Source organism: Brachypodium distachyon, chromosome 4 (genome assembly GCF_000005505.3).
Source record: "Brachypodium distachyon strain Bd21 chromosome 4, Brachypodium_distachyon_v3.0, whole genome shotgun sequence".
Lineage (NCBI taxonomy): Eukaryota > Viridiplantae > Streptophyta > Magnoliopsida > Poales > Poaceae > Brachypodium > Brachypodium distachyon.
This window is the reverse complement of record NC_016134.3, coordinates 585,386-833,509: the sequence shown is the minus strand read 5'-3', so window position 1 is coordinate 833,509 and position 248,124 is coordinate 585,386. Positions and strand designations below refer to the sequence as shown.

General features: G+C 44.3%; 25 protein-coding genes, 3 long non-coding RNA genes and 2 other non-coding genes across 50 annotated transcripts; 18 read left to right on the top strand and 12 right to left on the bottom strand.

The window, feature by feature from the left end:
* The first annotated feature begins 7,163 nt into the window (after positions 1-7,163).
* On the top strand, positions 7,164-12,537 carry LOC100826382 (protein YABBY 6). Of its 2 annotated transcripts, none has more exons than XM_003577198.3 (6): positions 7,164-7,642; positions 10,508-10,645; positions 11,306-11,468; positions 11,724-11,772; positions 11,907-11,982; positions 12,148-12,537. In XM_003577198.3, exons 1-6 carry the CDS (start codon positions 7,565-7,567, stop codon positions 12,220-12,222), a joined length of 579 nt encoding a protein of 192 aa, XP_003577246.1. In that variant the 5' UTR covers positions 7,164-7,564; the 3' UTR covers positions 12,223-12,537. The 2 variants fall into 2 exon arrangements, with proteins under 2 accessions (XP_003577246.1, XP_003577247.1); XM_003577199.4 differs by having other exon boundaries at positions 7,327-7,642; positions 11,327-11,468.
* A 4,189-nt stretch (positions 12,538-16,726) lies between these two features.
* On the bottom strand, positions 16,727-17,722 carry LOC104584349. The gene has a single exon (XM_010238694.3). The coding sequence runs from the start codon at positions 17,616-17,618 to the stop codon at positions 16,968-16,970; it is 651 nt and encodes a 216-aa protein (XP_010236996.2). The 5' UTR covers positions 17,619-17,722; the 3' UTR covers positions 16,727-16,967.
* Positions 17,723-18,114: 392 nt separating this feature from the next.
* LOC100834560 (probable serine/threonine protein kinase IRE) lies at positions 18,115-24,359 on the top strand. 7 transcript variants are annotated; one of them, XR_002965926.1, is made up of 17 exons: positions 18,115-18,290; positions 18,382-19,854; positions 19,941-20,063; positions 20,166-20,338; positions 20,499-20,739; positions 21,042-21,134; positions 21,203-21,343; positions 21,492-21,584; positions 21,763-21,967; positions 22,178-22,263; positions 22,665-22,753; positions 22,945-22,996; positions 23,076-23,132; positions 23,231-23,404; positions 23,515-23,595; positions 23,680-23,810; positions 23,914-24,359. XR_002965926.1 is itself a non-coding variant. In XM_014902014.2 (17 exons), the coding sequence occupies exons 1-16, from the start codon at positions 18,285-18,287 to the stop codon at positions 23,758-23,760; spliced, it is 3,168 nt and encodes a 1,055-aa protein (XP_014757500.1). In that variant the 5' UTR covers positions 18,115-18,284; the 3' UTR covers positions 23,761-23,801; positions 23,914-24,359. The 7 variants fall into 7 exon arrangements, 3 of the variants coding, with proteins under 3 accessions (XP_014757500.1, XP_014757499.1, XP_014757501.1); XR_001407478.2 differs by having other exon boundaries at positions 23,909-24,359; XM_014902014.2 differs by having other exon boundaries at positions 23,680-23,801.
* Positions 24,360-26,089: 1,730 nt separating this feature from the next.
* LOC100822370 (protein downstream neighbor of Son) lies at positions 26,090-32,228 on the top strand. The gene is made up of 15 exons (XM_003577186.4): positions 26,090-26,242; positions 26,611-26,774; positions 27,259-27,320; positions 27,400-27,511; positions 27,632-27,714; positions 27,812-27,977; positions 28,052-28,245; positions 29,135-29,334; positions 29,433-29,528; positions 29,974-30,089; positions 30,599-30,700; positions 30,793-30,902; positions 30,990-31,077; positions 31,344-31,546; positions 31,638-32,228. The coding sequence occupies exons 2-15, from the start codon at positions 26,673-26,675 to the stop codon at positions 31,855-31,857; spliced, it is 1,854 nt and encodes a 617-aa protein (XP_003577234.1). The 5' UTR covers positions 26,090-26,242; positions 26,611-26,672; the 3' UTR covers positions 31,858-32,228.
* Positions 32,229-37,538: 5,310 nt separating this feature from the next.
* LOC100833948 lies at positions 37,539-41,223 on the top strand. Of its 2 annotated transcripts, none has more exons than XM_010238692.3 (6): positions 37,539-38,776; positions 38,955-39,038; positions 39,404-39,466; positions 39,714-39,776; positions 39,897-39,980; positions 40,218-41,220. In XM_010238692.3, exons 2-6 carry the CDS (start codon positions 38,958-38,960, stop codon positions 40,908-40,910), a joined length of 984 nt encoding a protein of 327 aa, XP_010236994.1. In that variant the 5' UTR covers positions 37,539-38,776; positions 38,955-38,957; the 3' UTR covers positions 40,911-41,220. The 2 variants fall into 2 exon arrangements, with proteins under 2 accessions (XP_010236994.1, XP_010236993.1); XM_010238691.3 differs by having other exon boundaries at positions 37,760-38,776; positions 40,236-41,223.
* A 362-nt stretch (positions 41,224-41,585) lies between these two features.
* LOC100833636 lies at positions 41,586-43,717 on the top strand. The gene is made up of 7 exons (XM_024463087.1): positions 41,586-41,685; positions 41,777-41,980; positions 42,082-42,205; positions 42,793-42,869; positions 42,953-43,038; positions 43,301-43,403; positions 43,523-43,717. Exons 1-7 carry the CDS (start codon positions 41,586-41,588, stop codon positions 43,627-43,629), a joined length of 801 nt encoding a protein of 266 aa, XP_024318855.1. The 3' UTR covers positions 43,630-43,717.
* A 283-nt stretch (positions 43,718-44,000) lies between these two features.
* Positions 44,001-48,877, bottom strand: LOC100844923 (cationic amino acid transporter 2, vacuolar). Its single transcript, XM_003577176.4, has 14 exons — positions 48,481-48,877; positions 47,514-47,715; positions 47,333-47,417; positions 47,103-47,243; positions 46,894-47,012; positions 46,721-46,817; positions 46,443-46,615; positions 46,283-46,349; positions 45,843-46,001; positions 45,461-45,713; positions 45,265-45,373; positions 45,031-45,143; positions 44,862-44,937; positions 44,001-44,740 (listed from the first exon to the last, which is right to left on the bottom strand). The coding sequence occupies exons 1-14, from the start codon at positions 48,629-48,631 to the stop codon at positions 44,578-44,580; spliced, it is 1,908 nt and encodes a 635-aa protein (XP_003577224.1). The 5' UTR covers positions 48,632-48,877; the 3' UTR covers positions 44,001-44,577.
* A 4,205-nt stretch (positions 48,878-53,082) lies between these two features.
* LOC104584348 lies at positions 53,083-54,233 on the bottom strand. Its single transcript, XR_732019.3, has 2 exons — positions 53,891-54,233; positions 53,083-53,697 (listed from the first exon to the last, which is right to left on the bottom strand). It is a non-coding gene; the product is annotated as an uncharacterized LOC104584348 (long non-coding RNA).
* Positions 54,234-54,508: 275 nt separating this feature from the next.
* LOC100833331 (plant cysteine oxidase 2) lies at positions 54,509-57,730 on the bottom strand. Of its 2 annotated transcripts, none has more exons than XM_024455179.1 (5): positions 57,583-57,730; positions 56,443-56,567; positions 56,132-56,303; positions 55,837-56,040; positions 54,509-54,992 (listed from the first exon to the last, which is right to left on the bottom strand). In XM_024455179.1, the coding sequence occupies exons 1-5, from the start codon at positions 57,614-57,616 to the stop codon at positions 54,868-54,870; spliced, it is 660 nt and encodes a 219-aa protein (XP_024310947.1). In that variant the 5' UTR covers positions 57,617-57,730; the 3' UTR covers positions 54,509-54,867. The 2 variants fall into 2 exon arrangements, with proteins under 2 accessions (XP_024310947.1, XP_010236991.1); XM_010238689.3 differs by having other exon boundaries at positions 56,948-57,690.
* Positions 57,731-58,898: 1,168 nt separating this feature from the next.
* On the bottom strand, positions 58,899-65,092 carry LOC100844013 (dihydrofolate synthetase). The gene is made up of 10 exons (XM_003577173.4): positions 64,678-65,092; positions 64,367-64,464; positions 64,029-64,179; positions 63,284-63,346; positions 62,545-62,706; positions 60,755-60,946; positions 60,485-60,584; positions 60,090-60,224; positions 59,873-60,004; positions 58,899-59,786 (listed from the first exon to the last, which is right to left on the bottom strand). The coding sequence occupies exons 1-10, from the start codon at positions 64,945-64,947 to the stop codon at positions 59,398-59,400; spliced, it is 1,692 nt and encodes a 563-aa protein (XP_003577221.1). The 5' UTR covers positions 64,948-65,092; the 3' UTR covers positions 58,899-59,397.
* A 7,051-nt stretch (positions 65,093-72,143) lies between these two features.
* On the top strand, positions 72,144-77,959 carry LOC100837608 (5-methyltetrahydropteroyltriglutamate--homocysteine methyltransferase 1). Its single transcript, XM_010238688.3, has 14 exons — positions 72,144-72,302; positions 73,604-73,957; positions 74,114-74,201; positions 74,918-75,045; positions 75,123-75,314; positions 75,417-75,616; positions 75,695-75,858; positions 75,954-76,034; positions 76,119-76,285; positions 76,369-76,474; positions 76,564-76,814; positions 76,912-76,984; positions 77,078-77,206; positions 77,310-77,959. Exons 2-14 carry the CDS (start codon positions 73,608-73,610, stop codon positions 77,676-77,678), a joined length of 2,298 nt encoding a protein of 765 aa, XP_010236990.1. The 5' UTR covers positions 72,144-72,302; positions 73,604-73,607; the 3' UTR covers positions 77,679-77,959.
* Positions 77,960-78,494: 535 nt separating this feature from the next.
* Positions 78,495-80,656, bottom strand: LOC104584828 (vegetative cell wall protein gp1). The gene has a single exon (XM_014902796.2). It carries the CDS (start codon positions 80,534-80,536, stop codon positions 78,629-78,631), a length of 1,908 nt encoding a protein of 635 aa, XP_014758282.1. The 5' UTR covers positions 80,537-80,656; the 3' UTR covers positions 78,495-78,628.
* A 275-nt stretch (positions 80,657-80,931) lies between these two features.
* On the top strand, positions 80,932-81,002 carry TRNAG-GCC. Its single transcript has one exon. It is a non-coding gene; the product is annotated as a tRNA-Gly (tRNA).
* A 1,817-nt stretch (positions 81,003-82,819) lies between these two features.
* LOC100841468 lies at positions 82,820-84,839 on the top strand. Its single transcript, XR_732015.3, has 6 exons — positions 82,820-83,048; positions 83,137-83,203; positions 83,401-83,813; positions 83,924-84,103; positions 84,274-84,373; positions 84,487-84,839. It is a non-coding gene; the product is annotated as an uncharacterized LOC100841468 (long non-coding RNA).
* An 894-nt stretch (positions 84,840-85,733) lies between these two features.
* LOC100839747 (protein SINE1) lies at positions 85,734-89,132 on the bottom strand. Its single transcript, XM_003577159.4, has 3 exons — positions 88,873-89,132; positions 86,789-88,119; positions 85,734-86,390 (listed from the first exon to the last, which is right to left on the bottom strand). Exons 2-3 carry the CDS (start codon positions 88,109-88,111, stop codon positions 85,920-85,922), a joined length of 1,794 nt encoding a protein of 597 aa, XP_003577207.1. The 5' UTR covers positions 88,112-88,119; positions 88,873-89,132; the 3' UTR covers positions 85,734-85,919.
* Positions 86,006-86,557, top strand: LOC112268889. The gene is made up of 2 exons (XR_002960382.1): positions 86,006-86,148; positions 86,314-86,557. It is a non-coding gene; the product is annotated as an uncharacterized LOC112268889 (long non-coding RNA).
* Positions 89,133-93,106: 3,974 nt separating the features above from the next.
* Positions 93,107-97,107, bottom strand: LOC112268848. The gene is made up of 4 exons (XM_024455025.1): positions 96,908-97,107; positions 94,669-95,528; positions 94,396-94,575; positions 93,107-94,262 (listed from the first exon to the last, which is right to left on the bottom strand). The coding sequence occupies exons 1-4, from the start codon at positions 97,020-97,022 to the stop codon at positions 93,315-93,317; spliced, it is 2,103 nt and encodes a 700-aa protein (XP_024310793.1). The 5' UTR covers positions 97,023-97,107; the 3' UTR covers positions 93,107-93,314.
* Positions 97,108-98,047: 940 nt separating this feature from the next.
* On the top strand, positions 98,048-102,792 carry LOC100837002 (TATA-binding protein 2). Of its 5 annotated transcripts, none has more exons than XM_014903386.2 (9): positions 98,048-98,344; positions 99,103-99,190; positions 99,937-100,008; positions 100,493-100,543; positions 100,624-100,668; positions 101,688-101,780; positions 101,892-101,993; positions 102,063-102,139; positions 102,362-102,792. In XM_014903386.2, the coding sequence occupies exons 1-8, from the start codon at positions 98,262-98,264 to the stop codon at positions 102,135-102,137; spliced, it is 609 nt and encodes a 202-aa protein (XP_014758872.1). In that variant the 5' UTR covers positions 98,048-98,261; the 3' UTR covers positions 102,138-102,139; positions 102,362-102,792. The 5 variants fall into 5 exon arrangements, 3 of the variants coding, with proteins under 3 accessions (XP_014758872.1, XP_014758871.1, XP_024318544.1); XM_014903385.2 differs by having other exon boundaries at positions 102,357-102,792; XR_001408104.2 differs by lacking the exons at positions 102,063-102,139; positions 102,362-102,792 and adding an exon at positions 100,812-101,594 and having other exon boundaries at positions 101,892-101,941.
* A 919-nt stretch (positions 102,793-103,711) lies between these two features.
* Positions 103,712-106,724, top strand: LOC100832709 (GATA transcription factor 2). Its single transcript, XM_003579065.4, has 2 exons — positions 103,712-103,966; positions 105,489-106,724. The coding sequence occupies exons 1-2, from the start codon at positions 103,874-103,876 to the stop codon at positions 106,359-106,361; spliced, it is 966 nt and encodes a 321-aa protein (XP_003579113.1). The 5' UTR covers positions 103,712-103,873; the 3' UTR covers positions 106,362-106,724.
* Positions 106,725-107,945: 1,221 nt separating this feature from the next.
* LOC100834135 (cysteine synthase) lies at positions 107,946-112,037 on the bottom strand. 2 transcript variants are annotated; one of them, XM_010238683.3, is made up of 11 exons: positions 111,892-112,037; positions 111,693-111,755; positions 111,471-111,580; positions 111,165-111,222; positions 110,094-110,357; positions 109,853-109,990; positions 109,694-109,745; positions 109,092-109,171; positions 108,831-108,890; positions 108,616-108,696; positions 107,946-108,310 (listed from the first exon to the last, which is right to left on the bottom strand). In XM_010238683.3, the coding sequence occupies exons 2-11, from the start codon at positions 111,735-111,737 to the stop codon at positions 108,221-108,223; spliced, it is 978 nt and encodes a 325-aa protein (XP_010236985.1). In that variant the 5' UTR covers positions 111,738-111,755; positions 111,892-112,037; the 3' UTR covers positions 107,946-108,220. The 2 variants fall into 2 exon arrangements, with proteins under 2 accessions (XP_010236985.1, XP_014758634.1); XM_014903148.2 differs by having other exon boundaries at positions 111,693-111,760; positions 111,892-111,979.
* Positions 112,038-118,330: 6,293 nt separating this feature from the next.
* On the bottom strand, positions 118,331-124,625 carry LOC100832391 (disease resistance protein RPP13). 6 transcript variants are annotated; one of them, XM_024463592.1, is made up of 7 exons: positions 123,486-124,625; positions 120,758-123,031; positions 120,135-120,639; positions 119,809-119,940; positions 119,011-119,166; positions 118,812-118,914; positions 118,331-118,643 (listed from the first exon to the last, which is right to left on the bottom strand). In XM_024463592.1, the coding sequence occupies exons 1-2, from the start codon at positions 124,484-124,486 to the stop codon at positions 120,799-120,801; spliced, it is 3,234 nt and encodes a 1,077-aa protein (XP_024319360.1). In that variant the 5' UTR covers positions 124,487-124,625; the 3' UTR covers positions 118,331-118,643; positions 118,812-118,914; positions 119,011-119,166; positions 119,809-119,940; positions 120,135-120,639; positions 120,758-120,798. The 6 variants fall into 6 exon arrangements, with proteins under 6 accessions (XP_024319360.1, XP_024319361.1, XP_024319358.1 ...); XM_024463593.1 differs by having other exon boundaries at positions 119,809-119,916; XM_024463590.1 differs by having other exon boundaries at positions 119,011-119,940.
* A 2,643-nt stretch (positions 124,626-127,268) lies between these two features.
* LOC104584347 (putative disease resistance protein At1g59780) lies at positions 127,269-133,334 on the top strand. The gene is made up of 2 exons (XM_014902806.1): positions 127,269-128,138; positions 130,321-133,334. Exons 1-2 carry the CDS (start codon positions 127,387-127,389, stop codon positions 133,139-133,141), a joined length of 3,573 nt encoding a protein of 1,190 aa, XP_014758292.1. The 5' UTR covers positions 127,269-127,386; the 3' UTR covers positions 133,142-133,334.
* A 5,143-nt stretch (positions 133,335-138,477) lies between these two features.
* LOC100825544 lies at positions 138,478-141,340 on the top strand. Its single transcript, XM_010238681.3, has 2 exons — positions 138,478-139,692; positions 140,810-141,340. Exons 1-2 carry the CDS (start codon positions 138,531-138,533, stop codon positions 140,884-140,886), a joined length of 1,239 nt encoding a protein of 412 aa, XP_010236983.1. The 5' UTR covers positions 138,478-138,530; the 3' UTR covers positions 140,887-141,340.
* Positions 141,341-141,668: 328 nt separating this feature from the next.
* LOC112269017 lies at positions 141,669-141,830 on the bottom strand. Its single transcript, XR_002960608.1, has one exon. It is a non-coding gene; the product is annotated as a U1 spliceosomal RNA (small nuclear RNA).
* Positions 141,831-146,253: 4,423 nt separating this feature from the next.
* Positions 146,254-149,361, top strand: LOC100831790 (phytoene synthase 2, chloroplastic). The gene is made up of 6 exons (XM_003579062.4): positions 146,254-146,738; positions 147,617-147,667; positions 147,777-147,949; positions 148,049-148,284; positions 148,451-148,643; positions 148,767-149,361. Exons 1-6 carry the CDS (start codon positions 146,357-146,359, stop codon positions 148,914-148,916), a joined length of 1,185 nt encoding a protein of 394 aa, XP_003579110.1. The 5' UTR covers positions 146,254-146,356; the 3' UTR covers positions 148,917-149,361.
* A 1,149-nt stretch (positions 149,362-150,510) lies between these two features.
* On the top strand, positions 150,511-158,258 carry LOC100831489 (anaphase-promoting complex subunit 5). Its single transcript, XM_014902807.2, has 20 exons — positions 150,511-150,769; positions 151,333-151,492; positions 151,594-151,709; positions 151,816-152,059; positions 152,882-152,975; positions 153,069-153,147; positions 153,336-153,421; positions 153,907-154,039; positions 154,153-154,185; positions 154,368-154,622; positions 154,927-155,004; positions 155,112-155,386; positions 155,944-156,003; positions 156,152-156,219; positions 156,331-156,436; positions 156,528-156,669; positions 156,918-157,016; positions 157,103-157,367; positions 157,446-157,513; positions 157,626-158,258. The coding sequence occupies exons 1-20, from the start codon at positions 150,548-150,550 to the stop codon at positions 157,779-157,781; spliced, it is 2,739 nt and encodes a 912-aa protein (XP_014758293.1). The 5' UTR covers positions 150,511-150,547; the 3' UTR covers positions 157,782-158,258.
* A 9,019-nt stretch (positions 158,259-167,277) lies between these two features.
* Positions 167,278-174,410, bottom strand: LOC100846236 (nucleolar complex protein 2 homolog). Its single transcript, XM_003576890.4, has 13 exons — positions 174,230-174,410; positions 174,083-174,146; positions 173,408-173,513; positions 172,787-172,838; positions 172,619-172,713; positions 172,074-172,139; positions 171,423-171,935; positions 170,567-170,866; positions 169,051-169,377; positions 168,180-168,386; positions 167,930-168,019; positions 167,777-167,849; positions 167,278-167,693 (listed from the first exon to the last, which is right to left on the bottom strand). Exons 1-13 carry the CDS (start codon positions 174,339-174,341, stop codon positions 167,677-167,679), a joined length of 2,022 nt encoding a protein of 673 aa, XP_003576938.1. The 5' UTR covers positions 174,342-174,410; the 3' UTR covers positions 167,278-167,676.
* A 2,052-nt stretch (positions 174,411-176,462) lies between these two features.
* On the top strand, positions 176,463-177,928 carry LOC100831189 (ena/VASP-like protein). The gene has a single exon (XM_010238677.3). It carries the CDS (start codon positions 176,752-176,754, stop codon positions 177,721-177,723), a length of 972 nt encoding a protein of 323 aa, XP_010236979.1. The 5' UTR covers positions 176,463-176,751; the 3' UTR covers positions 177,724-177,928.
* Positions 177,929-180,292: 2,364 nt separating this feature from the next.
* Positions 180,293-184,205, top strand: LOC100828932 (dihydroceramide fatty acyl 2-hydroxylase FAH1). 2 transcript variants are annotated; one of them, XM_003576762.4, is made up of 8 exons: positions 180,293-180,450; positions 181,872-181,940; positions 182,418-182,510; positions 182,584-182,780; positions 182,863-182,968; positions 183,245-183,391; positions 183,504-183,663; positions 183,785-184,205. In XM_003576762.4, the coding sequence occupies exons 2-7, from the start codon at positions 181,890-181,892 to the stop codon at positions 183,621-183,623; spliced, it is 714 nt and encodes a 237-aa protein (XP_003576810.1). In that variant the 5' UTR covers positions 180,293-180,450; positions 181,872-181,889; the 3' UTR covers positions 183,624-183,663; positions 183,785-184,205. The 2 variants fall into 2 exon arrangements, with proteins under 2 accessions (XP_003576810.1, XP_014757441.1); XM_014901955.2 differs by having other exon boundaries at positions 180,334-180,450; positions 181,837-181,940.
* A 57,515-nt stretch (positions 184,206-241,720) lies between these two features.
* On the top strand, positions 241,721-242,551 carry LOC106866770. Its single transcript, XM_014902567.2, has one exon. The coding sequence runs from the start codon at positions 241,789-241,791 to the stop codon at positions 242,272-242,274; it is 486 nt and encodes a 161-aa protein (XP_014758053.1). The 5' UTR covers positions 241,721-241,788; the 3' UTR covers positions 242,275-242,551.
* The last annotated feature ends 5,573 nt before the right edge of the window (positions 242,552-248,124 follow it).

The following is a 248,124-nucleotide window of genomic DNA, read 5'->3' as shown; positions in this document are numbered from 1 at the left end:
AGCTCCCCCTCCTATCATAGTACCTTTCCTTCTAAACGATGTAACTATTATTTCTATGGAATAAAGAGGTATCTTGCTGCTAAAAAAAACATTACAAGATACTCCGTCTCGTAGTAAGTGATTTTCTATTACATGTATAAATGTTTTTTATGCATAAATACATTCGCATTAATTTGAGTCGCTGCACGGAGGGGTACTTCTTACTCACTTAAGACCCATTCATTAAATTAATTAACTTGCTCGATCTCATGGACCATCGATGCATGTGAGTCTTAGAGCTTGATAGTCATGTCGTTGCAGAGAAAGAAACAAAGGAGGGAGGGACCGGAGAAGAAGAAGAAGAAGAAGATGGCCAGAGAAATTAATAACGGAGGGTTCGAAACTGTCCCCTCCATTTGATGCAACATGGCCGGTCTGTAGTTAGCTCGATCTCTCTCCCTTTCTCTTTCTCTTTCTCTTTCTGCTGCTGCTGCTCAGCTGCTCCATGTGCAGCTAGCTTGGTTAGCTCAAAAAGAAAAAAGAAAGAAAAACGTATGGCTCCACCCCGAAAAAATAAAAAAAAATCATCGACCACATCAATGTTCCACTGGAGAAATGCTAGTAGTGTGCATAGTGCAGTGCACTGTTTAATTGGGTGACTTGACGGGAGAAATTAATCAGTTTACCCTTTGTCCTTTCTTTCTTTTCGATGCTTGATACTATTGTTTATGCGTACACGTTGGAAAAGCCATGGATATCCGTTGAAAAACATCATGACAAAGTATCTCTCACGCTAACTATATATAAAAAAATCATCAAGGTAGCATATGCATGGATAACGTGCAGAAAAGATGAGTACAGTATAATTTTTGACAAGATTCTCCCACATGTGCAATTGTACATGCATGCATGGCCTGCCTATATCTCCCATCCATGCATAGGCTTGAGTGTGTCATGCTGACGTGATTAAATTTCTACTCCTCCGATTCTAAATTATTGTCGAAATATTACATGTATCTAAACGTTTTTTAAGAATAGATACATCCATATTTGGGTAAATTTGAATTAAGAATTTAGAACGAGGGAGTGTAGCACGTAGTATAATTGCTGCTTCCATGCTAAAATTTCGAGCATAGACTTGATTTCGTACAAATTAATTAAGTGCAGTCATGAGTCATGACAGATTACTTTCTTTTGTTTTCGCATAGAATTCAAGACAAATACAACACTTGCTGAGACAACACACCATCACCTCACATACGGATCGATGCAAAAGTATCAGCAAATCCCGTTTACATCACATTTAATTTACGTTTCTTTTTGTAGAAATTGACTTAAAAACTGCATCCCGCTCAGATCCCTGCTCTCACCATGCATATCATCCATTATAAAACGATGAGTAAAGAACCACATGCATGCATGCTGCATGCCCTGCATACTTTAATATGTTCACAGATTAACATGATTAATTAAAGACGATTGATGTCGCTGCCGTACATTTACATCTAGCAGCTATGCGTACTGTCCCACTGATTCAATTGTTGTTTAGTTAGCAGTTACACCACTGATGGGACTGACTGATTAGCTAGCTAGCTAGAGGCTACACCCTAGCTAGGCCTAGGCCCGCCTGATGAATCAATGAGAGTTTGGAGTATATATATCGTTGATGATGTAGAAATACACGGCCACTGCAAACTGGAAGTACTAAAACTGGACGGTCAATCTACCCGGCCTGGCTAGCGGTTCATGGATCAAATTAAATCGTCTGAATTAAAACTATACATTTCTTATTAACCACAAATTAATCACGATCGATTATTTCAATTCTCCGTTTCAATCGGCTCACGTCTCGCGGTGGTGAAAGCAAGTACTTTTAATTAACGAGAGCTTTTTTATTAATTATTTTCCCTAGCAGTATTACCTTCGTAGGGTCGCCATCACACTGTTCACATACTCGGGGAAGAACTACCCGCAAAAGAAAAAAGAATTGGGGAAAAACTAATTGCCAGCACGATTGATAAACTTGCATTCACATATGTACATGTCGTCATCATCAATCTGAAACTAACCTCATGATCGATTGTACGGCGAGAGAGAGAGCAACGACACTGGTTTTGATTTGCACGATTTAAATTGAGAGCGACTTAATGGTCATTTGTGAAAGGGAAGCAAAAATTTATTCTCTTCATTAATTAACCGGTTTCGATACTCCTTTCTTAATACATGGTTTATTATGTTTTGTTGAGACTACAAGAATTTGACAAAAGAATACTTTATTAATATATGATTTATATGATACCAAACTACAAGTATATATGAGTAAGTATTTTTAAAAATGAATCTAGTAATAGAGATTTAATGTCATATATAGAACCAATATTTGCAAAGTAATTTTTGGTCAAAGCTTTATTTTAACCAAATATAATACGGCATGTATTATTAAAAAGAGAGAGCAACTCAGTTGAACTAATCCGATCCGCGAGAACAATTATTGGCTAGGATCCCATGCTAGCTAGCTAGTTTGTGGAGACATCGTCTTAGGCTAGTCATAGTGAGAGTAACTTAGATAGTAACATAAGATGACAACTAAGCATTTTGGTGACATGGCATGGTATTAAATGAAGAAAAAAAATGAGGTGGTAACTAGATATGTTACCATAACATCACACAAACCAAGGTAAGATGAGTATACAACCTAATAAATGACACTATGCATGACACCACATATATGTTAGTACCCCCACTATGACCATCCTTACAACGAAACAAATGCGCCAGCTGAACGTTTTCACATGAACTAAATTAACAACCACACATGAAACCCCCCAAATTAAAGAATTACGCAACCACAAGAAATTCACAGAATCGGATCAAGAAAGTGCTGCCTGTTTTGTCAACATTACAAGAAAAAAGGGGATTGGACGGGCGCCGTGGTTGATAGGTCACTGCAGGCTGTGACAAGAGATTGATCGAATCGTCTTGTGATGATCAGTTCACTTCACCTCAAAATTATGACCAGTTCACTTGCCGTTTTGGGGGGGTAGGAGTCTTTGTTGGGTTGTTCCTTCTCCCAGCAACCTTTCCAGTTTCGGACAGAGAGAATATTTGGTTAATTGGCAGTGCTGGGCTGCATCTATGCAAGAAGATCTGATCATCGATCGATCTCTCTCGATCTGAGTGGTCTTGATCATCAAACGTTATCTCCCTATCGTACCTCTGCATCAATCAATCACTTGGTCACAGCCACAGGTTTCTCGACACGACTACATGCCACATATCATATCAGTATCAGCATATACGTGAGAATTAATTCCTCATGTTAATTTGCAACTGTTCGCGCTTACATCACCACCTCCAACTTTTTAAGTGATCTATTACCGAAGAAATGATCCACCTCAACATGATGTCAAACCTGACGTTTGATCTCCGGTTTGCACTTGGCGTCACATAAGTAATATACTCCCTCCGTCTCATATTAAGTGACTCAAATTTACAAAAATATGAATGTTTCTATGTCTAAAAAACGTATAGATACATATAATATTTCGACAGCTACTATAGATCGGAGGTAGGATTAGCATTTCGATCAACTAATAACTCACTGGTACTGATTGAGCTGAACCGAATCCCTGCAGTATTATGCGTGCATCAAATTAAATTGCATCAAAGTTGCAGCTGGTACTATACGTACAGGACGAAGTTATGGCATTGATCTATCGATCGGCCGGCCAAGTGCATGGACCCACATGTAGAAAGGGACTTCAATCTACACCGCATGGGCATCCCGTCGATGGGATCATCTGGATGGATATCTATCCATCAATCTATCTATTCTTCTTTCTAGCAAACCATGCTGCCATGCATGAGTTTGGGACACACATGGTAGCTAGCTACACAAAAGTTAACTGATCAGGAAGAACCCCCAATTTTTTTTGTTGCCAGTGTACAAACATGTGTAGTGGTGGGAAAATGTGAACACACATGAGTTTCATTTGTCCAGCGAGTACTCTTATTCCATTATGGAATATATTTTTACAATGTATTTATTTGGTATAATAGATGTTTATATTGTTATCAATAAATATGGTCAAACTTAAACTTAGGACAAAGATCATATGCATGTCTTATCTTTACACTTATAAAGATTCGATTGAGTTTGTGGTCGTCCGTTCAGCTTGCCAAGACTACTCCTTTGGTTTGTTAGATTATTGCCACTCATTCAGTGTGGTACATGTACACACTACTACAGAAAGGATTATCAGTAACGGTCGGGGCCGCCGTTACTAACTTCGTGTTACTAATGATACCCATCATCAGTAACGGTCGCAGCGACCGTTTCTGATGTATATATCATCAGTAACGGTCGCGTTTCCACATCAATGTCGGTCGAGCGACCGACACTGATACATTTTCGGTATTTTAAAAAAAAAATTAAAACCACAGAAAATACACAGAATAATATATACAGCACAGAAAAATGTATCTCATCACAGAAAAATACATATAAAGCCGCATCACATCACAGCACATCATTTAAAGCATACAAATGTATATAAGCCGCATCATTTAAAGCATATAAAGAATACAAATATATCTCACTTCACGACATTGATTACAAAGTGTCGAAATTTCATAGAAGCATAATTACAAAGTGTCAAAATTTCATAGAAGCATATAAAGAATACAAATGTATCTTATTTCAAGTTTGAATATATTGTCGTGGGTGAACCCTATACACGACTTGTTCCACGCGTTCGAAGAAGTCCCCACTAGGCTTGATGACCTCATTGTTTATGAGATGGACGAACTCTCTTTGAATGTTGTAGACGACCCATTTAGGTCGGTGTCCCATTGTCATTCGGGGCCGCCAGTACTCTTCCATCGCGACCCCTTCCACTCAGGCTTGAACATGCTGGCATTCTCCATAAGGATGTGACACCAGTAGTAGCCACAGAACACACTGTCGGGTGGCTGTTGCTGGCAAGGGAACCTGTGGTTGTGGTGAGGCTCGTCTTTATAGCCTTTACCAGCTAGTTTTCCCTTGGTCGCCACTTTCCAGGCAGTGTTAATGAGTGATTTGATGTGTTTCCAGAACCGACCTCGAACACCCTTCTTCGGAAGTAGTGAATCGAAGTAGTACACCGCGGACCAAGGCAAACAAATGAGTAGTGTGACCCAATAGTCACTGTTTTCAAAAGAAACAAACTTTAGTATCTAAGGGTGTATAAGAAAGATTGAATTAGAAAAAACAAACGGTTCCATATATAAAATTGAACTTACTCCAAATTAAGGAAGAAGAGGATGGAGTCGTCGTCCGCGTATTTCTTGAGACATGCCACCAAGTATTTAGATGCCATGGTTCTTGAGGCATCCTTTTCTGGCTCAAGACTGATGTCACCGTAGTTGAACATCACGGGGTCTAGAATGGCTACTTTTTTGACCTCCATTCGCCGCAGTTCTCTTATTTGGTAGGCAGACCACAACCTTAAGAGGTTGATATCAAGCTTTTGGCGGTTGAAGAGGTGGAACAGTTTGTTAAACTCCACACCAAAGGTGATAGGACGTTCCTGAATCTTTCCGGTTTCTTGGTCAAAGAAGCCATAGTCTTTTGGGATTCTAACATTGATCTGTTGGGCATGCTGTTGAGAACCAGCTGATGCTTGCATGTAGAACTAATGAAGCTCTTGCATCTCTCTGGACACGGCACGCAGGGAATCTTCGGTGAGGTCTTCTAGGATAGTAAATAAGCACTCGGTCGAACTCCCTAGCCACGAAATAGGATCCGTCTTGGAATCTCTGGCCTTGATATGGGTTCTTGATGAGAATGTCAGGCATATTGTCCTCCCAGACTCCAGTTATGTCAGTCACATAGTGCATCTCATCTTGAGTGACATTGGAGGACTCCTTGGTAGTGCCGAGCTAAATAGTTAGCCTAATCATTGAGAAAGGGATTAAGGTGTTAATTAATCGGAGCTAACTAAAAATTTGAAATCAGAGACATTCGGAGAGAAATTGGAAGCCGGCGAGAAAGATTGGGAGGGAGAGAGAGCTCGCAAGCGAGAGGGAAGCTCCGAGCGACGAGGAGGAGGCGGCATTTTGGCCGGCGGCCGCGGAGCTCAAAAATTTGAAATTGGGGAACTTCGGAGAGAAATTGGAGGCCGGCGAGAGAGATTGGGAGGGAGAGGGAAGCTTCGGGGTCGAGAATCGGAGCTCGCCGGCCGTCGGAGCTCCAAAAATGGAGCTCGGCGGCCATGGAGACGGCGGCCGCCGGCACGGGGGGGGGGGGGGGGGGAGAGGAGGAAGGGGGAGGGAGGAGGGGCTACCTAGGGGGCTCGCCGGCGGCCATGGCGCCGTCGGGCAGCGCTTCGCCGTCGCCGGAGAAGAAGGGGCCGCGGCTGGTCCGATACAACGCGCAGCGCGACCAGCTGCGACTCTGCCCAGCGTATTTAAACCGCGACGATCATCAGTGGCAGTCGGGAATTGGGCGACCGTTATTGATAATCGTGGGTACATCAGTAACGATCGCGTTGGGGCGACCGTTACTGATGTGTGGTTCATCAGTGGCGGGGCGACCGCCACTGATGTAACTCGCGAGCTATGATGGTTCATCAGTGGCGGGCCTTGCGCGACCGCCACTGATGTATGGCTGGGCGGAGAAGGGCAGAGCCCGCTGGGTTCATCAGTAACGGTCGCACCGGACCCGATACTGATGTGCCGTTGCATATAGACCGTTTTGTAGTAGTGGTATATTGCAATATTGCGATATAGCTGGTCGATTTGATGTATATTTTTGATTTAATTATTTTCAAAGAAATTTTTATTTAGCATAGAATTGGAAAAATATGAGCACACGAAAATTTAAAACAACTCATGCGTAATATATATTTCTAATTCATCCGTAGCAGCACACATGCACTTGGCTACTTAAATTAGTATGGAAAGGAGTACTTACATTATCCTTTACCTCCTTGATCTAACTGAGCTTGATTTCGGAGCAATATTGTTCTTCTTTTTATTAATGAAACATGTAGTTCCTCCAACATGTCTCTTGGGTCAAAAACATTGAGATGAACAAGAAATTAAAACCAATAATAATGTGCTTGCGCGCTGGTGACTGAGCAATTTGGTAAGCGCACACTGCCGATCAATCGATCCCATATGTTGGTAGATAGGCATGATGGAGGGAGGGAAGGGTATCTGCCACCCACTCATTGTTGCAATCATACCACACACTACACCCATTTCTCATATATCCTCCTACTACTCCTCTCTCTCTCCCCTCATCTTCTCTCTCTAGAGCGCTTGCTAGCTAGCATCAATAAAACCACAGGAAGAGCTGGAAAAGCTGGGATAGCTCAATTCCTCCTTCCTCCTCCGATACATCTCTCTCCCCCTCTTCAATTAATCTCTACACTCCACACAGAGACTGCAGAGAGAGATCGAGAGATATATAAGTAGTTGGGACTATATGTAAACCTAGCCAGCTCGCCTGATCTCCACACACTTCACATCTCTTCTTCTTCTTGGTAGCTAGGCCGTTGTTAATTTGAAGGGTGATCGAGGGGGCAGTGATCGATTGGAAGGAATGTCGTCGGCAGCCCAGATCGCGCCGGCAGAACAAGTGTGCTACGTGCACTGCAATTTCTGCAACACAGTTCTCGCGGTAAGCTATATGTTTGTGTGTGTGTTAATTTGCCTGCATATTTGCATGAATACATGATCTATAATTCTATCTCTGGCCTGCATATGAATTAATATGATATATAACGACAACCCCCCCCCCCTCTCTCTCTCTCTCTCTCTTTCTCTCTCTCTCTCGTTCTCTCTCCGCTGTAGATCTGCATCCAAGAGAGAAATTCATCTGGTGATCAATCGATTGGCAAAAATTTTTGGAGCTAATTCTGCATAGTCGATTTCTTCGTTTTGTTGTTAATTATCAGTTGGTTGGAGAATCAATTTTCCCCTTGGTTAATAACATATATGACCTCTAATGTTTATATGAAATTTCAGTTGAATTTTAAAAGCAAGTCCCGTTTTCCAGTGCGGCACGCCGGTGCGACTTTGCAAAATTCATATGTTTTATTTCTTCAGTTTTTTTGCTCTTAATTATTAAATTATTTCTTCTGCGTATATAAAATATTAGTGAGAAGCAAAAAGAATCTTGGAATTCTCCTTGTGTTGTGAATCACTGAGTTTTAATAAACTTAACTAATAGAGATTTTGTGTTTCACAACATACAAAAATCAAATCAAATACAGCCATATATAGTACTGTTCATAAATGCATGTGCCAAAACAATATACTTGATTAACATATGCTCTTTCCGCCAAATATTATTAATTATACACAAATACGTCCTGTAAGTTTTACAGTATCTAAGTTTCTTGACTGGTTCTTTTCTTCTTCCACAACTTTTTCTGAAAGGACTTCCTAACTAAATTTTGTCTGGCTTCTCTTTGGAACTTACAACCATTTATGATTTGCTCACATGATCCAAGGCTAGATCTCGAGCAGGAATATGCAATTAAGTGATGTTTCTATACTCCATTTTTTCTGAAGGTTTTACACATAAATCACTAATTTGAGTTGATAACTTGATATTTACAACATAGAATAATAGCTATCCTGGTGTTTTGAATCCTCTCATGATCGAAGTTAATTATAACTCATCTTCCTAGTACATTCTCCCTTGTGCTTTTTTGCTTTCTTATTAATTCCTGTGCACGCAAAAGAGATCTTAGAAATTTAGGTGACTTCCAGAAACATACACTAGATGGATATTCATTAGTTAAAAACAAGGGTCTGATATCGATCATCGTCAGGAAGAAATTGACATTAATTTAATTTAATTAATTTGAGTGCATGTTAACTGATATTAATTTAGAGACAACATCTCTCTGAATGCGAACAGTCCAAATTGGCTCCTAGCTAGAATCTAAACCATGCCAGCTTAATATATTCATCCACATTTCTGTCTTTTGTTGCAAAGTACAGAAGTTTGGTGGACTTTTTCCTGACAATATATATCTAACCATCAATGTTTAGCTTTTAGCAAAATGATTAACACACGTACGTACTTGTATGTTTTGCTTTTACCTTGATCATGTATCAAAGCACACCTAGATATTTAGTCGATGTCAAGCTTGTCGTGCACCTGTTTTTGGGTTGTTGAATTAATTCATTCACTTCAGCTTGCACATGAACAAATTAGATGGCTAGACACGTCAATGGTACTCTTAATCATTTCATGAACGATCGTGCACTAATTAATAGATAAAGTAGCAAGTACATATATAATAAAGCCAAGTATCGTACGTAGCAAAATAATCATGATGCTAATTCGTACGTCAAGCAACACAAGCCAAGGTTCAGAAACAAATAAGGATTTCTTTGCACAGACCATTAGCATATGGAAACCAACATAGATCACTGCTTGAGCTTGAATTTAAAACTTGACCCCTTATAGTCAGCAAGATAAGTTTAATTAAGCAAAGGGTGAACTCAACAAGCAGTCACTTATAAGTTATAAGTATTATTTACAGTTATTTAAGCTTATGAGTTACTCACATGTCGTGATAAATTTGCAAGGTGGCTAGGTAAGTGTATCAGAAGAAACTAAAATCCAAGTAATTCCCAGTAATTAATCAAGCTTACTCACTGAACTTAATCCATGTTAATTAAACTACATGTAATAAAGATAAATCCAAGGTCAAGCTGTGCAGCTAGCCCTACCACTGTAGCTTATCTGTGAGAGCCTGCAGAGTATATGTGCTGGATCTTGTGCATGTGAGTGTGTGTGAAGTGGGCTCTGCATGAAGTGTCACCATCTGCTGCATCTTTTCCTTAGTGTAGGGGGACACACACATCTCTACTGCCTTTTGTACTAGTCTACCCCGTAAAAAATGGCTGGGAAAAGGCTGAGAGAAGGCAGAGGCAGACATAGCTGGGAATGCACTGCTTGCCATATCGTTTCACAAGCATACAAACACATGAATGAGACAATTAATCTGGCACATGACAATTAATCTCTTGGGCGACATCTTTGTGTTTGTGTGGGTGCATGGGCTAAAAATACCTAGCTACATGTACACAATAATTGCCTGGGTTCATGCAAGCACCTGGCTTGTTTTTATATTATTTTTCTTATGGGAATGTGTGCCCAAGAAAGAAATGAAAAAGAATCATCCACATGCTTCTCACCTCAGATACTCCATTGATGTGCTCCCAAAAGTGATGAGATAAACCAGGATGTATGTATGCAGTTGAAAGAAAAAGGGGATAAAGATATGCTTAAGGCCAGCAGCTCCTGATAAAAGTCATAAATTGGAGCATGCATGCAGCTGGTTAAAGTAGAAACATGCAAATAAAGTGAGAGGCATGCAGCTAGCTCATGCACTGAATCCTCATACCTTTCCAATATCTATGCCTTGATCTTTGATTTCCTCCGCGCAGTGAAGGTTCATTAATTAATTGCTTGGAATGAATGAGATTTTACCATTAATTGGCTAATTGTTGGGTATATGTGCAGGTGAGTGTCCCTGGGAACAGCATGCTCAGCATTGTCACAGTTCGGTGTGGGCACTGCACAAATCTACTGTCAGTGAACCTCAGAGGGCTCATGCACTCATCAGCCGTCGTCCCTGCAGCACAAGATCACCATCTCCAGGTTCATTATTCACAATAACTGGCTGCTCATGCATAAATTTATGTATAGATATACATAGGTTTAATACCGTACATAAAATTATGTAGATAATTAACCATGCAGATAAATATATCATGCATGCATGAATAGAGAAAATGCTGCAATAGGAAATGGAGATAATTATCCATCCTGGTACATCATCAACCGTGTAATTAATCAACACACAGGAAAAATATATATTGCGACATATCAATACGGCATCCCATTAACTTTTAGAAGGACAGACATATAAATATATTTATTGCGACATGTCAATATATGCACGCCAAGCTCCTAGCTGGATTGGTGTACCATGCATGTAGCACACTAAAAGGCTACACAGCAGCACAGTGTGCATATGCACAAGTCACATCCAAACATTCTTGAAATGGTCCAGCACACCTACAAATCTAGCATGCACTCCATGCCTAATTGTTTCCATACATTTCAATCAAAAACTGATGCAACATGTACGTTTGGGCTGTGAATTACTCTGGTGCAAATCTAAAAAATAAATCAGATTTGATTGATCAACTTTGGAGTAGAGTATGTACATATATGCATGGATTAAGTACTGTGATACATATGTTACCAATTAGCACCAGTTTGTTAGTTGATTAATATAGATTCATGCCATGCCAGGCTAATGTGAGCAAGCAGCAGGTTCATGGTGTCGACGGATTTCGTGACCATCCGGAGTTTGGTTCTTCTTCTTCGTCATCATCGTCGTCAAAGTTCCGGCTGCCTATGGTGATGTTCTCGCCGCAAAATGACTTGCTACAAGAACACACGCTACACTCACGCCGTAAGTTTTGATTAGCATCAATTAATTAGTTAATCAATTTTCATTAATTTCTCTATGTTAAAACGAGCAGATCATATATCGTAGAACATGCATACGGATGCAGCTGCTACTGATTAAATAATTAATCAAAATGTAATGAGCTAGTACATAGGAAATAAATGTGATGGGCAATTAAAATTAATCAGTTAACCGAATGGGTTATGACATGGCAATTTTTCTCCATTAATCCTTGTTTTACTCTGGAACTTACAACAGCTCCGGAGAAGAGGCAGCGTGTCCCATCAGCATATAACAGATTTATCAAGTGAGTTCTGCTAGCTAGCTGCTAGTTTTTTTAAAGTTTATTTCGCCTCTTTTGGCCAGATTAAAAATTAAATTATTAGTACAATTTTGTTTATAACAATTCGATAGAAATTTTGAAATTAATTACTGATGCAGGGAAGAGATCAGAAGGATAAAAGCAAACAACCCCGACATTAGCCACAGGGAAGCCTTCAGCACAGCGGCAAAGAACGTAAGCATATCCATGCAAGCTAGCTCTTCTGCTCTGACATAGTATATATATATATGCATATACATATTTTTTTTCCATTTTTCCTGTGCGAGAAGTTAAATAATTTTACCGACAAAAACAACATAATTAGTGCAAATCACATATTTAATTATTTTTTTCTGGCAGTGGGCACATTACCCAAACATCCATTGTGGGCTGAGCTCCGGCCGCGATGGTGGGAAGAAGCTCGCCGTCGAATAGGCCACCGCACCGGCTCCCAAGAAGATCCAAGGTTTCTGCTCATAGATACGACAGACATATCAATGGATGAAGCAAGAATGATTAACTATATCTTTATGCATTGCCATAAAAAATAAATTATATCTTTAGTTATATGCATCGTATATATGTATACTGCATTGTGAGTAATTAAGGAAAAGCAAAGCGAACAATTAAGACGAGAAATTGCATGCTATGTACCTTAACCGTACGTACATAGTAGCAATCGAGTGAGTCGTCATGGAAGGAAACATGTATTACAATTAAACGTGTGAATAAATTGTGAATTTGACCATATCTGTTGTGCATGATCGATCCATGCACTCCTTCATGTGTTTGGAAGGTTAGCTAATTAATTACAGCGGCCGGGTTCCAGTTATCGAAATAACAGAGAAGAGTCTGTCAGATCGAGATATAGATTTGCAAACTAATACTCCCTCCGTCCTGAATTAACTGACGTGGATTTGTATATAATATATTCTATTAGCATTACTGTCAGTCATCACTTGATCTATGGATGTTATGCATCATGCGAGCATATATGCATATATAGTTCAGAGATGGAATTTATGATCTTCATGTTCCAAAACGAAATGCCCTGACGTTCAAAAAAAGAAGAAGCTGTGGCGCCATGCTCATGCATGCAACGGCAAAGTCAACAGAGCTCTAGATGATACAGTAAACTAAGATCAAATTCAGTAATTCACCGTAGAGTAGAGGAGTTCATCACTTGGAGAAAATTAAGCACTATACTTAACTTGATGGCTGAATCATGTTAATAACAAACAGAAAGAAGATGCGCCCTTTAATTAAATTAACAAACAAAAGAACGAATGAATGAGTGGATTAGCAAGTGGATGGGTTACCTGCAGTGAATCTTATCTGTCAGTAGAAGTCTGGAGCAGTTTCTGCCGTTGGTCGAAATAATTGGCATGGCCATGGTCAAGGTCAGGTTCTGTATCTTCCAGTCTCCAGTCCAGGACTAAGGCACATGGCATTAAGCCTGCATGCAGCGGGGTGTCCCCAACCTAGAGAAATTAACTGAAAGAGGTCCCGGTGAGATAGATCGAGCGGAATCTTCTTCTCCGGTTCCGGGATGATCATCGATCGACACCACCCACCACCGTGCCTGCTCTGCAGCAGCAGCAAGCGAATTGATTAGAAATCAGTTTTGCCTATATATATGCATGCACTGCTCACTTAATTTATCGCCATAATACAGGAATACTGCATGCATGGTATCTATTCATCATGAACTGATGATCGACTGCCGCATGTGTACGTGTGCACGCGTGCATCGGTCCATCTTCATTCAAATTAAGGGCATGTGCAAGGAGCAGGAGATTGAATGATAATCAGAATCTGTATGCATTCATACATGGTTCAACACAGGGAAGGCCTGCCTGTATGTGCTGCGGTGCAGAGATGTACTCCCTCCGTCCCAAATTAAGCGACTCAAATTTGTCCAAATATGGATGTATCTATGCATAAAAAGCGTTTAGATACATGTAATAGAAAGTCACTTAATATGGGACAGAGGGAGTATAATAGAGAGCAAGCATGCATATGCATGATCGACCCTTAGACCTGAGTGCGTAGATGCCGATGCATTTTTAAAGATCTATACATATTTAGTAGATGCTGCATGATCCAATATTCGAACCAGTAGGACAGGCATATGGATTCTTGAAGAAAATTTCGTAAGATTTCTCCTTACTTTGCTGTTCCAGAACTTCTCTAGCACTCGTACCCTGCTATATGTATGCTCCAGGATCATCCATCTAGGTTTAGCATTTGTTTGGAGAAAAGCAACCTGCATTGGCACGTTGCGATCATCCCCAGTTTCAGATAATCCTGCAAAATCGACCGGAGTGAATAGGCCGAGCCAACTAATTAAACAGAGAACTTACATCAACCAAGACAACAGCAGAAGTGTATAGATCGAGTTGCAGAGGATGAAATAGAAACTGACACCACACATAGTATGACTTTACCTTGCTGTGTAGTTATTTCAGAAGCTTCAGGCTACTCATCAACTCGAGCGGCAGATTTTGTCAGATGTAGCAGCAGCAGCCTAATGATCTTTGCTTCAGTTATAATAGGGCAGAATCTAGTACAGCATAATATTTTACTCACTGTACATCAGTGCTTCAGTTATAATAGAGCAGTAAAAACAAAAAGATGGAGCCTCAGTTTAAGAGCAGTAAACCATTCACCTCTGAATCACAGGTGCCAACATCAACATTGCTACATTGTCAGTCTGTTACTCATTTCATCAGGCAAGATGGAGCCTCTGATTTGTTCAAAAAACAAAAAGATGGAGCCTCTGCATCCAGTTTTATGCCTCCACTGTATCATGCATCATCTTCTGATGTGTACCCAACTTCTTGAACAAAAAGATGTACCCATCATGCATCATTAAGCTGATACCAAATTCTGAATGCTGTTTTCTCGAAGAAAAATCTGAATAATACCCAAATTGCATACAGGGGGACCAACCTCGGTTAGTTAATTGCCTTGTGAAACTCCTGGAGCTTCAGTAATTCTGCATAGGTCCATAGCAGTATGCACGCTGCTCGTATAGACTTGTTAGCCTATTGTCTCTATCCTTAGCAAAACAATCAGGATTTTTAGTGCGTGTATAGATTCTGCACTCAGACCAACACATGCTCTGAAACTCAATCACAGATGAAACAAATTGAGATGTCAGATATGGTAGATGGTACCACGCTATGGCAATAACCAGTATATATAATGTATTTTGCAGCTTAAGAGTTCATCTCAATTAAGTATCTGTAAAAGGAATATCGAAAAATCTAGTCGAAGGATATAACGGGTATATCAGCTGTTGAAAGTTCAAACAAGTATACCAACCAACAGAGCTTTGGCAAAACAATAATGAACAGGCCCCAAGCAATTTCCACAAGCATGGAGTGGAGGCTAACTATAAGTTACTGACAGCTAGAAATAGTACCAAGAGATAACTGAAGATGGGTACATACAAGGAAATAGTTCCAAGAGATGAACCTTTTTTTCCAACAGATTGACGGTGCTATTACCGCAGTGCCATTTCTTTCCAATCCAAGTAACTGCAAATTAACAAATAAAACTACTGCAGCAGACAAATGGAGTAGAATACATACTTACTGAATCAATTGATCTTAGGAATTCAGACGAAAACAAAAAAAGGAAGAGGATGATCCGATTGCTGCTTCTTTACACCATGCCGGGGTATGATTGTTTAGAATTATTAAGAGGACTTGACTCATCAGATCAGAAATTTACTTCACTTCATATTGCAGACCTGTTTATGAGGTGAACTGTCTCCACAATGGAACGAATTGTTTGGTTCAATTGACAATGATTTAGCTTGATTGTCAACCGTCATGGTCAAATTAGTGGTAGATTCAAAATCCATCTGCAAACTGAACAGATGATATTGATCGATAGCCCATATTTTCAGAAATGAGTATTCCCCCACCATACTTAATGCCAACAGTCCCTCTAGCAAAAATTTCCATAGGCCTGATAATGTGGCTATACCATCAGAGGCGAAAGCATGCCGTACAAAGCTAATTATTACTAATTACCACGTTGTGGATGCTTTGTTGTCAACCTTTCTTAATAATATATAAAAGCCAATGAAGCGTCTTTAGAAAAAAGATAATGTGGTTACATTCTCTAAAAAATTGCATATATTGTACTAGATACCCTAAGCACACCAATTATTGAATCAAGAGCCATGCATGAAAGAATTTCAAGCAAATAAGGAAGGAACAGATGCCGCGCTATATTTGTTCCGATCAATCAGGGATCATGAAAAACATTACCAGTAAGTGCTTAATTAAGCATTCTGGTCACTGATAAGTAAGAAGATCACAGGTCGTATGCAGCAAAGAAAGCCATCAATTCGTATTGCAAATTAATCCAGATAAGCATAATTTTTCCGATTCATAATTTGTCATAATCTTTGATCTTTGGTTTGCAGTACTTTACTAAAATCTCTAGCTACACATGAATTATGAATATGCAGACTGAACAGATGATGTATAGGCCAGAATTTCAGCAATTAATGTTATGCAAGTAAAATGGAATGCGTAAGTCCGAATTCGATAGAAATCCCAATAGTCATTAACAACGATCACATATAGCACAACATAATTAGAATGCTAGAGTATTGCAGTAGATAGACTCCGCCATCCAAACAGCTAGCTCCAGGGGCGATTCAGCATTATAACATTGATGCATGCACATAAATGAATATGATCGATACTACTCCACACATTGCAAAAAATCAAGGTACTTATATAGCAACTCCCATTGATTAAAAGCATCAGAAGAACATAAGTTTTCCTTCATTCTGTTTACCTGCTTGTTTGGTTTTATTTATTTATTCATTATTCCTCTCAATTGTATCCTGCTTGTTTTTATCATGTTTAAATATATCTACAGATTAAAACCAAACAGGAATCATGAATGGATGAAGTGAAGAAACGAACGCAAATTTGGCAATGAGACTGCAGAGACACCGTGTAATGTGAATTTGCCTATGCGCAGCTTCTTTTTATTTCCTCCCAAATAACAAAATTTCGGGGAAAACGAGAAACACGAGAGTTAACAAAGGGGTTAATGTTTCTGTTTGCCCCAAAGAAGGAAGGAGGAAAAGGCAAAGAAACCGAGAGATCGATCGACGACGACGAGAGGCGGCCGGAGCCGGAGACGACGGGTCACCACGTTTCCTCCGGGCTCCTCCAGAAGCCGTTGCCGCAGAAACGGGCCCACACCTCCTCCTCCGCCTCGGCGAGCTCCTCAGCCGCCGCCGCCACCGCCGCGGGCTTGAGGAGCGACCAGCACGGCCACGCCTCGTCGTCGTTGGCGGCCTCCAGCGCCGAGTTCTTCGCCAGGGCCACGGACGTGGGCGAGGCGTCCCCGGCGGAGGCTGGGGCGGAGGCGATGGCGAGGTCGTCCTCCGTCTCCTTCCGCCTGGCGGCGCGGCGGCGCTTGCTGATGCTGCGCTGGCAGAGCGCGGCGGGGGCGCGGACGGCGGCGAGGACGACGAGCTCGACGACGGCGAGCGGGAGGCAGCAGGAGACGGCGGCGCACCCCGCCGCCGTCCCGCCCGCCACCTCCCCGCACCCCGGCGCCCGCCCCCTCCGCCGCAGCCGCTGCTCCACGGGCAGCGGCGACCGCCTCAGCCGCCTGTCCTCCGTCCTCGAAACAACGGCCGCCGGCGCCGACGCCGCGCGGTGGTGGTGGCTGTGCGCCCTGACCGCCCCCGCCGCCATGGTGGCCGTGTCCGACGAATGCCGCCCCTCGCCCCTCGCGGACACGCGGTGGTGGACCTGGGGGTGGTGCACCCTGGCCACCGCCGCCGCCATGGATGGGATGAGAGAGCTAGGTCGTCCCGACTGCGGCGAGACAGACCGCCCTCGCTCGGCTCAACAACTCAACACGGAGAAGCGCGCCGGCCGGAGGCTGATCCGTCGTCGTCAGAGCCGCCTCCACGAACGCCACCTCGTCCCGCCGGTAGAGGAATCGATTCTCGGCCGTGGCGGCGTCGGGAACCTTCCTTCCTCTTCCCGGGCGGGGAGATGGAGAATCGATGGAGGCGGGCCGCAGACGAGACGACGAGGAGAAGATGAAGAAGAAGGCGGCGGTTCTCGGCATTCGCAGAGCTAGGCAATAAATAACCCGGTCCCCCTGGTTAAACCGGCCCGGGCCCCGTCCGGTTCTCGCGCCGCAAGACCCGGTGAACCGCTCCCTGAAACGGGGACGAAGCCCACGTGGCATTCCGCGGGACCCACCCGGGCTCGAGAGCCACGTGTCACGTCAAGGGAGCTCGTATAGATTTTCCCCAAGGAATTCCTTCCGTGGCCTGGTTTCCCCAAAACACGAAACGAGAACGGAGGACGACGACGAGTTCGTTGGCCATTGCCTTGCGCTCCTAGTTTAATGCGGCCCATTGCGGGCGGCGACGACCGCGACGCCCCGATCGTGCGCGCGACGAGTGGAGGCCGTGTGGTGTTTGACCCGCGCCCCAGATCATGGAGGTAAATCAATTGATGATTCGATTGGGGTGTTTTGAGGTGCGGGCGAGGTGTTTGATGTAATGCGTGGCTTTGACGGGGCTGGTGCGTGCAGAAGGACAGCGGCGGCGGTGGAGGTAGGGGCGCGGGCGGGAGGGAGATGGACTCGCCGCGGTTCCGGGCGATCCTGCGGGTGACGAGCGGCGGGCGGAGGAAGCGCGCGCCGGAAGTCAAGAGCTTCTCGCACGAGCTCAACCCGTGCGGCGGCGGCGGGTCGGCGTACTTCCACCCGATGCGGCACATGACGCGCGGCGGGGTCGGCGGCGGTGGTCTCGGCGGTGGCGGCGGGTGCGGGCCCGGACCCGCGCCTGGGCCCCAGGAGTTCATCGGCGCCGTCAGGACCAAGTTCATCAAGCTCAAGGAGGAGGTGGACTGCGAGCTGGGCGTCTTCGCCGGCGACCTCGTCGGCCTCCTCGAGAGAACCGCCGCCGCTGCCGAGGACGCGGAGGCGGAGGCGGAGGAGGAGGATCGGGACAGCCAGGACTGGCGCGTCACGCTCGAGGACCTCCTGGTCGTCGCGCAGAAGTGCGCCGAGATGAGCCCCGAGGAGCTCTGGGTCAAGTGCGAGGGCATCGTGCAGGCGCTCGACGACCGCCGGCAGGAGCTCACCACGGGGTTGCTCAAGCAGGCGCACACCCGCGTCCTCTTCATCCTCACCCGCTGCACGCGCCTCCTCCAGTTCCGCAAGGAGTGCGCCGGCGGCGGCGGCGACGACAGGCAGCACGTGCTCGGGCTGCACCAGCTCAGCGACCTGGGGCTGTACCCGTTCCAGGCCGGCGACGGCGGGTCCACGGACCTGGGGCGCAGGAGCACGTCCAGCCTGACCGAGCTCAAGGAGCGGCTCATAAGGCGGAGGATGCTGGAGCACAAGCACCTTACCATCGACTTCCCCGGCAGGCACGGGCACTTCTCAGGATCAGAGCCCAGCGATTCTCCTAGCAGCGGCAAGATTTCGTCCTGGAAGAAGCTGCCATCGCCTGCTGAGAAGAACCGGTGTAAGAACCCGGAGGCGAATAAGGAGGACAAGGTCACCCCGACGAAGAAGAAGGCGATAACCAGGAACAAGATCGACGTGGATGAGATTGTTGAGAGGATTGACGCGGCTAGCATTCACCCGGACGGCCTGGCTTGTCTCGGGGACTCGGCCGTCAAGATCGAGATTTCGCCCGAGTATCCAGGAGCCCAGCAAATAATCGTCGATGGGAAGCCGAGGATGATATGCAGGATCTGCGATTTTGAGATCCCAATGTCATGCGCGGAAGGCCATTTCATAGCATGCACGCTAGCTGATCGCTGCGATTCCAAGGGCTTGAGTACCGACAAGCGGCTGCAGAGGGTTGCTGAGGTGCTTGAGAGGATCCTTGCTTGCTTTGAAGCAAAGAGCCCACATGATGGGGAATTTAATCATCCTGAGAACGCAAGAGTTAGCACGTCGAGTTTAACCGGAGAAGAATATGATGGATCCACGGATCATGATAATGATTTGTCTCACCTATTGACAATGCCGTCGGCAGAGTTGTTTTCAGAAGTAGTTACCTCTCCTGTTTCAAACTATTAGAATTCTTCTGATTTGGTCATAGTGGATTGTTGACATCGCATCGATGAAACTGGCAGGGAGCACTGACACCAGGATCAGGAAGCTTGTCACAGTCACCATTACTGACACCAAGAACAAGCCACGCAGAGTCACAACTGACTAAACACAAGGCGTTCGTGGAACTAGAGAATTTTCAGCAGGTTTAATTTTTTGGTCAAATCAATTTTGTTAGGTTCATCTGTTCTTTCAATAGACTATGCTTCTTTGATGTCCTAAAATTCTAGTGTACTACATTTTTGCAGGTTGAAAGTTTACTGACTATCTCTAGAGGCATTGAGAGCATAAAAAGTTCAGAATACAACTCACTGGAGGACTTGAGCTCTTACCTTGAAGACCTGAACGCTGTTATTGACACGAGAAAAGTGGATGCCCTTGTAGTGGAGACATTTGGAAGAAGGATAGCCAAGTTACTACAGTAAGTGGATTGCATGTTTTTCATATATCTTTGTGGCACTTAACAATGCTAGTCCATTTTTCATTAGCAGGAATATACTAACTGCTGCAGTTCTTTGGCTCTCATTGCACATACCTGAAAATATTGCCCTGACTGTCTTGTTAACATTGTGAGCTCGCAGGGAGAAATTTATGCAACTGTGTGGACAAATAGATGATATGAGCAACGATTCATTAGGTCCAATAGATGAAGATGGTCCTATGGAGAATAGTGTAAGCTCGAGAACAAGCCAGATGAATGGAAAATTTAAAGATCGTACCTCAATTGAGGACTTTGAAATTATAAAGCCAATCAGCCGTGGTGCCTTTGGACGCGTATTTCTTGCAAGGAAAAGGGTAACAGGAGACCTTTTTGCCATCAAGGTAACGAGCAAAGTACACCAGCCTCCATAACTTCATTCCTCAACAACGTCTTAGCTGCTTTATACTGCACACAAGAGATGTATAAAATGAAAGAATTTACATGGGCTTCTAGTTGTCCTTGATTTCAGAAATCAAAATCCAAGCTCCTTGTAGAGTCTGATTTATTTCTGTAGTTAGTTTGAACCAATGATGAGATTAAATGGATGACTTCCTCAAGACAATTAGAGAACACTTCCACGCAGTTAGAGAACTCTTGAAAAAACAAATTTAAAAACCACATGATGGTATCATCATTAATGCAGGTGCTCAAGAAAGCTGATATGATCCGCAAGAATGCAGTTGAAAGCATCTTGGCAGAGCGTGACATCTTAATATCTGTCCGTAACCCATTTGTGGTACGTAAGTCGAATCTTTAGCATAGTGTCATACTGAGCTTCACTTAACTTCCATCTGTAATGGACAGGTTCGATTTTTCTACTCCTTCACATGTAGGGAAAACCTTTATCTTGTTATGGAGTACTTGAATGGAGGAGACCTCTATTCCCTCTTGAGAGGCTTAGGTTGTTTAGATGAAGATATGGCACGGACATATATAGCAGAACTGGTAAGTTACATATACATTTTCTTTGTCCTGGATTGGCTGACAGTATTGAACAAACAAGTAAGCTAGAAAAAAAAAACATCTGTGATCCATCCTTAGCTTTTATTTTTATTTAAAATATTGAAGTATAGCCATTTCGTTTCACCTGTAGGTTCTTGCATTGGAGTATCTGCATTCTTTGAATGTGATTCACCGTGATTTGAAGCCCGACAACTTGTTAATTTCTCGTGATGGCCATATAAAGGTTAAATTTTGCTATTCGTTTTTGTTATAATATCTGTTGCCTTATATGTTTTGATTTTTTAATCAAAACTATTATTATATTATCTGAGTAAAAAAAAACTACAGATCTACTTTCTAGTCTTAAGTTATGTTGTTTTGCACTTGAATGATTTTGGACTTTCCCCCCCCTTTTCACGCAGTTGACTGATTTTGGGCTATCAAAGGTTGGTCTTATAAATAGCACAGATGATTTATCTGGTCCAGATGTCAGCAGTGTTCTAGTTGGTGACCATCAACCAACAGATGCAGAACAACGTGCACACAAGCGAGAGCAGAGGCAAAAGCAGACAGCTGTGGGCACTCCTGACTATTTGGCCCCTGAGATACTACTAGGGATGGCCCATGGTCTGTACTCTTCTTACGTGTTATGTTGAATTAAAAGTGTTGAGTCGATCGCTTCTACTCCCTCCAATCCATAATAAGTGTCTCAGATTTTGTACTAACTTAGTACAAAATTGTACTCCTACTAAGTTTGAGACACTCATTATGGATCGGAGGGAGTATTAACCTTTGAGGGAAACTGCAAGTCTCTTGATATTCTCTTTCTTTATGCAGGTCCAACAGCGGATTGGTGGTCAGTTGGTGTCATTCTCTTTGAGATTCTTGTAGGAATTCCCCCATTCAATGCTGAGCATCCACAGGTAGTATTACATAGGGTTTTATCATGTCTAGTTTAGTGATCATAATAACATATCTTTTGCCTGTTGGCACCACACAGATTGTATAATCAAAAAAATATATGCAATACTTTGTTCAGAACAGTTATGGAACTACATAATGATGATTAGTTAATTAATTTAGTGAAAAGACGAAGACTATTCGAAGTGACTTGCTATTTATTCACTCCTGTGCCCCAAGGCAAATGTAAAAATACAATGGTCAGATCATCAACAATATTTGTTGCTTACAGATAATATTTCTGATGGACCTCCATGTTTCTGAATGTTTTTTCAGCATCTATACTAACAATATTTTTTTTATGGACCTCCATGTTTCTGAATGTTTTTTCAGCAGCTATACTAACAATATTGATTGCTTGCAGATAATATTTGACAATATAATGAATCGGGAAATACCTTGGCCACAAGTACCAGATGAATTGAGTTTCGAAGCATACGACTTGATTGACAAGTAAGTCATAAAAATATTTCAGTTCAAAAATTCATAAATATATTGTTTCGGGGACTCTTTTACTGTCTATTGATTGTAGTTGTGTGCTTTTCGTTCAACAATACTTCCTGTCTGATCTAAGTTTTATGTGCCCAGTAGAATAGATCCCCATGCTACAAATATTATTTCAACTCACTTTGTTTTCATTCTAGGTTGCTAATTGAGAACCCGGTACAAAGATTAGGTGCGACTGGTGCTGGAGAGGTACCCTTTTCCTTATTTCTCTTTTGGGAATTTCACCTTTTGCATACACGACACTAACTGAAATATGCTATTAGAGCAGGTAAAGGCCCATCCGTTCTTTAAAGGCATCAACTGGAATATGATTGCTAGACAACAGGTTAGCAGTTAAGTTAGTGCAGAGTCCTGAAAGTCAAGTAACTAAAGCAGCTAAAAGGGTGTCTCCAAAAAGTCTCGTAACCATTTTATTTTTTGTAGGCTGCGTTTATTCCTTGCACAGACGATGAATGTGATACGAGTTATTTTGCCTGCCGTCATGCATGGGGCGCTGCTGATGATCAAGTCAATGCAGCCCACAACGAGTACGATGACAGAAGTGAGACTAGTAGCATGAGTTGTGGCAGCAGTCAGCATAGTTGTGATTACGAAGATGTATACCAGATAAAATCCCTCTTAATTGCCCCTTTTAAATTAAACTAGTCCAAGCCATTTTATAGAATAAGTCAGCTCATGTGTTCATTTTTCTACTCAAATTGTTAAAGGGCGACGAATGTGGTAGCATGGAAGAGTTTGGAGCTCCGCCATTGTCAGTGAAGTACTCTTTCAGCAACTTCTCATTCAAGGTAACCAACGAGTCCTATCCAAATTTCTCAGTGTCTTTGAATCTTGTCCTCAGTAAGCTAATGTTTCTCTTTTTATGCAACCAGAACATTTCTCAGCTAGCGTCAATGAACTACGATCTGATAACGAAGCACAACGAGGATCCTTTACAGTCTTCGAAATCTTGAGACCGCCACGCCAGATCAATTCCCTCGACAGGATAGCTCAGGTCTCAGCGGTAGGCCGACATCATATTATTTTCATTGATCTGGTGTGCACAAGTTCGAGTGCGCATCGAAGCAAAACTGATAACACTCTCTCTGGTTCTGTTCGCTGTGCAGGAAAGCGGGACCTGCTCGGCTACGCTTGGACCGTTGGTAGTAACAAGCGGTGTGATGCCAAGTGCAGCATAGGAAGTGAACCTGTGTGTTTCCTCTGGAACTAGATGATCGAACAGCAGCTGAGCAAATAGAAGCTCGCTTTTGTACAGGGATCGAAGCACTTGACCTGCAGTTTCCTTACAGAAGGGATGAGAAGCTAGCAGGGTTGCAGTGTCATTTAGGCTAAGCGAAACGTCGTCTCTCTCGCTGTCGCTGGTTGTATTTAGGAGCAATTCGCCAAAGAGTTGTGCATCTTATAGTTGTTGGTTTAGACAATATACCTTCTGAAATAGGCAGAGCTGTAAATTCGCCTCAGAAACAGAATCGCTGCGAAACCATGGCAGACTAGATTGTTTCTGTACTATACAGAATTCAAACCAATTTGCAAGCATTTTTGTTTTGTTTTTTGCTGCAGTGAAGTGGACGCTCTTCTTCGGTTCACGCTTCCTGGACACGGGTAAATCGACCGAACTGGTGTCGCAGCTCGTGGCATATGTGCGAAAATTCTGTGTAGATTTGGTCAGGCTTGTAGATTGCAGCACTGGCCAGATCCTGTTATTGGTTGCTTCAGGGCATGCAAAGTATCCTTATCAGAGGAATATTAGTCTAAGCAGGATGTGGATGGAGTCCCCGAGCATCCACCCTCCAGTCTCCCAGATAGAATTCCCACGGCATCTCATTCTCGGCTTAATTACTTGCAGTCATATATCTCCACAGTCCAGATGCGTGCGGGCTCTGAACTCGACAGGGAGTAGACAGCTGATTAACGTCAGTTGAGCAAAACACAAGCAAAGCAGGCAGGCACCTGATGATCGATGCTTGCTCCCAAAATTAATTAAAATCACGCAGCTTAATGTACCTCACTTTGAGATGGTGAATTCAGCTGGAGAGGTAGTAATGCAGGCAAAATGCTGCTTGATCAACAAAGCTATTTAATGCAGTAACTACAGAACCTATAGCTACCTACTGATCCAGCATGGATGCAAGATCGGTGGAGCCGGGCGGAGGCCATCTCCTCCGGCGGCCGCGCTGCGGTCCTCGCCGCGGCCGCTGGACGTCGATGAGGGACCCGCCGCCACGTCATCCGCGAACCGCACCTTCTTCTTCTTCTTCTTCCCCGACGTCGTCAGGGCCCGCTTGTGCCGCCGCCGCCGCCGCTCCTCTGTTCGAACAAGGCACGCAGATTTAACCATCATCCAGTCAATTTCATATATAAGCATCGTCAGTAACGTTAAAAGCTGCGTGCGTGTCTCACTCACCGATGATGTTGCGCTTGAGGTCGGCGAGAAGGCGGCGGTGGAGGTGGTACGAGGCGAGGATGACGCCGGTAGACAGCACGGCCGCCGCCGCCATCGCCACCAGCCCCAGGCAACAACCGCCGCCGCTGCCATTGCTCTGTTCCACCATCATGAATGGACGGTCAGTTATGTTGAAAGCTATAGCTGGGGCGTGGAAGGAGATGGATGCAGAGATGGGGTGGGGAGGTTGCTTTGCCGTGGCCCGAAGGAGGTCCAGGGAAGAAGAAGACGAAGAAGAAGGGGCTAGAGTAGACCAAGAGAGGCACCACAGCGCGGGAAATACGTAGCGTGAATTCGCTAGTTTTTCAGTTGTTGTATACTCCTATAACCGGTTCGTGTGTACATAGCGTGGTGGATTGGCTAGCTGGTTACTCCGACAGGAGCCTTTGCCGTTCTTTTACACTCTCTACTAGATTTTCTCTTTTCTTTTTTTTTTAGAATGGAACCATGATTCCAAGTGTTTGGTTCTTGAAGCAAAACTAGAGCCGTTCCGCTACATTCCACGCTCCTCTGTGGTAATACATCTCTTAAGCAATATGAAGCATATTCTTTTAGGGGAACAATATCAAGCTTTTTTTTTTTGAGAAACAATATCAAGCATCTAGACATACAGATCTGGCCCAGTTCGAAATAAAACAGCTGGATCCCTTACCGGACCGAAGGCCCATGCTCGTTCCCTTTTTTGGATCTGACGCCTGAACGAACGAACACGACGAGCCCAGGTTTCCGTTGCCCATCTTCACCAAACTAAGGATGCGTTTGCTTCGCTGGATAGGGGTGGATGGGACAGGAATATCCATATTTTGCCTGGATGGCTCTCATTTGGTTGGGTGGATAAGATGGAGCATGCTGGCTGGCCATATCCGAAAATTTTGACCTCCTGAAACGTTTTTCCCTCCTCTTTTCCTTCTATCTCACCTCCGTCTCTCCCGATTCATCTCCACTCTCCCTGGCGGCGGCTGCAGCGGATCTCGTCGGCGCTCAAAACCCAGGTATTCTCCCTCTCCCTCTTGCTCTCTCCCTTCCCGCCGCCTTCTGCCCACCGAGGGCGGGGCGGGGCGGGGCTGGGGAGGGGGGTGGGGAGGTGGGGCGTTGGGGAGAGATGCCACGCTGGGATTATGCGGCGAGGATGCTGCCGTCGCCCATCCACTCCCCTCCTCATCTTTCCCCCACGCGATTTGATCCGACCGCTGAGTTGTTCTTTTTTTTTTGTGAGTGGGGGTTGTACCTCCGCGGGTTCACCCGTCAGATCCACCCCCAAAAAAATGCAGCCTTTTGTGATGTAGATTTTTGTTCTAGTGCGTTGTTGGAAGCAAGCAATCATGAACCCTTACTTTTCTGTCCCTCTTCGGGTTTGCAGGCTGAGGGAGAGAAAGGGGCAAGGGGGTTGAGGATGCGGAGGTAGAGGGTTTGTTTGGTACAATGGCGCAAGTTGCTGTCGAATCTGCGGTGAGCGGTGGCGCGTTGATTGGGAGGCCGGCGGAGGTCCGGATGATGAAGCGGAAGACCCCCTCCGAACTGCGGGTAATGCCTCTATCTGTTCCCCTGGATCTGTAGCTCCAATCAATGCTTGCTTATACTATGTTTGTTGCAAATGCTAGATTCATGGAAATGCTATGTGAAATGTGTGTGCTACCATGTGTTTTGACCTGGAAGGTTGTATAGATGATGCTAGCGAACAAGCTTTATTACACAGCACTTGACTAGTCCAAAGAAACCCTTGATGCACGACCACGTTGTAACCCACTTAGTGACATTTGTTTCGTTTGGTTTTGGTTATGTATAGTTAAGCGTGCAGAAAATCAACCACATTTTCTGTATGCCACTTCACATGCGTTCTGGAGAACCATGCTACATTATGGTTATAGGCATGTCCTTATGTAATCATGTTTCCCTTCCATGTTTTATCTCCACACTACGTAGGCACATCCTGTTGTAACTTGCAAGGATCATATGTTATATGCTTGCGGATGAACACTAAAAGCGTTCTGATGATTAATTCTTGCAGGGAGAGCAGTTGAAACGACGCACTTCTGAAAAGATAGCCAATGATCAATTCCATTCTGATAGGTAAGTCTGATGTAATTCAATTTGGTGGTGTTCCTCTTGTGCTTTGATGACAAATTTGATATCTATCCTGCTGGTGTAGGTCAACCAATGGGCTTCGGAATACGGAACAGCAAAAAATATCCAAATACACTCGTGTTACAGAGGTATTCCAAGTCAAGAAATCCAGAAACGTTGGAAAGGAAAATTGCAAGGTTAGACATTTGAGACGCTAGTCATTTTGATGCACTGAATGATGGTCATTGCCCTGCAAGTCTTTTACAGCATCGTGCTGGAGTTATAATTTTGTTATAAATGTAACATCTTGGAAGCAGGATGTTTTACTGAATAACGAGAAGGCTCCCAGATCAGCTGATGCTGAAGCGACTTCACCTTTTGTACCATCTTCAGTCCGAAGGTAATCATTTGACTAGAGGAGGTGCATCATGTTTTATATCTCATTTATTTTAAAAAACGGTTCATGCTCTTATGTGGATTGTTTTGTCATAATTCAGTGATCACGGTAACTCTGCTAAGTTGGACTCTTCTGTTCCATCACTCTCCGAGGCAGAAAAACCAGGTTTTAGGAAAGCTGAGAAATGCAGTGAAAATGCTCTTCGGAGTGTATCTGAGCTTCATGTTGGTGATGAGAAGCAGGCTGGCTCAAACAAATTTGATATGGTAAGGAGCATATATCATAGTGCACTACAGTATACTTTATGGCATCCACTAATCTTTATAGTGCCTTGTGATAGGAAAAAGTGATGAAAGGTTTTGGAGCCCGTGATGCTTCAGGAGCTTCGTATGTCCCTAATGTACAAGGCAGTGATGTTCCTTTGAAGTCTTCAGAGGCATGCCCTTCCAAGATCACAATTCCAGGGAAAAGGGCTCCTCTGGATCTCACTTTGAAGACTACTCTGCAGTTTGTTTCATCATCTTCTGTGAAGTGGTGGGTGTGCATTAGTTTCTCCTGCATTTCTTTCTCGTGTTCTAAAATTATTTAGTTAGAAAGTGCATTCTTTCCTGATGAACCTCATGTTCCTCTTTGTTGAACCACTGCATATCTTAAATTAGCACTCTGAAAATTATATATGCAAAAGTTATATTGGCAACTGTCTTAGGATGATTTATTGTACCTGCAAATGCTTACATATGTGGTATTTTTTATTTTTCTGCATGTCAAACACAAACACATAAATAAGTACATAGCACGCTTAAAGCTTAGGTCAGGAGCATGTGTAGTAACAACTTCTCCAGCCTCCCTCATCGAAATACCCTTACAACTCACACAAATTACAACCATTTTGGCTCCGCTTATATATTCCCATCCCAGGAAGCCCTGTCTTCTCCCACCCCTATCGGCATTCTCCCCTAACCAGACCCCTGCACGAGAACAAGAGAGCGGCTAGGGTTTGCGAGGTGCACCATGGCCCCCGTCTGCTCCTCTGCCTTCTCCTGGTTCCTGGCACCTGCTCCTGTGACCCTGGCGCTGCGCCTAGTCTTGTGACCCCCTGCTGCCAACGACGGGTGCTGACATGACGAGCCTCTGCAGTAGAGAGAACATCCCCTACCTCAACCTCAGTCTCATCCCGCGACCTCACAGGATGCTTAACTGTAAGTGCAAATGTTTACGCACATTTCAATATTTTTTGGTGTCCAGTGCTTCAAGTGATATTAGTATAGTACTACATTCCCCAACATACCAACATATATGGTCACTAGGGAAAGGAAAATCAAAAGTAGCTACAAACTGAATTGTATTGTCTTTGTTATGTTTTTTTGCCTGTTAAAGGCCCAAATTATTAAATACCCCTGCTAATAACTTCTGCATGTAACAGGTGTCACAATTTATGTATGGGCAGTATTGCTGGACACATTGCTCAGAATTATCATGATGTGTCTCGACATTCACGGTCTACAATGCCAAAAAGGAACAAGGAATTCTTGTTCTCGAGGGCACTGCAATCATGGGTATATCCACAATCCCTGTTACCTGCTTCCTTCGTATCTGCTATGCTCTCATCAACTGCACGAGGAGGTAATCACTGACCTGAATTATTCTTGTATCATAAAATAAATTATCGTTGTAATTTATGTGGATGAAACTCATTACTTTCCCCCCATTCTGGCATGTAGAGAACGAGTTCCTTAACAAAAGGTATCAGGACTGGGAAGATTCATTTAAGAATCTTTACTTCATGCTCCGGAAGAATCTCTTGAATATCTTTTATGGTATGTTCTTGCTCCTCTGACCTCAATGATTCATAAAACTTGATAAGCCATATATATATATATATATATATATATATATGGGATATATAACTTTCTTATTTTCCATAATGTCCTCATTTGTACATGCACACACAATGGTGTTTGTTCGTTTTGTTTTAAAAGTGCAATAGCTCATGAAAGTTGATGTGAAATATCATTTATCTATGTAAACAGTAAACAGTTCCATGTCGAGGGGAGAATGCATTTCCAGCAGTATAGAATATGAATACATGTCTATGCTTTGACAATGAGAGTTTTGAATATCTGCTCCCTTTTGCTCAGACCACCTTCATTTTTAGTTTCATTTCGTATGCCTTGGCAATGGCAGTGTTGAGTTTTAAGATTCTATTGGACTGTTACTCTATGGCTATATTCTCCTCTGTACTGACCATCACTTTTGTTCTAGTTTATACGGCACAATTTGTTGCCCTATTCATTCGTGGAAACTGTTTGGAGAAGCAGTCCTGTAGTGCCTACTTATCACAATCTACACGTGGCATTCGGTCACTGCTACGAAAAAATGTGAGTTTTATATTCTGTTTCTTTCCTATTTGGTATCATTTCTACATTTTAGAAAGTACCTATCTGCCTACAAATTACTATGACATACTCCCTCCGTTCCATAATTCTTGTCGAAATATTACATGTATCTAGACGCTTTTTAGGAATAGATACATCCATATTTGGGAAAATTTGAGACAAGAATTATGGAACGGAGGGAGTATTTCTCTTTCTGACCAACCATTATGTTATTGTGTTCATGCTTGCAATTTGCAAATGATACTCTTATGAAGTAGATCAACTTATTCGGTACCATCGCTTTCCAGTTTCTTCTTCGTCCTTTTTTTTATTCTGAAAATTTATGATGTTGTAATAGATCTCATGTGAATCCTGCTATGTTGGTTCCTCCCTCACTAAGACATCAGAATGCATGAGATAATCCAAGCTGAGTTATTTGTGAGATTGGTATTGGCTTAGCATTCTGTTTATCGGGACCATGATTGTGTGACCATATGACTGCATTGTTGCAGGGTGTTCGCTTTTCTATGCCTCTCTGCAATGCTGAAATGGAGCAGACTACTGACGATGACCTGATTGAACTTTCGGAAATCCAAAAACTCAATCTAAGCCAGGTTATTACACTTGCTTCATCAACCTATCCCTTCTCTTCTTTATTCAGGCTCCAGGTACTGACTGGCTGGGAATTTCTATGCTGAATTTGCAGACACTTCATATAGATGCTTTGTCTGAGGTCGACAACACCACACAGTCGCTCCTTTCATTTACTGGCAATAAGAGTGTTCATGGCTTATATGATGTGTTGTTGAACTACAAGTAGGGTGCTTAACCTAAAGTAATTGCTTTGTTCCTTATAATCCCCCAGAACTTCCTCTTACATAGTCTAATTTTGTGATTTTGCAGGTCCTTGTTGAATTCGTTATCTGCCACAGATGTCCCAGCGTTATATTCACCAGTGCCATTTCAAAATGGCTGCCTCCATATTCCAGAGGTCATTTCATTTCTGTAGACTCTCTTTTTCACTATGCTATCTTAGGTGACCAGATGGTTTGCGTACTCATATTGACATCCAATTATCATTAACCGTGTGTTGTCACTATTTGACAACTTTTAGTCTAAGTTGTAAAACATCTACTCAAATCTGAACCTGCTACATCATGTCATTTTGTTTGAGCAATTGTGAAGTTACATGGGCTACTTCCGAATATCCAACTGCCTGGTTCGAAAAACTGACCTCCTGAATACATGCTTTTGCAGGTCATATGCAGGGAGATGCGGAAAGCAGATGCTGGCCTGGCCTTCTCCAGTGTGTCTGGTGCAGAAGAACCTGGATCAGCGTTTGCTCCTGCAGCGGCCAACATCTGCTACAGCTTGGAAATTAAGGACGCGGCCCTTCCACCGTGGGTCGTATCTGGAGTCTGCGCCGCAATGAGTACAGATGCGGATCGCTTTGACCTGACGTAAGGACAAACTGTTCACTTCCCGTGAACACGCCTGTTCAAATCCTTCCTGCATGCCGCTAAACGCAAGAGATCTCCTTATTTCTTGCAGAATCGCGACGGAGCCCTCGTCCATGGGCCTAAACACCGCCCTTGCCTCCATAGGCGGAAACACTGAATCGAAGACGCCTTTGGAGTCGTCCCCTACCGAAGAAAGTGGCTGCGAGTCTCTGGGCATCCCTGACACCGTCCTGGTCCCCTCGCTGCGCTCCGCATCTCTGCGGCGCCTCGGGTACAGCGATGGCGCTTACGTGGCTCATACCACCGTCTGAGCTCCTTGGCGATGTCAAGCCAGACACACTGGAGGAGCGACATCAAGCCGGTCTTTTGTCGTTTTGGGAGTAGGAGAGAATGCTTCATGGGATGGCAGCAGCTTGTTCCCAAATTCCCCAATGATGCATACAAGCCATATAAAAGAAGAGCATCAAATCAGGTTTGTTGGTATCCCACGCCTCCACATCCGTTTTAGGTGGAATCTGTCTGTTTACATGTGGAGCATTTTGTAACTTTTACCATCTGGGTGGATTGTAAGTCGGAAGGATTTGTCGTTGCAAGCAAACTCTTGACTGTTAATTTGAATTCAGCTGTTCTGGTTCCGGAGAAAAGGGCGATTTGATTAGCAGGAGATGGCTGTTAAAGAATTTATCTGTCTCCCCTTACTTGGGCTTTATCTATGTGCATGTGATATGTACCGTTGTGAGATCACTCGAGGGCAGAGTTCATGGTGTCGTTTTGTTGGTTTCTTTTCTTCCATTTTTTGGCGGTTGTGCTGGTGCTTTGCTTTGACCGCGGCCAGAAGAGAGCCCTGATTAGAGAAAGGCATCTTCTTTTCTCGTAAGTTCCGGTCTTCGCTTGGCCATGATCATTGATCAGCCAAGAGCAGAGCGAAAAGCAGATTGGGAGGAACTGATAAATACAATTAACAGCTCCTCTGGTGTCGTTTAGCCGCATCAGTTTTGGAGGGAAAGAAACATTCTTTTTTCCCCTTCCTCTGTCTCTGCTTCTCTCTGCTCTGCTTTTGGTTGATCCAAGAGTGATTTCTCTGTTTGTGGCATGTTCCTTCTCCTCACACGACGAACCACGCAACAGAGGAGGAGGGGAACCAGGCGGTCTTCTTTGCAGCCTGCTGCTGCTGCCTGCGGCAACAGCAAAGCAAAGCTGCCTTTTTCCCTAGATTAGCCAGAGGTTCTTTTCTTCTTTTTTGGCGAGAATACTGATTATTACTCTACTCAAGACTCAAGAGCAGAACAAAAATGAATTAGGGGAATGGATTATGGATGAATACGATTACTGCTCTCGTCTGTTGTCGTATAGCCGGCATTGGGTTTGGCGGGAAAGAAACGAATTTTTTTTTTCTTCCCCTTCCTCCCGTCTCTGCCTATCTCTCTGCTGTGCTTTTGCCTGATCCAAGATTGATCCCCTCTAAAGTGGCAATGTTGTCAGTATCACGACGAATCATGCAAGAAGCAGTCTCTGTTCCATGACCAGCAACAAGGATTCCAAATCCCCACTCCCGAAGGCGACCCCGACGCCGGCCCCGCGGCCGCGTCCCCCGGTGACATGGCCGCAACTGACGCGCTCCAACTACACCATCTGGACCATGAAGATGCGTGTGGCGATGCAGTCCGCGCATATATGGGAGGCGACGCAGCGGCTCGATGTTGACTACGACATGGACAGAGAAGCTCTGCTCGCCATCTACTCCGTTGTGCCCGACTCCTTCATGACGTCCCTCGCTGGCCTCGACACTGCAAAGGCTGCCTGGGATTCCATCAAGATATCGTTCGTTGGGCACGACCGGGTCCGAGAAGCAAGCCTCCAGTCCCTGCGGAAGGACTTCGAGAAGCTCCAGATGGGAGATGCAGAATCGGTGGATGATTTTGCAGGCCGCATCACAGCCATGGTTGCAGGTATACGCTCGCTCGGTGACACTTTCTGAGCTAAGAATAGTGCAAAAATTCTTGCAAGCTGCACCAGCACGTTATATGCAGATAGTTACATCAATTGAGCACTGTGTGCCTCTTGCAACTTTAACTGTGGAAGATCTAGTTGGGCACTATAAGGCGTATGATGACAGGGTTAAGATGAGGTTTGGTGATCCTAATCAAGGGGATCACTTGATGCTTTCCCGCTCACAATGGGAGAGCTACACCGGAAAGAAGAGAACCAGCGACGGCTCGCATAGTGAGGGAAAAGGATACACGAATCACACTAAACCAGAATCCTCTGGTGGGAGTAGTAGCTAGGGAGGTGAGCAAAAGAAAGGAGAATGGAAATTTGACAAGAAAGGTCAGATGTCATAACTGTGGAAGAAAAGGCCACTTCAAAAAGGAATGTCGTAAACCAAAGAAAGAAAAGGCTTTTGTAGCTGAAAAGGGTTGCGACGATGGGGATGAAGGGCATGCAGTGTTGACGATGCAGACCTGTGAATTGTCATGTACTAGTGTGGAAGTGCAAGGAGAAGTTTTTCTAAGAGAAGAAGAGGTGCTGCTTCAGGTTTGCAATGGAGAAAATAGGGATAGAGGGAGGCGGTACCTTGATACCGGAGCTAGCAATCACATGACAGGATGCAAAGACAAGTTCAGGACTTGGATACTCGGTGACAGGAAAAGTGAAATTTGGTGATGGCTCAACCGTAGAAATAAAAGGGAGAGGTACTGTAATATTTCAGTGCCGAAATGGTGACCATAGGGCCATGACAAATGTATATCATATTCCTGCACTGAAGACAAATATTATCAGTGTTGGTCAACTTTCAGAAAATGGCTGCAAGGTGGTAATTGAAGATGACTATCTTCGCATCTATGATGTCGAGAGAAAATTACTAGCAAATGTAAAGAGTAAAAACAGACTCTATATCCTGGAACTGGGGCTATCTCGACCTATATGTCTGATGACAGTTCAAACTCATGATGCTTGGTTGTGGCACACAAGATATGGCCACCTTAATTTCGGAGTGAAGATCACTCCGCGCACTTGCACAGAAGGGAATGGTACATGGGCTACCACAAATTGATCATGTGGAGCAAATTTGTGAAGGGTGTCTTGTTGGCAAACAAAGGAGAAATTCATTTCCTGGCAAAGCAAACTTCAGGGCTGAGAAGCAACTAGCACTAGTCCATGCTGATTTGTGTGGACCGGTTTCGCCACCTACACCAGCTGGCAACCGATACTTTCTATTAGTGGTTGACGATCACAGTAGATAGATGTGGGTTGTGTTAATGAAGTCAAAAGACCAACCCTTGTCTGGAATACATAAAATTAGAAAGAGAGCTGAGAAAGAGATGAGCCTAGAACTGAAATCAATCAAAACTGACAGAGGTGGGGAATTTACCTCAAATGAGTTCAATGAGTATTGTGAAGCTTATGGCATAAGGCATTATCTTACAGCTCCCTACTCACCACAGCAAAATGGAGTGGTCGAGCGTAGAAATCAGACCGTGGTCTCTATGGCAAGAAGCCTTCTGAAGAGCAAATACATGCCGTCTTGGTTGTGCGGTGAAGACGTGTGCACTGCAGTGTACTTGTTAAATCGTTCACCCACAAAGAGTCTTGCAAACAAGACCCCATATGAAGCTTGGCGTGAGAAGAAACCGAAGGTACATCATTTGAGAACTTTTGGTAGCATTGCCTATGCGAAAATCACTAAACCAAATCAAACCAAGCTGGCTGACAGAAGTGTGAAGTGTGTGTTAATTGGTTATGAAGCAAATTCAAAAGCTTACAGACTCTACTGTCCTGCTGACAAGAAGGTAATAATCTCACGAGATGTTGTGTTCGATGAGAAGAAAAGGTGGGAATGGAGTACAGTGGAAGCACTTGAAGAAAATGATGGCAGTGATGAGTTTACGGTCTTCTATCCAACGCAACAGAGCATTGGGATTCAAGAGGCTCCGATGGACACCGGACCTGATGTTAAGTCCGTGGCCTCGTCACCAGAAGCAACAGCGTAGGGAGATATTTCACCAACATCGCCTGCCACACCCATGTCCACAACCCCTGCTACACCACCAGCAGCAGGAGGCGACGACATGGATAATGAAGATGAACAAGCAGATTCAAGTGTGGGACCACAAGGCTACCGAAATTTGACCAAAATACTAGATAACACACCACCTTGTGCACTTGATCTTGATGATGAGCGTATGCTTGGAGCAGAGGAGCCCTCATCTTTATAAGAGGCCCAAAAGGAGGTTTGCTGGAGGAGAGCAATGGACGAAGAGATGTCGTCAATCACTGAAAATCAAACCTGGAGCATGGTTGATACCCCAGCAGGTCAAAAAGCCATTGGTTTGAAGTGGGTGTTTAAAGTGAAGAAAAATCCAAATGGAGAAATTGTGAAGTATAAAGCCCGGCTAGTTGCAAAAGGGTATGTGCAGAGAAAGGGAGTAGACTTTGATGAAGTTTTTGCTCCCGTGGCCCGTATGGAGACAATACGGTTGTTAGTTGCTTTAGCGGCACAGGAGGACTGGTGTGTGCACCATATGGATGTTAAATCAGCGTTCCTAAATGGAGATCTGAAAGAAGATGTATATGTGCGCCAGCCTCCTGGATATGAGGAAGAAGGGAAAGAGTACAAGATCCTGAAATTGAGAAAAACACTCTACGGATTGCGCCAGGCCCCAAGAGCCTGGAACTCAAAGCTTGAGGCAAGCTTACTATCCCTTGGCTTTGTGAAATGTCCGCTTGAGCATGGTGTTTATGCCAGAAATTCTAGTGAGACAAGACTACTCATTGGAGTATATGTTGATGACTTGATCATAACTGGCTCAAGTGTAGATGAGATTACAAAGTTCAAAAACCAAATGATGGAATTGTTCAAGATGAGCGACCTTGGTCTGTTGTCCTACTACCTCGATATAGAAGTTGCACAAACTTCAGATGGCATCACAATGTGTCAAACAAGCTATGCTATGAAGATACTTGAGAAAGCAGGCTTGTCTAATTGCAACCCTGTGCAGGTGCCAATGGAGCCAAGACTGAAATTGCACAAGAATAAAGATGATGAAAAGGTTGATTCCACACTACACAGAAGCTATGTTGGGAGCTTGAGATACTTGGTCAACACCAGACCTGATATTGCATATTCAGTTGATATTGTGAGTCGTTTTATGGAAGATCCATCAATGCACCACATGGTTGCTGTGAAACAAATTTTGAGATACATACGTGGGACTGTCTCTCTCGGTTGTTGTTTTGGGAGAAAGAGAGAAGAAGAACCTGGTCTTGAGGGTTTCAGTGACAGTGATCACGCCGGTGATATAAATGATAGGAAGAGCACTAGTGGCATGGTGTTCTTCCTCGGCTCCAACCTGATTACTTGGGCATCACAAAAACAAAAGGTAGTTTCCTTGTCATCTTGCGAAGCTGAGTATATAGCTGCAACCACTGCAGCTTGTCAAGGCGTATGGATGAGCAGGTTACTTGGAGAGCTACTGGGCAAGGAGGTTAACTGTGTCAAACTGAAAATTGATAATACGTCAGCTATCTCCTTGAGTAAAAATCCTGCATACCATGATCGGAGAAGCACATCCAAACTCATTACCACTACATAAGAGAATGTGTTGATGAGGGCAATGTAGCTGTTGAACATGTTGGTACAAGTGATCAACTCGCAGATTTGCTGACGAAGCCATTGCCCAAAGTGAAGTTCTTGGAACTGACGGAGAGAATTGGACTTCCACGTGTGAAGAGACAAGTGCAGGATGAAGGGAGAGATTGTTAGCAAAATTAATCCCGCTGTGTTAGTTTCTTCCTTTAAACAAACTTGTAAGTGTTGAGTTGTAAAGCAGGGCTAATAGTCAAACCGTGCAGACTAGAACCATTGTAGTTGACGCACCTAAAACTGCTCCACATCATGTACAGTGGACAGGGATATGGGCGACGTCGTGTAAGAGAACAGAGGAGCAGCATATAGCTCATTCTGAGGGGCACCGGAAGAGCATGCTTTGTGTAAAATCTCCCCAGCGTTTTGGCTGAAAGAGTAGCTAGTTTGAATAGCAAGAAGGAAGGTCACTCCATCGATAGGGCTCTGTGTGCTCTGTTCTTATTTCGAGCTGTGCCTGTGAGGTGTTTGTTGTTTTGTCTCGCTGTTCGTGTCCACTGAAATCGAGTATTCTTGTTGTGTCCACAGATTGTGAGATCGAGGGAGACTCTGGGACCTGACAGAAGCCCGGCCGTGGGCGTGGCTTCAGCCTGCGCCCCAAGAAGAGGGTCCGGCGGGCTGCTGCCAAGCCTGGGGTCCTCGAGGCTGCGGCGGCGCCGGCCGCCGTGGCCAAGGAAGAAGAGAGCGAGAAGCAGCAGCAGGAGGAAGAAGAGGAGCGCAAGGTGGTTGTGGCTGTCAAGGCGGACGCGGAGCAGAGGAGGAAGGTCAAGGCTCGCCGTGGCTGTCGCCTCATTCAAGCGTCTCGAGGAGATCCTGCCGGAGTGGAGGAAGACGATAAGCCCGCCGGAGGAAGCAGAGGAGGAGGAGAGCAGCCAGGGCGACTCCAAGGTGGCGCTCATGTCGGCGGTGAACAAAAGGACCCGGCCGGAGCCCGAGCCCGAGCCGGAGGAGAGCGGCCAAGACGAAGACGAAGACGAGCGCAAGGTCGTCGCCACCAAGACGGAGAAGAAGAAGACGGCCGCCGATCGCCGTTGCCGTGCCACCACTCACCGCCGCAAGAAGAGCCGGCGGGCGAAGGAGGAGGAGGAGGAGGAGCCGGCGGCCGAGAGGAAGACGAAGAAGCCCGTCGCGGCGCCCAAGCCCAAGGGGGCCGCCATGGCGGACCACCGGTGGACGGAGCAGCGTTACGCGTCGGCGTCGGCGTAGCTCCTCGCCGTCGCGCGCGCCATGGGCGCCAGCGCGCGCAAGCCCGTGCAGCGCGGCGAGCTCCGGGCGGAGCTGCGCAAGCGCATCGGCGACACGGGCCTCCTCTACCACCTCCTCAAGCACGCCACCGGCACCGTGCTCCCCGGCAGCAATGGCGGCGGCGACCGGCTCCGCCGCCGCCACAACGCCGACGGCGCCATGGAGTATTGGCTCGAGCCGGCCGAGCTCCTGGTCCTGCGGCGGGAGGCTGGCGTCGCCGACCCCTACTGGGTGCCCCCGCCCGGCTGGAAGCCTGGGGACCCCGTGTCGCCGGACGCCTGCGCGCTGGCGGCCAAGAGGCAGGTGGAGGCGCTCGCCGCCGAGCTCGCCGGAGTAAAAAGGTCTCCTTTTTTAAACTTCTTCTCCTTCTTGCATTTTGCTTGGTCTACTAGCACTCCGTTGCTGATCTACCTAGCCATTAAGCAGCAATGCTTCATCTAAAATGTCATTAGGAGTACTTGTGATATATTGCTGATGCTAAATTGTGTTGCTCTGAATTTTTGTATGAACATGGAGCAGCTGATGAAGGCAAATCAAGGCACACTGAGCACTGAAGTGAAATCTGAGGCAGCCAAAGCCTACATTTCTCATAAGCCTTATCAGGTGACCACTGAACTGATATATGCATCTCTTAGTCCTTGCATCAAGCCTGCATACTTGCAGTAAACATTATGGACGACATTGGGCCATGCATGCATACATGGAACTGTGCACATTTCTATTCCCTTCTTTTGTGGAAACCATGTTCAAGTTTCAGTTTCAAAAATAAAATAAAATGGAAGAACACCTGATATACCATCTCTGCATGCATATCTGTTTCCAATAGTACTGCAATAAACTGGAAGATTGCAGAATTTACTCCTTTTGTATGTTTTTATGATGCTGCTTCTGTTGTTGTTCGAAGGTGTATTTATTTTAGTGCAGGTTGATAACTGATCATGAACTCATCCTGATGATCCTGTTTGCAGGAGAACTACGAATGTATGATGAAGGCCAATGCCAATCTGGAAAGGCAGATTCTGTCCTTGGAGGTACATCTATCCTATCCTACACTCCACTAATTTGGGCAGCTCCTTCTCAGCTTAAATTCAGTACAGCAGCTCCTTACTTGTCTAGCTAGCCATGTCTGTCTAGCTTATCTAGTTCATCATCATACTTATCAAACAATCTGCAATGCTTCTCAAGATTAAAACAGTTCAATCAAAATTCTTCCTTCCTGATTGAACTGTTTTCTCCCCTTGTTCATGCTCAAGCCATTCCCTGTACACTTTCTTCCAGGAGAAGTATGCGAGCGCGGCACGGTCGAATGGCAAGCTGGAGCAGGAGGTGTTTTCCCTGAAGGTACATCTGAAATTTGAACCAAACCTGTTAACATTTCACATCACTAGGCAGCTGCATTTTCACGATGATCTAAGTATGTCCTTTTGATCTGTGTGAGTTGATCCTGAATCTGCTGTGCAGGAGAAGTATGAGGCTGTGCTTGAGAAGAACACCAGGCTGGAGTCACAGATGGCTGCTCTATCCGCTTCTTTCCTGTCCCTCAAGGTCACAATTAATTGCCCCAACTCAAATGCATCATCATCAGTCTGTCATTCAGTTGCATTTGAATGTCTCTGTGATATGTTATCTTTATTTTTTTCTGTTCCTTTGCTTCTAATTAAACTTTTGCTTTTATCATCAGTTTACTGTTGAGTAATGATTACTAATTTACTGTCTGATGTAAAAATTTGGTGCTCCTTAATTAGTCGATCTGAATTCTGAAATTGTACGTATGATGAACAGGAAAACCTGCTCTTGCAGAATGATCATGAACAGGAACACCTGCTCTTGCAGAATGGTGATGAACAGGAAGGCCTGCTCTTGCTGAATGACAATGGAGATCAGCCGCAGCAGCTGCTACTGATGGGACCAGAACAAGCACCAGGAGATCATCTGGAGTCTCGCGAAGCTGACAAGGAAGAGAGCAATGGCGGCAGTGAGGCGCCAGAAGCTGCTGCCCTGGGCGCCGGCGATGGCGCGGCCACCAACAGCGGCGGCGGCGGCGGCGGCGGGAAGAGGACGTCGAGGAAGTGCAGCGTGCGGATCTGCCGGCCGCAGGGGGCGTTCCAGTGGCCGGACGCGCAGCCCTCGTCGCCGCTGACCCCCACGGCGGCGGCGGCCATGGCCATGGACGGCGGCGGCGGTCTCGCGCTCCCGCCCACGCCGCCGTCGGCGTCCTCCACCAACGCCGCCTCCGCCAAGCTCCTGCTCCTGCCGGCCCCTGCCTCGCCGCCAACGCCATCGGCCGCCGGCACCGGAGACGTCGACCTCCAGGCAGCAGCAGCAGTGCAGCCTGACTCCAGCCATGACCTGCAGCTCCGGCAGCCGTCGTCGTGGCCCTGCGGTGCCACCGCCGGGCTGCCGGAGTCGAAGAAGACGGCGCTGGAGGCCGGCGGCGTGGGCACCGAGCTGGCCCTGGCCCACCCCTCACACTGACTCCCGTCCCAAGTTTTTGCCTCTTCCCGTACCATCCATCACCATTAACGACAGCGATCGTAACAAGACAACACAGGATAGAAGAAGAAGAAGAAGAATAAGGAAAATGATAGATTACGGCTAATCCACCAGTCAGTTAATTAGGCGTTTGCTTTCTCCATTTACTACCGACTCTTTCAGACTTTTGAGGCCGGAGTTTCGTAGCCTGTTGCTCGTTAATTGTTAATCTCTCTGCAGAAATCGCAGAAACTGGAGACCTAATTTTGATGTTTTAGTCCATTAAATCTTGTGATTCTCCATTGATCTTTGTCAATTGCATGTGTCTTCTCTTTGTGATTCCTCGATTGTGCCATGAAATTTTTCCTTAAGCCGCTAAATTTCTATCTGGGTTAGAAACAAACAGAAGTTTGATCAATATTAGTGGATTTTACTTCCACGTATTTTTCTAAATTCCTAACAAAATGTTTTGCTTGCGCTAAATGGGACGCGTATTCGGCCCAGGTTAACATTGGAAGCCCCGAGTCGCTCCAGAGCTCGGCCCAATGACATCCTGGGCCCATCTGCCAGAAAGCCGCCAATTTCTCTCCCCGTCCATCTCCACCCAAATTCGAACGAGAGAGAGAGAGAACTCCATTCCCCGACTCCGGCGACTCGCCGCCGCTGTCGCAGCCGAACATGGAGGTGTCGATCTCATCGTTGTGCGGCGCTCTCTCGGACGTGCTCTCCCACGCCAACACCTCCTCCCGCGCGCTCTCCCGCCGCCCAATCCCCCTCGGTACCCTCTTCGTCCCCTACGTGCGCTAGGGTTTAGTTGATCCGCTTTCTGCTTAACCCACGGCCGTTTGGTGTGTGTGTGGTCGGTGCAGAGTCGGCGACGAGCGCGTTCCTGCAAAGGATGGACCGGCGGGTGGAGGCGGCGGGCGCCGACCTGGCGCGCCTCGAGTCCATGGCCTTCGACACCGTCTCCGTCGAGGAGCTCCTCGGCCACTTCCGCGAGGCACTCGGGATCGTCTCCCGCCACGCCGACGCCGTCGGGTCCCGCCTCGCCTCCTTCGGCTACGTCGCCCCCGGTAACGTTAACACCGTTCAATTCCTGCATTACCTAGCTCAGAACCCCCCATCACTTCGTCTAGTTTGGTTGAGGATCAAGGGGTTTCTCTTGTTGGTGTAGAGGTGGAGGATGAGGCGGAAGATGGAAACGAGGGGGAGCTCGAGGTCCCCGAGAATCGGTGCTTTGGAGGGTCTAGTTCGGTGCTGAGGTCCGGTCGGGAGCGCTTTGATGACGATGATGCGTTGTATCCTTACATCAGTATGATACTTTTGGACAGATATATTTTATGATTGTGCTGGGTGTCATGTTTGACCGAAGTGATGGAATTGGTCAATAGATATATACTGCGGTTTGAGATGCATAGGCTTGAAATATCCCATATAAATCTGTGCCTAGTTGGCTGGTTGTAAGCGTTTGCATTGCAGCTTTGTCAATGTTGATGCACACGTTTGTTCGTTCAGTTTTAAACTTGTAACTCAGAATTTGGAGAGTTATGCATTGAGGAGTTCAAATCATATTTATTCTAGCAACATACTTTGCCCAACTCCATTATTAGCTGTTAACCTTTACTACTGCTATACCATTATTTGGGACCAGCAGGCGTTAGAGGTTAAGATTGGTTGGGTACATAGTTGGGACTCGTTATATCGGATGATCTTAACAAAATTCGAATGCGCCAAGTGTGGACTTTGATCTTTGACGGGCCTCTGTTTATTCTGTAAATTACATGTAACAAGGGCAATTTCTTCCTTGCAGTTCCTTTGTTTGTTTGCCATGGTTCTTTAATTATTTATATTTCTTGAAAATGACCCATGTGTTTGTACTGTTCAGTGTTGATGACGCCCAAGAAATCACAAAGGAGGCTGAAGAACTCATACCTCCCGAAAAAGAAACAGATGGGCAAGATGGTCATCAACAACAAAAAAATGCGTTTAAAAGATTTTGAAGATTGATTAAATTTATGACTTGCTTCTCTGTTGAATCCTTGAAGGTGATTCTTCCCGAGGAAAGATAAGGGCATCAAAGGAGCAGTATGAACAACTTCCTCCTTATATGAAGACTCTCGCTTCATGGGAGGTCTGAGTTCTCTCTTAAACTACCTGGGAAAGCTTCTCATAGTACTTCTGCATGTTGTCTATTTCACAGTATGTTCACTTGAAAGGGGAAATTGTGCATTATATTTCTTGCCTCTTGCTACAGACTTTTTCTGTCTTATCTCTGCATTCTATCATGAATTGGTATGCTTTTGTCATGATGATGACAGTGTTTCTTAGTTATGCAACCTGAAAGCAATCTACTGTAATTCTAACTTATATTCAGTGACTTCTCTTTGGATCAGGAATTGCACGATGCGGTTTCAAAACTAAATTCATACTTTGGCGGTGCCAAATCTGAGGAAAGCATTGCATTGAATCAGGATGATGTTGGATCAATTGGTCTGGGTATGTTATAATCTTATGTATCCTTACCGTTCCGTGGTTACGGGGCATAATTGTCAAATGCCACACAAAACAAATTTCTTTGGTGCTTCATTTCATGCCCTTGTTCTTGTTACTTGTAGGGCGCAAAGGAAGATCCTACTTGTTGATCTTTCTGCGGTTGAATCAACTGACTATGCAGACAATTGAAGGCTCGATCTTCTACACTCTACGCAAGAGCGACTCCTAAGCAAATTTTCCAGAAAACCGGGCAAAAACGAAGGGAATAGCTGATACTACTATACTGTATTGTAATAGCTATATTTATATTTATATAATATTGTGTACAATGTATTTAATCACTGCCTGTTTTTAGAATAGCGTGTAATGTAGTTAATCTGGTGAAGAGTTAGGGTTTGATGATTGCTGTAGACTCAAACATGGAGTGTTTGAAGCTCCACGGCTGTGTTTTAGCCTATGTGGGCTGTATTAACTGAAGCAAAGTGAATATTTTTTATAATGAGAAATCGTTGGATAGCTCTGTGCTTATTTCACTTATGCAGATGCTTAGAAAGTATAGAATCACAACATCGAATCATCAACATGGGAAACTGAAGAATATAGCTATTACAATACAGCATACTTGGAGCTGCAACATGCTGACCCTTACCCTTTGACCCTCTTTAGTTCAAACAAATGAACTAGTTTTTCAAAAAGTTGTGTCATTTTAAATTTTTAGTTGATTTGGTTGAACTAAGGAGGGTCAAATGGTACCTTGAGGGTCACCATGTTGCACCTCTAAGTATAGCAGTATCAGCTAAGATTCTTTAATTGCTTCATGCTTTGATATCACAACAATATCTCATGTTTTATCCACTCAGGTACACGGTGTACCTACATGAATTTACCCCTTGCATATATTGCAAACCTTACACTTCCATTTAATACCTAATTACTATTTACGTTCCTCCAACGAGGAACATGCATATACATATGATAACATATCCACACATTTACATAGCTTAAGCATTTGTTGAATTCTTCAAACCCCATGCCTGTCATGCCATGCAGGACTTGGCAGCATCAGCAGCAGCAGGGTAAGCCCTCCAGATCCGGTCATGGTGCTAAAGGTTTCTCTGAATGGAATCAAGAGCATGTAACCTCTCATGGCTGATCTCCAATATTGTCTCCTTCCTAGCTAGGCTACAAACCCCAACGAAGATTGAGACCCGTATATCTCGTTTGCCTGGGCCACTGGAACGTACACAACGTCTGTCAACGAGCTGTGGGTTCGACCGTAGAAAATGTACACGAAAACCCCCATCACCAGCCATACCCCAACTCGCATCCATGTGCCAGCCCTGAAGAACACAAGTTAAGTTGGCAATGTTCATCATACATGTTTATAGGCATAAATCCATTCCGATCAATTTATCTACATGTCAAAGCATCATAGGAGAGATCATTTTATCAAGCACTCACCCTAGATTTATCAGCAAGTATGTGTTTATAAGAATGCACATCACTGGCAGCAGTGGAACGAACGGGCAGATGAATCCTGGAGCAGGAGCAGCAGAAAGAAGTTGTGATATCAAGTTACCAGTGTAATTCTAGTATAGAGAGATGCAGAAAAATTCTGTGATGCAAGTACCTCCAGAATGACCAAATGAGTGCCTTCCGTCGTCTTGGTCGATCCAACAGAGCACACCGAGACCGGCTAGGAGGAGCAGGCCTCCAAAGACACATACGAAACAACTCACCAGGCTGACGTAACATAGGAAAGAAGCATATGTCAGACTGGTTATTTTTTGCTTGCACAGGGAAGTTCATCGTGGGAGCAAGCATGTACTAGCTGCATAATAAGCTATGCACATTCTGTACTTACAATGGCAGGAATGTCACAGAAGCTGAAGCTGTCAAGACCAGAACCCCTACACACACAGATGCTATGCTGAGAGCAGCTCTTTTGCGTCGCTTTATCTCATCCAATTTATCTGATGATAATTTATAGAGAAAATTCGTTAGGTAGCTATAGAATTGTAGAACAGACCAAATTGAAATGCAATTCCCTGTAGACGTACTTGCGTAGATCTGCTTTTCAATAAGGGGGTCATTTACTGATTCTACTACAACCACATCCTTTATCTCAGATGTCCCCTGTTCATGGTCTTCATCTCCAAGAGGACCCACGACCTTCTCCTCATCACATTCTTGGCTGAAACGGAATGACGCTTGCAGAGACGATGGCAGGGGTACCTCATCTGGAGGAACATATCTGAGGATCAAGATGGAGACAGCGACTATGGTGAATGCAAGGAGCGTGCCAACACTGACCTGCAACCAAATTGGACACTTTAGCTCCAAGGTGCAATCTTTAGTACCATCCACCACGTGCATAAAATTCCTAATCTGCCTAACATGTTCTCTAAAATGACTAGAATCCAATAACTTCTAGATCCTTACCATTCCTGCCAGTTGTGAAACATCCATGAAGAATGACAGAGAGGCCGCACAGATTCCAGTTACAATTGTGCTCTTGACAGGAACTTGTGTCTTCTCGCTGACATCAGAGAAGAAGGCTGGCAGCAGCCCATCACGTGCCATGGCCATCAATATTCTTGGCTGTGAGAAAGTAGCAAACTACAATTTCAAACATTCCACGTAACATAAAAGTCGCATGTGTTAGCTGAGAGAGTAAACCGATCAGAATTTCAAATCCTCTATGCAGATCATAAGATTAGGTTTTTAGGAGGACATGCATATCCAGTGCTTTTGAAACGGCAAGGTGTCTCTATGCAATGTCAATCAAGTGAACAGTGCTATATCAACCATGCTTTCAAATTTCAGAGCATTGTAGCCACAGAAGTTTTGAGTTACATAATGATTAAGATATTTAACTGTACCTGTGGCAGAATTGATCCCATCAAGGTTGAGCAGAGAGCAAGAACAGCACCAGATGTTACAAGGTACCTAACCAAAGATATACATACAGTAAAGGCCTCAGCAGGAAGCACGATAGGTGATGCATCGCAAAATGGAAACGGTGTCGAAATGAGTCCTTACATAGCCCACTGCATTCCATGTCTTGCAAAGGCGGAAGAAATAGGGGTATCTGGATCCATAGCAAAGTATGGCACCAGACCAACAATAACAACCGAAACCAGCATGTACAAGGTACAACAAATCGACAGTGCTGTTCCTATTCCCAATGGCAAATCTCGTTGTGGATTCTTCACCTGTTGGAAGTTAAGGCGAAAGAATTCTCATTTGTCAATAATAACTCTGATCCAGCAGGTGTGATTAGGAATCGAGTCAATTTGGAAAATAGGTCATTTCCTTACCTCTTCAGCGGTGCTAGCAACTGAATCAAATCCTATGTAGGCAAAGAAAACAGTTGCTGAGCCAGCAAGCATTCCATTCACTCCGTACGGCAAAAACCTGCAGGGGAAAAATGAGTAAGTGCACTACTTACCAAATTGAGAAATCCAAATAAGAGAGCACTTTTGTGCATTACCCGCCAGACACCTTGTAGCCGACCCATCCTGTTTGGAAGCCAATGTAACTACCGACTATGATAACAAATAGCATCACACAGCAATTCAGGACTGTCACAATTCCTTGTACAAATGTACTCTGTTACAAAAATCAAAGAGTAAAGATCACACACCAAACTTTCCGAAAATGGAACAAGAAAGGCGTTTCTGAACTGTAGAAGCAAGAGACCTCTTTTATGCCGACGCATAACAGGGCAGTGACAAGGAAAACCAAGGCAGCAGCACAAGGATCAACAACAACATCTAACCATGGGAGCTCATGGCGTGCTAGAATCCATGGAAGACTACCCTGTCCTCCAAAAAATAACGCCTGAAGACATAAATGGAGTACATTAGGAAAGATGGAAAAATCAACTTGTAATCAACACGCAGGCCAGCTACAAGGGAAGTCCCACTTACTAAATTAGGAGATATGCCGCGGGCAACAGCTGATCCACCAATTGTATATTCCAGTATCAAAGCCCAGCCGATCAACCATGCAACTCTAGATAAGCAAAATGCTGAACTTTGTGAGAAACACCCCATCAATGGGACAAGACACATCATGAACAATGTTCACTCCAATATGTCAGTAAATTACCCTTCACCAACGCAGATGTATGAATAATGGTACGCGCTTCCTGCAGAGGGGCAACGGCTAGCAAGCTCCGCATAGCAGAAAGCCGAAAGCGCAGCGGCTATTCCGGCTATCAGAAACGAAAGTGTCAATGCCGGTCCAGAGTGCTCCCGAGCAACCGTTCCCACAAGAACGTAGACTCCAGCACCAACTGTCGAACCAACGCCTGATGGATAACACAAATGTTCCATGAGCACAACTTGCATAATAGGAAATAAATGCTATAATCAGTACACACACGAGCTCTCTACAGAGTATTGAAAGAAACATGTAACAATCCCCACATCAAATTATACGCAGTATGGTAATTCGCCCAGTAGGTCCACTGACTTGCTTGCTGATTTAGCATAAAAGTATGCAAAAATGAGTCCATGTACATCATTAAGGCAGCAAGATTCAGAAACTGGAATCCTAGGGGAGGGGGCAACCAACCACCCTAGCACCCTACCAAACACTGACACAGCAGCAACCAAACAAGAACAAGAGCACTAGACACAGCAGAAGCCTTCCCTTGAAATCCACGAATGGATGGAATTCGCATCTGATATTTTCTATAAGAAAAGTATGTCTGAATTCATGGCTGGCTCAGAATTTCACTACTTAAATCTCAAACTCCTCATTAACTCTACCTCAGATTCTGTAGTACGTCTGGTTTCCTTAATGAAAGCATCTTCACTTTCTAGCAAGAATTCTACGTGTTACAGTTCTAGCTTGTGTTCAGTGTATCTAACATGTTTTGGATTTTAGCAGCTCAAATCCAAAACAATAAATTTGGCCACGGAATCACGCCGCAGTTATTAGTTCAAAGATCCAAAATTTTCCACCGCAAAAGCATTCGCCTTCAGCCACGAACAAAGACCAGGAGAAGTCCAAGAAAAAAAGTACTCATGAATCAACAAACAAGAAGACGAAGACTGAGAGAGGTCAGCACCGATTGTGATCAGCTGCATGATGGAGAGCTCCTTGGCGAGCTGCTGGCCGCCGCCGGCGCGGGTCCGGTCTGAGTCCACCTGCTTCCGCCGCAAGAGCGCCCGGATCCCTCCGCCTCCTCCCGCCGCCGACGCCGCTTCATCGAGCCCCATCGCCGCCGCCAAGAAGGCCGCCGCCGCAGAAGCTGCTCGATTCACGGATTAACCGCACGCCAGAGACGATTCGATCAGGCAGGAGCTGGGTGCAGCCGGCCGGGAAGAGGGTGCCGGCGAGCTCCCGCCGCTGAGCTGATGCCTCCCGCCTCTGGCTGATACTTTGCTTGAGCTGCGGGGATTCTTCTCTTCTTGGAAGGAAGGAAGAAGAAGAGGAGGAGTGTGTCGATGGGATTATGGGAAGACTAAACATTTTCCTTTCGGTTTTATCGGGAGGGCTGTCCGAATCATCCAAAAGAGAGAAAAAAATCTAGTAAAACGTACGTATAGTCGTATACTCGTGTAAAGTCTAATATATTCTGGGTGGAAGAATCTTTTCGGCATTAATTAGTGTTCTCTTCATAATTCTTTTCGAATCGGGCAAAACCATTTTCCCTTTCATAGAAACGGAAACAACGGTTGTTTCTTACAACAGCCAAAAGACGAAGAGAAACAGGAAGCGGATCAACACGAAACTCACCGTAATGCGCCGGTTTAATTGTTGACGGGTGTGTATGTGTGCTTATAACTTAACTGCGCGCTAGAAGATAAATCCAACTCTTAGGGCGTCTTTGATGGAAAGCTGGTACTAATTTTCATCTCAGGCCTTCTTTTTCTTTTTTTTTCTTTTATTCCTTTCTTTCTTTCAATGGGTTTACACGTCATTCTTTATTCATTATTGGTATCCGTGCACAAGCTGTTACTTCTGTAAGTAACTAGTACTATCTTTTTTCAGCTCTCTCTCCTCTACATATGACTAGTACCTACTTAGTACCTCCTATTGGAGATGCCCTTCATGAGGGTTTGTCCATGTTTCTTGTGATCTTTCAAATTGGACTGTATTCGGATGGAGTGGATACGAAAATGCGTACGTTGCTACTCCGTACTATATATGTCGATAATGTTACATTCAAATATACTTCCTCCTTCCATATTAAGTGACAAAATATTATATGTATGTAAACGTTTTTTGGTATAGATATATTCATATTTAGGCAAATTTGAGTCACTCAGTATGAGACGGAGGGAGTAGATTTTTTAAAATTATAAGGCCACTTTTGACTTCTCGCTCTTAAATCAGCTTAATTACAAATATCTTCGGCTCCAAATCTGCATTCAATGCGACAAATGCACCCCTTGATTTTTAAAATGCGACAAATATCTTCGCGTCCACCATTCCAAACCTACGTTACTTGCTAGCCCCTTGGTTTTTAAAGGGGGGCTGTTTTTAAAATCTATTTGCCCAAACAAAAATGCCCACCACAAAGATATTCATAAAAATTGGTAGGCATGGAATCAACCGGTATGGAGAGTGGTTGGTTGCGAGCTTTGCAATGCCGTGTTGGTATCTTCATTTAGGAGATCCATCGAGCTCCAATCATTGCAAGACGTATACAGTTGACCAACGAATCAGCTCGTCCATGCAAAAGATAAAAGTACAAAAATCAAACGTGTACAACACGTACTTCGTATTTACTAACGTGCGTGCCATTGACTTAATTCGATTATGAACTACTCCCCGTTTCATAATTCTTATCGAAATATTACATGTATCTAGACTCATTTGAGAAATAGATGCATTCATTTTTGAACAAATTTGAGACAAGAGTTGAAGAAAGGTAGTAGTAACCATATATGTTATAATAAAGAGGTAGTTAAACATATTAGTACACATTAATTACTCACTATAGTTAAAAAAGTCTCGTTACAGATTCAGGGTTTAATTTTCACTAGGGTGGGGTAACTGGTAATTACTATACAAACTAGATTACGCTCAAGATGTGGTTAGTAGTATGACCACCACTAAATGTGTTATGCCTTTTTGCTGGAGATGAGCATAATGCTCTATAACGTACCAGCATACAATTATAGGATTTTATCAATAGTATATAAGGTCTAATATATATATTGAAGTATACATTTTCCGACCTATATACTGAAAATCATACAAACAAAGTCGTTTTTGTAACAGTGACCACCTTTTTGTAATGGTGATTAAGCATGCATGTACGTGAGTTGTGTGTGACAAGAGCTTAAATTAACTGCAAATTATGTCTTTAATTTCCTTGACAGTAACAGCTGCATGGACGGATGCATGATGATCTATACCATACAGAGAAAATTAACTATATATTAGCTGAAGGAAACGTGTACATCAGAAAGATCCAAAGACACGTCGACATCCTAGCACTAGCAAAGAAAAGTAAAATTATTAGAGGGAAAAAGAGAGAGACACGTCGACATCTGACGTGTTCAAACAGTTCAGTCTTATCCAGTAGCCTAATTGCTCCAAATTATGCACTGTATTGGTTTAATTGTTGATCTTGAACCAGTTTGCACTTTGTATTTATGGATAACTAAGTAGGGGTAATATGATAATGCAAATCAAGGGCGGAGCAACCGCCCACCCCAGGAAAATGACTAGGCTTACCTAATTAAACTCTCTTTAGTTAAAGTAAATGTGGTGATTAAATTAGAAACAAATTTTGGGCAAATTTTAGTTTTGAGGGAAAGACATGTACCCGTACATGTATTTTGTCCAGACTATATATACTAATCGGCTGACTCCGCTATTGTTGCGAATGCATAATGAGAGGCAGGTAGACCCGTACAATCTTTCTCATGCACGTGATTCACGTGTGCCAGCTCCTCTTGTATGATTGCACAGAGTCTGCAAAATCTTATACGAATACTCCTTCCGTCATATATTAAGTGACTCAAATTTATACAAATATGAATGTATATATGACTAAAAAGCGTTTAAACACATGTAATAAAAAGTCACTTAATATAAGACGGAGAAAGTATATTTTATATGATCTTGCAATTGGATGACGTTAATTAAATATGTTGTGTATATCTAAAGATGCATACACATTATAGAAGAAGATTAGCACATTTCTTGATGAGAAGACCATGTCAGAATTGGCCTCTCATTGTTCTCTTTTCGCAAGCAATACGAAATACAGTTACGCAAGTAAAGTTTAGCATATCATATGATGCGAATGGCTAGGTCAAAAAGGCAACAATTGTTTATTCTCCAGAAAGGTGATATCAATTATTGAATCGAAAACTAAGGGAAATACAGAAAAAATAATATATACTTTTTTGATCGGGAAGGGAAATACAGCAATATGATATTCTTCTAGGGTGCAGACATGACTTTCTTAGGGTTGCAAATATATATGACTGATTAAGCTGTAGACATGCTGTTGGTTGGGCCCCATTCTTGCAAATGTGTAATTCGGCACCAACGGACTCGGGCTTCCAGTATGGAAGTTTGGCCCACTTGAAGTTGGGCCACCTTGTTTTGTTTCAAAAAAAAGTTGAAAATAATTTTATGCGAAATGAAATGCGATGAATTTTTCTTCTTCTTATATATTGGAGCTTAAGGAGTGTACATGACAGGATGTAAATTCATAAAGGAACTTCTGTTTCATCCCCGATTTGGAGGATCCCAAACATGAACGACTCAAGCTTCATCTTAAAGCTTTTTTTTAAGAAGTCCAATCAAGATCACACTCCTCTGTTTCTAATTAAGAAGCATTTTCCTACAAAGTTCTTGTAGATCACCATAATAGTAGCTACATTGTACAGTTTACGCATTCTTGGTTCATGTAGGAAAACCACAAGACGTGGCATATGTTAACTCTGTTACTGTAAACGGAACGAAAGAAAACTGAAAACTTGTTTGGTGCTCCCTTTAATTAAGGATTTTGGTGAGATCGGCCTCGTATACCGGAACGGAGGAGTACCATTGAACGTTAATCAATTTCAGCTTGTTTTCTGCTCTTTAACCTGTTGGATGCATGCAGCTAGGAAAAACGCACAGCTAAACACCAATCGACAATCCTAAAACAAATGGAACTCAAACCAGTAAACGATCGGTATATATTCTGATATTCTGATATTCTGCATAATTCACATCCAGCAGCAATTTTACAAATAAATTGGTGATGATGCATAAATGATACTCCCTCCATCTCATATTAACTGACTCAAAATTGTCAAAATATGGATGTATCTACTTCTAAAAAGCGTCTAGATACATGTAATAGAAAGTCACTTAATATGGGACGGAGGGAGTATTAACTTGATAAGCAGAGTTACTATCCATATATTTTAAGTCTTTCAGATTTCATAAAAAAGAAGTTGATCCATGCATGTATCCGAGATCGATGGAACAACACATGTTTGCAAAATTATTCAAAATCGAGCCATGTAACGTTGGACTAAAATTAAACTATTAATGATACACAGAGCTGCTAAGACTGTCGAATTTCACTCGCTGACAAGTTTATGTGAAAACAAATATGACCAAGTAAGCTGCAAATAGGAGGATGCATAAAGCATTGCCCTACCGATGGGTCAGTAAAATCTCTAGCAGACAGATCACAGCTTCGCAAGAACCAATCTTAACACAATAAAAGCTTCCATTTTCGAAAAACATAATTTCACATAAACCAGTATGGCTTTATCAAGAATACAACATGTCCAACATTGTTTGTCCGGTCTGAGCATCTCGGTATGTACTTCTATATCCCCACTCTCCCTCCGGGTAACATCACCACGTCTTTGGGTACCGGAAACCTTCCATCTGTACGCTCCGCTGGTCTTTGTTTTTCATTGAGCGGCACATCACTGGCCCTGCGTGCTACATCCGCAGGTATGTTGCGTTCCTTGCTTGGTCTGTTGTTCTATTCATGAAGGTGACAAAGGAGTTGCTTTCCTATACACTATGCAAGAAAGGAACTAACCTCCTTTTGCTATAAACAACATCGGTATGCAGCAGACTCATGGTTAGGAACATGCGAAGGAATATTCACATTTGGTTAACTTTGCTTAACTAAATCATGTATCCCACAGCATGCTGAGCTAGTTTGAATCCCACATTTGGTTCATGAATCGGATTCTGCAATCATATAGCACAAGGCACGGAAAAAAATTGTCTTCCAATGACCGTGCATCCAAAGCAATTTCTTCTTACCCCAACCCAACCCAAGGGCACATGGTTCATGAATCAGATTCTGCAATCACATGGTAAGGAATTCAGGAACTCGTAGTATGTCTCTACCACTACTCCCTTGTCTACGATTTCACGCCAAAAGGATTGCCCTAGAAACAAGCAAGCCCCATTCCAGGCAGTCGCATCGCACCATCTCTGAGAAATCCTAGAAGCAAGAAGCGAGAACCCAAGAGGAAGGAGCAACAAGCACACACCTTCGGCAGAGCTGCGAGCGGACGGAGGATGCTGCACCTGCACGGCTCAACTCTCGCTCCTGCACCGCCTCGCCGGGGGAGAGATTCCGCCCGGACTGAGCCCCAGATCCGGGGCCATGGCCGAGGCAGTTCCTTGGCGGCGGCGACTGCCGTCGGCGAGCGGGGGGCCAAGTGTTTGGCCCAAATGCATCGTTCTCGCGGGCTCCGGTCGTAGTTCGGCCTCTTTCTTAATTTGGTCGAAATGCCTTTTCCTTTTCTCTGGAGCCCATGAATGTTTTTTTTCGTGAGCAGTGAGCCCGTGATAATTTGGTGCTTCATTTGCTTTGTTGTCAATGAGTATCTATCTATTTTTCCTACATATTCTTGCCAAATGTTTGGTGTAGGGCTCAAGGATTCTCGCCCTCGCTAAAAAGAAAAAATGAAAATCCCTCCTACCGATATTACCTGTCTCAAATTTGCCCAAATACGAACGTATCTAAGTGTTTCTACCGATATTAATTGTCTCAAATTTGCCCAAATACGGATGTATTTAAGTGTAAAAAATGTCTAGATACATGTAATATTTCGACAATTAATTTCAGTCAGAGGGAGGAAGTATGTCAATTCTTATACCTAGAATGTTCCAAGAGAAAATGTTGTAGGAAATATAGAGAAATCTCGATGAGAAGACCGTGTCAGAATTGGCCTCTCATTGTTCTAATCTTGCAAGGAAAAACAGAATACAGTTATGCAAGCAAGCCTAATTAAGTGAAATCTATGGATGAGTATGTATTAACCGAAGATCAAGAAAGGAACTGGACAAGGCCCACACTGACGGTGCATGCACAAACAAAGCAAGCAAAACATTCGCACATTACATCATGACATGCTATCACTGACATCATGTACAAACTGAAATCCAGGCTAAGAGCTCCATTGTGTTGCTGATATATCCACAAAGGTTGGCAGTTCTGACATCAGCTGGCTGACTTGGGGGTTCACCTGTCGGAGATCGGCGGGCCGCCGTAAGCTACGCTGCACATCTTCAGCTCCTTCGGCATGTCGATCTCTTTCAGCCATGCGAGACGCCGGCGTTCTTGTTCGTTATCGACAAGGTCACTGCCTGTCAATGTCAGCAGAAAGACAAATTAGTTTACCTTTCATTGGAGTTAACATCCTATGAGCAACAGCTGTGAACAAATTTAATTACAAGAACCGTCCTCATGCAGTAAACAACCAATATTCAAGCCTTAAAATGAGCTTAATATCTTGGGGTGAAGTTATACAGTAATTTAATCGCTGCTCTAAAAGGCGTCCTCCTAGCTAGGAACCATCACCACACTCTGTCTGCTTATTAGCAAGCGCTTTTTAGAACATTATTTATCTATGAGTGGTTTTGACACCCCATGCTTCTAAAACCGTGTGCTTAGACTGCGTATCATGTGCACAGGTTGAAAATGGAGTATATCATAAACAAAGCCACCTGCAGCTGGTTGTTTTTTAACTAACAGACCTCTTACCCCATTCTGTGGGCTGGTTTCTAAGGCAAACTACTGTTTTGGTGAAGCATAGATCATAGCCACCTGCAAGTTGTTATTTAACTAACACGCCACATCCGCCATTCAGTGGGCTGCTCCGGAGACAAACTACTGTTTTCATGAAGTATAGATTATACATATGTGCAACTTGCAATTGATGCCCAAACCATCTTTCTCCTTAGTAAAGAAAACATGTACCCGATTAATTAATTCTCTTGTGTGTTGTCGGAGAAAAAGATGCACTGATATAAACTATACTCAGATCAAGCCCCAACGGAGCAGATCTAGAGCTACATGAGCTCATGTATTTCCATGACTAGTTTATAGCTGTGTGATACAGCTAGTGTCAAAAACTCAAAATTGAGATCTAGTAGTAGTAGCAGCACATACAGGAGCTTCAGATTTCTGATATCACAATTTGCTACTTACTCGGTTGGTGGGAGTATGGAATCTCTGTGTAGTACGTGCAATCCCGGTCTTCTTCTATGGAGTAAGGAGGGCCAAGAATGTCAAGGACTGCGCATGACGCAATGGCCTTGAACCGGTGCATGTTGCCTCCAGCTGTTGGGTACAGGACCGATGTGTCGCACGGCGCCGTGAAAACATCGTCCACAACCAGCTCTGCCAGTCTCACTGCAAAGCAAAGCAAACCCCAATGTTATAGCGCATTTTCACCAAAGCAGAAGCAGACTAGTGAAAATGTAGAATAGGTCGAAAAGCTCACATCGATCGTCAGGCAACGAATTAGCGCCGCTCGTGGCAGGATCAGGACCAGGACCAGCCCAATCATAGGACTTTATATGCATCGATCCAAGGAGCAGCTTGCTGAACACCGTCATCCCGGGATGGTTGTGGAGGGGGATGACTGCATTCGGTGGCAAGAACAAGATAACCATCTGCACCCAAGCGAAGAAGATCAGTGAAAATTCTGAAATTCAGGTTCAACAACGTATCTAAACTCTGAACCACTTTTTTCAACACATTTTTATTTTTTTAGGAAAACATGACGTGTGTATACGCAGCCCTCTTGCTTACCGAGAAATTCTCAGATTTGTATATGGTGGTATGTGTAATCGTGGGGGTCTTCCCCTCGGCGGCTTCTCTGGCTTTGAAGAATCTGAGATCCGCGCTTAGGCCGACGTCCTCCGGTCTCATTCTGTCTGCAGATATCACCACCAGGAAACTTAAATTCAGCACACAGCATTTCTTCAGCGTTTTTGTGTAAACATTTTCAGCATGCAGAGAGCAACGATACAAATTATCACAGTAGAACAAACCAAGCTTTTGTATAGAAATACAGAGTGAATCTGCGTAACAAACTTTTCTGTCATATAACGGGTCATTTGCATGGGAGAAAGGAAGACAATTTTGCATGGGGGTAGTATGCAGATAGCTAAGCTTAATTGGATGAGGCAAATCAATGCAGCTATCGAGTAGCGATATAAGCAAGTGTGAGGTTAATTAAGAAGCAGAGGATTGGCATGGCATGGCAAGGGAAGGGAAGGCAGAAGGAAGCAGGAAGGGAGGTAAGGAGGCGAACCGAGCATGGCGCGGAGCAGGGCGACCTCGGCGGGCGCCGGCACGGTGCCGGGGCCCCTGAAGACGGCGCGGCTCGCCTGGAAGAGCCGCTGCACGGCCCTGGTCGGCGGCGCCGGCGCACGCCTCGTGGCGCGCCGCCTCGCTCCTCCCGCCGCCGCTACCATCCGGCGCCTCCTCTTCGCCGGCGGCGCGGCGACTCCAGCCACCGCCACCTCAAACTCCGCACCCATCGCCGACGGGCGAGGTACGTCCGCAGCAGCAAGAAGAAGAAGAAGAAGAAGAAGAAGAAGAAGAAGTCCCCCCGTCAGGGCAAGGGCAAGAACCAGATATCCAGATTCGCGGCCGCAGCTAGGTATAGACTAGTTGTGGTGGTGGCGAGGTGGGGGGGATGGAGGAAGGAGGAGCGGGCGAGTTATACGCGGGCGGGAGGAGACCTCGAGAGCGAAACCATGGGCTGCTCGATGCTGGTGGCAGGGGAGGGGCAAGATGGGCAGAATTGATTGGGGAAAGAAATCCATGGACTTGGGGCTGATTCGGTCGCATTAAACCTCGGCATGATGCTGACTGCTTTCGGTGGTCGCGTCGGCGGCAGGATCTAGAGAGAAGAGAGAGAGGAGAGGAGAGGAAGAAATCCACCTGGGAAAGGGGAGACGGACGGCCGGCCCGCCATTTTGGGGAAGCGGAAAGCAAAACCGCCTGCCCACAGGTTTTGCTCTTCTTCTTTCCTGACTCTTCACGTGCAACAACGCAGCTGCTGCATGCTCTGCTGTCCAAACCCTCGCCTTTCAAGGATACGCCGAGTCAATTTTAAAATACAGTTACTTGTTTTAGAATAAGAGAAATGGAGTAGGATGCCACAGCGTATCGAATCTCACAGGAAAAAAAATACTTCCTCCGATCCATATTAGTTCTTAAAATATTTCATGTATCTAGACGCTTTTTAGGCATAGATATATCCAAATATTAATGTGGATCGGAGGGAGTACAAGAATTTCGAATAGAGATCAGCGTATGTCATAATTGCCGTAGACACACAAAAGGAATTTTCCGAAGAGGCATAACTTCTTGCTAGAATTCTGATAGAACGGGTCGCTCTCGGCAGGATTTTAAGTCAGGGTGGTACAATTGAACAAAACAATATAGAGTGGCGGAACGGTCGGCGTCCTTGCCGTGCTATTGCTTATATATTGGTCACGTGCATGTCGCGTCGCGTCGCTAAGCGAGACCAATCCCTAGTGTTTGAATAATCGAGTCGCAAAGTAGAGAGAGCGAGCCGACGTACTGCTTGTTGGCTTTGGTGTAACCTCTTGCCTCTTTGATTTGGGTGATACCGCTGATGTAACTCTTTTCTGATGCAATGTAAACCTCCTTATCCACCACAAAGGATGTGATAGGACTATTCTTCCGATCCTGAATTGTTGCCGTTGTTCTAGTTCAAATGAAAACCAAAACGTCAGTATATAAGGAGAAGGCCAAGGACACTTGTGACACCGATATGGATACGAGACATCTAGACCTGGCTGTATAATTGATTTATTGATTATTGGGCTGAATTATATGGACGTACATGGGCATAGGCTAGTGGCAAGACCACCCTGGCCACCCTATGCATGGTTACGCTTACGCCTCTGATTAGGACGTAGGGAAGCATCCGTACGAAAATATCAGAGGATCCATTCCTTTTAACCAAAGTGACTCTGGGTGGGTTTGAAACAAGGATTTTCTAAAAGCTTACTAGAAAGAAGAAAAAAGATGCCACAAAATCATTGCATAGCATGCTTACAAAAGGCATAAAGGATGGATGGATGCTTTGGAAAGTTTGGATCAAGATACCAGGTCCAAACTTACTCAAGAATCAAGAAGAAAAATTCTAGTCACAACGTCACACCAGAACCGAGAAGAGCTTGAATCCAAGTGTCAGACAAAGATGTTTTGATGCGCCACAGAAGTAATACGCGAGCAAAAAAATAAAGGATTGTACTTATGTAACTCTGTAACCCTTTTTGCTTGATTAATACAAATCACAGTAGGAGACTCTCCTGCTGTTTTCACCGGTCAATAAAAAAACAGATTGGTACAGATAAAGGAAAGAAAAGCGTTGGGGACACGCATGGGAATGTGCGCATGCTGGGATCGTGAGATCATCTCAACACTATCTTTGAACAAGTTTGTTCCAGACGAAAAGGACAGGCAATTGACCAGTGAGAGCCACGTCGGACTGCCATGTGGCGCACCAGCTTCTAGAGCCATGTCGGACTGCCACGTGATACACTGGCTTCTAGAGTAGAGCGAGCCCAACGAGTCAACGACAGTCTACGCTCTGCTCAAGCTCCATCTGATATTTGGAAGCTGGATCCAGTTCCAGTGTGATTGGTTGCCTCAAGCAACTGATCTCCGACCATGTAGAATGATGCACTGTGTATAACTGTTTTAAGCTTGCAGCAGCTACAGCTACTGTTCGAGTTGCTGCAGCACTGATGAGACCATGTGCAGGGAGCCGGTCACGCAGATCAGGCCGGCAGGAGCGCCTACGTCGCCGTTGTCGGACCGGGCCTGGAGCAGCCGGGAGGCGGCCTTCAACAGGTCGCGGGAGAACGGCGCGTTTCCGCACCCGATCATCATCGGCGCAGGCTTGTTGGGGCTCGACGTGGCCGCGGCAGCCAGACGGTCGATAAGGTCCGGGGATTCGTCACTGGTGACCACTCCAATATCTGTGCAGTCGATGCCCTGGTCGTGCGCGACGCCTGTCCAGATGTCTTTCAGGGATGAAGCCAGCATGGAGCGGGCGGTCCCTCCAGCGATCCTCGCCTCGGTCAGCAGCACGATGTCCGGCCTTCTGCCTGCAAGGGATCAGGAGCGTTAAAAACTGTGTCGTTCTTCGGTTTGAACACTATGAAACTAAGCCAAGCAAGCCACAGATCTTTGCCTGAGAGAAGCTGCGCAGCAAATGCGAGATGTTCTTTGTCATTAGCCATTCCGATGATGAGAGCCAGAGGTCCTTCTGGTTCGACGGTTCTTATCACATCAGATAAGGCCTTTGCAGACGCCTCGGTATGGGCTGGAATATGAAACTGACATCAGAAGATGAACATAAGGCAACGATAAGGAAAATAAAACATTAGGGACAGGTTATCGCACAGAACCTCCGTCAATTAGAATGGTGGATGACCTGTCAAGCCCGAGGACCGAAGCTTCATCGTGTGTAAGAAATTGGCTTCTCCCCAGCAATTGAGTCTTCTCTAAACCAGCTCGGATAGATGCATCGGATATATTCCATCCTTAACTTCCCAAATCCATGGGATAAGAGGAAAAATATATCAGACTTGTGCAAATGATGCAATGTGTATGATAAGGTGGACAAATTTATAAGGGCCTAAAGAAAAACAATCACTCAGTCTCCCAAAACTGTAGTCCTGTTCAAAAGCAACCATGCAGTGAAGAATCGAAAGAAGGGCCCTATCAGTTCTGGAGTAAATGTAATGAAACTGGATGAAATGGAAAAATCCAAATAATTCTAATTGGAGTGATTTGGTACTACCTAGTTCACGGAGACATAGAGCGGTGCAAGAAGCCGTGACAGCATTCTGACGCTGATGGTCTCCTAGCAGCTGGAGTTTTATATCATGCAATTCCATAGACTGCGATATATATTTGCATTGGTCATTTGGAGGACATGAAAAGAAGATGGAAAAGCTTTATTCTCTATTAATTGGACAAGGTAAGGAAATCGATAATTTCAGATGAACAAGATAAGGTTGGCAATGGATAATTTCAGATGACCAAGATAAGGTTGGAAATGGAATTCTACCAATGGCATATCATTTGAAATCTGCACAGCAATGTCACAACTTTGATAAGGTTTTCCATAATCCCAACCAACGCATCTTGTGATGCTCCGGACACCAGGATCACAAGCAGATATGACGGTAGATTGTGTCAAGAATGCTCTGTCCCGAATAATTTGCTCGATGTCTGTTGAAAATGGACCGCCAATGATAACCTGAAAAAAGTTTGTCAGAAACCCAATCACAAAAATTATTGACACAAATAAAACATTGAGAATCACTCGCGATGAGAAAAGACAATAAAGCATGTGTGGATATTTTAGACTTTGTCGTGCTGGTCATGTACACAAGGGTTTATTTAAGGCCTTCATGTGTACAAATACACCTATACAAGGATAACATCATACAACTTGAAGGGCAAAAGAGTAAAATGCAACCGCAGTCACCATACTTGATTCGTATTCTCAATTTAATCACTGTATTTTGGAAATCGAAAGTTACGGTCACTGAACTTGACGAAATATCTCACATATGGTCACCGGTACGGTATTCCTACATATTTGTACGTCTCACGTGACAGCTAGGCGCGGCGATTTTGCAATCCGGCCCTTCCGACGCGCGGGCCCCACTAATCCCCCTGCCTTTACAAAAATTCCCCACCCATGTTCCTTAACGGAGCTAAGCTGCTGCATGCTTGCTAATGCCATTCCTCTCCCTATTCTGCTCTCCCCCACCCCTCCCCATTCGCTAGCTCCTCCAAGTACAAGCCGTTGAGCTGCTGCTTGCTTGTTAATGCCGGGCAGAGCTGCTGCTGCTGCTGCTCTCTTTGCTGTCAAGCAGGTAAGGAGATTCAGGTGCAGGGCCAGCTCGACGCAGCTGTTGCTCCCTGCTGCCGCCGCTTCTGCTCCCATACGCTCTGACTCGGTACGATGGCGATGGAGAAGGTGACACCCGTGGGCAGCGCGACCGCGTCGTGGACGAAACCAAATGTGTGGATCGCGGCCAGGCGCTGGCGTGAGCGAACAAAGACGAACAAGGCTCCTCACATGGTTAGCCGCCACGGCGTTGTTGGCTACTCGCCGATCGTCCCTGCCGTCGGAGAACAAGATGACGCGGGAGACGGCGTTCTTGTGATGGCGGCCCCCGAGCACGTCTGCGGCCGCGCGGAGGCCCTCGCCGATCGTCGTGTTGCTGCCAGTGATCAGGGACTCGATGGAGGCCTTGGCGCGGCCTTGCCTGCGTCCGACATGCGCGCGAGGCTGGTCAGCGGCTCGCGCCGTCGTGCGGGACCAGAAGGTCACCACAGAGAGGCGGTCAGTTGGGCCGAGTTGGTCGATGAAGAACCAGATGGCCTGCTTCAGCAGCGCCAGAGGGCCGAATTGCAAAATAGCCGCACCTAGCTGTCATGTGAGGCATACGAATACGTAGAAATACTGTACTGGTGACCATGTATGAGATATTTCGTCAAGTTCGGTGACCGTACCTTTTGATTTCTGAAATACAGTGACTAAATTGAGAATACGAATCAAGTACGGTGATTGTGGGTGCATTTTGCTCAGGGCAAAATATCAGCAGATAATATTTAAGAAAAAATGAAGTCTCCAACTTACTGAAGAAGATGGTGCCTAGTAAAATTGTTTCATGACGTACCATGGAGATGGAACAGCAAGCAGAAATACCGATCATTTCTCTGAAGAGAAAAGAACACTATATAGCTACTTGACATTGTTCGGCTGTAATCTGGAACCATCATAAGCAAGAAAATATAGACTGACCAACATGGGAAGGAACAAAGATGAGAGAATGGCTTAACTGGTTGCCCTTCCTTGATGATTCCGGACTTTGCCACTGCTATGCTTTGGAGGGAACCACCCAAAGCAGCCAAATGTTCTTTCCCAACTGTTGTTATGACTGATGCAGCTAGTTCAGTATTTCTTATGACATTTGTGGCATCTCTAGCTCCCCCAAGACCTGCCTAGGCAATCAATAGAAAAACAAGGCACTATTTGGTCAGCATAAGTGTTACGGAGTACAACTTAGAAACCAAAGATACATTTGAACAATAGAGCCCCAGAAACTTGTGATCAGTGCTACTTCAAATAATAGATAGTGAGGAATTAATCAATAGGAGTATATCAGTAGTAGAACTCCCAAAACACATAAATGTAGGGTTTACATTCCATCATCCCTAAATTTCATTTCTCAGCAATGCCTTGCATTAAGTACCAAATCGTTGGTCCCTGATAATAACATTTTCTTAAGGATACAGGACTTAGTGGACTGGTCAAAGCAGGAGACCAGAGGTACACAGAAGACAACTGATCCATGACACAGTTATGAGACAAGTTTGATTATGGCATTTTTGCAGCAACTCGGCACAACAGGTGCATTCTTATGATTGAACTTTCAAGTCAGTAACTGAGACAATTTCTATGATATCAAATACATGAGTTTACTCCAACCTTGACATTTACAGCAACATATAAAAGCAAATCGTGAATGAGTATTGAACAATAGTAACAGTGTCATTCAACAAGTGTTACAGAACTTACTTCAACGATGGCGAAATCAACATTTTCTCGTGAGAATAGGAGAAATGAGAGAGTGGTAAAAACCTGCAAATCGCACAGGTAGTGTTTAAGTTCATGATCTCCAGAAGTGAAATAACAGCAGATTGTTATTGATGCCTGCAGTGTTTTAGTGTGGACATATTTGCAAATGAATTCTGTTTGATTCTATTGATTCCTGTAACAAGTTTGCAACTGTGTAAACACCATGCATTATCAATTAAAGATGAATCTCTTACATATGTTAATAAACAGAAGAGTTGTGCTTGGCACTATCTGGGTGGCTGAAAAGTTCAGAAAGTGGGATCAGAATCAGACTAATAGCATCATGTGGTGTCCATATGTTCCTGATTATTACATGAACCATCAAATTTGCCCATGGCTAGCATCATACAATGTCAATGTACTCCTGCTTGTTACAATAAGTGCTGGTCTAGACTACACATTTATTCTAGGTTGTTACCTTTTTGCTAATATGAACAAGAAAAATAATCAGATGGCCTAATTTACAACTGGAAAATGGCATCACAGCCTGCGAGGTTTAATGCAGAAAGGCAAGATGCAAACTAATGAAGGACAAGCCATGACATAAGTACCTACAAGAAGTTTTGCATGTTCATATATACTGAAACTGTAGGCCCTCATTTGGGGAGACACAAATATGTCAAGAGTTTACATCAGTTTGTCAAAGGAAAAACAAACTAAATCTGCAGCTAAAAAACAAAACTACCTCAAAATGTGTCAAGGCTCCACTTTCTGATTCTATCGATTGATCAATAGCTTCCTTAGCCTGATCAAAAAGATCACTCAACAGTGCAGCTGGAACAGGGCCTCCATGTTCTCCGACAGAAATACGTTCTCGAATTGTTAGAAGATGTGGGCTGCATGGAGAGAAGCATTATAGAATCTATGCAATATCGAAATGGTCTCTCCGAAAAATTCAACAGAGCTCACATAGTAAGATTGTAATCCCCTGACGTCTCCCAGTGTGCCAAGTGACAAGACACATTCGTCTAATAGCTCTAAAAAAAGAATATACATGAAGCTTTCGTCACTATGGTAGGATACCTGGAATAGCAGCCCACATTGTAGCCTTGCTCCCTCAAGATATTGGACAGGAACGCAGCAGTCGAGCCTTTCCCCTTGGTGCCGGCAATATGAACAGCCTACAAACACGGATCGCTCGGCTTCATCTTGCCATTCGTAACATAGCATCATCCATGCAAGTAAAAACTAATTTTCCATATGGATGATGACTGTCTAAGTTAAGTGGCACTGAACAGCGAACACACCCCCAATGCCCCCTCACAATTCCCCTGCTAGCAGTCTATAGAAGGATTGGGAGCTAGATTCGGGGCGAGGCGAGGGCGGCGGCTCACCGGGTAATGGGTATGGGGATCCCCGAGGCGGCGGAGGAGGCGGCGCATGCGGCCTAGGTCGAAGCCGTCGTCGGAGTCGGTCCCGGCGCCGCGTGGCACGCCGGAGCGCTCGTAGTTGCGGAGCCGGTCCATGTACTCCAGGAACTCCCCGAGCTTCCCCTCTTCTCCGCCTCTGGCCATGGCGGATACCCCGCGGCGGCTGCTGCTGCTCACTGTCCCGCGCAGTAGACCGCGGGACCAGCGGATGGGTGAAGGGAAGCGGGATACCATGCGGCACGGCCGTACTCCCCTCGCCGCTGCGGTGGCCGTGGTCGCCGGCGGGGGAGCGGGCGCCGCCGCCGTTTCGCCGGAGATGGAGGGGGTGAGGAGGATGGGAGAGAGCTGGAAGCGCGTCGTAGTTGTCCAATTTGGAAGTTTTCAAGGGGTGTTTATGAAAAGAAGATGCGTAGAGTCGCTCTTAACCGTCCGATGAAGAGTTACGTGGATTCCTTCGTAAATCCTAAAAAAAAATAGGATTTTGCTATTGAGAAGCGGCATGTTTCTAAGTTCTAACTAAGATCAGTCGGACGTGTTTGGTCGTCGAATCTTAATCTAAAAATAGCGCAAGAACGATGAGAGAATGAGTCAGATGTTAGATCTTAATCTAAGAATAAAGTTTTTCTTACAAAAGAAGCGACTAAGAAATAGTAAAAAAAAAAATCCTTTGTCAACATCCCATCGTTAAATCGAGGTTCGTTTTTGAATTCGTGGTATCAATATTTGTGTTATTTCTTTTTCTTTTGCGGGAAATAGTTTCTCGTATTTCTGGAGTGAATGGACGACAAACAACTTGAGTCAGTCTATATGTACGAGAGCAGGCCTCGAGAAAAAAAATGTACGAGAGCAAAGATGCTCACGCAAGAGATTCCGTTAAGTCCACAGCTAGTTCTGTCAGTGCACGCATGTTCTTGCAGCTTATGACTTTGGAACTTGGAAGTTGAAAAAAAAAGCGAGTGACGAGCGATGTCCCCGTAGGATAATTCTTTGGACCAGCTTAAATTGAACTGAACCTCCGTACTCTACACAACACTAGTCAAAAGCCCGTGCGTTGCTACGGAATCAAAAATATTTGTAAAAAAAAATACTAAGAATAAAGTTCATGCAAATGATATCTCATCTCGGTGTTGATACAGTAACATCTCAATATCTGAATCTTGCACTAAATCAAGTCTCCAAACATTCGCTGATAAACACAGTTGTGCTAATAAAAAAAAGCACTTAGAACATCTCATTGCAATTAATAATTTCCAAATACTTGAATAGAGCATAGTTGTCTTTAACAAATATTAAAACAAGCCATAGCTATCTATTTTGATTAACTCTGTCGTGTCGCCTAACAAGATGACATACCAAGCCGTGCGTTCTACGTCCTCTAAATCATCATTTTGAACTTGAAACAGAGCTAAAATTATCAAAATCATCAGTAGCCCGGGTTATTTTGAACATACATGGAATGACTTCCGACCACCGTACCTTGTTCAGTACAATCTGTTCAGAAAGCAAGACCTAGAAGAAATTTGAAGCATGATTATTTTATCTAGCGGTTTAAACTGTCTACATATGAATGACTTAGCAACAATGAACTACTTGTATGCCTTTGTTACCTTGATCTTTACATGGACAATATACGACTTCAAGAAGCACTTTACCATTCTGACCTGAAATAGCAGCTTCTCAACAACAGCAGAGAAACAGAAAAAAGGGATGTCGAACATTGATCAAAAAACAAAAAACAAAAACTGGATGTTGAACATTGCTCCAAAAACAGAAAAACTGGATGTTGAGATATTATATTGTTCCCCATAATTTGATAAACACATGTGCACTGATTTTTTTTTTTGTAATATTCTAGCCCAGTGCACAATCCATGGATAAAACCCACATCAATGAGTTAACTTCAATAAATCATTCATAATTGGTTCCTTGAGATCCATATTTCACCCCGAATTCTGAAACCAATTGGATGAGACATTATGCAAATACCTACAACCTAATCAATGCCCATCAGCAATTGCTTACCGACGAACATGTAGTGTGCAATATAAAAAGCGAAACACCCACTAAAATCGAGTACAATAACAAGTCTCTAGTAGAAATTTTTCAAAATTTTGAATCAAGTGGAACCTTAGAAATCTCATTAACCAACAATATATATTACTGAACTTAGCACACACAAAAAAACAGACATATGCCAAATTAAATGTGTATTGTATAACCCTCTTTTTGTTTCATATACTGAAACTGAACTCAGATCGTACTATCTCACGTCACACCGACCCAATCGAATTGTTAGTATATTGTTTCTTGATTGCAGATTGCAGTTTTTTTATGCAGCGATGAATAAGAAGTTAGTTTCATATGAAATCTACAAGTTCTGAACCCTTTTTTTTGGTTTCGTATTCTCAAACTGAACTCAGATTGCAGTTATTCTGGACCCTTTTTTTGTTCCGTATACTGAAACTGAACTCTGATTGCTATGCGTTTGGTGCAGCAATGGTTAAATTTTTTGTGGAATTAATATACGAATTTATGTAGATCATATGATTGGCACTTTATTAATTGGCATCAAAATTAGATGACAAAAGAAACTTGTCTCTTCATTTTCTTCTCCATAGCACTGGAACTTGTATGGGAACTCGCGGGGAAGAACACACGGATGGAGGTGAAAAAAGAGGAAGGGGGTGGCGCTCACCATGGTTGAGAGGTCGGTCTAGGTCGCCGTCCTGCTTCTCTGCTCCGCGCGCCGCCTGGTCTTCTTCATCTGCATCGTCCATGGTGAAGGCAGCGGCGGCGGTGTGCGCGTCGAGGGAGGGTGGCGCGGTTGTCCACGATGGCTTCGGCCGCACGAGCGCTTGCTCCGGTCGGGCCGCGTGCCGCCACCGCCATAGGTCCCCTAGGGCAACGCTCGGTCGGGCTGTGGTCCTCGCAGCAAGATCTGGTGTCGCGTGGGCAGAAGCAGAGGAGGAGAGTGAGATCGGGAATCGGGGTGTGGTGGGCAGGGGCAGCGAGCGGAGGCTGGCGGCGCTCTCCTCAGGCATCCTTCCTCGGCGGCGGGGATTGGCGCAGGAGGCGCTGCGTCCCATGGCGGCGTCCGTGGGACCGGCAGCGCCGCACCCCATGGCGGCGGCGACGTGCAGGGCGGGGAGGAGCAGGTGGCACGCGGGCATCGGGCTGGGTGAGACGCGAGAAAAGAAAAGAGGAAAAAAACGAAGGGAATCGGCAGCAGGGGCGGTGGCACGAACCTGTAATTTCTCTGAAGTTGACGTATGATGAACTAACGTAACCGTGAATCAAAGAGTAGAAAAGATTCTTGGACCGACTTCTGCGACCACACTGAACTCCCCTTAGCTTCCCAAGTCAATCAGATTGGTCGATGTTCTCTGCTTAACTGAAACCTCGAAAACAAAGCATGCAAACCTGAAAGTCCTTTTATTTTAATTTCCCTTTCTCTCGTGAACAATACAAAATGCATAATGCTGACATCCACCAACGAACATTTGTTAGGAGCACCTACTACCGATGCATTATCATTTCTCTCTTCTCACAGTCACATGATGGGCATTTATAAAAAGAGAGAGTTAGCTAGAACAGAACCGTCGTGCGTGGTTGTTGAAGAGACCAGCTAGACTCCACAAAGAAACAAAACAAAACAAAAAAAGAAAAGGAAAGGAAAGAAGAGACTAGCTAGACTTTTAGAATGCCAAGATGTGGAGAATTAGAGACCTCGACTACTAAGTTCCTACTTCCTAGTAACTGTACTATGTTGCTAAGACAGGACCCCTTGCATTTGCTAGCTGCTGGTGCCGCATCGATCGCAGAATTAACCTATGAATCAATGGAAACTTTCCAATTGCTCGTGTGTGCGAATCAGGAGCGTATGCATGTGCCAGGTTCATTGAACCTCGACGCGGACACACATCAAGACACTTTTTATGAATCGGCCCGCGTCCCATATTAAGTGCTGAAATATTAAATATATGAAATAGATATTTTTTAGGTATAGATGTATTCATATTTGAGGAAATTGCATAGTAGGTCCATAAACTTGACAGACATGTTCAGTTTCATCCATTAAGTCGCAAATCTGAAAAGAGGATACATAAACTTGGCTGACGGGTTCATTTTAGTCCAAACTGACGAATTTGGGCCTAATTATGTCATGGGGCAGCTGATGAAGACTTCAGGGGTGTTTTTTACAATTTTGCGGGCGATTGAAATTTTCACTTACCCCTTGGCAAACCTAGGCCATCATCCAGCGGGTCAGCCTGCCACAACGCTTCAAATCCCCTCATTCCTAATCCTAGCGGCAAAATTCCCCACTTTTTTTTTCTCAATCCCTGCTCCAAAAGGGCCAACAGTGTCGTGGAGGCCTCTGTTCCAGTGCATGCTGCCGTTCTCGCAGCTGCCGCCGATGCCTTGCCGAAGTGGTTAACCGGCGAGGGCGACAACTCTATCATGTGAAAAAACAACACTCGCGGCTCGAACCGCGGGTTTGAGCCCTTATTGTTCCAGGGAGCTAAACGGAAGATTCTAGAATGAAAATGTTTGCAAAATTAGCGTCGAATTCGTCAATTTGGACTAAAATGAACCTGTTTGCCAAGTTTATGGATCCGCTTTTCAAATTTGCGAGTTAATGGATGAAAATGAACATCATCTTTTTATGTCTTGCTAGTTCAATGGTTTGGCAAAAGCGCGCGGTGTAATTCCATTGATTTTTGGATTTCGATCGTATCTAAGATTCTTTTTTATCTGGGTTGCTAACTCAATGGTAGAGTACTCGGCTTTTAAGTGCGACTATGATCTTTTACACATTTGGATGAAGCAACAAATTCGTCCAGACTCTTGGTAGAGTCTAGAAGACCACGACTGATCCTCAAGGGTAATGAATGGAAAAAAAAGCATGTCGTAATAAAATTCATTTCTTTTTTTTTTATTTTTGGAATGGAATAGAATTTTTTTGTTAAGTTTATGGACCCGCCATGCAATTTTCTCTCCATATTTGGACAAATTTGAGTCACTTAACATGTGACCGAGGGATTAGTACATATGTAGTGTAAAATCTAATAAATCTAATCATAGCAGTATTGATTTCTTTTCTAATTGACCAGTCACACCAACCTTTTTTACCCGTTCGGTCAGCAATGATATTGAAGAAGATAAACAGAACGCAGGATTTCAGAAACAACGTGTACTACTCCCTCTGATCCATATTAATTGATTCAAATTTGCCCAAACATGGATATATCTATGTTTAAAAAACGTTTAGATATATGTAATATTTCAACAAGTAATATGAATCGGAGGGAGGGAGTAGGATTTTCAAACATGGATAACCAAGCTTCTCTTTCTGGCATGTCTGGATCTTAAAGACAGAGGAAAGAACCGATCGCTGAACACGAGCTGCGCTTTCACCTTTCTAAGCTACAGCTTCCTTTCCCCTGTCCAAGCGACCTTCACTTTCCCCCATTCCAAGCGATTCTACTGCTCTAATTTTTCTACTGTCAACTTGTGTGCTCTCGAGATACGTGCCATTCTGACGTTGGCCACGTGGCGCGCTGTCATTGGTTGGTTAAATTACCGACAGTACGTGCTAGATTTAGATTAGCCCATGGAAATATCTGACACGCACGGTGGGCCATCCATGCTGATGCTGACAGCATGGACGGCGACAACGTCACACGTGGACGCACAGTCAGCTGCCACCCACCCATCAGACCTTGTCGTCTTCTCACTCTCATTTGCGCCACCAACTCCAGTCGGTCCCCAGCGTCCACAAATTTCACTTCTCTCCCCGGTATATATCGTGGGATATATATTTGCACTGCCATTTTCAAACAGTTTACTCATTTTCTAGAAAAAAAACATAATTCTCTTAACTAGTTTTATCAAGATGTTTTAACTTTGCCTTAGTCGAAAAATATATTACATCTAATAAGTATATTACGAAGACATATATATCAAATAAAACTAATTTGAAGTTCTATATGTTGGTAATTTTATCTATATAAACATGATCAAATTTTAAAAATGTTTGATTTAGAACAAAGTTAGAAAATCTTATATTTAGACACAGATGTATGGAGTATGTGCTAGGATGAAATTAAAACAGTAATTTTAGCCGGAGCACGTAGTTGTTAGATATTTTTTGACGCCAGGAAATTAAATACTCACTCCATCCAACAAAAGATGTCTCAAGTTTTTCAAAATTTGGATATATCTAGATATGACTTAGTGTATAGATACTTTCAAATTTAGTCAAATTTGAGACATCCTTTATTGGACGGAGGGAGTGGTATTACTTAGTAGTAACATGCTACTCCATATGCTAGCTAACATAACAAAATTAACTCAGCCACGTGTTTCAGCAAAATCGAGAAGTTTTATTAGCGTGTACTCGGTCCACTAAAAAGGTGTACTCCTGCTTCCACTTAAGTATTTTGTTGCCATGCTTTCATCATTCATGCACATGAAAGAGAGACAAGCTTTCTGAAAAGTTTCCCCTTTTGTGGTGGAAACACAATTGGCTTGGCCTGGGTGCATTACCAAACCCCACAAATAAAAATTTCTTTTTTTTTTCCTATATCAAATGGTGAGATATGCAAATCTTAGATGACATTGGACATGATGATGTTTACAGCTTGTGCTGGAAATATATTAATAATTGTTCACTATGGAAATTCTCCCATGACGGTATAGGGTTAAGCAAAAGGCAAGATTATTGCACAACCAGATTGAACTGTTTTTTTTTCTAGAAAATAACGGAAAGTTTTTTTTTACTAATTTTGTTAGAGATTATACAACCTTTAAGGATGGCCACACGAGCATTGTTGAAAGTGGTCGAAAAACGTGTATGCATGGTGATGCGATAATGAAACATGCCTAACTTAGGGCGATCTACCACTTAAACATTGACATCGATTCTCACACAGTTATTCAAGATTAAAATAGACGTAGGTATCAAAGGGTTTGGCGCACCACATTCCCATGAAACCAGTAAGTGCGTACGATTGAGTTAGATGATGTAAAATCCATATAAATTTCATCCATAACTACGTGATTTGAACGATTATGCATACATATGTTAGTTATCCACCCACGCGATAGGTTTCTTCGGAATCTATGATATTTTAACGGTCACATTCAAAACCTTCAACGATAAAGTTGGACGATATAAATGCCAGCGCAAATTTCTTCCATGCGTATCAGGTTTGAATCTTACCTCGTGAAATTGCCTGGCAAGTCATCATGCGTTTTACGTAAGCATCTCGTAAGATTGGCCACACACGGATATCTTCGATCGATATTTCAAAAGGATGAATGCCAAACGAGAGCTGTTAAGATGAAAAAAATGATAAACGAAAACAATAACGAGAAATGGATTTATAATTTTTATGAAATTTTTTGGGCCACAGCAGTGAGCAGTGGAGAGTCCGAGATCCCGAACTCTCAGATCTCACCAACCGCAGACGAACCGATTATAAATAAGCCCCCGCAAAACCCCCTTTCTCCCTCGCCTCGCCCCCCTGAGCTCTCTCGTCCTTCCTCCAGCCTCCGCCCCCTCGCCGCCGCGCTCCTCCCAGCCCAGGGTAAGCGATTCACCTGCGTCAACCCCTCCTGTAAACCCGTCTCCCTTCCCTCCCTTCCTCCTCGCCGATCGTCGTTCCTTCTAGTGCAAGGGACGACGGAGCGATTTGATCTGACTGTTTTTCGCCGGATCGATCGGTAGCCCTGCTCGCCTCTGACTCGATTCAGAGACTCTGCTCGTCGGGCTGGGCTGGCGCAAAGGGGCCGGGAAATGGGTTGCTCCGCGGATATCTGAACTGAACCAACCGCCGGTTGGACTGATTAGATCCGATCTCGTCTCGGGGAAATGGCGTGGAGTGTTTTGGGTTAATTCTCGAGGAATGTTTCGGTGGATCGGGATTGAGATCTGGCGATTATAGTCCCGAATTCCCCATTTTATTTTTAAAAATCCGGAAACGTTGGTATATGAATGGGTTTATCCGTTTATGTGTGGTTTGTTTGGTGTCCGGTTTTGCGGATCTGACCCTGGGGTTTTTCCCCGATAGTATTTTCTGCCTTTTTAGTATTGACTTAGTTGTGTGATATTTTTATTTGAGTTTTGATGCATGCTGTAGTGTAGTACAGTAGTACCCTTCAGAGATCTTAGCCTGTCTTAAATTAAATTATAGTACCAGTCCTACCTGCATGTTAGTGTCATTTGACTGCTGTTGTCTGACTGCAAATCTGGAATATACTTTATGCTCATATATGTTGGTTGTTATACTTGAGCATATGTCCAAGATCCACCTGCTCGCTGCTGGTGTGAGAGGGACACTGCCCCCAACCTCCCACCAGTTGCAGTTAGGCCTTGTGTACCTACCACTGGGGCAAACATGTTTGGTTGCTGTTGGTGTACCTAACCTGCCGACTTGTATAGATTAGTATTGTTTTGTATTACCTTTTGTTCTGTCTAGATGCCAGCAAATCTGACATTGTTTTTTTGACCGAAACAAATCTGATGTTGTCAGTTTACTATGATGACATGATCCTGCTTTTAATTTACTCGATTGGAAATTGGTAGTGGGGAAACTGGCTAGAATGTTTGCTGCTGGTTTGTTCACTACGATTTGAAATTGTTACTGTGGGGAATTGGCTATAATGTTTGCTGCTGGTTAGTTTCCTCGAATCAAAATTGTTACTAGGGAAAAATGGATGTAAGTTTGTTGCTGGTTGGTTTACTCGATTGTAAATTGTTACTGAGGGAAAATGGCTGCAATGTCGTGTCTTTTACCAATGGGTTCTCTTATTCGACCTTGTGATAAACATAGAGATCCGCTCGGTATTATTGTGAATCGGTCTGATTTTATTTCTGTTATTGGTATAGAAAGATGGCGTCCCACATTGTTGGATACCCTCGCATGGGCCCCAAGAGGGAGCTCAAGTTTGCCCTGGAGTCTTTCTGGGATGGCAAGAGCAGCGCCGAGGATCTGGAGAAGGTCGCCACCGATCTCAGGGCCAGCATCTGGAAGCAGATGGCTACTACTGGGATCAAGTACATCCCCAGCAACACCTTCTCGTACTATGACCAGGTTCTCGACACAACCGCCATGCTCGGGGCTGTCCCAGACCGCTACTCATGGACCGGGGGTGAGATTAATTTGAGCACCTACTTCTCGATGGCTAGGGGAAATGCCACTGTCCCTGCTATGGAGATGACCAAGTGGTTTGACACCAACTAGTAAGTCCATGGTTTCTGTTTAAGATTGCTCTCTTATAGTTTACCCTGTATACAAATTTTTTACTAATAGAAGTCCATTGTTTCTGTTTAAGCTTGCTCTCATACAGTTAACCCTGTATGCAATATTTTTACTAACTGGTGTTTTCGATTTTACAGCCACTTTATCGTCCCTGAATTGGGTCCCAACACCAAGTTCTCCTACTCTTCTCACAAGGCTATCAACGAATACAAGGAGGCTAAGGCGGTATGATACTAGAATCATATGTTAGCTGGCTTCGACTATTTTTTGAAATTACCCCATTTCTGTGTTAGTTGGTTTTTCTTGATTATATGTTAAGAGTTGGTAATATGATGATCTAGATCTATTAAGTCACATCTGTTTAGCATGTTTCCATTTCTAATCAATTATCAAGTTTTAGTACTGTTAAAGTATTTCTTGTTCCTACATTTTTCTTGATAATGGAGCTGCTATGCATGTTGAGGAGCAATTTAACCTTGATATTTTGGAAGATTGTCACTCTTGTCTGGTCAAATTGGTTGTAAATGATAAATAAACTAGGCAACTTTGAAATTCATTGTTTATTGTACACTATTTAGTTGCCACTCCATGACTAGACATAATTTCGTCTCTTGGTTTGGACTATGAAGGCTATATTAAGGACCAGGAGAGTTCCGTAAGAGATTGAAAGGCCAATCTTACACTCTGAAGGCACCATTGTGCTGTATTTTTAATAGGTTTTTAATGTACTCTATTTGATGTTTGATTGGAGGGTTGAGATGGAAAGGGTTGCAATTAATAGTTATTCACTTTATATTCCGTTGCGTGTTGGAACAGTATGCTGCTAGAATTTTGGAGTTTAGCAGTGATTTCTGAATTTTGCGATGTTCACTCGAAAGTTGATCTGTTTGCTATCTTTTGAAGGTTATGTCTTATGTTGTGTGTACTTGCTTCTCATGCAGCTTGGCATTGACACCGTACCAGTGCTTGTCGGACCAGTCTCATACTTGTTGCTCTCAAAGCCTGCCAAGGGTGTTGAGAAATCATTCTCTCTTCTGTCCCTTCTTAGCAGCATCCTTCCTGTCTACAAGTAAGCAGGGAAACTAGTTAATGACTACTGTTGCCACTAAATATGCAGTGGGTAATTTGATTTGTGATGGTTTGTAGGGAGGTTATTGCTGAGTTGAAGGCAGCTGGGGCTTCTTGGATTCAGTTTGATGAGCCCACCCTTGTCAAGGACCTTGATTCTCACCAATTGGCTGCATTCTCTTCTGCTTACACGGAACTTGAGTCAGCACTTTCTGGATTGAATGTGCTTGTTGAGACATACTTTGCTGATGTTCCTGCAGAATCATACAAGTAAGCTTGTTTTAACATTCAAGTGTATCATTTTTACACCTACCGTTCCTCTTGAATACATTTTGTTGGGATAAAACACTTACCAATTTTTTCCAACTTCAGGACCCTTACATCATTGAGCAGTGTGACTGCTTATGGTTTTGACCTTGAACGTGGAACCAAGACTCTTGATCTTGTCAGGAGTGGTTTCCCTGCTGGAAAGTACCTCTTTGCTGGTGTTGTAGATGGACGCAACATTTGGGCTGACGATCTTGCTGCATCTCTCATCACTCTACAGTCTCTTGAGGCTGTTGTTGGGAAGGGTAAGCATGCTGTGCAATTATCCCTTATGATAGGTTTATAACTACAACCTGCAGTATCAAGTAATGGCATTTGTGCAGACAAGCTTGTGGTATCGACTTCCTGCTCACTCATGCACACTGCTGTGGATCTTGTTAATGAGACTAAGCTTGACGAAGAGATCAAGTCATGGCTTGCGTTTGCCGCCCAAAAGGTGGTTGAGGTGAACGCCCTTGCCAAGGCATTGGCCGGCCAAAAGGACGAGGTGAAATTATCTTCTGATCCCTTCATTCATAATCATCTTGACTAGAGCCTGGTATGCCTTTTGCATCTTTCAGACAATGACTCTTTCATATACAGGCTTACTTTGCAGCAAATGCTGCTGCTCAGTCCTCAAGAAGGTCATCACCACGTGTGACAAATGCGGAAGTCCAAAAGGCTGTAAGTAACTTAGTTACAAGTCTTCATATGCTAGTTTTATACTGACATAACAAGTACTGATTCATAATCATATATTTCTTACAGGCTACTGCCCTGAAGGGCTCTGACCACCGCCGTGCTACCAACGTCAGTGCTAGGTTGGATGCACAACAGAAGAAGCTAAACCTCCCAATCCTTCCCACGACAACTATTGGTTCATTCCCACAGACTGTGGAACTCAGGAGAGTCCGTCGTGAGTACAAGGCAAAGAAGTGAGCAACAGTTCAGAGTTCAGACACTTTATTTGTTAAGTTATGTTTTGTCTATATCACTCATGAAAAGAATTGCGTTTCAGGATCTCTGAGGAGGAGTACACCAATGCCATCAAGGAGGAAATTAGCAAGGTTGTTAAGATTCAAGAAGAGCTTGACATTGATGTGCTTGTGCACGGAGAGCCTGAGGTCAGCATCCTTGTGTATTATTGATGCTTAGTGTTCAGGATGTTTTATTCTGAATTCGAGTGAGTTATTAACCAGTATATATTTCACAGAGAAACGATATGGTCGAGTACTTTGGTGAGCAGCTCTCTGGTTTTGCATTCACTGCCAATGGTTGGGTGCAATCTTATGGATCACGGTGTGTCAAGCCACCAATTATCTATGGTGATGTGAGCCGCCCCAACCCCATGACTGTGTTCTGGTCCAAGACGGCACAGAGCATGACCGCTCGCCCAATGAAGGGAATGCTCACTGGTCCCGTCACAATCCTTAACTGGTCTTTTGTCAGAAATGACCAACCTAGGTTAGTAACTTTTGCAAAAGATGCCATTTAGGATGTTCAGTATATGCCACTTAGCACTTCTGTCCAGATGCTCACATGCTGCTTCATATTATATCAGGTTTGAGACTTGCTACCAGATTGCTCTAGCAATCAAGAAGGAGGTTGAGGATCTTGAGGCTGGTGGTATTCAGGTTGGCACTGTTGTATTTGTTTCTCATATAATCAACAGGATCGATGTACAGCATGGGCATGCTTGTTTTCTTTTCTAAAATCTATTCTTGCAGGTCATCCAAATTGATGAGGCTGCTTTGAGAGAGGGTCTGCCACTCCGCAAGGCAGAGCATGCATTCTACTTGGACTGGGCTGTGCACTCCTTCAGGATCACCAACTGCGGTGTCCAGGACACCACCCAGGTAAATCTGCTCGGCCTGTGTGGTCATGCCTTGTGGACAAGCTATCAAATCTACTTTTGTTTTGGATTATTGAGTCCAGCTGATGACATTTTTCCCCCGACAGATCCACACCCACATGTGCTACTCCAACTTCAACGACATCATCCAGTCCATCATTAACATGGATGCCGATGTGATCACCATTGAGAACTCACGCTCTGACGAGAAGCTTCTCTCTGTCTTCCGTGAGGGTGTTGTGTACGGCGCTGGCATTGGCCCTGGTGTCTACGACATCCACTCTCCCAGGATCCCGTCCATGGAGGAGATTGCCGACCGTGTCAACAAGATGCTCGCGGTGCTCGACACCAACATCCTCTGGGTGAACCCTGACTGCGGTCTCAAGACCCGCAAGTACACCGAGGTCAAGCCTGCCCTTGCCAACATGGTTGAGGCCGCCAAGCTCATCCGCAAGCAGCTCGCCAGCACCAAGTGAGCAAGCGGTGTTCATATAGCAGCTCTCCCCTTTTAATCACATGGAGGATGCCACCAGTGTCATAGCCGTTTGTTTTGGAATAATCTGGATCTCTCGTTGATCCACTTGTCTTTGGTTAGGTTAGTCGTTTCTCGGCTGGTTTTACTTCGCATGAATTTGGTGGTTTTGAGGCGGTTATCAGTGTAACTGTATTGTAAACTGAGTGGGGATTTGCAGTGTTTCATCTGCATATCGAATGTGTTACCGTTCAACTTACGATTTTTTTAAAATGTTTCTCCGTATGTGTTGGCTGTCTCATTATCTTGTTTTGGCAAGCGGGATGTGTCAGGTATCTTGAGGTGGATTGTCACCAGTGTTTGCTTGCAAATGGTGTGCATTGCTGTGGTGGCTTGTCAGAAGCCAGTATAGCTTCATCTGTTGCATATATGCAGCTGCTGAGAAAGAAATCTACAACTTTGCTTTGCTGTTGGGGCTGCAACATGTTGGCTTTCCTGTTAGCATGGGTTATGCTGCTGAATGCATGTGTCCTTTGTCAGCTTGGCTTGACAAGATGTTAAATGTTGTGTTGGTATAAGATTCTGGGATGTTTGGTATAAATTGTTGGGGTTGTTTTGGTACAAGATGCTGAGAACGGTACAAGGTGTCAGGTTACAGTAACCTCTACTACTTCCTAAACTTGTTTCACAAGTCCAAATGTCGAAATTTGCCTCTAAGATGGTTTGGCTTGTGGCCAGTGTAAATGCAGATCAAATGATGTCTTATATGAACAAATCTTGAGGAAGAAAAAAAAAATTCTTGTATAAACAATTCCATGCGTTATTTGAACTGTAGATATGGACGCAAATTTGTTATTCGCAGTTTTAATTTCAAATTTCGCAATACATAATTACAAGCACATTTCCGCAAGTCGAGCACTCGTTCGCTCTTTGCTACTGCTGCTTGCTTTTAGCTTAGCTGCTGCTCATGGCGTGCCACACCGACAAGGCGATCCCGACGAGCACCGCCACCGCCGCCGCCATGTTCACCACCAGCTCCGTCGCCGAATGCTCGGCAGTTGCCGCCGCCGGCATCGGCATCTTCGTCTTGCTCGTCGTCGTCGGCACTCCCCTCTTCTCATCCTCCGCTCTCGGCGCCGCAGCCGAAGCCTCTTTCAGTCTCTTCTCCTCTTTCCTCTTCATCTCCTCCAGCAACGGCAGCCTCGCCTTGCCGCCGGCTTCCTCCTGCATCTGCGGCTTCGTCTTCTCCTTCGCGTCAGGCAGGCGACGCGGTGGCGGAAGGGTCGGCGGCAACGACGACGGCGAATCAATCCTTCTCTCTGACGGCGGAGGTGTCTTGGCCGGCGGCTCCTCAGGGAATGTGGCGGATGTGATCTGCTCCCCAGGCGGCAATGGCGGCTCGGCGTTCTTTGGGCCAGGAACGGTTGCCGGCGATGGCTTCGGCTCGTCGACGGTGGCTTGATTTGTGGAGCGGGGAGCAGTAGTCGTTGGAGCTTGATCTGAGTGCGGCGGCAGCGTCCAGCGCTTTGGGTCGAAGAACTTGGACGGAGGAGGTGGCAGTGGTGGTGCCGGTTTCCATGGCGGCGACGGCGACGGCAGAGGATTTCGCTCGAGAGCAGTGGGCTTCGGCGCCGGAGGTGGCAGTGACGAAGGCTCGGCTTTCTGTGGGCCGAGAACGGTCGCCGGAGCCGGTGGTGGCTTCGGCTCGTCGGGTGGAGCTTGATCTGAGTGTGGAGGCAGCCGCCATCGCTTTGGGTCGAAGAACGTGGACGGAGGTGGTGGCAGTGGCGGCGGCGGTTTCCATGGCGGGGACGGCGGCGGCAGGGGAGTTCGCACTGAAGCAGTGCGCTTCGGCGGCGGCGGAGGAGGAGGAGGAGGCGGCGGTTGTTTCCATGGCAGGGGATTTCGCTCGGAAGCTGTGCGCTTCGGTGGTGCTGGCGGTGGTGCTGGCGGTGGCAGAGGATTTCGCTCGAAAGCAGACGGCTTCGGCGCCGGAGGCGGCAGTGACGGTGGTGGTTTCCATGGCGGTGATGGCGGTGGCAGAGTATTTCGCTCGAAAGCCTTTGGCGCCGGAGGTGGCGGCGGTTTCCATTGCGGCGGCAGGGGATTTCGGTCGGAAGCAGTGCGCTTGGGCGCCAGAGGTGGCAGTGACGAAGGTGGTTCCCATGGCGGCGACGGCGGTGGCAGGTGGTTTCTCACCGAAGCTGTGCGCTTTGGCGCCGGAGGTAGCGGCGGCGGCGGCGGCGGTGGGGCAAATGACGGTACCGGAGGTGCTGCAGGTTTCCATGGCGGCCGGAGATTTTGCTCCAAGGCAGCGGGCATTTGCGCCGGAGGCGCAGGAGCGGGCGGCGGCGGCAATGGCGGCGCGGGTGCCGGTTTCCATGGCGTCCAGAGATTCTGCTCGGAAGCAGCGCGCTTCGGCGGCGGCAATGGCGGCGCTGCTGGAGGAGCCAGCGGCGGCTCGAAGAAGCTCTGCTTCGTCGTCACAGGCGGCCGCGTGGGCGGCGCCATGGACGGCGGCGGCGGCTCAGCAGAGGTGTTGGCGGATTCGCCGGAGCCGGGGACGATGGCGACGATGGGGAGGCGGATGATGAGCTTCCCGTCCTGGAACCTGGCCGTGACGCCATCGGCGTCGCAGTTGGCGGGGAGGCGGAGGTCCTTGGTGAACCGCACCCACTTCTTCTTACCGCCTCCGCCGGCCGGCCTCGCGCCGGTGATGCGGAGGACGCCGTAGTTGTCGACCTGGACGCGGACGTGGTCCTTCCTGAACCCCGGCAGCGCCACCTCCACCACGTCCTCCTCCTCCCCCGCCTGCCTCCACTCCACCGCCGGGTCCAGCTCCTCCTCCTCCACATCCGCCATTGCCGCCGCCCGCACAAGCTCGCCACAAGCTAGCTAGCCAGCTCCCGGTCCCTCCCTCCGGTCCCGGGGTGAATATATCTGCGACAGCAACGTTACGACTTACGTTTATATATACGATGCATTACGTATGTCGTTGTAAAGCTCGATGTGTATTCTCGAGGAGGATCAAAGATTGCTTCATGGAATTGAATGAGTTTTTTCTCTTGGATCTGGGCAAGCAAAGGACATGGTTCCTTGCTTGATCGATAGCTTCCTCGCTTTGCTTCGCTGCTGAATACAACAGGCAGGTTCAGGGAGGCCGCAGAGTGACAGGCATATACAGCTAACGGGAGGCGTACAGGAATGGTTAATGGTGCACTGATGGAGGATGTTAAGCTCAACTACCTTCTATGTAAGCACCAGTGGTCTAGTGGTAGAATAGTACCCTGCCACGGTACAGACCCGGGTTCGATTCCCGGCTGGTGCATGTTGTTTTGTCTATCCATTCACACTTGGTTTTAGCTGTGTCTGAACCCCAATTTATTTTTTATTTTGCTCTGTCTGAACCCCAATTCGGGTCAAAGTTTGGTTTGGATCATCAGATCGCCACGGACATGGCATACTTTTAGAGCTTTGTTTTATACATTGGGTTGTTCCGACTCTATTGCTGCAAGTCTTTACGGTAGAAAATAGCAAGAGAGTAAAATACAACATTAGTCCACGGTATACCTGGGCAAATCTCGGGCCGGGCTTCATAAAAGCCCGACGGTCAAACCTGAAGCCCGAGCCCGGTCCGGCCTGAAACCCCAAAAATAGGCCATTTAAGAATTAAAATAATTATTTTTGGAATAAATAAATAACTTTTTATACCTATTTTTCTTAAAAATACCCGTTTTTGGTCATTTCAGGCTGGGCTTGGAACTGGAAACTGAGGCCCGAGCCCGGTCCGGGATGTCAGGCTTCGGGCCGGGCCACCCATGCCCAGGTATAGTCCATGGCGTGTGTAAGCCTCGCCGAACAGTTTTTGAACTAAAGTGACACAGTAGTCCCAGTTTAAGAGTTTAAGTGTGCGTTTTCTGAATTCGTGAACTAAAATGTTCATTTTTGTCGAGTTCATGGACTAGTGGTGTATTTTAAACGACCCAACAAGAAGCCATCTCAGAGCAAGAGTTCTTGCTCACCAGGATCAGCACCAAGAATTCAGATTTTTGACACCTCAACTGGGCACCAGACGCCTACTACTGGCACGATATCATAACTTTGCACAATAAATATCGATATGGATTCTGGAACCAAATCTAAGAAAGTAAATTAAGATGATACAAGTACTCGGTTGCCTCACTCAGCATCTCTGCTGTAAGCACCATCTCCTATGAACTCCTCGGTTTGGCCCCAATTCTCTTTAGTGCCCATGGCTCGGGTAATCGGCAAGAAAGCATGCCGATTGGAAGGTGGATTGGATGGCGCCTCCATGGCTGGAGGAGGCGCAAGCGGCGATGGCCACCGGCAAGAGGAAAGGAGGAATGGAGGGGAGAGGCGGTGCATTGGAAGCGGCCGGCCGGCGTCGTTAGCTAGGGCGTCGGAAGATGGAATTTGCATCTGCGGCCGGGGCGGCACCCAAGTCAATGGGCGGCGGTCTTCGTCAGCCCAAAAGCCCCTGTCACCGACAAGTAGGCCTCATCTATCATCGAGGAATGGCACCTGCAACTGCAAGTTATGAGTACGAGTGGAGACTTCTTACACTATTTATCTGCTCCCTCGGAGCTTACTTTTTTTCCATACCCGTCACCTGTCAAGGTAGACAGGTATACACGAGTTAAAATGTTATGGGTAAACCAGTTACACGGGTATGGTTATGTCTTTCCATGCTGGTACCTGGATCTATCTGATGGATATGATTTTTTTTCCACTTTACCTACCTATGGGTAAAATTTTAGCCCAAACTCGTTCCAGTTCCATTTCAAAACTTGAAGCGGCATACTTGAAGCGGCATCCAAACGGAAACGGGAACTGAATGTTCCATGGATGGATTAAACTAAAAATGTCGATGGTTGTTCGAGGCAGCGATGTAAGTTATATCCTCTGTGCTACTCACTACATTGCTCATTGGCACGACGCTTTCCGTCATGCTATTTTTCTCGATCCCGTTCCACGGAGCTTACTTTTGTAGGATTAGATTGCACTGAAAAGACGAGACTAGTTTAGTCAGAAGAAGAAAAAATGTCTGTCTTCTTGATCGGGTGTCTTTGACGTCATGATGACCCAGCCTCGGTGATTTTGCCGCGCAAAACGGTTTGCTTAGCAGAGGCAAAACACACTCCGGGACTTGCTTATCCCCTTCCTTCGCTCACGGAGGAGAGGGTGGGCGGCCAGCTAGGGGCTAGGGTTTTCTCCGCCGCCGCCACTTGCTAGGGGTTTCTCCCCGCCGCCGCCGCCCTGCCGGCAAATTGATCCGCCGGCCACTCCGCCGCCGCCGACGACCGCCGTGCCTCTGTCCCTCCGTCCCTCCCCCCGACCGGCCGGGGCGCGTCCGGTAATTTCACCCTCTCGTTTCGATCCCTGTTCCCCTTTCGCTTGCTTGAAACCATCATCTCCTAACCCGTGCTTCGCTCGATCTCCAGGCTCTATCACCAGCGACACCCCGCAGTCACCCGCCTTCTTTCTTTCCAGATGGATCAGCTCAGTCAGGTCAGTCCAGTCCACTCCAGTCCATCAATTTTCATCTCATCTATAAATCATACTACTTCCTCCGTTGTACTAAATCCGTGCCAATTGATATGGAACAGAGGGAGCATCTATTTATTTATGATATGGATCCATCTTTTCCTTTTGTCGCATCTATTTCCATCCGATTTATTCACGGTGTATCCTTTTTGCTCGTTCAGTCGTTCGAGTTTGCTCGCAAATCGGTCGTCTGGATCTCGTTCAAGTGGGGTGGTCCGAAGCAGAGGCCGCAGAAACAGACTGTCGTCCTCCCGGGCATCATCGTCTCCATCAAGGACGACGGATCCACCTGCCTTGCCGTCGCGGACGCCACCTTCTTCAGCCAAAAACACTGCCCTTTCGTCGTGAATCTGCCGATTGCAGGGCAGAAATACGATACCGTGCCAGTGGCTTCTCCATCGATACAGTTCCTGGGGCCACGCTTGTGCACGTTGGTTCTTCAGCTGCGAGGAAACGATTACGTGCGTCCGGTCACGATCGAGAGCGCCTGTCCGGATGTGCGATGATTTCAGTGCTTTTACATTCCCACAGGAGGATTTTCTCACGCCGGCGGTTATTGGCCAGGAGATGTCGTGTGAGGCTTTCGATGTGCCTCGTCATTTTTCTAGCGTCTTTCATTTCAGTCATATATTTAGATATGGTGTCTCTCGCTCAATGTAATAATGGTTATATTGCTATGACCAGCTATGGAAAGCAAGGGGACACATTCAAAATTGGCAGTGTTCCTTTCGATTCATATGCTCATTTCGGAGCGCCTCTGTTCAACACAAGTGGCTATCTCATTGGGATCTCTTATGCTCCCTCGGATGCATGGTCCGTGAGTGTCCTACGAGGAGCTGTGTTTAAGCAAGACAAAATCAAGAGGTACTATGTGATCCACCACTATAGATACAAATGAATATACAACAGCGATGCTTCTCACAAAGCAATAACTATAATCTTTGTGTTACAATTTCAAGGACAAAATGAGCACTATGCCTATTTTTATAGTCATATATATCGCTAACATTTTGTCTTGCTTTTCTCATCTATAGTGTATTGGGCAGTGTTTCCTATGTCCTGAACGGAAACCCGATCCCGCCTGAAGGCCCAGCTCAACCCGTAAGCCCAACCCCACCCACCTAGGAGCAGTCTGTAAGTACTACCTTGAAGAATTTTGGAATGTTCAGTTTAATAGGGAAAAACATTACTTGTTGCTACACTTTGGCTACCAATTTTCTAATGCCAAGAGTTGGACTACTGTATAGGGCAGGAGATAGCATCCCTACTCAGCAGCCAATGGAAAAAATACCAGCATCCTCAGGCAGCTGCAACTTGGAGTTGACTGTTGCTAATTGCAGCCTGGCTAGTACTCTAGTTGTTAATTTAGCTTGTATTGTTGAACAATATCACCTGACTTATTATCGCAGCCTAGTGTGCTTCGTTGCATCTAGTTTCTGTTGTTGCACTATCAAGTGACTGTTAACTGTTGCAGCCTAGTGTAACTGTCGGTTTCGTCTCTATTGTTGAACCATCTGGTGTCTTGTTGCTGCAGCCTAGCGTACTTGTGGATTTAGTTTCTATTGTTGAGCTATCATCATGTGATATTGGGTGGAATTTTTGTCCTTGTTTTGGATGCAGCTGATTTTCCTTCTGCTTTTTTTTTTTGGGAATAAGATTGGATTTGGAATTAAAAAAAATCATGCATGCATGATCAAGCACTAAGCTGCTAGATAGCTGATGACGAGCCCAGCAACTGTAAGATGAACTTTAAGGATAAGGATTCAGGAGTAGCTAGCTTGGTCAGATCGACTTCATTAGGTTGCTGACTAGCCTTGGCAAATATTGAACATACTTTTCAGATGATAATATATGACAGTTGGTGCATAACAAAGTACCATTATAAGGTACGAGATGCCCCATGGTAAAGTAGCATCACCATACAAGGAAAATAACCAAAGAAAGAAGAAAGACCATCTAGGACAAAAGAATTTGATACATCGAAAGAAATGTGTTATTTGGTGGGAAAATATCGAAGTGACCACGCAAAACAAATACTCCCTCCGATCCTAAATTATTGTCGAAATATTACATGTATCTACACGTTTTTTAAGAATAGATACATCCATATTTGAGCAATTTTGAGTCAAGAATTTAGGATTAGATGGAGTATGAATTATTGATTTTATGCACATTTGAACAAGTGTATAAATAATTGGCGTGACAAAAAAGGCACATGGAAATGCCAAAAAAGTAAGCTTGTGATTTTATTTGAAATAATACTGGAGCAACAAAAAAAAAATTAGCTTGGGGAAACGAGCAACAAAAAAAACATTAGCTTGGGGAAACATTTGTACGCTCTTGTTAATCTGTCTTGTGCGATGGATATGTATCTCCAGATGAATAATGATATTGGGTAAACTATATACCACTCATATATCTGCTACAATAGCTGCATATACTCAAGAGAAATGCTATAAGTAATTCACAGGTCTTTGAAACAAATTCAGCAAGATATGCTAGGCTGCAATTTTCACAGTGAACACAGAATATATAATCCAGCATAAATTCACTACTTAAGACTGATCAGCACAACTTCTCAACATTTCCCTCACTTTGTCTCAGAAATTTACACTGTCAACGGTTCCTGAAAGTCAGATGCATTTTGCAGAACAACCTGCATATGGACAGAAAGATGCTACTATGTAGGTACAACATACAGCTCCTTGCGATCCTCCTTGCACCGAGCTAACAAGAGCACTACAATTACAAGAGCACAGAGAAAGAGAAAAAGTGGAGTGGAAGAACAGTTTTTATTTCCTTTCTTGCCTCTGGTCATCTCCTTTTCAGGCTGGCGTTCTTCAAATGGAGATTTTCCTGCATTATCAGAATGCTCACCATTGTTCGGGAGCTTCATATCTTCTATCGAGGTATTGGTGTTCTGTACATGGCATTGGCTGTCATGCTGAATAGAATCCCAGCAGCCATTCCTTTCCTCAAGTTCACCTTCTGCACGTTGTCCTGAACAGCGTCTTATCTGCCTCAGAGCTGGGCTGTCAGGTAACCGGTAACCTTCCCTTTTTGAATCACTGCAGGAGTTGTAAAATTGGAGCTGCTTCCTTGGAGCTGACTGCATTCTCACATCGCCCGATAAAGCTCCACGCCTAGATATCTGAAACAAGCTCACAGAAGAGAGAAAGATTTGTAAATTTATTTGTATGTACAAAAGGTCAAGTTTCTGGAACTTCATTCTATGGCCCAAAAATCATGTATAAACTGGAACCATTAAAAGACGAGTCTTCAATGCATCAATGGAAATACCAAATGGAAATCTACAAATATGGAAGATATCTGTTTTGTAAATGAAAAAAAAATCAAGTGCCATATGTACCAAAAAGACAAAATGTTTGCTGACATTTGGGATATAACATAAATACAGATATTTCCATCACAATGTACAGACACACGCTCATGTACCACATCTTGATACGTTAAGCCCCAAAGTTACTATAATTGCTCATGCACATGAGAAGACTACTGGGGCATCAATAAATTAAGATTGATGTATACCTGAGAGCATCGATTAGTAGCTCGGGGTGTTAAACATGTAGGGCATGGATCAGCAATTCTTGTTGGCAAATCTGAGTACCTCCTTACTGACTTAACAAGACCAGCTGAATTAGATTGGGCCAACACACCCACGCCATCATAAGAATCACGTATAGCAGTGTCAGGGAAGTCATCGTTGGACAATCCATGTGATTTTTCAGATCCATTACTCCAAAGTCGCCTCCTTGCACGAGCACTTCCAGGTATACCTGAGTACGAAGGATGAGAATCATAGTCTCTAAACCGATGAACCGATTGCACATCGTCAGAAAGAGATTCATTTGAACCGCCGTCTCTTATATCCACATCATCCATGACAGAATGTGAATATGATCCCCTTCTGACATGCCTTCCACCATAGTTTGCCAATGGACCAGCTCTTTTGCCATATCCACCTTCTTCCTGCCTGCAAAATTTCTTAGCAATCTCGGCTGCCTGAAAAGCTGGAGTGCTGATCTCTGGCATAGAATGACCCCGCAATTGCTCCATAGCATGGATAATGTTGCTGATCTCAGAAGATATGATGCTCACATCCAAACTTATCATGATAGAGTGTATCATTTGAATGGAGGATATAATCATCTGAGAATTGCTTGCTTTAGTACTCTCATCCAATATCCGTAAGCCTGATCTTATCAAAGATCGCCCATAAGGCTCAAGTGTCAACTGATTCAATTTTGACAGAGCAACCACCAAGCCTAAGTGTGAAATAGTCTGGCAGTGTACCTCCTCTAAGGCCCCTGAGACTTTTAAGCAGATGTCATTAACCAAATCACCAGATGCAAATTGCCAATTGTTGGACTGGATAAGTGCAGTAACACAGAGAGCAGAACCAGAAGAGGCACTCTCGTTAGTGCTCATCAAGCAATCAGAAAGGGTACAGCAGAGAGAGCTAATTGTCACACTTTTCTCTTCTTCCGTTCCCATGGGATCAATGACATAGCGGGATAATGCGGATATCACCTTGGAGCAACCAACACTATGCAGGGACCCTGTAACTGAAGACATGATTATAATGACGGTTGAAACAATCTGGCTGATATGTGGTACAATGTTGTAGCCATGGACTTCTGCAGCAGTCTCAAAAACACACAAGACCTCCTCCTCAGAGTATGAGCATGGCTTGTCAGGGTCACAAAGGCGAGCAAGAAATGGCGGTAGAGTGTTTGAGTCGAGATCTTTTACATACAGCTTCAATCCTCTGAAGGGTGGATTTTTGTTAAAAGGATCTGCCACAGAGTCTTCCAGTTCTGCATGGTGTCCCGCTCTAAAACTCCTCCCCATTGCATACACTGTATACATTCAAGAAATAAAATAAAATCCATGAGTACAAGTGAAATCACTAGCCAGTTTTGGTAATGGGCAAACAACATCTGCAGGTGTACATAGGATGGTCTATTCAATCCGAAAGTACCAAATACAACATCATATATTTATAATTTTTCACATGATTTGCTACCACTCACAATCTACCAATACATATAGTACAATACGAAAGAGAGCAAAAATTCTACAAGTCATGAAAGGAAATGCACGACTAAATCTCCACCTTACTATTATTAGAAGCCCTTCAGTTCAAAGAACATTTGTGCTGATAGCCACTATAAAATCCTACCAAACAAATTGCAGAGCTCTGCATATAGTCATGATATAGTTCATTTACAAATTCCCCAATCTCTTACTATCCCGATTAAAGAAAATCCCCAACTTTCAACATGCCACCCAGCAAAACCGAATCATCCTATGCAAATCGAAGGGTTTTGGGCCAAGAAGACCCTGATCTCTCATCATACGCTCTTTACTACCGTCCACCAGATCCCAAACTCTCCAGCAACGAGGCGCCAAGAACAGGGGAAAATTACGCAAAATGCCCAAATTCCCCCCGTGAACATACCGCAACTGGCAGCAGCGTCAGTTCGCTATCCCTATCAACAGAAACTACCATCAATCTCGAGGAAGAAACGCGTGGTAATAATATTCGGGTTCGATTGTCCGCAGCAAAGCGAAGACGGGGGGGCAATCCAAGAAAGCTAGGGCTTGCTCACCAGCGAGAGGGGAAGGAATCCCCGGTCCAGTAGAGGGAGGAGGAGGGGCGCGCCTGCTGGGGGAGAGAGAGGGGCCCTTCCTTCCGCTGGAAGTGGCAGGAGTTCTTCGGTCGGTGGGAGGAGGAGGAAGAGGAAGAGGAGACCCTGAAGCGGAGGCGGCGGCGGCGCCGGCGATGGCGCAGAGGATTCGATTCGCCCTTTTTTCTTGTTTCTTTCCTTTTTGACTTTGGGGAGAAACGGACCGACCAAGAGAGAGGAGCGGGAAGCAAATATTTATTGGGTCCGATGGGTTGTGGACTTTTGGGCCTCGTTTGGGCCCAACCCACGGCAAAACTTTGTTTCTTTTCCTCTCTTGTGGGTCCGATGAATTCTTCTATTTTGGCTAAGCAAAGTGGTGTTTCCTCTCAAAAAAGAAAAAGAAAACTGATACTCCTTCTATCTAATAAAGGATGCCTCAACTTTGACCAAATTTGAATGCATCTATACACTAAGTCATGTCTAGATGCATCTAAAATTTGACAAATTTGAGTCATCTTTTGTTGGACGGAGAAAATATAAAAAAAAGTAACTACACCGCTCTTTTACGATGTTAGCAAGGAGGCATTTCCTTTGAAGTACACTGGTTAATGAATTAAAACCAAGAAAAACGAGGGATTGATATGAAATGTTCCTTTTCTCAAAAAAAAAATCTCTCTGCAGAGACAATGGCATGCACTGCTCGGCAAACTATTTTAGCGGTTATACTCCTCAGCCCCGTATCAAGTGACTCAAATTTGCGACACTTAATATGAAACGGAGGGAATATTTGATAATAAAGTGGCAATTCCCATCTACTAGTTTTGGCTCGTTTGAATTTTTACAAATTTCCGTTTTCTAGATAAAATGTTTTCTGAAAAACTGGCTAGTGGAGCCCGCTGTCAGGGCTGAGCCCGACCCCGACCAGGTTGGTCTGGCGCGTCCTCCCGATTCGACTCGGATTAACCAATCGATTTCGGATTCCGTTTGCAGCTCGAATTCGGCACTGCTGCTGCTGCTACTGCTAACTCTGCATAATAAGTACCGACCGGCCGGCTCCTGATGATAGGCGGTAGTAGATTCGATCCCAAGAACACCTTCAGAAATTCAGCAAGGGGAATTTGTTTCTCGAGAGGAAGCGCAGATCGAAATCGAATCCGAGCTCCGTCCAACTCAGAGATTCGATGGCTAAGCGGCGGCGCTGCGACGACTGCGGCGGCAAGAGGGCAGGCTCAGAGCCGGCGGCGAAGCTGCAGCAGCAGCGTCGCAAGCACCTGTACCTCGTCCTGGATGACTGGGACAAGGGGTTCAGCCTCCACAAGCTCGACGTCCTCGGCTTCTTCTTCTCCTCAGACTCCGACGAGGAGGAGGAGGAGGAGGAGGTGGAGCAGCAGCAGCTCCGGCGTCTCCCGGACCCGCCGGCGCTGAGGCTAACGGAGACGCGGCACTCGCCGATGCTCTTCGCCGCCCTGGGCAGCAGCGTCTTCATCGGGAGCAAGGAGCCGTGCTCCGCGCAGGCCACCGGCGCCCTGGTCTACGACACGGGCACCGCCGCCATGGCCATCGGCCCTCGCCTCCCGGAGGACCCCTGCGGCTTGTTCGTCGCCGGTGCCGGCGGCGGCGGCGAGAAGAAGAAGAAGAAGAAGCTGTACGCGCTGGCGTATGTGGAACACGAAGGCACGCAGCGGGTGTCCGTCCAGGCTCTGTCCTGGGCGCGCTCCGCCGCCGCCGCCTTGGAGGCGGAGCCATGGCTGCCGAGCCACGGGTGGTCCTGGGAGACCCTCCCGGCGACGGCGCCGTTCGACGCCGACGAGGAGTCCGTGGCCTCCTACGCGGCGCACCCGGACGGGCGCACCATCTTCTTCTCCACGCGGCGCCGTCGGTGCGACCGCAGCCGCCGCGTCGGCACCTACTCCTTGGACACCGAGAGCGGCGAGTGGCGGTCGCACGGGGAAGGCTCGGTGCTGCCGTTCCAGGGCCAGGGCTACTTCGAGAGGGAGCTGGACGCGTGGGTCGGGCTCCACAAGGACGGATACATCTGCGCCTGCCAGGCCGTCAGCGGCACGGCGGCGCCGGCGCCGGAGTGGAGGAAGACGGAGCACAAGCTGTTCCGCCGCCACGAGGACGACGGTGACCCGGAGCGGCGGCGGCACCTGAGCGCCACGCTCACCTACATGGGCAACAACAGGTTCTGCCTCGTCGAGAGCGCGGTGCGCGACGGCGTGGATCTCAGGCACACCTACGGCGGCGGCCATGGCTGCGCGCTTCATGTCACCCTGTTCGGCCTCAAGTACAGCCGTGAGGGAGAGCTGCAGGCCACGGTTCGCCGCACCACCACCTCGTACAAGGTGTCCAAGTATATCCCAGGCTTTTACCATCAAGCATTCTGGATGTAGAAGTTCAAGCTAGCTACTAGCTATTTTGAGTGTATATATGGAATACAAGTGGATAATAGAGGTGGTGCATGGTGTCTCGCCCTTCTCACTCTTGGCGCATCGACACATTGCAGGCTTAAATTGTTTTTTGTGCAGCAGTGTAAAGAGAAATGAAATGAATTGTTTCATTCTTCCTGGAATATGGTATGTTATTGTGCGCCAATAGTCGTCGATGCTAGGGTTGTATTTCTTCTTTACGCCATGGGTAATCATGGCGAATTCGTTCTGAAAAATACACTTGAGTTGTGAAAAGTTAAATTGTGGTGTGCTTGGAGGAGCAGGGGATGTGCTCCAGGTGCTGCCCCAGTGCGCTTCCACCGGCAGCGCATTTGCCAGTGGCTGTGCCGGTTCAATGTTATTCTTCTTCTCCCAAACCAGGTCTGATCAAATTCTCGAGCCGAAAAGGTCAATCTCACATCCTTTGTGCTTTCAAACAGATGTCAGGTTTAGAATGAATTTCCACAAAAGTGAGCTCTTCTTGTTTGGCAGAGCAAGGGATGAGAGGAATAGTTACACAGCTGTCTTTGCATGCTAGGAAGGAGCTTTTCATTTCAGGTACATAACAGATTTAACCAAGAAAAACAAGCGATTGTTGTGCAAATTGCTTTCTTGCAATGGGTAATGCCAAACTTCATCAGGCAATGGATTCACACTTCACAGCTGGGTTGATGACAGTTGAAACCAAAATTTTCCATTGTTGTGACTGGTGAGACTAATTTTCAGATGCTAAGCAAACTCAGTTCTCTGAAGACACTTTGAAAGGATATAGACACTTTGATAAGCTTAGTAAACTAGATGATACAACATCTTTATGAGACTACAGAAATAATATATCTGTTGTATCTGTGAGTACTAGTAATCTGAATAATTTATTCTCAACAAGTCTTCTTGATGAGATCGGTTGTCTGAGCACATGTAAGGTAATGCAGGGACATTTCTCTTGCTACTCATGCAGTCATTGTCAGACGGAGATTAAATAAGGATGGCAAAACAAATTCTATACATTATTTGTACCGGTTTAGTGAATATTGGGGTATCTTTCCCTGAAAAGTTGAATGGATAACTATGGGAATATAAGCAAGCCCTTCTGACCAAGGACAATCTCATAAAGAGAAATTTGAGGAAGTAATTGGCATCCTTTGTGCTGCTTATGAAACTATAGACTATTCTTATCTTATTTTTCCCTACATGTAAATATATGTTTGGGCAGAGTTGGAACGGTTATGGCTTAGCAAAAGAACGTAAGAACAACTCATTATGGTTGTGGCTTGCTGCATTTATCCTTTCAGCTCTGTTTTTTGTTGGTAAGACTATTAATGCCTCGATGCTGATTAATATAGGTAGATCAATTGGAAGATGCAGTGGCAGTGTCATTGGCTATCCTCCTGGATAACACACCATTGAGCATTGCCACAGTTGGCATTGCTGCACACAACATGGTTGGGTGTCTTCCAGCACAACATGGCACTCCAGCTGATGCTAATTCTTCTGTGATCTATTCACTGCAACATGGTGCTGATTACTTTTTTCAGTAGTTTTGTTTGACACCTAATTAGCTTTTTCAGAAGGTACTTCATTATATTACTTATTAGATCACTTAATCCTCATAGACAAATCTGAATTACGTGTTGATATTGTTTGGCTTGCAAATAGATATAATAAAGAGCCAAACTAAACTTAACAAAAGAAACACAAAATAGTTTCCAACAAATATAAGAGGATTTGGAGACTATGGATATATGCCGAACAGATATAACAATATATTTCCAAACATACCACAAGAAAACATCTTCTTCAACTCAAAGTATGTATTCACAACAGCCATCATGTACAGAAGACTCGTGTTTCTAAGCTGTAGGTAATGTCACAAGTATTCATCGGCACCTAGAGCACAAGCTCCAGGTGGTTTAACTATTTTATCAACACGTGCTAGTTAAGCAACTATACATCTACGCATGCATAACTAGCTACAGGTGGTTTAACAACTTGCATTCAGCACATGGAGAATCTCAAGTGTAGATTTTTAAGGTACCCTTCCTTGTGCATTGCAAGCTGCACGTCGGCCAAAAGATCCGGAAAATGCTCTGCAATGATGCGAGCAAATAGACATTCTTTGAACTTTGCCGAGTGTTGCCGAGAATTTCTCAACAAACCTAGAAGACCCCTAGGATTATTGCTGTACGGAGTCTTCTTTTTGTCCACTTGGTATCTGAAAGTATCAAGTAGATAACGATTGCCATCTGTGTAGTTTACATGCTGTTGCCAGTTGCTGTGGTTTTCATTCTTACTCAGCTCATCAATGACGTTTTGGTAGGCTCCGATGTCTTTCTTTTCCATTTCCCGCAACGTATCGAACATAGACATGAACGTCGAAACGTTTTGGTGTTCGTCCATCAAACTTATATGGTGCTGCATTAGTTCATCACAACTCCTGTCACATCCATCGACGAGAAACAACCAACTCAATAGATCAGTAGGTGTTGTCCTCATATAAAAAATTTCACGTTTGATCATGTGAACAAAGGAGTGGTGATCCTCATTCTCCTCAACATCTTTGTCTTCAATCTTTTTTATTATCTCCTTAGTTGTTTTGTCCAACTTTACGGTATTGTAGCTGTTAATTGCAAATGACCTTGAGCTCAGTTGACCACCAAAGGTAAGTCCAGCCTTGTGAACCCTTTTCAGGAGCTGAAATGCTCTTCTTATAATGAGTTTAAGCTCATTAGACGTTGTTTCTGAGGTTTTATTGACTTTGCTCCGAGGGATACTTATTTTCACTGTTAAGTTATCCCTGTTTTCCTTTGCATACTCAGAAAATCTGGTCCAGGCTGACCCATCTAAGGTGCAAACAAATAGATCATGATGCTTCTTACTTAAGTCCTCACTATATGTAAGTCTTCTCCGGATTGGATTTGGTCCATCAGACATGGAATTGTACAGCTGCTTCAGAACAAAGAAAATATTTCAGAACAAAATACAAACACCAACTAAGATCCAAAGTTACTATAACAGCTCATACAATTCAAAATAGAAACAGACCAGTGCATCACTTAAATGAAAACTTGCCAAATACCTGAGAGCACTTATTAGTCCCCTCGGGATTTGAACATGGTGAGAGTGGCTCAGCAATTATTGTTATCACATCTGAGTATTTCCTCGCTGACTTAACCCGACCAACAGAATTAGCTTGTGGCAGTTTGCCATCTTCTGGGGTGGAGATTTGCTGCTTCTCTAAATTTGACCAGCTCAATATCTGAAATTTGCTCACAAGACAGAAAATACTTATTCATGCAGACATAAAAGAAGGCAACAAAAGCATCAATTTAAGCAAGATTTGTGTGTTTACCTGATTGCATAAGTTAGTTGTTGTAGAAGCTACCTGACACACTGAGGTGATGATCTCTGTCATAGAATGATCCTGCAATAGCTCCATACCATGGATAATCTTATTGATCTCACAAGATATGATTCTCACACCTAAGTTCTTCATAATGGAGTGTATCATTTCAATGGATGATATAATCATCTGAGAATTGCCTGCTTTAGTACTCTCATCCAATATCCGTAAGCCTGATCTTATCAAAGATCGCCCATAAGGCTCAAGTGTCAACTGATTCAATTTTGAAAGAGCAACCACCAAGCCTAAGTGTGAAATAGTCTGGCAGTGTACCTCCTCTAAGGCCCTTGAGACTTTTAAGCAGATGTCATTAACCAACTCATCGGATGCAAATTGCCAATTGTTAGACTGGATAAGTGCAGTAACACAGACAGCAGAACCAGAAGAGGCACTCTCGTTAGTGCTCATCAAGCAATCAGAAAGGGGACGGCAGAGAGAGCTAATTGTCACTCTTTTCTCTTCTTCCGTTCCCATGGGATCAATGACACAGCGGGATAATGCGGATATCACCTTGGAGCAACCATCACTATGCAAGGACCCTGTAACTGAACACATGATTCTAATGATGGTTGAAACGATCTGGCTGCTATGTGGTACCACGTTGCAGCCATGGACTTCTGCAGCAGTCTTAAAAATGCATAAGGCGTCCTCGTTGGAGAAAGAGCACAACATGTTTGCGTCACAGAGTTGGGTAACAAAAGCTGGTAGTGTTCTTTCATCCAGATCTCTGACGAACTGATTCAGATTTTTGAATGTGTAAATGATTTTCTCATATTGCCCCACCATAAAATTCCTATCCATTGTGGATACTGCATATATTCAAAAAATAAAAGAAAATCCATGAGTACAAAAGTAAAACCAGTAGGCAGTTCTGTAAGTAGGTAAATAATATCAGTAGATCTACATAGGATGGTCTATTCAAATTAGGAAGTGCCAGATTCGGCGTCATTTATTCAGAACTCTTTCACATGATTTGTCACCACTCACATTTTACCAAAGGCATAAACCCAATCAAAAGTAGCATATACAAAACGAAATAGCTAGAGCACAATTTCCACAGGTATTAACAAACTACAGAGCTTAAGACAGAGTCCCATATGTCTGTTTTTAAAATTTTCTGACATGACGCGTACCTGTTTGTGATAAGATGATTTTTTTTAAAACAAACTTCATGCCTTCATTGGTTAGGTTCAACAAACGAGAAGCATCGGATGCATGAACAAAACTCTCTACCTTATCATTAAAAGTCCTTCAGTTCAAAGAATACTTGTACATATGCTCTATAAAATTCTGTCAAAAAAGCAGAACACTATATATACAGTGATAGTACTTCCATCACAAAATCCTTAATGTTCTTCTTATGAAGCAAGCCATTGCTGCTTGTTCATTGAAGAAGAATAAAATAACAAGGAGTGCGACACTGGTTTTATGACAAAGCAGGCAATAAAAAAAAACTAAAAAGACCAGCCAAAACGGCTCATTATCTCTAACCAAGATAGACCTACAACACTGTGCCACCCGCCTGTAGATGTAGTTGACAAGCGGCAAAAGATCCGCCTGAAGCGTGTGCATTTTCAACACACAGTTAATCAAACCATCCTATGACAATAGGTTTTGGGTCAAGAAGACCCTGATCTCTCATCATGGGTTCCCCACTAGTCTCCACCAGATGCCAAAATTTCCCAGTGACAAAGAGCTATTCACTTGATTTGTTAACATTCTACCATAGCACAAATCCCCCTAGTTGCAAAAGGAAACGCAAACAAATTCCACTGCTAAACTGAAGGCAGGGTTCGATATGGACATTCTAGATGTAGAGCAGCAATCCAGTAAGAGGCTATCAGTTTCCAAGATGAAGTTCCATGGTAACGTTCAAACAAAGATCATAATAACGGCCTTTGTGAAGAACTACACCAAAGAATCGCAACACTTTCCTTTGTGAAATCTTCAGAAAAGAAATTCCTCCCCAATTTCCAACATGCTGCCCAGGAAACTGAATCAGCACGTGCAAATCGAAGGTTTTGGGCCAAGAATCCCCTGGAGTTCTTACTACTCTCCACAAGATCCCCAAAGTAACAAGAACTCGAGATCAAGAACAAGAACAGGGGGGGAAATGAACACGGAATGCCCAAATTCCCCCCAAATTGGGCCACGCGAGAGAGAGGGAGAAAGAAGAGGGAGGTAGTACATTGGGAGGATCCGGTCTCGACGTCAGGTGAGTCGACGTGGGAGGCGCTAGAGGCGGAGGCGGAGGCGGCGCCGGCGAAGGGTTTGCGGACAGCTCCTGGGTGTTGGGCGTCCATCCGTCCGAGGCGGAAGACCCCAGAAAAGCTTAGGGAGGTTCCCGCCCGTGCGCCGCCGCCAGCTCCGTCTCTGTCGACGGCGACGGCGAGCTTCCTCCTCTCGGAAGAACCGGCGGTGGGATTCCTCGGTTTTCTTTTCCCGGCGGAGCGGGAACTGAAATTTCGGAGGTAGGCGGGATGTCAATACCGGCCGTAACAGATTAACGGCAGGGGTAAGTGGTAGCTTGTCGATTAGTTGTAAAAAAAATAGTAGTACTGTAATAAATCTACCTCTTTATTTGTTACCAATTTTTTTTTTATGGCACCACCCTTACTCTGGTTCACTGGTTTCAAATTTATTTTTCTCCTTCTCAACAGCAGATTCCCCCATTTTAAACTTTGTGTGGATATTTCATCTAAAAAAATAATCAGATTTTCATTTGGTTACTGAAATTTGATTGCATAATCGAATTTTGTGGCTCGGCAATATTTTTTCTACATTTTTTTTGAAGCTGCAATTTTTTCTTACGTGACAAGCGATAAAGAAGAAGAGAGATAGATGCCACCTAAAACAAACCACTATGGTTTGGAGAGAGGAAGCGTGAAGTGAGTAGTTTCGCGAGTTGGGTGTCGTCGAATCGGTCTTGGGGTTCAAAAACTAAACAAGCGTTAATTTTGTTGGGTTCAACGGCAACTCCCGGACCCGTATCTTCTATGGTGTTCGCATTTGTAATGCCGAACACCATGCTAATACCACCTCGCAATACCCTTCACGGACAACCATAAACCAAAATCACTTACGGGCTCATCACAGTGGAGGGAACAAACACCACTGACAGGTCCGGTGTCAGCTGCATTCCAAGCCAAGATTATAAAATAGTTGGTTACATTTTACAACTTCATAAACTAGAAACAAGACACTTTACATTCGAGACAACCCACTTTCAAAAAACAAAAAGATTTCGTGGATGGCAGTTTAAAATCATCTTGGAGGAACTCCAAGTCCAAATACGCGTCGTCGTCTATAAATAGCCTCTCCCCCGGAGCAACCGCCTACTTCCCGCGCCCGTGTCTCGCTGGCGACCAAACCCTAGACAAGCCTCCGATTCCTCCTCTCCCGATCTCTATAAAAGACCACCGATTTCGAATTCCCTTCCCGCGGAATCCGCCCTCCTCCGGGCGCGCCCGAACCCGGGCTCCCGCGCGCGGGGCTGGGGCTTGGGGGCGGAGGTCTGGTGGATCGGCGAGGGGGTGGAATATATGGCGGAGGCGGCGGCGGCGTTGGAGGGGAGCCAGCCGGTGGACCTGTCCCAGCACCCCTCCGGCATCGTCCCCATGCTCCAGTAAGTGCGCCGCTCTCCGGTGCTCTGCTTCCCCCCCACCCCCACCCAAATCATCCCGTCTACGCCGACTTCTTCCGGGCTTCCCTCGGGTCCTGCGTCGACAACTCCGTTTCTCTTATGAGGGCCGATTGATCGACCTGTTGCTGGGTTTGATCGGGTGCGGGTTTGGATTTCACCAGCGATGAACATGGACACGCCTAGGAGTTTACAGATAGATCAAATTACTATCGAATACAATAATGAACTCATGGTTCTTTGATTACGCCGATTAGAACAAAACGCTAACAAAACAATATTAACTTTGGGTCCAACGGAAAGCAAATTAAGTTCTGCCAGGTCATGATTCGTGTTGCAAATTTACTGGGTTTGGATGATTTGATGCCACAACGCTACAGAGAATCCCTGGAACGCATGGACTGCATTTTTCCTGGAGAGGTCGAGTGGGGTGAATTTGCAGTAAGAAGTTCTACTAACAGTTTTTTGGGGAAAAAAAAGGAACAGGTGCATAGTTGAATGTGAAAGGCATGTGGCCTTTTGTTTCCAGCTTCTAAATTGATCCTGATTTTAATGTGCTCTGTGGTTAAGTTAGCATGCATAAGTTGGTGCAGAGTGTTCTAATGGCCTAGGCATTTTACTGTGTAGCGTTTTTGGGTTTTGGGGGTAATAGTGTTTTTTGATGTGGGATTTTTTTCCTGATGAAGTACAAAACGTGTTAACGCTCCTCTGTCTATTTTTCTGGCATTTTGATCTGATGACAGGAATATCGTGTCCACGGTCAACTTGGACTGTAAACTGGACCTGAAAGCAATAGCTCTTCAAGCGCGCAATGCAGAATATAACCCCAAGGTGGGATTACTATCCTGTTGCATTCGGCAAGATGTATTGTTTTTACATGTTTTGCGAGTGCTGAGTGCTGTCTGGTGCTATATTTCCAAAGAATTGTGATTAATTAATGGCTGGTTCTCTGTTCAAAGGCTTTTCCGGTGGAGGATTGTTGTATTTAAATGCAAGCTGGAACAAAACCATTTTTTAGTGTTTGGCCTTTAATTAAGTATGATCAGTTTGCTAGCATCCGCAAGTCTACTGCATCTCACATGCCTTTGTGTCTCCCGCTTTGGAGATGGGGAATAACCTGGCATAAGAATAACTGGCTTTCCATGTGCGTTCCTTTGTGGAACGCTCAAACTAATTAACCTTCTAAATTCATGCGACTTGTTCGCCAAATAATTATTGGCTCAATATTGCCATCCAATAGTGTGTTATGTTAAAGGTCCGCAAAGAGATTATCTACCTGACTACCTGCTGTATGTGGCAAGCATGATACATTGATGGTACATGGCTGCTCTGCTTGATTCTATGTTTTACTAAATCAAGCTGTACACTGTGTAGAATTCTGCACTCGTATGTAGCCAATCTGTAGCAAGTGTCAAATTTATGTGGGGAAATATGTAGCATTTGACCAGTAGCTCATATGAACTGGCCAGTTCTGTGATGCATCAAATTATTTCCTCCGTCTTCTGCTGTTCTGATGCATGAAACTCTGTTCAGCAACATACTTTGTGTTCTCTTTGTTAACTGACTATTTTGAACAGCGTTTCGCTGCAGTTATCATGAGGATAAGAGAACCAAAAACCACCGCATTGATATTTGCATCAGGAAAAATGGTAAGATTAAATTCTTGTACATCTGATGCAGTGTATGCTCTTTTGTAGCTAGATTACCTAATGGCTTTCAAACTGTTATAGTATGTGAATATGGGTAGCCATTATGCTTTAGCTACCCTGCAGTTGAAATTCGATGCCAATTCCCCACGGATATCAAGTGGTTATTTTGTGCTACATTTTTTCCCAGTAGTTATCTGTCAGAATTGATCAATAATCAGTAAAGACCCTCCAAATATCAACTTCAGCCATTGCAAAAGAGTAAGGATTAGTTAAGAATGGTTGAGATTCGATCGATACTTCAGTTCAAAACATTCTTGGCTATCTGTGGACCTCATTCAAAACTCCGATGTATACCTGCAAAAATGTCTTGATCAAGGGATCTTTGTCAACATTTGGTGAAAGGAGTTTGGTAGTTTTATCAGTGAGCTACTGTCTTAGTGCAATGATCATCTGATACAAAGAACTTCCCTGGTTGCATTATCAGGTTTGCACTGGAGCAAAAAGTGAACAGCAGTCTAAACTTGCAGCTAGAAAGGTATATTCGAGCTTTTCTTTTCCATACATATCAGAGGAATTTACTGATAGGTTTGCGGGCTGTGAATGTTTTGTTTCCAGTATGCTCGCATCATCCAGAAGCTTGGCTTTCCTGCAAAATTCAAGGTACATATTCTTTTTTTCTGAACAAGGGAAGGGTCCCGAAGGACCCGGAAACTGCATTACTTAAGAGCGGTGGGATTACATTTTACAAAGAGGACCTCAGGATAAACAAAAAACATAACATAGTCCTCGCTTTTTATGAAAAGGACCCAAAGAGGAAGATAAAGATTACAATCAAGTCCTTCGCCACCGTCCTTGCGCTGAGAAATCCGAGCATGGCCACCCGCATCGTCACCGGGGACGACACCACTTGGGACGAGGCAGGCGTGAGAGGCCATACCGGGGCCAAAGATCCTCCCTTTTGGCATGTCAGCCGGGAGGAAGAGAAAGCCGAGGCGCGAAACAGTAGTCAGCACCAGCTTGTGGAGCAGCCGCTCGAACGGCCAATGGATACAGCGGCTAGATGGCAACAGCCATGTTGGCACCGCTGGGGATGAGCTCCGAGGAAGAAACGCAGACGCAGCTTCACCATCTTCCCATGGAGCTTCGGATCCAGGCAAATCAGCCCTTCTACCGCCACCATGACGGCCAGGACGAGCCAAAGAACTGCAAAACGAAGCACCATCGAGCTTATTGACGAAGCCATCGCCAGATCCGAAGCTTTTCTTCGTCCTCCACCATGAAGAACGGATGGAAAAGATGGCTGGCCTCCTCGTGCCACTGCTCGCGAGCAGCAGAGAAAAGCTTCTTGATAACTGCACTAAGCCAAACGCCCCTAAGGCAGCCCTAGACCTAGCCCTACACCAAATCCTACAACTACGACGGACGCCAGCGGCCCGGCCTCCTCTCCCATCCCCACTCCAGCCGGCGAGGCCGACGGAGGGAAAGAGGAGAGGAGCCGGGGCGGAGAGGAGCCGAGCGGTTCTCAAGGGGGAAGAGAAGGGGAGAGAAAGAAAGGGAGAGTCCTCTTATGGTTACAGTGGAGTTAGGTACATATTCTATACTTGTTTAAATCGTACATGGTGTTCATACTTAATAAATTGTTGTTCACCGAAGTTTGTTAATTAATTCTGTAATGTCAGGACTTCAAGATCCAGAATATTGTTGGGTCTTGTGATGTCAAATTCCCTATAAGGCTTGAGGGCCTTGCATATTCTCACGGTGCTTTCTCGAGTGTATGTGTTATCCTACGATTATTTTAGCTCTATTCAATCACCTAGGGTATCTGTTCTTTCTTGAAACTTCCATTTTTCCTTGTCTTGGAACTGATATTTTATAATCTACAGTATGAGCCAGAGCTATTCCCAGGCCTGATTTATCGGATGAGGCAACCAAAGATTGTCCTCCTAATTTTTGTTTCAGGCAAGATTGTTCTTACTGGAGCAAAGGTTGGCAGCCACTTCCTGTAGGTTTCTATACCACTAAACTGTGCCATATCTAAGCTCTTGTCTTTGCAGGTGAGAGAAGAGACATATACTGCCTTCGAAAACATATATCCTGTCCTCACAGAGTTCCGAAAAGTCCAACAATGATGGTACGATTTATATGAGATCATGCTTAGTGGGCAGAGTTATGTTCGGCGTAGAATAGGAAATGTTTTGTTCCACTGATAAGTGGGACAGATAAAGGTGGATTTGTCCATTTTGCTGCTCAGTGCTTGTGGTTCGTTTGCTGTTTTCGTTTGCGGTCATTTTTGGTCTGTGATGAGAGGTCACTTTCAGAAATTAATGGTACAGATGCCATTTCCTCAGTGCAGATGACCTGTGGAAGTAAGCAGAATTGGAGATATTGTTGCTTGCTGCCTGCTCCAACTTCCAACTGTACATATAGACTGCCTTCCAGTGGAGCCTATTTTGCTATCCGTCAGAATTGGAGTGCCCCGTTGTCGTAATCTACTCGAGTCCGTGATGAATCACGCTTGATCATCACCTATTCATTCTGAGTGTCCTTCATGGACAGTTGTTATCACTTGAAATGCTCCGTGGAAGTCTAGTAAGGACCCAAGCAAATGTTGCTCATGGATTCTAGAGCCTTTCCTGAATGCTAATGATGATGAAAAGGCTGCCTAGTGTATGTACTTATCGATGTGCTAAGCCTTGTGAACAGAGGGATTTCTTTTACTGTCAAGACTAACCAATGTGCTACATACGAACAATGAAATGTGTTTCCCCTCTCTTATTTTCTCAATCCGTCAGTTATTTCCTTGCAACCATTATTTTACATTCTTGTGCCCATCAAACTTCTTTAAAGAAGTTCTGCATGGACATCTGCTGAAAAATTCTATAGTGCGTCATCAGCACCATGGTGTGCAACAACCTCTTTCCTTTCCACCAGAAGCAGTGGAAACAAACAAGGGTAAGATTTTGGCACCATGTATTGCCAGAAAGCAAGGAAAAATGCATGACAGCATGAACAGCACCGGCTTCACTTCTTTACCTTTTCTTTTCTTGAGTAAACCGAACCATGAAAAAAGAGTGCAAGTTTACAATTACAAGTTACATCAAGGTTTTTTAGTTTTCGAGGAAGAAAAGTTTACAGCAAGTTGTGATGTCCTTTGAGGAAAGGAAGAGAGTAGTACTAGTAGGTCACGCATGTTTGGCCTCTCTCTGTGGCTTCTTTTTTTTGCTTGCGTGTGATGAAAGGGAGGGAAACCGGTACGAAAATTGAATCATCAATACATACATACGGCCGACAAAGAAATTTCATGAAATGCAGAGAACAAGAGAACAAATCAAAGATATGCTCAGATTTCCACATTAATCAGAAACATTCATACCAAGATATAAAATAAAATCCCACATTGGATACATATATGTCCTGACGCAACTTCGCTCCTAAGAAAAGAATTATCTTATCAATAATAATATCAATAAATCTTATCTAATAATATCAATTATTTATGATTATATTATATTTATTAAACTAATAAACAAAATTAAAAACCTCCCATTTTGAACCATGCAACCGCCAAATAAAGCATGGAGCCCTAAACCTCAGGCCTAAGCAAAAGGAAAAAAAAAGAACACGGTTTTTTTCCAAGGCATTTTTCTTTGAAGGGAGAAAAATCGGGCCTTTTTTTGGGCACAAGTAAAACGCAAACGCGCTCTTCCACAGCTGTTTCTCTTTTCCTTGCTCTCTTCCCCATAAAAACCTCCGCTCCGGAACAAAAAAAGCTTTGCGGAATCCCTACCCTGCTCCTCCTCTCTCTCTATCTCTTCCTCCTCCTGGGTTTTCGTTCTTGGAGGTGTTTTGGAGGCGGCCGCCGGGCATGGACGTGCGCCGCCAACCGAATGTCGCGGCGGCGGCGGCGGCGGCTGCTGCTGCTACCCTGGGTGATTTGTTCCCCCACCAGCCTGCCATGGTCAGTTTCCAGTTTCCTAGCCCGTTCCCCTTCCACCCTTGAGTTCTTTTTAGGATTATTTTTTATTCTAGGTTTTGCTTGGCCAAGAACATGGGTTTTTGGCAGTTCTTGCTTGTGAGCGAAGGAAGGAAGCGTCGGGAGGGGTTCTGTTTCTTTTTCTTGGTTCTTGGATGCTTTTTAGGGAGGCTTGGGCCTGCGGTTGTGTAGAAATAGTGGGGTTTAGGCGGCTGCCTGTTGAAGAATTTTGGGGTTTAGGCTTTTTCTGGTGTAATTCCTCGAGATAATTGTCCTTGAACCCTAGGTTTTGTTGGTTCCTTATCTGTGTGTTCTTCTCCCTTTGGGATGAATTTTCTGTGTTTCTTTACTGTTGTTTTGCTCTGTGGCAGAGGATTTTTTTTCCTGTTTACTTCTGTATCTATTAGAAAATTGTTTGGTTGGAGGGAAGCAATTTATAATTTGTTGAGCAATTCGGTGGTTGCTATCAGGTTCTTTTTCCCTACAACGGCAATTGTGGCTTTCTTTTCTCCCCGTTACAGGGTTTATGTTAAGTTCATCCCGTTCTTGCAACTAACCAATGGGAAAATGTAGTGGGTTCGTCGGCTGTTCCCTTTGTTATGATGTCAGGCGGAATAAAAAACAACGCGTGCTCTTGTGGCCTGCTATGTTGATGTGCATAGATGTTCCTTCTTTCCTGTCATTTTACTTTTGCGGGTCCTTCTTTCCTGTCATTTTCATTGCGTAAATGCATCCACTGCTAATATCCTTTAGTCGCTGTGAGATGATGTGTATGCAAGATTGTGACATATATATTTTGTAGCTTTGTGTCAATTGGAGTGGAAACTTTAGCACTAGAAACATTTACATGAGACACTCTCTCATTGTTTTAGGATTGTTCAGTTTTGATCTGTAATTCTGTGGTGCTACTTGAAGAATTCAAGAAAACATATCTAGTGTGTATCCCTTATGAAATGCATCAGTTCTGTACCTCATGTTTAGCATTGACTGAAAATTCATCATGTTCTATGCCTTGCTGGGAGAAACTGTCATGGTGGTTTCTATTTGATTGCGTTCAATTGCACTGTAAATGCATGGACTTTTATTATGGTCAAAAGGTCGTTCCTACATTGTATTCATGAACTCGATAAGTTTATAACTTGCTAATTCTCCAGAGCAAAAACCTTAAGAATGATATCAAGCCAAGGAAATGGTTCCAAAGGAAAAATATATTGGCTATGTGGGTTTGTTCTTTCATTGTTTTCTTTAGAAGTGTATTGGATAAATTGATTTCCATGCTTATGTTTCCCTTTGTTTGGAATTCATATTGCTAACAGCAATCCTTAGTCGAGTATGGCTTCCCTAGAATTCCTATACGCTTTTACTGATCCTCGCATGCTTGTTTCTTGCAAAATTGTAGAGCAAGGCCTTCATAATGAGTTCTCTTTACAGTTGTAATTCCGTTCTTAGGTTATCACTGGCCATTTTATCTAATAGACCCCATGCCATGCTACTCTTTTATTTACAGGATAGTGGAGACAACAACACAGAATGGCTCTCCATCTATTTAGAGGACTGCTTGTCCACTCACCCTGTTTCCGCAGAACAGGCAAGTCAAGGTGCTGTAAAACAGAAATTACCACCGCCTTCATCTTCCAATGCCAGAAGGAAGAAAAGGAGCCTGGCCTCTGTTATAAGAGACGAAGAAGAGCACTGTTTCACTGTGTTTGTGGAACCACCACTACTCCTACCTGATCAGAAGCATTGGCTAGCAGAGAGTGAGCTCATCCTCCCGAAGAAAGACAAAGACCAAGAACTTGTTCAACAACAAGAACAAGAACATGAGGAAGAAAAGAAGCGCAATGCAAGTGCAGAAATGCTGTTCCAGCAAGAGCAGATGCTGGTGTGTAGCTATTGTTTATCCAACCAAACACCACAGTGGTGGGATGGTCCATCAGGGGTATTGTGCAATGCATGTGGCCTGAGGTTACAGGCAGGGAATGAGTTCAGTTCCATGGAGCGCTGCGGCCAAGAAATCAGCAAAGAACAAGAACAAGGAAAGCGGCAGGAGAAGAGGAGGATCAAGAGGCCAGCATATATTGATGAGGAGCTCCCGCAAAAGAAGAGGACCAAGAAGACTACATACGTGAATGAGGAGCTTCCACCGGAGGAGCCAGTGCAGAGGTGCACCCATTGCATGTCGCACAAGACACCACAGTGGAGAACGGGTCCTTTGGGGCCTAAGACCCTATGCAACGCGTGTGGCGTGAGGTACAAGTCTGGCAGGCTGCTGCCTGAGTATAGGCCTGCCAATAGTCCAACTTTCTCGAGTTACATGCACTCCAATTCTCACAAGAAGGTCATGCAGATGAGGAAGAGTGTTGAACACTCAGGGCAGTAAACTGCCGGAGGGGATCATCTCCTGGATCTGTCGCTGTCAGGTTTAGAGGCTCCGGTTGAACACTCAGGGCAGTGAACTGCTGGAGGGGATCATCACCTGTCAGGTTTTAGAAGCTTTGGTTGTAGGTCTTGTAGGAGATGAGAGAAATGAATGCAAAATCTGTTTAGGCCCCAGTTCAAACTCTTTGTTAGCTCTAGCAGTCTTCTGCTCCAGAGATCATTTCTCTAGTTATTTTAGATCATCGATTCATTACCAATGGTTGGTTGCTACAATATTATGCTGCCGTTATCTTACAATGTTATTCTATGTTCCTCTAGGTGTTTTGAGTTCATTTGCAAGATTTAAGTTGGGCATCCTCTTGAATTGTTCATCTTGCATCATGTGATCTTGTCACCTAGTAACATTTATCCGGATCTCTCTCATATTTTCTCCAGGCTGAAGCAGAATTTTGTGTTCTTCGTGTCCAGAGTTCTCTTTTACACGGATTTATCAATCTTTCAAGGAGTGCGATTTCTGAGGGCTTGTGATTATGGGACTATGTTTTTTGCTCTTTGCAAATGAAAGTCCCAGGATACTGTATTTATTTTCCTTCTTTCTGGGAAGACCCAGATCTATCTGGGCCTTTTCTGTTCATGTGCTAACAATGCTCATGCAGAATCTGAACTTGTGATTTGTTATCTCCTTCCGAGCTACAAACCATTCTGTCAGCAAATCTTGACACTGCAGCAGTGCCAAAACCAAGTAAATCCCTGTGGAGCCCAATAAGGCCAGATGTATGTATGACCTGAACCAAATCCCCTGCTAGTTTCAGGTTCAGACAAACAGGGGTTCTCTCATAATAATTCAGAGACAAGTTTGTGTTGTATCACTGGTGATGATAGACCATGATGCAGTGGTGTGCATGCAGGTCCTTTTTACCTCCTCTTCACTTGAAGACAAGGAAATTAAAGGAAACATCTTGACTACCTTTCTGCTGGTCCTCTTTACATCATCATATGGAGCTTTTTCTGTTGCTCAAGGAGCCAGCTTTCAAAATTTTGACTACCGACGTGTTTTAAAATATTTAGAGTGGATACTTCAAAGAACGTATGTGTAGATTTGTAACAAAATTCCTTTATAACATCATAAGTTTCTTGTGTTTTATATATCACTGAACATGTCAATCATGTCAGTTACTTGCTATAATGCATCGCAGATTCAGATGACCATCTCAATGTTTTAGTTAGGCACACTGCATCTAATCTTGGGTCTCCAAGCATTAGAAGCTGGTCCAATCTGGGTGGCTACACTGGACAAGGCCTTTAACTCATGCTGGTTTCAGCTGCCCAAAATCAATGCCCTCCATTGTGGCACTGGCAACAGTGCTGTCAGTACAGTGGCTGGGACATCAGCATAGCCTTTGACTCATGCTGGTTTCTTTTGTCCTCTCAAACCTAGCTGATGCTGCTGCTGCCTTTCTGCTGGCCTATCAGCAAGGACTAGCAGCATCAATGATTCAGCACTACTGTTTAGACTGGTTTGGTCCTAATTGCCATTCTGAAGCAAACTATTGTCTTATGTAAAAATTACTAGAAACAAAGATTCTCACATGTATGGCACCATAATGCTTTATTTCACACTGGCTGAGAAAGATCATAGATGAGTTAAGTATACAGGGAGAGAAAATGCAGATTGCTGCTAAACACCACAAGGCCAACACAAAGTATGCTCCATTGCTACAAAAGTGGAATTAAACCTGACACGATGTATGACAAGCCAACATTAGCAGAGACACCAAAGCTTTATTTCTGAGAACTCCCTAGGAATGGAGAGACTTTTCAGAAAATAGTTGTCGGATTTTTGTGCTTTAGGACCTGGAATCACTCGACCACCATGCTCTCAGCTTCCTTCTTGATGGACTGGAAGAGCACCGACGAAAGATAGCGCTCTCCAAAGCTTGGGAATACAACCTACATATATAGAGTAAAATGTCAACATTGGGATGTAACGAAACCAACGAGACAGTGCGGAGACTGTTAATAAAAGCCACTCTTCACTTAGTGGGGTATGTCTGCTTGCGATATGAGACAAAAGAACTGAGATTGGTCTCCTTATAAGACATTCAAGTTTGAATCTGTAGTAGCTTACACCAACTAATTTGTGAGTTGTGACTGCTTATCAGATCAGATGAATTTCAGGGGAAAGAGCCGTGGAGCTGAAACAAAATTTTAACTGCGACAGGATAGAAATTCATGGGAGGAAACGTGTCACTCACAACAAAAAGTTTTCCTTCATTTTCAGGCCTCTGAGCAATCTTAATTGCTGCAGCTGCAGCGGCACCAGAAGATATTCCAACCTACAAATTTTTTAGATCATCAGTGTGGCTGAGGCAGATACATAATTACAAATGATTCATGCAGACAGACTCAACAAAAAGCAATGTCTGGACTGCTGCTTAATGACAGATAAAATGTTAGAAAGAATCCCCACCAGCAACCCTTCTTTCAGAGCAAGGGCCTTTGCCATCTCAATAGATTCATCACTTGAAACCTGCCAAACAATATGATTACACCATAAGGTTACACCAGGGTAAAAGATGCAGATATATTGGAAGCAAACAGCAAAAAAATTATAGATAACTTGATCCGAGAACTCCTATTCTCATAGGAGAAAAGTAAAACTAGGAACTAAACAAACAAAACATAATGTAGCGATAAATTTTCTGCACTTCTTTTCTCAAGGAAAACGTACTTCAACGGTTTCATCAATGAGGTCAACATCCAAGACACCAGGGATAAAACCAGCTCCAATTCCTTGGATCTTGTGTGGCCCTGCATACGAGAATTGAATCTCATGAGTCCAGAACAAGCAGTGTCAAGAAACAAAGCAGAGTATGTTACTCCCCCCGATCCATATTAATTGTCTCAAATTTGCCAAAATATGGATGTATATATGTCTAAAAAGTGTCTAGATACATGTAATATTTCGACAATTAATATGGATCGGAGGGAGTAGTGTAAAATGGTCCACAATGTTGTTTCTTCCCAAGGGATATCTTTCTTGTAATATTGACCTCCACAAAAAGGCTTCTCATGAGGCAAATTAATAATGGTTAACCATCTGATAATCTTATTTATATTTCAAATCATTGACTAGATAACTTACACAAAAAGAGTACGGTAATGCAAAAGGAGAACTCCTAATGACTTTTTTTTTTGCTTCTGGTGATTGTGTAAAAAACTAAAATGCAGCTAACTATTTATGTTGCTGGATACTCTGTAAACAACTAAAAACCACAGGATGAATTAGTGGATGACTCTGTATTTAAAACAAATGGAGGAAGCAAAAATTACCTGGCTTTTTACCATTTAAGACAGCACTCTCTACTGGCTCCACACCATAAAGCTTACATAGTGAAATGAAATGAAATCAGATAATATTTTTCGTACAAGAAACCATGAAATGCAAGTAGGTCAAAGTTGGCAGCGTAAATAATGCCTTCTAGTGCTTACCTTGATATTAGGATTTTGTTCTCTGAGGTATCGTCCAGTTCCGGTAATGGTACCACCTGTTCCAATACCAGAAATAAGGCCATCAATCTTCCCTCCGGTACTTCTCCAGATTTCAGGCCCAGTTGTCTCGTAGTGAATCTGCACAAAATATTTAAACCTGGGAATCGGGAACTTGGAAGCAAACATCACCATGAGCAAACAAAAAATGCTCCAGGTATAATTTTTAAATTATGTTGCACACCTTTGGGTTGGCAGGATTCTCAAATTGTTGAAGGATGTATGAGTTGGGTGTCTTTGCTGCTAGCTCTTCTGCCTTCTGAATAGCTCCTTTCATTCCCAAGAGTGGGTCAGTCAGGATCAGTTCAGCGCCAAAAGCCTTCAATATGATTCTCCTCTCCATACTCATCGAGGCAGGCATAATCAGTACAAGTCTGTAACCCTTTGCAGCAGCCATGAAAGCCAGTCCAATGCCTGTGTTGCCACTGGTTGGTTCAATCAGCACACTCTGGCAACGATTCACATGAAAACAAAACATCAGCAAAAACAGATTCTAGCAGCATGAAATTCTCAGCAAGTTTAACTCCACTAGCAGTTTGCACAAAGTGCTTTCTACACAAGTCAAACAACTAGCTGAACCAATGTGCTTGCGAAAGAAGGGTTGACATAAAATGCTTAGGCCAAGCATCCACACAAGTCAAACAACTAGGTGCAGGAGAAAATGAACAATACCGCAAATCAGGACCACATACATGAACCACAGACCCAGAAACTGTCAAATATATTACTCTAATACAAGTAATCAAATGGCAATTGCAGTCCCCAAAGAACATCACAAATTCCTTATGCCAAATCAGGTGTTCCTTTATTTCCTCTGCACGTGTTTTGGCTAGATAACTCTATTAGAAAAGACTAAATTATCTTGACCTATGATGTGCTCACCCTTGACCTCCTTCCTTTGTGCCTATAAAGTTAATTCCTCAATAAATCAGTGTGTGACTTTGGTATGTGTAGCAGCCTACTCATACCTCCTGCCCAATACGACTTATGTTCTCTACTGAACAGAAGCCAGACAGGGCACAGCTAATACATACTAAAATCACATGCAATAGTTAGTATATTGCAGGAAGTGCAAATTATTGTTTGTGACGCCAAACTATTCGGGGCACAGCTAATACATACATACCAAAGTGACATGTAATAGCTAGTATATTGCAGGAATTGCAAATTATTGTTTGTAACGCCAAACCATTCCCAAATGGCACAAGCACAAAGCAGGGGGGAGAGCACCAAAAGGGGGGTCGGTTTCACCCACCTTGCCTGGAACGATGAACCCGCTGTTCTCGGCATCAGTTATCATACTGAATGCAATCCTGCACAATCACAAAGCAGCAGCACAAGGAGATTAAGTAAAGAATGAACAGAACAAATAACCTATCGAAATAGGAAAATAAAATCGAAATTCTGAACTAACAAACAATGTAACGAGCCTAGTAATAAGAACCACATCATCATCTAACCAGAGGTAGCAGTCAGAGAGAAGCAAGCCTTTCAGAGATAACCCATACTGAAGAGAATTCGAAAAAATTAAGGGGATGTCTGTAGCAAAGCCAGCACCCACCTGTCCTTGACGCTGGAGCAGGGCTCCATGGACTCGAGCTTGGCGGCGACGCGCCCCACGCAGCCATCGGTCACCTTGTTGAGGTACACCAATGGCGTGTTCCCGATCAGCTACGAACAGAGAGAGAATAAGTCAATAAATTTCTTCGCAGCCACTTCCCAGCACGAACAAAATTGCACAACCACGCAGGGGGAGGAATCGAGAGAACTCGCGGTCGCTCACCTCGGTGACATCCTTGGCGATCGCCGGCGTCGCAGCCTCCCCCATCCCGCCGCCCTCGACAAGCTTCGCTTCACGAGAACCGAATCAGATCAAATCAAATCAAAATAAGTTCTTTTATAGGACAAATCAGAACCAATCGATTGCTCCGACCAATCGACGAGAACTGCGAGACAAACAAATCCTATCGTATCGCGCTCACCGATCCGACAGCGAAGCGAATCCTCCCGGCGGTGATGGAGAAAGAAGAAGAAGAAGAAGGAGAAGAAGTGGCGGCTCCTGGAACTGATGGAAGGAAATGGGGAGTGAAGCTGGCGATGCTTTATACAGGGTACAGGCTTGGTTGGTTGGTGAGGACTGAGGAGGGGGATCGGCCGGCCAGCAAGGCCCGGTCTACGGTGGACCGTGAAGATGACAGTGGGCCCGCCCGGAGGCTGCTGGCCGGTGCTCGTGGACCGGGCGTTGGCACGGCACGGCGATGAGGATGACGAAGGGAACGGCGTTCGTTGAATCTGGACGGCGTTTGTGGCCATCGGATATGGGTGGGCGTATAAATAAATAAGGCTTTGTGTATTTGGAAATTCGATTATGTGTTTTTTGAGGATCGAATTATGTCGTAGAAAGATCGACGTCATGCGGAAAACAGGAAATTTATTGTGATCTGTAAATGCGTGTACTTTTGCTTTCGGATTGTGGTTATTTGGCGCGAATGATGTGGTTTTCGTCATGGACATGGACAGATGTAATGGTGACGCCGGAGAAGGAGCGGGACACAATCAAGTGAGTGGAGAGACGGGCGGTTATTGTTAACGAGGTTACGTCTATGAAAAGTCACTTGTGTTCTAGATGATTGGTAAGGTGTGGAAAATGGAGAACTAGTTTTTGGTCCAGAAATAAGGGTAGTAATATTAGGTTCACAACATTATCGGTAACTGAAGTTGTTCGATAGGTTATACTATCATTTTCTTATAATAGGATAATGGCAGAATTGAGAATTATTACACGTCAGTTTCAACTACGCTCGTATAATTTCTTTGCACTTGTGAACAGAAGTGCGCTTGACCTACTGTTCCGGTCGTCTCACGCTATGGTTATCCATTTGTGACAAGTGAGTCGCGCCTTTAAAACCTAGAATACATTTACAAAAGGATTCGATCACGAGAGGAACACAAATGGTTCTTGAGGGCACTTGTTTTTTGGAACTGTAAATTCTAATATTTGAAACAACTCAGGAGTGTAAAAAACCCGAGGAAAATCTCACATCTAAAATAATAATTCTAAGCACTAGCTAATTTCGTTTTTACAGAGCACGCAAAACTCATTAAAAAAATACAAGTAGATAACTTGACTCAAATATATATTTACATGCATGTATAATTTTATAAAATTACGCAAATTATACTCGACGCTTCCCGACCACTTGCTAATTACTTCCTCCGATCCATATTATTTGTCTCATATTTGCCCAATATATGAATGTATCTATGTTTGAAAAGCGTCTAGATACATGTAATATTTTGACAAGTAATATGGATCGGAGGGAGTAATTCTTAATAGTTTTATGCAGTCTATAAAAGCTTCGTTTCCTCCATCAACAATACCCTTGATTTGTTTCTGAATTCCTATGGACACTATTACTTTGCTAGCTCAGCCTCATTTATCATTTTTTTCAATCGACCGTTCCGGCCTTGGACACGAATCTCTTCTGAAATTACAATGTTAACTTTTGCCTGATTATTACCAATACAACGCCTCTACAAATTTCGAGGGGCCAATATATACCTTGCAATTTTGTCACATGTGAGCACCATCATTGCTCAATTTGGTTGTTGCAAGGTAGTACAAATAAATATATTTGGCTCCTAGTTCTTGTTTCAGGCCAGTTCAAATGCCTTCGTTAAGGATCACGTATTATCGCAAGAAAAAAAGAATGAAGGGAATAATAGGATGAGTATATAGATGTATGCTGTGCTGGTCAGAAAGTCAAAGTCAGCGTATCCTGCCGTATCAATATGTGCAGCTCAACATACGGCATGCATAGTATATCGATTAATTAGTTTTCTATCTACGCATGGAATCTTTTTCCTTTTATTTTTCCCCGAAATCACATGGGTGTACTTGCAAAGGGAGCCACACCACGCAACACAATATATTTATTTTTTACAAACGCAGACGTTCACAACACGCACTATTTATAAAAATATATTAATCACATGAGAGTATATCAGTTCATCAGTCTCTCGAATCGGAAAGGTATTATGGATGTGGAGAAACGAACGAGTGAACCTAGATGCATCGCCGGCCGGTTTCTTTCAGTTCTCAATATATTCTCGTGGGCTATTCTCAGATCGATGCAGACTGACAACGAATGCAACGGCTCAAAATAATAGTAATGAAAGCATACAGCCACGTCATTATCCATCTCAATCACTGATGCATAGAGGCATCATGCGTACATATTTGCTTATAAATTTCATTTCATTGTCAAGAGAGGAAAAAAAAGCCTCGTGATATTAATTGTGTGCAGCCACTTGTATACTCTAACAAGCGTGATGTTTTTACCGTTCCTGAAGTAATTTCTTGCAAACTCCCACCAACCAAATACGAGAATAGGTTTTCCTCAATAATCTTCACATACGCTTTTTCTAATTCTATACTCTTTCTATTCCACAATACAACGTGTATAGATTTGTGCACTTAGAGCAAGTCATCTCTCATTTCTAGTACCTGACCAGTCATATTGGGTTAATAATAAATGGATGTGAGTAGTTATTGGCTGGGTGTGAGTACCAAAAGAAAAATGAGGTGTATTGTGGAACAAATGCGAAAAATCTATACACGTTGTATTGTGGAATGGAAGGAGTACCAAACAAGGAATTGAGACCAAAACTCAATTTTCCATGTCAAATCTTCTACAGACACCCTTTTCCAAACTTTCATTCTCCTTCTCTGGTGTCGCTGAACCTGAACATAACGTTTGGTTTTATTTTCATTTGCAGAAGGGAAAATAAAGATTCTCCCCGGCCGGCTGTACGTCTGCCTTTAATTTGCATCGTGTGGAAGGATTAACTGAAGTATATGCTTTTTTTTCGTTGTTTGCAACGGTCAATTAAAAGTATAGATTAATATATGGGAACGGATATGCATGGACGGATGAATGGCTGATGTGTCCGTACGTTGAAGCTAGCTATGCTCTCTGTCCCCTGCATTATATATACATCGACGCGTAATGTATGGCGATTAGGTTAGCTTAATTAATTAGCATTGCTTGTGGAACGACATTATCGACTTAGCTTGTGATGGATGGTGTCCGATCTCTTAATCTCCAAGAAAAAGCTGCCCTAGTTAGTTGATCGATCTGGATGAGGATGAGAAATGCAACGGCGTTCGATGAATCTGGACGATTTAGCAGTTAGTATAGCGGACACGATTTAGTGTGACAGAGTGTAAAGGAACATATGATGAGGGTATAAATAAGGCTTGCATATTTGTAAATAATTATGCATTTTCTCAGAGTTCAATTACGTCATACTAGAAAGAAAGACGTCATGCCGGAAAGGGAAAAATTATTGTGGTCTGTAAATGTGTATTTCGTTTTCAAGTGATGGTCATTTAGCGCTAATTGTGTGGTTGTCGCCACAGACGAAGACGGATGGAATGGTGACCCCGAGAAGAAGGAGCAGGACACAATCGAGTAACAAGGTCATATCTATGAAAATTCAACCGTGCTCTAGAAGATCGATAAGGTGTGGAATATGTGCCGTAATTTTAACAGGATAAAGGTAGACTTGAGACCTGACCGATGCGGTAGCCTCACTCTAGGACCCGTAATTTCAGCTACATTCTGTTAAACTGTTTTTGTGCGGGTTAAATGAAAATCCTTGACCTACGGTTTTGGTCATGTCACGCTAGAATCATCAATGTGATAGTGAGTAGCACCTCTAAGACCAGAATACATCTATAAAAAGATCCGATCATCGGAACAACAAAATACTCCCTCTGATTCTAAATTGTTGTCGACACATTACATGTATCTACATGTTTTTTAAAATAGATACATCCATAATTGGGCAAATTTGAGTCAAGAATTTAGGATCAGAGGGAGTAGTTCCTGAGAGCATTTGCTTTGGGATAAAACAATGAATTTTTGAACAATGATACTCGATAGTGTAAAAAGAAGAACAAAATATTACACATGTAAATATCAATATATAAGCAGTAGTAAATTTTGTTTTTACAAAGTAACTCAGATATTTGCATGTGTTTTTTTTAATAGAATTTGGCAACTCATTTTACTCCTGCTTTCAGGTGCGCCTTCGACTTTCCGGACACATGCTAATTCATGGTGCTCTACAAGGCTATGGACATATATAATTGCGCTGGTCCAGGTCATCTGCCATTTCATATACACACATACTATGCTCTCTTCCAATCAGGCGTCCAAAGAGCAAGAGTAATCGATCGTAACATTTGGTTCTTGCACATTTTGTGTCCTAATAATTCCTGTATAATTAATCAGGATCCCTATTCTCATCTATAGTACGACGAAGCTTGCTAGTACAATCAATGAACCTGCAGCAAGTTTCTAGCTAGTACGCAGACTAAAAACGAGACATAATCAGGATCCTATTCTCATCTATACAACTCATGCATTTTCAGACCGATCGACCGTCCGGCAGCCAAATCTTTGCCCCGTTGCAAGACCTGTCAAACGTACTAATATATACTTGCCGATCCATTTATTTATTTTTGTATTCAACTGGCATTCACTAAAAAAGGAAAGTATAGTATATTAATCCCAACTATCACATTTATTTATTTTTGTATATTCCAAATGTTAAGGGTCACAAATTTTCGTTTTCGATCTACGCGTGGAATCTTTTCTTCTTTTATTTTTCCCCGAAACCACATGGGTGAGCTTCTGGTAATTAACACAAGCGTTTTGTTTTCTTCTTACGATTGAGCTAATTAATACTCCCTCCGATTCTAGATTATTGTCGAAATATTATATGTATCTACACCATTTTTAAAAAATAGATACATCCATATTTGGACAAATTTGGATCAAGAATTTAGGACTTTTCTCAGTTTCATAATCTTGTCGTGACAGAGGAAGTGCCTAGCTATCAAGCTATTTGGTCCTGGTACGGCAGATGCACTGACAGCGAAGCTTGCTCTCGGAAGTATACATCCACAGCTCTTTTTTTTTTTCATTTTACACATGGAAAATAAGAATTCTTTGTAAACACGAATGTGAACCCTGTAGGTTAGCGAAGTGAATGACGCACTGATTCTGAAAGTCAGAGAACATCTTGTTTTTTTTTTTTTTGAGGGAAAAAAAAAACATCTTGTGTCCAACACGAGAACCGCCAGATATCTGGGCCGTTCTCTTGGCCCACTGTTGAAGCCGCTCACGGTGAGTAAAAAAAAAACTGACCTTAAAGATTCCTCTCTCAAAGAAAAACTGACCTAAAAGATCACCCTCTCAAAAAATAAATAAATACTGACCTTAAAGATCCTCTAAAAAAACACCCCCTCAAAGAAAAAGAAAAAAACTGACCTTAGCTTGGTTAATTCCAGCCGGCATCACCTTCCAGTTCGAGTCGAACAAGGAATCATTCAGTCTGAAGAAGTACAGAATCACACAAAAAATGCAGTTCACAGCTTTACTTGGAAACAAATATTCATGCAAGGGCCAAAACATCACCAATTAGATGGTCCAGTGGCGAAAATAAATCATAACAAACTCCCTGCTAGAGTAAAACGTGCCGCACATCCAACGAGACAGAAGAAGATGCAAATGTGTGACAATTCAAGCCTATGAACAAATGCAGGGGGACATCCAATGGTGGAGCCAGAAACTGAAGGAGGATGGTGCTAAAATAGATCCAATGGTGTTATATTGTGGGTATTTCATAATTATGAGCTAGATAGCTAATAAAATCTCTTATAAACACCCCCTGCCGGAGTGGTGCTACAGCACGGGTAGCACCACCCCTGGATCCGCCCGGACAGCAGGCAATGCTAGCTGCTCAATCCATCACAAGAAAAAGGATTACCAGGTGTATTTGTAGTACACGAATGAGAGTAATAACCTGCAATACCACAGTTAGGGGCTTAGGGCCTTGAGGCTATACATCCACAATTCCACATATCCAAGTGGCTGAGGCTGTATTAGGTCCAACAAGTGCCAAAGAGATTTTCCTTCAAACAAATAAAAGTTGGCAAAGCATGCAAAAATCTCTACAGTGAACATGCGAACAAGGTTCCATAAAAAGGATACTCTTAATATACAGGAAACTCAGAAGAAACATATTTACCAACATGTTATTTTTTTAATGTCAAATGTATGGGAAATAACATGAAAAATAAAGCTACAATGCGTATAAACATTACTTGTACAGCAAGACGTAGCCACCAGACGAGGCATTGGTTTGTCGCAGTTGGCTCCTTCCCGTCAGATTAGACCAAACTAGATGAGATGGCGCGCCTTGCGATGCCGCTAAGTCAATAGATTCCTAGTGATATGTTGAGTTATAATTGTGTTACAGTGTTTCTCTTTTGGTTAACAGAGGTATTTATAATTTTCCATGGATGAGGCAAGTGTTAACTGACAAAGAAGCGATTCTGGAGGTTCTGCCAGGATAACAGCAACAATGTTGTTAATTGGGCTGGGACTGCCTGCCTGAAGTAGCCCCAAATTCTACTAAATTTCTTGCTGAAAAACCGAATCGCAAACAAATCAAACTTGAGCGCTTTAATAGTCTACAATAAGAAGAGTTCTACTTATCAGCACACGAGAAGCACAATTTTCCCAAAGCTACCATCATCAGCTTTCGTGCGTCAAGCTCTGATCGACCTCCTGAAAACTGAATCCGAGAGAATCTCGGGGCGCCATAAGTTGCTCCTCAGAGTTTAGCTAGGTTTAGTTTCATCAACAGGGAGGAGGGACACCTGAACGATGATGGCGTGACATCATCATGGAAAAAGGAAGTCAGTGATGTACACCTCATGCAATTACCTCATTTGCTGTATTATAATCTTAACTTTTTTTCGAGAAAAAGAAAGTACTCTTAAGCTTTTGTAGGGAATCTTTTTTATAGCGAAATAACAACTAAATACCTTTGAGATGGTCGTCAATGCACAACTTCACAGCTCCTTTTAAACATTCTCTTTGGATGGAAACACGAAGTTCTGAATGGAACACAGTAATTTTCCTACAGAACTGGAGTAACTAACGTCAAGTCAGAAAATGGAACCAGGGAAAGAATTCAAGAATGTAAATGTCCATCATTGTTTTGAGACTTTGAGCTGGTCATACCTTGAACCTACTAAGTAGCATATGAAACTCTGAAGGATGCCAGTGGAACATAACCATATATGCAATCTCCACAAGATGTGATTGGCAGTTGTTGGTGGTAACAAAAACTGACTGACAATTGTTGCATTAAACACCGTCGTATTAAACGAATAAGGCCTATAAGAACAACTTTGTATGAGATCTCACGTTTTCTGTAAAATACAAAGCAATGCAATGCAAAAATGAGTGCATCTTTCTCTGTCACACTCTCTTTCATGTATATATCGGCCTATAGGCAGCAAGTTGTACATGCTGTCATTCCTTTTACAGGAAGTAATAACGAGCACCGACATTGAATTGTCGAGTTGTTGGTGCGCCATTCACATAACACAATTCTATAACAGAGATCCAGTTGCAAACTTTCCGTGCCTCAGCATTTGAACAAACACGCTACCAACAAAAAGGAACCAATAAAGTGCATGACTCCTCCAATAAACTCTACAGGGTTATGTAAATTCAATATATGATGATTTCTTTAATCTATTCCAGAGTGACCTGGCCTGGTGACCTGTTGCCTGTTTTTGCCTGATAACAGCCTCTAGAGCATTTCAACTTACCATCCTGCTCAACAAGGTTAGTAAACACAAATAAACCCTGAAATCCTCTTTAAACTCTCATGAATCATGTATAGTTACCAAAGAAATACGCAAATGAAACACAACCTATGTTTCTATTGTTTAGGCCACAACATTAAAAACACACTGAAAAGGTGTAGTTTAAATCAACTACAAATCATTAAGATGAAAAAAAGGCAGTAACCTGAATTCTAATACAGCAATACCACCTCCACCCTCGGATAAAGATCTTTTCTTCAGTTGAATATCACTATCATTTATCAGGTCTCTCCGTATCTTGTGAGGAAAGAATCTGGAGCAATATTTTGAAATTCACCTGATATTTTAGCCATACATCCAGTGAACTACTACATTACAAACTTGCTTGACAAAAGAAGGTTTGTGCACAGCTCAGCCATCAGTAGTATAACTACCAATATTGACTCGACAAAGCATAACTTACACACATATGACAAGGTATTATGATCAGTTCAACTTGGAATGGTATTAATAATATTGAAAGGCTGATACCTCTTCAGACTGACGACTTCATAATTTTTCGCAAGTAATCCGCATGCTTCACAAGTGCGTCCTGGGCATAGTCCTTGCCAACAGTTTCAATTGCAGCTGTATTAATTAAGTTCTCCAAAGTCCTATATTTTGTTTCAGTAGTTTCAGAGCTGTTTTGCGATTAAAACCAGGAACCAGATCATGCGCACCATAACTCGTAACTCATTAGTCAAAAAGATACATTAGACCTTAAATGCAAAAGAACTGAAGAATTACATATTAATAAACAAGACATATATGTCTTAAATTTGTTGTGGGCTAATCACTCAGTGGATAAAATGACAACCGACCAACCCCAGGAATCGGCATGACTAACTGAATGACTTCAGATATCAGTTGCATGAAATCCTTATCCAGTGTGCCAATGACAACTCTAAAACCTTTCTGCAATACTTGCTCCGTTAAGGTAGCGACCACTTCATCTACCTCATGTCCATCGATTTGCACAATCCAGCAGAAGATGAACCTGTAACAGGCAGTGAAAGAAGATGAAAAGATATTTCTCTTCACTATGATACCTGCTCACCAGGATCAGGCTTTTATCTAATGTTTGATCAAGGTATAACCAATTTCACAGAACTTACCACTTGTTAGGCTACAAACGCTTCAGGATCATCATTTTGGGCTAGCTAGCTGTTTTTATTCTGGGTACCGAGGAGGTGAACAAGTTCTTCATTTTCTTGAGTGGGCCTATCCTCTTTTTGCTACCCTCGGACTCGACCATCTTGTGCTCATGCTCTCTGCTGATTTCTAGTGTCGGTACCTGATAATGGAGGAGAAAATTTCCCTCTCCCTTGGTTTTTGTGAACATCTGTGCTTTCCTGGCATAGTCCACCTCTGATCTGATGGTCGACTCCACGTCTTCCACTTCTGAAACAGTAGCACCTTCGCAATCAATGGTAACATGTACTTGCACCAATCCTCTGAGGTTTTTTATGCCAAAACCATCGCTTCTACACATAGTTATCATCTCCCTCGCCATGAAGTCAAGTCGAAGCCTCTGGAGCTGCCTCATGACTAATGGTTCGAATACCAGCTGTGTCCCGCCATCTTTGCAGGCGAACCATAACACCTGAAGACACGGAAAGGCTTCCTCTGACAAGCAGCGTATTGTCCTTGGTTTTCTTCTTCCTCCATTTCCTGAAGATACTAACTTGAGAAAGCGTAGATGAGATGCCATCCCCAGGAGACGTATAGCTTCTTCTTTTAAATCACAGAGTTCAATTTCCAAATGGGTGGCATGAGATGCCATCCATGGTACATCTCTTCTTGGACCAGTAAATACCATCTCAAATCTTCGCATCTGATTTTTATATGATACAGGCAACTGTCCATGCAAGCCACCATGAATACAATGAAGAGATAGAGACTCAAGAGTGGAGTTTGCAACTTCCATGAAAAAAGAAAAGATGGCTCTTTTACTGTCACCAGATTGGCCTAATCGATCCAAGCTCAGACCGAGGACCCTCAGCCTCTGCGATCCACGCAATAGACCTATCACCTCATAGAGTGACTTGCTGCTACTGACACCAATGACTGATACTTCTTCCAGTCCTTGCATTTCAAGGATATTGCTCGACAACTCCACAGCACTGTCAATGAGTAGATTCACCAACATTTTTAATCCAACTATAGATGCGGGTAGAGTTTTCAGGTTGGTCCGCCTCACATCTAGCGTCTCCAAGTGCTCCAGTTTTCCTATTTCTTCTGGTAGCTCATGGATGCCAGCCCCTCCAAGTCGCATATATCTCAATAGAATCAATCCTCCTATGCCTTTCAGATGGTGGCTCCTGCAATTACCAGTATCTTCCAGATCAAGTACACGTAAAAATGTGAAGGAGTTAAGTACAGAGACCACTTCTGTATTCCCCAGGTCAGGCTTCACTTCAGAATCCTCAAAATCAGTGGGGACGGGTGTCCATTCAGTATCCCCGAAAACTGCAAGGGATCGCATGCTAGAGAGGCACGGGGTTCTTGAGGCCAAGGTGTCAGCATTGTCTCCATTGTCACGACAGTCAAGCGAGAATCGCCGAATTGCATCTATGATACGAGGTAATGGCCCAGAACCCAAATCTGCACCCACCGTAACAAAGTTCTCTTTGCTTGACATAGATCGGATGAAATCAAGAATCACACCATGAACAGTGCACCCAACTGCTTGGTCATCTTCAAAGCCAAACACCGGCTGAATCAGTCCTCTACTAATAAGCTCGTTGAAGTACCTCTTCCCTCTCCCCCACATGCTTTCTTCCCATATTCCTGCTTCATCTACTATTTCCCCATCTCTTCTTTCTTTATACCTCCTTGAGATAAATCCTTCGGCTATCCATAGCCGTATCAGATGATCCTTCTTGATGGTATAATGTTCTGGAAAAATACTGAGGTACAGAAAGCAAGACTTTACCGGAGCAGGTAGAGCAGCACAACTGATATGCAATACAATTTTCATCTCTTCTGACGTGGAAAATTGTTCCAATGCTGAAAGAATATACTTCTGCAGAATCTCTGGCTCTTCCAATACTGGAAATCTGGATAATAAGCCGGCTGCAACAGTTATGGCCAAAGGCATGCCGCTACAAATTCTCAATATCTCATTGTTAACCGTCATTTCTTCCTCTGTATCAAATAAACTCCTGGAAGCTCTTTGTGCCTCTCTATCAAATAAACTCACGGAAGCTCCCAATCGAAGACCAAGCATCTCCTGGACGACGTCAGTAGGGCACAAAGAACAAGTATTGGCTACTTCGACACTGCAAGTGGTTGTCAATACCCTACTTCCATGATTCTTATCAGGCAAGGCAGAACTAATAACCTTCCAAGCATAGGTGCTCCGGATGTCATCAATCAAGATGAAATACCTAGACAATAAAGGTAGAAAGATTAGTTATCTACCGCAATTAATAAAAATAGATGCCAGTAGCAAGAAGGTTTTTGTTTCATCACGTATATACTGAATTTTTTTATTCCACTAGCACAATGTATGTGCTTTGCTACGGAATCATAGAGAAAAAAAGGACATGACATGTTAACAAATAAATCGATAGATACGCGATAAAATCCCACAAAAAAAAAGCAAAACATCTAGCCATTAATTTGATATATGAAAAATGAGAACCATTTATCTTGTTTATAGCCTTTTATTCTATCAAATAGCTCTATTGATTGCCTACAAATCAAATAATCCTATGTTCTGCTGATATCGCCGAACAGATGAGTAGCATGGAAAAACAGAAGTCATGTGACACATCAAAATAGATTAAAAGTGCTGGGATTGATCATTTTATTATGATTTCTTGTGATGCATCAAAGTACCTCATCATGCCAAGGTGATTCCTGAGCTTGGTGATGACTTGTCGTGCATCCGGAGGTCCTGTCCAATCATCAGAGATAGTGGCCTGAGGCTTTACTTGACGAAATATATCCAACAGGATGGCCTTGATAGATCGACTCTGGCCAGCAGTGACGAAAGCTCGGCACTGAAACTTGCCTCCAAGCTTTGCATATGCCTCCTTGGCAAGAGTGGTCTTACCGATACCTTCCTTTCCAACGATGGAAACCACCTTGCGAAACCTGTCCCGCTCGTTCGCCAGATGCTCAACAAACTTGCCTATCGCGTCTCCATCCACCAAATGATGCGAACGATCAAGGTGGCCTTGCGGTTCGACTAGCATGGCAGGAAGCCTGCAGCTTGCGCAGCGGAGCGCACGCTCTCTTTGGATCTGGGTCTTGAAATGCCGGGTTACTATTCTCCCCATGTCGTCGTTTGCTGGGTTGTCATCGATCCACTCTGTTACGGTGTGCACCAGCTCCCGGGCTTGGAGGTGCCACGCTCCAACCTGCGAATGTCCCTGCTGTTCTTCCTCCAACTCTAGGATATCCTTTTTAAGGCTGTCCAGATCTTGGATCAGCTTGGACAAGTGGTCTTCAGTCGAAGCATCTGAATGATCTAGGCCTTCCCTGAGAAGACGGTACCTTGTGCAGCGCTCGCGCGCTTCCTGAATCCGGGTCTTGAAGGAAGCGACTTCTTCTCTCCGCGACGGATCGGCCACTGTGATCTCCGGCTTCTCATCGACCCAGTCTTGGATATCGAAGACCAGCTCCCTGACGTGCTTCATCCACACCCTGGCTTGCGCAACCGTCTCCCAGCGGCCGTTCAAGGCAAGCTTGTCGCAGAAACCCTCCTTGAGAAGCACCAGCTCTCGCAGCAGCTCCTCGACTAGGGCGGGACGATCCTCCAGCCCGGTGAGCTTGTCGATGAGGGCTTCCATCGACCCTGTCAGATAGCAAACCCTGGGTTCGCCCCCCATCCCCATGGTGTCTCCAACTCCCTCCGAGGCGGGGGCGGGGGCGCGCGACGGCGGAGGAGAGGGGGGGCGGGGTCGGGGGCGTGCGACGGCGGAGGAGACGGGAGGCGGGGGCGGGCGCGATGGGAGTGGCGGCGGCTCGGGGATTGGGGAAAAATCCTAGTATTCCTGACGGGTCCGACCGAAAATAGATTTCGGTGTGTTTCGTAAGAATACCGACCGAGAACGTATATCCCCCCCTGGGTGTTAGTACATGAACAAAACGAAAGATTACACTTGTTCTACAGAGACCATGTCGAACACTATTTCATGTATACTCCCTTCTCTTTCGTTTCGGAACAAGTGACGATGTGTATTGTATTTGTATATCTATTACTTCGTGATTAAATCAGATCGATGCTTGCTAGTAGATTGATTCATACGTTTCGTGGTCTTCAAGATGTAATGCCTTAGTGTCTTGTTAATATATCCCTTTTACCGCAGAAAAAAACAATTGTTTATATGATACTGAATTTATTTTTCAACGATAAAAAAGCTTGCTCAAATGTGTTGATTACCTAGTCGTCGTAACAAACAAGGGTCACGTGAAACCATTTTAACAGGTGCGGTTCCATCGGGGTCCCGATGGCAGTCAAAAAAGGCCCGCGGTGTCAAGGGCCCAAAAGATGGGCTGGGCCGGGCTGGGCTGGCGTACTGCTGTTCATGGCTCGCAACGCGGAGTAATGTTGTTTCTTGGAAAGAGGACCGCGGTCTCTACCAACTGTAAAGCATTTCTACTCCACCTCTGGCCACCACTTCGCCAGCGCCGGCGCCTCCTTCGACTCAACCCGAGCCTCCGTCGACTCGCCGTCCCGGCGTCCGCGCGCGGAATCTACCGCGCCTCCGTCGACTCGTGGCGCAGGCATTAGCCGACCCCCCCGTCAGCGCCCTAGACTCGTCGCGCGTGCGTGCCTCCATCAGGTAACCACGATCCCCAATCTAGTCCAAATTGTATGCTGTGAATGATGACTCCCGATTAGTCTAGGAAACAATGGGGATGGAAGTCTTTCACGACATTGCTGAAATAAAATTAAAAGAATCTTCCACAGCCACCAACTGACAATACCATGCGAAATAGTAATCAGAGCAGTTCAAGAGCCCACTGTTGAGCACACATTCTGAACATGATTCCGAATCTTAAAAAGCAGAGTACAGTAGCATAGAAACTAGTAGTGTTCTCTTCTTTATCTTGTGGTGCCTATCAAGTATCAAGGAAGGAAGCTCATTTTTTCTTCAGACGTGCAGCACTCAACGATTCACTTGATGGCGCTATTGGAGTCACTTGGCTTGGACATCACATTTCTGCTCAGGATTAGGTGTGCACATGTACCCACTCCTTCTTTGACTTCCTTGATAGCACTATCGAGCACCTTTGCAATCAAAATACAACATTCTTCAGAGCTGCCTGCTAGAGTGGCTAAGTCATTAAACATTTTTTTTCCGACTTGGGCTACCCCCATTTTCCATTGCAAAACACCAGCAGGAAACCTGCCATGGGACGAAAACATGCCGCACGAACAAAATCCTGGAGTACGACAGAACGACAGAATATTACAGATCCATCCAAAGGATCAAACGCTGATGCAACAGCAGAGTTTTCGCGCAAAACCACCCACAGCCGAGCTTCAACAATCATCCAGAGCTTCCCAAGAATCGACAATCTTCCTCGAAACCTTCTCAGCAGGCCATGTGCTCCATCCTTCATCTGTCGTTGGCGAGGCTCCTTCTGAAGACTTGCCCAGAACTGAAGAAAGGAGCACAAGGAGAAAACGATAGATTCAGGGTTCAAAACAAACCCCGTTTCGGGTCTTCCAAATTGCCCAGCATGCAGCCCCTAAACCCTCAACGAAACAGAGTTGAGGGATTTTGAGCAACTTGCCGATCCAGATGAAATACTGCCACACATTTCTGGGGATCAAGTTATTAAACATACGGGTAAGATAATTGTAGCAAATGGCGGGCATCCAACTTTGGATTTTCATCTACAGTCCTTCCACGACAATCTTTGATGGTCCTCGTTTTCACCATCCTTCTTTTTGTTAGGTAGATGCTTGATGGCGTTTTGCATAATGTGGAAAGTGCACAGTCCATGTCTTGATTCTGAAAACAAATGCTCAACAGCCTTTCCCTATCTTGATCAGTAGATATGGTGCACAGTTGCTTCTGATTATGTACTGATAAGAAGGCATGAAAAAGCCATTTGAAAGATTCAAATGTCTCATCATAAAGAAGAGAACCGACAGGTGATGCGCTTCTGGCAGCTGAAGCATGTGATTGTGTTCAACAACCAGATCATATACTCCATGATTTCTATCTTCATGATCCACTGTAATTGACATATGAACCTCACAATCAGTTCTAATTTCAGCTCACCCTTTCTTAGTTCGATTATCCCTTTTATCAACTGCCTTTTTACCCTCTTTGAAGCAAACAAATCTGCATGAAGTCTCTACACCATCGAAGTTGCTTTTATTTGCAAATCTCTTTCTTACACTGAAACCCATCCTTCATAGTACCCCCAAAAGTCCCATGCCTCATCCACACTGTTAAATATCATGCCAACTTGAGGTTTGAGTGCTATTAAAAAAGGAGCAACATGGAGGGTTGTTTGGATTTTGGTTCCTAGGTGCATGCAAAAAAGTTTGCTTAAACAGATTTCCAAGTAGCATACAAAATTTTGGCTGATAAAAAGAAATTCAAAATTAACTTATTTGTTTGGATCGTGGTTCTCCATCGATTCCCTTCTATTAATCCTTGATGTGTTTGGTCAGGAAGTGCTGGATGCATCAAGAGAACTGAGAGGGTAAAACAGATCAAGTACACACCCTTGTTACTGTGCTGAGTGCTGAGTGCCGAGTGCTGGGGCTCCCATGGTGGTAGCGCTAGATCTCGCTGCGGTCAACACTGCAATAGGGTGTATCAACAACCTTGTTTCTCTGCTAAAGGATCATAAGAAGCAGAGCGGCGAGTTTGCTGGTATCCTCCATGCCATCAAAATGGAACTCGAAATCATTCGGCTTGACATAGAGGAATATGAAGATCTGAGGCTGGAGGAGGTTGCTCATGACATTGTCAACTACATAAATGGTCTCTGGACTCCCGGACCATGGGGAAGCTTCATCCTCTCAGCCGTGGGGTTGGATCCCCGTATCGAAGACATTGCTCGCATCAAAATTTTCATGGACTGCATCAAGAGAGTACAAGAGAGTCTACAGAAAAGATCCCAGCCTTCAGACAAAATTGGATCTAGTGCTGCTACTACTCCAGGCTCATCCTCATCGGCGGAATCTCATTCGTCTTATGCTTCAGAGGATCGTCTCGTCGGCATCAGCGGACCCAAAACGGAGATTGTGGAGATGCTTCTCTCACCAGGCGATGGGAAGCTAAGGACGTTCTCCATCGTGGGATGTGTCGGCTCGGGGAAGACTGCCCTCGCTCGGGCAATCTATGATGACGCTGCTGTCACTGGTAATTTCCAGTGCAAGGCTTGGGTCGTGGCGTCAGAGTACTGTCATGCCCGGGATGTTGTAGAGCAGATTCTTCAACAACTTATTCTGCAAGGAGAAATCAAGGACAGCTCCAACCCCAAATCTGCTTTGCAGCGTTTTTTGGAGGAAAAAAGGTCTTCCTCTCTCTCGTTTTCATTACCATGTTGCTCCATGTTCTTCCATGTGCAAATATTCATTCTACTCTTAGTACCATTTCTTATGCTGCTCCGGAATATAAGTACTACTCCCTCCTTCCATATTAAGTGACTCAAATTTGTCTAAATATGGATGTATCTATATACTAAAATATGTCTAGATACATGTAATAGAAAGTCACTTAATATGGGACGGAGGGAGCAGTACTCAATTAATTAGTCTGCACCGCACCCATCAAGCTAATGCCACAATTAAGCTTGTTTTTCCAACTACAGGACTACCTTCTAACAGAACAGGCTTTGGTAGTTGCATGCCACGCAATACTCTCAAAGCATTCTTACTGATAGTGGGTGCCATGAAATCAAATCCCTTCCGCTTTGAAGCAAGATGGCCTTTAGTAATATAATTGGTGCAATGCCAAAATGATCTGGAAAATTACAATCACTATCAGTTTTTGTCATATCATCACCCCAGCCATAAATCTTTAGTTCATTCAGATCTGAGTTTAATGGTTTCCCCTCAACCTTCTGCATCTATTCTAGAAGAAAGTACAGGCAAACCCTTCTCAACTCGGTAGCCTCCGTTTTAGGAAGATTCATTCCTAATGTTAAAGCTTGTTGTGGCCCAAGATTTTTCTCTGTCACATTGATAAAAGAAATCCAGGATAACAGATCACGTATGGTGAGCAGTCTTCCAGTGTCCAATTGGTTAAACCAATTCCAGAAATTAACGATGCAATCTCCAAAGCAAGAGAGCTTCGGGTTGCTAAACCTCTCTATAGATATGCTCTTAAGTTCATCAACATCTGTAACAGCAGGAATCCACAATTTTGTGATTCGATTCCTTAAGTGCTGGAGAATCCTCCTTTTTTCCGTAGTCACTACCTGGATTCATTGTTGTAAGGATAAAGAAGTTTGGATGTGCTACAATCTCCGCTACCACAGAACCACCTTTCTCGGCCAGTGACTACAAAAAAGCAGACACAAATAGACATAGATAAATAAAGACCCTGAAGTTTGAAAGAGAATAGTAGATTATTCAACACAAGTCAACATAATGCCCTCCCAGTCGTTGTAGCGTAGGCTTAGCAGTAGCTTTTCTTTGCATTTTTTTTACCATTTTCCTTTGGTTTTTCTTTAGTCTCTTGGTTAGATTTTAGGCTTTAGCTAGCTTAGTTTCTGGGGTTTTTTGGTTTGTTTGGTTTGGCTTTGTACCTTGTTGCGCCTTCAATTGGCAACATCCATGAACCTAGATGTACAAGTAATCTCCTGTTGATTAATTGGTGAGAACTAGCAAAAAAGCAAAATTGCATATAGTGTTTAACAGTCATTCTCCAGTTGACAGCAGCAGCAGCCTAAGAAAGAGTATGTGCTCGCTTGAGTTTGGTTAGCCTAATAGATATAAAATTTAAGAGATTGCTATAGACAGTTTAAGTTCAAATGGATTGCTAGAAAAGGAGTGCCTTAAGGGACAAGTCAAATTAGCCTTATAAAAGGAATTTCATTTTATGAAAAGCAAGAAGAAATAACCATGTACTCTATTTTCTACCTCTCAACAGAAACTATGTTTAACTTCCCCATTTAAAACCCCAATCATGTTCAAGTCATACCACCTAAGCATCCTCTGTCCAGCAGTTATCACATCATGTTAGAGTTGACAGTAAGATGTAAGATCTTCCTTTGCATCATGTGAAGAGAGATCACTAAGGAGTTTAAATAAAGACATGTGCCTAAGTTAAGCAAGCTCAAACTCCTCCACATCAGGAAACCATGCTTCACTATGCCATCAGTGCACATCAGCACATGCACAAATTCCATTTAGAGCAAATTGTATTGTAGGTCCCTAAAAGTTGTGTTACTTAGCCCTTAAGTTTATTATCTTTTAGGTGTCAAAATTTGCAAGTTGTGTCACTTGGGTCCATAACCTTGCGATTTAATCCATTAGACCCCTAAACTTGCAATGCTTTTCTGTTTTCTTCAACCCCGTTATCCATACTTTGTTACTTTAGTATTATTTCTTAGTACTATTTCTTATGCTGCGTTGATGACATATGAAAGTGGAGATAATCTTTTCCTTACTATATTGTTGCAAATTATTTAAAAAGCATAAAACTTAGTTCGACAAAGAAAGTCGAGATAATCACTTCCAATGTGCTTTCAGGTACTTGGTCTTTATTGATGATGTGCAGCCACAAAAATTACAATGGGGAGATATACAAGATGCATTCCCTATAAATGACAGGGGTAACAGAATAATTTTGACAACACGTTCTTGCTCAGTTGCAACTGCCTACAGCTCTGGAGTTTATATATACAAGATGCCATGCCTTGACGAAGCTAGTTCAAAAGATCTATTCTGGAAAAAGGTTTGTGGTTGTTCAACTGCACCTGCACCTTCGCTGGCTGATGGTTCAAAAAGCATCCTGGATAAATGTGATGGTTTACCACTGGCCCTCATTAGCGTTGCTAATTTTTTGGGCGGAAAAGGAATAAAAGGATCGCATCTAACGAAAGCTGACTGTGAAGATGTGGGCAAAGAACTTGGTAAATTCATGGCTAGTGATGAAAGTGCCTTCCAAGGAATAAAAAACACTCTGGGCCAATGCTACAACAGCTTGCCTGCGTATGACCACAAGATCTGCTTCATGTTTACAAGCTTATTTCCCAAGGGTCATCCAATTAACATCAAGAGGCTAGCCAGAAGATTAAGTGCCGAAGGATTGCTTGTCAGTGACAGAAATGGCTCTAAATGTTTAACTAAGTTGATTGACATGAGTATGGTTGAGCCTGCATCCATTTGCAGCTATCTTGATGCTGTTAAGAGGTGTCAACTTCACAGTATAATGTTGGAGTTTGGTATCCAAAAGTCATTGTCTAGAAACTTGCTCACCCTGATTCAAAAAAACAAACCCTTACATAACATAACCTGTCCTGTCCGCCGACTCAGTGTACAGTCCAGCACCATCGTGAAGGAATTTGAACTGTCTGCTCTCACTTCGTTAACGATCTTTGATAGTGAGCTTTTGTACTTCAAGGAGCGCAAGTTGATCCAAGTCTTGGTTCTGGAAGATTGCAAGGTTCCTGATAGGAAAGCTGTTGATGACATATGTGAACTGGCATTCCTCAAGTATCTCAGTCTCAGGAATACTGGCATCGACAGGCTTCCCACAAATGTAAGAAAACTTTTATGTTTAGAGTCCCTGCACATCCAGGATACGGTGGCAGTAAAATTGCCAGTTGAAATCATCATGCTACCACAGTTAGCTTACCTGTCTGGAAAATTTGAGCTGCTGCCGTTGGCTGGCAGCACAACAACCAAGGAGCTTGAGGAGTTTTTGAAGAACAAAAGTAAACTAAATACTCTTGCTGGAATTGTCGTCCAAGAGGCACAAGCTGGTCCGTTTGAAACCGTCATGCTACACGCGGCAAACCTGAAGAAGGTTAAAGTTTCGTGCATTGCTGCTGCTGCCTCTGTTCCAAGCTTCTTTCCTGCTCCTGCTGATGCCTCTGCCCCAAGCGGCACTCCTACTGATGCCTCTGCCCCAAGCGGCACTCCTGCTAACGTCTCTGCCTCTAATCCAAGCGGTGCTCCTGATACTGCAAATGTCACTCGTACAAGCACCATCCGGGATCACAGTCCCAAGGAAACTGCCCGAAATAAGAAAAGATTTGGGTTTTTCACCGCTTGTATTTGTTTCAGAGGAAAGTCGGCTGTGGAAGATTCTGCCTCAGATACCACACCTGGGGCCTCTATTACTGAGTCTTTCCCTGTCCACCGAAGTACATCAGCTCAGATCCTGCCACCAGCCATAAGGAATCGTCAAGAAACTGGTACAACATTGGCTTCAAGACTGATATCCTGTCTTGAGAAGCCCTTTACGGGTCTCGAGTCTCTGTCCATTGATTTCAATGGTGCACCCAATGATTTTCTGGCTTCTCTAAGGCTTCAGTTCACTGTCAGTTCCATCAAAGTTCGTCGAGGATTAGGACATCTGCCTGGCCCGATAGAGTTACGTGAGCTGTGTAATCTCGTAAATTTGCAACTAATCTCCACAGGTCTCAGCAGCCAACAACTGGAGGACCTGCAATACCTTCAGTGCTTGGAATATCTCAAGCTCGCAGAAGACCACCATGGATCTTGGGATGGGGATTTCTCCGTAGGACAGGGTGGATTTGCGAGCCTTCGCCTGCTGTGCTTTGAGGCAGCAAAGCATCCACGGGTGCGGATTGTGCGAGGAGCCATGCCCCGCCTCATCTCTCTTCAGTTGCTTTGCCCAGACTCTCCCCATACGCCGCCTAGAGCCGACGATGACACAGTTCCACATGCAACTGCGGTCATCAAAGCCCTGCCTGGAGATGATGGCACGGCCGGAGCAACTGTGAAGATCGAGATTGAGTCCCTGCAGCCTGGAGACAACGGCGGCACGGTAGCATCTGCGGAGATGCAGTCCCCCCTTGGAGTCGACGGCACGGACAGAGACACTGCAGAGATCGAGATTGAGTCCCTGGAGCCTGGAGACAACAACGGCACGGTAGCAGCTGCGAAGATGGAGTCCCCACTTGGAGTCGACGGCACGGAGGGAGGAACTACGGAGATCGAGATGGATTCCATGGTGTCCCCTCTTGGAGTCGACGGCACGGCAGGAGCAAGTACGGAGATCGAGATGGAGTCCACGCTGCCTGGAGACGATGACAACACCGTAGCAGCTGTGGAGATGGAGTCCCCACTTGGAGTCGACAGCACGGCAGGAGCAAGTACGGAGATCGAGATGGAGTCCACGCTGCCTGGAGACGATAACGACACCGTAGCAGCTGTGGAGATGGAGTCCCCGCTTGGAGTCGATGGCATAAAACATCTTGGACATCTCAACGAGGTGATACTCCACCATTCTGTTGATGATGCCAGAGTTGAAGCTTGGAAGCCAGAACTGAAGAGACACAAAAACAGGCCATGTGTCAAGAGGCAACCAGTGCCACTTTAATTTTGGAGTGCCGGCACCTGTTACTCCACCATTTTAACTCATCTTGTTATGGCAATATTTATTCAGCTCGTCGAGCAGCAAACTGTAATAGCCACTCCTGACTAGTTGTGGTACTTCCGTTTAATTATCATGTCGTTCTCTATATCCATTTAATTTTAGTTGCTTGTTGAAACCTGAGACAGGAAGCTCACCAAAAGATGCCATATAAAGATGTTCTTGTAAAAGATGTTCTTGTATTAGAAATTTACAAATGACGCCTAGCTATCATGATTTTTTCTGATGATATGTTTGTGATTTCTCAGAATGTTGTTATTAATAGGTGGTTATGCTTTTCTATACTTAATAAAACCGAGAGGTTACAGTTAACAGGGGAAGAGTTTTCTGGTTATGTAGAATGTTGAAGGTTGTATATTTTAATTAGCATGGGAGACAGCTGGTCTGAGTTTGGAAGTAGTCGACACATGCCAGTCAAATTATTTTACAATCCTCTGTGGTATGTGTTTTGCTGTTGTTTTGAGGAAGCAGGTTCAGTTCAGCGTTATATGGCACAGTGTTAGGCTGCTAGCTGATGGGTGAGATATCCTGCAACTGTTGATTAGGGGTACTGCATTTAATCAGAGCCCATTTTGTGTTTCCTTGCAGGTCCTTCTGATTCCAATGGCCAAGGGAATGTTTTGTCAATTTGCCATATGAGATTAGGTACCCTTATGCCTGCTATTTTCCGGTATGAGTTTGTACTCACCATTGATGCTGACAAATATGTTATTAATTCAACTTACATTGATTTTCTCTTGTTCTCAAACAGAAGGAAAAATATGTATCCGCCGGTCGATGTCCGACTCGTGAATTCAATTGGTTTAAGGACCGTTGTGGCTATTGATGGGATATATATGGTATGTGAATGGGCTAGAATGCGATTTGATTTCCTACTCAGATGTTTATTTTAATGTGCTAGATGTGACCGATATCTTGCACATCTGCTGGCAAAGGTTTGTCCCCTAGGGCTCTATATATTTAATTTTACATCTCTGACCAGTTAAGGGTACAATCTTTCAGCTTCTTGTGGCAACAACGCTGAACCTGCTCATCATGTTGCCATTGAAGATGTTGTATCCAATACACCAAATACAAGAGATTTGAAGGTGATGTCTCCTCTCACACATGGCTAATTTCTTCTTATATGTAGATTGGGTGCTCATTTCCTGGTTGTTAGAACCAGCATGTAATTTACACTTTCCATCAATCCCTGCCTGGATAAATGTCCAGTTTATTTGCATACACGATTCTATATATATGATGGATATTCTTCAAAACCATTCTTCTGGCGGGGAAATGAACCGTCGAACAGAAGAAAAGAGAAAGTAGCCAGCGAATTCACTATATGTAGGCAGGTAGCCACTCAGAAGGTCGACAGTTCCATGAACCGAGCTCACAATAACACCCCACAACACCAAAACCACAGCGCGCACGCACCACCATACACCAGGTCCAGCGACACCTCGCTAACTAACCGCAGCAAGCCAAAACCATCGAGCCAAGTCCAGCTATGTTTAACATGGCAAATTCGATCCTTAGAGTGAGAATCCTTACTTGGTATAGCTATTTGTCCTTTTCCATTGAGCTGGAGTGATATCATTCTAAAATGCAGATCGATTTTTGTTACAAGTAGTTTGTTTAACCATGCATGAGTTGTGCTCGCCTGATTTTTATTAACGAAGTTTGGATTGTTTTTATTTCTCCAAGTCCTTTTTTTTTTGGCAGGGGTGCTGTCGTCTTGTGTAGTTTATATAACAATGGAAAAATCAGCTTCATTTCTTGTACTATAATGATCTGTACTAGTACAATGCCCGTGCGTTGCCACGGCCTCTGAATTCCTTCCACTTTCACATGTAAACATAATACACATGAAAATTTAAGTTTATAGAAAAGACAACAACATAATTTCACATTCAATCAAAATGCATTTTGATATGTTAAAATTTGGCATTCTATGCATATAGTAAGTGTATACACGCAACACGCTGTCTCTTAAAAATGAATCCTTCGACTTGGGCTCAACCCTACCCAGAACAGGTCAAATAGAAATTGGTTAATCCATGCATAGCCGTGCGTGTGTGTTATATAAAATTACAATCCACATGCTCTGCGCCGAGCCTGGCTCCTGCGACCATGGCGCCTGCAGTGGAGGCCCGTTTCGGATCGTCTTCGTCTGCCGCGACCTACACAGCCCGGGGGTCACTCTGGCGTTCGTGTATTCGTCGGTGACTGACGAGTGGAGCGCCCCGGCGTCGCTTCACGTCGGCGCCAACGACAACGTCGGGTTTGCTGGGTTGCCCGGCACGTCCGGTGTCCTCGTTGGGGACGCACTCTACTTTTTGATTACTCGGCGTGCCGCAATTCTCAAGTATGACTTGGGCAGGCATTGCCTATCCGTCATTCAACTCCCAATGCCAATGGCTGCTAACAAATTCGACAGTGCCAGCCCCTCTCTTCTGGCCGCAAATGATGGTGTGCTGGGGATTGCCTTTAACAACATGTCTAGGCTCGAACTGTGGTCGATGGAAGCTGGTCGCCACGGAGTTGCAGCAACATGGGCACAGCACCGAGTCATCCACCTCAACACATTGCTCCCCGCTGAAGATCCCGGAAGCTCGCTGGAAATTATTACCTTTGTGGAGGGCACTAATATTGTTATTGTGGCCACTCATCTTGGTTACTACACGATTGATCTCAAGTCACTGCGGTCGATGAAGCTGAAGCTTCCCGAGAGTGAGAGGAAATCGATGAGACCAACTAGGAGAAGAAAATGTTTTGGCATGTTTCCGTACATGAGATTTTACAATCCACCAGGTATATTTACTCTTAACCCTTTGCACCACTGAAAATCATTAGCAACTTCCTATGGTCTTTTGGCTTGTGTAAGCACTTGTCCTCTCCTTGTAAATATTGCACAGTAGGTGCTCTATTACTACCATTTTAAGCTAACCTAAAGTATTTGCAAGTTTTATGCATGATATCTTTTCAGATCATGCTAGCTGCAAACTTCTAGTTCTGGCAAGGACAAAATAATACTCCCTCCGTCCCAAAATAAGTGACGTGGATTTGTATAAGAATCTATACAAATCCACGTCAGTTATTTTGGGACGGAGGGAGTAGTAATAAGCTGCACAGGGACAACACACTTGCAAAATTACCAATTCATAAACCTGTCTACTGCTGTTTGGATCTTGCAGTTTTGATGCTTCGAGATGTTTTGTTTTCTGTTTGGCAGTTTAACTAAGAATAGGGTAGGCCATCAAGACAGCTATTGTTGTCGCTGAATTCTTTGTCATGATGAGAATAATAGAATACTATGATCAGGTTTCCATTTGAGCTGTCATCTGTCAATTACTCGATAAATGTTCCTGGCGTAGATCTGCTGCATCTGACATAATCTGATTTTACTTTTAACAAGAAGAGAAGTGAGTTGAAAGATGATAGTAACAAATGTTCTAATCTGATTTGAGTTTTAACAAGAGTAGCGGGTTGAAAGATGATAGTAATAAATGTTCTAAAAGTTGTATTCTTAACACCCCCTGCCGCCCCTTTCCCCTGTAATAATTTCAAGATTAGACTGTCCATTAACAAATCTTATTGCTCTGCCATCTCTATAAGCCTTTTAATCTTGTTGAGAATCAAGCCCTGGCAGATAAATATCTTTACCAGTGGAGTCTCTGTCCCCCAAAATTATGCTATACATATCCATTTTGAACAAGTGGCGTGAGATTTTACAAATTGGTTCTGCTATCCATCTTAATCATGCAGAGGATGTCTTAGTCTGGAAATGAATTCTTCAGGGCTTTATAGTGTGTAGTCCCCTTGTAACGTTCCTATTTTGGTGGTGCGCCGTCTGTTTTCCTTTTTTTGTAGTATGTTTTCTATTCTTACTGTGTGCAAATGTTTCTCTAGCTGATTTGTCGTGATAAGTCTGCTAAGAGAGTCAGCGCTTACCTTGCATGCCCTGCTTGTTTTGTTATGTTTTGAAGAAGTAACTATTGTTCATCTGTTCGTAACAATCCTGGTTGGATATTTTTTGAACTTCGTGGTAAACGGCTTTTCGATTATGAGTCAATTGATTGGTGGCGTCTTAGCAATTAATTCTAAACACAAAATTTTGAATATATGTTATTGGCTACTGCTTTGTTTTAATCTTCTTGTTGGAAGATTTGAGCCGGATGAGACAACGGCTCCGCTGACTGCGGATGGTGCTGTAGAAGGGGGAGAATCCCTCAAATGGATCGTCAGCCACCTGATGCGCCATTGGAAGGATCAGCGTATGTCTTGAAGAATACAACTGATGTGCTCTGATGGATCCCTTTTGGTTTCATAATGCAGTGTAGCCGTGTGTATATTCTGTGTGTTTGATGAATGATGATGCCTGGAAAGTGTGAACTTGAACAACCTGCTTTGTTTGTTTCGGAGAGGAGATGGAACCTGGACTTGAGGTCCTTTGAACCTAAAATTGAAGAAGGTGCTTCATATTTAAAGTCGACTGTGTGCAAGCTGTCCGTTTATACTTGTGATTCTACAGACCAACCACGGGAAGGCCAACATGTCGCATTCCAGCATGTTGCATTCCCTTTAAATCCTGAAATATTATTATTCCATTCCAGGATGTTGCATTTGCGAAAATTCTCAAATATTATACTGTTCCATTCCAACATGCTGCGTTTTAGTTTATGGAGTAGCACTTAAAAAAATAAAATATGCATAGCATGTCAAGTTGGACGAGTCCGTCGGAGAAACGTAATGTTTGAACCGAATGCTCAACGTTTCAATTAGTTCTTGTTTTTTGAGAGAGACAAATATTTGAATGCAATATCAATCAGTCGATCTCAACATTAAGAAGAACTGAAATTTTGCTCTGGTATTTTGTTTCAAAAGCGACACAAATATTGTTCCCGCGACTAATGAATATTCCGTCCGTTTCTAAATTCTTGTCGTTGTTTTAGGAACGGAGAGAGTAGCTTCCAACAAAATAATACTTCCTCTGATCCAACTTACTTGACGCAGATTTGTCTAGATACATATTTCAGTACGTAGATACATGCGAACCTAGACAAAGTTGCAACAATTAATTTGGATCGGACAAATAATTTATTTCGTTCAAAATAAAAAATAAATTTTCACTGTCCTGATAGCAAAGTGCATCTAATGAAATTCCATCCAGCAAACACAGCCTAAAAAAAAGATTCAGAAAGCCCAGGGTTCGTTCAACTGACCTTTCGTTTTCCGTCTCACAGTCTCACTGCCTCCCCGGCCCCACCTGCCAGTGAGAAGATCCACCTTCTTCCTCCCCTCGCCACAACTGCTTTGGCCCAAAACCCTCGGCGCTCCACGCGCCGCGACCATGCCGCCTCCGCCGCCGGCGTTGCTGGACGAGCTCGTCGAGGAGATCCTCCTCCATCTCCCGCCGGACGAGCCCGCGTCCCTCCTCCGCGCCTCCCTCGTCTGCAAGCGCTGGCGACGCCGCCTCTCCGACCCCAGGTTCCTCCGCCGCTACCGCGAGCTCCACGGGGCGCCGCCCATGCTCGGCATCATATGCACCATGAACGAGCTCCGCCAACGCGGATCCATCTACCTCGTCGCCCGGTTCGTCTCCAACACCGGATTCCGACCTTCCCCCGTCGAGATCGAGGGATTCTCCGTGCTCGACTGCCGCCATGGCCGCGTGCTCCTCCATTACCAGTCCTTGTTCGTGAACGAGAAACCCGACCTCGTCGTCTGGGACCCCCTGACGGGCAGCCAGAGGAGGCTTCGACAGCCCGACGTCCAGTGCGAGACCTGCAACGCCGCGGTGCACTGCGCCGCCGCCGAGGGTTGCTCCTGCGACCACGGCGACTGCAGCGGAGGCCCATTCCGGATCATCTTCGTCTGCACCGACACCGACAAGCCGGGGGTCGCACTGGCGTTCGCGTATTCGTCAGTGACGGGCGAGTGGAGCGCCCCGGCGTCCCTTCCCCTCGGCGCCGACAACGTCGAATTAGAGGAGTGGCCTGGTTCGCCTGGCGTCCTTGTCGGGGACGCGCTCTACTTTTTGCTTGCTGGGCGTGCCGGAGTTCTCAAGTATGACTTGGGCAGGCATTGCCTATCCGTCATTCAACTTCCAATGCCGACGGCTGCTGACAACTTCCACTATGCCGGACCCTATCTTGTGGCCGCAAATGATGGTGTGCTGGGGCTTGCCTTTAACAACATGTTTACACTCAAGTTGTGGTCGATGGAAGCTTGTCGCGATGGAGTTGCCACAACATGGGCACATCATAGAGTCATCCACCTCAACACATTGCTCCCCACTGAAGATCCCGCAATCTCGTTGGAGATTGCTACCTTTGTGGAGGGCACTCATATGGTTATTGTGATCACAGATCTTGATTACTACACGATTGATCTCAAGTCACTGCGGTCGATGAAGCTGAAGCTGCCCGAGAGCGAGAGAAAATCGATGAGACCGACTGGGAGAAGAAAATGTTTTGGCATCTTTCCGTACATGAGATTTTACCATCCACCAGGTATATTTACTCGTAACCCTTTGTAGCTTTGTATGTCTATTCATAGTTGGGACTCAGTAATAGCTGTTAAAGCAGTATTTCAGTTAGCCCCCCATTAATTATTTTCAATGTTTTACCAGAATGTAAGTAATACCATTATCTATTTCAATCAGTGATGTAGAGGATATTTTCAATGGTGATTTATGCCGCGCTCGAGACATATGAATGCTTTTTATATGACATTCAAGTTATGCATAACTAATTTCCAAGTTGATCTAGTATTCAGTTATCTTCTTTGTGAGTTGTCACCAATCTGTTGCATAGAGCTTGAAAGACCCAATCTATTGAGCATATGCAATCACACTGAAAATCATCAGCAACTTCCTATGGTCTTTTGGATCGTGTAAGCACTTGCCCTCTCCTTGTAAATAATGCACAGTAGGCGCTCTATTACCATTTTAAGCTAACATAGAGTACTTGCAAGTTTTATGCATGATATCTTTTCAGATCATGCTAGCTGCAAACTTCTAGTTCTGGCAAGGACAAAATAATATTCTAATGAGCTGCACAGGGATAGCAACAAATGTTTCTGTAATTATTTCAAGATTAGACTGTCCACTAAAAAATCTTAATGCTCTGCCATCTCTATAAGCATTATAATCTTGTTGAGAAACAAGCCCTGGCAGATAATATTTGTACGAGTTTAAGAGAATCGGTTGGTTGTGGTGATGACCCCCTGTAATTCCAATTCCCTTTAAAATCTGTAACACCGAAGATTATATCCCTAGCAAACTGCCTTCTTGCAGATCTGATGCCTTGAAGTGTTTGCATCAAATTGCCATCACCAGCTACCACCCTTTAGTATCTAAACATTATTTGAAGATTTACGAGCGATATATTTTAATGATATTTGTGGCAGGTTGTCATTGCCAACAACCTATATATATAAGCCTCTTGGCAATGATGCTTTTATTATTTATTTTACGAATTCATTGGCTGCTTTTTGGCATCATCTAATATGTGATCTGAAGTTTTGAAGTGTTTGGTGGTGTCTTAGCAATTGATTCTAAACACAAAGTTCTAAATATGTTATTGGCTACTGCTTTGTTCTAATCACGCCCTCTGGAAATCTTTGCAGGGCGTCTTGTGTATCATAGCACAGATGCTGATGAACCGGATAATGCTGGGCTGGGACTGCGACTTGCTCGGAACTGATATTCCTTTAGGATGAGACAGCGGCTCTGCTGACTGCCGATGGCCCTGAAGAAAAGGGAGAGAATCGCTCGAATGGATCGTCAGCCACTTGATGCGCCATTGGAAGGATCAGCGTGTGTCTTGAAGAATACAACTGATGTGCTCTAACCGATCCCTTTTGGTTTTCAGAAGGCAGTGTAGCCATGTTCTGTGTGTTTGATGATGCCTGGAAAGTGTGAACTTGAACAACCTGGTTTGTTTGTTTGTTTGGGAGAGGAAATGGAACCGGGACCTGAGGTACTTTTGAACCTAAAATTGAAGAAGATGATGATTCATATTTGAAGGCGAGTATGTGCAAGCTGTCCGTTTATACCTCGTGATTGTACAGAGCAACCACTGGAAACGTTACATGTTGCATTCCAGCATTCTCTATTAATCCTGAAATATTATTAATTCCATTCCAGGATGTTGCATTTACGAAATTCCTCAAATATTACACCGTTCCGTTCCAACATGTTGCGTTCCAGTTTGCGAAGGTGCATAATTTAAAGAAAAACAAATATGTATAGCCTGTCAAGTTGGATGAGTCAGTATGCCGAACGTTTCAACGCAATATCATCAATAAGACCGATCCCCACATTAAAAACTGGAAAAATATCAACGAACTAGCTCCAGCAAATCTCGTACCGGTATTTAATGCACAGATAACCAGGGACTTTATTGAGGATCAAGGGACCAAGTTGAATTTTCAGCCAGGTACTTCATTGAACAACGAGGGACCAAAGTTGAATTTTGAAAGATTGGCAGGGGCCGCGCGAACGCGTACCCCCTCTAGCACAAATTACGACGTCCACTCTCCCACTTGGGGAGATGGTAGACCAACGTGCTCAACCAAGTGCAATGTGAGCCATTGATCCAGGCCACGGCCCTTCTTGATCAGCCGTCGACCCCGTCCAGGTAAGTGCCTTCCAACGTCGCCCTAGGCGCTTCTTATATAGCCCAGCTCTTCCTCCCAGCCTCCTCTAACCAGCAGAGGTGGTACTAAACGTCTTAACGATGATGAGACGAGTGCTTTCCTGGTGTCGTGCGGCCCGCCGTGGGCCGTGTGGGTCGCATCATCGTGGGGTCTGTTCGTCGTGGGCTTTTCGTGGATGTCTCGGCCCAGTAACCTGAGTGCGATTTCCTTTTTCTTTTATATAAGCATCCAGAGTAAAATATATGCCACTAGGGAACTCCTAAGAAAGATCCAAATTTTTCATTTTTTTCCTTTTTTTGCGGGGAAGAAAGATCAAGCACTCGCTTTTCTCGACAGTGAGTGAAATTGGAGCCTTTTCCAGAGGGCATCTCGCAGCCTTTGATGCTGATGACGAATGTACCTATATATGCTGATAGAGCCGCCGATCAATCGGATGACTAATTTGTTCCCTTCTTGCAGCTTAATTAATATTCTAACGACTTGAGCTCATCTGAAACCCGTTTCTGGCGAGCCATTTGATGTAATCAGAGATTCCCAGAACCTCGATTCTGCCGTCCGTACGCCCCTCAAATTTTGTCCCGGACTGTCATCGATCTGGTCAATCAAGTACTATTAGCTCAGTGATTTGGATGGATATATCAGTGCTGATTACGAGAGTAGTAGTACTATATATGCTGATCGATCTTTTCAGGTTAGTTTGCTAATACTATTGCGAGATTGAGAGGCTGTCGGAGTTACGTGTAGCAACACTAGAGCGAGTGGCCTGAACGGGATTCATTCTAGAAGCCAACTCGACGTCCCTGATGCTGCTTTGGGATTGGTCAGACGAAAATGCTGTCGTCAGATTTGGGTCTATATATATGGGAATTATTGTTTGCAAGAACATCACAGTATTATTTTTTTCCACTAAACTCTACGAATTTGGCATGAAGAATAACGGTCAAGAGTTGTGGGTTTAATTAATTAAGCTGGTGTGTCAATTAAAACCAAACATCTGACGTATATATCTGTGTTCTGTGAGTATATATGTCACCCTGGTGTCCAAATGGCAATCTGATAGTTCGAAGCGCTTCGTGCACATATGTACAATCAATCGACACAAGGAATATATATTCGTGAAGTGCGTGGTATCCTATGCACACGCAATAAAGGTCTCGATCGAATTCTTGCTAGTTCAAAGCTCGTTATTTGGATTTTGGAACCTGGTATAAGTTGGCCGAAACCTCTCGTTGATCTCTTAAACGGTAGCGACATTTCTCTTATGATCAAAATGGAAAATTACAGGACGATGTACGATATGTTTTAGAAAACCAGATCGTGCATATATATAACCGGCCTTAATTAGTTCGTCAAACATATGCCATCAGAGGTTCAAATTCATTTTTCTCTCGCACATTCATTTTCGAAAGAGAGAAAACAAATGCCACATGTTGATTGATGAAGAAAAACCTACGGTGTCACCGGAGTAACGGCATCCGTGGAAAGAGTTAGCTGCCCGAATCGAAACCTTGTGCCGGGAACACGGCCAGCCGGCGATCGACGTGGTAGAACCCACAGCCGGCTGGATCGTGCGGACCAAAAGCGTTCAATCTTTCTTGCCCTTGTGCCAATTGCGTTGGACATTGACGTGGTCACCTATGACATGTCTTTTTCAACCTTTTGCTCTTTCCTTCTAAAACGACAAGGAAAAGAGAGTGTGAAAACACACAAGACGAGGAACCAAGAGAGATCCGATGGAAGCCACTTGTAAGCTTGTCCGTCCACTCGATTGGCCTTAACCTTATCATCACATGTTATCGATCTCACTAGTACCTGGTTCATGGCAATGTAATGTAATGTAAATAAATAAAGCATACCTAGTTACCCTCTCAAGTAATACTATAAGACATGCAGGCCTTAGCTAGTTACGAGGTGTCTGTAACAGCAACATAGCTAGCTAGCTTAATTAGTTTACTGATACAAGTTCAATTAACCATTGCTTCGATCGCATCGTCACTCCTATAATTAACTATGCGTGTCTTCGTTCGTGGAAAACCACTTAATTATTTTTATTTTAGACATTAAAAATGGACACCGTTGGATCCTCACATGCATGCATCCACTCTACTGAGCCGTCCTATTGTGTTTGGCTCGTCCCTGGTCGTTGGATCCTCCCACGGTTCTCGCTAATTACTACTTACTAGTCGAATCTAGGTGCTTTGTCATGTGTATCCGGCCACTCTCTTAAGCCATCACATCTTGTTAATTTTGGGTTGTCCCTAGTCGATGGATTTCCGCTAACTAGCCAACTCTAGGAGCTTTCTCATGCATCAGCTCTCTTGAGCCGTCTCATCTTGTTAATTCTCGGGTCGTCTTGTATCTTCGCACGGTTCCTGCTAATTGGCCGGCCAGCCCAATACAACATAAGTTTATCATGCAAACACGGCCTGAATATCTTGAAAACAATTTAATTACATTTTGCACTGTAAACTAATATTCATCATCTTACATCACTAGCATACACTACTACAAAAACGCTCATCGGTAACGGTCGAAAATGGCTATCAGTAACAGGCAGGCAGGCCGTCACTGATGTACCCCACATCAGTGTACATCAGTGACGGGCGGCCTGCCCGTTACTGATGTGCAACTCATTAGTGTCGGTCGTTCCTTAGGAACCGACACTGATGATTTTTTAGCGTAATTAAAAAAAAGCTCATGGCTAGCATATAATTATGCTAGCCATGATTTTTTTTCCAATTGCATACAGTAGAAACTTACGAAGGAGAAGGCCGATCTGCAGAGGAGAGAAGAGAAGGGCGGCTCAGATCCGGCACGGGTGGAGAAAGATGGTGCGTAGGGGCCGACTTTTGCTCCTCCAGGCGCCGCGCTCCGCCGCTGAAAACAATTTAATTACATTTTGCACTGAAAACTAATATTCATCATCTTACATCACTAGCATATATGCTTACTTCAAATAAATATACGTACGTCCATATTCTACCACCTCAGTAAATTACATTGTTTATATTGTTGAAATTGATAGACACATTGTGATCGACTCGCGTCATCACGATCCAATAGATGGCCTGACACGGATCTTGGGAGTTCAGGATTCTACGAAGTGTTGCGAGGTGGCTTTCTGGCGCTAAGTATTTGTTGCTATATATCAAGCCGCAACCAATAATGAAGCCATATGATTAATTAGCAAGCTAGTTAAGTGATGATATGATTATATAAAAAGGTAGAGATAGTCCATCATGCATCCACGTAGCATCATGCATATTAATACATACCCCTCCGTGCCCATCATTTAGCAATCTCAAGCTAGCTAGATTAATTATATACTTTCTCAATCAAATTTATATACAGATACCCCTGCTACCCATCATTGTCCACTTGGTATATATAGTCAGTTTTGTGTTGTAATTGTTCAGATCTTTTTATACAGTACATATATATTGAAAAATCAAATTTATATACAAATACCCGTACTACCCATCATTGGCCACATGGTATATATTGTCAGTTTGGTGTTGTAATTGTTCAGATGTTTTTATACACATATATATATTGAAATCAAATTAACACATCGAATTATAGAATGGCGTGTATAATTAAACAGTAACATGCGATTAAGATCGTATCTCTTCTCAGGGATCCGTTCTCCTTGTCTGCTTCACACCACATCAAAGCACATGGACGCATGCATATGCATCGGATAGATGCAGCCAACACATTAATTAACGTGATGGCTCGAATATTAATCATCAGTGTCAAATAGGAGTACATGTACAAATATGATGGTGCGTGTGGTGCTCGACGACGTGGCATGCAAGAAGGCACGGTGGCTTAGTTTGCTGGCTGCTCAGAGCAACCAACAGAGGACTTGTTCAAGGCTGCGACAGCCTTGGGAGACGGACGTCGTTAAGATGTTATGATTCTCAGATGGCTCGTTTGGCTCCCATCGTCTGGGCCGACGTGCTTTCAGAAACCATTTTTTGTTTGGCTCGCATATGATTTGGTACACGAATTGAATCTGAAACCTCATGAAATTGCTCCTGTTCCTAAAACCCTAGTCCCGCTCCGAAAACACGTCCTACGAGTCAACGTGGCATATGAGCACGCTTGTTTATGATTTCAGAATTCAAATTCAACCGGATAAAATCCGGCCAAAAGTTCGATACGAGAAAGGGCCCAAGTTTTTTTGAATCAAAAAGGGCTCAAGTTTTATCGCAGCGTTTTTTGGGAGCGCCGTGCATCTTTTTAACCGGTGGCAGCTTTGTTTTCTTGTAAAGGATTCATTCACAGGAGTAGAAAATAAAGAAGGCTTTCCGTTGCTTGGGCTGCGCGGGTCCACGTCGTCAGTCGTCGTCTTCCACGTTGGAACCAGAGACTCGAGCCCCATTTAAAACCCACCACCCATCATCCAACCCACAAGAGCTCCAGAGGAGAGAGCCCCAGCCAGCCACACACCCCTTCCTCCTCCACGGCGCGCGCGCGATCTCTAGCAGCGCCACCGGATCCAATCCACCCATGGCGGGGTCGTCCGCCGTGTACACGCCCTGCAGGCCGCACCACGCCCACGGCCACCAGCAGCGGAGGTGGCGGAGGAGCGCCCTCGCCCACGGCCTGCTCCCCACCGCCACCACCGGGAGGAGGGGCGTCCTCGCGAGGGCAAGCCTGGCGGCGGCGGCGGCCGCGGGGAGGACGGCGGCGGAGGAGGCGGTGTACGAGGTGGTGCTGCGGCAGGCGGCGCTGCAGGGGAGCGGGACGAGGGAGGCCGCGGCTGGTAAAGGGAGGCGGCGGTGGCGGGAGGAGGAGGTGGACGACGCCGAGCTCGGATGGGGACTCCTCGGCGACGCCTACGAACGATGCGGCGAGGTCTGCGCCGAGTACGCCAAGACCTTCTACCTCGGTGAGCCCTGCACACATCCCCTCTCTCGCTCTATCTCTCATTTTTGCCATCAGTGACCACTGACTGGCTGCCTACTGGATAATGAAGTATAACCCACGGGATCATCTCGTTTGTACAATAGATTGTTTATTCTTCTTGGGCAAAGCAAATACGCGGATTAAATCACACGGCAGGGTCTGCTGGGAATGGAAATTAATACAGAGGTGGCATCGAATTTCTGGTATTGTCAGTTGTCACTACCTAAAAACTCGTTTAGGTTGTGGCACAAAGTTTCAGGGTTGCAAGGGTAGCAACTGAGGGTAAAATCCATGAATAGACAGTGTGTAACATGATCGCTCCTGATTTTGCATGCTAATACAGAAAGTACTCGTGCTTACACACGTGGTCAAAATATTCGTGACTTTTCATGAGAGATGATTGTTCAGCAAACTGGTGTGCAAGCGACGAGTCAAACCAGCCTGATGGTTATCTAAGTCCAAAACTCTAAACAGCAACTGTACATGTGCATAAAAAATAAGTACTTGCCGACTTTGATAGGTAAGCACGTGGGTGCTTGGTATGTCAGGGGGATGATCATTAAAGGCAGTGTTCTTTTCTTTGACCCAAGATTTATTGATTGGGGTCAGGATGGCTGGACTGGTTGGTCCATTCAGATGATGTGGAGATGCATGAGCTTGATCACAACAATCTATGGGCTTTTATTCTTTTCCTAATTTTCTTTTGTGTTTCTGTTTCCACTTGGATCTCCCTCTGACCTTGTGAGAAATCATTCTCTATGATATAAACCTATGAGCTTACAACTAGCACTTGCTTGATTGCTAATGATAAGTTTTTTTATAGTTTCTCAAAGATTTTGTTTTTGTGGAATTACCTTTCAGGTACACAACTCATGACTCCTGAAAGGCGCAAGGCTGTTTGGGCGATCTATGGTATGGATGATTTACATATTTTGTTATTTATGGAATTATGGACATAAACTTGTTGCTTGTGATCTTATTTACTCTTTAAGTAATATTTTAATTTTTGACCTTTTTGCAGTATGGTGCAGAAGAACTGATGAGCTAGTGGATGGTCCTAACTCATCTTATATCACACCAAAGGCACTTGATCGGTGGGAGAAGAGATTAGAAGATCTCTTTGAAGGCCGCCCGTATGATATGTACGACGCAGCCCTCTCAGACACAGCGTCAAAGTTTCCAATTGATATCCAGGTAAAATTGGCAGCACAGGTTTACTGTAGCATGTATGAAATTCTATTGAGAAGTTACTAAACATTAAATTAGCAATCTAAAATTTTCTGATGTTTTCAGCCATTCAGAGACATGATTGAAGGAATGAGGCTTGACTTGTGGAAGTCAAGGTACAAGAGCTTTGATGAGCTTTACCTCTACTGCTACTATGTCGCTGGTACTGTTGGTCTCATGACAGTGCCGGTGATGGGCATAGCTCCAGACTCAAAGGCCTCTGCAGAGACTGTCTACAATGCCGCACTAGCTCTTGGCATTGCCAACCAACTGACGAACATTCTCAGAGATGTAGGAGAAGAGTAAGTACCAATTTACTCCCTTTCGCATCAAGCATATTCTTGTCTCAGTTGTTTATACTCTATCTATTTGTCAGGCTAACTTGCCACTCTGAAGAATTTTTCTTTTTCTTTTGTTCTGTTGTAAATTTGTAACCTAATGTGTTTGTCTTTGTGGATGGAATTTCAGCGCGAGGAGGGGGAGAATATACCTTCCACTGGACGAATTGGCACAAGCGGGACTGACAGAAGAGGACATATTCAGAGGGAAAGTGACCGATAAATGGAGGAGATTCATGAAAGGCCAAATTCAGCGCGCCAGGTTGTTCTTTGATGAGGCCGAGGAAGGCGTCATGCATCTAGACTCCGCGAGCAGATGGCCGGTATGGGTGGCTGCATAATTCTTCACTCTTAACATTTCTGTCAGTAAAAACAAAATATTGAGTAAACTGGCGTTTTGCAAGCAATTGACACAGTACACCATTTGGACTATTCTATGCTCGCAGGTTCTAGCATCGTTATGGCTGTACAGGCAGATCCTGGATGCCATCGAAGCAAACGACTACAACAACTTCACCAAGCGTGCTTATGTAGGCAAGGCGAAGAAGCTACTGTCCTTACCGGTCGCATATGCGAGGGCGGCTGTTTCATCATGAGCAAAGCAATTCCTAGATCAGATTTTCTTTTTCCTTCTTCCCTTTCTCCATGCATTTATTTTTTACTTCCGTTGTTGTATATATAAGTCAGCTGGCTGTTTGCCATAGGCCTGCCACAGTATTTAGTTCAAGGGGCTGATTCTAGGTCCAACAGCACTGAACCCTTGTTTATCGACACGGAGGAGAATCAAATCAAATCAAATCACAATTCAAGAACCATCACTTTTTCAGGAGAGAAGAACCATAGTTAGGACTCAGTCATAGTTCACCTGCGTTGTACAAGCTTTCTTGTTACATATACATCAAAGTCCTGGCATAGCCAAGCCAACATCAGTGAAACCATAGATGAGTAGTGCTCCAGCCTTTTTTATGTCCAGATGCTGTTATATATACATATGACTAATGAGTTAATCACGGAGTCGTCAATAAACCGTCTTAATCTTGAGTTTGTGAACTGATCGATGGTGATCTTGGCAAGTGATGGCCAACTGTGGCATCTGGTGATGAACTCTGAAGAATTGATGTGGTATCTTGTGATAGAAACTCTGAAGAATGAGAGCCACATGTCTCCTCCTAGCTGCAGGCTGCAGCACCACTAGTGAGGCCTGAAGTGTGTGTGAACCACAACAGCCTGTGATGATATGGGTTGGATAGGTAGAGGGTACGGTATATGCTACTGGAGGAGTGCTAGCAAACATGGGACAAAAAGAGAAAAGGGAGAAGCCGAACTGCCTTTTGGTTCCGTTCGCTGTCATGTTGATTTTGCTGTGCTGGTGACTTGTATGTGTATTATCTGCTGTTGTCTGGTTGTCCATGTCTGGGCACACCGTGCAAAATTGGATTATCGTTCGATTTTCTTTTTTTAGGTTGTTGTTTGCCACTAATTTGTTTTTCGGCATTGTGCCGTCGCCTTTCTTTTAATGTTGAAATGGATGGCAGGAGCATTGCTGCCCATTCTATCATAGAAATGAACACATTGTAAATGTATGCAATGTATATGTACCACCAAAAAGTTCTGGACGCAGAATTCTCTGTTCTCGGAGCTAAAGTGTGTTTTTGGATTGAGCCCCAACTTAAGATGCCAAAAATTTGGCTAGCTTTTTGTGTGCCCATAAGTTTTGGTCATGGCTAAAAAATTGGCATGATATATTTTGAGAACAAGCCAAATATACCAAAATGCGGATGAATAAACCCACACAAAGAAACTATGTAAAATCTAGCCATTGTCGTCAACAATGACCGTGTCGCCTTTCACCTTTTGGGTAGGAGATTTATGTAACTAGCTAAAAATTCCAGAACTCATCTCAACATAGTTGTATTTGGTTCCTATCAACGAAAAATTGGTGAACACTTGCCCCGAAAAAGAATGGAGCAAGATGTGGTAGAACGGAAATAAAAAAAAACATACAAGAAAGCCCAGGGTAATGTACTAATATGGCCCATGTAAATGGGCCGCCAAAATTAGCAAGATTAATTCGAAGGCCTATCGGCTATTTCCGGCCCACTTCTCTTTCCCGAGAGCTTTCATTTCCCTCAAAAAGAAAAGAAAAGACAAAGCTCACTCGCCCCCCCACTTCGCAGCCAAAAAATTCAAAACCCTCGTCGTCTCCGGCGGCGGCGGGCGGGGCGCCATGAACGTGTTCGCGGGGGTCGGCGCGGGGGCGAAGGAGGGAGGACCCGCGCGCGGCGGCGGTGGGGTGCTGCTGGAGCTGACGCCGCACAAGATGGCGCTGTGCCACCTCGTGCAGGTCTTCGCACCGTCGGGGCAGCAGGCGCAGGCGGGCCCGCCGTTCCCGTTCGAGTCCGTCGCCCACCACAACCGCCTCGGGCTCTTCCTCTTCTCCCTCACCCGCGTACGCACGCTACTCCTCGCTCCCCCTATTCCCAGGCCCTTGTCTGCTGCCACTGTCGTGTGCTCGCTGCCTGCTAACTACCATTGGCGCTTGTCCGTGATGTTGTGCTTCAGATTGGGGGCGCCCTTAATCGTGTCTGGATTAGCGTTACCATTCCCTCTAGTTCAGCTTGCTTACGCTAATTAGCAATGGAAATGTTGTGTGGGGGTACTCAACTCGTGCGGGTGAATTATCTATGCATCTGGTGCCTAGCAGATACAAAGATGTGGTGGTTCTGTACCTGCTATATGATAAAGTATCGGTTCTTAGTGAGTTAACTTGATATTGTTTGCTTGTTGCTGCGCTTTCTCTGTAACTGGTTTAGTCCGTATGCTAAACTTAGCAGATGATGTAACCATGTTATCACTATAGTTTTGCAACTGAAATGTTGTTGATATATTCAGTGTGGATGTAAGCTCCAGAGTGTTCATTGATACATTTATTATTGATCATATGTTCCGTATTCTTCGAATCATTGCCTTGCATTTCAGTCCACTCATACACGTTGTAACTTATTCTTGTAGTCATGCGAGGATTTTCTGGAACCGCCATTGGACGAGCTTTTAAGGCAGTTGAAGGCGGTAGATGATTTAGCTAATGGTTGGCTCTGTGATCAGCTGACAACTACACTGACAGGGCTTAACTCACCAGATGATCTGTTCAACTTTTTTGATAAACTAAGAGGTGAGATTTTGCATTTGCAGTATGGATGGGTTAAGTCCTTTGTATTTTCTGCTTAATAAGTCTCCCAAATAGACAGCTTGACCTGCGATAATTTTTGTCAGGTGTTCTCACTTCACCGGACGGTGCAAATGTGGAAGATGAATTTCTGGACCCTAATAGCCAGCTTGGTGTTTTCCTTCGTTGCTGTATACTTGCCTTCAATTCAATGACTTTCGAGGTGCTAAAAGTAGACCAGTGCATTCACAGCTCTTGTTCTTTGATAATGATATGCCGTTCTCTTTTCTTATTTAGGGTACTAAGTGAATTTGCCGAAATTCTTGTAGGGTGTCTGCCATCTGTTAGCAAATCTTGTGGTGTACTGTAGCTCTGCTGACACTTCATATGATTTGGCAGAAGACGAGGACTTTAACAGTGAAATGGAAATGAGCGACCTGATGGATGCAGATATAGGTGTTAGTGCTGGCATGTTTGACAAATACAGTCAAGGTTATGCCACTGAGAGCCATATGGGAGAGAGCTCTTCATCTCTAATCCATGCACCAACCACACTCCATAATTTTGATGAAGGTGAACTGAACCCTAAACCCTCTAACCTAATTTTATTTTAATCTTTATGTGACCGTGTAGTTATTTTAAGATGCCAAGTAAAGCTGTGAACAACAAAATCTCACCGTGTAGTTATAGCTGGTATGTTTAAGGAAGAATAAGGCACACTAGAATTTTTAGAATCATCTGCCACCAAAATAAAAGGGAACGCAACAAGTGCAACTACTTGGAAGAGAAGCTATTTCATAGTTTGGCATCAAGTCAACTTATTTTTGTGCTGTATTATTGGTCTGAAAAGAGCTATCCACTATCTGAACTAGTATTGATATTAATGTCAGAAAACATATCCATTGTGATTTTTGAGTAAGTTGTTTTTTAATCTGAGCTTGAATTGCTGTCTTAACATCTGTCATTAGAAAAATGCACGCTAGCATGAACCTATTACCTCTAGACAAGTGTCATTGAATAATGCCATCTACTTGGGTTACAATTGTTACACTTTATTTTTTTGTGATATGATTTATAGTAATAACAGTCTCTGCGGCTTCAACTCCATGCTTCTTTTTCTAATGACATTTGTATGCTGAAAAGTGAAGCATTTGCCACTTACATTATCTATGAATCGCGATTTAAAATACTACAAAATGAAACCCACCACAATTATTATTGGTGGACCTTTTATTTTATATGCATGCTGGTTATTTTTGTACCTAAACAGTGAATGATTTTTACCTGATTATTTGTTTGACATTGACAATACCATATGCACTTTATTTGGGTTTTACCGGGATGTCAAATGATCAAATATATTTATTGAGAAGTATTTATGTCTTGTTTTGCTAGCCAATATTTTCAAAGCAGATGATAACCCAACTTGTCTGAGATCAAGGTGGCAATTAGAGGCATATCTTAACCAGCAAGCTGATATTCTTGAGAAGTGAGCATCGTTTCTTACAATTAATCAGCTAATAGTACATAAACTTGTAGCACGTTTTGAAAACTAAAGAATAAACACAGCTCTTTTTCCCAGGGATCCCAGCTCAGTGCCTTTGAATTCATTTAATGCCACTATGACGCAGCTTCAGACGTTAGCCCCAGAGCTTCATCGTGTAAGTTATGGCACAGTAAAATATTCCTCCGATCCTAAATTCTTGTCGTGGTTTTAGTACAAATTTGAACTAAAACCACGACAAGAATTTAGGATCGGAGGGAGTACTTTACATCTCGTACAACTATGCACGACAGTTAACAGTCTCAATTCTTTTGGTTTATTTCTTACCCTTGTTCTATCTGTCAGGTCCAATTCTTGCAATACTTGAATGCTGTTAGCCATGATGACTATGTTGCATCGCTAGACAATCTTCACCGCTATTTTGATTACAGGTCAGTCCCATAGCCCCGGTCGTACTATGGGAGTGTTTGATGTTTTGACCACGTTCTTACATGATTGAATGTTATGTTGAGCATTAGCTACCAGCTCATTGCTGTTAGTGCTTGATGTTTTGACACCTGTTCTGTACACTTAAGCAAACACCTGATGGGACTGACAACACTTTTTAAAGTTAATCAATGCCTTTAAGGAATGTAAAGCATCTAGCTGTTCTCAACTGGCTGCAAGGACCCTATGTCCCTTTCTGTTATTGCTTGAGAATTCTGCACTTTTTGAGGTTTCCACTTACTGAGATGGATTGAATTGTGGTAATGTTACATGCTGATATATCCGCCTACTATTGTTATGTATCTAGACTGTTGAAGCATATAAACGAAAGAGAACCACCAAAAGACTACTTCATTCACTAGTGCGTCCCTTTTATTATCCTACCTCTTGTAAGTTTGTTCTTAACTGGTATGCTTTATGGATGGTATAGTGCAGGGATGCAAGGACTTTTTAGTCGTTCTTTGTCTCAATTCCAAGATGTTATTGTTGGAAAGTATGAGAGTGCTCTTCTTTGCTTAGGCAACTTGCATTGCCACTTCGGACATCCGAAGAAAGCCCTAGAGGTAATATAAGGTATTGATTTTTCTTGTTTTCTGCTATCAGCCTATCAGTCCATTGACCTATTTGTTTCAATACTGCACATTGATTATTGTTCTGCTGGGTTGCTTCGTTCCAGGCATTCACAGAAGCAGTGCGTGTTTCTCAAATGGTTAGTGTACTAAACTGGTGTCTTTCTCAAATATAATTGCATCCAACCATTTTAGAAAGAAAAAAAGATGATCCATTCCTTGCATATATGTTCGGTTTTCTAGAGATATTTAAATATTAATGCAAGCTGCTCGTCAGTTGGCTTCTAAACAGATACTGAGATACTATAATTTTTTGTTTCAGAACAATGATGATTCATGCCTTGCATATATATTAGGAGCCATTTCCAATCTGCTGTCAAAGATAGGAATATCAAACGCAGTTGGAATAATTGGTTCGCCATATTCACTTGGAAACAATATTGGACTAGGCACTCCATTGTCCATTCAGCAGCAGTTGCTTGTTCTTTTGAAGCGATCGCTTAAGAGAGCTGATATGTTGAAACTTACAAGCTTACTATCCTTCAATCACATCTCTCTTGCAAAATTTAATCTGAAGGTAAGATCTTGGTTTGGTATTATTTGACTTTAAGATCTCTTAATTCTTGTAACTTAGCCATGCTTAAGTTTCTTTACATCTTCCTGCTTGTGTATGCTGCCTACTAATGTCAGTGATCAGACATCGCATCGCAACTTTTAACGTACAGGGTAGTTGTGGATTTATTTATCTCTGTGTCTGGGATTAGCTATTTGATCTTGACAAGGCTAGAGGACTTCTAATACATAACATACTCATATGTTTTAATTTGGTGCATCCATGTTGATCTTTTTTTATTTTCTGACTGTGAACCTTGGCTTATCAGCATGTCCAAAGGCCATTGGTATCCTTTGGCCCTAATGCTTCTACAAAGCTTAGAACATGTCCTGCAGATGTCTTCAAGGTATGTCGCACTTACTCTGTACTAAATAATATCACAACCATCCTCGATACAGAGGATGTATTTGTTTGCTTCTAAATTAATTTTTTTTGTCTTATATTTTATTGCAGAACTTGAGATTAAGTTCCCACGTATTGTCTGACTTTGGCACGGATGGTTTATCAACTTCAAATGATAATGGTAGTTTTAGTACCTCCTGGCTTAGGAATCTGTCTGCTGCTTCCAGTTCTTGGTGTAGCAGCTCGACAAAATCTAGAAAACTGCTTACAAACGACTTCGATAATTTCCACTTTCATGCACAACCAAGCCCAATACCCACATCAGTATTGCAATTAGCTGGCTCAACATATTTGATGAGGGCCACTGCCTGGGAGCACTATGGAAGGTACTTACCTGTTCTCTTTTTATATTCACAACAAAAACACATTTTCATAGCAGAAATTGCAGGCTGTGTGCTGATTTTTCCAGCTTGGCACAGTATTGTGGTCGTGGGTGGGTGGGTGGGGGGGGGGGGGGGGGACTGCTGGTCTGCTGGATAAGCAATGACCAAGTGTCTCAAATTGGGAAGTGCAAATACTTAGGTCGCATGCTGTTGGATTATGGATTATTACAGTTAAGTGTTATGCTAAATAGCAGGGTGTTGGCCCTGCTCTCTGTTCTACACTTGTCCTATGTGCGTAACGCCTTCAAGAATCATAGTGTTATGTAGCTTTAATGCAACCCTGTGGTCTTCTTTAGCCTCTTGAAAATCGTCCCTTGCTACATGAGTCCTTTGCTTGTCTCATTCGTTGCCAACTTTTCCACTGATGTTTTTCTCCATCACATTGTTACTTGAAGTTATATCGAATCATATTTTGGTGTGAACTTCATCTTGTCTCCTTTCTTGCCAACTTGCTATCTGTATCCTTTCTAGTAAACTGATGTTGGTTAACCCTTTCACAGTGCTCCGATGGTTCGAATGAATGCTTTGGTCTATGCAACCTGCTTTGCTGATGCTGCAAGGTAGAACCTAGTGAAAGTCTACCGATCATCTTAATCACTTACAACTTTGTGTACATGATTTTTCTGTTCCATGTAAAGCTCTAGCTTAAAAATCATCTTGATACTTTGCTAATATGGCTATGTGATAGTATTGTATTTTCCTTTACAGTTCATCAGAGCTGTCACTTGCATATGTCAAGCTAATTCAACAACAAGCAGTCTTCAAAGGATATTCAGGTTAGTTACCAACCATATGTATCACCAACATATACATGTGATATAGGCCTATAGCCTCCAATAAGTATCTGTGTTGTTTCTAATGGCTGGACATTATCCAATTATCTGCAGCGGCGTTCTGTGCTCTCAAACTCACCGAAGAGAAGTTCCCATCCTCAACAAATTCAAACATCCAGCTTCTCAGAATGCAATTGCTACATGAGCGTGCCCTGCATCGGTATAAAGCTGTTTCTCTGCTTTTTTTAACAACTGCATTCCGTGTTCGTAATCTGATCGGTTATTATTTGGTGTAAAATTGAGCTATTTAGAGGACACCTGAGAGTTGCGCAACAAATTTGCGATGAATTTGGGGTGCTCTCATCTTCTGTCAGTGGAGTAGACATTGAACTAAAGACTGAAGCTAGTCTACGACGTGCCCGCACACTACTTGCCGCAAAACAGTTTAGCCAGGTTCTGAATTTACTTGCTTATTATAGTTGAATCAGAAGCATATGTTACTCATTTTATTGGAACTTTCACCTTTCATCTATGCAAATGGATTAACATATTTGGAACGCATTTACCCCTTCTCCTTATTCAAACACGCTTCCCTCTTTTGCTTTATTTCATATTTGCTGGTTCATGAGCATTTCAACCATGCTGGTCCAACAATTTACAGAAAAGGTTTATTCCCTAATACTTTAGTCTCCTTTTTGCAGGCAGCAATTGTGGCACACACTCTTTTCTCTACATGCTACAAGTACAACATGCAAGTAGAGAATGCAAGTGTTCTTTTATTACTTGCTGAAATACATAAAGTAAGACGCATAATTTTTGTTTGAAGACTAATATATATTTCAATCTTACACAGACAGAACTAACATTCTTCCCGCTTTCCCCCTAGAAATCTGACAATGCAGTACTTGGGCTACCTTACGCATTAGCCAGCCAATCGTTCTGCAAATCATTTAACTTGGATCTGCTCGAAGCTTCAGCCACACTTACCCTTGCTGAACTGTGGTTAGCTCTTGGACCAAGCCATGTGAAGAGGGCCTTGAGTCTTGTTTATCAAAGCCTTCCTATGATTCTTGGCCATGGTGGTCTAGAGCTGCGTGCTCGAGCTCAGATAGTCTTAGCAAAATGCCATTTAACTGATCCAGAATTTACAGGTAAATCTTGAGATGTTTTCGTATTCACGCACTTCTTACTTCAGTCTTTGTTTGATGGTCATTCTGCTATCATGACAGTTTCTGAAGATCCTTGTGCTGTTCTGGATCCTCTAAACCAAGCGGCCGAAGATCTGCAGGTTTTAGAGGTTAGCTGATGGTTCTCCAACATTTTCCTGGAGACATTGCCGGGATCAACTCCAGAATCACAAAAAATGATTATAACATCTCATGCAACTTAAAATCCTTTGTGATATGCAGTACCACGAGATGGCAGCAGAGGCGTACTATCTGAAGGCGATGACATATAACCATCTGGGCAAGGAAGTCGAGAGGGAGGAAGCCGCGGCTTGCTTCAAGGAGCACGTCACCGCTCTTGAGAACCCGCACAACGAGGATGTTTCACTCGCTTACTGAGGTTGCAGAGTCAAGGAGTAGATTGCAAGATGCATCCTTGTATGGCGGATACTGACAGGCCGACACGACTAGGCAACAAAGTTAGTGTGACCCCTTCCTGACTTGCTTTGCAAGGCCGCCTCGTTGATAACTCAACGTGCAGACTGGCTGAAGCTTAGCACGGTTCATCAGAAGGGCGACATGCTACACAGACTCTATGAGAACATGTGTCGCTAGCTGAGTCATGGCCGGCATTGATGTGTTCGTGTTACAAGTTCAGGAGATTATTCAGTTTTGCTTCATGATGGAGAATCAATGTAGTAAGGAATATTACATGCTCATGTGTTAATTGTTGTAATTTTAAATCGGTTTCTCTCGACTGAATGTATATCTGCCATTCTTGCAAAACAATGGTTAACTAGCTAAAACTTTTGACATCGTCTGATGTAAAAGCGAACGCCTTTCAGGTGATGCATCATACCATGCCAATAACTGAAATCATGTTGCATCTGAAATCACATGAATTAATCAGTAACCTGGTTAACACTAGTAGAAACCAAGTCGAATGTTCTTGGTCACTGGCCGCTGATAAGGGGAAGTCCAATCACCCCTTGGATCCTCCCCCTGGACATGGATCAACCTTGGCCTCGATCCAGTGCCGTTGTAGGCTTTCAATTTCTGCCTGTAGTATTTCCTCCTGGCTGCCAGATGGCCACGTATTATGCAATCCGGTCACTTTATTTTCTTATTGGCTGCCCACCTGCTTTACCAGACTGCATATCTAATGATGGATGAGGTACACCGATCCTCTTTAGCACCCTTATATATATATCACAATTCCTCCTCACATGATACTTAGTTACTGTACTTACCAAGTGTCCAAGTGACTAATTCTCCCCCCTGCATCTCTCCGATACCCAAACAGCATGTCACATTCCTTTTTTTTTCCTCAAATTACATGTAGGCATGGAAGGCATCGAAAAATTTCCAGCAACCTTTACTTACTCGGATGCAACTTCATCTGATTCAGTATGCAGCATGAAAGATGGCATTTGATTTTGGCAAATCCGTTATTCCAAAGGCCAGCCGTGCTACAATGCTTCTATGTAGAGCTGGTCGACCCACCATGCTGAGCTGTGAAGAATTTAAAAGATTTTTAGGCCATGTTAAGTTGTATCAGATTAGGGCATGAGCATCGTCAACAATTTGTATGTTAGGTTGTAAGAAAAATTGTTCATGTCATCTACCACAATGATTCATACAACCATAAGGTGTATGTAAGTTTCCAATACAAATGAGAGAATATACATATTGCACTCACATCACATGACCTTGGAGCTTGTGCATGGGTTGTATGATAATCTACATACAATCTTGCGCTCTCTCCTCGTTAATACATGTCACATCATCAAAAAGTCTTAGGTAGCAATTTTACTAGCACCTATCATATAACTGTTCACATCTCGTTGGGCATGACGAGGGGACTTGCACTTGCTTGACGAGGGACATTGCTGCTGGACCCAATGCCTCTCCATCTCAAGCTTCTTGCAGGTGCCCATCGATCCCAAGATGTGGAAAACGTGGCATAAAAAAAAGAATAAATTTCATTTTTTTTACCCTTGAGTTCCATTTTTTGACAGTTTTTACCCAGTTTAGCAAAAAATTTGTTTTTTTATCCCATTTAATATAACTTGTTCCAGAAGTTACCTCATTTAAATTTTTGCCCCAAACTTTGGAGCCTGAAGTCTTGACGACATAGCAGCAATAAACTAAATAACTATTTAGATTTTCCTTCTCAAGATATTTGTAATTCATTAGATATTGATGTTTTTTTTTCATTAGCATTCTTATGAAACTATATATATAAGACGGTAGCTGTGTGCACCTCAGGATGAGAAGTTAAGCACACCGAAATTTTTCTCGGATGAGACATCAATTCATTGACCGTTTGGCTTTGAATTGTTTCAATCTGGCACACCCACCTCTCATATCCTACCCAAGTTCTTTCCAGCTAACATATTTATTAGTGCCTCAAATACAGTAGTTCTTCATCCTAAACCACATGTATATGAGCTTCAGCACACCAGTAGGTGGTAGTTTGGAGGTGTTGGCTGGCGCTGCCATTGCTGTGACTACGGTACAGGCACACAGCCCAGCGGTATAATATAGTCATTGCTCATCACTCACGGCATATGTCTTCTCCAAAAATATTAATTCCTCTCAGTCTCTTCATCATTTGTCGTTCTTACGTTGTACGCATGGAAGGCATTGGAATTTGATAACGCCTGAAACAAAAGCCCTGCGATACCACAATCAGGTCGCACTCTTGAGTCGATCGTGAGATTTCAGACGAACTGGACAAGCATGTACGTTATACATCTACGGCGTAGAGACAGAGGCATAGCAGCAGCAAGAGATATTACGGGGTCTGCGTTTCTTCTCTTTCTTTTCGAAAAAAAGCTCAACACTAACCTTTTTCTGTGGGCTAAAAAATTTAAATTATTGCCAAAAGTATGCAATTGCATATAACATTCCAACATGTTCCGTCATTTGTGGTTTTTCGTTTTGGAAGTGCCAATTGTTTTTGCCATGACCATTAACTGAGCTGGGCTCACGTTTCCATTTATCATATACTCCCTCCGATCCTAAATTCTTGACTTAAATTTGAAAAAATATGGATGTATCTATTCTTAAAAAGCGTCTAGATACATGTAATATTTCGACAACAATTTGGGATCGGAGGGAGTATATCCTATCCCTCATGTTAACAGCGATTGCTCCTCGAGGCCACTCGAGACTTGTTAGCTAGCTCAAAACTGTTGCTCACAAATTGACTCAAAATTGGAGGTTGGCCTATACACGGGAGATATACACAGGACCCAGCTTATGTCCCAATCACGATATTTGGATCAAGGTAGATGATAAAACATATGTATTAAGTAATGTACACTTACATAAGTTGTAAATGCGACGTGGTTTTGCGCTAGATTTTGTCAGCGATCCAGTAGCTCAATTACCAGAACAGAGTCTTTTAGTTTTATGCGTGAGCTTGTTGCAAATGTTTTTTTAGATGAACCTTGTTGCAAATGGCGTAAGAAGCATTGGCTGCTTTGGTGCAGAGTTTGTTGGCTTTGATTCGTGAACGTCCAAACTCATCAGATTGGGGATAATTATCAACGCTAGGAGTAAAACCATGGGGACTGTAGTCTTGGAGTTATTGATCGGTCATGGATGGGCCGTATAGCAATAAACTAACTAATTGCGGAGTGTGATTAATTTTCTTCTTCAAATCATCCAAATTGATCACCTACGTGTAGGCCTTTTTACTGTTAAAAAAACCTCTGTAATGGAAGAAGTATAAACCATAAGTGTCAATATAAATCGTACTTGAATTCCTCCTCCTCTTATATATACCACTATCAAAGTGATACATCCTCATGCAACTTTCCTTCCCACGCAAACTCAGTGTGACATATTGTTTTCATATGTTTGGTTCTTAGGTACTCATAGGAATGGAAGGTGTCGTGAAGTTCCGAACAACAACTTGCTGAGGAAAGACAACCAGGGCTTAGGTTCTACGCCAAAGATGCCATGTGGTTTCACCAAGCACATCAGCTTGGCAACCAATTTCATTTCATGTACCCATTGACTCACTTCAATTGTGTCTTCTTTATCTGCCGGCAATTACCCAATTTCAAAATTTTGTTGTTGTAAACCAGGATGGCAGCTTTGGGTTGGTCGTTGTATTCGCTCCGTTAGGTGCTTGAATAATTTTATAAAAATGGATTTGTGCATCATTGTGACGCAGAGGCTGGGGTTTTCAACCTCCTTTTCGAAAAGAAAACAAACATGCATATGGTTTGATCTTTCAAGCCATATCTATAGCTCATGGCGCCTGCTACTAATAGTACTTATGTCTGGCAGAAAGACTAATTCAGATTATGTCCTCTTGCATGAGTACAGTTCATGCGAAATTTTAATACGCTCACGGGTATTCTAGACCATCCATTTCAATTAATCTTATTGTCTCGATTTAGCACATTGATCCTTGTTGGCAAGATATTATCTACTTTATCCTCGATAGTGTTTTTTAGCAAGGCCAGTGACTTAACAGACATCGGCGTGTGGTGCTGGGCCCACATGTCAGTGAGTGCACCATACGTCACTGAAGCACGTACCTAATAATAAATGGAGGTGCACCGATCCTTATATATCATAGCTCCTCTTCACATAATACTTACAATGTCAAGTGATTAATTCTCTCCTTACATCGCTTTGACGTCCAAACAACATGTCACATTTTTCTCTTTCTAAAGTTATATGTAGCTTCGCCTGTGTGCATCAATCGATATAGAGGCCAAAGGGTTTTCCCCTTTTCGAAAAAAAGATACATGTAGGAACGTGATGCATCAGAAATTTTCCAGCAACGTTTGCTACAGCTGATACAACTTCAAAAGATCAAACATGTGCGGCAACATATCAAAGATGCAACAGCAAAGACAATCTATGGTTGCCCAGATTCATGTCTTGCAAGACCATGAGTACCTCACAACAGAGTGCATCCTCCCGGATGTAACAGGATTATGGGGATGAAAGCCACTCAATGTATCATAGAATCATGCTTGGATTCCATTTGACAAAGCCAGTCAATTGCAGAGTGATTGCAAACGTTCTTAAGTTTGATTATCGCTTTTAAAATTTAGCAATATTGGTAACATGCTTTCTCAAGATATTTTAAATTTATTTGGTACTGGTGTCTTTTTCATGTAGCATTCTTAATTATTTAAACTATATTGTAAGTTTTAAGCTTATCGTTTTTCAGTTCTGTCACATTAACTCTTTTGTTCCTGAACTTGGACACATATTGTTACTTGCAAGAGGCAGTTCAATTCAAATTCATTGACCAGTTCCTTTTGTCTCGATCATGTAGCCCTGCTACTGATTTCTAAATGAAAGCTCGCTACCACTAATTTGTGGCTATGTACCATTTGTCATCATTGTACAATTACTGATTTCTAAATGAAAGCTAGCTACCACTGATTTGTGGCTACGTACCATTTTTCATCATTGTACAATTCAGTCATTTTATTTTGTACCGTTCTACCTTAATGGAAGAAGTATAAATCATTGGTGCCAATATAAGAGTGGTACTTCCTCCTCCTCCTTAGTCCTTGTACCACTAGCAAAGTGATCCATTCTCAGACGTCTTTCCTTCCCACCCAAACTCAATGTGACATAAGACATAATTGTTTTCACATGGTTGGTTCTCAATTACTCATAAGAATGGGAGGGGTCGTGAAGGTTCCAACAACAACTTGTTGAGGAAAGACAACATGGTGAGCCTTTTTTGCAAGATAATCACCTTAATTTATCCTTGATGGTGTTTTCAGTACGGCTGTGTGAGGTATGCAAATTACATAGTTGGAAACACATGGCAATATTAAACTTGTACTGAATCGATAATCAGCAGCTTCCATATTTCTAGAGCGAATTCCATTTTTTACCCCATAATTTGGATTATTTGTTTTGACATAAATGACCGTATTCAACAAGATTTCTTTCCCTCACTCCATTTGTGAAAATTGTGCTAGTGTTTACGCCATTTAAGTTTTACTCGTGGCCATTGAAGTAGCTAATTCACCGTGACAATTTTCTCACAAGGATTTGCCTCTTCTCTTCTAAGAATGGTTTCATGTTTTCTCTCCGCTTTGTCAGTTAATCTTACTTACTTTTTTGCCCCTTTTGCAATCTAGTGTTTTCTAATTCAGAACTGCAGTATTTTGTGTCTAAGAATGAATGTAAATATATGTTTTTGAAAATTTTCATCCATGTGCCCATCTAACACTAAATTTAACAGCAAAAAATACGCCAAAATAGATCCATGAAAACATACTGCACGCAATGCGAGGTTGTAAGGGTTGTCTCACATGTAGAGATTGGGAAGGGTGTCCATTTCCATTGTGTCAATAATGCCCGGCAAGTTCCTCTGCCTCAAGCTTGTCCACCAACCTTACCTGTCTGATTCAGTCCTTTTTATCTACCGTGATCAATGCCCCGTAATAGGCGTTACTCTGTATTACTCTTGTCCTTTCACTCTAATATATGAGATATGGATCGGAGTTCTTCTTACCCACATTTCAACTCTACGCCTCTCCCTTTTCTCTAAACTTTTTTTCTCTCGTTTCTGTCATTATCACTTCGTTATTGTTTTGCTTACTTGGCAGTTAGGCATGGAAGGTATTGGAAAATATACACACGGTGCTTGTACCGTTGGCAAGACGTTGTGAGCAGGCATGAGACTCATGAGATCCATGGTGAAATAGAGAGTTAAGATCACCTCTAGCCAGGCAGAGGAAGAAAGTCCCTGCAGCTGCAGACTTGGATGAACTGCTAGCAAGTTATAAATAAACTAGGCACGTCTCTGTCTCTTTATATAAATCGTTAAAGAAAGATAAGGCTGATGGCGTAATTCAGAGACTAGAAATGTATAGAAAAAATATTTATTGGCACGGTGCATTTAGGTTTACATTTTATTTCGATTATAGATCCAATAATCTTTAAGTATCCTCTCATGTACGGAGTACTAGATTACATTGCTCTCAGTCATCAAGTAAATAGCTGTGAGATAAACTTGGATTGTGTCACTCTCATCCATATATAGTGTTCCTTTGCCTTACGCCCCAAATGTGCCATGTAGATAAAAGTGAGATTCCGAGCCAGTTTCAGCTTACTTGTTTCCAAAAACAATACGTGTAGATATGGGAGGCATCAAAAAATTTCAAGATTTCAGCGAGTCGGTTGTTCGAACTTCCAGGACTAGTCTCCGATCCCCACCACGCTGCTTCAAAGAACTTCGGATGGAGAAACAAGCATAGCTTGGGTGGTCAGCCAGCCAGGTGTGCTAGCAGCCCACCAGAGTTCGATCCTCAAAGGTCGTACTTTGTGTCTCACTTTGTAAAAATTATATATCTATATAGTGTCGGACTGCAATCACGCAACTCTTACAGTTTAACTTAAAAAAAAAAACTTGGGATGGTCCGTGAGAGTGTGTCACGGATGATCCTCCATTACACGGTTGAGTTTGACACGCCGCCAGCCAAGGGCATTCAGCTTTTCCGCTGTTATATAGCAATCGCGTCTACTCTTGTGCTTCTATTTAGAGAGCATATTAGTTCATATCCCAGATGATAAGTGTTGATCGATGATCTTGCACATCTCACAATGCAGCCTCCAAGAGAGTTTGTTTCTTTCATCAGTTGAATTCATTGACCATTTTGCTCCTTTTCTAATCTAGTCCACCCACCTCTCATGTCTTATTGACCTTCTTTCCATCTTACCCTATTTAGTGCCTCAAACACGTACATATAGTTCTTCATCCGGCCTAAACCACATGTACATCGTGGCTGGCGTTAATTGCTGGGGCCACGGGCACACAACACCGGTACGTAGAATCCATATATAATGTAGAGTTCTGGCTCGCTCACGGCATGTCTTCTCCAAACATTTTTCCTCTCGTCTCTTCATTATGTGCCGTTGTTGTATGCTTTACGTGATAAGCATGGAAGGCATAGGGAATTTGACAACACCTGAAACAACAGCCCCACAATACCACAATTAGATCACACTCTTGAGCCGATCATGAGATTTCAGAAGGAGTGCACTACCGAGTACGTTGTCATCTGCAGTATGGAGAGAGACCTGAAGAAACGGTACACAGAAGAGCTATTGCGGGGTCTGTGCTTCTTCTTGTTCTTTCAAGGAGTTGAAAGGCATCAGGAAGTTTGCATAATTACATCAAGGTTGTTGATATGGGCACCAGATGTTTGGAGCAGCCAGGTGACTTGAGGCGATAAACTTTGGGGCAAAACAATTGGGCAAAGTTTAATGGCATAAAAAACTCATGATAGACTGAGAGCAAGATTAGAGGACACACCAGGCTCTAAGTGGTGAGGTCTTTTAGAGTACCCCGAAGTACATATGGACAATCCACGTACCTTAATCCAATGGTCAATTTTAGGTGCATGAGTTTGCTGCAGAAGTTGTAAGAAGCATCGGTTACTGTGTGCACTGTTGGCTTTGCTGATTCTTGGTACAAACTCCAAACTCAACAGATTGGGGATATTTGATCAACGCGCTATCTGAAAAACCATGAAGGCTGTAGTCTTTGAGTGATTCGTGGATCATGGATGGATCCTGTAGCAATAAATACTTAGATTAATTTTCTTCTTAAAACCTGTTGCCGTCCAATAAAAAATTGGGATTTTTCACACACACTAGTTAAATACACGTGTGTTGCTACGGACGGAATTAAAAGTATATTACATGATTGTTTTAAATATTTATGTGCTCATATTTTCCAACTTAATGCTACATAAGAATTCTCTCAAAATATTTACTTAAGAAAACAATTATTATCTCAAAAGTATACATCAAACCAAATCTTTCAATCAAAAGATTTTGATACATATCTATATCACATTAAATGGGTGGCAATCAATCAATTATCTAACAAGCTAGGGAGTGGTCTTCATAGGATGAATTGACGACACACCAACTCAAATTTTCATAAGTGTAAAGATAACGGACAGTGGCCGGTTTTGTGCATCGTCCCATAATGCAGAGACTAGGAGAGTGTTCAATACCATTGTTTAGTTGCAAGAGGCAGTTCAATTCATTGACCAGTTTCCTTTGTCTCGATCATGTGCCCTGTATACCTCTCCTTTTTGCGGCTGCTGATTTCTAAATAAAAAGTTGCCACTAATTTGTGGCTACGTACCATTTGTCATCATTGTATAATTCGGTCACTTTATTTAGTACCGATCTACCTTTGTAATGGAAGAAGTAGCATTAGTGCCAATATAAATGGTACCTGCTCCCTCTCCCCTCAGTCCTTATACCAGTGGCTAAGGCTAAGTGATCTGTTCTCATCCATCTTTCCTTCCCACCCAAGCTCAAATGTGTCGTTTTCATATATATGTTTGGTTCTCAGTTGCTCGTAGGAATGGAAGGTGTCGTGAAGTTTCATGCCCTCATCTACTACATCGGCCATGCTTGCTTTGCTTTGTCACCCTTTCTTTCTCTCCTACTCGATCGGTTGTCCATTGTCATCCATGGAAGTCGGCAACTGTTCGTAGTAAAACAAATCATTTAGGGCTTGTCTAGTAACGAGGGGAACGATAGGAAGTGAGGTGGATTTCAATTCCAAATCTGACAAGCACTCATACGGGCTGGGTCTCAACTTTGCTCGCACTATCTCCACCCATGTTAACTTAGGTCGCCATCTACCCCTCTTCACATTATCAATGTCCTTTAAAATCTCACTATTAACTTGTCCTTCTGGCGGCCAAAGTTGGGAATCAAGTAAATAGCTGTGAGGGAAACTGCTTCCTCGGTCATCAAGCACTAATAAATACTAGCTTAGAGGAAGAAGACTGACTTCAGAAACTAAAAGAGCGCCCATAGTTACCGCCAAGGAGGTTAAGACAAGCAGTCCCTAATAAAAATCTCAAACACGACATAAAAATATAGCAATGCATTGGGGGTGTCCCTAGATTTGACAGGTCTTATACGTTTCATCAAGGAAAGTGCGAGCAAAGTTACAGAACGATGGCCAGCTGCATCTAAAGCGACATAGAACAAAATAATCGTCAATATATAGAAGTCCAGTCTTGCAAAATTCCTCTGCTCCAAAGGAGCCGTACGTTTAATCTACAAAACTGTGACAATTTCTGGCATACAAAGGGCAGCGGCATTGTTTGCTGACCAACAGTAAGCCAGCCATAATCTCGGACTTTCGCACATGAGGAGAGCATCATTCATCAACACCAGAGTCAAACTCAAGTGATTCCTCGGTTCGTAGTCTAGTCATTTAGCCCTCGTCTGCTAGCCAATCAACTATAACATGCAGGTTCACCTTTTATAGCAATTTTCTTCCTGCAAGTGGTATGGGAATGTTATGGATATTAGAAGCTGTTGAATTGAGGATGACGGCGTTGTTTACCAAAGGTCGCTTTTACCTCTCGTTTGACTATTCTTTGATACCGAAGCGTAAAATTGTGTGAAGGAAGCATTTCCGCTAATTTTCTCGTCCTACATTTCAAGGGAGTCAGATCTACAAGCACGAAACAGACCATAAGACAGGAATATCAGAGTAGAGCGGGGAATTCAACCTGGAGGAAACTCTCCACTGCTGACTGGTCATTTGGTGAAAAAGAAACAACCTCCCTCTTCCTTTGTACAAAATCCCTGTTCTCACTCACCTGAAATTTCAGCATTGAAAATCTGTCATGTACGAAACAGAACTTTGAAAGCGAACATAATGTGTAGACGTCATTGTAGACTAACACAACAATGCTGGATAGATCTTAAAGGGATGCTGACAGATCTAGAAATAACTGTACGTGTTCTGACTGTATTTACCTGGTCTATCAATCGCTTAAGAGGGCGATGGAGGGATTCAATTGGTGTCTGCTCATGTAATCTTTTCAAGAGAATGAGCGGAATGGTGGCTACTTCTGGAAAAGAAACATGATAGCTCCACTGGGCAAAATGTGCCGATAGAACATCAATAGCTGAAAGAATGCACTGCTCTTGGAAATATCTTGATTTCAGCAGGTTCCTTGGCACCTAATACAAACAAAAGGTGGTTAATGAAAACCATTTTCAGAAGATGAAGCAAAAGCCTTTAGTCCCAACTCCCAAGCAAGTTGGGGTAGGCTAGAATGAAACCAAACTATAATTAATAACTTGACGCAAACCTAAGCAGGAAAAACACAAGTGCAATGTCGACTAATCTGTATTTTTTTAAATGTTAAAAGTTTGCAGATTCACTAGGCATTGCAAATGGTCATACTTGATTACTAAGAACCACATTGACAGCGGTTTTCTTTTAGTGAGCCTGTGGTGATATATGGAATGGAAGACAAAAGAGCTTATAATTCACATAGTGGCTTAGTACAGTAATCACAGACGCTAGCTAAATGTCCGTTTGTTGCTATGGAGGATTATTTTTTAATGCATGAGTTGTTTAAACACTTGTTTCACCATAGTACCTAACTTCGTGCAAAATAAAAAACCATCTTGAAATATACATCAACTGAATAAACTAAGTAAACGACCATCATAGATGATACACGTCTACTACATAGAATGTATGATAAATCTGAAAGTCAAATTCTTGACAACTTAATCTCAATGAGGATGAACGAACCGACACCAACTGACACAAAAGAACAGAAAAGTTCCAGGCATTATGATTGTGCAACCGGTCAAAAGTAAAAATGGCATATACCTTCAATAGTGATGAAAAATGGATCTTTGTTTTTTGTGTTTGTTCTTTCTGAGATATCTCCCTAAATTCTAGGCAGCCAAATATCAAAGATGGAACCGGAAAGAACATCTGATTGCAATTTGAGAGCTCATTTAGCATCTGCGCAAGCTTCAGTCTCAGTGGCAAGTACCGTATGCCTGGCAACAAATGGGCCACTCCTCTTATTATCTGAACAACTGTAGGTAACAATGTCCGCAGATCACAATCCTTGTAATTAACACAAATAAACCTAACCCATAGGTTTAAACAGTTAATATATTGCCAGTTATCTATCTTCAATAGGTCTTCCTGCAACCACAAACAAGAAGCAAATCAATATTCATGCATCATGTGATACCAAAAGTAAAGAAGAAATGAAAGACAACCACCACAAGGCTAAGACTCCATGTGCACATGAAGATAACCACTATGCTTTCTTTTGGATGTGTGAATAGGGCATGTGTACCAGTAACTTATGATTAGATGTGGCATTGGACTTGCGCTATCCAATGGACGTTGGACTCTTGTAGGAATGGATCGTGTTGGACTGGACATCAATGGATGTGGACACCAACTGAACTGAAGTCCAACAAAGAACAAACAATGGACCTTGTTGGACCAAGGGATTGGATGGTCCAACATCCACTGGACATGAGCGGCCATACTCTACTAGAGTAATCACCATAGAATCAATCTGCCAACGTAGAATCAATAGGCCAGCAAATGAGAATAGCCTGCTGCAGCGGTGCTCCAGGAAAAACGAATGGTTGATGATGGCGGACTAGCGGCCTGTGGTCAGCAGTGGCAGCTGAATCAAGAGCTAGTAGTAAACATTGGGGTCAGCGCACCTTGAATTTGTGATGGTCTCATGTGGCGGCCACGTGAAAGGCAAAATCAATTGTAATCCAATTTGATTTGGACATTCTTGGGCTTTGTCTATTTGAGTATTTGGATATGGAGTTATGGACGGATGTGGATGTTATGACTGCTAGACCTGGACTGGACCTAATACGTTTGGATAACAATCGGATATTTTAGGTTTGGATTTGGACTGTGATCCATTCTCACGTCTATTTATGATCATAGCTTATAAATATGGGCCAGATATAGCAATAGGAATATCTTTCTTAATAGCTTAACATGTCAAGTTACAGCAAGAACAAATTAACAAGTACAGTACAGTTTGTGAATTCACTATAATAACTATGCAATAATCATATAACATTTACAATATAAGACAGGATTTCTTAGTGATGTTTTTTTAGCAAATGTGACAATAACTGAAAAGGATTCCCCAAGAAATAACATAGATTAAACATGAGGGCCAGCCTATTTAAGTGAAATGCATTTCACCATAGTTGATGTCTAGATACACCTTAAGACCTTGCTTAGATGAGGAAACCCTGAACAGCTCCCTTACATATGATAGGAAGTCTATATCCATAGTCAAGCTAAACAAAGTGCAAACAGAACTACAAATATATGTATGGATGTGTACCTTTTCCTTCGTTTTAGAAGCCTGTCTAAGAATAGCACTCAATTGTCCCACGGAAGTTACTACCCTTTCACTTGATTTATGAACATCCAGAGAATAAAGTTCCACCAGACAATTCATAAACAATTCGATATGTTTAATATTTCTGTTGTCCACAAGCTTGGAACTGGCAAGGTATGCATTATATGCTTTAGTTAGGCAAAGATCCAGACAATCAGGTAACAGTGAAGCCAATTCTCGGATCATAAGAAATGAAGACAAAGACAAGTTCTGATCACCACTTGCCCACAATCGAATTAAGATCTGCAGAATATATACAGTGAGCTATGATCACAAATAAACATCAAGGAATTATACAGTGTAAAATTATTGTAGGTTCAAGACCAGGTTATTTGACATATATAAGCACCATGAAATACATCATGAGTTAAAGACCAGGCGGATGTGTAATCAATCTAAAATGGAAAGAGTAAAAACACCATAGTATAATTATCCAAAAAATACTACAAAACAAATAGATCAATTATTACATCTTCAAGGTTTTTGAAACAAAATTCCTAACATTACCAGAAATATGACTTGTTAGACATTAAGCAAGGCAGATTGGTCGCTATAAGGAAATTTTCATTTAATAGTGCCACAGCCCAAATAACAACCATAATTTCCCCTTGTCCAGATTCTTCCTTAATACACAATTAAGTGGTGCAAGTTTTCTAATTTACAGATACTTTTAAGTTTTAAGTAACCACTTTAAAGGAAAACAACACAGATATGATTGACTGGAATAACTTTCAGACATGAATCTCCTCAGGAAAAATAAAGTAACATGACGAACCAAATTTAGTAACAACAGCAATACCTTGAGAAGCTTCCCTGATGTTGAGGGATATGCGGAGAAAAATACCGCAGATGGTCTAAGCTGAGTCACAACAAACGTAAGCATCTGGTTATCAGTCAGTTGACTAAGCAGATCAAGAGAGTTCCACAAGTAAGACTTTATGAGCGGCTCAATAGCTTGCCACTTATTTCCATGTCTCAGATTCATAATTTTCCCTTTGTCATCATCGGAAATGTCTAAAAGAGCACGTAAAATGTTGTCTGCCTCAGCAAGAACAAATGATATTATCTGATAAAATACTTCGGTACTTTGAAGTCTCTGCATGGAAAGGCTATTGGAGTTCACACCAAATCGACATGCATCCCGAAAAGCATTTAGTAGGTTACGCAGAACAGGTGTTTTAGGTTCCTTTGAAACTAACTGACACCATTCACTTATCGTCTTGCTTGTAAGGATCTTATCGTTCGGTGGATTTCTATCACCAGAATCAACACCATCGTGCATGGAATCCATCTCATCTTCTTCATCCGAATCCTATTGAGGATTAGAAGAGAACCATAGGGAAAAAAACATAACAATTTTATGAGATCATTTTGGGCATAAGTACATTATCAAAAGAATAATAAGAATGTACGTGAATTGCAGCAGATGTAGCAGGAAAGAAAATCTTACTTCTTTACTTCCATGGCTCACCAACTCCGACTGCCATTTCTCAAGGAAGTTTGCAAACTCAGGGTCCTGTATAATAACAAACACTGACAATCCCAATAGAGATCACCTAAAATGCACATTGCAGCTGCCCAAGTCTAGAAAATGCAGCTAATATACTGGTCAACCATCATCTACATGTGGTGGCCCTATTAAACATAGCTAATATTAATTTAACTACATAATAAGTATATCCATAAAAACTAGTGTGATTCAAACCTCAAGGTACCACATTCGTTTTGAGGGATCAAAATTCCTAGATTAATAAAATCTAGAAATTCTCTCATTAATCTAGAAAAAAAAAGAAAAATCTATACTGCTCATTTGGTGGTACCAGATTATAACAATATATCAGTTCTAGACAAAAAGAAAGATCTATACCGCCCAGCTCAAGATTGAACAGTTACTATGCATAGTTTTCTATAAGAGGTGATTGCACACATAAACTACAGACCTGCAGCCACTATATATCCAGAAATTAAGAAGGCAAGACCTAACGCAATTTTCACCTTATCAAGCAACTTCTTCAACTTTTTCTTTTGCTTTTTTATAGCTAGGTTCATATCATTGTTCTGTTCATCAAGATCATCTTCTGCAATACAATCTGCAGGAAATATTGTGATGCTTAGAAACTAGTACATCACACAAATCAATAAGCATCACAGTAACATACACACCTTCGAGAACATTGCCATCCTCACTGTCAGAATAGTACAGACACTCTGGATCCTGTATTTCAAGCATCAAACAGCAGCTTATAAGGGCCACTAAGCAGTTGCTTCACAAACAACAGATACAACCACATGATTTATTTTGAAAATAATAATCAACAGTTATGCGATGTACAAAAGTCAAGAGTATAACATAATCACATAAAACAAACTTGTCACCTCTTTCCAACAGAAACTATACAATCATCCTTGGATATTCCTCTGTCTCTTTTACACTAATCCTTTTAGAAAATCCACTTGGTTGGAAATGTTAATCAAAAGATCCCTGAACTTCCAGAGCTACTTTTAAAATTACCGAATCAGAAAGGAAAGAACCCTCAAAGTAGATTGATGAAAGGAAGTTTTGTACAAAATTAGAAGCCCCATTAACAGAATGGACAACATGAAACTCAAGGGCTGTGAGTTGAGCACGAACTAACTGTGGTGGATAATAGTAATTTTCCGTATGTGTAAGGTTGACATAGAAGAAATGTTACTTCAAATCTGAAATGACTGTGGAAACTAAATGTCTTTTCTTTCTTGTCGACAGATGAACAAAAGACACTGCAAACGACAGACAAAACATACCTCTGATAGATAGCCATCACTCTCAGATAGATCCCCATCTAATTCGTTCTCATCCTCTGGAAACTCTAGATAGTTAGCCAAAGTTGCAACATCATCGTTTGTGTTCCTAAAGGAAAATCATATTGAACTTAGTTAAATAAAGAAAAGAAGTCACAATTTAGTGAGTTACTACCAAACAGTATTATTGTGAGTAATGAAATTGTACAGCAAATAAGGGGAACAAGATGGAATTCGGGTCTTCAACGTTCAGAGTCGCAAACTAGGTTGACTCGAAACGGCAATAAGTCAGCACACAGATCAAGTAAATAGACAAAATAATGTGTATCCATCCTATACATATGGTGGTATCGGCGCCGCTGCAATCGGTTGATGCATCAGGGTAGATGAGCAATTGATTGCAGCATAGTCTTCCACGTAATGGGTACCCCTCCACGCTAGCAATTAACAGCGTGACAGATACGGAGTACCATTTATACCGGTGCGATTAGTAATAGAGGAATTTGGTTTTAGGGGGAGGGGGGGCAGCAATTAGAACGAAACCACACATATAATGCTCAACTGGCCAGGCAAAATTAATCAAATTGCATCCACCGGTCATTCTATACGCCCGCGAGAGCGAAGTGAAACAGAGTATATATACGGCGGCGGCAGCAGGCAAGTAGGATAAAATTGTACATGGTGGAATCGCCGCGGCGCATCTCCTCGTCGCCGTCCACCTCCTCCTCCCGGCCTTTCCCATCTGAATAAGAACCAAAAACAAAAAGGCTCGAGTCAGCGAGCAGCGGAAACGCAATTACACAGGCAGAGGCGGGGCGGGCGGACCTTTGCGGGTGCGGCGGTTGAACTGGGAGCGGAGCTTGCGGCTGCGCTTGGCGCCGCCCTGGAGGTGCTTGTGCGCGAACTTGCGGGCCTTCTTCCCCAGCTTCTTCGCCATCTACGACCGCCGAACGCCGCCGCCGCTGCTGCTCGTGGGGGGAGAAACAAAGAGAAGGCGGCGAGGAAGGGTTTAAGGGTTTCCAAGGGCTTTTTAGGGCTCTGAGCTTAGGACACCGTTGATCCCCATCGGACGGTTCAAAAACTTCCCTTTTACTCCGGTTCGTGCTCCCTGGTGAACTGTAACTGAAGAAAAAAAGAACTTTCGGTAATTCGGTTTTTATGCCAATCCTGCTACAGACAGAAATATTTCAAAACTGGAACATCTTATAAAAAGGAAAGGTAAGACCGAGGGAGTAGAATATAATCATCTGAATTCTGAAGAATAGCTCATGTTAAGTATGGATATTCATGGAAACAACTAAAACCATGATAAAAGAACCGGCGGTCGATAAAGCCAAGGGAATCAAAATTCACATGACAAAATAAGATCTGAATATTTTTCAGGGATATGAGAATTTTGATTACTTAATAGTTGGTAGCAGTATGTCTGCCCGAATTTAATTTATTTTGCTTATCAAATATTCTAAATTCTCTTCTTTTTCTTCTTTTTTATTTTGCCGGCGTGATCTGGCTTCTCCTTAATCATATACTCCAGTATAAATATCCCCTTTTCTACCTAACAACACACGGAATGATTTGGACAGGGGCATGCTGCAATGCCGCGTGCACGCTGTCAGGAAATGGATGTTAATACCCCTTTGGTGGTGTCAAGAGAACCAATTAGGAGTAAGTCTTGGTCAAGAACGATCACATCCAACGTCCAACCAACACGATCACGACTCGATCGCCGGCCAAGCGACGGCAGACAGCCTGCAAATTAAAGGAGCTTTTAACTAATTTCTGGTCGCTCATCCGATGATCCATTCCAAGACTTCCGGACGAGCAATGGAAGAAATGCATCGTCAAAAGAAAAAGGCTTCCATATTTCACAAATTTATAGTGTTTGTTCCTAACATTTTTCATGTGAAAAGAAAAGTCAAAGATACATATTGAAAACTTAGTTTGCTCCTGCCTAAAACACCATCTATTTACGAACAAGAATCTATATGCCGTAATACTCTCTCCGACTAACAAAAGATGTCTCAAATTTGTCAAAATTTGAACGTACTTAGACATGACTTAGTGTATAGATGCATTTAAATTTAATCAAAGTTGATACTTCTTTTATTGGACGGAGGAAATATAATAAATCATTGACCGGCAATTAGCTAAGATGGTTACCGTATCTTGTATTCATTGTCGTAAGAAAAAAAGTTCCAAAATGTTTAACGTGTTAAGGGACCGTACAATGTACAGGTACGGTCGATTTCCAATCGTTCTTTGATCTTCCACGGTATATTCTTTTGTCTCTCTAATCCCAAAGCAATTGCATAGGTCTTTTAGTTTTCTCCCACCTCGATGCCTTTTTTTACCAAAAAAAAAGGAGATCACCAATTTATTTGATTAGTCAAAGCGCGTGTGCTGCTACCAGTCTATGTTACGAACGCAGAAAAACGAGTTGGTTGATACTTTTGATTTTGATGAGAGACATCCAATTCTTTTAAATGTAATTTCAAAATTTCAATCCAATGGTCATGGAAAAATGTTGCATTCTTCATCGATCACTCACAAATTTATGGCCTCCTAATTGTAGTTACTGCATAATTTTCTTGCATAATTATCTGTATGCGGCACATGGGATTCCTTTCTAGCTACAAAGTGTTTTTGCTTGAAACTTTTTAAAGAATGTCTCTCAACTCAAAGTACACTTGTAGTAAATGTTAAAAGGCCTGTTTTTTCATATTTAAGTCACGTCACTCGAACAATTTCTAGAAATTTTAAAAGTGTGACACCGCTAGAAACAAAGTGCTACCCTAAAAACATCTACTAAAATATTTTAAAAACAAGAAACATGTTTTAGTTGTCTGCGATGATTGCCATCCAAAATGCAGGATGATGGTGATCTTGGATAATGGTTGGTAGCTAAAAAGGGCAGGAAAAGCATTGCTAGAAGCAAGTCTCACCTAAATCCAGCAGGTAATAATTTAAATATTTGCTAGCAAAACCAAAAGGTTCCCAAATCCAAATCCCAATTATGGTGCTAACATTTTAGTAAAGTGTGTAGTACACTGGTCAAGCATCAAATCAAACCAACCCTTATCACCCCAAAATCTCAGTAATCCATTGGAAAAATTGGAGCAGGAAAAATGAATTGATTATTAAATAAAACAAAAGAAAATCAGATAAAATCAAGTTAATACGACGGCGGTTTCATTGTTTTCTTCGCCGGGAAACTTCCGAAGCCGAGGAAGGAAACAAGGAAACGCTCGCCATAAAAGGCCGCCGCTTTCCTTTTCCTTTTCCGCTTCCATTCGCCGGAGACGGAGAAGAAGCTTCTTCTATGCTCGGCGGCGGGAACCGGCGGCGACATGAAGCGCGCGTCCTCGCTCCGCCGCCTGCTGGCCGCGCTCCGGCCGCCGCCCGTGCAGACCGGCTTCCCCACCTCCCTCGCCGACCTCGTCGTCCAGAACCATGGCCGCCTCAGGAGCCGCAAGCAACAGCGGCCCCTGGTCCCGGCCCCTTCTTCTCCGGCTCCGGGCGCCGTCGCCGCTGAGCGTCCACCTTCGCCGCCGCCGCCGTCCCGGCCTCTCTCGTCGCCGCGGCCCAGAGGCGCCCCCCGCCCGGAGCTGCTCGTGGGCGGGGCCGTGGCGGTGGCGCTCCTCGCCGTGTGGAGCGAGGCGCTCGTCGCGGCGTTCACCGTCGCCGCGCTCTCGCTGCTCTGGATTGAGTCCTCCGCCGCCGCCGCCTCCCGCCGCCAGCGCCGCCCGGCGGAGGATTCGAGCCACGTGTCACCGATTCGGGAGGTGGAAGACGAAGCGGCGTGGTCTAGCAGCTTCTCGGACTCCGACAGGGGAACCGCCGAGAGGCCCGAGCTGGTCGAACAAGTTCCGCCGGAGGTCAGGAAGAAGAAGAAGAAGAAGAGGTCGCTGAGGAAGCTGCTCTCGAACAAGTTCCACGGCGTGAAGAAGAAGCCCGAAGCGAAGGAGGAAGAGGACTTCTTGTCGGTCTCCTGCGCCAGCGACGCTTTAGCCCCTACCGCCGAGCAGACGCCGCCAGAATCAACCAGAGGATCCTCGCCGCCGCCGGAATCATCGGAGGTGGTCGTGGTGGATGGGCGAGGGGGGGAATTGAAATTGAGACTCCCTCTGGCGGCGTTCATCCCGGTGATCCTGGCGGGGCTAGTCCTGGTCGGCGGGAAGCTCCCGGCGACGGCGCTGGCCGTGCTCTGCGCGGCCTTCTTCTCCGGCGCCGTCGACAGATCCAAGGTACTACATGTAGCCCGTGAGGGGAGCCTGGATGATCCCCTCGAAACCGAGGGAGAGCTCACAAGGATCGATTGAGCTCGTTGGTCTGTTGGTTGGTTAATTAGTTCGTGGTCGTCCGTTGTAAAAATTCAGAGACGTACTTACTGGGGAGAGAAATGAGACCTCCATAAATTGTTCTTACTGATCGAAAGAATCCTCCTTTTCAGATCCCGATTCTTCGTTTGCCTGAATGTTGTTGTGGCTCATTTCTGAATTGGATTTTGCTGCTGTCGTTTCTGAATCTGCTGTGTGAGTGATGAACAGTTGTTCTATTCTACTGTCCGTAGGAGTAGTCCCGTGCAGACCGTTAGTGCGCGGTCAGGAGTTGACAAAGTCAGAACTCAGAAGCGACGGCGACTCCTGGATGATCTCACTCTCGCTCACAATCTCATCTCATGGAAAGGGTGAATTTACATGTGTCTGAAAAATGAAATGAAAATGCTGTCAGCATCAGGTCTTCAACTCTTGGCGATTCTACCTGAGTCGATCGATTCATCTCTTCTTTGATTTTTCTTTCCAGAATGATGATTAGTCATAGCGATATGATGCACACAAATGCAGCAGAGCAATCAATCAGAAACCAATTACTCGAGAAATGCATGTTCCATGTGTTTACATAAACACCAACCAACCACAACTCCACGACAGGCAAAGGGGACGACGACAAAGATCATCATCTTGCAAATGAGAGAAATTAGTATCGTGATCTCGACACACAGATTATTTTCTTTAGTGTGGTGTCTGTCGGCAGGGTTGATTGATTCTGAGGATCAAGCTTAATAGTAGCTTATATTATGCATAATAATGCGTGGGCCGAATCAGAGGATCTGTTGGTTTCTGAGGATGGATCTCCATGGCTGTCACTAGTTGGGTGGATGTTTTTCTCTCTCTCTCCCAAGATCACTTTCCCTTTGCAGGATCATGGTGGACTCAAGCAGCATAGTAAGCAGCTTTCCTGGAAACAACAACCAGAACCGCACCCATCATCTCTTTTTTTTCTTGACATCATTTTTTTGTTTTTGCTAAAATGGAAGGTGGAATCAACGAATTGCGCGTGCATAAACTAAACCCAAAACATTCTCAGCATCATTTGAACACCTCAATATGACTGGAGTAAACACAAAAAAAACATCTTGTGGCGGCGGGGCCCGCTCCCAGTTCCTGAGGTCGGCGGGGTTTTCGGGCGCTGAAGGGGAACCGGGGTGACGGACCCGGATCTCGTCAGCGGTGGCCGGCAAGGTGCGGCTTTTTTTTTTTGCAAAGAACATTTTGCAGTCATTAGGAAAGAAATGAAAACATCTTGCACGGTGAGGTGTGTCTCAAAAGATATGTCCACGGAGAGCTGGCTATAATTGCTTTTTTAGAACATAACCGACAACCCAACTTTTTTTTTAGTGAACCGACAACCCAACTAGAGTTGGGATTCCGAGTTTGGCTCGGTCGCTTGGGTTTTCGATCAAGGCCTGCTTGTCAATCAGTCATAAAGCCCAACACCAAAGATACCAACGCGGAAGCCCAGCCCAGCCCAGCCCCGCTGGATTGGAAGCAGCCCCTAATGCTCCGGCAATCGATCTGTGACGCTTCTAATTCCAGTAGGCTAGGCTGGACAATCGATGGAATCAGATCAATTAGGAGGCTAGGCTGAATCGCACGCGGAACAGGCGGAGGAACGACGGCGTCTCGCCGCCGAAGGAAATGGTCTCGGACACGCGGCGGAGGTCCAGAGGGGCAGGGATGGCTCGTCCCTCCTGTCGTCCTCCCTCCCCTCTGAATCGATCTAAATCCCAATCTCTCTGTCGTTCCTTGCCCGTCGCAGGTGCCCCCGCCCCGCCGCCCCTGATGCTCCGCCAGTGGCCACGGCTGGCTCCGCCCGTGCGCCGCCGCGGGCGAGCGACCCTGCTGGCTACTGCCTTGCCGCTCACCTTGCTGCTCCGTCAGTGGCCTGCTGGTATCTGCCGTGCTGCACCGTCGCCAGCTCAGGCGCTCAGCGGCCACCAGAACGCACACAAGAAAGAGGGCGGTCTCGTCAGGCGCCGCCGCCACGCACGCCCACGCAACTTCATCATGTCCGCGCCTCCGCGCTCGCAGGACGTAGCGAGGATGCCGCTGGCCGTCAGAGCGGCGGCGGCGGCGCGGACGGAGGCGGCGTGCGAGGGCCTGCAGAGCGGCTGCGGCATGCGAGACGACTCGATCAGGTAAATAGGATGTGGCGCCAGCGACGACCCGACATGTGGGCCTGACTTAGTTTCGGACTTAGACGCTAGCGACCTAGCGGTTATACCAGTAACTAAAACGTAAACCGGTACCGAGATGAAACCCTAACCGGTAATATGGTGGTTTTCTGTAATTTACTCGCGGTCGAATCTACAAAATTTGGGCTCTAATTTGCAAACAAGCCTCTGAGAAAACCAACTATAGCCAGGCTTGACCAAAAAAAAAATGAAGCACTGATAAAAGTAAGGAGCAAAAAGAAGGGCCGGCCTGTGCGTGACGCATGGTTCAGTGTTGGGCCGCTAGGCTATTGAGTCTTGGGCTATTACTGGGCTCTATTGCAGATTGAGAAGCCCAGGTAAAATCGTAGACTCGACCGAGTCGTCTCCTCCCTCTATAACAAGCCGGCCTCCGCCTTCTCCTTCTTCCCCATCCCTTCTACGGAGCCGACTCTACTCTACTCCAAGCAGCAGCAGCGGCCTCCCTCCGGTCCCAGCCCGGAAGCGCCGCCTTCCTCTCCTCCTCCTCCGTCGGCCGCATTGCGTCGCGCAGGTTCGTCATCCCCTTTTCCCGTCTCGTTCTCTTCTGTTTTCGAGTCTCTCTTGGCGGCGCTTTCTAGATCCGGCGTTGGAAGGAGAAGCGCTTAGATCCGTCCCCGAGCCCCCCGCATTGTTGGCCCTTAGCCGGGGAGGCTGTTGCTGCGGCGGCCTTTTGATGCTTCCCGGCGGCGCGCGCAACTTCTCTACCTAGCAGCTTACCGCTTATGCATCAGGGGTTCTGGGGCCGAGAGAGCCCCGGGGAAACAACGAGGAAAGAGAAATCTGGCTCTAGGGCGATGGCGATTTTCACCAGTTGACAGTTCTTCAACGTTTTTTCTTTTCTTTCTCGTTTGTGGAAAGTGGCTCCAGATTCTTTGCTTCGCCTCTAAGCTTTTACCGTAGCCAGTCAAAGACAAGTTTCTCCCAACATTTTCCCGTTGCTCCAGTGATTTATTTTACTCCAGTGTTATAGGATTTTTTTCCCCCGTCGGTCCGTCAACAGTGGGAATCGATGCGGGGCGATAATCCCCGCTTGCATCTTAAGATGCCGAATTGTTCTTTACTTGGGTGCCCAACTGTTTCTGAGCCAGGATCGCTTTACGTCCCAGTTTGGGCTAGACTGCTATGGCAGCACATTGAAAGGCATGGGTTTTGTGATTAAGCCCCAGCCGGCAAACAGCTTTTTTCCTTGGATTCCAGTGTGGGGAGGGGTGCTGATGAGATAGATGCCCTACAGCCGTTTCCTGAGCTGTGCCTCTCTTGTTTTCTTGCACAGCTTTATTAGAATATGCCGTCGGGTCAAAATTCTGCATGATATTGTGTAACATGGCAAAAGCTTCGTGCCATGTGCACTTGTCTGTGAACTGGAGTTTTTATTGCTGGGTGTGATCTAGATTTTTTTTTTAGTATATGGACTCGAAACCAGATCATGTGAGTTGGACCATCTGATATTTCCAATTTGTGGTGCTCTCGTACACCTTGAGAGATCAAGGAGGCCTGGACTGGCACCGCTTGGAGTGGCTTTGGGCCCCAAGATCCTCCTCCTCATAGAATAATAACGCCAGTGCGTCATGGCCACTTGCTCCTATATTTGGTTAAATGGCAAATGGGCTGGCTGAGCTACAACTATTCCTGAAATTGTTAAAGGATTGGGTGCATTAAGAGCTGGCTGGCGGGTCCGGATCTTGACAGAAATATGGGAACATGGTGGGGTGGTATGACTTGAGGGTTTAATTAAAAATTACTCAACTTGGACAAAGTACATGCACAGAAGGTAGTACAGACTGGAAACTGCAAATGTTGTACAGTGGCAGTCACACACTGGTTCCACACATTAGTTCCGAGTCATCTTGTCCTGAACTTGGATGTGTCATTTATTTGTTCTAGTTTTTTTTTGTAGGTAATACCAATATCCTTACTTCTGTTTATGTGCAGTAATCATTGTCCGAGAAAATGGTTGCCCAAGCCTTTACAGTCGATTTGGACAAGCCTCTTGTATTTCAGGTAACGTGTCCCATACATACGTTCCATTTTTTCTTCCAAGTTTACCCATTTTGCATATTTATTGTTTTTATTATATAAAAACTTTGTAGAATAAGTGGATTTTCCAAAGAAATGATTCATGGCAAGTCACTATCTCACCATTGTAGAGAGTACATATGAAGAAGAGTTTGGCGGCTACTAGTGTTTTGGTTCTAAAAGCATATCTTTGGCACATCTCCCAGACATATGGAGGACATACTTTTAATAATTTCCTGTTTAAAAAAAAATCAAACTACGATGCAGTTATTAGTTTCCTTGGTTCCACCACCACTGTGTATCATTAGTCTTGTTCTATGAAGGTATCACTAGTCTTGTTGGATGAAAGTGTCAGTAGTCTTTGATTCTTGACTTCACCTAATTTCATGTGTCTGGATGGATTTGAAAATGTAGGTCAGCTCTTTGATTATTGTATTCAAATATTTGGCTGTAATTTTGTAGGTTGGCCATCTAGAGGAACAGTATCAGGACTGGGTTCACCAGCCAATTGTTAGCAAAGAGGGGCCAAGATTTTTTGCAAACGATGTATTGGAGGTGAGATTCTGATTTTACACTTCATTCTTTTGAAATCTTTGGACATTATGTTCTGATGAATGGTTTCTTTCAGTTCTTAACACGAACGAAATGGTGGGCAGTTCCTCTTATTTGGTTGCCTGTTGTCTGTTGGTGCCTGAATACATCGATTCAAATGGGTCACACTTATCCAGAAGTTGCTCTGATGGTTGTGGTTGGAATGTTTATCTGGACACTGATCGAATACACTCTGCATCGTTACCTGTTCCACATAGATACTAAAAGTTACTGGTAAGTTGTGCTGCCATTTGCCGATCAAGTTTAACGGATGTGATGATCATCTTCTGATCATGGCTGTTTTGATATGTGGCAGGACAAACACAGCTCATTATCTTCTTCATGGATGCCATCACAAGCATCCCATGGACGGACTTCGACTTGTCTTTCCACCAACTGCCGCAGCTATCTTGTGCTATCCGGTAAATAACCTTCATCATGGATTAAATATCAGGACAACACTGTTTAGTGACATATAATCAACTTAATTAACATGCCATCAACTTGAGCATAGCGATTCTTTGCCCATTTGTTCTATACTGCCTGAACTAAACTTTTTTCTAATGCTTGCTGAGTGTATTTTCTGTACATGAAAGATCGTTGTTAGGCTATTTGGATCCCCTTTGCAGGGTTGTGATAGGAAGTATTTATCATGCCATATTATTTTGTAATCATGTTTGTCTCCTCTGTCCATCCAGTTCTGGAATCTAGTCAAGCTCTTCACTACTACGTCTACCACTCCTGGCGTGTTTGGAGGTGGCCTGTTGGGTTATGTGATCTATGACTGCACACATTACTACCTGCATCATGGGCAGCCATCAAGTGATCCAGCAAAACATCTCAAGGTGCTTGTTTCATTCTGAAGCTTATCAAAATGCGCCATCTCAAGGTGCTTGTTTCATTCTGAAGCTTATCAAGTGATCGAGCACTTACATTTTTCTTTCTGCTGTGCATCAGAAATATCATCTGAACCACCACTTCAGAATTCAGAACAAGGGCTTTGGAATAACATCAACCCTATGGGACCATGTATTCGGTACATTGCCTTCAACAAAAACCGTTGACAAGAGCTCGTGAGCTCTACTGTGTCTACCGCCTTGTGAAGCCACATATCGAGGTCTGGCTTGCTTCAAGCCCCCTGTATCAACTATATGATGCTACATTCCATTCCATTACCGACCTTATGGTATGTTTTTGTGGAAGGTAGACAAGGACTGAATGGTTAATCGCTCTTGCAGATTCTCCATGACTGATGGCGTATTGGACGGATGAAATGCTGTTCAATTTCTGATTCTTCACTGCAAACCAATTGAATGCCGATCTACATCAGTTGCAAACTGTCACTGAAATTCTCCTCAGCGAAGAGTGGCTCCACTCCAGTCCTACTAGTATTCATCCAGATTATGTCTCATGTGATTCTTGTTAGAGCACCATGCATGCATGTGTACAGAGTTCTTTTCTAGTATAGCATCTGCATTATTTTGTGGCTGTTGGTAGCCAGTATAATTTTGAGACAAAAGTAACCACCTTGCTTGATATGTTTGTAATGTTTCCAGCTTTTCTGCTGAGTTGACCATTTAGTTTTTCCATTGCTGGCCGTTCCTGCTATTGATAAACAAGATTATTCAACTGCAACGGTATCTGAAACTGTAAAGCCAATCCTCGGATAATTTGTCTTATCCTTCCATTGATGGAATTGTTGACATGTTTTTTCATGTGCGAGCTGAAGAAACTGCTTGTAAAAAACAACAACCGATTTTAGAAAGCAAAATGCAAACCCTTTGAACAACTAGCCTTCGTCGATTGACATAAATAAATTCTAAGTTGACCAAGAACAAGCGACTAAGATGACATAAGCTCCAAACACACATGAACAGTGCTCAGACAGCATATGATTTCATTAACCAAGTTATTTTGCCACGCTTACATAGTTAATGATTATGTAATTAACAACATTGCTAAGATCGCCAGCTGGAGAATACAACCATGCACAAGAACATGACGGAGAACAGTGTTTCCATTCATCAAACAAGCCTGAGAAGTTGGAGAATAAAAATTTAAGATCATCAAACAGATTATGACTTCTCCTTGGTGATTTCACATCAAAAGAAAGTGTGCATCATAGAGCCCTGAGCATAAGAAACATGAATACAAAAATCCATTACTTGGGTGGCAGCAAGCACCAGGAGAACCAAGTAAAGTATAAACCCAACTCAACATAAAAGAAACAAACAATAGGAATGTTTTTTTCACCATATATCATTTACTTATACATACTTTGTTGCTAGAATAAATCTAAAAATTAATAATTCATGGGAGCCCTCAAGTTTCGTGGAAAAAAAATCAGAGGGAAAGGGAAATTAAAACAGAACAATGTTCTTTTCTTTACAATTCGTGCACGTGCACAAGAACGTGCAAAGATCCAATGATTAACTGTTCACCGACAAATTAATCACAATGATTAACCTTGATCAATTTCATCAATATATACCAACTACATCACTAAGATCATCAGATCCAAGCAAGAGAGCAAGACAGAACCAAACAAAAGAACACTAATTGCAGACAGGCAATGCAAAGTTCCCCGTTCATCAATTTATTTTATTTCCCCGTGCCTACATACATAGTAATTGAGACAATTTACAGACAATTTGACAGTCGCCGCTGACGGAGCAGGACATGAGGTCGCTAGTGTTTTGGAACTTTTTAGATGCCCTTTTTGAAGTTTTCGAAATAAATGAAAGCATATGAGTCTGCTCAGATACAATTTGTCCTCGATCATTCCGAGTCATATCTCTTAATTAATTTGCTGTCCGGGTAGAAATATGTCGAACCAACATATGCAGGGAGGGCAGGTTTCTGAAGTACTATCTATCCCTTGTCTGAACCAGCGAAATTTCAGAAATGTGCTATTATGCTTACAAGCGATCCGAACATCATTTGTAGTGTCACTAGCAAATGTCCCGTTGCTTCCTATGCCTACAAACGATCCAATATAATTTATTTCTGCAAAGGTAAGAGGTGCATTTGCTTTCGCATGTATATATGTTATATGCATACAAATGATCCAATATATATGTTTCTATATGGAGCTATATATGCAACTACAGGTAGTTTGTGGGCTTACTACCAAGGTGAGCCAGCTAGTTGGTGCCTTTGATATGGAAAAAATGCACATGCATGGGAGGGAGCATAGACAACATTATTAGGCTACGACATATCACATAAGGAAGATGAGAGTACCTATATACTGAGAAACACTTAGGGGTCTACTGGCTAGCACCACGGTTGGTGGGATAGACAACCTGAGTTTGAATCCTCACACTGCTATGTTATTTGGTTGGCTAGTTCCTCCTAGCCAGCCCATTCATTTAAGGTTCTCAAAAGAGTACCTATATACTCCCTTCGTTCTTTAATGTTTCTTTTGACTGAGCATTTTTCCAAGGATTACTTCATCAATGTGTGATACAAATCATAACCATAAGAAGTACTTTTAAATATGAATGCAATGATATAAATTTTATTTCGCAAAAATATATAAAAATAAACTAATTTTTGGTCAAGGCTGGGTAAAAAAAACTTCATATTTTTAGGTAGGAATGTAGGGAGTACCAGTCAATTGTTGTACAAAGAGTAGCTAGCCAGCCTGTGGACTCGCCTTGATGGTTGTTTGATTCCGGAGTTTGTCACTAGGCAATACGTTCATAGTACAAAGTAATAGTAGTGTGTATACTTGAACAGATATATGGTTGCGAAGAATCTGAATTGAAGCACCATCTGAACATATATTCAACACCTGATTGCGGTTAGGTGCACGAGAGAAGGGACTGTCATTTTTTTCTTCTTCCCATTCGATCTTATGGCACTTGCCGCCTCCTTCTAGCAAGAACACACCCAGAGATTGATGCTAGAAATACAACTAGACAACTCGATTGGAGACGGCTCCAAGAGCCACCGAATCCACAGTTTTTTAAGCAAATATGACGAAGCTGTAAGTGACTGTTTTTTTGGTTAAACTCTCGTCCCTTCATTTGCTCAACTTGCATCTTCCATCTCCTCATCTAGCATTTGTTGGACAGCTTGCATTCTCCTTTTGACTGTCTTGGTTTGTCCCTGATGAAGTGATGAAGACTCGTCGATCCTCACGGTAACCTGGCAGATCCCAATGCCTCCCAAGCCTACCATACAAAAGCCACCATGAACTAATAATCTCACATCTTTGCAGCATTTCTGAATCCTCCACTTGCTTTTTATATGGACCAAACTGGATGGAGACATTGAATGAGAAATGTACTATTCGATCACCATTTAGCACCTGCAATCTAATTCAATGTGGAACCCGCCACAACATGGACATGTATATATCCGTTCAATCAAAGACGTAAAAGTTTAGGACAATTATTCAGTTCGACTTTCAAAATTTTGACAGGAAAGTAGGAGGTAGAAAGCTATGAAGCAAGTGAAAGCCGTACTGATCACATTAGACAACAATTTGAGTCTCCATGGCCTATGGCCATAAGCCGTCGTGTAGGTATTTCCGTAGTTAAAAGTAGAAAACGCTAGGGTTTTTTTTGACCGAAAACTCTAAGAGAGGCTTTGACAGTAGAATTTATAGTTACAAGCAGATTACAAGAAGGAAACAGGGACAGGAGAAAGGAGAAGGAAAACAAACCACTTCAAGGTATAGAGGCCAGAGAGACCAGCCAGATTAGCATGGCATCTCTAGAGCCCACTCTAAACCTACAGCTCTGCAATTTAAGGAAGGTACTGGAGAGATTGTGGAACCAACTTTGAATAGTTGGCCCAACATTGTTGAACACCTTATCATTCCTAATCTTCCAAAGCTCCCAACCAGTAGAAATGAAAATCTCCTTGTGAATAGGCTCCGGGATGCAGGTTTTGGCAAGCGCGACACGATTCTTGTGCGAAGGATCAAGACCAAGGCAGGTTCTGGCAACCGCTAGGTTCAGTGGGGTTGAAACCATGAAGTATGTAAAGACCAGCTGCTAAGTTGCAATCAGCGAGTGTTGAACGGTGTTGCCAGACGGCCGAGGGCCGAGGCCAGAGTTTTTGTAGGGAACCCATGGTATTGCTGGTGCAACACTCGAGCGGCGCGTCGCCGGACTACTCCTGGCTTTGGCCCTTGCTATGCTTGTGACGGCTGCCGCCAAGTTCCTGACATCTCTCATTCCTAGGAATCTTTTATCAGGCAGGAAAGCATGGATGAGACTGTAGAAGGTGACAGATCCTGAAAGTTGTAGCTAGATGTCTAGTTAAGCAACAGAGGAAAAGCTAGGAAATGAAGTTCCTCCCAACGGTAGCTGAAGATATATAGGTCCGTCTGGAGTAGCTTTCTTGGTGATATATATACAATAGAGAATCCATTACATATCATAGGCCAAGTGCCTTTGAGTCTTTGACGCAGTGCAGCCGTGCCACTCGACTATGCCGCTGTGACCTCGCCATGGACCATGGTACCGTTGTCTGGCGGCAAGCAAGATCAAACCACACCCCAGAAAAGTAATACTGGCTGATAGTTCGTCGCTGGTAGTTGTTCATGTCTTATGATATGCTCTTCTACAGAAGATTGATGTTGTGCTACAGGAACTAATGGGCCTACAAATATTCTCGACGCCTCTCATTCCTAGCTATATCCCAGACAAATCTAAATGGAATATATTGAGGTTGCAGAGCAGAAAATTACTAGCTACAGTAGCTAGGTAGATCTCATCTTCTCACTAGATGTATCTACTTGTATAGCGGGATGAGACGGTATAAGTAGATCGAGGAAGACAAATCCATGGGAGGAGTAAGGTCATCCTGTGTGTGGATCTGAGTGAAGGTGGTGGATATGATATATGTAGACCCAATAATTAAGCACACGTGACATAAGAATTGAAAGGGCCCTACGAAGTAAGTAGACATGAACAGCAATCGCTGCGGCAGAACTAAAGTTGCCATGCAAGGAACATGGAAACACATTGCCATCCATCTGAACGGTGGTAAAAACTCTTGCTTGCTTCTGAATAGCAGTCGTACAAATTGCGATCCATCTGAAGAGCTTGCGCGCTAATCAATCTCCGCGACGAGAAGTGCTTCCTTCTCTATATGCTTTTCTGATATATTTTTTGCACGACTTGTAAAGCAAATGAAAGGCTATGATTAATGGCCAAATCCTTCCATGATTATCCTAGATATGAAACCGAATCATTGCCCGTCCGTTGGAGACCGAAACTATCAAAATATCTCACCGTATATACAAAGACAAGACGGCCTTTAAACACCAAAAATATACATAAGAAAAACTGAAGCTACACTGAAGATCCGGTTTTCCCACCTGCTAATCCATCTGGAACAGCTATTTCCAGTCTCCATTATCCTGGAAACCAACATGTTGTCTTAGATTGGTGAATATCTCTCAATACTTGAACAATTCTTAAGAAATCACCAGAATGGTATATACGCAACGCCCGTTCCAGCACAACTTCTATAAGAAACTTCGAAAGTCACAACGCTGATTTGTGCGACAGAAGAGTTCCCAATGCCTCCCAAGACTACCATAGGACCGGGGTGCCCTCGATGAACGAATTAACCGACTCATCTCACAGCTTGAAGCATTTATGAATCCTCCATTTGCTTTTTATATGGATCAAACTGGATCGAGACAATGAATGAGGATGTACTAGTTACTAATACCATTCAGCACCTGCAATCTAATTCAATGTGGAACTTACCACGGCATATGGACATGGGTTACCATGTCCTGCAACTGAATTGTCGGCCCGACAATTTAGTAAATGATCATGGAAATGGTCATAGAAACGTATCTTTTATCTAGTTTATCTATAGACTATAGTTTATTACTTTTAATTTGTGTACCGAGAAAAATAATAATTTGTTGGTGATCTTAAAAAGTGGCGCGAGTGTTATTGTATTGATGAATGGTTGCTCAAATAAAACATGCTGGGTCTTCATGTTGTGACCTGGTACGGCAATTAAGGCAAGGTCAAGTCAAGTTACGGTGCGGCGCACCTCGATCCCCTGTCTCCACATCACCCATGTCGCACCTCGATGTAGGACTATTAGATTCAGCTAATTACCTTTGGGGATCATTATCAGCTGGACGGCAAGATTCAGAGAACCCTTCCAGGTTATCTAACTAGTGCAGTATAGCACCTACTAGCTTGTCTAGAACTGCACTTCATTTCACACTAATTCACGATAACAGATGGGATCTTACCGGCAATTCAGAGAAGACAGCTCTCAACAGCAAAACAGGGGATCTCAACGTAAAATATGCAACCAACCGCAACTTGTTCAGTTTCCAACAATGCAAAATGAAGACATATTTGATGTTTTTTATTTACCTGGAATCATCGACACACTGGATAAAGAAGACACCATCTCCACCTAATAGTATATTCCTACACTAGCAGTACAAAACCTGGAGGAGGGCAAGGGGAAGTCCTTTCACGAAACAAAGTTCAGCAGAGATGTATGCACGGCATGTCGAACTAATTCTTCTCACAGAAGTATATCTATGTGTCGGCTCATTCTCAATCTCTTGTGCACAGTACAACAATTTAGGATATGATTTGGTAATTTATTTTTCTTTTTACCCGGAGTCTCCATTGTCGCTAACTGTTTGGACAGTAGCTCGAGAGTGCGTTTTGCATTTAGCTTTTTTGTTCGATATCACGTAGAGGGCAAACTCCTGACACCTCTCATTCCTAGGAAGACTTAATTACATGTGATTGGGCAGCAAAGGACAGTGAGACTGTTGAAGAAGGGAGATCCTATTTGTCTTAGCTAGACGTCTAGTTATGCAGCAGAGGAAAAGCTAGGAGATGGAGATATGATCCTCCGGGTGGTAGCCGAAGAGATATAGGTCCATGTGGGTTTAAGTTCTTGGTGGAGAACTAATATAGGTCTTGGTGACATATACATTAATTGTGGAGAATTGATTGATGGTAGCCGAAGATATATATAGCCATGTCGCACCTCAATTCCCTGTCTCCACATGATCACCCCATGTCTTGTTGGGAATATGGACATCAATAAAGCAAATCACAATCCTCTCAACTTGCAATGAATTTTGAGGATAGCTTCAACCAACAAGTAAGCAGCTGAATAAACACAATCACATGCACATGTGACACAATGATTTACGTGGAAAACCTCCTCAATTTGAGAAGTAAAAACCACGGGACCGACCGGTCCACTCCAACTTCCACTATTAGCAAATAGATACAATGTAGTCTTCTCTAGAACTTCTAGAGAAACACAACAACACCTTTACAAGTTACAAACTTGCTATCACCATCAACAACCACTCTTAACAGGAGCAAAAGGATATAACTGAAATTCAGCTAAACAGAGAATGCAGTTTCTGTCCCCTTCGGTTATCAGATTACTGTTCTTAAAACGGCTGGAACAAAATGCGTGAAACTTGGCAGATATGTAGTTCTATGAGTCCTCAACACGCTGTCAAAATTTCAGCTCAATCCGACATCGTTTGACCCCTCAAACTGACAATATTCCAACACTGCGCATCTCTGAAGTTCCAGCAAACAGATCTGACGAAACCACTCACTAATCCGGCTCTATGTCCACTTAATCCTCAAACCAACGGACCAAATCGAAGTGCTCTGAGTGTGGAACGAACTCACCAAGTTTGGAGCTGATCCAACCACGTTTGAGCCTCTGACGAACAAGTTTGGTGAAGATCAACAGGGAACTCGAATCTAGACAAAATTTTCCTTCCTCTCCTCTCTTCTCTCCTCTCTTTGGTTGTAGGTGTGTGCTGCCTCTTCCCTTGCTCTCTTTCACTCTCAGCTGCAACAAAGAAACTCAATAAACTGAAGAGGCAAGGGTTAGGATTTTGTTCTTCTTCTCCTTTCTCTCAAGGAGGCATCTCAGCCGTTGGATTGGACTGAGATCAACGGTTCACGTGATCTGGGCTTTTGGGCTTCATTAGGCTGCAGCTCAGCAGCTCCATGTGGAGAGATCAGCCCAACATGTCGCACTTCGATGTAGGACTATTAGATTCAGCTAACTACATGTGGGGATCATTATCAGTATCTAACTAGTGCAGTGGCACCTACTAGCTTGTCTAGAACTGGGCACTTCATTTCACACTAATTCACGATAACAGATGGGATTAATTCTTACCGGCAATTCAGAGCAAACAGCTCTCATAAGCAAAACATGGGATCTCAGCGTAAAATATACAACCAACCGTAACTTGTTCAATTTCCAACAATAACACGAAGACATATTGAATTTTTTATTTACCTAGAATCATCAATGCAGTGGGTCAAGAAGACAACAGCTCCACCTAATAGTATATTCCTTCACTAGCAGTACAAAACCTGGAGGGCAAGGGGAAGTCCTTTCACGAAACAAAGTTCAGCATAGATGCATGGACGAGACGCCTAATTAATTCTCTTCCACGGGAGTATATCCATGTGTCGGCTCATTCTCAATCTCTTGTCCATGTATACTACTTCCCCGTCCAATAAAAAATATCTTAAATTTGATTAAATTTAAATGCATCTATACACTAAGTCATCTCTAGATATCCAAATTTTGAAAAACTTGAGACATCTTTTATTGGACGGAGAGAGCACAACAATTTAGGATATGATTTGGTAATTTATTTTTCTTGAAAATCTGAAAGCCTCTGGCCTTCTGCACGGGTTGCTCTACTCTGTATGGAGCCCTTGCACAACGGCCTTCAGCGAAGGCCAATTCCACGGAGCACTCACTCCAGACACAACTGTAATCTTGCTTTATCAATGAGGAAGACAAAGCTGTTGCCTTCGTTAAAGAAACTGCAACTGGAAAGTAAACCATGATTACTTGAATTAAGTTGGGAGTCCAGATCTAAAAATTTAGACACTTGTACAAAAAGCTAGTTAGCTAGTATTTGGAAGTTGGAACCTCTTGCTAATAATATAACCCTTTTTTGCGTTATTTTACCAGAATAGAACCTGCCTGCCCAAATGTAACCGGCCATCTGGTGATGGGTCACTAATTATATATGGATTCCCTCTAAATATGGAGAAAGAATAAGAAAGTATATAGAGAGAGCAGCTGGTACATAATGTAGCTTATTCGGCATAAATGTTGATTATTTTGATCTTTTTTGTGTGTTAGTTTACTAGGAAATGAATTCGTCCTCTGCTGTTGTAGGTAAATGGATTAATCGACTTTTACAATAATCCAAAATAAGCTGAACAAGGGCACATGAATATTCGATCAGATGCTCCTCTAACCAGTTCCACGCGTGATTTTTATTCGTTCATTGCTACTATTTTTCAAAAGGAATCTTATTCCTTTCTATAATAATTTATACATATATACCGTCCCTTTAGAAGTTACATATACGATAAATATTTTTGAGTAACACGTGCAAAGTGGGATATGATGACAGTTCCCTTTTCTGATCAAAATAGCAAGATTAAAGAGCTTGGCTTGATCAAAGATATCAAGCTACCAACTTATCCAATAGCGGTTTCGAAAGAAAATACATCACCCCATATGGCGCAAGCTTGAGATGGTGGAGGATTCTGGGCTGAGAAGAATTTTGGGGATCGGTTGCCCCAGCCCACATGACAAAATACATGGAGTTGGATCTGGTAGGTATTCTTGACGGCCCAGTTAGACGTAGAAATTGTGGGCTTCACGGTCTCCGGCCCACGAGCGAGTGCAGTTCATGAGCTGAAACCTAACCCATGCATAATGGCTCAGGATAAGGACAAACACGTACAGTGTTTCCCAAACTTGTGGGTCACCCAGCATGGTATTTTCCTAAAGCTCAGACAAACTCGGCTCACTGTCCTCCTGTAACCTCTCATTCCTAGCTAGATGTGGATTGCCCCTAAAAAAAGCTAGATGTGGATTGTGGATATAATTGACAGCAGTTGTCGAAGAGGAGATGCAACATATATATATCTAGAACAAACAATATCCAAGATATCATTATATCTAAAACAATCCTAAACTCCATGCCTAGCTATATGTGGAACTCTTGTCATTTCTTATCTGATTTCAGCCTTTGCCGGTCTCTGTACAGTTTCCCCTTGCTTAATGAAATGGCGAGCTCCTGCCCTTGCATAAAAAAAAGCATGTGACAAAAGCAAAGATACATGCAAAGAAGATTTGGACAGTTCTTTTCCTCGCCGGATCGAGCTCATGCAAAGAAGACGTGGAGTAAATTTCACAAAACCACATATTTTGAGGCTAGAGTTTCAGTCAGCCACAACTCTAGCCGTTCGTAACAGAAAACCAAAACTTCAGGATTAATTATTTAAAAAAACCCTAATTCTAACGGATTAGCGATTTTGACAACGAAGGTGACACGTCGAGGCCACATGTAAGCTCTCTTGTGGTTTTTTCACTGAACCCCTCGGCTTCTTCCTTTTTCCCTGGACCCTCTTATCCTTTTTCTTTCAGCCACGAGCTGAACCGCTTCTTCCCTGGAGGATGGGGGCGGCGGCGGGGCTCGCCGGAGAGCGGCGGTGACGTCTACGGCTACGCGGGGAGACGGAGGAGAGAGAGATATCAGGAGGAAGGAGCCCGCTCGGCGGTGCGCAGTGGCGACGGCGGAGGCGCGGATCCCCCCGGAGTCGAAGAAGAACAGCGGCGTCGGGGAGGCTCCGGTGGCCGATTCTTCGAGTAGATGCCGTTTGGAGATGCGCGAGGCTGAGAAGGATCTCCTGGAGGCGGCGGTTGGGCGAGGGACGGCTCGAAGGAGGCTCACGGCGGTGAGGCACGGCCGCCGGGGAAGACGAGCGGCGCGGGGGCACTCCAGGGCTCGGCGGCTCCGGTCGAGGGCTTCGTCGGGTTCCTGGGGATGAGGGACGGCAGCCAACGGATGGGCGCCATGGATGTCAGAGGGCGCGGCGGCGAACCTTGCCGGAGACGAGGAAGATGGTCACGGGACGCTCTAGGGATTCATAACAAGAATGTAAAGGAAGCTAGGGGGCTGGTTGATAAATGTATTTGCAAGAAACTGCCACATCAGACCTTACACGTGGACCAAACCCGACAGTTTCGCTGTCAAAATATTACCCCTGAAGTCGTGGTTTTCCGTTGCGAACCCCTAGAGTTATGTCTGGATAAAACCTTAGTCTCAAAAGGTGTGGTTTTGTAAAACTTACTCAAAAATTTAGGACAGATGCTTGGATGGCGGCGGCTTGACAGGGTGGTCGAGCGGGGATGAAAGAGAGCCGTAGAGGAGCAGTAGAGGAAGTCACAACCGGTCGTCAGAGGTGCGGCGACTAGACATGTTTCTGCTGGACTGTCCTTGCAATGTGCTTTCATCCACAAAATACTCATGTCAGTTGACATGCGTTCTGTTGGTCTGAGCATTAGGCAGGGAACACGTTTAAAACTTTTGATAAGACAAGGAGTAGTTCCTGAGGCCTCTCATCTCTACTATGCGTAGTGTAATGTGACTGGGGCATCAGACATTCAGATGAGAAGATCAAAGAGGAAGAAAGTTCATCTCATACCAAACTAGCTAGCTAGTAGATCAGAGGATTGTTTATATAGCCATGAGACGAGAGAGAGACTGCTTTTGCGAAGATATGTTGTGTGGAATTGAACGTGGTGGGTGGAATTCTGACCTGATGTCGATGGAAAATTTGTACAACACATGATTGTGTTAGAGCACGTGCAGCCTATGAAAAGTTCTTATCCATGGAGCATGCATGGTGGTGCTAAGAAAAATCTAGCGAGGAAAAAGCAATTATTGACCCAACCATCTCCTCACATGGAAGCTATTAAAATTGAGTAAAGATGATTTGTAGGGCCAGAAGAAAAGTCTAGACAAAACTACACACTGCACCTATTTTTGGTCTCTTAGGACTTAGGAGGTGTTTGGATTGCAGCATGAGAGCACTGAATATGTAACATCGGCAAGGTGCCGCCTAATGTCGGCTCTTGTGCATCTACCTGCACTCTGTTTCTGAGTAATATCCTCAAATCGTACAGAATCAGGTGACGATCAAGTAAACCAACTCTGTTGTCCCTCCAGCATTCCAGCAAGAAGTGCAATGACAATGAAGATATGAAATCTAATGATATACTCCGTATTGGTATGCAGAATTGCAATCCAATGCTGAGAAGCTAGCTTCATGGACATATCTTGGTTTGGGAACCTCAGTTTGACGGTGCATAGAAGATGACAAATTAAAAATATCGATTTCTGACCGAAAACCAAAAGCAAAAGCCACTACAAGCCTAATTTTTAGGAGCGTGGCTCAACCCCCTTGGAGGCGGCTCTCCTGATTTGGTCGTATTCGTGCGTGCGCTCCGCCGATCCGGGAGATTAGGCTGCCCGGTTCCCCTTTTCCTTTCTTTCTTCTTTTCCGTTTTTTCGGGATCCGTCTTGAATCCCCTTGTACGATGCTTCTTTTTCTAATCGAATGACGGGTATCGACCATCTCTTACCTAAAAAAAATGCAGGACATCGTAATTCAGTGAATAGCACAAAAGTCTGCTGAAGGAACTCCACAGTTTAAAATTACGTACACAGACACAAACAACAGAAAATATCACGACCAAGCAAAGATGAAACTTACTGAGAACAAACAAGCACACAAGAAAACTAGTAGGCGAGCATCAGCGGTCGGCGGGAGTAGGCAGGTCGAGACGGACGAGGCTGGCGTGTGGCGGCAGGCGACGGGCGGCATGCGGCGCCACGAGCAAGTGCACTTCATGAACTGAAACACGTGATTCTAAAACTCTTCTCTCAAAAAAAAAAAACCTGCGCCTTTTCTTTTCTGTGTTTCTCGTGTTCGGTTTTTCGGCCTAGTTTTCCTCATAAACAGGGCCACCTCTTCGCGGTCGAAGTTTGGCCACGACGCCGTCCTTCGCCGCAATGCGCCTTTGTTGTGCTGTGCGCATGCGTCGTGCCTTACGCCACGTTGTCTGTGCTGCATTCTCCACTTGAAGTTACACGGAGTACAACCGTCAGATAACCAATCAGTTCAGACGTAGACAGAGGTATAGAACCCGGTGAAGCATTCCTGAAATTTGCATGTCGCCCAATGTGGTGTTTCCCTAAAGCTCAGATTACTCGGCTTACTGTCTTCCTGGAACCTCTCATTCCTAGCTTAGATGTGGATGTAAGTGATAGCGGTTGAAGATCAGAGAGGATGGTACATATCAAGAAGAAACAAGAACCTAGATATCATTATGTGCCTACTTGGATGCACCAGTAGAGGAGAACCAGGGTCATATATAGAAAGGAGACAGATCGATGGGAGGCTGGCTGGTTTTATCAAGACCTATATATAGTTTGGAAACGGCCGGGTACGTACATGAGAGTTAAGATGATTCAAAGACGTTACTAGCTATAGTGATAGTACATGCTCCCATATATTACTTGTACGATTTATCAACAGTCTGGAACTATATGTGATGGATTCAGAAAAAATATAAATCATTCAGTAGGTCCATCCAACCTAGCTAACCGGAGTTTAACTCTATGATTAATAAGTTAAGCTACAAATTTGATTTAATTCTCCAAACATTTTCTACAAACACAACATTTTAGGATACAAGGCAAGAACCTTTTGTGCTTCACATGGTGGTATAGGATTTGAGTATCATAAATCAAATTTGAAATTGTAGATGGGAGGTGTTTCTTGACTGTTTTTCAGCTTAGGCTGTGGTAACAGTTGTGCCGAGTGACCTTTTTTGTTTGAGAATTCTTGCCCGGAAGTCGGGCACAAGTTATAACGGTTCTCTTGATGACAAGACATCCAAGTTGATTTTGAGAGAACAGACCTACTTCTCTGCTCAATGAGGTTTCCACTATTGCAGAAAAAAGGAGTCCCTAATACCCTTCCATGCCTAGTTATATTTGGAACTCGTCGAGCAAAGCCGGAGGAGAAAATGGTGAAGGAAACTTTGGATACTAGTGTTGGAAAGAACCAAGAATGGGTCATGTACTTATGCATAATGAAGAAAATGATATATCGCATAGTTGACCAAGTTGGGACGATGAAATTCCTGTCACCTCTCATTCTTAACCTGATGCACGGGTGTAGCGGGTAGTAGCAGGTAAGTAGGTATCCTAGATTTCACTCGTGTCACTAGCTTATCTAAGAAAAGTAGCCAACTGGCCGATGCACATCAGTAGGGAGGAGAGGGGATCGCTTGTAGAGGGAGACAAATAGATAGAAGGACCATTAATTGGTTTACTGATCAAGATATCACTGCTACAAAACGGTCTATATGCAACGGAACATCAGTAACGGGTCTGGCGCGACCGTGACTGATGAACAACATCAGTGTCGGTCGCGGCCGCGACCGTTACTGATGAACAGAGCGGGCTCTGTCCGTCCCCGCCCAGCCATACATCAGTGACGGTCGCGCGAGTCGACCGCCACTGATGAACAATCATAGCTCGCGAGTTACATCAGTGGCGGTCGGTTAAGAAGCGACCGCCACTGATGAACAATTCATCGGTAACGGTCATCCTAGTGCGACCATTACTGATGTGCCCACGATTATCAATAACGGTCGCCCGAACCCGACACTGATAATCGTCGCGGTTTAATTAGACTGGGCAGAGCCGCAGCTGGTTGCGCCGCGTGTCGTAACGGACCAGCTGCGGCCCCTTCACTTCCGGCGACGGCGAGGTGCTGCTCGACGGCGCCATGGCCACCGGCGAGCCCCCCAGGTAGCCCCTCCTCCCTCCCCCTTCCTCCTCTCTCCAACCCCCCCCCCCCCACCCGCGCCGGCGGCGCCGCCTCCAGCCATGGCCGCCGAGCTCCATTTTTGGAGCTCCGGCGGCCGGCGAGCTCTGATTCTCGACCCCGAAGCTTCCCTCTCCCTCCCGATCTCTCTCGCCGGGCTCCAATTTCTCTCCGAAGTTTCCCAATTTCAAATTTTTGAGCTCCGCGGCCGCCGGCCAAAATGCGGCCTCCTCGTCGTCGCCTGGAACTTCCCTCTCGCTTGCGAGCTCTCTCTCCCTCCCGATCTTTCTCGCCGGCCTCCAATTTCTCTCCGAATATCTCTAATTTCAATTTTTTAGTTAGCTTCGATTAATTAACACCTTAATCCCCTTGTCAATGATTAGGCTAACTATTTTGTTTTGTTTGTTTTCTTGTGTATTGTGTTGTAGATCGAAGGACCGTTATTGGATGTACGCCAAGGAAAGAATCAATGCTCGATGGATAACCGAATGGACGGTTTTTTTTGGAGTCATGAAAGGTGATATGGAACGAAAAGGACTTTTGATGATCCGTTGTCCATGCCGCAAATGTGGAAACGCATGCATGATGAAGCCTGAAGATGTTTAGATGCACGTGCTGGCATCGGATTTTGTGGAAGGTTATTCTCGTTGGACTTGTCACGGGGAGGATGCGGTTGATGTCGGTAGCGGTAGCGAAGATGATGATGTCCTGCGGTATGATCTGGCGAATGATTCCGAGGAAGAAACAAGGGTCGATGAGGAGGTTAATATGGAAGGTGAAGGAGATCCACGTGGCAGGATTGACGAAATGCTAGATGACCCGTACCTACGGGACCAGCTGGAGGACCCCGAAGATGAGGCAGAGTCTGCTTAGTTCAAAATATTGTTGGAGGACGCAAACACACCCTTGTATGATGGAGCTGGTGAAGAAAACAACGTGCTCGAAGTGACGCTCGAACTTTTGAGGCTGAAGGCAGCATCATGCTGGTCAGATAAGGGCTTCACGACCTTGTTGAGTTACCTTGCTTTGGTTCTTCCACAGCCAAACAAGTTGCTCAAGAGCACATACGAGGCGAAGAAGATTACATGCCCGCTCGGATTAGATTGCATGAAACATCATTCATGTCCAAAGGACTGCATGGTATACATTGGAGAGTACGAGAACCATGAGAGCTGCCACATATGTGGTGCATCGAGATACAAGAAGAAAAACGTCAGAGCTGGCGAAGACGATGGGGAAGAAGTGATGAAGGGGAGGCCGGCAAAGACCGTCTGGTATCTTACTGCAGGTGGCCGAGTTGAGCGTTGGATGTAGAACGTTAAGGATGCGAGGTATCTCGTCTATCACGATCCGGCGCAGGCTGCATTCGATCCTGACGGGCACTACCGTGTGGAGTAAGCTGGGGTCCTAAGACACCCTGCCAATGGGACTTAGTGGAGGAACTTCAACACGGCATTTCAAGATTTCGGGGCAGAGCGCAGAAACCTGAGGCTCGGTTTCAGCACTGACAGGATAAATCTTTTCGGAAACATGAACAACAAGCACAGCACATGGCCAGTGATCTTGTTTGTCTACAACCTTCCTCCATGGTTAATCATGAAAAGAAAGTACATCCACATGTGCATGCTTATACAGGGTCCAAAGCAGCCGGGAGCAGACCTAAATGTGTATCTGCAGCTAGTGAAGGATGAGCTGAAGCAGCTTTGGAACCTTGGCAGAGTGGTTTGGGACGCAAACAGGAGGGAGTACTTCACGACGAGAGCAGTGCTTCTGACCTGCGTGCATGACTACCCCGCGAATGGAAATACTTCATGCCAGGTGACACATGGGTACAAGGCCTGTACAAAGTGCGGGGGAAACACGACATCGGAGAAGTTGCCTGCTTCATCCAAAATTGTTTACATGGGCCACCGAAAGTGGTTGGATGCTAAATACCCTTGGAGGGATGACAAGGAAAGGTTCAATGGGAAGACGGAGCACGGGACAATGCCGAAGGAGAAGTCTGGTATGCAAATCCTCGAAATTGTGAACGATCTTGAGGTTGTCCATGGGAAGATTGCTGCGAAGAAATATAAGGAACCTGAAGGCGTCGTGTGGAAAAGGAGGTCTGTATTCTGGGACCTGGAGTACTGGACACATTTAGAATGCCGCCATAGCATAGATGTCATGCACGTGGAGAAAAATGTATGCGACAGCATGTTGGGGTTGCTGATGAACATTCCAGAGAAAGCACGTATCAAAATAGTGGTGTAGTCATGACGTCTGATACCGCGACCGACGACAACAGCAAAACCAAAGCGTTCTTCGGCGTTATCGAGGAGATCTGGGAATTGGAGTACTCGATCACAAAGATCCCAATGTTCTGTGTAAGATGGACCAAAGGTGACAAAGAAGAAAGTCACAGGTTCACGACGATGGTGCTACCTCCTGAGATCCCTCGTGAACAAGTTGACGTGAGAAAAATCCCGGCAAGAGAGAAACCATGGGTCTTTGCTAAACAATGCAAGCAGGTTTTCTACATAGACGACCTGGCAAATAAAAGCCGCGTCGTAGTAAGAAGAGGGAAAAGAAGCATTGTTGGAGTGGACGAAGTTACTTCACAAGAAGACTACGAAGGTTTCCATGATCCGAAGACTGCCGCAGATGACGAAGAAGCGGAACGCACAATATTAATGAGGAAAAGGAGAGGGAAAAAAGAAGTGATGGGAGCGAGAGCGAGAAAATACCACAAAAACCCTACCTCAGAAGCAGTTCTGCGAGGAGTCAAGTTATGACTTACCGAAGGAAGGAGAAGCACTAGTAGTCATATTGTAAAAATGTACTCGTACTGAATCTTAATGCAAACTTTGTACTAAGTGAAATTATGTGTGATCCATGTACTTTTGTGTATGCATGTTAGTACATGGCTTTATGTGATGAATTTTTTAAATTAAATTTAGCACAGATACTAGACAAAATGCATGAATTTATTCATCAAACTTTCGCTTTTTTGTTAAATTGGTACAAAGCTCTTGTAATTTAAATTGGTACAATACTAGACAAATTGGTACAAAATACGTTCCTGTAATTTAAATTGGTACAAAATACGTTCCTGTAATTTAAATTGGTACAAAGCTCAACAAGTATAGATGCACATCAGTAACGGTCGTCTGGTTAACTGCCTGTTACTGATGTGCATCTATACATCGGTAACGTTCGATTTCTTACCTGACCGTTACTGATGATCTTCAGTACCGGTCGCACCGCAGCTCGCCCGTTACTGATGTGCATCCATACATCAATAACGGTCGCATGGGAAGGCGACCGCCACTGATGTACTTGGGCGTATATAAGCGAAGCGCCGAAACCCTAGCCCGTTACTTCTCGCCTGCGCGTCGCTTTCCTCTAGCAGACCAGCTGTGGGCGCTCCTCCTCCTCGGGCGAAGCCCTGCCGGATTTCCGCGCGCCACCGCCTCCTCCCCCGAGCCCGTCGACCTCCTCCCCCGAGCCCGAGCCCGAGCCCGCCGCCGCCGCCGCCCCTCGACGCCATCCTCCTCCTCCTCTGCCTAGGTGCGCGCTCCTCTGCCTCCCTCTCCTCTGTTGCTGTTGTTAGAGTAATTTAGGGTTAGGGTTAGCAAATTAGGGTTAGCAAATTAGGATTAGCAAATTAATTAGGATTAGTTGTTGTCATATATTAGATGATTATTAGATGTTGTCATATATGTTAATTTAGCAAATTAGATGATTGTTAGGGTTAGGGTTAGCAAATTAGATTATTGTTAGGTTTAGGGTTAGCAAATTAGATGATTGTTAGGGTTAGGTTTAGGAAATTAGATGATTGTTAGAGTTAGGGTTAGCAAGTTAGGTGTTTTATATGATATATACATGTTGTTGGTTAGGTGTTAGGGCTTAACTTGCTAGAGAGAAATACATAGGTGTTGGTTAGTACAATTTTATATGATATATACCTGTGGTTTATTGATCTTGCTGCTGTATAGGTGTTGATTAGTACAATTTTATAGCTGCGAAGAAATACATGCTGCTGTTTATATGAAATACATGCTGTTGTATAGCTATGAAGAAATACATGCCATTTTAGGTGTTTTAAATGCTACACATATATTAGATGCTATCATATATACGTGCTGTCATATATTAGATGTTGTCATATATGCTATACATGCTATGGATCTTATATGTGAATTGTGGGCCCGACCATCGTGTCGGGTCATTGGAGAAGGGGCCGGCCATCGTGCCGAGGGGTACATATGCGGGTGGTTTTTTTATGCAGGTTTCGAGCTCGTAGTAGAGAAAATTTGTTGGTTTTTTAGCATAGGTCATGCCGAAATTTTTGGCCGATATATATTTGATGGTTTTGATTGCATAGGTACGAAATGGACAAGAGTAGCCAGAAACCAGTTCTTGATCGAGAGGAGGTAGATCGTGTCGATGAAGAGTCTTCATCGGGAGAGCAAATTGCCAGCTCTGGCTCAGGTAGCTCTCGTTCAGAAGAGCGCAACAACGAGCGACGGGTGGAAGAGAGTAACCCGCAGCCTTCTGAAACTCCCGCTAAGAAGCAAAGGAAAAAGACGCCGAGGGGGAGCCACAACTTGAAGGAGTTCTGTTACGTGGTCACCCGGCACTTTGAGAGAGGCCGCCCGGAGTCGCCTGAGAGGGCACAGAAGGCCTTCGCAACGACCTGTGGAGCCGTTGCACGCAAGTATTGCAAGATCACCGACGAGTGGAGTGACATCTCCCAAGTCGTTAGAGAGACGTGCATCGCGGACGTTGCAAGGAGGTTCCAAGTCACCGACGAGTGGCGTTGCGCGCGAGGAAGCCCTTGAACCACAGGCTAGGGAGTGCAGGAAAAGAGGGGAAGAAGAAGGTCTGGCGCAAGCAGGACCGAATTCTCGAGGCGGCAGGCAGGGTGCCTCCAGTGCATGACATGCTGGAGGACCAATGTGCTAGAGAATATGCACGTCAGCACATGACACCCGACACACGTATGGAGGACGAAGACACCTACACCCCAGGTGACAGCCCGGCTCCTAGCATGGACAACCCCCCCGCTAGCCAACCTTCCCCAAGCGAGGGCAGCCGGGATAACGATCCGGGTCCGAGCGACAACATCCTTGTAAGCAATTTTTTCAAACTCTTTTTCACTCCTTACCTTCATGAATAAAGATCTTACACACATATGCCTTCTTCTTGTTACGCGCAGACACCGGTGAAGTGTCGTATCCACGTTCACAAGCGTGGGAAGCCTGTAGGCGCCATTGGCCGCCTGATGCCCAGACAATCACCGCCACTGGTGCACGACATTCTCATGAACGACGCACAAGTGAGTGTGATGGTGGACTCCGTCGTCGAGGAGCATCGGGATTATGCTATCCCGCTACCTCCGGAGGAAGGCGTGGATATCCTAGGCGGTTGTCCAAACTACCGAATTATGTGGCCTAGGAGCTTCGTATCTCTCTACAACCAGCGCCGGCCCTCTATGACTCCATCTCCCTCCGCCCACAAAGGTACTTCTTATTCGTCGCTCGGCCTTTCCCCTAGGATACTTCCTCCTGTCGATGCCGGCGGAGATGAAGAGCGGGCAATGTCGATGCCTGCACAGCTCAAAGATAGCCAGACCATAGGGTCGGCACAGGCTGGAAGTGTCCCTCCCACCTTCTCTCTCTTGGGTGTCGCTGAGTCCATGGGTGGCCACAAGATCGATGACAAGTACAAGGCAGAGGAGCAGAAGGCGTGGGACAGTAAGAGGAGGCATAAAAAGAGGGGGCGCGGCGGGAAGACCATCAAGGAGTACTCCAATGTCACTCAAGATGAGATGCACCATGTGCCTGACATAACTGGAGTCTGAGAGGACAATAGGCCTGACATTCTCATCAAGAACCCATATCAAGGCCAGAGATTCAAAGACGGATCCTATTTCATGGCTAGGGAGTTCGACTGGATGCTTATTTACTATCCTGAAAGACCGATGGTCACCGAAAATTCCCTGCGTGCCGTGTCCAGAGAGATGCAAGAGCTTCATCAGTTCTACATGCAACCATCAGCTGGTTCTCAATAGGTTGCCCAACAGATCAATGTTAGAATCCCAAAAGACTATGGCTTCTTTGACCAATAAACCGGGAACATTCAGGAACGTCCTATCATCTTTGGTGTGGAGTTCAACGAACTGTTCCACCTCTTCAACCGCCAAAAGCTTGATATCAACCTCTTAAGGCGGTGATCTGCTTACCAAATAAGAGAATTGCGGCGATTGGAGGTCAAAAAAGTAGTCATTCTAGACCACGCGATGTTCAACTACGGTGACATCGGTCTTGAGCCTGAAAAGGATGCCTTAAGAACCATGGCATCTAAATACTTGGTGGCATATCTCGAGAAATACGTGGACCACGACTTCATCCTCTTCTTTCTTAATTTGGAGTAAGTTGAATTTTATATATGGAACCGTTTGGTTTTTGTAAATCAGTCTTTCTTATACACCCTTAGATACTAAAGTTTGTTTCTTTTGAAAACAGAGACCATTGGGTGACACTACTCATTTGTTTGCCTTGGTCCGCGGTGTACTACTTCGATTCACCGCTTCCGAAGAAGGGTGTTCGAGGTAGGTTCTGGAAACCCATCAATCACTCATTAACACTGCCTGAAAAGTTGCGACCAAGGGAAAACTAGCTGGTAAAGGCTATAAAGACGAGCCTCACCACAATCACAGGTTCCCTTGCCAGCAACAGCCGTCAGGCAGTGTGTTCTGTGGCTACTACTGCTGTCACATCCTTATGGAGAATGCCAGCATGTTCAAGCCTGAGTGGAAGGGGTCAGTCACGACGATGGAAGAGCACTGGCGGCCCCGAATAACAATGGGACACTGACCTAAATGGCTCGTGTATAACATTCAAAGGTAGTTCGCCCATCTCATCAACAATGAGGTCATCAAGCCTAGTGGAGACTTCTACGAACGCGTGCAACAAGTGATGTCTAGGGTTCACCCACAACATTAGGATCTAGCTTGAAATGAGATACATTTGTATTCTTTATATGTTTCTATGAAATTTTGACACTTTGTAATTATGCTTCTATGAAATTTTAACACTTTGTAATCAATGTCGTGAAGTGAGATACATTTGTATTCTTTATATGCTTTATATGATGCGGTTTATATACATTTCTATGCTTTAAATGATGTGATGTGAAGCGGCTTTATATGTATTTTTCTGTGATGAGATACATTTTTCTGTGATGAGATACATTCTGTGTTGTGCTGTATATAATTTTCTGTGTATTTCATGTGTATTTACTGTGGTTTTAATTATTTTTTTAAATACCGAAAATGTATCAGATGTGGCTACGCAACCGTTACTGATGATATATACAAACCGCCACTCAACCGTTACTGATGATATATACATCAGTAACGGTCGGGGAGGATCGACCGCCACTGATGTATATGTACATCAGTAACGGTCGCTCTGACCGTTACTGATATAGGTACAGCAGTAATGGTCGGAGCGACCGTTACTGATGATGGGTATCATCAGTAACACGAAGTTAGTAACGGCGGCCCCGACCGTTACTGATAAGCCTTTTTGTAGTAGTGTATATAATTTGGAGCCGATGGGTGGGTGCGAGGTGGTTACTACTGTATATATATACTCCTACCCATTGCTTGTATGACATGTACGTACAACATTTTGAAACTTTGCTTTGGTCGGATTCAGAAAAAACAAGTGCATTTTGTGGCACCCATCGATAGTACTTCTCCATAGAAAAATCTTGATAAGACTTGTGTACTCCCGGCCTCCGTCCCATAGAAAAATCTTGAGGGAGTATATATTCTGCTCGACCCATCCAACCCAACAAAATTTTACTCCGGTCGTCGACATTTACAAGATGTTCACACTGAACTCTCACTGATCGCGATATAGTTACCGAATGTCGTGGATAACCAACTTATTGGGATGTAAATATTTCTGACACCTCTCGCTCCTAGCTATATATACATACATATTTGTGTGCAACCACGGATGAAACCACCAACATCGATCTCTCGAGATGTAGTAGAGAAGGACAGGAAGAACTGGTTGAAGAAAACTACTGGTTGATGAGTAGATCGATATGTAATGCGGAGAGGAAGGTGGTGGGTCAAAAAGAGGATATGCAAATTAATAAATGAATCGAGATGACATTTGGAAATGTAGTGTAGTTACTTGGACAGCACGCTCAGTTGGGCTCCACGGCCTACTTGGGGAAAAGCAAAAATCCCTTGATGCAACAACATCGAGATATAAGGCCATATGCATGTTCTCCCATTTTTGTTCTTCCGTTTTTTAATATAACATGGTGCATTTAATAATTAAATAATATATGAAACCACTTGAACATTTAATATAACATGGTATGGCAAGAATTGAGAAGCCGGTTGTGAGGGTGCGGCACAACGTGGCCTCGATCGCCAGGTCAATGTACGGCCCGATGGGCACGGAGAGCCCTTTCATAGATTTATTAATTGGACATGATCAGCGACAGAGCGACAAGGCGAGGCACGACCTAGCACCGCAAGGGGTGGCGATGAACATGGCCACAAGGTGAGGTGTGGAGCCAGATCCTATCTAAAAATATATTCTCCGTTCTGTAAAATCATCTGATTTCTAAAATCAAACAGCAAATGACTAAGTATTACGTGATGTACCCGGCCCGGAACTAGCATATATAGCTAGTTTGTTGATGAGCAAGATGTGGAAGCATAGACAAAATTATTACGTTACCACATAAGGTGCAGATGATAGTGATGGCATCTCAAAAGAATTTTTGTTACTATCGACACATACTTAATTAGTGCCCAATTTCAGTCCTTTTTTGAAGTTTAGTATATTTCTTATCACAACATCCAGATCATGTAGCACTCCCATCTATATTAAAGAAAAGTCTAATTGAATCGTACATGTGAGAATAAGAAGGCTAAACTTTTCTCAAATCGATTTGGTGCATATTGTTTCATGATGCCTCCAATGCCTAGCTAGACACGCAACTACTAATCGAGCAATGTTGGTGGAGGAGATGTTTTCTTTTCTCTTCCAGATAATTGATGAAAACAAAACAATACATGTATTTTTTGACTCGACAACTTTTTCGAAAACAGGCATTCTTAGGCCCTGTTTGGTTGGGCTTAAAATTGCTTTTTGACTTTTGACTTATAAACCACAAAATCACCTAAATAGTTGCTTTTGACTTTGGCTTTTTGCTTATATCGTCATCTAACAATATCAAGTCAAATGTCAAAAGTCAAAGCCGAAAGCACCTAATTTGGTGCTTTTGTGGCTTATAAGCAAAAGTCAGAAATCAGTTTTAATCCTCCAACCAAACATGGCTTTAGTAGAGTTGAAGACCCACCTTTGCATATTAGAGATTCAACTCTAAAACATAAGATGCATTAATTAGAATGTTTTGGTAGTAAGAACATGAAATATGTGTGCTTGATACAACGCGATACATACTACGTATGCATGGTACAAACATCTAAGTTGGAAAGGAGGAACAGGAGGAACAAGAGGACAAGATGACTTATTATTTGTGTGTTTGGACAGGTGCTACATTCAATTCCATTACCGATCTTACCATGATTTTAGGGAAGGTAGACGAGGACTGAATAATAATCATCCTCGCAGATTCTGCATGACTAATGGCGTATTTCGATGGATGAACTACTAATTAATATGTTCAATTCCTGACTCTTTGTTTGCGAACCAATGGAGAATGCCGATCTAATCATCTCAGTTGCATACTGGCAGACGTCACCGAAAATCTCCCCAGTGAATAAAGCGGTTACAGATTTTCAGTCTTTAGATTTAATCTTGAAGAGTTTTAGGTCAGCACATCATGTAAAGAGTTTGCGGAGTATAAGGCAGCTGATCGAGTTTGCATATGGATCTTCAATTCGTATTGCAGTAGGTTTTGACCGGAGCGTCTGCTGTACGTGTCCTTCTTGCTTTTGCCCTTGCTGTTTTTGCCACCGTCGCCGTCAAATTCCTGACACCTCTCGTTCCCAGGAATCCTTAATTATGTGTGATCCGGCATAAAAGGACGAAGACGAGACGGTAGAAGAAGAGAGATCCTGTAAGTTTTAGCTAGACATCTAGTCAATCAACAGAGGAAAAGCTAGGAGATATGGATTATGGAGATCCTCTCCCAATGGTAGCTGGAAATATATAGATCCGTGTGGCGTTGCTTTCTTGGTGATATATACAGTAGAGAATTGATTACTTATCAAGGGCCCGGTACTATCTATTTTCTTAGTACTAGACAGCACACGAGTGATAATGCGTACGGTGGTAAAAATAATAGAATAGGTACACTAAAATATACGACATGATATTTAGATGATATGGCAAGAAATATAATCTATGCAGGGACATATCTAGATAGAAAAATAGCCTGGCTAAGTGAAGCCTAAACAAAAAATCCCCAGCAATTTATCGAACATATTCATACAAAGAACAATAAAAACATCCAGTCACATGTGGATGCATTAGTAGTGCCATCTAAATTATAAGTTTTTTGATGTCTGCCAGTGACTCATAATTCTGTGTGTGGGCTCATGCGGAATAACTGTCATCGGCCGTGAGGGGTAGAGAGAGTGGGGACACGCAGGGAATGGCTAGACGGGATATTGTTCGGCGCCTCACGATGTGCCGATTCCGGTTGCTCTGTCGATCAGAGGGTGTGAGCCTGTGAGGTCAAGCACTCAAGCGACAACGGCAGCAATCATGCAATCGATCGGTATACTGTACTGTATCGGACCTTTTTTCTGGTCAAAAAACTGAAAAAAGAAAAAGCCCACTTCCCACCCAAGGCCCATGGCCACAAACACCATCGTATTCCACCTCCCAATTCTCAATTCTCCTCCAGAAAACAGAAATTAGGCTAGTGACACGCAAAACCAAGGTATGGCAGCTGCCACACAGCTTGCCATACTGGGCGCAGGCGAGGCAAGACCGGGCAAGGGCAAAGCGTGACGTACATGGCCACACGGTGAGGCGTGGTGTCAGATTTCTGTCTAAAAAAATGCGACGCGATCTGTAAAACCATTTTCCAAATTAAAAATCAAACAGTAAATGCCGAGGTATAATGTGACCAAATGTAGGTTTGCTGCAAGATTTTTCATTTTTTGCGACATGTGAAAAATATGCAAACTATAGATGCTGACTTTAACTCGGATGCTGGTGTTGTACATCTTTTAACCCAATTAAGGTCTTCTTCGGTTCCACCATTACCGGTGGGGATTGGCCGGGAATCATGATCGAGATCTTAGTTCAAATCCCGATCCCCCCAGGGAATTTTGTAAACGAACGGGCCCTAAGTGAGTTACGCTCCCAGACCTTCCTTGGATTGCATCTCTTGTACTGCACGCATCCAGTCTCGGGCTCCAGGCAAAATATAGTGAGCATGGACAGCGGATTCAGGCCGTGTTCATTATCATGTAGAGTCGTAGAGACATCCTAGATTCCTGACACCTCTCGTTCCTAGCTAGGTGGACTTGATTTTGTTTGACTGGGCAGCAAAGGAAGAAGATGGGAACTGCAGTCTGTAGATGAAGAGAGATCCTTTCTAGTTAGACGTCTATAAAGCAGAGGATCGGACGAGAAGGATATATAGGTCTTGAGCCGATTCATTATATACAAATTAAATTTCAAGAAATCATAGTTTTTTGTGAAGTCGTCTTACCAAATCTTACATTTTGCTAATTTGCTCGCACGGTCACACTGTTTCAACTAGCCCAAAACACAGGTGTAAGCCCATTTAACGGGATTCTTTACATGTGGGCCCCACTTGTAAGGTCCCACGACGGACCCGAAAATGCGGGTTACCGGGTGGAGAAGGGCGCTAGGGGAGTTAAATGCAGGTTACAAAGTCGGGTCGGGTCCGGTCAGGTCCGACGTCGCACCTGACAGGTAGGGCCACCGGTGAGAAATGCTGTCAAACGAATGTCAATATGTCACTTTTGGGGCGCGTGAGGTCATACTTGTCTTAAAGATGTCACATGTCAATATGTCATCCCTTGAGTAATTTCTAGCCTAGTTTTAATCACCATATAATTTTGCGAGTAAATTTTAAGTAACCATACTTCTCAGGAGAGTCTTTTCAACCAACCACATATTTGCTAATTTGTCCAAAAACCCACATTTCTTTGGTCTAATTGTCTCAAGTAGCCCAAAACTGATGATTAAACCTTTTTGACAGTTTTCCTTACATGTGGGGCCCATTGTCAGTTGCCACGTCGGACAGCCCGTTAACCCGTCCGGCAGGACCAGGCCGCCGGAGCCGAAGAAGAACCACATCGCTGCAGAGGGTCAGTCCCCCGGCGCGCGAACCTCTCGTCACTGCCTTGTCCAGGCCACGGGAGCAGCCTCAAGGCGTCCTGTCTGGCGGCCGCGGTGTTCCTCCTGCTGGCCGAGGCAGAGCCGCGACGGCGCTGTTCCTCCTCTTCAGCCCGCACCCGCCGGACATTGCGGTCGCGCGGTGGATTCTTAGAAAAATCCTGGAGCAGGTCGCGGACACGGAAGGAAGGCGGAGGCTCGTTAATTTGTCGCTGTCGATGCTGGCGCCGGTGTCGGCGTCCGTGATGCGCACCACGGCGGCCATGCGCACGCCGTGGGTGCAGACCTCGGAGGACGCGATGTTGCAGCCGAGGTTCGTCAGCACCGCAAACACCTCCGACAGCAGGCCCGGCCGGTCACTGCCGACGCGATATTTGCATCTAGAAGTTGCATCCACCCAAAATCGAAGGCAGAAAGAGCAAAATTTCTTCCCTCCATGGCGCTCGCCTCCAATCCTGCTCCCAATCCTCCAGTCCCACAGCAGCACTAGCAGTCGCGACTCCATCAACCATCACCTAAGAATGCGCTGCTGCTGCTGTTGTAGCATGCCGTGGAGCCGTGGATGCCCAGGCCAATCAGGCTCCGACCCTCCGCCGCCGCCCGCGCGCCCTCGCGCCCTCGCTCCGACCCGTCGCGGCTCGCGAGCCTTCCCTCCGCCACCAGCCCGCACGTCTCCGCTCGGACCCGACGCCCTGTCCGGCTCGCCCGCCTCCGTCGCCGGCGAGTGCGTGCTCTGGCGCGTCTATGCAGGCCCAATCCCAAGCCCAGCTCCATGGTCGTCGAACAGTCAGTTGCTGGGGATGATGGGTCGGGTTTGCCGTCCGACGTGGCAACTGACCGTAGGCCTCTCACGTAAGAAAAACTGTCAAAAGAGTTTAATCATCAGTTTTGGACTACTTGAAACAATTAGATCGAAGAAATGTGCTTTTCGGACAAATTAGCAAAGTATGTGGTTGGTTGAAAAAACAGCCGCAAGAAACGTGGTTTCTTAAAATTTACTCTAATTTTGCATTATAAAGAAGGCCCATTAATTACTAGAGGATAATTATGCACGAGCGAATAGTAGTACTGCTAGATACAGATGGAGCATATCTGACCTGCACCCGCCACCTTCCGCTCTTCCCTCTACGTATACATTCACATGGCCTTCCTCCTCCCAACGATAATTCTCGTACCATCACAACTAGTGCTTAGGAAAATGACATCCATCGTCTGTCTTGCACTGCAATATATCTTCTCCTATAATATCTGTGTGGTTGCAGGAAAAAACTACATGCCTATGACACGTACACGTATAGTTTTTCTTCTTCTTTTTTAGAATCACACGTACACGTATAGTAGGAATGCGAGATGGCAGGAAGACTCAGGCCCAGCCCTGAGGGGTGCCTAGCGGGCCGGTCACCCCAGGCCCACGACACGAGGAGGGCCCCCAAGTTTATCTGCATGCTAGGCCTAGTATCTTTGTAGGTGAACCGGATCGCGTATGGGCTTGCCGCTGCCCGCTGGAATTTCAGCCCAAGTTGATCCTAGAGAGCTGGTACAGCTCTACGGGAGCAGGGGAATCGATGGACACCGACGATATGGGGGAGATGTGCGCGCGCAGCACAGAGGAGGAGACGCAGAATAAATCGCCTAACAAATACACATCTGGCAGTGAGAAGAAAAAAGAGACGAGAGTTGATAGAATCATAGAAATAGAAAAGGACCAATTGATAAATAATCGATAAAGATAAATTTTTGAAGAGTAATATGAACACGTCAACCACTTTGAGAAATCCAAATGAGTTAACATATATAGCTGCAGGGAACAAAGTGATGTAACCTAGAAGATCGATGATGGCCATGCATCTATTGAGTGTTATTTGATGTTTATGTTAAGGGTCTAATTCCAAAGTTCGTCCCGAGCTCCCGAAATCTCTGTACCGGCTTTCGGAAGACTCCTAACATCTGGTTCCCCTCAAATCCACCTTGGGCTTTGCACCGAGCCTTGTAACTTGAAGTACGCCTTGGTAACATCAGTTCAGTAACTATGGTTAACAACATGAACGCTTTTGTGAAATTTACCCCTAGAGTAGTAGTTTTTTGTTGCAAACCCCTGAAGTGGTGGTATCTTTGTGAAACCGTGGCCCCAAAAGTAGTGGTTTTGCGAAATTTATTATTCCAGGGAGAAATCAGTCCAGAGTCTATAGCCAAATCCAGCAGCCAATGAAGGGGGTCCACCCTGACGGAGGCCAAGGCGATGCCAAATCCGAAGGAACCCCATTCATCAAAATCCTAGAGGAGGAGCGTGCTGAGTTCCAATTCGTCCACCAATGTCCAGAGCCCCGCGCAACATATCCAAGAGGTAGGGCCATGAGACCGTATTGAAGAAGGCCTTAGCAATGTCAAGCTTCAGGAGGATGGTTGGCGTTTATGATTTGTGGAAACTCCGTGCCAAAGTTCGCACATAAAGAAAATTGTGTTGAATGCATGGAACGTCCGTGGATGAAAGCACTCTCGGCATCCCCGGAGAAGCCCAATATATCCAGCTTTGGGGCAAGCCGGTGGGCAAGCATCTTCATGAACATCGTCAAACCATGCACCAGGCTGATTGTGCGATAATCAGAGATTGCGACCGGGTTGCTTTTCTTAGGGATGACGATGACGAGGGAGTCATTCACACGGTGGAGGGAACGGCCATCCAAAGAGTGGATCCAAGAGAACTCCAGCAGCTTTGCTGTTGGAACAGCACCTGTGAGCTCCCTTCTTCTACCTTGGGTTGCCTCTCACAACTCACAAGTAGTATGCACAAAAGAACACAAGAGACAAGTAGTTTTTTTTTTTTTTTGGCCACCAGCTGCCTCACGCAGCCAGTTCTTTTCTTCTCTTTTTTCATCTCGATTACACGCCTTAAATAGCCACCTAGTAGCATGCATGTAGGCAACAACCTGCCCACGTCTCCTGCGTACCCACTCACCGGCTAACTAGGTCCATCACTAATTCTAATGCATGCATGTAACAACTAATTAGCTAACCTGACCAAGTCACTCGGCAAGGCATAACTAACTACTAGTAGCATGCAACGACTAGCTACTTATCCGGCCAAGTCGCTCGGCCTACCGCAGCACCAGTGACTACTTGTTCAGCAGCTTCACGCGCCTGACCGCATCGCACGGCTCGACGGCATCTCGCCTCCGTGTTGCATCGCACAACACCTCTGGGCATCTCACCTTCACGTTCTTCTAGCTGAAAACTTCGCCGGACTCAGCTCGCATGCATCGCACCATGCTCGCTGAACACCTAACTACATGCATGAACAAAAAACTAAACATGCTGATACAAAGATCAAGATTAAGCTAACATTTGCTCGATGGTATCCCAACACGTCAGGCCCTGGAGACTTATTGGGAGTGAGATCCCAGATGACAGCCTTGATTTCATCCAGGGAAGCTGCAAAAAAAGTGCCAGTCGAAAGCCTTGATTTCATCGGACAGGACTGAAGCGTGACGAGCTCGCCAGAGAGCACAGCGCCTACACACCGAAGGCGGTGATCGAACGCCGAGATCGCGTCATGTTGGAGGACCGGCTGGGACCAAGCTTGGGCGACCACGTCTCTATCTACTTAGGAGTCTTCCTGCAACCTCACATTCCTATGTACACGCGTTATGGCATCGATGTCCTCCTACTTCTACAACTGATCTTCTAGTGGTTTCCTGGAACTCATGCTAGCTCAGTTAGAGAGTATAGTTTCATGCATTATAGCATGAAACCCCTCTCATTCGTAGGCAGCAGCAAAATGAGGACACATGATCCATTTTGACAGCTACTATATCTAGACATCAAATATTATTAATCTCTAGAGAAAGACACATTATTGTGGAGGAGAGAGTGACAGTATATTATGCAGGGGAGATGGTACAGGAAAAGAGATCCATGTTAAATATATGTCCCCATGACATGATAAAGCGTACAATAGCTAGTACTAATGCTCGCGTACATAGTGTAAGTTAAAGCCTTTCTTTATGTTAATAATTAGACCTTTTATCTCTAATAAAAGAGAGAAACCCATATAAACAATCCAAGAGTTGCTGCAGCCAGGAGGATGTTCATGGCCGGGTCAAAACGAATAATATTGAAAACTGAAAAAAAAATTCAAAGCACTAATCACACATGCAGATGCATGTGAAAAAAGTTTTGCGCCATACATGTGTTAAAAATAAATAAATTTAGAATTATAATTGTCTTTTGGAGCATCGGAAGTGTTTTTTCTAGAGGGCGGAAAATAGGCTTTCATGTTAAAAAAAATCAAGATGTTTTTACATTTTAATTATTATTTTAAAACATGTATGCTTTTAAATATAATATTCCTTTGGTGGTGGCGGTCCATCAAGTACGGACCATGTCACTTATCGATTTGTCACAAATCATTGGTTATGACAAAAAAAATCATGAATTATATGATGTAAGATAACAGACAATACTACATTGTTCTATTTAAAGCATGTATTTTTTAACTCCAAGGCAACAGATAGGTACACATGCTAAAGCAGTATGACAGGGGTTGTTGTGAAAGAAAACGTAAATAATCAGAAACTTGCACAGAATATGCAGATTGGGGAATTGAAGATGTAAACCCAACGACGATACGTACGACACGAAACCACGGGTACGTATCTACCAGTTTGAATGAGCAATTGATCTGTCGGAACCAGTAGAGCAAATACACACTGGCCGACTTTTTGTTAGCATAAACAATACTACGTTTTAGCAATGCAGATTGATAGAAACCCCAAGAGCCTACTCTTCTGCTTCTTAACACGTGGGATCTTAAATCATACGAAAAAGATTGGTTGTAACATTTCCAGCTTTTCTGCTGAGCACAACCATTTAATTAATTTTTCTCCTGCTCTCCATGAACATGAAGTGACCTATTCCTCCATTCTTTGCCGCTTCTTCACTTCGATCTATTCTAGAGATTGCACCAGCTTCGTCGCCGCCTTGAGCCTTGTGCTGCCAGAACCAGCCGTCCATGTTTGTTCTTGTATATATAAACTCTAGCCACAGGTCGACAGCTGCCAGAAGTTCATGCCGAGTTTTCACTCATAGTGATATTGTAATCAAATGTCGTGGACGGACAGATTACAGGGACGTAAATATTTCCGACACCTCTCACTCCTATGACCGAGGAAACCACAGACATCATCGTCTCTCGATGTGGAGATGTAGAGAATTAACGCCGGAAAAAAATAACTGGTTCAAGAAAACAACTGATTGCTGAGTAGATTTGTAATGCGGAGACAGGTGGTGGGTCAGAGAGAAAATGCAAACTAACCAATGGAAGCTATATACGTGTGTAGCCAAAGATATATAGGTCCCTGTGGAGCCTATATAGGTCTAGTTAAGCAGCAGAGTATAAGATGAGTAGGAGATGGAGCCCGACGGTAGCCGAAGATATATAGGTCCCTGTGGAGTTGCTTTCTTGGTGACATAATTGATTACATATCAAGGGCTAGGTGCCATTTTAACTTCTCCCATTCCTTCATAGACATCTGTTTGGAGCAGCTGAGCTGGTCACTGTCAGTTGCACGGTCAGATTCAGACAAACCTTTCCATGCTATCTACCTAGTGCAGTATCTAATTTTTTTTTAAAATGTAAAATAGCTGCAGGTGCTTTGCTTTTGCATTAAGATTTAAGAAGTGGGAAACATACAAAGCTCCTGGATTAGGAGCCAAAGGAAAACAAAGAAAAAAGAAAAGGGTCCGATTCTGTAACCCCAACATAGCTCGGCTGGGGATGAAGTGAACATGCACTACCGCCCTGAGGGGACGCTAATGTTGAAACCTGGAAGACAACCAAATTAAACAAAGTTCAGCACAGAAGTATGGACGGACATGTCGAACAAATTCTCTTCCACGGAAGTAAGTACTCCCTCCGTTCCAAAATAACCGACGAGGATTTGTATAGAGTTTTATACAAATCCACATCACTTGTTTCGGGACCGAGGGAGTATATGATTTGGGAAGTATATCCCTTTAAAAATCTGAAAGCCTCTGCACAAGTTGTTCTACTCTGTATGCTACAATAAGAGCCATGGCTAGCTTTCTGCAATGCATGCATTGTTTCGCGATCCTTGGCTCAATCCAGCATGCTTACTCACAGGCATCATGAACGGAACGGGGGAGCCCTAGCACAAACGGCCTTGAACAAAGTTGTTCTAATCTGCTTGGCCGCTGCAACTTCGCCGGAAGATTGTTGTGGCCGGAGTAGAATTTGGGGATCGATTGGCACGCATGGGGGGCTCATTTGGGCTTCACCGCAGAGTTCGATTGCGGGCCCAAATCTTCATCCGGTTTCCAGCCCACGAGCAACTGCAGTGAAATATTCAATTATATCTTGAGTTATGATACCACTTGGTCCCCTTGCGTTTTTTCTTGAGTTATGCACATAAAAACCATTTTTTAGCACTAAATAGTGCAATTAAAAAATCTACCCCGTGGTGTTGGGCTAGCGTACCAGTTTTTCATCCTTTTGACCATGTACAATGTTCTTCATCTAATGTCTTTGGCTAGTGTAAAGAGAACATAGAAGAAGAAACAAAAACATGAAATCAATTAAGAGATAAGTGCTAGCATGAGCAGTTTGCTTTATAGAATTTGTTCACGAAAGCAAACGCAGCCAACAAACAGGACACACTCTCATCTAGTCTAGATGATCTACACAGGTAGGCTGTTCAACGGCTTTATGAGGACCCATGTCATGTCAGATCAATAGAAGGAAACATTGGGGTGAACCCCTGCTGGTTAGGATCTGACTTTGTGTAGTTTACCATGTAAGAGCTAGATATCTTCCCGATAACTCTCATTCCTAGGTAGACGTGCGTTTGTGTAGCAAGAGGATGACAAGCTTTTCTTTTTGAACTTGAGAATATGAGAGGAGCTGAGACAGCGAGATGGCATAGGGAGAAAAAAGAGATCCTATTAATCCTACCTTATTGGTTTTTGAGTAACAAGGAGACTATGCTAGAGGAAGAGAGATCTTTTGAATGTATATAATGTGCAATTGAAGAGTTACAAAGGAGAAAATGGTACTATGGTAGATAAAGGGAGATCCTAGATTCCACACTTACAACAAGACATTTTGACGAATTTGAAAAACTCCATTGCAATTCTTATATATCTTTTGAAAAATGCCACTGCAGTGGCATCTTTCAACTATTGGAGTGGCATTTTTCAAAGAATCTACAAAATTGCAATATCATTTTTGAAAAAGATGAGAATTTGCAGTGACATTTTTCAAAATCCGCCAAAATTGCAATTGCATATATCAAATTAACCCCACTAGTAAAAAGGAAGAGGGACCAATGAGTGTGCTTTTGTGATCATAGGTATATTTTGAAGAGTAAATTTCAGAGAACCATAATGTTTGGGGCAGTCTTATCACTGAATCATACTTATTACAAAACCTCCCGCAGAACCAAATATTTTGAGACAGTTTGACTCAAGTAGCCCGAAATCAGGTGGTTTGGTGGTTTCACGTGATTCCTTACGGATGACCACATGTCGGTTGCCGGATCAATTTGTGCCGGGGCCAGCTCAAGGTGTTTGGTCAGGGAAATTAATTTTGGAGAGACGTTGGCATTTCTGTACCGGTGTCAGATAAACTTTCGGCAGAGTAATTCGAATATTTTCTCTCCCGCTAAGCTCAGCAGCTCCTAATTAACTTCTTATTACCAGTTATCTCTCCAATGCCGATGCGACAGACATCTTGCTGCTTCCCGCATCTAACGGCGTCTAGGGGGTGGTGCACCGGTACCACGGTGCCAAACTACCCCTCTGAAAATAAGACACGGATTAGTTCCTGAGGCCTCTCATCCCTACGAAGTGTAATTTGATTGGGGCATCAGATGAGGAGATCATAGAGGGGAAAATATCATCTCATTCCAAGCTAGCTAGCTAGTAAAGAGGATTGTTTATATATCCATGAGACAAGAGAGATATGTTGTGTGGACTCTGATCTGATATCTAAAGGAAAGAGCTGCACAGTACATGAGACTGTTAAATAAGAAGGCTACTTGGGTCAGGTACGTCAAAGAGAGAGAGATGTGCGTTGGGATAGGAAAATGATACTGTGGTAGTACATATTTATTTAAAGCTGGGGGCACCGGCTTCTTTGTAAGAAAAAACATTTGAACACATGACACCTCGGAGGATACATATCATTCTTGTTGATTCATATTGTGTATTATGAACTATCAAATTCAAAGTAAGTCCTCTTTTTCCCAAAAGTTTGCTGGAGAAGTCCTATATATCATTCTACAAAATCCTCATCATGCTAACACGATTAGATTTAAAATTGTTGAATACTTAGGTAATTTCAGAAATTTCTAAAAAAAAAACTTAGGTACTTTCAGTATTGATTTAATCTATAAAATCACCGCATGAAAACCAAAACAGATCTGATCATACAAACTAGATATGCTACACAACAGACAGATCTAATTATACAACATGAACAATAACAACAAGTCAAAACCAACAAGAAGGAGAGGACCACATATCATGTTAGCCTAAGCAGCAGTTGACCAAATTTTTTACCTCCACCATTGTTGACGTTGGACCCGTTGTTGTTGACGTTGAAATGTGCAGGTTGGTGTTAAACCAGATTGAGACCAGCGTCCCGAGCAACAGCCATGGCGATGAAAATGCCCATAAAGGTCTAAAGGTCTTCTCCGCCGAACAGCTGTGCAAGCAGTCTTCGGGATGGGGGAACAACATTGTTCAGTACCTCTAGAGGCCAAATTCCTGACACCTCTCATTGCTAGGAAGACTTTTGTTTTTTTGAAAATTTCTAAGAAGACTAAGTTACGTATAGCTAGTTGGAGAGCAGAAGACGGGGAGAAGGAGGATCCCTCCCAATGGTAGCTGAAGATATACTGTATTCGTCCATCTCGGGGTTACTTTGTTGGTGATATATACAATGTGGATAATTGATTGAAGGTAGCCGTAGATATATAACAGGTCAAAAGAATGGTGCAACGTCAACAACAACAACAGGTCCAACGTCAACAATTCACGATGTAAGAGTTCCACATTCAGCTAACTACCTTTGGGGAAAATTATGAGTTGCATGGCAAGCTTTCTCGAAAAAAAAAAGTTGCACGGCAAGATTCAAAGAGAACCCGTCCAGCCTAGTGTCTGTAGCGCCTAGTACTAGCTTATCTAGACATGCATATCATTTCACACTAATTCACGAAAAGAGGTGGGATTAATTCTTACTGGCAGTTGAGAGCAGACAGGCTCTCATCAGAAACGGGGACTAGCTATCATTATGAATGAATGAACTGAATCCATTAAGTAAAATTCCAAGATATATCATCACAACACTATTGAGCACAGAGGTAAAAGCTCCTGCTTGCTTCTGGATAGTAGAAGTAAAGATTGCCCTATTGATCTTGGTCTGACTGAAGCAGCAAATTAAACTACGGAGTAACAATTTTATTTGATCACACAATGCATGCTCTCCATCAGTTAACTGCGCGATCGATCACTGCTTTATTAGCTGTAGCTATCTAGCTTATGGAAGAACATGGCCACGCCATCAATTGTTCGACCGGTAAACAATCTCCGGGTCAGGGTTCAGCAGCTCCGGTCTGATCAATTATCTTCCATTTCAATGAGATGAAATTATCAAAATATCTAACTGCAGTGTAACTATCCTTACTACAAACAGGGCTTCAAACACCCAATATATAGAAGAAAAACTGAAGCTACACTAAAGATCCGGCTTTACCACTTGTTAATCGATCCGCTCCGGTTATTTGCCGTCACAATTATCTTGTAGACTAACATGTTGTATGAGATTGAATACGCAGCGACTGTTCCAGCACAACTTCTATAAGAAACTTCAAAAGTCAAGACAATGCTTCGCGCAATAGAAGAGCTCCCAATGCCTCCCAAGCATACCATAGGAAATTAGCCACCGGGCTGCCCTCCATGAACTAATCATTTCCCAGCTTGCAGCTTTTCTGAGCCCTCCAGTAGCTTTTTATATGGTTCAAAATGGATCGAGACAATGAATGAGGATGTACTAGTTGATCCCATTCAACACTTACAATCCAATTCAAAGTGGAACTTCCCACATCATGGACATGCATGTATATATCGATTCAATCAAAGCCGTAAAAGCTTTAGTCAATTGTTCAGTTCACCAAAAAAAAAAGGTTTTCGGTTAGGGTTTAAGGCGGCCTTGGGGATGGTACCCTAGATCGACTTGGTGTGGATGGAGATTGTCTCCGATCCACGCAAGGAGTCCCTGCGGGACTCTGGCTTCGGTGGGAAGAGCCCTAGCGTGGCTCGAATGACGAGTAAGGAAGGAGTTTGTGTTCGGAACGATCTCGGTGAGTTGGCGACGGCCCTTAAAAGCGCCGCTAGAGGGAGATCGGATCACGCAATCTCACAATCCCAAGGTGCGTACTTCGATCCAGGCGACCGATCCACTCGAATTCTGTCGCACCAGTGGCACCCGGGGTGCCACCGCTGCGCGACGCGTGGGCCTCGTTCCCGAGTTCCCGGGAAGGTTTCATCCCGGGCAACGTCTATGAGCAGCCCGGCAAGCTACCAGCCCGGAAGGGGCTAGCGGGGCTTCGGGGAAAATTCCTGCCTGGGCACCTCCCGGGGGAGGTTCCCGGGTGCGTTGGGCCCAGGCGTTTCCCGGGGTCGACTTGCCGGGACAGGGGGTTCCCGGGCGCATGCCCCTGCCTCAAGCGCGGGGCCCAGTAGCCAGATCAATAGCGCCACGCGGGCGCGTGGCGGGCGTGGGATGCGCGATCCCACCGGGGCAAGGAGTAAGGCGCACGGCTCATTAAATGAGCAGACCGACGGGGCGTTACCCGTCCGATCAAGGGAACAGTGGCTGTCCAATCCTACTCTAGAGTTTTAGACCCCTAGCGGCGGAGGTGGCATCCATGCACGCCACCAGCTCACCGGGGGGAGTTGTATGCCTCCCCGCTCGACACTTGTAGCGCATGCACCGTGGCACCTATGGCATCCCCTTGAGTATAAAAGGGGGACCCTCGCCAACGGTCAAAGGGTTCCGGGTGAGTTGAGTTCGGTTTGAAGGAAGTTCGGCTGAGTTCGATCGGCTCACGGCTAGCTACCCAGCACTAGCAAAGAATAGTAAGGAGTATCTAGCCAAAGGAAGAAGGTACCCGGGAACTTACCCGGCAACTTGTAAACGCTTGATTCTAAACCAATACCATCTCAGACATGCAGGACGTAGGGTTTTACATCTCCGGGTGGCCTAAACCTGGGTAAAAACGTGCGTGTGTCTGTTCTTTGATTAGCGCGCACTTTCAGTACTTCATATCACCGGCCCCGCAGGGCCTCATCGGCCGTGCCGGCGATTGCCGGGGCGAACCCTGACGCCCCTACCGAACCTAAAAGGGGACCGTGACCGCACGCCCCCGGTGTCGGAGCACCGTGCGACGACAAATTCTGCAAAGCTCGATGGCATCGTTGGCTGGTGGGGGTGATAAAGGGGCAGCTGATGAGGCAGCTACCCACCCGAAGCCGGCCGGCGATGTCGTTCCGTAGCAATGCAGGAGACGGAGGTAGAGCGGGCACCGACAATTGTTTCCAAGGAGAAGGGTAAGGCGGCGGAGATCCAAGCCGTGACGACGCAGTTTCCACGTTCGCCGGAGATTCTGAACGCAGGTCCTGAGAAGTTCCTTGACGATGATGGTCCAGCTCTTGAGGATGACATCTTAGATCTGGATATTGAAGTGAGGAGGAGCAACCGGTGGTTCTATGGCGCATACTGAGCAGGTTCTACTCTTTACGCCGGGCGAACCCTGATTTGCTGCTGCCGGAGTTCAAGAGGAAGTGGCAACTGAGGGCAGATCTGAACTTTAAAGTACTTGATGACAACTTGTATGTGCTTACTTTTGAAGCAGAAGGAGATTACAATCACGTCTTGCATGGAGGACCGTGGACTGTTAGAGGAGAGGTGCTGCTGGTCGTGGTCGTTGATGGGATAATGCCAATTATGGAGATTCAGCTAACTCAACTTGCCCTCTAGTCCAGAATCTATAATCTCCCACCTAACATGCAGACACAACGTATTGGCCGTGCATTGGGTGGCAGGCTGGGGAACGTCCGTGAGGTGGACGTTGATGCCTTGGGTCAAGGAACTAGCGATAGCTTGCGGGTTCGCGTTGAGGTGGATATCTAGAAGCCACTGAAGCAAGAGGTGTCTGTGCGTGTCAAGGGGCAGATGCGTGCTTACCCGGTCAGGTATGAGCGTCTGCCAGATTTCTGCTTCCATTATGGTTTGATTGGCCATGCGAAGAACGACTGTTTGAAGGAAAGACGCGGTGAAAAATCTCTGCTCCTGGATTCTAAGCTGCGTTGCTCGCCATTACGCAAAGGAGATAGGAAGGAAGGGGTGATCCGAGCTGAATCCAGTGCTAGAAGGAGCCTGATGACACTGTTTGGTGATGCTATGTCCTCATCGAGGAGTCGTACCGACTCGTCTAATGGGGCAGGTTGCCGGCTGCGTAAGGAGGCGGCAGAGGCTGCGGAGGAGCTGTCAAACAAAGTTAACGATCTTCATGTGTCAGGGGGCGAGCAGAAGGAAGTGGAGTCACATCTGGATGTGGAGGATACAAGTAAAAATAAGAGTGAAGCTAATCAATCTGGAAAGAAGGCTCCTTTTAGGCGTACTAGCAGATCTAGGAAGGGGGAGAGCCTCAATGAACCAACCTCATCTGACATGATCCCACCTTTAAAGGAGTTGCAGAATGGGATGCAGAACATGGGGGATGATACCAGTTCTGCCACGGAGGACTCGTCACTGCCGCTAAACCAGGGCAGGAAACGTACTGCTGATGAGCAGGAAGAGATCCCTATGGACACGACAAACAACAATTTGGTGCCGATCATGTACTCTGATGGCTTGACCGGAGGGGCTACAAAGAAAGGTAAAATGGACCCGAAGGTTAATCCAGGGAGCAATGGCGGAGGGAACGTCAAGGAGCGTCTCGTGGAAAAGGCAGCGGCTGGTCATGGGGCTACCAGCAATCTGACGGGGCCATTTGTGGAGCCCCATCAGAGCCAATGAATTGCCTAAGCTGGAACTGCCGGGGGGTGGGGAATACCCGGACAGTTCGAGAGCTTGTTACGCTTGCTAAAGCGAATCATGCCAAGATAGTTTTTTTGTGTGAGACTAGACAGAAAAAAGAAAAGTTGAAGCATCTTCGTGGTCATTTAGGTTTAAAGGGTTTTGATGGTGTGAGTAGCGATGGCCAGAGTGGTGGTCTCGCCCTTTTTTGGCATGAACAATTATGTATTGATATCCAGTCTATGAGTGAAAGGCACATTGATGTGTATGTGAGGTGTTCCCTGAATGATGATATGTGGCGGTTGACGTGTGTCTATGGGGAACCGAGAGCGGAGGATCGCCATCTTATGTGGCAGCTTCTACGTGATCTGAAAGTTCAATCTGATCTTCCTTGGCTTGTTTTGGGTGACTTCAATGAAGCAATGTGGCAGTTTGAACATTTCTCAAATAGGCTGCGAAGCGAGAGCTAGATGCTTGCTTTTCGTGATGTACTGGAGGTTTGTGAGTTAGCTGACTTGGGTTTCTCAGGCTTGCCATACACCTTTGATAATAGACAAAGGGAACCAAAGAATGTTAAAGTCCGGCTGGACCGGGCTGTTGCTGATTTCAATTGGCGTCTGCGTTTTCAGTCTAATTCGGTTAAACACTTGATCTCTCCTTGCTCTGATCATAGTCCTTTGCTTGTGTGCGTGGAGCTTGATACTGATCCAGGCGCAGGCCGAAGAAGACAGCAACATGAAATCATGTGGGAGAGGGATCCAGCACTGCCGGAGATTATTGAGAACACGTGGTGCAAGGCGGGGCCAAAGCACGACTTGGGTGAGATTAATGGGGCACTGGCCAGAGTTATGGGTTCTCTGTCTCTCTGGAGCAAACACAAATTCGGCCATGTGATCCATGACATTGAAAAGTCTAGAACTAGGCTTGAGGAGCTCAGGGCAATGAATGCTGACAGGCAAGAAATTAGACGAGAAGAAGACCACATGAACGAATTGCTTTACCGTGAGGAAATGCTGTGGCTGCAGAGGTCCCACATTAATTGGCTGAAGGAAGGGGACCGAAATACGAAGTTTCCATGGTAAGGCTGTCTGGAGAGCTCGCAAAAATTGTATTAAGCAGCTACAGGGCGCTGATGGTATAATTCATACAGAAAAACATGCTATGCATGCGCTCGCTACGGATTACTTCCAGGCTCTTTTTACTTCTGATCCGAACATTAATTTTCATGAGCTTGTTGATATTACTCCTGAAGTAGTGACAGAGGATATGAATGAAGCTTTGTGCCAGCCTTTTTGTGACAAGGAGATTGCCGACGCTCTCTTCCAGTTTGGCCCTCTCAAAGCTCCCGGGATAGATTGTTTCCTTGCAAGATTCTATCAGCAGAATTGGCACATCATGAAGGACGAAGTGATCGGCGCCGTGAAGAGGTTCTTTGATACCGGTGAACTACCGGAGGGTGTCAATAATACTGTCATTGTGTTGATTCCCAAGGTTGACCAACCTATGTCCCTTAAAGACTACCGACCAATTAGCTTATGCTCGGTTTTATACAAGGTGGTTGCTAAGTGCCTGGTTAATCATCTGCGGCCTTTATTGGGAGAGGTGATCTCCCTAAATCAGAGTGCCTTTGTTCCCGGATGTATGATTACTGATAATGCTTTGCTGGCCTTTGAGTGTATGCATTTTATTGATCATGCAAAGACTGAGCAGAATAGCTTTTGTGCATATAAGCTTGACTTGTCCAAGGCTTATGACCGAGTGGATTGGGGATATTTGGAGTGCACGGTGCAAAAGATGGGTTTCTCGCACATTTGGAGGAAGTGGATTATGACATGTGTGTCCACAATGCGATACTCAATTAAATTTAATGGAACCATCTTGGATTCGTTTGCACCATCTCGCGGTTTATGGCAAGGTGATCATTTATCCCCGTTTCTATTTCTGTTTGTGGCTGACGGACTGTCTACTCTCCTTCGACAAGCTACCCAGCAAGGATCCATAACGCCTGTCAAGGTGTGTCGTCGCGCCCCTGGGATCTCACAACTGCTCTTCGCGGATGATACTTTGCTGTTCTTTAGAGCTACGGTCCAGGAGGCTCAGTATGTTATACAAGTTTTGAAGATGTATGAGCAGGCGACGGGGCAGCTTATTAACCCGGACAAATGCTCTATCTTGTTCGGTGCTTCTTGTGCGGAAATCAACAAAACTGGTGTCCGCAATGCTTTGCGAGTGGTCCAAGAAGGTTTTGAAACTAAGTATCTTGGACTCCCTACCCCGGAAGGTCGGGTGAATAAAAGTAAATTTCAGAATTTGCAGGCGAAGATGCAGAAGAGGCTATTGCAGTGGGGAGATTCCTATTTGTCGGCCAGGGGAAAAGAGGTTTTGATCAAGGCGGTTGCTCAAGCTCTTCCTACCTATATCATGGGTGTGTTTAAACTTCCTTTTGCTGTCTGTGAGGATTTAACACGGATGACTCGCAGTTATTGGTGGGGTGTGGAAAGTGGAAAACGCAAGACACATTGGATTTCATGGAGCCGCATGTCCCAACCGAAGAACATGGGTGGAATAGGCTTTCGGGACATGCATATATTCAATCAGGCCTTGTTGGCACGCCAAGCTTGGCGATTGTTGGAGTTCCCTGAGAGCTTATGTGCGCAGGTCCTTAAAGCTCGGTACTATCCTGATGGCGACTTGATGGATACCGTGTTTGTCGGAAATGCTTCGTCGACATGGCAAGCTATAGCTTATGGCCTTGAGCTGTTGAAGGAAGGCATTATCTGGCGTGTTGGCCGGGGTACTAGCATCCGGGTGTGGCGTGATAACTGGATCCCCCGCGAAACTCACCTTAAACCTGTCAGTTTACAAGGTCGTTGCCGCTCAAGATGGGTTGCGGATTTCCTAGATGATAATGGTCGCTGGAAGTTGGATGAACTCCAGCGCTGGTTTCTCCTGGTGGATGTTGACGCCATATCGAAGATTAGGCCAGCGGTGAGGAATGATGGCGATTTCTATGCCTGGCACCCGGAGAAGACTGGTATCTTTACCGTGCGTTCTGCTTATAAATTGGTCTCCGGCTTGCATCTTATGATCCGAATACTCCCACGTCCAGCTCCTTCCCTGATGGTGCCCGGCCGTGTTGGGACTTAATCTGGAAGAGTGCGGTGCCGCAGAAGGTACGCATCTTTGCTTGGAAGGTGGCGACTGACTGCCTTGCTACTCGAGTTAATAAGGAGAAGAGATCGCTGGAGAAACACGGTAACTGTACCATTTGTGGGACTGGCGAAGAAAATTCTTACCACACTCTGTGCGAGTGCCCCCATGCGCGTGTGCTGTGGATTGCCATGCTAGAGTGCTGGGATATTCCGGATGCTTTTCATGGTGATGCCCGATCTGAATGGTTGTTTATTCTGCTCGAGAATGCAACGCCGGTGCAGAGATCCCTCTTGCTGCTGCTGCTCTGGAGGATTTGGCATGTCCATAATGAGTTCACCCATGACAAGTCTCCGCCGCCAGTCCCTGCGTCTAAGTCTTTGCTGCAGAGCTACGCTGAGTCGCTGTTGGCTATTAAGCAGTTTCCTAATGCTGATCCGGCTAAAGGAAAGGAGATCGTGTGCTTCAGCTCTTTGAAACCTGTAAAACGACGAAGGCATTCGGATGAGGAGGAGTTGGCATGGCAGAAATCGGTCGAGGGCTGGACCAAACTTAATGTTGATGGAAGCTTTGTCGCTGAAACCGGAGAAGCATGTACGGGCATGGTCCTGCATGACCATCTGGGGGCGCCTGTGTTCAGTGCTGTACGCTATCTTCAAGCCTGTCAGGATGCTCTCGAGGCGGAACTGGCCACATGCATGGAGGGGCTTGCTCTCGCCCTGGAACGCACAACGCCACCGATAGTGGTGGAGAATGATAGTTCTGAGTTGGTTTCTCTTGTCAGCGCCAGGTCTCATGATCGGTCCCGGTACTTTAGCTTTGTTGAAAAACTGAAGTGTCTGCTCGCAATGCCAAGGGAGATTAAAATCATCAAAGTTCATAGATCTTAGAATAGGGTCAGTCATGATCTTGCTGCTTTTGCAAGAACTAGCCGACGTACCAATTGTTGGCTCTGGTGTAATCCGCTTGTGGAGAACACTGATGTAACCCATATCTGAGTAATGAAATTTCCCTTCTCGCAAAAAAAAAAATTGTTCAGTTCACCTGACAGATTTTGACACGAACGTAAGGGGTCGTTAGAATATGATCAAATTAGTAGACAATTAAAAGCTAGGAGATGGCTATATATAGAGATCCGTGTGGGGCGCTGCTTTTCTTGGTGACATGTACAGTGTGGGTAATTTATTGAAGGTGGTGGGTGAAAGATCAATGATAAAAAAAAAAACACTGATGAAGCCTGCACATATCACGTGCGAATTGAGATGGTTAGTACTAGTGTGCGAAATCAAGGACCACAACTTAACACACATCAGACTTAAACAAATAATTGTATCGGGGCTAATGAGTGACCAACCACGTCCTATACAAAAGATGAACTCAGATTGGAAAATGTGACGCATACACGTGTCCCAAGATTATAATTTAACTAGACAAAAATAAATTATATTTCATAAAAAATATATCATTAGACTCGTAGTCAAATAAACTTTTTAATGATTTTTTTTATGTCATATAATTATTTGGACCAATTCAACATAAACAAAAAAATTAGGAATGTTTTTTCATCATAAATTATTTAATTACAAATTTCTTGCTATAAATACATCTACTTGGTCACCTGGGATTTGCGAAGGACGAACATTGGCAAAGTGACTCGGGCCTTAGACGATGATAAACAATTTTTTTAATCGAATGGACTCGGCCCACAAATGAGAGGGGGACTCTCAGTATTTATAAGCCTGGGATAGCCTTCTGGTGAAGTTACAAGTTTATCTCTAGGAAAATGCGGTTTTGTCACCACCGGGCGCCACGGGCGGCCCAGGGTAGTTTCCTCTTTTCGCACTAAGTCCATCCGCTTCTTCATACACTCATTCTGGCGTACAAGACCTGCCGTGCACCATGCAATGCAGCGTTGCGCCATGCCGTGCCACACACTCGAGCCCGTCTGGGCCCCGACAGTCTCTTCATTACACCTGGCCCGCGTTGTCGCCGTGCTGTCTTACCTGGTCCGGAAACCCATGTGGGCTCCAGACGATTGTGTACCAGTAAAATGTTCCCACATTTTAGTTCAAAACACCATTTAATAGTCTCAATTTGATCCATTCAATTCATTGCACAATTCAATTCACAGTATAGACACCAGTTACATAATTCAATCAACCAATGCATTACACAGCTGAAGCTTGTTATGACTCCATTGCTTGTGAATTCTCCCTTCCTACAACTCTTTAGCTCAAAATGACTTTTTCCACCCTTCTGAGCCTTCTAATGCATTGGTTGATTGAATTATGTAGAAGAAGACTGATGTGCCCTGAGCTTTGCGGCCGGTTCTTACAACTTCCTGCGCTTGTTGCGGATGGCAGTAGGATCAAAGAAGGGTCTGAGAAATTCTTGATACCTCTCATTCTTATCTATATTAGTGTGTAATTGATCGAGCAAGCATGTAACGAAGGAGAATACGGCATATATACTATAGCAAGAGAGATCCTTCTTCTCTCATACATATCTAGAGATGTCCAGTTGAAGAGTACAATGGGGATTCATATATTTCTGAGTCCTCTCATTCCTAGCTATATACTATGCGTGTAACATTTGTATCTTCTGTAACTGATTGAGCAACAGTATCGGAGGAGATTGCAGAGAGCAAGACAGACCCCCTATATAATTTTTTTCTAACTGGACGTTTACTTGTGCAGCGAGAAGCGATGGTACATGAATCGATGGGAGATCGAGGAATGTCGTGTGAAGATATATAGTGTGGAGTACAAGGTGTGGGTGCCATTAAGATTGTCCTATGAAGTTAAAATTATACACATGAAGTGCGAACTAAGATAGTCCTATATGAAAGTATTTTCTAGTCCTATATATTGAAGACGTCTCCGCCAATCCTAAGTCAATTTTGTGTTATGCCCACAATGTAATCTTACAACAACATAAAAAACTCTTAGTCTTCTCTAGCAATTCATGTGTGTAAAAATGCAGAAAAAGGTGGTGATTAAAATTAAACTAGAAGACACTTGATGAAGGGAATGATATGTGCACTACTCGCTGGTAACTGGAAGAGAAGTATGGTGTTCGGAACGGCCAGCGCGATGTTCCGCTGATGCCTTGGAGATGGACGTTGCCCCGCAGTCCTTGACGATCGAGGCCGGAAGCGGCGCGATGTCCTTGACGAGGCCGAACAGCAGCTGACCTGGTCTTGTTAATTCCTCTTTGGTTGGCTTCCGATCCATATATACTTCCTGAGAATAATCGTCAGAGTGGTAGAGAAATTTGGTTGGAGGACAAAAATGGGAATATAGAGGAAGCCAAGGGGCCGGGCAGTAGGGCCTTACATGTGGGACCGACCTGCCGGTTTTACTGTCAACCTCCCTAATCCAGCGGATTTGGGTTATGTGAAAATAATTATCCCTAGAATAGTAGCTAACTGTTGCAAACCACTGAAGAAGTGGTATCTTTGTGACACCCTAACCTCAAAAGTAATGTTTTTTTTGTGAAATTAATTTACTCCAATATCTTGTATGAAAATTAACGTATATATGCATTGATGCAAAAGTATGTGATGAGTGGAATTAAACTAGTAAACACTTTACGAAGGGAAGACACGGAAGGTATGGACCGTGGCCAAGCGTTGCGTCGATCGAATGAAGAACGAATCACAAAACTTCCCCGGCCAGCCCGTAGTGTTTATATGTTCTTCCAAGTCACCGTGATGTTTCTGTTTCCCCGACAAGTTCATGTTTGTGATCTTGGAGTTTTGATGTGATGGCAAGAGCACGACCGGCGGCAATAGCATCCTGCAACAATGTTGGTGACATTTGGAAAACTGGCTGCATGTCTACCTACCAACGTCGTGGATGGCCGTATTACAGGGATGCAAATGTTCCTGATACCTCTCACTGCTAGCTATACCCTATTAGGATATGTGTGCAACGTATCGAGCAAACAGATGTGGACATCTCTCGAGATGCATGTAGCTGAAGAAAAGGACAAGAAGGCTTGGTTCAAGAAGACAACTGGTTGATGAGGAATTGAGGATTAAAGGATCCCCTAAGTATTAGGTGAGAGATGGAAAATTCAGCAACGCAGTCCTTTCAACAGGCCCAAAGCTCAAGCCAAAGCCTAGTATGGCCCAACTTATTAATAGCCTCTTCATCTCCCAACTACTCCTGATTCCTTAACGTGAAAACGCCGATGCACTGCTGGAGTAGCTACAATCCCTCGATTCTCCTTGTTAGTAGAAGCCGCTAACAATATCGCTGGAGGGGATTCAGAGAGTGTTAGCTTCAGATCGAACAAAGCACAAGTAACACGTACGCAGTTACGCACAGAAAGATTTCTTTTCCCAGCCCGTGTGGTCTTCCATTGAGCCTTTTCTCCTTTATTTATATACTTAGTACGCGATTACAAGATTTTACGTGCAATCAGATACGTACGGCAAACCAAGGTGCAAAGTGACACGAACTATAGTACTGCACCTGCCGGACAAATACCAACACAACACTTGCACAAGCCCTTTTTGGATTATTTCCTACACATCTACCGGCAGCAGAACTAAACATGGAGCCTAACCCAAGTAGCTAAGTTTGGATTATTTCCAACAGAGACGTTACGGTTGCCCGGGGAAGACAGGTTCGGGTTTATCTCGTTCTCGGGAACCCATGGCATGCTGCGGCACAGATCCCAAATCCGCGCTACAGATGTTCTTGACACCTCTCATTCCCAGCTGTGCATGTCGTCGTGTGTGCGTGTGACTAGTCGAGCAATGGGGAAAACATATACGGAGTACTTGGGTAGCGAGATGGGACAATATGGCTCGGGAGGACAAATCCACGGGGGCGGAAGGTTGTGCAAACATATATAATGTTCAGCAGAAGATGGTCCTTTGAAGTTACTAGCTAGTACTCCTATGTTAAGCACATTTGTCGGTGAGAAAATATTTAAAGGTCTAATTAATTATAATTATAGTGTCTCCAATAGTAAGACAATATTCTCTTAATTTCTTCTGTCATTCTATATTTGATCTTAAGATTACAACACGAACTACTTTTATAATTGGTTGTACTAATCTGTGTCTTTTGGAGCAATTTGTTGAAGTACGAGTGGATTGCCTTTCTTTGATTCCCCATCAGATTGAACTTGAGTGCATGAAACTCTTCACAATTGAAGTGGATTTTGACGTAAAGATATGTGAGGTTGAAATTTAAACTAGAAAACACTTGACGAAGGGGTGATACATCTGTAAGACAACTAGACAAGTTTGACATCATAACAATCATATAATTGACTAGCTCGCTCATTGATGACAGTAATCTCAACACTGAAGAAGTTAATTGCACAGGTGGAGCCAGCTGGGCGGCCCGGTGGGGCCTGCCCCACCCTAACATTTGGTTTTCGTTATATATGTACATTGATAATACAGCAAAAAAAAAGGCCACTTTTATGCAGAAATAGCCCATAAAGGCCGTTTGCCCACCCTGGGTAAAAGTTGCAGCTCCGCCACTGGTTAATTGGTAGGATACATAAGACCACTTAGAACAACTATATATGCTCCATGTATGCATCCACCAACTTATTTTTACTAACGTGAGAAAGTCAGTACTGTATGGCCCATGTCCATATATGCATGCACAAGCCATGCGGTCACCTATCCTATAGACTAATTCACCAACCAAAGATATGCATATTTTGCAAAGGGCTAAAGTGGCGGACGATTAGACCACATATATTGAGCACTTAATGAGGAGCGTGCATACATTTCTCTTTGCAACTCACCATTGCTGCCCATCCTCCACTGGTATAGCTAGTCGTGAATGTTCATGGTATGATGTGCTATGGCCATAGCTCAGGCTACATGTATTATTCTCGACACCTCTCGTTCCCAGCTATATGCGTGTGTAAATAAACGAGCAGAGAGCAGAAAATTACTAGGCCAGTATTGGGGACTTAGAAGGAGGAAATTTGGGAATTCCGACGCGGCGTCGAATCAATTTGGCATCTGGGGATTAGATTATGTGCACAGCACGCTCAGTTGGGCTCGACGGCCCACTTGGAGAAAAGCCCAAATCACGCGGTCAAATGTTTCGAAAGAAAAACAATTTTGCAGTTCTCCACCCGCTGATCTTGAACATGGCACACGCTTAATTCACAAATGCTGACCAACATCAGTTCATTCGCAGAGCAATTACACCTTTTCATCTCAAACTCACAACTATATATATGCTTCTTCTTTTTTGCTCTGTGTGTATCCTCGAGTACAAAGCTTGAATGAATGATGAAAAAATAAATCAAAATGAGGGATTCAAAAATAATAATAGAGTTTATAGAGGTAGAAACAATCAAGCAAAAGATAGATAATCTTTTATTGATTACTCACTGGAAGACCCAATTAATCTTCCGTTGTGATCGTGGATCGTCTAGGTCGACATAATGATACGTTTATTTGCTGCTCATTAGTCGACTGTGCACAAGGGTGTCATTACCTTGATTCTTGCTCTGAAGACTGGGGAGCAGCATTCTGCATTCACCCAGGTGGCAGGCAAGGTCAAATTGCTCAGTAGTCACTTCTATTGCTTACAGGATTGGATATTCTCAAGTAAATCCCGTCCTCCGCATGCAGCAGTTTGTAGCCCAGCCCAGCAGGGGCGGTATAGGTATTCTTGAGACCTCTCATTCCTAGTTGCATGTGTCGGTATTTGATCTAGCAGTAGATGAGGAGATGATCCAGGAAAAGAGATGCTAGATCTCATTTCTAAGTAGCTAGCTCTAGATGCCTGGTTGTGTAGCAAATTAAAGTCAGCAAATGAGATGAGATGGTAGAGGAACATCAATGGGACAAGAGAGGTGGTGGAGATATATAATATGTTGATTTGATATGGGTGGGTAAGAAATAATGGATGGACACATCAATGAGAGATTTACATTATATAATATAATCCTTCCGTCGTCATTTATTTTGGGACGGAAGGAGTAGTTTTATTTCGTGTGAAGCCGTCTTCGTCATTGAAATTTTGTCACTAGCGACAAAAACAACTAAAGTAGGCAGAGAACACACGTGGATCTGGAATCTGAACAACCGCCAAAGACTAGAAGAATCAGCAGAAAATTAGGATCTCCTAAATCTTCCTTTAGCAGGCCTAAGTATTAGGCGAGAGATGGAAAATTCAGCAACAGCACATGATGGACGGGAACAGATCCGAGGGGAATCGGAGCGAGAGCGAGAGCGAGTGCCTCCCCTCCCTCTCCGCGCCTCTGGCCACTCCGGCCGGGGCGGCCACCTCACCTCGGCCTCGCCGCCTACCCAGCATGTGCTCCGGACTCCGCGTGCCCGCGGCCTCCCCTGGATCTGGTGGCTCTGGTGCTACTCACCCCCCGTCATGCCCTCGTCGCCGATCAGCCGCTCTCCGAATCCAGCGAGGATCCTCTGGCTGAGCTCATGGCGTCTGAGCAGCCTGAGGATCTCTGCTGGCCGTTGCAGAACGTTGACCCGGGCGTTTGAGCCTGATGCCATCTGCGCCGCCGCCATCGCTACGCCAATCACGTTCACACAGGGCTTTGACCTCTCTGTTGCAGGTGTTGGACGCAGGGCTACCTCCTGGCCGTCTCCACTGGGGCTAGTCTCGCCCCGCCCGGCGACTCGGCACTCGGCGGCATCACCAACCAAGTGGAGCAGGTCACCATCAACGAGCACGCTAGCGTGGTGCGCTCCCTCTTCACCGCCCTGCCACCCTCGGTGCTGGGACCCACGCCTGCACCTCCACCCCGTTCGACAGCCACAGCTACTGTCCCCCCCCCCCCCCGACGTAGTGCGTGGCAGGCCGGGAAGATCTCCACCATGCTGGTGGCCCAACGCGCCACGCTTCGCCTAGCCAAGGAGTTGGGCGTCATCGACCAGGAGGAGTAGCGGGCCGACATCGCCGCCACCACCCTGACTTAGCGCCTCAAGGAGCCTCTCAGTGAAGTTGACGTGGACGGCCTCGCGATCATGACCATTCTTGATCGCGAGTCACTTCTTCACGCCGCCACGCAGGCATCGTCCACTAGAGCCGCCACACCGGCGCATTAGTTCCTATGTCTTTGCAGCTCTGCTTAGTTCGGCGCCGGCTGGCCCTATGCCAGTTGTTTGTTCGTGTTGTGTGGTTTGGGAGACGGATGTTAGGCGGTAACGCATCTTGGGGCTGTCTCCTCCCCCTGTACGGCCGGTTTGTGTTTTCAATTCAACAATTGCACGTCGTCGTCACCTTCGGAGTTCTTCTTTGTGTCCCAATGAGTGAAGCTCTTTGCCCCATTCTCTGCTGGAACGTTCGAGGGCTGAACAACGTTGCTCGTCGGGCAGCCGTCTGCGAGATTGCCACGGCGGCTAAGGCCGCGATTCAGTGTCTCCAAGAAACAAAGCTAGCCTCCATCGACGACGTTGTGGCTTGCGAGACGGCTGGGCCCTCCCGGCGCTCCTGTCTCTTCCTTCCGGCCGACGGCACGCGTGGTGGAGTGGCCATCTTCTGGGACTCCGAGATCGTGTCCATCTCCAGCCCTCAGCTCGGCCAGTTCTCCCTTTCCGCCATCGTCACCATCTTGCGCTCCAGGCTTGCGTTCAACATCTCCACCGTGTACGGCCCTGCGGACGACGCGCTCAAACCCACCTTCTTGCAGGAGATGAGATGCCTCGCGCCACGTCAGGGAGAACCGTGGCTCATCGTCGGAGATTTCAATCTCATCTACGAAGCTAGGGATAAGAACAACCTCAATCTTTGTCAGCATCTCATGGGTCAGTTCCGTGCTGCGATTGATTATGCCGAGATCTTCGAGCTCTGCTGCTCCAACCGGCGCTTCTCCTGGAGCAACGAAAGGGAGCACCCCACCCTTGTCAAGCTCGACCGCATTTTCTGCAACGCGTCCTGGGACGCCCTGTTCTCGCCCTGCGCCGTACAAGCCCTCTCCACCACGCACTCAGACCACTGTCCGCTTCTCCTCGTCGGCTTCAGCATGGCGCCGCGCAAGGCGCGGTTCCATTTCGAGAACTTCTGGCCGCGGCACCGTGGTTTCGCTGAGACGGTCGCGACGGCTTGGCAGGACGAGGTGGCTTCGACCAATCCTTTGCGTAGGTTGCACGTCAAGCTCGGGCGCACTGGTCGTGCCCTTCGTCGCTGGAGCCGAGGGTTGTTAAGCGACACGCATTTCCAGCTACATCTTGCGCTTGAAATCGTCTTCCGTCTGGACACTGCTCAGGAGGAACGTGTCCTGTCATCGCCGGAGTTCCTTCTCCGTCGTGCCCTAAAGCCCAGAATCCTTGGTCTGGCCGCTGTGAAGCGGGCGCATCGCCGGCAGGCCTCCCGTCAGCTCTGGCTCTAGGAGGGGGATGCCAACATGTGTTTCTTTCACATCAAGATCAACGCTCGACGATGCAAGGACTTTCTTCACCAGGTCTCTACTGACACCGGCATTCACGTGGCGCACGACGACAAGGCATGTGCCCTTCTGCAGCAGTTCTCAAATGTTCTCGGCTCCGCTGCACCTCGTGCTCGCACCCTTCTCTGGGACTTGCTGGACATGCCTGTACTTCCCCGTGCCGGGCTGGATAACCCGTTCACCCTCGACGAGATTTGGGCTGCCATCCAAGCCTCGCCGACCGAGAAGGCGCCGGGCCCTGACGGCTTCCCCGACGTCTTCTTCCGCTCTTGCTGGGACATCATCAAGCTGGATCTCCTCGCCGCCTTCAACCACACGTTCTTCATCGCCGGCGGCAATTTCACCGCCCTAAACTCGGCCTTCATCGTGTTACTTCCCAAGAAAGCCTGCGCCACTTCCGTGCACGATCTTCGCCCTATTAGCTTGATTCACTCCTTTGCTAAGCTCTTCTCGAAGGTGCTCGCTCGCCGCCTTACGCCGCACATAGGGGAGCTCATTTCGCCTGCTCAGAGCGCCTTCCTCAAGTCCAGGTGCATTCACGATAACTTTCTGTTTGTTCAGAACGCGGCCCGCGCTCTCCATCGACGCAAGAAACCCACGCTCCTGATCAAGATCGACTTCGCCAAAGCCTTTGACTCCGTCCCCTGGGACTACATGCTTGAGCTTCTGCATCGCCTCGGCTTCCCGGCTCGCTGGCGCGATTGGATTTCCCTTCTCCTCTCGACCGCCTCCTCCTCGGTGCTTCTCAATGGCTCACACGGCGAGCCCATTGTTCATCGGCGTGGACTGCGGCAGGGGGATCCTTTGTCCTCGTTGCTGTTCATCCTTGCCATCGACCCCCTACAACGCGTTCTGCAGCGGGCCACGGAGTTGGATGGACTCTCGCCGCTGCCCATCCGCGAGGCAGCGCTTCGTACCAGCCTCTATGCCGACGACACCATTGTGTTCCTGAACCCGGCCCAGCAGGACGTGCAGCTCCTACTTTTGATCCTCGAGGAGTTCGGGCTCGCAACCGGCCTGCGCATCAATATCAACAAATGCGAGGTCGCCGGCATCCACTGTGACGACATTGACCTTGCCGACGTGCTGGCCAACTTTGCAGGGACTAAGGTACACTTTCCCATTTGCTACCTTGGGCTGCCCCTGACCCTTGGTCGCCTGAAAATGGTCCACCTTCAGCACATTCTTCATCGGGCCCGCGCTCAGCTTGCGGGCTGGTGCGGCAAGTGGATTAACACCGGCTGCCTCAAGGCTCTCACTTCCTCCGTGCTCATCGCCCTCCCGGTCTACGTCATGACGGCGATGAAACTCCCCAAGGCCTTCCTCACGTCCCTTGACAAGATCCGCCGCCGCTTCGTTTGGGGCGTGGAAGAGAACGACATTGCGGGCGGCAAATGCAAAATTCATTGGGCCAGGGTCTGCTCGCCGACCGCCCACGGGGGGCCGGGGCTCCCCAACCTCGACGCTTTCGGCCGTGTGCTTCATCTCCGTTGGTTATGGCTCGAGTGGACTGCGCTGGACCGCCCTTGGGTGGGCACCCCCACGCCTTGCGATGCTACGGATCGGGATCTCTTCGCCGCTGCCACTCGCGTCTACATCGGCGACGGCACGACGGCCTCTTTCTGGCACTCTAGCTGGATCCACGGTCGGCCTTTGCGCGCGGCATACCCGCTCCTCTTCGCTTGCTCCCGAAGGAAAGGGCGGTCTGTCGCCCAGGCTCTTGATGACAATCGTTGGGTCCTTGATCTACGCCCTGACCGCTCCACGCCGCTGCTTCTCGAGTTCGTTCATGCCTGGAGGGAGATCCGCCATGCCAACATCGTCCTCCAACCCGGCGTCCCCGATTCCATCTGCTGGACCCTGACCAACAATGGGCAATACTCCGCGCGATCCGCCTACCTTCTCCACTTCATCGGTCGCACCAACTCCGACTTGTTGCAGATGGTCTGGCGCGCTTGGGCTCCCCCCAAGCACCGTTTCTTCGCGTGGGTCCTTCTCCAGGATCGCCTTTGGTGCACCGATCGGCTACAACGGAGAGGCTGGCCAAATGAGTATTTCTACCCACTTTGCCGACGCAACCTCGAGACCGCCCACCATTTGTTCGTCACATGCCCTTTCACCACCTGCCTGTGGCTCGAGGCGGCAATGTGCCCTAACTGCCAGGGAGTGGCGGCGGCCCTGCAGTCCGTCACGGTTTCGGTGTCTGATTTCCGGGAATCCCTGATGCTCGAGACTGACACCGGGCACTGTCATGGCATGAGCTCGCTCTTCATCCTCATATGCAGCTCCGTTTGGCGTGAAAGGAATGAAAGGATCTTCCGGGACAAGGAAACCTCCTTGCGTCAAATTATCAATTTCATTAGGGACGAGGCCCAGGCTTGGGCTTTTGCGGGCCCCAAAGCTCTCATAAGATTGTTGTGGGAACCACCTGGAGTGTTGTTTTTAAGCTGTTTTAGTTAGTTCTTCTTTCTTTTCTTTTAATCCTTGTCTGCTTCGGCAGTCTGTAACTATATTCTCCCTGCTAATATAATTGAAAGTCAGCACTTGCTGGACCTTTTGAAAAAAAAAATCAGCAACGCAGTCGTTACAGCAGGCCCAAAGCACACGCCAAAGCCCCATTACGGCCCAATTTAATCGCCTCTTCTGGAGTAGAAGCCGCTATCGTCGCTGGAGGGGATCGAGAGAGTGTTTGCTCTAGATATACGTACGCACATGCACAAAGATTTCTTTTCCCAGCCCGTGGTAATTACCATGGCCTTTTATCATGTAACAGATTACAAGATTTAACATGCAATCGGCCGATACGGCGACCAAAATGACACGAACTATAGTACTGCACCGGCCGGACCAATACGAACAAAGTACAACACTTATATATGCTCGTACTCCTCTACACCAACAGCGGCCAGCACAACTAAACATGGAACCTAACCCAACTCGCTAGTTCTGGATTATTTCCAACCGAGAGGACAGAATTGCACGCCGAAGCCGGGTTCGGGTTTATCACGTTCTCAGGAACCCATGGCATGTTGTGGCATAGATCCCAAAACCTGAAATGTAGGTACTGCAATGTAGGAAATCAGCGTCAAATGTCCCCGACACCTCTCATTCCCAGCTGTGTGTTGTGTGTGTCCTCCTCGACCATACTGTGTGACTAGCGATGGAGAAAGGTGAAATATCAGGTGAAAACCCTCATTCGGTGCAAACCGTGAAAACTTCATAAAAAAAGTTCAAAAAATTCTTTAAAAAATCACATATGTTAGAAAAGTGATGTTAGAAATATGTGTAAAATTTCAAGTCCAAACTCAATTTCATTTGGTAGCAGCGAAAAAAACAAATTCTGCATGAATAGTGATCTTTGAGTGTTTGACACTATTCATTGTAAATTTCTCTTTTTAATTCCTTCCAAATGCTTTTGATTATGAACTTGAAATTTTGACGTCACACTCCCAACATATGGTATTTTTGTAGAATTTTTTTGAAACTTTTAAAGATGATTTTTATGAAGTTTGCACGGTTTGTATCGAATGAGGGTTTTCACCGGATACTTCGCCATGGAGAAGATGGAGAAAACATATATGTTAGCTATATATATCTCATTTTCCCTCGCTAGACAACTGCTTGGGTAGCGAGATGGGACAGTATGGTTGAGGAGGACAAATCCACGGTGGAGGAAGGTTCTCCAAACATATATAATGTTCAGCAGAAGATGGTCCCGTGAAGTTACTAGCTAGTACTCCAATATTACGCACACTTGTCGGTGAGAAAATAAAGGCCTTAATCGTAATTAATTATAGCTTCTCCTATATAGGGGCTCCTATAGTAAGACAATCTTCTCTTTGTTCTGTTATTCAATATTTAATCGTAAGATTATACAACACAAACTTCTTAGTCAACCGGTTATTGTATTAATTTGTGTCTTTCCCAGCAATTAAGTGGATTTTGATGTAAAAATGTGTGGTGATGAAAATTAAACTAGCTATAAAACACTTGACAAAGGGGTGATGATACATCTGTAAGTCAAGTTTGGACATCATATTATCATATAATTAATTGGCTCGCTCATTGATGACATAAATCTCAACATTGAAGAACTTAATTGGTAGGATACATAAAACCCTGTACCACTTTGAACAACTATATATCCATATAATTCAGCCTAAAAATTAAAAATATATAACTTTCCACACCCAAGTCCAGTTGTGCTATGTCTAGATCAGTGTCTCCTTGAGTCTTTGGCCATGAATAGTATGCGGTATGCTTCTAATTGCACCCTTTCCCACACGATTACTCAAACCCGGACATTTCGTTTTCCAATTCCTAAAGCCCAGCGAGCGGAGAGTTCACGAGTGACACGGCACGACGCGGCGGACAGTGTGCGGCCGGACGAAGGCAAGCAGGGAAACCCGAAAAGTTGTGCAACAAGCAAAGTATATCGGACCACCCTGGCTCAAAATCCTAACTACGCCACGTAGCCACAGCTTAGGGTACAGACGATGCCTCTCATTTCCTAGACATACGCATGTGTAAATAATCGAGCAATGCATGGACAAACTAAATAATCGAGCGGAGAAGGAAATTACTAGGCATATCTAATTTTCTCTCTTGTGTAGCGAGACGGGACGGTAGATACATTGTGGAACACAAATCCACGGGAGGAGCTAGGAAGGTGATCCTGTGTGTAGATATATAATGTGAAGCTGAAGGATGGTGGATATGATGTAAAACTCAATAATTAGAGAAGTACACATATGACTTAAGAATCATGATGGTCCTACGAAGTTACTAGCTAGACTACTAATAATAACTCACTACTAATAATTATATGTATTTTGCGAGGAAATAATTATTTGAAGAAATACACATGACTATAGCAACTATATATATGCTAAATTAACCTTATAGCTAGACTATATATATATATGTCTCATATACATCCAAATCATTATCATCATCATCATCATCATTATTTGGTCCGATCATATATCGTGCATGATGCAAATACGTACAAACGTGAGAAATTAATTCAGCCGGTTTTCCCAACGTTTTATATATCAGGGAATATTTTGGTGCTTTTGGCAGCATGCATCATTCCAATTCATATGCATCAGTTGCCAACAAACGCCACCTGCCATCTGACCATCTCCTATAAAGGAGAGCGAGAAGAAAGAAAAGAAACTTTTGCCTGCATTCCTTCTGGGATTTGTTCACCAAACTGCATGTATACCAATACATACAAGTACATAAAAGGGTAAGGTATTGACAGACAGTCGGGTCGCCAAATCTGGACTCAGCTAAACAGAGATAGTGAAAAGCTAAAGTTGTAAAGTGAGGACTTAGATGGAGCCGCCTATCCACCACAACACAAACTGCTTAATTTCTCTCCTACATACGCTTAATCTTTCCCACCAACTTTAATTCCCCCTATAAAACCATCGATACAATATCCTCCTCGTCTTCTCCAAGCGGCCTGCAGAGAATAATCCAGTTTCATTGTTCTTCCCATCCATCCATCCATGCCGATGGCTCGCCAGCTCTCACTGCTTGCCTTCGCCGCCGTCTTTGCGGCGGCGTTCATGTCCGTGCTGCCGCCATGCTCCGCTGCAGCTACGACTGCAGACAGCCTGCCGGTGCCAGCATCTGCAGCTGCAGCTGCCATGCCGGCGGCCACCACTGCAGCGGCTACAGGCGTGCCGGCATCGAAGAAGTTCCCTCTGGCGCCGCCGGAGGTGTTCGAGCCGGCGGCGGAGGTGGTGTCGGCGCTGCCGGTGCCGGTGCCCGAGACGCTTCCGAGCGCGGAGGGACTCGGCTTCGGCAGCAACAACGGCTTGGGATGCTGCGGAGGGGTCGGCTACAACAATGGCTTTGGGTACAACAACAATGCTGGGCCACTCTTCTTCAACTCGGCACCACCTGCTGCAACAGGATCAGGCAGCTTGGGACTTCTGCCTTTGCTGCTGGCTTGTGCTGCTGCTGCTGCTGCAGCCATGCTAGCTCTCTAATTTTTAACTTGTATTTTTTTTTGCTGGCGTTTATTTTAATTCCTACATATACATAGTTTTGCATGCATGCAAGCATACTGATATATGTGTAAGTTTACGATGATATATCTAGGGAGCTAACTAGCATATGCGAGCATACATGACGACGTACAAGCATATTGCTGGTAGATCAAGCAGATCAACGACTTTGTATTCTTTTCTATAAAGGTTGGTTTGTATTCTGGGATGTATCGAGGTCTATATCTTAATCTGGAACAAAATAAATTCGGCTTTGCTACGAGAAGTCGCCTGCTTTTTTTTTATTAGAGATCGGTGGACATCTTAACCATCGAATCTTAATCCAACGATAGCAAGTGCGAGATGAGAGAATAGGGATGACCCTCCGATCTTAATCCAACGGCTCAAAAACGTCGACTGAGTTTTAAGACTTATTTCTTAAAAATCAGGCGACATAGAAATAGCCACACCCAACAAATTAGTAAGTTAAGTATTTCGTATCGATCACTGATTATTCACAGATCCAATGCCCGATCAGCTGGTGGCGACGCAGAATGGAACTTTCTAGGGGAAAATGTTGTTGGGAAGAAGGTGGCCGAGTGGCGCCGGCCTCCAACGAAGAAGATGTATCCGGTAGTTTACTTTGATGTAGTGACCAATCAGATGTGTTCGGTGAAGACATATGTCCAACTTGACGTCCAAACAAATAAATTGGTCGACGTGACTGGTCAAAATGTTGTTAGAAAATTCCTGACACCTTCCATTTCTACGTATACGTACTGACTAATTTTGAGGCAAACATATCAAGCCAATATATGTGTGGAATTTTGTTTTTGTAAGGATAGACAGGTGAGAATGGATATCACTTGGTTGGGAGTATATATATGGGCGTTTTTCTGAACGTAGCACCCGGGACTAGGTGCTCCCCTTTATTTTGAAATATTCTAGTGCAAACGTACAATTTTCAAAAGGTTTTTAAAAATTGTGTATATAGATACTGGACAGTACTTAGTATCCTGACAATTTAGTACAAAAATACATAGATCGCGGTAGCCTATATTATGGATACATGGTACGTAGATTCAATTCGATATGATGTGTCACATCAGCACTAAATGATTCGATTCCATGGGTGATTTATGGATCCGAAGAGTTCGGTGGAGAATTCTCATTTTCCCATATATGAAAAAGAAGAAGTAATTTTAGTATTTTTTTAGTACCAGTATTTAAGTCTTAGCAGGCAAAGTAGTGCACAGACCCAGCCTGATCCTCAATCAAGGAAAATAAATGGGGGAAAAACCTATGTGCCCCACGACTCAATCCTGAGAAACCCAAACCATTGAGTCATGCATGGCGCTCACTTTTCACATGCTGTGCATATTCAAGATGTTTGATTTCCCTCATCCCAGAAGTTGATTATGTTCCAGGTTAAAAATGGTGATCATATACATTTTGGTTCAACTTTAGAAGTTGTGAAAATCTCTCATATCTGCAACTGCAAGCAACTCCACCCTACTACTTTTAGTAAACAAATACTCATGGTGCATGGCTCAGGTTAGAAAGAGAGGAATGGAGTAGAGAAGTGCCAGTAGAGAATGAGATGATCAGGAAAATCAGAGGTGCACCTTATAAAAGGGCTTTATTACAACGAGGAAAGGAAGAATGTTGAGGTATACATTTCATTTTTTGCGGAGAATGTTGATGTAGATAACTTCATAAAACTGCAGAATGTCCATGGTGTGAGATGGTATAATGGATGGGAGAAGTCCTCACATGTGGGGAATAAATGTCCTTTTTCGGTGGAAAAGTAGTTGAATTAATGCTAAAAAGGATTAATTAATTATATTTGTAGAGCAAAAGCCTATTGCGCTGTTCATTCTCTCTTCAAGATGAAATACCAGTTGACATTTTGAGCACATACAAGCCTTAAGATCGAGGCCATAGATAATAGCAGCAAAACAAGAACTAAAATTCCACACGGTGTCCGCCGGGTGAAGAAAAATTAAACAAACCTGCACAAAGCATTAAAACAGTCGTCCTGGAGTAAAAGACGGTGCAGTCTATCGAGCAGCTCAGGTCTCTTCGCCATCAGGTGTCCCTGTGCCATCGCACGAAGAATCATAGGTGCCGCGAGACTCATTCCAAGGGCCATGCCTTCCAACTAAATACTATCAAACTACTAACTGAAAGCTAACTGAAAAACTGGCTTAAGTCCTAATTGAATATCTAGACTGAAGAAGTGGACAACAGAAAGTGTGTATGTTTTATTCAACAGAATGATCCGTGGAGCAGGAGTTCCAAGAATGTCATATGAGCTTTTAGTACAGACACAGAAGTTCACAAATACGCACGTACACTTACCCCTAAGAACGCACACGCACCTTACCTCTATGAGCACATCTGAGAAACTGAGCCGACAGATCGTGAGATTGGCACATATGAGAAACTGAGCCGACTTATCCTGAAATTGATGGCGCCTCGTAGTTAACTGATACGTCACTCCCACTGAAAAAACATCGATCCATGCCAAATCTAAAAAATGAACCTGTATGCGCTGACGGGTTCACATCTCCCACTGAAAGAACATCCGCCTGGTTCCAGAGTGGGGTGGAATGGAATGGAACCGTTCCATTCCGTTCCATTCATATGGTTTCAGTTTGGTGTTTGGTTGAAAAGATGGAATGGCTGCGAATTGTTTCGTTTGGTTGATAGAATAGAATGGAATGGTTCCATTTTGTGTTTGGTTGAAAAGATGGAATGGCATTGTAAAGGTGTAATCACCACCGGTGAGGTCGCCACCCGCACGCGCGCTGTTGATCCGGCGGCCAGGGCCGATTCCGCCCGTGCGTCGTCGTCTGCGGCGGGCATGGCCAATGCCCAGCCACGCGCCATAGATTCCGACGTCCAGGGCAGACTCCCCACCACGCGCCGTCGATCCCACTGGTCTCCAATGTCTTCGGGGAAGGAGGTCCACGGGGGAGAGAGAGGAGGTGGGAGGTGACAGGAGAGACGGAGGGAGAAGTGGAACGAGATGGTTCCTACTTTTCTGAGGAGCGGTATGGTTCCAACTTTTAGGGGAATATTTCCTTTTGGAGAACCATTTGGTTCCATTCCATTTTCAGGTATTCATTCATCTAATAGAACTTGAATGAGCTCGAAATACCACAGCACTCCGGTGAAAGGGAAACAAATGTGCTGACATATTTTATTTCATACATTTTTACCCTTGCTTTCATTACAATATTCCATACATCTAAATTGGAGTATCAAATAGCAGTGATAATACGCACCCTTATGAAGAGCTCTAAAATAAACTGACCATATTACCACATAGTACTCCCTCCGTTTCTAAATGTTGGAAGTTCTAGCTTTGTCTTGAGTCAAATTTTTCCAAGTTTGACCATCGGGCGAAAGCCATCTGGCAGTAGAATAAAACTGTTTTGCCGTTTCCTCGATCGATCCGAGAAAAAACAACATTTGGAGCTACCCTGCCCTGCCAGTTACGGGTCCGGCAGCAGTTACACTTTTTTTTAATTAGTAGAGAATGAGATGATCAGGAGGAAATTACACTGCAGATTCATGAACTTGGCAGCGATGTTCAGTTTCATCCATTAACTTGAAAACTCCTCAAATGACTCACTAAACTTGACAGCTTTGCTCATTTTAGTCCAAATGGTCAGATTTGGGCGAAATTCGGTCATGATGGCATGTGACGTGGATCTGGCCATTCGAGTAGCCGCCGCTGAACCCATCGACGGAGTCATTCGCTTGGACGCCACGTATGCCGACCTGAAGTGGGTTCACCGGCGAGGGCAACGTCTCCCCATTCTGGAGATTCGAGGAGGTTAAATAAAAAAGGTCCATAATCAGAAAATTGTGAAAAAACCCTCACACGCCGGCCAGGTCCACGACACATGCCCGCGTGGCCGAATTTCACCTGATTTGGTCATTTGGATTAAAATGAACAAACCTGCCAAGTTTAGTGAGTCATTTGAACAGTTTTCAAATTAATGGATGAAACTGAACATCGTTGCCAAGTTCATGGACCTGCAGTGTAATTTCCTCGATGATCAGCAAAAATCATAGAAAACTGTAGAATGTTAATGGTGTGAGATATCGTGGATGGACACGTCCTCACGTTCGGGAATAAATGTCCTAATTTGGTGGAAGATTATTAGAATTAATGTTAGAAAGGATCAATCATTAACTAGTAGTACTGTACTATTTTTTAGAGCAAAAGCCTCACGCCCTGTTCCATTACCTTTGAAATGAAACACCAGTTCACATTTTTAGTCCATACTCGGCAAAACAAGAACTAAATTAGTTCTGAACAGATAGCCAGGAGAAGAAAATTAAACAAACATGCACAAAGCACTAAACCGTGATCCTGGACTCAAGACACTGTCCATCGAGCAGCTATGATCTCTGGGCCACCAGGTGTCCCCGGGGAAAGTAGTTGCAGAGCGGTCTTTCTTTTCTTCAGAGCCAGTTTACTCGTTTTGGCTCCAATATCTTGATTATCATAATCCCGTATCAACAGATGTAACCATCAAAAGAATAGAAGGTATATCATTGTCATCGTTGGTTGAACCACTGACAGCAGCTAAATTGGGCACTAGTGAAGCTGAATATTCCTGGTTGCAGGATACGAGAATTTCTGCGCATGGTGGCCGACCAGACGTGCTCGATGAATTCACAGGGCGTCCAAAATAGTAAAATGGTCAACAGGGTCAAAATGTACCCTCGCAAAAAAGAAAGACCGACCCCGTGGCCATGTTTTTTTAAAATTACTGACACCTTCCATTTCTATTGAGTAATTTTGCGGCGGACATACTAAGAAAAATATACATGTGGCATTTTGTGGCTGTGAGAAGGAGAGACAAGTGAGAAAGGATATATCACTTGGTTGGCAGTATATATATCAGAAGGAAGAGGTATAGATGGGCGTTGTTTCCGAAAGGGGACGAATTATATATAGCACCCAGGAATAGGTGCTTCCTTCATTGAAAAATTCTAACGCGAATGTACAAAGTTTTAAATATTTTTTAAATCTCATAAATAGGTATTGAAATGTACATGTAATTGGTGTATAGTATATGTTCATTGTAAAATACATTGATTTGTAGCCTCTGAAAAAACAACAAGCTAGAATAAGGATCCAACAAAGTTCGTAAATTGCATTTTTTTTTCTTAGACCAGAAAATGAGAATTGGGAGCACATCATAATCACCCGTGGACACGTGACATGTCGAAAGAATTTATTTGGAGTTACGGCGTTTTTTCCCACCGATACATATCCACCATACTCCACTACTAACTCCACTAATTTCTCGCCTACGTTTAATTTTTCCCACCAACTCCACTCTACATACAAATTCATCCATACGCTATATATATCGTCGTAAACCATCTGGCAGTAGAAGAAAAATGTTTTACTGTCTCCTGGATGAATTCGCATTTGGACCCACGCTGCCAGTTATGTTTTCTAAGATTATCTTGAGTTAGCACTGCCACATTCCAATTCAAATGCATTTACCTGGTTCTATGAGTCCTGCCAGTTACGCTTTTTATTTATAAGTAGAGAATGAGATGACCAGGAAAAATCAGAAGTGCCTCTTTGAAAATACAAGGGGCTTAATTACGATGAGGAAACAGAGAAGGTTCATGTATACTTTGTAAAACTGTAGAATGTTCATGCTGTGATGGACGGAGAAGTTCTCATATGAGGGAAAACATGTCCTTTTTCGGTAGAAGAATAGTAGAATAAATGCTAGAAAAAGATTAATTATTATTTGTTACTTATTAGAGCAAAATCCTCTCACCCTGTTCCATTCCCTTCGAAGTGAAGTGGAA

Bases quoted from the DNA above. Each gene is read 5' to 3' on its own strand.
- LOC100826382 (XM_003577198.3), top strand. From the start codon at position 7,565: ATGTCGTCGGCAGCCCAGATCGCGCCGGCAGAACAAGTGTGCTACGTG. The intron at 10,646-11,305 runs GTTCATTATTCA...ATGCCATGCCAG, and splicing joins CACAAGATCACCATCTCCAG to GCTAATGTGAGCAAGCAGCA. The intron at 11,773-11,906 runs GTGAGTTCTGCT...TTACTGATGCAG, and splicing joins GCATATAACAGATTTATCAA to GGAAGAGATCAGAAGGATAA.
- LOC104584349 (XM_010238694.3), bottom strand. From the start codon at position 17,618: ATGGCGGCGGCGGTGGCCAGGGTGCACCACCCCCAGGTCCACCACCGC.
- LOC100834560 (XM_014902014.2), top strand. The intron at 21,344-21,491 runs GTAAGTTACATA...TTTCACCTGTAG, and splicing joins GGACATATATAGCAGAACTG to GTTCTTGCATTGGAGTATCT. The intron at 23,133-23,230 runs GTTAGCAGTTAA...TATTTTTTGTAG, and splicing joins ATATGATTGCTAGACAACAG to GCTGCGTTTATTCCTTGCAC.
- LOC100822370 (XM_003577186.4), top strand. From the start codon at position 26,673: ATGGCGCAAGTTGCTGTCGAATCTGCGGTGAGCGGTGGCGCGTTGATT. The intron at 26,775-27,258 runs GTAATGCCTCTA...TAATTCTTGCAG, and splicing joins AGACCCCCTCCGAACTGCGG to GGAGAGCAGTTGAAACGACG. The intron at 27,321-27,399 runs GTAAGTCTGATG...CTGCTGGTGTAG, and splicing joins GATCAATTCCATTCTGATAG to GTCAACCAATGGGCTTCGGA.
- LOC100833948 (XM_010238692.3), top strand. From the start codon at position 38,958: ATGAAGGCAAATCAAGGCACACTGAGCACTGAAGTGAAATCTGAGGCA. The intron at 39,777-39,896 runs GTACATCTGAAA...TCTGCTGTGCAG, and splicing joins AGGAGGTGTTTTCCCTGAAG to GAGAAGTATGAGGCTGTGCT. The intron at 39,981-40,217 runs GTCACAATTAAT...TATGATGAACAG, and splicing joins CTTCTTTCCTGTCCCTCAAG to GAAAACCTGCTCTTGCAGAA.
- LOC100833636 (XM_024463087.1), top strand. From the start codon at position 41,586: ATGGAGGTGTCGATCTCATCGTTGTGCGGCGCTCTCTCGGACGTGCTC. The intron at 41,686-41,776 runs GTACCCTCTTCG...TGGTCGGTGCAG, and splicing joins CCGCCGCCCAATCCCCCTCG to AGTCGGCGACGAGCGCGTTC. The intron at 41,981-42,081 runs GTAACGTTAACA...TTGTTGGTGTAG, and splicing joins CTTCGGCTACGTCGCCCCCG to AGGTGGAGGATGAGGCGGAA.
- LOC100844923 (XM_003577176.4), bottom strand. From the start codon at position 48,631: ATGGGGCTCGATGAAGCGGCGTCGGCGGCGGGAGGAGGCGGAGGGATC. The intron at 46,818-46,893 runs GTAATGCACAAA...TTTCCCCTGCAG, and splicing joins GGCTACAAGGTGTCTGGCGG to GTTTTTGCCGTACGGAGTGA. The intron at 46,002-46,282 runs GTACAGTTAAAT...ACTTTCTCACAG, and splicing joins TGGGATCAATTCTGCCACAG to CCAAGAATATTGATGGCCAT.
- LOC100833331 (XM_010238689.3), bottom strand. From the start codon at position 57,176: ATGGGTGCGGAGTTTGAGGTGGCGGTGGCTGGAGTCGCCGCGCCGCCG. The intron at 56,568-56,947 runs GTTCGCCTCCTT...TGATATCTGCAG, and splicing joins CCTGCTCCGCGCCATGCTCG to ACAGAATGAGACCGGAGGAC. The intron at 56,304-56,442 runs GTAAGCAAGAGG...GCTTGGGTGCAG, and splicing joins ACAAATCTGAGAATTTCTCG to ATGGTTATCTTGTTCTTGCC.
- LOC100844013 (XM_003577173.4), bottom strand. From the start codon at position 64,947: ATGGTATCCCGCTTCCCTTCACCCATCCGCTGGTCCCGCGGTCTACTG. The intron at 64,465-64,677 runs GTGAGCCGCCGC...CCGTGTTTGTAG, and splicing joins ATCCCCATACCCATTACCCG to GCTGTTCATATTGCCGGCAC. The intron at 63,347-64,028 runs GTAGTTTTGTTT...TGCGATTTGCAG, and splicing joins GAGCCTTGACACATTTTGAG to GTTTTTACCACTCTCTCATT.
- LOC100837608 (XM_010238688.3), top strand. From the start codon at position 73,608: ATGGCGTCCCACATTGTTGGATACCCTCGCATGGGCCCCAAGAGGGAG. The intron at 74,202-74,917 runs GTATGATACTAG...CTTCTCATGCAG, and splicing joins AATACAAGGAGGCTAAGGCG to CTTGGCATTGACACCGTACC. The intron at 76,035-76,118 runs GTAAGTAACTTA...TATTTCTTACAG, and splicing joins ATGCGGAAGTCCAAAAGGCT to GCTACTGCCCTGAAGGGCTC.
- LOC104584828 (XM_014902796.2), bottom strand. From the start codon at position 80,536: ATGGCGGATGTGGAGGAGGAGGAGCTGGACCCGGCGGTGGAGTGGAGG.
- LOC100839747 (XM_003577159.4), bottom strand. From the start codon at position 88,111: ATGGGGAGGAGTTTTAGAGCGGGACACCATGCAGAACTGGAAGACTCT. The intron at 86,391-86,788 runs GTATACATCAAT...AGCTTGTTTCAG, and splicing joins CTACTAATCGATGCTCTCAG to ATATCTAGGCGTGGAGCTTT.
- LOC112268848 (XM_024455025.1), bottom strand. From the start codon at position 97,022: ATGGACGCCCAACACCCAGGAGCTGTCCGCAAACCCTTCGCCGGCGCC. The intron at 94,576-94,668 runs GTAAACACACAA...AGCAAATTTCAG, and splicing joins CAACTAACTTATGCAATCAG to ATATTGAGCTGGTCAAATTT. The intron at 94,263-94,395 runs GTATTTGGCAAG...GTTCTGAAGCAG, and splicing joins GGACTAATAAGTGCTCTCAG to CTGTACAATTCCATGTCTGA.
- LOC100837002 (XM_014903386.2), top strand. From the start codon at position 98,262: ATGGCGGAGGCGGCGGCGGCGTTGGAGGGGAGCCAGCCGGTGGACCTG. The intron at 100,009-100,492 runs GTAAGATTAAAT...TTGCATTATCAG, and splicing joins TATTTGCATCAGGAAAAATG to GTTTGCACTGGAGCAAAAAG. The intron at 100,544-100,623 runs GTATATTCGAGC...TTTTGTTTCCAG, and splicing joins CTAAACTTGCAGCTAGAAAG to TATGCTCGCATCATCCAGAA.
- LOC100832709 (XM_003579065.4), top strand. From the start codon at position 103,874: ATGGACGTGCGCCGCCAACCGAATGTCGCGGCGGCGGCGGCGGCGGCT. The intron at 103,967-105,488 runs GTCAGTTTCCAG...TTTTATTTACAG, and splicing joins TCCCCCACCAGCCTGCCATG to GATAGTGGAGACAACAACAC.
- LOC100834135 (XM_010238683.3), bottom strand. From the start codon at position 111,737: ATGGGGGAGGCTGCGACGCCGGCGATCGCCAAGGATGTCACCGAG. The intron at 109,746-109,852 runs GTAAGCACTAGA...TCACTATGTAAG, and splicing joins AACAAAATCCTAATATCAAG to CTTTATGGTGTGGAGCCAGT. The intron at 108,311-108,615 runs GTGAGTGACACG...CTATATATGTAG, and splicing joins ATGAAGGAAAACTTTTTGTT to GTTGTATTCCCAAGCTTTGG.
- LOC100832391 (XM_024463590.1), bottom strand. From the start codon at position 124,486: ATGGGGATGGGGGGCGAACCCAGGGTTTGCTATCTGACAGGGTCGATG. The intron at 123,032-123,485 runs GTACTTTGATGC...TTTATTGTCTAG, and splicing joins AATCACCTTGGCATGATGAG to GTATTTCATCTTGATTGATG.
- LOC104584347 (XM_014902806.1), top strand. From the start codon at position 127,387: ATGGTGGTAGCGCTAGATCTCGCTGCGGTCAACACTGCAATAGGGTGT. The intron at 128,139-130,320 runs GTCTTCCTCTCT...ATGTGCTTTCAG, and splicing joins CGTTTTTTGGAGGAAAAAAG to GTACTTGGTCTTTATTGATG.
- LOC100825544 (XM_010238681.3), top strand. From the start codon at position 138,531: ATGCCGCCTCCGCCGCCGGCGTTGCTGGACGAGCTCGTCGAGGAGATC. The intron at 139,693-140,809 runs GTATATTTACTC...AAATCTTTGCAG, and splicing joins GAGATTTTACCATCCACCAG to GGCGTCTTGTGTATCATAGC.
- LOC100831790 (XM_003579062.4), top strand. From the start codon at position 146,357: ATGGCGGGGTCGTCCGCCGTGTACACGCCCTGCAGGCCGCACCACGCC. The intron at 146,739-147,616 runs GTGAGCCCTGCA...ATTACCTTTCAG, and splicing joins CGCCAAGACCTTCTACCTCG to GTACACAACTCATGACTCCT. The intron at 147,950-148,048 runs GTAAAATTGGCA...TGATGTTTTCAG, and splicing joins AGTTTCCAATTGATATCCAG to CCATTCAGAGACATGATTGA.
- LOC100831489 (XM_014902807.2), top strand. From the start codon at position 150,548: ATGAACGTGTTCGCGGGGGTCGGCGCGGGGGCGAAGGAGGGAGGACCC. The intron at 155,387-155,943 runs GTACTTACCTGT...ACCCTTTCACAG, and splicing joins GCCTGGGAGCACTATGGAAG to TGCTCCGATGGTTCGAATGA. The intron at 156,004-156,151 runs GTAGAACCTAGT...TTTCCTTTACAG, and splicing joins TGCTTTGCTGATGCTGCAAG to TTCATCAGAGCTGTCACTTG.
- LOC100846236 (XM_003576890.4), bottom strand. From the start codon at position 174,341: ATGGCGAAGAAGCTGGGGAAGAAGGCCCGCAAGTTCGCGCACAAGCAC. The intron at 172,714-172,786 runs GTGTGTATGTTA...TATTTCCTGCAG, and splicing joins GGATGGCAATGTTCTCGAAG to ATTGTATTGCAGAAGATGAT. The intron at 170,867-171,422 runs GTATTGCTGTTG...TATATTCTGCAG, and splicing joins CATCAGGGAAGCTTCTCAAG to ATCTTAATTCGATTGTGGGC.
- LOC100831189 (XM_010238677.3), top strand. From the start codon at position 176,752: ATGAAGCGCGCGTCCTCGCTCCGCCGCCTGCTGGCCGCGCTCCGGCCG.
- LOC100828932 (XM_003576762.4), top strand. From the start codon at position 181,890: ATGGTTGCCCAAGCCTTTACAGTCGATTTGGACAAGCCTCTTGTATTT. The intron at 182,511-182,583 runs GTGAGATTCTGA...GGTTTCTTTCAG, and splicing joins TTGCAAACGATGTATTGGAG to TTCTTAACACGAACGAAATG. The intron at 182,781-182,862 runs GTAAGTTGTGCT...GATATGTGGCAG, and splicing joins ATAGATACTAAAAGTTACTG to GACAAACACAGCTCATTATC.
- LOC106866770 (XM_014902567.2), top strand. From the start codon at position 241,789: ATGCCGATGGCTCGCCAGCTCTCACTGCTTGCCTTCGCCGCCGTCTTT.